At 55.1% G+C, this 275,124-nt stretch overlaps 1 protein-coding gene across 1 annotated transcript; it reads right to left on the reverse strand.

Moving 5' to 3' along the window:
- Nucleotides 1-52,418: 52,418 nt before the first annotated feature.
- Nucleotides 52,419-215,126, reverse strand: GRM4 (glutamate metabotropic receptor 4). Its single transcript, XM_087817237.1, has 13 exons — nt 214,975-215,126; nt 204,389-205,273; nt 165,458-165,674; nt 140,426-140,561; nt 137,362-137,516; nt 135,127-135,267; nt 124,795-124,995; nt 124,427-124,563; nt 120,582-121,517; nt 114,159-114,405; nt 59,969-60,168; nt 52,717-52,860; nt 52,419-52,472 (listed from the first exon to the last, which is right to left on the reverse strand). The coding sequence occupies exons 2-13, from the start codon at nt 204,905-204,907 to the stop codon at nt 52,419-52,421; spliced, it is 3,087 nt and encodes a 1,028-aa protein (XP_087673363.1). The 5' UTR covers nt 204,908-205,273; nt 214,975-215,126.
- Between the last annotated feature and the right edge of the window lie 59,998 nt (nt 215,127-275,124).

Below are 275,124 nucleotides of genomic sequence, written 5' to 3' on the forward strand. Positions count from 1 at the left end.
TGACCTCACCCTCCCGGGGCCTCCGTGCTCAGGGTGCCCAGATCCCCGTCGTTGTCTTCAGGCCGGCCTGGGGGGCATGCTTCCACCACACACACTCGATGATGTGTGTTCACTCTGAAGTTCAAGTCTGCCATTTACTTCCCTGCTCCCCAAGCTGTAGCTTCTGCACCCCCACCCCCCTGTGGTGGGGAGCTTAACTACTGGCGTTGGGTGTCATTATTGTTTTTGTGTACCCCATTTCCCATTCAGTCAGACAGCCCCCAGCACAGCTGCATAGACCACGCTACTGGGAGCCCTTCTCTGTGCAGAAGAAACACACACATTCAGTTCTGCTTTGGGGTTTTGCTTGCGGTGATCATGTCTTTTATCTGTACATGAGTTTCACCCTCCTTCTTTCTGTCTCAGATTTCTTCCTCCTTAAAATCCAGCCCCCAGGGTCCTGCCTGCTCCGTCTTTTCCCAGCTGCCCCCCACCCCCCACTTTCTCACCTGGGCAGCACAGGCCAAAGCCAGACAGGATGGGAAGGTCTAGGAACCCTGCCCAGCCTTTCCCTCGGCTCAAGCACACAGGTCCTCTCAAGTGTGGGCCTTGCCTGGAAATTATTCCAGTCGATACCAAAGGAGGTGAAGAAGGGGAAGGCGGGAAGGCTCCAGGACCAGCTCCAGGTCCCCCAGTGTTGCTTCCTGGCCCCTATGGCAGCGTGAGCGAGGGCGCTCCCTCTTCTTTTTGTTTTGATGGATCAGAAGCCTCACCCCGTTCCTGCTCCTGTCCCACACTCTTCTCCAGGGCCACGTTCCAACCCCCTCTGCACCCCGCGCCGGGCACAGGAGGCCGACCTGCATGGACTGCAGGACAGCTCCCAGGGGGGCCAGGAGGCACTGGCCGCGGTCAGGAGGCGAACGTCACCGGGCAGCCCGAGCACTGCTGTGCCCCTTGGTGGGAGGCCCAGCTCTGACCTGGCTGCCCTCTCTGGTCTCAAACTGTGTGTGCCCACCCCTTCTAGGTCTTATATTTCTCTCTGAAGCATCCTTCCCTTATCGATAATCAGCGCTATCGCCTTTGTCCCTGCTGGCTGGTACAGTCCTCTCCAGTATGCTTTCCCAGCTTCTTAAATCTATGTTCCCTGGTGGCAAACATACAGCACCTGGCGCTCCTCTGGAAATTCTGACACACCTTTTGGGTGGTGTGGGGGGCCCTAGCCCACATGATGGGCACCACGGGTGCTCAGGAAGGACAGGCTGTTCGCTCTGCCAGCGGCCTGCCTGGTTCTATGGAGTGAACCAGCTACATCATATGGTCTTACTGGCAGCGGTGGCAGCCCTCAGTTCTTGAATTTGGCTAAGAAAGAATTCAGAGCGAAGAACTCAAGTGCAACCAAAGGCTTATTCAGCAAGCAAAGCAAAAGTACACTTGAAAGAATCAAGCAGGTGGCTCAAGGAGCTGCCCTGGGGTGTTGGCAAAGGCTCCTTTGAGCCAGGAGGGGCTAGCTGCTTCCTTTTTAAGAGTTTTATTAATAACCAAATTTTAATCAACTGTTATTACAAAGAACTTTAGCAAGAGGTGAGGCAAAGTTCAGGGCAGCTTAGTTCTCAAAACAAACTTTAAATAAACTTTTGGATTTTGAACTACTCCCTCTTTAAGCTGGCCTATCAGAACTTGTCTCCAGTCCTTGTATGGGAGTCGTGTAAGGGAGTCTAAACCACACGACTGATGACATGCTAGGGGAGGGAAGGTCATCCTAGGGGCGGGTCCTAGTCTATAATAGTTGATTTCTCTAGTTTTGCCCATTGCTGGGCACCGGGACTTTCCACCCCGGTGACATTCATAGTTGGCCTATCGTTCCTGCTCTCCTCATGCCTACCTGCCTCCTCTGTCAGTCTGTGCTGTGAAAACCCTCAACAGTTGGTTTTCTAAATGTAAAATTTGAATGTGCTTTTATTCAAAAGGCATCTCCTGAGATTCTGAGGCTCTTCTGGGACCTCCAGGTAGAACTGGGGGAGGGTGGGACCAGAGATGGAAGAGGTGGGGGTCCCCATGGTTGGCGTTGCTGAGAGGAGGGACCCAGGAAAGGAGATTAACCTCAAACTTTGAGGAAAGTTGCTGCTTCAGGGGCCAGCACAGGAAGAGAACCGGTTCTGGAGAATTATGAAAGGGCAGAGGTGGTTGGGGGTAGAGAGAGAAATTAAGAAAAGTTGCTGTCCCAGAAGTCAAGACTCTCAACAGAGCACCTGTGACCATATCAAATGCTGCCTAGAGACCTGCGCTGTATGCCATGAACTTAGCAAGACTGGTAGTGAGTTCAGCATGGTGATGGCTCTGAGGGGCCCCAGCAGGGAAGGAAGGGGCTGCCTGTTAGTGGCCTCAGAGAGGGAGGGACTGAGAGTTTCTGGATTGAGAGAGAAGACTGAGGGGTAAGTCTTGGGGGCTGGGTGGCGCAGGGGTCCCGGGCCCACCCCCCACTCTTGGACACATTGGGAAAGAGCCAAGTTCAGTTGATTGGCACATGGATATGACAAGGGGAGTGAGGTGGGGCAGGGCAGGTGAAGGCCTCTGGGCTCCAGGCCTTTCCTCTCAGTGAACTAGCTGCTGAGGCCTTTTCAGAGTTCTGGGACAATGGTTGCCAAAAGTCTGGATATGTCACAACCGAGTGAAAGTGTTGGCACCGAGGGCACACGCTGTCCTGGGCAGCAGCTTTCCTGAGCCACTTCAAGGCCTGGATAGTTGAGGCTGAAGACCAAGTGAGGGGCTGTTTCTGGGCTGGGGGGGGGGGAGGGGGTAGGGAGGCTGCCACATACAGAAAATTGCCCAGCAGGGTGGGTGTTGATGAGGGGTTTCTGAGCACTGAAGGAGGGAGGTGAAGCCCAGATGTTGAGACCCAGTGGGACTCCAGGGCCTGGAGCTCTCAATGAGATTTTAAAATGGGGACATTTTTATAACGACTATTTGTCTTTGTAATCAGAAAAAAAAAAAAGTCAAAAAGAAAATCACTGCTCAAATGCCCATGGACAGTAAAGTGGATAAATAAATTGTGGTGTATTTCTACAATGGCTTATACAGCGACCTGCAGCAGCGTGGGTGCACCTCACAACAAGGAGCTGATGGGCAAAGAGCTCAAACGGGAAAGACTACATAGGATTTGTAATCGTTTATGTAAACAAGAAACAGGCAAAAGTAATTGGTGGGGTAAGGTTTCAGGATAGTGACTACTCTTGGGGACAGAGATCCCAAAAAGGGAGGGGCCTCCCCAGGGTGGCTGCTCTTCCAGGAGTGGATCTCCTGCTAGTTCCACGGGGCCATCTGGGTGGTGAAAGGCACTGGCCCGTACATTTATGGCATGGACATTTTCTGTGTGTTTATTGATTCTGCTCCAATAAAAAGTTTACTTAAAAAAGAGAGAGACCTGAAGCAATTCCACTGGGTTCCAGGGCCAGTCATGGCTGTGATCATCTCTACCAGATGCTGGGCCTCCTTCCGACCAGCCGGAAATAACCATCAGAGCGGCAGCAGGCCTTCCTCTCGGGCCCACCCCCGACATTCCAGATGATCAGCCACATCATAAATGCTAATGGCCATGTCCCCTCTGGAATCCTCCAGACTTGTCACCAGTGTCTCCTGCGGCAAGGCGACAGTATGCTTTTACAGACTGTGCCAGCTCCACTGAGCAGGCCGTGCTGGGCCCAGCTGCCCTGGATCCCCCTGGGAGGCTACCTTTTTCTAATTTGCCTAAAGGTGCCCAAGCGATTCTCACAAGAAGTCACAGCCAAGCGAAAGTGTTGGCGCCACGGGCGCACTGTCCTGGGCAGCAGCTTCCCTGAGGTATGGGGCCTGCATAGCTGAGGCCGCAGGACCAGGTGGGGATGTTCCCTGCTCGAGGTCGCTGGGCAACTGTTCTTTAGGCCTTACAATGCCTGGGCCAGGAAAAAGGGGATTTGAGGGTTTAACCATAGTGTTACACCAGCAATAGTGATGGGAATAAAGCCTTTTATTTTTCAAAGCACTGGCAGGGGCACTGCCTAAGACCAGGGCAGGAGGAATAAAAGGCTCTCTCCTGGCCACAGTTCCTAGGCAGCCATGTGAGAGGGCCAGTTTGGAGAGTGTGGACCATGGCCCTTCTCCCTCGCCTCTGTGTGTCACCAGCAGACCCAGCGCATGTCTATCATTAGTTTGCAAGGCACACATGTCTGGGGTTGGGTGTGTCCGCCTTCACCCTGTCACTGATGGAAGCCTCTGCAGTCTCATTCATTCTTTAGTTTCTGCTTTTGATGGTTGTGAGCCCCCCAGCACCACCCTTGGGTGTGTTGAGGAGCCAAGGCTCCAGCAGTCAGAGCCCCTAGACCAGCAGGCTCTCTGCTCACAGTGGCTCACTGGCTGCCTGTGGCATCTGCTCAGGGGCCTAGACTTTTCAGTCTGCAAGACACGTTTGGGGGTGGTTTTTTCTTCCTGTTTTCAAATATACTCCATGGCTCCCTGTGCGGTTTTTGCTCTTTAAACAGTTCCTTTTGATTTTTTCCCTTACGAATGGCTACATTTCATCCTAGTTCCTTTGCCTGAAATTGAGCTCCTGAGAGGGGCACCCCTGGGCCTTCCCTCTGCCACGAGAGCAGAAAGCCCACCGCGCGGGCGGGGAGAGCCCTGTGCACCGGAGGCGCCCCCACTCGGGCCTGTGCTGTGGAGCAGGAGCCAGCCTGTTTCCATTCTTCGTGAGTGGGAAAGCTCTTCTTACCCAAGAGCTGCCCCTCAGTGCCTGGCTCCGATGAGGCAGCAGCAGTTGGAGGGAGTCAGGAGAGGAGGGTTTTATCCTGAGCAGTGAAAAGGCAACTGGCCAACGGCGTGGGGGGTGTGCGGGGTGGGGGTGGGGGGGAGCAATGCATGGAACTCGTCACCCAGAAAAGTAGTGCAACTGGAAAAGATAACATCTGGAAAGCTTGGGGGCGTCTCAGGGCAATGAGTAAAATGAGATTTGATTATTGAAAACAAGTCCACAATGGCTGTGTGGCAACTGGTTGCTTAGCCAGCCCCGGCGCAGCCCTCCTGTGCTCCCCGTTCTGGAGAATCCGTCAGAGCCGCCTGTCACCCAGCAGTGGCCCTCCGCCTCACCTCTCCCACTTCCCTCCCTGGCGCCACACCGCCCATTCCCGGGCAGCATTTGATTGCTCGGCTGGTGATACGTGTGCAGAAACAGTCACGCACTTGTCTTTGCTTTTCTGCCACGTCCAGGGCCTGCCAGTGTCAGGTTACGTGGGCAAATTTCATTGTTACTCCCCTAGCGTTTCCTTTGAATCCCTGTACATTTCCTCCTGGCCGCTCACTGTCGCGGGGTAGGTACTAATCAGAACCTCAAACAGCTGGACGCCGATCTGTGTCTTCTCTGATTTTAGCTGAAAACCTGCCCTGATTCCGTTTGAGTCTCTCCCAGCGACGCAGAGCCATTCATCCAGCCCGTGCACTCAATCTCAGAGGCCCTGGTGCGTCTCGTGTCCTGCACTGGACAGACTTGGGATGCGCAGGAGGCCTGTGGGGTGAAGAATGAACAGCAGGCATAGAGTGGCAGGGACAGAATGCAGAGGTGAGCCCAGCCTGCACGGCCCGAGGCAGCGAGGGCCGCGGCAAGCACTCCAAGTGTGGGCTGATCTGGGGGTCAGAGGTTCTAGAAAAGGGATTGGGCTCCAACAGAGTTTGCAACATAGACCCAACACAACATTCCATTGTTTATTTCTCTCTGAAAATAATATATTCAAGATTGTAGAGTATATATATATATATTTTAAACATATCTTTATTGATTTCAGAGAGAGGAAAGGAGGGGGAGAGAGATAGAAACATCAATGATGAGAGAGTCATTGATCGGCTGCCTAGCCTGCAATCTGGGCATGTGCCCTGACCAAGAATTGAACCCCAATCTCCTGGATCCTAGGTCGATGCCCAACCCCTGAGCCACGCCCAGCCAGGCTAGAGTATATTTTTGATAATTGGTTGCAAAGACTGGATTTATAGTACCATCAGGCATAAATCAGCCTCAAAATATATTGGCAGAGATGTAAGTTGCACAATTACTCAGTAGTGGCTATGCATTCTTTTTAAAATTTTTTACTTGAATTTATTAAGGTGACATTGGTTAGTAAAATTATATAGGTTTCAGGTGTACAATTCTACAGGGTATGCATTCTTGACACTCATTTTCTAGAGCTGCAGCTCGGTACATGGGCAGACACATGGAATCCCCACTCCGGACACCTCTTCTCTGGCTCCTGGAGGTCGATTCATGAAGGTGCTACTGCACAACCTACAGTTTTACTTTTATTATTTGGCTGGTTTAGGGTAGCCAAGAGAAGAAGCTAAACCTTTACATGCTGAAATAATTATTCCTTTGAGAGTACTGGGCTGGATGTGCAAATACAAACACAAAATGAGAAAGAAATTAACTCAGAAATTTAAAAAAAGGTGAGATTGGAGAGATGGAGAGAATGAGGCCAAGAGAGGAGGCTGAAGAAGCCTCAACATTTGGAGGAAGCGGGAGAGGCGTGAAGCTTCATGCTGGGGCAGGACGCTCTGTCAACCTGGGTGACCTGGAGGACAGGTATTCTGAGCCTTGGGAGCAAAGAAAGGAGTCTGGGAAATGAGGGCCACCACCCTTTGGGACCACAGGTGAGCAAAGGATTGGCAATCTGCTAGAACCTCTCTTTTGCAGCCACACTTGCGCTGCTCGGTGGGCCCCTTAGGCTGGGCTCTGGCAGGAGCTCCAGCTCCTGCCCCCCATCCCCGCCTCCTGGCTGACCACCTGCACTAACAGCACAGGCCTGGGCCAGCCCAGTCCCAGCCGGGCTGAAAGCGCCTCTTCCCTGGGCACAGAAGGGGCCATGCACTGCCTGTCTCTCTCCCATTTGGCCCCCAAATCGAAATAACGGGAGTCCCTCCCTGCCAGGCCTTTCCCCACGTGTGCCCTTATCCCCAGCAAACAGACTCTCTCCAGACCCACTAGCCCCAGCTGGTCTGTCCTCTTGGACAGGCCAACGGGAGGAAGGCTGCTCAGGCCTCTGGGGCCCAACCTGTTCGTGCCTTCAGAAAAGCAGCAAGGACATAGATAGGAGGAAACAGGCCCCCAAAAGATTCTCCTGTGTCTGAGCCCCAGGCAGGCACTCTGTAGTGTCCCCTAGGAGTGCTGTGGCTTTTTTGTTGTTTTTGGTACCTAGGTACCTGCAGCTCCCCCCCCCCCCCCCCCAATCACTCAGCCCACTCTCCGAGGCCTGCCTGGGGCCTTTCTCCAGGAAGCTGTCTTGGTTTATTCCAGCCGGCCACCACCTCCCCAGTCCTCTGATGTCAAACACAGAGGTCCCGTATTTTATTCAGTGCTTTACGATACTCAATTTGCAGCCCTAAAGGTTTCTTAGGCATTTTTTGCCCTATCAAGATAATAAACTCCTTGAGGATGAATCTGACCCTGCATTTCTTTTAAGGCCCTCCCCCACCCTTGGGGGGGGGGGGATAAGGAATTTCTAGGCACTCATGGCCTGTGTCCTGGTGGCTTATGGCTTGGGATTGGAGGGGACTGAGTGCTCTGGGTACAGACCACATGGGCTCCCACAACTGCTAAGGTCTCAGGGGGGTGGAAGAGATTAGTTCTCCAAGGGCAATGACTTGGTACATAGGACACCCTCTGGACCAAGGGATAGTAGGGAAAACTCAGGTGACCAGAGCGGCAGTGGGCGCCAGGCAGTGGAGATGAGGGCTCCAAGGAGGGAGGGCCCTTTGGGAAGGGTGTGGACTTGGGAACGAGGCTGGAGGGGACAGTGGGTGTGCTGGGTTTTGGAACTGCTGCTTTGTATATGGGATCGTGGCGGCCCCTTAATCAGTTCTATCCCAGCCAGGTCAGCTCAGAGGAGGGCTGTGGAGGGGAGTGATCAGGTTTGGGGTAGAGGGAGGGGAAGGGAAGAGGTTCCTCCCAGGGCCCAGAGCTGGGGTGCACAACAGGCTCCCGGAGGCTGGAAACAGGGAGCAGCCCAGGTGTTCGGGGAACACAGGCCGAGCTGAACTGAACACTGGGGGTAATAAATCATCCTCCAGATGTTCTCACCTCTCAGGAAGGGAGAGACAGAGTGGGGAATGGGGAGAGGAATCTGGGTGAGGCCAGCCAGGGCTGGGTCGAGGCAGCAGGGTGGGGTGGTGGGAGCAAGGTTCTCATCAGAGACAAGCCAGGCAGACGCAAGGCAGAGGGGCCTCCAGGGAGCACCTTTCCCTGGGGAGCAGGTCCTGAAACACCTTTTCTTCTGCACACTACCGACTCCTCTTCATCCCTCTGGCTCAGCCATGTCCCCCTCAGGAAGTCTCTAACGCTCACGCTCAGTGGCCTCCCCGCACCAAGGCTGCCCTGTCCCCTGTTGGCTCTGTTTTCTTCCTACACTTATCATTACCTGGGTTTATCTTGTCCGTTTCCGTTTCCTTGTTGGTGTCTGTCCCTCCCCCCAGGAAGGGAGGCTTATGCAGGCAGGTCTGGTCGTTCTCGGCTGCAGCTGTCCCTTCAGCTTCCAGAATGGGCTCTGACCCAGGGGAGCACTCAATGAGTATTTGTTGAATGAATGAATGGGTGGGTGACAATAGATGGACAAGCAGCAGGTCTCAAGTGGGTTGGGGTCATAGCAAACTTTCCTGACTCTCATCCCAGGACCCCTCCGGGGAGCTGTCTGCTGGGAGAGGGATTCTGGGCCTGGCCAGCCAGTGTGCCCCCTGAGAATGGCACCCTGAAAGGCCTGCACAACCAAATGCAACCCAGTTTCATTTAACCTGAACCCTGGGGGCAGGGAAAGGAAGCACCAAAACTGTGTCGTTCTGTTCCCCCTGCCCAGGTGTGGGGCCTGCTCTCGAGGGTCAGACAGTAGAGGGGCTCTGAGGGCAGGGGAGGGTAAGTATGGTTTCCAGGTTGTGCAATCGAGCGTGAGGCGCGGTACTGTGTACAGAGAGCCTACAGGGAGTCACAGTCCTTGGGGAACAGTGGGGAGGGCCTTGCACTAGATGCAGGAGTGTGAGGCTGTCCTCCTGCCCCAGCCCCTGGGGGGGTTCTGGGCAGAGGCTTTAACCTGGACCTCTTTCCAGCTTCAGTACAGCAGGTGCCAGCCCCGTTCACTTTGCAGCTAAATGCACTGTCGTGGCCTCGTCTGAGCCCCCAGCATGGCCAACATGAGACGGAAGGAAGAGAAGCCACCTGGAGATTTACCTGTGGCCCACAGGGTCCCACCACCCAAAGTTCAGGAAATATCAGGCAGTGGAGGCAGGGGCGGGACTGGGAGGCTCAGCAAGGAGCTCAAGACTTCACTGAAGGCCAAGGCTGGTCTAGAAGAACTTGATGATGCCTCTCTCTCTTCCCAGGGGCTCCTTCCCTCTTTCTATACTTGCTAAGGAGCTTGAATCTTCATTTTTAAGAGATAAAACCTCTGAGTTTGGGGAAAAGGAACCCCAGGGTCACATCCATCTGGGTGGAAATATTTGGGGCTGTGTCCTCGGGGAATGCTGGGCAAACTTACACGAAGAGCAAGGGTGCGGGGGAGGGGCAGTTGCCCCTTACCCCACCCATGTCCTCTTTGCCTGTCCAGCCTTGGTCAGGCCCCTCAGCCCTGATGGAGGGCCCACGAGCATCCCAAAATGCTCCCGAACAGCATTTGAGTCTGAGCCTTAGAGAATGTGTGGGGCCTGGTGTCCGGGCCCGGGAGATGAGAGTCAGGCGTGGTGGCTTTGGAGGCTCCACCCTTGCCCATGGATGCTGGGCAGATGAGTTTCTGCAGCCTCTCACGCTGCTGTCCCCAGAGAGCAAGGTACCCCGCTGGGCATTTCCTCTGCAAGGATCAGCATCCTCCAAACCTGCCTCCAGCTCCCGCCCCCTTCACCTCCCACTCCATGTCCTCGTTTATAACTGGGTTCTTGACAATTAAGCCCCATCCTGCTGCCAGGCCTTGGGCCCATTTCCCACGGGTCCCTTCCTTGCTCGGGCTGCGGGTCTCGGTACGGCGCCCTCTTTCCTTCACAGCTGCAACCACCTCCCCTGCCTCTGAGGGGCCCTCCGACTGCCTGCTCCTGGCCACCTCCCAGTCAAGCGCAAAGTCCCTGTCCATTTTCCATGCTTATCAGCTACGAACAAACAACCTAAGGATGTTAAGAAATCTCAGAAGCAGTCACGAAGCACCTGCCTCTATCCCAACAGAAACGTCAGTGGCCTGGAAGGGCCCTTCGCTGGCTTTTCTGCGTGCCCGGGCTGTCTTCACTTTCACACATCTTTGGATTCTCTTGTCTCCTAAAGGTCAGCTGAGAGCGGTTTGTCCTGGATATTGTATGTGGACTCACAGTCTGCTAGAAGCCTGAGGGCAGAGACGACACACTGTTAGTTTGAGCAGCACAAGAGGTCCCCACTGAAGGTGGGACGGCAGGAGCTGAGGCAGAGGCCTGAGCTGAGTGGGGCTGGGCAGATCCGTGTATTAGTCCCTGAGCCTACCTGGCAGCCCCCACCCACCCATCAGTTGGAAAAGACCTGGTGAAGGATCTTGCGTGGATGAGAGGGGCAGGGGGTTTTCCAGGCAGCAACACCCACACTGAAGGCCTTCCAAGGAGGGATTGCTTCTGCCTGACAGTCTGCTTGGTAGGTGAGGGTAATGGACCCCAAGATGGAGTGTGTGGCTGCAAAGGTTTTGGGGAGAACCATTTTTATAAGGACGGGCATTAACATCACTAAGGTTTGACATCACTGCTGTTCTAATTCCTGGGGAGCTGTAGGCTTAGGAAGTTAAGTAAGTAAAGTTAAGAGGATAGAGGGCTAAGAATTAGCCCCAAATAGCCACAAAAGCAGAAACCTGTCTGGTACTTGGAATCCTGACAGTGGGGAAGCCGCCCCACTAGCAGAGGGGCCACAGAGAGAGTGAGAACTGCTCCCTAAGAATCTGGGTTGCAGGCAGGGGGAAGACTAAAGCACTGTCCCTGGTGGAGGAGCATGGAGGGATGGAGGAGCTGGTGGCAGGGCCGTGAGTCAGGACTGTCCATGGGCCAGGCCCCTCCAGATCCTGGTCTGGCCTCGAACTTGGCCTGGGTGGTGAGAGACCCTTTGGCCTCAACTTCTTGGGAAGACAATGTACACAAGAGCAGGGATGGGGTGGTTGGGGGTGGGACCGGGCTTTGGGGTCTTCATGGACTAAGGTGACCTCACTTACCACGGCGATGAGCCAGTTTCCATGCAAAATATCACCTCAGAGCAAGGCAGCAAATCCAGAAATAAAACCCAGATAGAGGAGTGGCCCAACATTTCAGGGCCAGGGTTGGAAGATGGAAGCACTGCCATTTGTTCTGGAAGGAACAGAGGAGGCAATGGAAGTGACCATCAGCTTCCAGCTCTGCCCCAGCGCACTGACCACAGTTCCCCGAGGCGGCAAGCTCGGCCTTGGTTCTGAAAGGAGAGAGTCTGACTTGCTCGCTCACCTGCAGGAGCGTGGGGAGGCCGGGCTTGCTGAGCCGGGCCCTGGAATTTTACTGAAGCGCCATCCAGCAAAGCTGCCCTGCCTGCCCAGAGGACTCTGGGAAGGAGAAGAGCAAAGGAGGAAACGTCCTCCAGGGCTCAGCCCCAGAGCAGGGGAAGTATCACGAGCTGAGTAAGGTCAAAGCAAAGGGTGAGTGGCCTGTGGCCACCTGGCAGCCACCCGCCCCGGGCCACCTTTCATGGGCAGGCTGAGGGGTCATTGCATCTTAGCTTTTCTTGACCTGCCTGCTCCCCACACGCTGTAGGCATTTGGCTGCAAAGGTACCTAACATAGGGGCCACTCCAGTGTGGACACCAGGCTGGACCGCGTGGAGGCCACAGCCGGCTCCGAGTCATCAGGAGAGCTGCGTGCGCCACAGAAGGAGCTAGGGCCCTGCATCGGGGGCAAAGCGCCCCGCCCTGAAGACCCGAGCTGGCCACACCTGGGGCTTGGGAGAGACTCCTTGTTATTGAATGAGACTGAACTTTAAACCAGATCAGGCATTTGGTCAAGGTTTTTATTTAAACTGGAGACAGGATAAAGACATTTTATTTTCTCTACATTTCGATGTGTTGGTAAATGCTGCAGTCCTGCCCCACCAGCCACCTTTTTAGGGGAGACCCAGAGGCTTCCCCAGCTGCCAGAAGCTTCTGGTCCTTCCCACAGTGTGGAAAGTGGCCTCAGTGCTGAGAAACAGCAACATGCGGACGGCCTTGGCCGGAAAGTCCTGTGTCCTTCCAGACAGTGCTGGGCCCAAGGGCTACAGTGGGTGAGCCAAGCCTGCACACTGGGCATCGCTGCCCCTCCCCATGCCCCAGCCTCAAGGTCCAGATGATCTGTGGAGCCGAGGTCAGGGGAGCCTCCTTGGGGTCTCTTAATCGACCCTCCAGGGTAGGTGACAAGTCTTGGGGACAAGAGTTTTTGGCAAGGTGGGGAGGAGCTGGACAGGCCAGAGTTGGAGATCAGGCAACCTACTAACTCTCCTCCAGGGGCGAGGGACCCTCAGCTCAGACTGAGCATGAAAACATAAAATCCTAACAGGATACAAGAGCCTGGGAACATCCTGCCTGGGCTCTCGGCCTGGGAGTGTGCCTACAGTGGGGCCTCCTGAGCAGGTGCAATGGCACAGTAGTGGACAGTCAGGACAAGAGGAGGGCATGGGGGGGTCTCTCCAAGGGTCTTGGCCAGTGGGAGCCATGTCCACTAGGAGATGAAGTATGGAGTGTGGAAGGCTGGAACCCAGGTCATCAGGACCTTGTCCATCTTTTGGCATCCTTAGCATGTCACCTCCATCCTCGTGGTCATAAGATGCTGATGATCCTATAGATACCACACCCAGAGGGAAGGGGCAGAAGGCCTGATGGGAAGACTGGGCCCTTTTTAAAATTTAATTGCCTATATTTTGGTGAACACTCACTTATTTTTGAAGACTAGTTTATTGATTTTTAGAGAGAGGAAGGGAGAGGGAGAGGGAGAGAAACATTGACGTGAGAATGAAACATCGATGGGCTGCCTCCTTCAGGTCCCTTACCAGGAATCGAGCCCACAACCCAGGCATGTGCCTTTGACCAGGAATCAAACCAGCAACCTCTTGGTGCACAGGACGACACCTAACCAACAACCACACCATCCAGGGCAAGTGGGCCCTTTTAGGCCTAGCACCTTCTGCTCACATCTCCTCAGCCAGAAACACCTCGCATGCCTCCCTGTGAGGCAGGGCCTTTCTGCTGGCCTAGAGTGTGGACTGGGCACTTCTGACAACTCCACAGCAGCCAAGATGGATGTGGCCTCTGCCACCAGTGCAGTGCTATCAGTGTAGGTTGGGGACAGCAAGGGGTGTTGGGAAGTATACAGGAAAGACGCGAATCCAGTCTGGAGGGGGCAACGGCAGGGAGAGCTTCCTGGAGGTGGAGACGTCTGAGCTAAGACCTGAAGGATGGAACAGGAGCGAGCCAGGGAATGATCAGGGAGGGTGGCTAATGACACAGCTGAGGAACGGGGAGGAATTCCACTGGAACACCAAGTGAGAACCGCCCAGACGAAGAAGCAGGGCCAGGCCAGGCACATGGAGTCCTTTGGACCATGCAGAGGAGTGGGCAGCCATGGGGTCCAGTGTGGGCTGGAGAAAGGCCTTGGCCTGCAGGTGGCACAGGCCAGGCTGGGCAGAAGGCCAATTAGGAGACTACTGCAGTTAGAAAGACAGGGAAAACAGAGGCCTGAGCTCAGGAAACAACGGAGATGGAGAGGGACTTCAGAGACCGACCCACCAGGCTCAAAGACTAATGAAGAGGTGCCCGCAGGTTGCTGGAGAGGGGGTGACTGCTAGCAGGGAAGCAAGAGCACGTGGCCTTCAGTGAGGGAGGGATGCAGGGAAGGAGCCAGCGCTAGGCAGAAGAGGCATGTCTGATTGGGGAGCCTGGGTCCCAGCCTGCTGGGGAAGAGATGGAAGATGCCGGTGCCTGGTCCAGGTGCCTGGCTGAGTCCACCCACCCCCCCTGTTAAGCCACCACCAGGGGAAACCGTTCTGCCACTGCCCACCAGGAGGACAAGCGAAGGATGAGGGATATGCAAAATGGGTCCTTGCTTTCCTTTGGGCCACTGTTAGCAGCCAGCCTCGGGTGGGCATCTAGGAGTCTCAGACCCTCCCCTGCCCCAGCCCATCCCCCTTCTGTCTCCCAGCACCACCAGCATCCTGGCTCCATGCCAGTCAACCCAATTGTGAGGTTCTGAGGGTAGCAGGGGAGGCAGAAGCAGCATCTTTGGGCCTTCCTGGCTGTTCCCTGAGGAATGACTAAAGGGCAGGCGGCTCCAGCCTCTGCCAGGGTGCCCGAAGCCCCGGGGTGGGCTTTGGTGCCGATCACACCGACCAATGCCCTGGACCATCACAGATGCGAGAGAGAGGGTGAAGGGGTGGTGACTCCCCATATTAGGACTCCAGCCATCCCCAAGGCAAATGCAGAGAATTCTGTCCCTGGCTCCTTTAAAACCAAGTGGAGGCAGAGATCTGGGTTTCTGTCGTCAGAGGTGCCACTGTGAAGCTGCCAAGGAAATTCTGTTTTCCAGAAAATGAGGGGCCTTTGAGTGTTTGGGGGTGAGCAGAGCTCCTGGACTCCAGTACCAGGGTCCCAAGTGTCAAGCAGGGTGTGGTTAACTGGTGCAGCAACTGCCTCTGGGAGGACAGCGCCACACAGCCTGTCCCGAGACACCTCTGCTGGCCTGTCCCGCGAGCAGGCTGTTACAAGCACCTTTTAATAGCTCCCTTTCCTCTTGACCATCTGAGGGGCTCTCATTAAGAACCCTACACAAGAGCGGGAGTGTAGGGAGAAGGATCCTTGCAGGCTCCATGAGCAACGAGGGGTCCATGGGACAAGGTAAGCCCAGTGGGCAGGACCCCAGGGGCCAGGGCGTAGGTGGAGGCCAGAAGGGAACGCAGAGAGGAAAATGGGGTGCACCAGGCCAAAGCCAGAGGCTTGAGGGGCCAAGGAGTGGCCACTTTAGTTTCCTCACTTGTACAAACAGGATGGTAATCATTCACTCATTCATTCATTCGCTCATTTATTGAACAAATATTTTCAGGCCACAATTGAACAAAGGTTTTCAGATATCTGCCCTTAGGAATATATCTATGAATAAGACAAGCATGCACCCACCTCCCAGATACTGATGTTCCATGTGACAGGCAGGGGAACAAAACAAATGCAAACTAAATTAATAGTATTTTATACCAGACACAAGGGGTCCAAGGCTGCCTGTCACCACTTGAGCCAAATTAAGCAGAGACAGGGTTGAATCGTCTGTGAGCGTTTATTCCAATAACGCCGGCAGTATGGGAGACAGCCGGCCAGCCTGGAAACTCTGCTCTGACTCCCTCCGGCTGGCTGCTTACACGCCAGTGAGGGAGAGGATGACTCTGCAGCTGCAGCTGCAAGTGTGACAGAGAAGGGGAGGGGCAGGGCTGCAGTCGGGCCTTCAGGAGCTCGAAGTCCAGTAACCAGGTGGCTAATCCTCGGTGATGTTACAAACGGCTCAGCCCGTTCCTGGGCCGGAGAATGGTCACCATTCCTGAGGCCGACTCCCAGAGGGGGTCAGGGTCCGGGCACAGCACCCAAATCAAAGCGAGCCCTGTCCTTGGTCTGTTCTCAAAATGTATTTCTTTTCTGAGTGATGGGCCCACCGAGGCATCTTATCTTTTTATAGCCTGGTTTCAGCCTCCAGTTTCCCAGGGCCTGTGAGAAAACCTCTTATCTACAGTTAGTAAGATGAATACTTATTAAACATCTGTGGCTCTATTCTTGTTACGTGTCCTTCCCCCTATCAGCATGTCCGAAGCTGTGCATGTTGGGAAGAAAATAAAACCAAAGGGTGGTATCACAGAGCTGCAGAGCAAACAGACAGCCACTCCTGAGGAGGAGGGAGCTGGCTGGGCATGGGGCAGGGACACCCAGGCAGAGGGAAGGTGAGCTCAGGCCCAGCTCCCTCAGTTGGGTCCATGGGAGGCTAGGGGAGAGGACAGACCTCAGCATAGGCCCCACGCCTGTGGCACTCCCATGGGGAAGGAGAGACCCTGGGTATTGCAATGGGGTGAGAGGGAGGGAGAGGATGGTGTGGAATGGAGGGCAGGGGTCCTCTCTGGTGACTTCTCTATTCTCTGAGAAATGGAACGTATGGTTTCTGCCAAGCGGTTGGGGTGGGGGCTCTACCTAGGGGCTAACTAGGGGCTAACCAGGAGCCTGCCTAGCCTGCTAGGGACACATGGTTTGTTGAAGTGGTGCCCTGCAGCTCAGGGAGAGAGGCCAGGGAGGGTGGAGCCCTGGAGTATTGATCTGATGGATCCCAGGATGTGGCAAGAGGGTGGGTGGAGAGGCAGGCCCAGCAGCCGGCACAGAGGACCAGGGTGAGGTCAGGAGCCCCACCAAGGGGAGAGAAGGGACCCAGGCATGGGGGAGGATGTGGGTGACCCTCTGGTGAAGCAAAACCAGTGGGTGGGAGAGACTGGGTGGCCTCGGTGCGGGGTGAGGACACCGAAGGCCAGCCAGGGAGAGGTTCCCACACAGCAGCCTCACCGTCGTTTTCACCAGGCATCCAGTCCCGTTCCATCGTGGTACCCAAATCCTCCTTGGGCCTTAAAAACCTCGGCTCTAAACATGATCCTCCCTAGCACCTGAAGAAGAAAATTGGGGAAAAATTAAAATTTTAAATGTGTTTAAACTGTCATAAAAATAGTCATTTATAGATTTGTATGAGTAACCAGAAATTTTCACAAAGTACTTTGTGTTATGATGGGGAAGAGAAAGATGGGGAAAAGAATTAGCATTTATTTAGTGCCTACAATGTACCCTCTCTCCACCAGCGGGCAGCAGCCCCCACCACACCACCCCCCCAATCCCACCCCCAGTTCTTGGCGGCTCCCAGTGAGACAGCTTGGTGAGCTCACAAGACAGCCACTGAACATGCTTTTTGCCCAGAGACACATCCTGTCCCCACTGGGCCCAGGAATGGAGGCACCAGCCCTGTTGGCCTCCTCCTTCTGGCTGCCTTTTGAACCTGGAGCCTGAAGGAGACAGGAGGAGGTGGAGTTGGTGCAAGGTGCAGGTTTTGTTTGCTAGGGAGATAGGAGGAGCCAAAGCACAGTGGGGGTTGGAGGGAGCCTGCATGGAGTTACGCTGGGAAAGGGAGGCGAGGGCCAGGAGCGGCTGAGGCGGAGTGGGTGGGGGCAGGGGCACAGTCCTGGGTTGGCACCCTGAAATGTCCTCCACATCTCCTCCCACACAGGTTTTGTGGCAAGGTGTCACTCCCTGAGCCCCAGAAGGCGACTGAGCCCTGAGTGAAGGGCAGCCCCATTGCTCAGCAGCTCAGGGCCTTGGGCAAATTCCTAACCCCTCTGAGCCTCTCCACCTCCCCTGTAAAATGGGGAGGGGGGAAAATGTGACAAAGCATTTCTGATTCTAAGCATAATGCCTGACACAGCAAGTGCTCAGGCAAAACTGAGCACCGACAGTGGTATCAGGGCTCTCATGGAACAGACACAGATGGGCCTAACCTCTCCCTCCACCCCAGCTCTCAGCTCCCAGGTCCCAGCTCCCAGCCCAGCCTATGCTTCTTGGTCCCACCAAACCACCAGCCTCTTTGCTCCTTGCTAGTCTCAGTTCCATGGGTCTCACATGCCCTTGCCCTTGACACACAGCACCCTCCCACCCTCCTTTTCTCCATTTTGGGCCATGGCTACCTACCCACCCAACACAGGAGCGCCCTGGGGCAGAGCTGTTGAAGGAACTTCTCCAGCACTAAGGAGGGTCAGGTGACAACACCCAGTCCCAGCCCTGGGAGGGGGACAGTCTTGGTGGCCAGGAAGGAGGCCACAGTCTGCCCTTGCTCCCAGGTCCCTGGATTCTGAGAGCCCTCAGGCCACCATCACCACCGCCCTGTCCCTCAGCCAGCGGGAGGCTGTGGACCTGGCAGCCAGCAGCAGCTGCCCCAGGTCAGGACCCTCCCAGCCTCACCAACACTGATCACCCAGACTGTCGGGGGCACCACAGCCGCCACATGACATCCAGCCCCTGCCTTTTTGGTAATAAAACCCTGCTTTTTAGGTGGAAAACAAGAGGTTGCACAATTTCACAGTCGTCCTTGGCAGCCAGGTGCGGCCATGTGACTTCAGCAACAATTGCCACGTGTGAACTTCAGGAAGCACCTCGGGGGATGCGCTGCGCCTCCTCCTGGCTGGAGGGTGGACAACTGGCGACTGCCATCACTGACCCCGAGGCCGAAGCCCTGCTCTGAGCGTGACAGAGCAGCCAGGCAGTCACCGCAACACGGACAACCAGCCCGGGACTGCCAGGCGAAGGCGAGAGAGAAGCGTCTGTCTGATCTCAGTCATTTTTGTGCAGGCAAACCTGATCCTGAGACTCAATACCATGAACCTCCCTCCCTGTCCTCCCTGTCTCCCGCCAACACTGACGAAGCACCTCCCACGTGGGGAGCAGAGGAGGGACACAGAAGGGCTGGGGACTGTTTAGAAAGGGCGAGGGTGCCTAGGCAACGGGGCAGGGCGGGCAGAGGACAGAGCCGGGCGAGGATTTGTTGGAGTAGGGGTGCTGGGCAGAACCTTCGGGAAGAGCACGGGCAGAAGGAATTCCACACCCATCCCCAGGCCTGCCCCAGTTCCCCCCTGGAGTACCCAGTACCCCCCTCAACCGCCCACCTGCCCATGAAGGCTCAATTTCCCTTCGATCTCAGTTCAGTACACACAGAGCCCTGCTGTGTACATGACATATGCACATGTACGAAAACTCCAAGAAGGCCGCGTGCACTGCAGGCCCAGGGCAGAGCCCTGATAGGCTGCCTGGACAGGAGCAACCTGGCACACGTGTTTACCCACCAGCCCCCTGGTTCATAGTGCTTGCAGATTCCCGTGGTCTAAATTCCCCACCATGGCCAGTCCAAGCTACACACACGGAGTGCCTGCAAGTGGAACTGGGAAGGGAGCTCAGCTCCGTAATCAGCACCCCAGCCAGGGGCCTCCAGCACTAGCCACAGTTCTGTACCCTCACCACCCTGCCTTGGCCCTGAGTCCACATGTTCCTGGACTAGGTTTGGCCCCTAGGAAGGTGGGGCTGGGCCCTAAAGCCTCCTACAAGCCTGCACCATGTCCATGGTAGGTCAGTCACTGGCACCTGGAACTCTGCAGGAGCTCATTCCCCCTGACTCCTGCCACTGCCACCCCACCCCCTCCAGGTCTTGTCCTGCCCTCCTACTTTCCCTGCATGCCTCTCCTCACCTTCAGTTCTCTTGCTCCTGGTCAGAAGGGACCATCCCCCAGCATTGGGAGCCCAAGCCTCCTCCCAGCCCCAAAGCCCATTCTCTACCTTAGAGCAGGTACTCTGTGGCCCTGCCCCCACCTGGATCCCAGTGCCACCCCCCACAGTGCTTCCACAGCTGACTCCTTCCTGGGCTCTCATCCCCTCACCCCTTTGACCCTGCTGCCAATCACCCTCCCCCAGCCCACTTGTCCCAAAGGAGGCCTCCATAGACACACTCCAAATGCTGCTTGAGGGAGGTGGCAGTTGTCAGCTCTTCTGGCTGCCAGGAACTGCTGTCTTCAGGAAAGGGTGTAATGTCCCCTTTAACCTTCCAGCCCAGCTCTCCCAGCCCTGCCCCAAGCCATCCTGACATCATCTGTTCCATCTCCAGGCAGCTCAGAGCCAGGTCCCCATCTGCCCAGAGGCCTGGTGCACTGAACCTTTATGGCTCCCCGGTAGGACTCTGGATCTGGGCCCCCAGCTCCCAGGCTCCAAGGTGCCAACCCTGCAGGGGATTTGCTTAATGACCTTGTAAGCAGTAATTACACCCCAGGGCCCACTCTTAATAACCACGTATTTTCCCTGTCAATGTGCCTTAATTGAAAATGAGTAGGCGATACAAGTTGCTGTGAAGTTGGCTGGCAAGCCCTTAACGTGATATTAATTGCAGTAATTAGTAGTCACTTTGTGTTGGAGTCATCTATAAATAGGGGGCCCATTAGTTTAGCAAAAGAGCATGATTTAAAATGCAAATAAAAGCCCAATTATACAGATAAATCACCCGTCTTTCCCAGCAAATGAAGGCGAGGGGGCACTGCAGCCACTTTGAGAAAATACTGGTCACTTCAGGGACTCGGGACTCTTAACATCACCTGAGTGGCCCATCTGGGACCTTGTCCCTTTAAACAGGTTTGCCAAGGCTCCCTCAGGAGGCTGTCACTTTGGGGGAGTCCTACAGACTATTGGCACAAATGGTGGTCAGGCCCCCAAGTAGCTCCTCCCCCTGTCTGCTGATTGGTTCCCTCTAGTAACACAAGAGCACTTTTTAAAAAGACAGTAGTACAACCCTGGAAGAATGGGCTGCGCCATGTGGGAGGACTCCCCTTTTTGAATGCAGCTTGTCACAGTCCAGACAGAGTGAACCATGGATGCCACGTGCTGTCCTGTGACCCAAACGAGTTAAAAACAGACCCAGAACATCGTTCTGGGGGTGAACAACTTAATCTCCGCTCCTTCCTTCCTTCCACAAAAACATTTATGGCAGTTACTGGAGTCACACACACACACAGCCACACACAGACTTTCTCACAGGCTTTGGGCAAACATTGAAGGTGGAAATGACTGAAAATAAAAGCTGGCTAGGGACGTGTTAAGAGGGCTTATCTTCAAAGCCAGAGGGGAGATTATCTAGTTCAGCCTGATTAAAGCTACACTACTCCCAGCACCTTCTCCCACACCCGCATTTCCAGTCTCACAATTAGGAACTCTGTCAAGGTGTGTCAGGAGACATGGGTGCTAGTCCTTCCCTCTCGGGTCAGCGGAGCTGCTGGAGACCTGGTGTTCGGAGTTCGGATCCGAGCTCTTCCTGAACCCACTCCACCAGCCCCCTCCCCCCCCCTCCCCTCCCCTCCCCTCCCCTCCCCTCCCCTCCCCTCCCCTCCCCTCCCCTCCCCTCCCCAAAGCCCATCACTCTCTTATGGACAGTAGAGGTTGGTGGTCTCATGGGATTTGCATTTTAATGAGTCAGGGCCCTAAGATAAAGCAGCCATCCCCAAGAACAGCAATTGTCTATTCCAACAGGACTTTTCAGCCTTGCCCAAGAAGTGAGGGAAGCAGGCACTCTGAGAGTGCTACCTTTTAACTTATCCTCTATTTTATTGCCCTTTTATAACACAATGCTTGCAACAGGTAGCTGTGATTGTTAATGTCCCATTTGACAAAATAAAATATTGGCAATCCTACGTGGGTCCTAAAAATAGCTTTTAGAAATATTGCCAGGGTATAAAATCCAAAAGTCTGAGAGCTGCCGAGTAAAGACTGACTCAGGGACTTGAGGCCAGATGAGTCAGCTGCGTGTGGGGGGGGTGGGGGGGGAGGACGGTGAAATAGGGACATTATCAGCAGAAATTTCCCTCTCTCGCTCTCTGAAATAGCACAGGAAGAAGGCTAGATCATGGATAAGGACCTGGAAGAAGGCCCAGGTGCTGTCCCATCTGATCTCCCTATATTACAGGTGAGGAAACTGATGCCCAAGTTTCCTAACCGGCAAATAACTGGCCCGAACCACACGGTGAGCTAGGGGTCTAGGCTCCATCCATCACACACTGAGGGCACCTTTTATCTTTCCCCACCAGCTCTTTATCCCTGCATTAACCCTAAAGCAAGAATCAGAGTAGATGTCCTAGGATAGGTGAGGTAGGTCTTGGCCCGATGTTTCTACTTTTTCTGCAACTGGGACAATTTGTTTACTCCCAACATGTAGAAAACAGCCATGCTGACGATCAGACCAAGAAGTTCCCAAAGGAACAAAGACCATGCACAGAAGAGCACACAAACAAGGGCACTCGGGCCAGTCTCTGAGTGACGGCTCTTCCATACCAGTGACAGTTCATCACTGTTTCAATCCTCCCATCTCCGAGATAGGACTAAGGTCCCTATCACTGAATCGCTCTACTCCTTAATGGCACCCAAGGCCAGACTGGCCTCTGCTTCCCACCCTCGTGTCCAAGCCACTCAGCACCAGCCCAAACCCTCTAAGAGGCCCTTCTCAGAATCCTCCTTTTGGGGTGCTCCAGAGGCCCTCAGGTGTGTTCTCTTTTGCTGCAGCAAGCAAAATAAACCAAACTTTTTTATTACGCATGTGTTCCTGGTAGTATTCAGTTTCTGGGCTTTGAACATCCAGCAATACTTGAACACAGCGTTCCAGGCAATGTGGTGGTGAAGAAAAGCAACGACTATCAAAACTGTGTGGCTTAGGGCACAGACACATAATGTGACCAGTGGAATAGAATTGAGAGTCCACAAATAAAACGTGTCCATAGTCAACTGATTTTCCACAAAGGCGCCAAGACTGTTCAATGGGGAGAAATAATCATCTTTTCAACAAATGGTGATGGGACAACTAGATAGCCACATACAAAAGAATGAAGTTGGATCCTTACCTCACATCATATACAAAAATTAACTCAAAATAAGTCAAAGACCTAAATGTAAAAGCTAAAACTATAAAATTCTTAGAAGGAAACACAGGGATAAATCTTCAGAAGCTCAGATTTGACAATGGATTTCTGACACCAAAAGCACAAGCAACAAAAGAAAAGTAAATTGAACTTTATGAAAATTAAAAACGTGTGTGCTTCAGAGAACACTATCAAAAAAGTGAAAAGACAACCCATACAATAGAAGAAAATATTTGCAGATCAGACGTCCAATAAGGGATTGGTATCTCAGATAAAGAACTCTTACAACTCAATAAAAAGACGACTTAATTTTTTTTAAAAAAAATATATCTTCATTGATTTCAGAGAGAGGAAACGAGAGGGAGAGAGAGATAGAAACATCAATGATGAGAGAGTCATTGGTCGAGCCCACAACCCGGGCATGTGCCCTGACTGGGAATCGAACCCTGATCTCCTGGATCCTAGGTCCACGCTCAACCGCTGAGCCACGCCTGGCAGGGCGTCGACTTAATTTTTAAATGGGAAAAGGTCTGAATAGATATTTCTCCAAGGAAAATATACAAATGGCCAATAAACACATGAAAAGATGCTTGATGTGCTTAGTCTTCAGGAAATGCAAACCAAAACCACAAAGAGATATCACTTCACACCCACTAGGATGGCTATGATCAGAAGTCAGATAACCAGTGTTGAGTATATGGAGAGATCTGTACCCTCGAATACTGTGGTGGGAATGTAAAATAGTGCAGCCACTTTGGAAAGTAGTCTGGCGTCAAAAGTTCAACATAGGCCCAGCTGGGCGTGGCTCAGCGGGTGAGCACCGACCTAGGATCCAGGCGATCCGGCTCGATTCCCAGTCAGGGCACATGCCCCCGCTGCGGGCTCCATCCCCGGTGGGGAGCGTGCAGCAGGCAGCGGATCGATGACTCTCATCATTGATGTTTCTATCGCTCTTTCTCCCTTCCTCTCTCTGAAATCAATTAAACACATATATATATATTTTAAAGTTAAACATAGAGTTGCCATTTAACCCAGCAATTCCACTCCTAGGTACTGTGGACCCTGAGATAGAAGACACCTACTAAGAAGTGCCTTGGTGGCTAACTGCGCCCAATTTTAAAAACAAACAGCCTAGCAGTCATTTCTATAGGAGGCCTCCCCCGCAAACGGCTCTTCAGGAAAAAGCCTGCCGGCCCCAGCTGCCCGGCCCCAGCTGCCCCGCCCCAGCTGCCGAGGCCCGATCTGCCCCGGGCGCTGCGCCCCCCGCCCCCGGCCCCCCAGCCGGCCCTCCCGAGGACTCCCTGGAACCCCGTCGCAGCCGGTAGGGCTGAGACTCTCCCTGCGCCACTGGAACTGCGCAGCCGTGTCCCTAGCTTCACCTTCAACGACCCATCAGAGCCGCGTTCTGACCAATCAGAGTGCGAAAGTTTGGAGTCCTCATTTGCATATGGACCCACGAATCAGAACCAGGGGCGGGGCTTCCAGCTAAGTTGCCAAAGCAAACCGGACCGGCGGGGGAGCAGGGCAGACTGGCACCGAGCCGGGCAGAGCTGTCCAGCCAGAGACCGCCTCGCCCCCGGATCACCCGGCCCCAGGGCTGCCTCCCAGCCACGCTGTATCACAGCTGAGCTGTTTGCACTAGAGTCTCCTTCACCACACCCCAAATTCCTGCTGGCATTGAATTGGTTAACAGTATATATCCCGGAGAAATGAAAACATATGGCCACAAAAACTTGTACGCAGATATTCATAGCAGTCTTACTTAAATAGCCAAAGGTGGAAACAACCCAGCTGTTTACCTGATACATGGATAAAGTAAATGTGGTGTATCGTACAGTGGAATATTATTGAGCCATCAAAAGGAACGCAGTGTTGCTCCACGCCACAGCACAGATGAACCTTGAACACATCGTGCTAAGGGAAGGAAGCCAACCACAACAGACCACATATTATGTGATTTATATGAAATGTCCGAATAGGCAAGTCTTGTAAAAACAAAGTAGATTAGTGGTTGCTTATGGCTGAGGGGAGTAAGGTGACAGCTAAAGAGTATAGGGCTTCTTTTCGAGGTGATAGAAATCTTCTAAAATTGATTGTGGTGATGGCTGTGCTTATCTGTGAATATACTAATTCAATACACTATTGAATTTTACACTGTAAGTGGATAAATTTTATGTTGTGTAAATTATATCTCAATAAAACTGCTTACAAGAAAAGAGAGCCAGGCCCCTCCCCATGGAGGCTCCATCCCAGAGAGGAAGGTTTGCATGAAACAGATCACAGACAGTTCCCAGTTGACCTGAGGGCTGTGGAAAAGCAGGGGCCTGGAGACAGGCACGCAGGGCTGTATTTGGAGGGGGCCGGGGAGCAGGAGTCAGCGAGGCTGCTCTGGGCATCTGACTCTTCTAATACCTTTATTATTTTACAGCTTTAAGAGTTTGTTTTTTAATTTTGCGGCAATTAGTTTATTTAACATAAAATAATCCCTCTACCTTGACTGAGGTAGTTGACCACGTCTGCCTCTGAACTGGAATTCGGTTGCTGACTCAGCCCTGGCTTGAGCTTTCTTGTTAGCAGGTGGGGGGGGGGCATAGTGCTCTCCCTCTGTAGGTATCTCTGTCAGCTTCCCCTCCTATGAGTCACAGATCATCCCCCCCCCCCCAGACCCTTGGCCTTGGCCTGCCAGTCTTGGGCCGGCTGCGGCGCAAAGTGGCTGGCACAATCTCAGGGGGCAGGTGGAGGTAGTCCCGGAGATACTGGATGCCCTCGTTGGTAAGGTACCAGTAGAAATGTCTCCAGGCAAACTGTTCCTTCACGTAGCCTCTTGATTTGAGAGACTGTAAGAAAAGTACTGTTGAGTGGTAACTAGGGGCTTGAAACTAGAAACGCGGTGCCAAGGGAAGCTTGACTGCGCAGTAGACAAGCTTTCAGGATGTATCTACCTCACAGCCCTTCAAGGCAGCAGGAAGCTCGGGCTGTCCTGACCTCTCCTTGGAATTTGCCTTGAACAGCAGTGGTAAATTATGCCATCAACCGTAATACAGTTTTAGAACACTTTCATCTCCTCAGAAACACTCCTTAAGCCCAAACACAGTCAATCCCATTCCCTGCAACCAATAATTTCTTTCTGTTTCTGTAGATTTGCCTTTTCTGGAAATTTCATATAAAGGGATCATAATATGATGTCATATGTCCAGCCTCTTAGTGTGTTTTGAAGGCCCATGTTGTAGAGCACACGTGTGAAGGCCCCGAGGCCCGGAAAGGTAAAAGCTACCTGGATAGAGGAGCTGGTTTCCTTAGAAACAACAGGGAAGATTCTTTATATTGAGCCAAGGAAATACAAAAATGTGAGAACACAAAAATGTGAGGCAGAGAATGAGGCCCTGAGGGCAGGAAAGTATGAACACTGGCTGTGTGGTAAAGAGGAGATAGTACGGATGTGTGTGATGTCACGGAGATCGTCAGTTAGGGCGTAGCTCGAGAGGACAGCACCAGCTACGGAGAGAAGCCAGTCTGAGTTCAAATTCCTGCTCAACCTCAAAACATGTTGGGCATGTTTTTAACCTCTCCGAGCCTCAGTCTCCTCAGCTGTAAAATGGAAACTGACTTTGCCCTGTCATAGGAGGTTCTGAGGACTAGCAATAATGTGTCACATCAGGAACCTGGCTGGAAGGTTCCAGAAGCCACAGACATGGGTGGAGATCTAAGAACAGGTTAGTGCAGCTGAAGTGAGGGGCAGCAGGCAGCTCATGGGGGCCTGTGTCTTGGGGGCTGCAACTTTACCTACCCCGGCGGCAGTGAGAACCCGCTGGGGGACACGAGCTGGTCAGGGCTGGGGGCCTTGGTGACTGTGCAGAAAATGGGTTAGAGCAGGGAAAGACAGGAGGGGACAAGTTATTCTGCTGTGACTGCAGTAATCCAGGTGGGATGACAAGAGCCAGGGGAGGCAGAGGGAGAGATGGGGGGTGGGGCATGGTGACCGAATTTTGAGGGAGTGAGATGGAAGAGTCTAGCATGTCTCCAGGTGTCTGGCTTGGGCTGAACACCTGGGGAAGACAAGACTGGGACAGCTCCCTGTGTCGTCCTCTGCTCTTGAACCTGCACTGGCCCAAACCACATGGCAGAAGTGATGGGGCGTGACTTCGAAGGCGGGAGCGTTGGAAGCCTTGCAGCTCCGGCCGGGTCTCTGGAATGCTCACTCCCCAGGCACTTCTGGGGATCCAGCCTCCACACTGTGAGAGGCTCAGGTAGGGGCTCCCGCTGACAGCGCCCACTGAGCCCCCAGCCCACACCACCTGCCAGGGACGGCGCCTTGGCAGGGAGGAGGGGGGACTGAGGCGTGACTGCCAGGAGGCAGGGCTCCTCGGGGCCACCCTGTCACAGAGATGGGGGTCCAGGGCCGGGTCTGGGCATCGGCAGCATCAGCGTGCTAACTGGAATCCGGGAGTGGATGAGTTCTGTGTGCACTTGTGTGCGTGTGTAGCATACGTGGGGGTGTGTGGTGTATGCTGTGTGTTATTGGGGGGTGTTTATATGGTGTGTGCTGCGTGGTAGGTGCAAGTGGGAGGGGGGACATATGTGACTGCACATGGTTGGGAGCCGGAGGCTGGCAGAGAGTAAGTGGGACTCGAGGGAGGGGTGTGTCTTTAAATTAGTCTTCAGGGGTTCATTTCCCTTTTCTGCTGCCTCCACTTTCCTCCTCCGGAGCCCCTGCCACTGCCAGGCAGGGAAGTCACCAGAGGCCACCTCTGGGAGGGGAGCTGGGCCTGGGGCCCCTGGGGCAGCGTGACTGACCTCACCCTGCCCACAGTCCCTCCTCACCCCCACTCACTAGGACAGCAGGTCCAGGTGGAGGCCCCGCAGAGAGGAGGTCAGAGCCTCACCAGCAGCCCCCAGAGGACACGGTTCTTGTCACACCTCTTTCCCACGCCAGGAGGCCTCAGGAGAGGGAGTGTAGACCCTGGGGTCCTAGATGCAAAGATCACTGGGCCAGAAGTCAGAAATCCTCGGTTCCACTCCTGCCACATGGCTGTAGGTAGCTCTCTTGCATTCTCTAAGGCAAATAGAAGGGCCGAATTGGACCCCTTACGATTTCATGCAGTCCCAGCACAAACCAGGGCCCCACTCAGCCTCCCTCGCACTCTCTCTCTCTCTCTCTCTCTCTCTCGTTCCTGTGGTACTTTCACAGGTGAAGCCTGGAAGGGCCCACAGAAGCAGGACAGCACCTGAGCTCCGGAGGCGACTTCAGGCAGACCCCTGCCTGGGTTCCAGCGGCACCTGTGTCTGAGCCAGAGGCCCTTGTCTCTCAGGCAGGGCCCAGCGGTTGCAAGGGAGGGAGCAGAGGGGAGTTCATCCTCCCTGGAATATTAATGGCCCGGACAGGAGTGCTGGGGACACCTGGAACAGCAATCTGCCTTTATTAAGGAGGCAGGCACAGCTGGAGCACCGGGAGACAGGACAGCGGAAGAGCAGTGGCAGCTTAAAGGAGCCAGGAGGGCAAGGCAGCAGGCAGGCAGCAGAGGGGGTGCCGCCTGCCCCCCATCACCTGTGCCTCAGAGCCCCCTCCCACCCCCAGCCGCTGCACCTACCCTTACCCCATCCCCTCACCTCTTCTGCCCCTTCCTCCAGGAAGCCTTCTGGCGGTCACGCTTGGCTGGGAATCCCGCGTGGCCTCCATTTGAACTGCATGTCACCCGCACTTGCTGCCTCCACACAATTCTCTACCCAGCGGTTCGAGGCCCAGCTGCACCGTAGAATCACCTGGATAGTTCTCGCAGGCCTGGTGCCCCACCGCACCCGGAGATCCTGACTTGAGTGGTCCAGAGAGGGTCTTGTCAGGGATATTAATATGTTGTTAGTTTCCCAGTTTCCCCGTATGCAGCCGCAGCTGAGACACCCTGCCTGACCTACGGGACCCCTTACCCGTCCCCAGCACCCACTGCCGTTCCCAAAAATGCTGAAACTTCCGGGCCAGGCACAGTGCCACCTCATTTACATGCTCATTCAACCTCTCAACAACCCAGTGACCCAAATGTATGCCTCAGTTTCTAGGTGGGGAGCTGAGGCACTGAGAGGTAAAACAACCAGTCCAAGATCACACAGACGCCGCAGTGGGGCTCCAGAGCTGGGCTCTTAACCTCTCCGCCAGGTGCCTATGAGCAGGACCTGATAAAGAGAAAGGCTCAAGCGGTGGGTCCTTTGGGAGAAGACACAGGACACATGCATACAGCCAGGTCATCGGGAGCTGGGTCTTTTTCTGAGAACAGAGGCAACAGATTCGAGTCAGCTGACAGGAGAGTGGTGAGGTCACAGGGAGAGAAAAGAGAGCCAATGCAAGGCAGGCCTTGGTCAAAAGCCAGGGTGGCTCATGAAGAGCTTGCCACCAGTTACCCGAGGCACTCAGAGGCCTGTTCCAATGCCCATATTACTGAGAGGGAAACTGAGGCTGGGAGTGGAGAGGGGCCAAGCTAGCTTCTCAAGCCAGTGTGTGTGAGGCGGGGGGTCCACGTGTGACAGCGTGCCTGGTGCTGGGGTGGGAGGACACATGGGAGTGTGTGCCGGTGTGTGCGTGCAGGTCCGCAGGTGTGAGGGCTGCATGTGTGCCCTGGGCCCACACGCTGCTCCGAAGGCACCTGCATGTGGGAAGCAGAGTGCACCGACCTCATGGGCCACTGGTCCCTCTAGGAATAAGCCGGACTGGAGAGAAGCATCCAGAACCAGCCCTCACTGCACTTAATTATTTAAGCCGCCAGCAGACAGGGCTATAGAGCCGAGATTAACCACTGGCCTGTGGCCTATTTCCCTCTTTTGCCTCTTTTGTTCATCAAATTGAGTCAATGTATTAAAGTTGCTCACAATCAATTGGCTATGATTCCCGAACAGCGAAGAAAAGTGCCAAACTTCACTCATCAAAATGAAGCCACGCCAGCCAGGGGGGCGCAGCCAGCCTGTCACAGACCACCTTCGCCCTCCCACTGAGCTGCCAGCCCCAAGCGGGCAGAAAGCTGCCTTGCCCCACCCCAGGCCGTGGGGACCCAGCCACACCCAGCTGCATCCCCACTCCTGGGGCCCCTGTCTCTGACCCCAAACGCTTCAAACTGAAACCAAGCCCTGGCCCCAGCTGCCCCCCAGGACATGTCCCCCACACCTCAGGGAGCTGTGCCCCCGGCAGAGCCCCGCAGGGTATAACCTGCCCAGCACTCTGCGCCGTGCCTCAGATGCCGCCTCCAGGCTCATGGGTCATCGTCATTACCAGTCCGGCTACACTGATCGAGAGTTTCCCTTATACCTGGTGCGGTTGCTGAGACACCATGCCCATCTCCATTTTAGCAGTGGGGACACTGAGGCTAGAGGTTAAATGGCTTGCCCGAGGCCAGGCAGGCAGTAGGTGGCTGTGGCACACACAGTGGGTGAACCATCCAAAAGCTGTCACCAGGCCCCTTTCCCTCCTTCCCTTGTCCTACAGGAAGCTGACATGATCACCCTCCCAGCCCCTGTTGCTGCCGGGAATAGCCCTGTGACACCATTTTGACCAATGAGCAAGAGGTGAAAGTCCTCGGAGCAGGCATTCCCCTCCAAGTAGAGTGGCAGTGCCAGCTAGAGGAGAGCCCTTTGCCCCCTCTTCCCCACTCCTTTCTCATTGCCCTTTTCCCTTCGCCTCGTTTAAGGGGAACACAGACATGATGGCCAGAGGTGAGGCAGTCACCTTGTAACGTGAGGACACAATCAACATGCTAAATATGATGGAGCAGGAAAAGGGAAGGATCCCAGGTCCCCAGAGATACCTTCAAGCCCCTGTACCAGCCCAGGACCCACCTTCTCCCGGACCTGCTCTGGGTGAGCCAAAGGGAGCCCTCCTGGCTGAAGCCTCTAACCTTCATTTCCTGTTACTCGCTGCCGGCTGCCCTCCTAGATTCAAGCACAAGCCCCGTGGATCCAGGGCCCCTGGTCTTAGCGAATGTGTCCCACCCGTCACTGGACATGTAGAGAACACGTTTGGAGGCTCTTCATGTTACACCTCCTTTTGGTTCCCTCCTGTCCCTAGCTGAAGGGCTGCTTGTCCCCGTAACTTGGCAGCTGCTGAGCACAGATCACTGGCATTGGAGTGGGCACCTGACCTCGAGCAGAGCCAGATTCTCTGAAGAACTTGAACCAAGCCTGGGGCACAGTCTGGGGCGCGGGAAAACGCGATGCGCTGCCCAGGTCCTCCTTTATGAGAGGCATAGTCCCCCTGCTGCAGGAAGTGCCCTCACGAGGTGTCTCTCAGCTGTCACCCCTTCAAGGGCTGCCTTGCCAAAGCCACGCCCTCCTTCCTGGGCAGGGGACACCCAGTGGCTGATGGGGGAGGGGCTTTTAAAGGCCTGGTCCCCCCGCTATTCCAGGTGCAGAGTTTCCCATGAGGTCAGCTGAGGACATTTTGGGGATGGTGTCAGCTCTCCCTCTGTCCACTCCTGTGTCTTCCCCTTCCCTCCGCAGGTGTCCATCCTGAAACCGTTCATCTCACAGCTGCCTCCCAGGGAGCCCGACCCGAGGCACACAGGCTGAAGGGACAGGCCGTTTGTCATCACGAACAGAGACGAGAGCAGGAACCTGGAGCGCATGTGAGACCACGAGGCCCCCGGAGGGAGCAGCTGAAGCGCGTGGCTGCTGGTTCCTGATGTCCCGCAGCTCCTGGGGAGGCCTCAGGTTCCGTGGGCACCCCTGATTCCTCACAACTCCCCGCTCTGTAGAGCTAGCTAGAGTGGATTTCTGTTTCTTGCCATCAAACTGTCCTTGAACAGGGCCTGCTGCTACTCTGCGTTATGAGGGAGAAAACCACAGCTCAGGGGCCGCCTCCCCTGAGGCCACAGAGGGCGAGGGAAAGAGCTGGGCCTCAGCCTTCACTCACACGACCAACAGCTACCGAGGGCCTGCCAGAGTGGGGGGTGGTGTCGATCTGGGGTTACAGCTGGGAGTGGGACAAACGTAATCCCTACTATCAGCGCTCACAACCCAGTGAGACAGAAGAAGGACAAGTAAATAGCTGCGATACAGGGAGACAGACGGCTGCTATAAAATCACTTAGGAAGGAGACTTACACCAGGCGGGGAGCCTCATGGAAGATTCCTAGGGGAGGTGACATCTATGACAGGACCTACAGGAGAGCAGAGCCCTCCAGGAAGAGGGGCCAGAATGTGAAAAGGCTCAGAACTGAAAGGAAGAGGTGTGTGGAATCCACATTCTGGTTTTGTCTGATCAGCATCATTTCCTTGCGGGGGAGGGGCACAGCCTCCCAGACAGCCATGTTCTCCTGGGCAGTGGCCAATCCCTATGCCTGTGTCCCCCACCGTCAGGCTAGGTCCATGACCCCGTCTAGCCCAATTGAACTCTCCCAAGAATCTGCATCCCCATTGGAGACACGCACACTGGTATGGAAGGTGGTAGGAGCTGAGGCATCTGTGGCAGAGCCTAAAAAGATTGCCATGCTACTCACGTCCCCATAGCTGCCCTGGGTCCTGTCCTTCCTGAGGCCCGTTATCTAACTTTTCCCTCCATTCTGTGACCTGCTGCACTGTCTCTTCAATAAAGCCCCTGTTGCCCTGGCAGGTGTGGCTCAGTTGGTTGGGCACCATCCTGTTCACCAGGAGGTTGCCAGTTCGATTCCCAGTCAAGGGCACATGCCAGGGTTGCGGGCTCTGTCTCCAGTGAGAGGCGGGCAGGAGGCAGCCGATAGATGTTGCTCTCTCACATCAAAGTTCCTCTCTCTCTCCCTCTCTTTTCCTCTCGCTCTAAGAAAAAAATCAATAAACTATTCTAATAAATAAACAAATAAATAAAGTCTCTGTTCTTGTTTCACTTTTTCACAGTCAATTTTTGATTCTTACAACTAAATAATCTCTATTCAAAATCAGTACCAGGAGTGGGATTCATGAAAAAGCCATAGGGATATGCGAGCTACTTGGAACTGGTTTTCGTAACTCCATGGGGCCGAAATCAGTAGGACTCTGGTTCCCGTTATTTAACAGAACAGAGGATGCCAACGGTGCACAGCGAGGAAGAGCTAACCGTGTTGTACCCTCCGCCACCTGGGACCACGTGCCAGCCGAGAGTGAAAGGCCCTGGCAGCTGCATGCGCCAAGTTATAAGGGGTGAGGAGCGCTGGGACCGGAGGCTGGATGGTGGTTCCTAACGCTGGGTCGTTTAAAGCAAGAAAATGACAGGCTCAATTCAAAATGTTCCTCAAGACACAGAATCAAACCCAGGGCCTGACATGCCCGCAAGCGGCCACAGGACTGAGACTGCCGGAGACTGAACTCGGAGGCCGAGTGTGAAGTTGCTGAACCCAGGGGCAGTTGAATCCACCTCACCGCGTCCCTCCTGCGAAAGGGGCCTTGTTGGGTGACGTTAGTATCCTACCGGAATGGCGATACCTGAGAGGGTTACGAGGACTCAGAGGACACTGTCCCCAAGAGCTCACTGTCCCACCCTTGAGCTCCCTCGTGACCCACCCCTCACTGTTTCTTCTGGAACATTCAGGATCCCGATTCCATGTGATCCAGATGACCCAATGCAGAATCAAGGGAAGAGAAGAGTTATTGCAGGAATTCACTAATTCATGTTTCCAGGGTGCGAGGAATGCGTGTGGTAATGGACTCCGGTGGCCTTGATCAAGCTGCGGGGGACAGAAGTGCGGACCGCTGTGTTTATTGGTATGAGTGGTGATTTCATCACCAGAAATCTGCATTCAGGGTGCTCTCCCTGGCAGTTGGCAGAAGTTCTGACATTTTACAGGAGCCACTAATGAGAATCTGGACGAATGATGATCCGCACTAATTGGCTAAAAAGGACCAGAAAATCCCCGGCATAATTAGAGGAAGGAAGGGAAACAACTAGAGACAGGAATGCTGACCGGACCTAGCAATCCCAGGGCACTCTCCCTCCTACCCCCCGCGAGGATGCTGTCAGATTTCAGATACACAAGCGGTATGAAGAACAACGTAACGAACATCCATGAGCCTCTTATCCACGGAAGGTATGGCATGTGAGTCCTAATCCTCCCAGAAGCAGGCATCACGATGGGATTAACAAACAGGAGGGAAAATCATGGGGGGCGGGGGGAGGGAGGGCGAGCAGGGAGGGCCAGCAGATCACCACACAGCCGGACCAGTGGGAAGGACAGAGGGACCGGGCAAGGTGGGGAGGAAGAGTCCCGGCTGCAGGCCGAGGAGCCAAAGCCGCTGGTGGGAGACGCCCTTGTGTCACAGGCGGGCTGCCTGGCGCCCCGCCAGTGGGTCCACCTGGGGAGCGTGGAGAACTCCGAGTGCAGCCGCGGGGGCGTCGGTCAGTTAGGGACACCCACTAGGCCAAGCACGTTTCCACGGCCACCAATGACAGTCAAACCCCTCGCTAAGCGGTGCCTCTCCCATCTCTACAGTGGACTGTGCCTCCGTCCCCAGGAGTTCGGGTGGAGGGGCTCCTTAAGGTGGGTGGGAGGAGCCCAGCGCAGGTGACATCATGGGAAAATTGGGGGATGGCCGTCTTCTAACAGGCAGAGAGCCGGTGGGGATGGGGCAATGGGAATCTTCCAGGAGCAGAGATCCCTAGACATGGGTACTGATCAAGGGTCCCTAGGGATAAAACAAATAAGTACCTGTAATTGGGACCCACAGCCTCGCAAATGCAGGGGTGGGCAGTGCCACTGAGCACGACCTGCTGTGACCAGGCACAGAGGACCCCGTGAGTCTCCCCTCAGCTGCTGCCCTTTACCTGGAGTGCTGAGCACAAGTGAGGTGGAGGAGACATCAGGTGAGTGCTGGTCACTAACTCCTGGGGGCAGGAGTGCCACCATGGTCTGTAGGTAGAGGCACTTCTGGAACTCAGGTAAGGCAGTCCCCACCTGAATTCACTCTGCACTAGGTCAGTGGGACAATTTCCTGTGGGTGACATAACTGAGGGCCTGCCACCTCAGTGAGGTCCCCCAGGTCTGAGGAGTGCTGGAACCCTCTCTTCAAGGTGAAGGAGAATGGGCTGCAAGGTGGACCCCTTACCTCTGAAGAGGGGACACCATGCCCAGGGGCCTCCTTCAGACTCTGAAAGCAGCCTCAACGTCAACTCTTCCGACACCCAGCTTGGAGGGCCCCGAGGGCCTGGGCTGCGGTGCAGGCTGTGTGCCCTCAGCCTTGGCCAGCAGTGCTCAGAGCATCCAGGGCAGGGCACGGTGCTGCAGCAACCCCCAGTGGGCAAGTCCCAGTGGAGTCGAGCTTGTGAAGGGGTAACTCTTCTCCTTCGAGGAAACAGGTTCTCGCCACGGGCTCTAGAAAGACTGAATACCTGATGCTGAGTCGCCAAGCAGTTGGCAGCCTGAGATGTCCATCATGAATCAGATGCCATCGGCCCCCCTGGCCCTGTGTCCTGTGCGCCAGCACTCTTCACCATCAATGACCCTGCACGTGACCTGTGTCAGGGCCCAGCTTTCACAGGAGAATTGAGCCTTGCTACTTTCTGCAGCAGAGAACAGGAGTGTCAGGAAGGAATATTTAGTTGCAAGTAACAGAAAACACTGGCTTAGAAGGTAGAAAGGCTCACAGAATTTTAAAGTATACAAAGTTAACTGCTTCAGGTGAAGCTGGATCCAGCAGCCCTTTGCTATTACTAGGAACCTTGTTCTCTTTTTCAATGTTGGTAACCTTTCTCTAACATTGTCCTCTCCGGCCCTGCAGGATGGCTGTCAGCATTCCCGGTGCCACACTTGCTTCCTCCTTCAAGACTGGTGGCAGTGAGCACAATTCTGCTGGCAACTCGGGAAAGCAGAGCAGCTCCTTTCCCCGAATCCCCCAGCATCCTGCGTCTCACTGGCGTGAATCAGGCCGTGTGCCCATTTGTACACCAATTCCTGTGGCTGGGGAGCTTCACTGATTGGCTGCAGACATCCAGGAGCCAACCCCATCCAAGCAGCATGACCAAGGGTGAGGAGGGGCAGCACTCCAAAGGAAATGGGGGGTTTGTGGCCGTGAAATAAGGGAATGGACCTTGGGCCCTACAAACAGCAGGCTTTGCACAGGGGACAGTGGGGGAAGGAGAATCCGGTTTGGTGAGAGAATCACGGTCTCATATTTTGGCTTGAATCTTATAACGTCTGAGACGCCAGCCATGCTCACAGAATTTGTCTGCCTCTGGGGCCTCCACTAGCTGGGAGGCGGGGAGGGAGCTGTGGCCCCTGGGTGGAGGGCGGCGGGGAAACCTAAGGCTTCAGCTCCAGCTCTGATTCTCCTGAATTCCGGTCAAACGCCCTTCACCACCCCAAGGGCTAGCTTTCCCTTCTAGCTCCCCGCTCTCCAGCGGGCACCTGTGAGCTGCAGAGGCTGCCTGCTAACAAGGCTGGGGACCCGGGAGCCAAGTCCTGGGGAAATATGGGCCAGGCCTCAGGCTCTGCAGTTGGAGGCTTTTGCGCTACCAGCTCTTATACAACTTCTCCGACAGCAACCCCCCCACACACCGCTTTTGTTACTCGGCCTACCTCTGTTCAGGGAAAGGCCCCGAGCGGGCAGGGGTGCCCAGAGCGGGCCTGCAGCCTGTGGGTCCTGGACTTCTAGCAGGAAAGATTTCACACGACAGTCCAGGTGATTTTGAGAGTGTGTTTATGAAAGCTGGGGACAGTGGAACAGGAAGGACTGAGGGCAGAAGGAGCAACAGGGGAGCCTCGGTGGGGCTGCTTTGGCTCTCTAGAAATGTTATTGGAAAGAAATGACCCGAGGAGGGGCTGATGTTAGCTCACAGGAAAGTCAGAGAAAAGGGGGCCTTAGGGACCGGTTCCGGGAGTTAGCCCCTGACGAGCTGCCTCCTCCAGGTGCCCATTGCTCCCCTGGTTGCAAGTCTCATGGGGACCTTAGAATTTAGGAGAGTCAAGTCAGTGGAGGAGGAAAGGCGTGGGCATGCTCCAGGGAAGGAGAGCAGGCCCTGGGGCTTTCCTTGAGGAGTTTAAAGGCTGGGAGTTGAGGGGAGGTCTTAGGGGAGGATCTCCATAGAATATTCATCAGCTTTATGCTGATGTGCCAAAGTGAGACTTATTCTGGTAACTTCAATCGCCCTTGGGCGTGGCTGACACAAATGGCACTAAATTGATTTCTGCTGTCTCCCAGAGTAGCGCGATTTAAGCTGTTTACCTTCTGGTTGGGAGAAGTGCAAACCATTTTCTCTTAATTGTCCTTGGTTAGGGAAGGTAGGATTTTGCAATTTTCTAGATGGCTGTAAACTGCTTGGCGTTTAACTGTCTGTCTGTCTCCCTATTCCGCTTGTCCTGGCTGACTAGCCTGTCTCATCTCGAAGACATTGTGGGTTTGCTTGCAGACCATTGCAATAAAGTGAGCAGTAATCTTTTTGCTGGTGGAGAGTTTTGCCTTCCGTTTGTAAAAACGCAACATCTGGGAAGCATCATTAAGCGAGGTGCAATAAAACGAGGTCTGTCTGTACAAACATTTTGCCCCCAAACCCACTAATTAAATATACTCTACAAAGAGATATTTCTACATTACGGTTTCAGACGAAGACACACCATCTGCTTCCCGGGCTCTGCCGTCTCTGGGCAGAGATTCCAGGGCTGCACGCATGTTTGCAAGGACCACACTGTTCTGCTTTGTTATCACGCACCAGGCGCTGCAGGAAGGGGCGTCTTCGACGGCTCCTCGGGCTGCTGCCCCACAGCTGTGTCCGTCTGCTCGGAAGGGCTCTCTGGTAAGCCTTTCCTTTGCCCTGAAGTTGCTTTGCTCTGCTGTAACTTTATTTTTCAGTGCAAGATCCCCAGGAGCCCCAAAGGCACTGCCTGAAAGTCTGTCCTCAGAGATGCCCTCCCCTCCTCCCTCCTCCCAAGGGCAGGGCACCGCCCCTCTTGTGAGGGAAAGAGAAACTTCATCACATGGCATTTTGGTACAGACCATAGTACTGAACGAGTTTCAGGTCATTGTTTGCTGTGTACATGAACTTGTTTTCCTCGTTCAATCGCTGTGTTTTTCTGTCTGTGAGAAGTTGAGTTTTTGAGCATGGACTAGAACACACCATAATTTTTTCATTAAAATTAATGAAAAAATTTTTTAAATTGATTGATTTTAGAGAGAGAGGCAGGGAGAGGGGGAGAGAGAGAAACATTGATGTGAGAAAGAAACATCGATCATTTGTGAACCTGCAACCTGGGCATGTGCCCTGCCCAGGAATCGAACCCACGACCTTTCCATGTATAGGACGATGCTCCATCCAACTGAAACACCCTGACCAGGGCTGAAAACAATTTTCATTTTATAGCCTTTCATCCAGGGCAGTGTTTTCAGAAATGAATTAAAGTCATTGAATGAGGGATAGGTGTATTCACCCTGGCCTTACTGAACTTTCCCCGGGAGGAGGGGGGCGACTAGCCCAGGGCCTGCAGGTGTGGAGGATAAGCCCCATGGTGTCCTCCTAGTTCTCTGCAGTGGCCTGTGTGCACCTTCTCTCCCTAACTCAGCTGCACGCTCCTCGGACTCCTTTGCACCTCCAGCACCTGGTCCCGTGCTGCGTGTGCTGGTGCTTAAAAACTACTGACCCTGAAAAGAAGGCAGGTGGCAACCCTGCCCTCACCAGGAGCGTCTGGAGATCAGGGGGCAGGGAGATGCCAGCAGGGCCTGGGAGGCCGCCCTCTGGTTGGCCCACTAGCTCAGCGCCCACTCCCCACCCCACTCCACCCTGGGCCGGGGTTCCCAAAGGCAGGCAGACGAGCACTGTCTCCCCGTTGGGTCATGTGCAGAGGCGAAAGAGGGGCTGGACAGGGACAAACTCCCATGCCATGAGGCCCCTGGAGATTGGGCTGGGAGCAGGGGAGAAGGGAGGGCACACTGAATCAGAAGCTGACCCCTGGGAAAAGTCTGCTACTCCTACCCCAGTATCTGTTTATCCCTTCTTCCAGTTGTCTGTCTGGAGTATAAACACTTTTTTTTAAACCTGAGGATATGTTTATTGATTTGAGAGAGTGAGAGAGACATCTATGTGAGAGAGAAACACTGAGTGCCCACCTTCCATGTGCGCCCCAACCAGGGATCGAACTCAAAACCTAGGTACGTGCCCTGATGGGGAATCGGGCCCGCAACCATTTTGGTTATAGGATGACACTCCAACCAACTGAGCCACCCAGCCGGGCTAAAGACATTTTCCTCGCAGCTAGGAGCGGTCATCTGACTAAGCTTTCAGGAATTCTGCTTAAAGACTATTGGCATACACACTTTGCCTCTTCTTATTACCCCTTCTTCCTTTCTGCCGATGGCATGAGGGTGAGATAGCTGGAGCTGCAGCAGCCATCTTGGGCTATGAGGTGATCCTGGAATGGAGACCACACAGAGCAGAGTAATAAGGGAAAAACCCCAAGTCCCTGAGGACTGTTTAGAGCAGAGCTGCTGTGTCATTTCTGAACTACTTTACCCAAGAGAGGAATACACTTTTACCTTGTTTAATTTGTTAATATTTTGTCTCTATTACTCCTAGTCAAACATAATTCTATTGCATTCACCTTCTAATCCTGTGACTCTCATAATGGAGCTCCAAGGCCTGAGGCCATCCCCCAAAGACACAGCTTCCCTCACCTCCCTGTTTCCGGACTGCTGCTCCCCACCTCCTCCCAGATGTACACAAAGACCATCCTCAGTGTGATTCCATAGCTGGGCAGCTGGAGCAGAGCTCAGAGAGCTCCTGGTCCCACCTCACTCCCTTGGCTAACGGGTTCGGCACACCTATGCCATGCATGTCTGGGGCACGTGGAGCTAAGGCGACATGGCTGCTCCAGAGGTTCTCAGTGTAATGGGGACGATGACAGGTGGGAGAGCCACACAGAGAGCGTACAGGGTTTGAGTACAGGGTGTGGAAGTCAAAGAGTTGAGTCTTAATGGATGAGCAGAATTTTGCTAGACAGAAAAGAGCATTCTAGACCAGAGATTTTTCAGCCTTTTTCATCTCACAGCACAGAAACTAATTACTAAAATTCTACGGCACACCAAAAAATATATTTTTTGCAGTTCTGGCAAAAAGTAGGTATAATTTTGATTCATTTACACCGACGGCTATTGTTGTGTTGGTTGTTGTCATTTTTTTATTTGACAATCTAAGAGATAAGAGGTCAGTGCCCCTGACTAAATAGGTATTGCATGTTTTTTTGTTTTGTTTTGTTTTAAATATATCTTTATTGATTTCAGAGAGAGGAAGGGAGGGGGGAGAGAGAGATAGAAACATCAATGATGAAAGAGTCATTGATTGGCTGCCTCCTGCATGCCCCCAACTGGGGACTGAGCCCACAACGTGGGCATGTGTCCTGACCGGGAATAGAACCGCAATCTCCTGGATCCTAGGTCAATGCTCAAACACTGAGCCTCGCCCAGCCAGGCACGTATTGCATGTTTTAAAAGTTCTTGTGGCACAATGGTTGAAAATCGCTGTTCCAGATTGAGGGAAAAGCAAAAGTTAGTATGGAAGAGCAGGAAACAGCAGAGATTCCCCAGGGCTGGAATGTGGGGGTCCTAGTGCAGGAAGATGGGAAACAGGCCGGAAAGGCAGCTGGGTCAGGCCCCTGGGCCTTGATGCCCACAGAAGACAATGGGCTCCCATTCCATAAGCAATGGGGAGCCAGCATTTCTCCAGGGGGTGCGTAGCAAGGTCAAATTTATGATGCTAGTTTGCCAGTGAGGAAGCTGGAGGAAGTGCCTGGCCAGGTCTGGTCACTCACGTATCGGAGGCACCCAGGACACGAGCCCTGGGTGTACAGAGCTGCCGGCTGGCCCCGAGCTCTCTCAAGGGGAGAGGCCTCTCCTCTGTCCTTCCTCCCAGGTGCTTGTGGGGCCTGGGTCAAGTGTGCAGTAATGCCTCCACCTTGTTGGGGCTACAGAAGGTCACCTGAGTAGCCAAGCCGGGGAGGGAGATCCCAGCCTCCTGGGAGCAGGGCTCTTCAGGGAAAGGGCCTGGTGGGGCCCGAGGCCCTGCGGTCAGGGTTGGCTCCCACTCTGCTCGGGGCCCAGGATGACAGGCATGAGCTATGGAGCCATCCCTGTCAGCTCCTCCTTGGTGCCAGACCCTGGCCCAGGACATGGGGACAAGTGAAACCCAGACCAGTCCTTAGGGAGCTCACAGCCTGGAAGAGGAGGTGGGTCTATAGACAGCTATGACACAGGAGCCCGGTCACTGTAGCAACTTCTTGGTACAAATATAGTCACATCAACTTTTAAATCCTTGGTTTTTCTGCCCAAATCTGTCCATGCAGCCTGTGAGAGTCTTACAGAAGTCCCCTCCCCAGGGAGCCCCCGAAGGTGTGCCACATGCCGACTGCTGGCAGCACCTTCTCGTGTCCTGGAAGCTTTTTGTCCTCGACATAGGACAATTCAGTGGCACCCTCAATAGGACACAGATATTCTCCATGTAGAGATGGGAAGTGGTCCCCTCCCTGTTCAGCCCAGACGTGCTTCCCCGCATCTAGACGCCTCGGGTCTCTCACAGAAGCAGCTCCTTCGCCATCTGGCCCTCACCCCTCTCCCTGATGAGCTCAAAACCCAACCTAAGGCTGGAACAGGGGACAGAGCGCATCCTGTCCACTGCTTTCCCCACCACTGTCCCCACTGCCCCCTCCTCTGTCTAAAAAACAAGCAGGGCCTCCCAGGATGGACAGGAGGCATTTGGGCAGGTGGGGGGCAGCCGCCCTGCCCCGCCCCGCCCTGCCCCGCCCTGCCCCCACCCTGCCCCGCCCTGCCCTGCCCCCCACCCTGCCCCGCCCCGCCCTGCCCCCCACCCTGCCCCCCCTGCCCTGCCCTGCCCTGCCCCCCCCGCCCCGCCCTGCCCTGCGGTGTTGTCGTGCCTCGTGCTGGCAGCATGGGAGGTGGATGGGAGCATCGGCCCCAGGGAGAGACCCAAGGTGGAGAGGCAGGCCCTGCTCTGGTATGGCGGGTGTTGGCAAGGAGGAGCCATTGAATGTTGTTCAGGACAAGGTGCTAGGACCCTCCTACTGAACCTCGGCGCCTCCCACCCCGGGCAGCAGCCCTGGCTCCAGGCCCTGCTTCTTTCCTGCCCTGTCTCCAAGCCCAGTAGGCACAGGAGTGCGGGTGTCACAGAGCTGCACCAAGGACAGAGGTGGAGCACACCAGGTGCCTTAGCAAGGTGAGCGGAGCACACAGGCACCCGCGTTACGGGACTTTGGGGAGGGTGTACGGTTGCATGGAGTATAGGGCCCTCTCTAACTGCCACCTGGCATTCCAAGAAGAGTCCTTGTCCCTCTGGCCCCCACGGCACCCACCACAGAGACCTCTGTCTTTGCCCTAAAGTTACTGTCTGCAACTGGCTGCTGGTCTGACTCCCTCCTGGAGTGCAGTTTCCTAGAGGCTGTGACAGATTATTGTCCTATCCCCAGGGAGGGGCATATAATAGGTGCTCAAGAAATGCCTGGTGACTGAATGGTTGTGCCTAGAACAGCACAGGAGCTGAGTCTGAGGGCTGTGCACACCCCTGGGGCCTCTGGGGGTGGGGTGGGGGGGCGGTGCAAGCCCAGTGCGGTCTGGCCTGCATGTCCCTCGCCCGGGAAATTCCTGCCAGGACCAGAGGAGGCCCGTTTTCTTTCCCACTTCGTTCCCGTGACAGGTGTTCGCAGTTTATCTGATCATGAAGAGGATGGGGAGAGGGTGCTAATTCCTTCTCACTTTATTGAATCCACCAATCCTTCACAGCCTGAAAGGGGTGATTAAAAGACACTTCAGCACGCTGGTTATTGCCAATTAACAGACTTTAATATAAACAATTAATAAAGCCACTGTGGGAGGCCAGAGGGAGGGATTCAGTGCCCCAGGCTGAGCAAGCTCTGCCAGCTGCTGGGCCCCTGCGCCCAGCCACACAGATGGTGCCACCCTGGGGGCAAGTGGTTATGGGTAATGGATGCCTGGGGGTGGTAAAGAGATCCCAGGGGAGAGTGCTAGGGGTCTGCCCAGCCAAAGACCTAGAGGGAGTTGGGCAGGGGCTGCAAGTCCATCCCCACGATGCCAACAGAACATAGTCCCAGGAAGGGTGGGGGCTTGCCAGAATTTTCAAGGACCACCTGTACAGTGCTCTGGACCAGCCAGTTCATGCCCTTTTCCCTCCCCGCACCCCCCTCAGTCAGGCAGTAGCCGAGCCCAGCTGGTCATCAACCCAAAGCCAAGGAGCCTTCACCAGCTACTGTGCCTCTTAGGAGAAGCCAGTGTGACCCGTTCCACGTGCCAGCCTGGCCCATCATGGTCCAGCGGCTTGCTTTCTCCAGGATGAAATGAGCCACACCTGCCTAGGAGTCGCCTTGCCTCCTAGTGGCTTCTGTCGGGGGTTGTGGAGAGAGCTTCCCAAAGGTGCCACTCTGTGTCCACTAATGCCAGATGCCACTCAAGCTCATCTCATGAAATTCTCAAACGGATCTTGGCAGGAGGTGTGATTTAAAGGTAGGAAACCACTCACCCCTGGAGAGGTGACTTAATCACTCTCTCAGCCAATAAGCAGTGGGGCCTGCATAGGACCCAGGCCGGGCTCCACAGGCTGCAGGGCTCCAGGCGGAGGAGGCACACTGCTCTCTACAGGGCCTAAGAGTCAATATTTGAGCTTTGCAGGCCACGCACAGTTGGTGTCACAACCACCCGACTCTGCCAACTGTGGAACAAAAGCTGCCTTAGACAACGTCTAAATGAACGTGCATGGCATGTGCCAATAAAACTTTATTTATAGACAATGAAATTTTCATTTCATGTAATTTTACATTATAAACTGTTATTCTTATTTTGATTCTGGTACTGTACTCAAGGGGTTCACCACTTGAGGTGCTGTATTCAAAACTGAGACGTGGTTGTCACAAGTTCTATTTACTTGCAGCGAGTAGAGGAGGCAGGGGATTCATATCCAAAGCTCCGTCTAGGGAAAGGGAGGCTTGGCCATTGCTATTTGGTCAATTACATGTTGATTTCTTCTTTGCAGTTGGCTACTTTTATCTGAGTGAGTTCCTGTCAGCTCATCCTATTTACTGCTGCATCTGCAAAATACTGTGCTACGTTTTAACATTTAGCAAGAAATATAGCATTTAGTAAGAATGGCCCAAGCTCGAGAACCTTGTCCTATCTAACAATTCTGTTTCACTCATTTAAAAATGAAAAGTCAGCCCGGCTAGCGTGGCTCAGTAGTTGAGCATAGCCTCAGGAGATCGAAGTTCAATTTCTGCTCACAGCACATGCCCGGGTTTTAGGCTCTCTCCCCGTTGAGGGGCGTGCAGGAGGCAGCTGATCAATGACTCTCTCATCATTGATGTTTCTCTCCCTCTCTCTCCTTTCCTGTCTCTGAAATCAATAAAGATATATTTATAAATAAATAAAAATGAAAATGAAAAGCCATTCTTGGCTCACAGAACATCCAAAAACAGGAGGCGGCCCAGAGTCAGCCCACAGGCTGCCGCTCGGCAACCTCTGACCTAGACTTTAGGAAGTTTGGGTACTCCCTGGGCACCCCAAGGGCACTTTCCTGGGATATGACCACTGTAGGGAGGGATTCGAAAGTCCCACCATACAGCCTTGCTGGCGGGGAGCAGGAAGGGCAAAACTTGGGTGCCAGAGAACTTGTTTTCCAGAGAAGCAAATGGCCACAAAGCATGGCCCATGAGGGGCAGAGACACACTGAGAGGCTGGTAAGAATGGGCCTCAGTACAGACAGACAGACAAAGAGTGATGCCACCAGCTCTCCTGCTGCCTGGCTGGCCCCAGGGCAGCCTCTTGCATCACATGGGACCGTGGGTGCCTGAAGCTCCGGCACTCTAGGGGAAATAGGAGGGAACTGACTGGAGGGAGCTGAGCACACTTTCCCTTACCCCTCTTCACCTCATTCTTGCAGCCACCAAACATCTTCTGAGCCTCCACCCCTCTCCCCACTCGCGCATGCCCAACGTCCGGCCTCCTCCCTGTCCCTGCTTTAGCACACCATGGTAGTTGTCACAGAGCCTGTGGCTTTCCCAGAGAAAGTGCGGCTCGTTTCAAATCATAGTATAATTGCAGCAGAAATCTTGTGATATCACTTATGCTCAACCCCACTTCAAACTGAATGGTAGTTCTATTGGACTCACTGCTCCATCTCACTGTTCTATTAGACTTACTGCTGTATTTAGTGCATTACATAGAGAAGCAAGGATATTACTCCATCCCAAGTTTTTCTTAATATTTTGATAGCTGCATTTTAATGTAATTGGTTTTCTTTTAATCCTATAAACTTTATTGTGTAGATTTACAAATGTAATTACAAGAAGGGGTCCAGATGTCAGAGGGGTCCATGGCAATAGCAGCAGTGAGGAGCCCCTATTCTAGAAATCTGTACAGAGAACCCGCCCAAAGCGGGAGCTCAATAAATATGCAGGTGGGAAGGGAGGCGGGGAGCAGGTGGGGAGAGGGAGGGAGTGAAGGAACCAGCCAGAGTGCATACAGCTTAGTGGTGAGAGCAGAGCCCAAGTCAGCTGCCCTGGTGAACGCGGCTCCACCACACGGTCAGCATGGAGCCTCGGGTACATCATGTAACCCCCCGAGCCTCAGTTTGCTTATCTGTAAGATGGAGACAGTCGTACTTGCTTCATATGCTTGTTGTAGAGATGAAGTCATGTGTTTGGTACAGGGCCTGCTGCATAGTGAACGCTCAGTACATTATAGCAGATTTGGGCCAATGCCAGGGCTTCCCCAGCTCTAAGCTTTTGCCCATGGGTCTGGCTCCTCAGCCGGGAAGGCAAAGGGACTCCACAGAGCTCTTCCCCGGCAGGTGTCCGGGTGTTCTACGGAGACACTGCCCCACTCCGGGCAGGCTGGCCAGGGCTGGGCCACAGGCAGCGTCTGGAAACACAGAGCGTAGGCCTGTCCATCGTGGCTGGGCTGGGGGTGCCTGCACCAGCGTTCCTGTTTAAGGGGTGGGTGGGAGTCTAATCCTGCCCCTGACAGAGAGCCCTCCACGACCCTAACTCCTAATATGGAGGCATTTTTGAGGATGGCGATGCCAGGAAAGCACCTGGGACAAACCATTAAGAAGGGGCCCTGCCCGGCCGGTGTGGCTCGGTTGGTTGAGCGTGGTCCCTACACCGGGAGGCTGCCCACTCGATTCCCGGGCGGGGCGCATGCCGGGGTTGCGGGCTTGATCCCCAGTAGGGGGCGTGCAGGAGGCAGCTGATCGATGTTTCTCCTCAATGTTTCTCTCTCTCCCCCTCTCCCTTCCTCACTGTGAAATCAATAAAAACATAGTTTTAAAAGGTTGGGGTTTTTTTTTCTAAAAAAAAAGAAGGGGTTCCTGAGAGCCTGCGATAAACTTGGCCCCACTGGCCTGTGTCTGATTTTCCCTGTTTTACCCTAAGACTCTGTCCCGGGGCCAGCATGCATGCCCGTCCACTCAGGGAGGCCTGGGATGGCATCTGAGGCCTGCTTCCCAACCATTTGCCCATCACCACACACAGAATGACAGCCATTTGCAGGGCACACCGTGGTGAGCAGAGGACAAGGGAGCCAGAGGCAGCCAGCCCGCCAGCCCCTCCCACCAGCCTCCTTGTCCCTAAGCAGACAGCAGGCTCCTGCCTCGGGGCCTCTGGTCTAGTCCAAGTACCCACAAGATTTGTCACCACCCCCTCCTCTCATCCAGGCCCAAGCTTCAGCCTTCTCTGCAGCCTGCCAGGCGTCTGAGGGGCTGGGAAGACCCTGGCTTCCGACTCTGTTCATCTGTAAATAAGACAGTGCCTTTGGCCTCTGGGCTGGCCATGAGGACAGAGATGGTGTCTGGGTACCCGTGGGGGGAGCAGGCATGCTGAGTGGGGCCCTGGGACAACGGTAGCCCTGCCCCAGCTCTGAGGGTGAGCGAGTGCGTTGTTTTGGGTTGGGTTCTCCATTCAGGAGGTGCCATCCCTCCTGGACTTCAGAGGTGCCCAGCCCACCTTTCCGCCCACCTTGCAGCGTCCCCAGCACAAGAGCACGCCTGTGCTCAGCTCCCCCCACTGTCCTTGGAGGGAGGTAAGACTCTTTACAGATGAGGAATTCAAACCCCCGCCCAGGGGAGGTGACAGGCACCCCGGTGTTCTCTCCGGTGTTCTCTCCGTGGGCCTGGGCCCTGGGCTTGCTGCATGCTCTCTGCCGCGTCCTTTCTTCGAGCTGAGCCGTATGAGAGTCTGCCCAGACACCTCTCAGCTCAGCGAGGGTGCGAGGTGGGTTTGAGGGTCTGCAGCCACACCAGCCTTCATGCATTGAGCCCTGACCGTGTGCCAAGCATTTGACTCTGGGACTTGTTAATCCTCACAAGTCTAGCAGTTAGGCATAGCAGTCCCCTGTCCCCTGTCCCGACCCTCAGACATGAGGAACCGAGCCAGCAGCAAAAGTCAGCCTGGTCCATGTGATGTGACAATCTGAGCTGCTCCCTTGCTGCACTGACAGAGGGAGACAGGGACAGAGAGGAGGGCGGAAGGGGAGAGAGTGCTGTCTGCGGAAGCTGAACGTTTGGGGAGTCTGCGGTGCTGGAGGGGAGGAGGCAAGGGCAGGTAGCTGATTCAGGAGATGGAGCTGGAGCAGGAAAAGCAAGCTGGCAGCCACTGGGGAGCCAGCTGGGGAGCCAAAGGGCTTGGCAGAGGAAGAAGGAAGATGCCAGCATGTCTGTACCCTCAGGAGCCAAAGGACTTGCAGCAAAGCTGGGATGAGGAATGGGCTCCTGGGGACACTGGGTGACACCTCCCTGCCCTGACAAGCCTGGCCTCCTGACCACCTGCCACAACTGCACCCTAAGCATCTCAGTCCCTCCTGACTTGAGTCCAGAGATGGGGCCCAGGGACAGTCAGGTGCAGTGGGTCCTTGGGCATTGCCATACAAGCTAAATTTCTGAGGGTTGGCTAGCCAGGGCTAGGTAGCTGCAAGGAAAGAGGGGAAACTTGTAGCTTTGGGTGGCTAGGTGTTTGTGCATGCTTATGCATGTGTGTACATGTGTGTGCTAAGTGCGTGTGCATGCATACACACATAGGTCTTCATGCATGGGCCCTCTCAAGTGTTTGCATGTGCATGTGGTGTGTGCATGTGTATGCATGAGCATGGATTGAGTGTGGGTGTTTGTGCATGTGGGCATGCACACATGGTGGCATGAGGTGTGTGGGAGCACATGCCATGCTCATGCACATGTATGTGCATGTGTGTGTGTGGTGGAGAACTCTGCGGAGGGAGTGCAAGTAACGGGGCAGGATCCCGCTGTTGCCGGCACCCCCACTGAAGCCGGCTGAGTGAGGAGGCTGCACAGGACACAGGAGGCCTGGGGAGCCTTCTCCCAAAGGTGCCACCAGCAGGAGGGCACGAACAGAGGGAGGAGAAGCACCTTATTTAAATGCAAATGACTAAAATACAGCTTTCTTTATTAAAATGCAAATCGCACCTCAGTCTCTGCCACCTCCAGAGTGCCAAGCCCCAGAACACAGTCAGGAATCCAGGCTCCGGCCCCCAAGCAGCCAGGATAGTGCAGGAGTGTGAAGATGAGGGGGCAGGGGGGGCCCAGGTGGGCTTGGGACGCTGAGCCAGATGCTCCTCCTGTCTCCAGGGCTTCTGGAAGGGGTAGCAGCCACTGGTGCCCCAAATGGGGGCCAGAGGTCTAGATGTCACCACTTTAGGAGACCAGGCTGGAGCTTGTCATGGGTCATCCCACCAGCTCTCTACCTGGCTGGGGCAACACGCTGTGTGATTTCCTAATGAGCCTGGAGCCTGAGCTGGGAGATGGCAAGAACTGTTTGTCTGCTTGCCAACATGGCTAAACGGATTGCCTCTTGGGTGGTCAGACCTGGCTACTGACGGACACAGCATTGGGGTCCACCTAAAGCAGCCCCCCCCACCCACCCCGGCTCAGGCCTGCCTCCCTCAGCCCCTCCTCTTGCCAGCAGCTCAGGAGCAGGCCGCCAGGTGCAGCTGTTCAGGTCATGAGTGGGCTGCAGTTGGGCCCATGCCCTGCTCCCCAAGCTGGGTGACCCGGCATGGGGCCAGTTCCTCTGGGAAGAGACTGTCTTTTTCTTCACAAAGAGACACACTGAACTAAACCTTATTCTAATTCATCAACCCACAGAGGGCGCCTTTCCTATTTTGCACAAGTCCCTGTAAAAGCTGGGGGCTACTGAGACCCCTGACTCCTCTCTCTTCTGCTCTCTACATCTCCCTCTCAGATCCTACCCCCCCTCCCTGCTCCCTGGTCCCTCACCCTGTCTATACTTTGTTCCTTCCACCCCTTCTTTGCTCCCTGCCTCCGCACCCCCTCTCTATAGGATCCCTGGTTTGTCCCCCAGAATCAGAGTGGGACTGAGCCCCTAGCCCCTAGGTTCTGCGGCAGGTGCAGGCAGCCCAAAAGTGCGGGCAGGTCGTTGCTGGTTCGGGCCGCCCTGACATCGCTGCCTCCATCTGTCAGGCTCCTAATATAGGTGGCAGCAGCTGGGGTGGGCGTGGGAAACAGAAGGCAAGTTGCAGATGGAGGGTGACAGGGCCGTGGTTCCTCATATAAATAGGCCCGTCTGTCGCCCTGAGGCGAGTGGCTTCCTGGGGCACTTCTGGTGCCATTGTCTTCCTAGGAGAGCTTTGCTGGTATCGCTGGGGGCCTGTGACAAGGTCTGAGGTGAGGGGGCTGCAGAGCTGGGTACCTGGCCCAACACACCTCAGGGGCCAACGCTTCGGGCAGTCTGGCCTCTTCTAGGCACTGAGAGGCTACCAGGGCACACCCAGGCTGTGCAGGCCACAGCTTGAGCTCCGCGATGCTTGCAAAGGGACCCCCCCCCCCCCGACATCACCTCCCAACCCCTCAGCTGGCCCCACCAAGCAAAGGAGCTGTACTAGCTCTGGGATGCCTCCCTGGGGGACCCTGAGAGTGAGGGTAACCTCATTTAGATCCCTCCTCTGTGGGAAATGGGTCCCTATAATGACAAAGATTGTGGTGAGAGACATGGGTGGCCCCTGGTGCTTGCCTCACCAGCTGCACCCTCTCAGCATGGCCTGCCCATTCCCTGTGGGAGGGCGGGGGACACAAAGCTTCCTTCTCACACACACACATCCCTCCCCCCCACAGCCCCACAGCCCCCCAGTTCCACACTCCCCTTCTCCTGCTCCAGTCTGGTATTTCCGAGTGTCAGTGCTGGCTTGTTCAGGCCCTGCCACCTTGTCAGGAGGAGAGAGGACACCAGGCTGCCCCAGAACTGAGGCTGTGGCTCCCCAGGGGACAGGGCTGCTCTGCCCATTGGACTGGAGGGCCTGGAGGGGCCAGGCATGCATCCCCTCCCTCTCTCAGTCCCCCTCCTGTGGAGGACGGCCTGGGGCCTACTGGTGGTACCCGCAGGATTGTATTGAGAGCCTGATCTGGCCTGGAAAGTGGGGGAGTGATGGATGCTGCTGGGGTTCACCCAGATCCTGACTAATAAGAAGGACCTTAGCCTGCAGCAGGCGGGCCCACAGGAAGGAGAAGGGCCCTGGGCTGAGGGAAAGCCAGCAGGGCTGGGAGCAGGGAGCCCTCCCTCACCCTAAGGAGATGGGTTCCAATGTCCTCAGAGGCAGGACAAGTGGGGGAGGGGCTGCTCCCTATAGACCCCTTTGTGCCTGGTGGGTTTCAAGGAGTATGGCTCATGCAAGACAGTGAGCCTGGGTCCTGGAGCCAGGAGGTGCTGCCGCTTACCAGCTCTGTGATGCCGGGAAAGGGATTTAACCTCCCTGAGCCCCTTCCCTCCTGGGGAACTCGTAACAGGACAGCAGTGCCAGGCACACAGCAAACACTGTCCTTGTCCTTAGGCCTCCACTTCCTTGAAGGGTGTGCATGCCCACATCTCCTCCGCCTTTTCCACTCTGCGCAACCCCCCAACTTCCAGCCCAGAACCTGTCCGAGAGGGGACTGACAGCCAAGCTCATTTGAGCCTCTGGTAGGTAACTGTGGGGGGTCCTCTGCGCCTCTCCTAGAGGTCCCCAGGGGTCCGAGGCCCAGGCCTGAGCTGCCTGCCACAGGGGGTGAGGCTGTAACTGGAAGCTCAGAGACAAGGATTCGCTGGTTTGTGATCCTGAGCAAATCACCTCGCTCATGGAGCCTCAGTTTTCCATACCTACAAATGGGGTTGACAGGCCCCACCCTGCCCGCCTCACTGGCCAGGACTGAACCAGCTGTTGGAAGGTTTTCAATTTTTTTTTTAAATATATCTTTATTGATTTCAAAGAGAGGGAAGGAGAGGGAGAGAGAGAGATAGAAACATCAATGATGAGTCATTGATTGGCTGCCTCCTGCACGCCCCTGCTGGGGATCGAGCTCGAAACCCAGGCATGTGCCCTGACCGGGAATCGAACCCCGAAAGCCTGGATCCTAGGTCGATGCTCAACCACTGAGCCATGCCCGGCCGGGCTGGAAGGTTTTAAAGGGAAGGAGGTGCCTCAATCACATCTAGAACTGCCCGAGTCAAAGCTTAACACATATTGTCATCTGCTTGCTACAGCTACTTCCCAGGCCTGTGGGCGGCCGTCCCCCCTTCCCGCCCGGGGGCCCGTCCTGCCGGGGCCGCCGGCCTCCCTTTCCAGACAGAAGCACGGAGCCCAAATGCCAAGGCGCTTCTGGCTAATGACTCAGCCTCCGTAACGAGCCCAAACATCTGGCTGACAAAGGGCGCCCCTCGCTCCCGAAGCGACTCCTTCTGCACAAATATGTTCTTAATATTCAATTAGTATTTATCCACCACGAACAGCAATTACGCCAGTGCCTCGCAGTGAAGCGCCTGGTAGTTAATTAACGCATCCTTAACAGGCCGCCAGTGTTTCTCTGCCAGTGTTACTACATGTGCCCATGAGGGCTCGGTGATGACTCAGTGACGGCAGGTGACCCGGGGCTGGGAGGCCACCCTGGGTTTCCCGGGCTCCAGGTGAGTCTGGAGCTGAGCCGTGCCACACAGCCATCTTCTGGAGTTTAAAAAAGAAAAACAAAAAACCACACTGGGACTTTTAGAAGCCCCTTAACCTCGCCCTCCTGTTTCCTCCTCAGTCAGGGCCAGGCCAGATGGTCACCAAGGTTCCTCAGAGTCCTAAACACATGTGGCCTGTTCCTGACTTCAGATCTGTGTTGCACCCGCCCCCCGGCCCCCCAAGGACTGCTTGGGATCCACACAGCCTGTCCTCTCAGGCAGCTGTGACCACACACCTGACACCTCCTTTCCCACTGCCCCCCCACCACTACTTCGCTGGCCGTTCCAGCACCTGCTTCTCAGGCCCTGTTTCTTCCTCTTGGTCCTTAGCTCAGGGTGGAGGAGAGAGGGACAGTGATAGACAGGAGCAGCCTCGGGGGCTGTTAGGGGGGTAAACATAAAACCCTTAGCACCTTGCAATAGCAAGTACCCTATAGCTGATTACTGTTACTACTACATGAGCCCACACTAGGTTCTGTGGGTACCAAGATCAATAAGACACAGTCCCCGGGTGTGAGCCCATGCAGAGGAGGGTGACAGAGGAGGGAGATGTGTAACCCCCCCTACTATCATTCAGAAGGCACCGCACTTGAAGTACAGTCAAGGTGCCTTGGGATGGGCCGGAGGAAGTGAAGGCTGGGAGGGGACATCCAGGGCTGAGTCTTAAGGAACAGCGGTGGGAGATCAGGTGGAGAGGGAACTCCAAGGATTGGTTTTGCAGGGCATGGCAGGGATCCAGTGCGGCAACAGCCAGGCCCATGGGTAGTTGTGGTCACATCAGGAGGACAGAAAAGCACCTATCAAGGCTGGAAAATTGGACTTTCTCCTGGGGGGCAGTGGAAGCTTTTGGACAGGTTAGCACAGTGAAGGGACATTATCTGACCTACATTTCTAATGTTCCTCAGGTACAAAAAGGAGAGGGGACTGGGACAAAGCAGTGGACTAGTCCTCAGCACCCTTGTCTGCTGGCACACCTACCAGTACTGCATGCCTGGCAGTCTAGACACTACATTTCAAGACTCCCTTGCAGCTAGGTTTTGGAATGTGAATTAGGTTCTGCCAGGCGGAAATAGTTGCCCATGATCTGGAAAACACAGTGGGGTGGAGGTCATCTTCTTCTTGCCTTGTCCATTTTTTACTGGCAAACAAAGAAAGGACACTGGGTAGCTCTGCAGCAGTGTCCCAGCATCCAGACTCCAGCTGCCTGGAGAGATCACTGCAGTGGAGACCGTGGCACCCTCATCCCAGCTTCCTGACCCCGAGTCTCAGCTCCGGGACATGGGGTTGTTCTTAGACTATGGCTCTAATGAAGGCCTTGAGACACTCACCTCTGTGATGGGGCAGAGGCCCAGCTCCACTGGCAGCCAGTTCTGCAGTTCGATGTGGGCGCCGTTCTTGCAGGCCTGGCCCAGAGCATGGAGCCCTTCCAAAGACTGAGTCAGCACCTGAATGGCTTGAAATGGGGGGGCCAGCTGGGAGGTTCAGGAGTGTCTAGGCAAGAGACGGATAAAGGCGTGGACCAGGGCAGTGGCTGCAGGCTGCGGGTTTGAGAATAGATTTGAAAGACAATTCTGAGGAGCGCACTGGGCTCATCAATTTATTGAGGGTAGATGGTGGGGGGATTAAAAAGTGACCCAAGCCCTGGCTGGGTGGCTATGTTGGTTGGAGCGTCATCCTATACACCAAACGTTGTGGGTTCGATCCCGGTTGGGGTACATGCTTGGTTGTGGGTTGGATCCAGTCAGGGCATGTATGGGAGGCAGCTGATAGATTACTCTCTCATACACTGATGTTTCTCTCTCTCTCTCTTTCTCTCTCTCTCCCCATCTCTTCAATAAAAAACATATCCTTAAGTGAGGATTAGGAAAAAAATTACCCCAAATTTCCTGGCTTGGTAGCTGGAAGAAGGTGAACCAAGCCACTGGCTGAGATGGGAAAGAAAGGGGAAGAGCAGGGACAAGGAGGAAGGTGATGATTCTAAACAGGCCCCTTGGTTTGAGGACCTGGAGGGCGTCCAGGTGGAGGTGTCCAGTCGGCAGGTGCAAACTTGAGTCAGGAGCACAAGAGGAAAACTGAGACACACTGGCCCAGAGGTGGGAATTCCGGCCCAGGGGGGGATGGGTGGGAGGGTATAGATGGAGAGGAGCAGGGGGTCCTGGAGTGAGCTCTGGGGAACCCCAACATTTAAGGAGTGAATGGAAGAAAAGCAACCAGGAGAGGTCGGAGGAGGAGGAAAATGGGGTAAAGGTGTCACCTCACGATAGCAGCAGCGTCCTGGACAGGGGCTCAGCAGGGTCAGATGGGATCAATAGTGTCGGACGTCCCTGGGAAGTCCCATGCACTGGGACAAACCTTCCCATCCTATTAGGAGGCTACTAGCAGCCCTCAGTGTCCTTAGACACTCCACTGAAATGGAATTTATCTTGATCTCTATTTCCTTCGGGTTTACTTATAAATTTAGCTCCCTATGGGTTCCCTGAGATCATTGCTGGTACAAGGTGGGCTCAGAAGCTGCGTTGGGAGGGACTGGTTAAGGGACGGGTGGGAGTCGAGCATGTGTAGGCCGTGAGTGGAGGCTGCTCTATCGAGATGTCTGGAGGGGAAGGGGAGAGAGCGTAGGAGGCAAGGCTGAGGAAATTATTTTCTTTTGTGGGGAGTGGGGATGAGAACAGGACCGTAGGTCAGGAGGACAGGGACACTGAGACTGCCCCCTCCCTCCAATCCTATCACACGTCCATGTGCAGTGCACGGTCACTCTCGCACCCTCTCCAGGACATCCTCCAGGCAAGTCAGAGTGGGCTCCTCACACACCCCACACCTCACCCTCCCTTACTCACAATCATTCAGTTGTTCTCTGTTGCCCCAAAGTCCCAGACTCTTCACTCCCCCAGTCAGAGCGCTCCCCGTCTCCCCACAGCCTGCCTTCCCAAATCCTTTGCCCTGCTCTTTCCTGACCAAAATTTTCAGCCACAGTCAAACCACTCCAATTTAAATTCCCCCAGATGTGTCACAGTCACTTGTGTCTGTGAAAAAGCTACTTTTGACTCTGCTAAATATTTGTTTGAATTTCCCTGATGGTTTCAGAAATATTGGGAAGCAAAGGGTTTGATCCTTTGAGAAGCCAAGAAGCCGAGCTGTGACACCCACCAAACAGACATGTCCCGGTCTTCCAGTGTGGGGACTCAGGGAAGGACGGCTCCTCCCCAGGGCCGCACACGATTGCTGAAGCCAATCGTAAACCCTTTTGCCTGTGATTGGTTTAAAGGTGGGCATGTGACCCAATATTTTTCTTTCTAAATATGCCTTTATTGATTTCAGAAAGTGGAAGGAAGGGAGAGGGAGAGAGAGAGAGAGAAACATCAGTGATGAGAGAGTCATTGATGGGCTGCCTCCTGCACCCCCTACTGGGGATCAAGCCCGCAACCCAGGCATGTGCCCTGACCAGGAATCGAACCTCGATCTCCTGGATTCTAGGTTGATGCTCAACCCCTGAGCCAAGCTGGCCAGGCCATGTGACCCAATTTTGATCAATGAGTCATGAAGAGAAGTTTGTAGGAAGGACTCTGGGAAACATTTTACTACCTGATAAAAAGAGAGCCATAGGCTAGAAGAGGAGCCCTCCTTTCCTGCTTTTGGATACTATGGTGAGAGGATGTGATGTGGCAGCTACCTTGTGACCATGAGGGGAAACATGGCTGACACACTGAGATACCTGCATGGAATGGTGAGCAGAAATGAGGTCCAAGATAATTACTAAGCTGCTGGACCTAGCCTGGATCTACCCAACCTCCTGGCATCTTAAGTGAGCTTGTGACCTTAAGAGAGACACTTTAACTTCATCATGTGTAAAATTAACAGTAACAACAATAATAATAACAATACCTCATAAGGTCGTTGTGAAGATAAAAGTGAGTTATTATTTGTAAAACCCTTAGAAATATGCCTGCACATATGCCTGGAAATATTGGTATTAAATAAATAGAAATAATTAAAACTCCTATAAGTTAAACCACTTTGAGTTGACTTTTTTATTACTTTTGCCGCCAAAAGCATCCTGGCAAACAGTCAGGTGGTGAATAGTGAGCTCCTTCAGCAGGAGCCTGGGGCTGGAAAGCTCGCAGGAGGAGACTGGGCCCGATCTGGAGTCTCTGGGAGGGTGTGAGATGCACTGCCTCTGGCATGGGGCCCAGCATCTGCATGGTCTGGATGGTGGGTGGGGGACACCACCCCTCTTCTCCAGCAACTGTCTCCTGCACACAGTCTTGGCTCATAGGACCAACCCGATACCTACTGCAGAGGGGATCCGAGGGAGAACGGGCTGTCTAGCAGGATGTCCTCTCAGGTGTCTGGGGTGGCAGGAGATGAGGCTCTGTGTCTCAGTCTTGCCTCCAAACCATCTAAGAGCTGCTGCCCTAACCAGACATGCCCTCCTCTACTTCTGCTATGAAGATCATCCCTTTCCCCTTGGTAAACGCTCACCTCCTCCAGGAAGCTGACCTTGCTTAGTGATACCACATTGGATTGTGTCTCCTTTGCTCTACTCCAGCCCTAAAGCATTTGCATCTGTGATACTCTCCTGGGACCTCCAGTTTGTGCGTGTGCATGTGTGTGTGCTTGTATGCGTGTGTCCTGTTTCTCTCATCAGACTGGGAGTTCCACAGGGGCAGGACTCTCTGAAAACAAAGGTGGTCTCTCCCAACTGGCCTAGCTGAGGACGGGTCCCTGAGGGCACAGCCACGTGGCCTGTGCCCTGATACCTTTCCCAGCCCAGCGACTGCGCCTACAGAGATTTTCTCCATGTCGCCCCCTAGTCAGATCATGGAAACAAGGACCAGCTGGTCCCGTCAGGCTCCGTGTAATGTGGCTGAGCCTCCCTCAATAATTTTCCATTCCCTGGCTCATGTGTGGGGAAGGGCCCCAGGCTCCCATCAAAATTCCCCATCTCCTGAGTCCTATTGAGAGGCCTGGAGGGTTCCCCCAGCCCTGGGCACTGCAGAGGGGCCTCTTCCCCATCCCCAGTCACCAGGAGAAGGGAACAATATCCTAGTCACACCCTTGGCCTGGGCAGAAGGGCGCTCACCCTCCTTCTTTCTGACCATCCAGAGCGCCCCTTTTCTGGCCCCAACTCCCTTCCCCTGGCTCCTGCTCATCAGTTGAGGCCACAGGCAGCGTGGATTTGGTGGTGGGAGCTGTGAGAATAAAGCTGCAGCACTGGGGTGAGGGTGCCGGGAGCCGCTCCGGTGTCTTGGTGCCCGCTGTGTGCGGCCAGTAGAGTCCTTGCCCGCCCCGGAGTTGGGGCCTCCCTCCCAGGCCCCTTCGTGGGGGCACCACCTGCACATGCGCGGCTTAATGCTCTGCTCTTGCTGTCTGGGGTTTCTGAGCCCTTTCCACATGGGCCCACTGTGCCCTGCAAACTCTGGAGCCAGCTCTGCTCCGCACCTCAGGCTGAAGTTTCTGTTCTTGCCACCACAGCCCCGAGCTCTAGCCCATCTGCCCCCTGTATCAGCAGGTGCTGCTCTCAGACGTTACATGCCCCAGACGCCACCCTCCTCAGCCCTGGCACAGTCGCCCAGGCACATCCCCCCACTGCCACTTCCTGGGTTCAGATCCCTCTGGGCCTGGAGGACTGTGATCTGTAATCACTCCTAACAGGTCTCCGTCTTCCAAGCCTCCCCTTCCTCTGTGTGGCCAGCAGCTACCAAGATCTGTCTAAATTTCAAATCCAATCATGTCCCTCGCCTGCTTATAACACCTCAGGGAGTCCCTGCAGCTTAAATTTTAAACCCCAAGCCCCCGTTGCCCAGGGCACAAAGCACTCCTGATCCCTCCCCGTCTGTTTCCAGAAATCATCCCAACATCCTCCCGCCTCCCATCTCTTTCAGTTCCCAGAAAGAGCCTGTTTCATGCCCGGTGTCTCCGCACATTGTTTCTGCTGCTGGAGCGCCCTTTCCCCTGTTCCCCACTCAGCTACACCTTCAGCACTCAGGCGCCACCCACCCCAGGAAGCCTCCCCTGTGCCCTCAGCCCCACAGGCCTCCCTCAGAGCAGTGGCTCTGATTGTCCACTTATCTGTCCCCTCACCATCCAGCACAAAGCCTCCTGGTGCAGCAGGGTCCTGCTGACTGCTGGGGCACCAAGGTCGCTTCCCCTCTCAGGACCTCACTCTTTGGGTCTATTCTTTCAGCAGCAGGTGCTGGGCACTTACTGTGTGCTGGGCACTGAACAGGCCCCTCTGTACAGCCAGGACCGAGCCAGGCCCAAAGCTGGCCCTCAGGGAGGGAGCTGGGGGAGGGAGATGACAGCGTGGGAACCAGCAAGAACGTGGGCACTGTCCCATGTCGGTAAACACTGCCGACAAACTGAAGCTGCTCAGGGGACAGAGTGAGGACGGGGTGCTGTCTTGCATCGGCCCATCAGAAGGGCCTGTCTGATAAGTGGACAGTTAAGCACAGGCCTGGAGGAAGTGAGGAGGGAGCTCTGCTGGTGTCTGGGGAGAAGGTTACAAATAGAGGGAATCTCGAGGGCAAAGGGAGCGTGCTTGGCGGGTCCCAGGGCCGGTGACAATGGCAGGGTGGTGAGGGGGAGGATGGAAGGAGATGAAGCCAGGGAGGTGCCAGGGCCTGATCTTAGAAGCGTCCCCCAGCTCCTCCTCTGGGGCCCCACCCTCCTCCAGTGTTTGGCAGCCCAGGGCACACGGTCCAATGGCTCCCTGGGAGGTGTCCTCAGCCAAGGGCAGTGCCTCATCCAGGTTACCCGCCTTCCTGGTGCAGCCCACATCCCGAACTGGTCAAATGGGGGAGACAACGGCCGACCTCCTGGGCCTCTGAAGGGCCATCAGCTCCAGAGCTCCCTGTGGGGCAGCCAGGCCACTGCTGGGGACAGCGGCAGAGCCGAGCTCCCTGCCAGTCCTGCTTCCTGACTCCTCGCAGGTCTTTCCCAGGACCCCTCCCCAGGTAGGGGACAAATACATCTAGCAAGGCTGTCGCATATAATGTCAACACAAAATCTATCGTATTTCTATATACCAGCAATGAATACTTGGACACTAATATTTTTTTAAAAATACTACAACAGTTGCCAAAAATGTCATGCTTAGGTACTAATATGACAAAAACATGTTCAGGACCTGTATACTGAAAACTACAAATGCTGATGAAAAAAATCAAAGACCTAAATAAATGGAGAGATATACCGTGTTCATGAATCAGGAGATTCAATGTAGTTCAATACCAATTCTCTCCAGAGTGACCTACAGCTTTAACCCAGATATAAGCAAGTTGATTCTAAAATTTATATGGAAAAACAATGAAACTAGAACAGCCAAAACAATTTTGAAAAAAGAAAAAGTTGGAGGAATTAACTACCTAATTTAAGACTCAATAAAGTTATCATGATAAAGGCAAGGAGATATTAGCAGAGACATAGACACATAGGTCAGTGGAGCAGAAAGAGAGCCCAGAAACAGACCCACGCAGTATGGTCAATGACGCGTGACAAAGGCAAAGGCAATTCGGTGGAGAAAGGACACTCTTTTCAACAGTGCTGGTGGGACAAGTGGAAAAAATACAACAACAACAAAAATAGAACCTCAACCCCACAATTTATGCAAAAATTTGTCAAATCCCAACTCCTTCCCGCCAGGCTGAGTGGGAACGGTGGGAGATTGGAAAAAAGACTAGAGAGACAGAAAGCGGGATCCGGAGGTTCACCAAATGCTGATGGCATGCAGGTGACACTAAACGGGCTTTGCAGCTTCATTTTATACAGCACTCGTTTATCTCTAAATCTTCCTTGGACAGCATGTCATTGTTCTCCTCCTGCCAGGCCGGCCGCAGCCACAGTTCCCCCAGGTTGCCCCCAGGCAGGGCCAAGCCGTTGGCTCACATCTCGGTGTGCATTACTCAGAGCTTCCAATTCCCGGGTCTGCAAGGGCTCTGCCAGCTTACAGCCCACTCCCCACATCTCCCCCTTTTCTTTTTTCCAAGCACAGCTGATACAAGTCTATTGGGAACTGGAAGAACTGTCGCTGGAGCGTTGGGCAGCAGACTGAGACTATACAGAAATTAGAAAGCATTAGTATCACAATGCCAAGAAGATACCAGAAGGAAGGCTGCAACATATTAAAGGGATTAAAACCATTCAAGGCTTGTAACAGCCCTTTTGCTAAGTCCTCAGGATTAGCTACTTGGGGGTGGGCATTCTGAATATGCTGAATCTGACCATGTAAGGCAGCTACATCAAGACTAACGTTGTAGCCCGGCCGGGCGTGGCTCAGCGGTTAAGCATCGACCTAGGATCCAGGCGATCGGGGTTCGATTCCCGGTCAGGGCACAGGCCCGAGTTGCGGGCTGCAGCTGATCAATGACTCTCTCATCATTGATGTTTCTATCTCTCTCTCTTCCCCTCCTTTCCTCTCTCTGAAATCAATACAGATATATTTAAAAAACAAAAAACAAAAAGACTAACGTTGTAGATAAGTCCAGTAGGTAGCTGCAGCCGAAAATCGTTCCTGACAGGTTAAAACAGTCAGTATGGCAACAAAGAGGGTGTCAGGGGTGAGCGGCCCCCATGTCCACCGACCACTGCCTCTCCCTCGGCCATCAAGCTCTTGATCTGCCCCCAGGTGGGCGGATGCTGGGTTCGGGTGCTGTGAGCGGCATCTGGGGACATGATGACCTCAGGGGTGATCTTCAGGAGCCTCACCCCTGGCACCAGCCTCTCCCAGGGATCCACGTTGCCGCACCAGCCGCTCTGGTAGCCACCTCGATCCTTCTGCCGATCTAGGAAAAACACAAACATGGCCTGGGCCCCAAATTAGAACTGGGTCTGGTTCATTCTACTTTCCGGTCTTTCCAGAGCACCTGTGGCCGGTCAGACGCCCCAGGGCAGGGTCTCCAGAGTCGCTCGGCAGCCGACATTCAAAAAAGTGACAGTAAAAAGTGTGTGATGGAACACATCAGCGGGAGAGGGTGACGCCCATCTCCCCCTTTTTGTTTTTCTAATTGAGTCTTAAGGGTAAGGCGGGCATGCCCACCATGCCCTGAGCCTGAGGATTGTAAGGGATACCGGTGCGGAGAGCGATGCCAACCAAGGCACACAGGGAGCGGGAGCCTGACTGCGGTAGCCCGGCCCTCGGTCAGGCTTAATCTGCTGGGGCGGCCGGCGGCCGGGAAAGCTGCCGGGCAGTGGGGGGCGACATGTTAGCACCCTCTCCGGTGTGCGCCGTGGCACAAACAAAACCGGAAAACGTCTCTATAGACACGTGAACCCAGCGTTGGCGCCCAAAGGAGGGTACGTCCGTCTGCCAAAGCTGGTTGGGACAAAGGCCACCGGGGTTCCCTCCGTACGTGGGAGCCGGAAGAAAGGCAGGCAGCGGGGGGGGGGGGGGGGGGGGGTGAACAGCGTGCGGAGCGGCCTCGCGGGACATAGGGAACCTTTGCGTAAGGCAGAGGCGTCACCATGCCCTGGCGATGAAGGGCATGGGATCGGCGGTGGCGGAGCCGCTTCCGCCGGAAAGGCTTCAGTGGCCGTGTCAACGCGGCGTTGCCCCCTGTCTTCCTGTGAGGCCGAGTCCCCCTGGCAGCCTTATTTGCATTTTCATAAGCCAACCAACCGCCTGACCAGCACCATTCCAGCCTCACCATCTACTATGAGGCGGCCAACAGCCTGGAGCAGGCGGGAGACAAAATCCCGATGAGGCCCATGGGCCCTGGCGAACCTCACTCAGAGCCTCCGTCCTGGCCCCTGTGGTAGGTAAACGCGCCTCGCCCGGGCGGCTGCCAGGTTTGCCTGCTGATGAGCCTGCTGGGTGCACCTTGGCTGCGGCTGCCCCTCGCCCATTAGCACGTCAGCAGTGATGGGCACCCCAGGGGCCTGGCTGCGCTCCGCCTGCTCAGGACGCCTGCCGCCGTCTGCCTTCCAGAGGGGTGGTCTCCCCAAGAGGCAAGCTTTTGCTGATGACTTCCAGTTGTGGGGGGCAGAGCCTCTGCGCACAAAGACTCCAGCAGACCGAGGGTGAACGGAGCGGGGGCCCATGCCGGGCTCAGGCCTGCTGCCGCCCTTTCTGGGTTTCGAATGGAGGGCTTGATGGTCTCGAACAGGTTGCCCCTGGGCATCCACATTCTCTATCACCAGGTAACAGGAGAGCCCAAAAGTGTCCTGGCCCCTGGCCCTCACCTCCACCAGGCACTGTTGCGGGGGGGAGGGGGGGAGACCCCCGGCCAACAGCTCCAGATGCCCCCAGGGCTTCCCCTTGGGCCGGCAGCCTCCCGGTGACAGGAGCACAGGCAGGGCCATCGAACCAGTGGCAGGTGGTGCTCACACCAGCGAAAGCCAGGGCCAGCTTACCGGCCTCCCCCTCGAGGAGGATTCTTGTTCTTTTGTCCCGGCCCCTTCCCTTTGCCTGCGCCTTTCTTTCTGTCTAACTTTGATGGCTGTTTTAGTTTTCTATTCATCTTTCCCTGGTTCATTTAAGGGCAGCTTTTTGGCCAGTTTGTCCTTTCTCTGCCCTGCTCATGTCTGTCTACCGACCTACTCTAACATTCCCCTCTCGAGAGTTATGACACCCAATTCACTGGCGATCATGGGCGTAGACAGTCATCTGGCTACTTCCTGCTGACAAATGGGCGCAGTCGGGGGTTGGGGCTCATTCCCTTGCTACCTGTGAGGGCAGAGGGTAGGTTTCTCTGAATCGTGGGCCAGCTTGGTCAAGGGATTGAGTTGTCTCTGCGGGGGGGGGGCCTCGGGCAGTATACTGACCCCAGAGCGCCTTCCCAACCTTCTCCCAGGTCTCCCCGTTCACTGTGCCTTCTCCGGGGAACCAAGGCCAAACCACCTGCAGAAACTTAAGAAAGCACTTTAACTGTGGTGCTTTTACCTTATAGCTTCACCCTTTAAGCGTAGGTTTAAGCATAAGCACAAAAAGCGACCGCTCTTGAGATCCAGACTGTCCCATGTTTTACTCCTGACTACACAACCGGCCCTAACCCTTCACTAAATTCCATGCACGTTCCTTAGGGCTCCCTCACCTTACCTTACTTGAGTCTTCCCATACTCAGGTCCCTGTTGGGGCGCCACTTGTCACGTCCCACATGACTCCTTCTGGCCAGGCTGAGTGGGAACGGCGGGGGATTGGAAAAAAGACGAGAGAGACAGAAAGCGGGATCAGGAGGTTCACCAAATGCTGATGGCATACAGGTGACACTAAACGGGCTTTGCAGCTTTATTTTATACAGCACTCGTTTATCTCTAAATCATTCTTGGGACAACATATCATTTTTCTCCTTCTGCCTGACCGCAGCCACAGTTCCCCCAGGTTGCCCACAAGGGAGGGCAAACCTGTTTGATCGTATCTTGGAAGGCATTACTCAGACTTTCCAATTCCCGGGTCTGTAAGGGCTTTGCCGGCTTACAGCCCACTCCCCACATCAAACGAGGCTTGGCCTCTGGCCGTGCCTCTGGGTCTGTAAGGGCTTTGCCAGCTTACAGCCCATTCCCTACAAAAATTAACTCAAAGTGAATCATACATTTAAATTTAAATGTAAAATTATAAAACTTTTAGAAGGAAACATAGGAGAAAATCTTCACATCCTCGGGTTAGGCAATGAGTTCTCAGAAGTGGCACCAAAGCACAATCCATAAAAAACATCCAAGTGCATTCTTCAGAATTAAAAGCCTCTGCTCTGCAAAAGGCACCGCTAAGAGAGCAAAGAGACAAGCTACAGGCTGCCAAAAAAATATTCGCAAATCACATGCTGACAAAGGACTTTTGTCTAAAATATATAATGAACTCTCAAACTCAACAGAAAAAAAGCAGCCAATTTTTTAAATACACAAAAGACATTGATAGTTCACCAAAGAGGATATATGAATGCCAAGTAAGCACATGACAAGATGTTCAACATCATTGGTCATTAGAGCAAAACAAATGAAAGTCGTGGGACACACTGCAAACCTATAGGATGATTAAATCAGAAACCTGATACAGCGAGGATACCGGGCAACTGAACTGGGCATTGCTGGTGGCAATGGAAATTGTAGAGCCACTTTGGAAAAGTTTGGCCATTTCTTAGAATGTTAAATATGCACACATGATATGATCCAGCAAACCCACTCCTGGATACTTACCCTAGAGAAATGAAAACTCATATTCACACAAAAAAATCTGTAGACAAGTGTTTATAGCAGCTATATTCATAATCATCAAAAATTGGGACCAACCCAAGTGTCCTTCAGTGAGTGAAGACATAGCAACCGTGGGCATCTGTTCAGTGCAGTACTGCTCAGCAAGAAAAAGGGACTGTTCTTTATTGAATTTATTGGGGTGACATTGGTTAATACAATCACATAGGCTCCACGGGCACAATTCCATAATGCATCACCTCTATATTGTGTCGTGTGTTGGAAAAGGGACTGTTGGTACATGCCGTCTCTTGGGAAATTCTCAGAGGCATTTTGCCAAATGATAGAAGCCAATCTCAAAAAATTGTATGTTGTAAGATTCCATTCATCTGGAATCTTTGTCTGGAAAAGGCAAAACTGTAGCAATGGAGAGTGGGTCAGTGGCTGCCAGGGGTCAGGGGCGGGGGGGGGGGGGGATAATTACAAGGGTCAGCACAGGGGAGTGGGGACGATGGAATCGTTCAGGAGCTTGATGGTGGTGATGGTTGTTATGTGAGTATGTGCTAAAACTCACAGAACTGTACACCCTCCCCAAAGCCTGTTTTATATCTGAATTTTTTTAAAAATTAATTTGACTGTCATTCTCCTGCTGAAAATCTTCACTGGCTTCCCAGTGGTCTCCAGGGTGTCCAGCGCTCTCCAGCTTCATCTTGCAGAGACCACCCTGCGCTCTGCATCCCAGGCATGTCAGCCTCTTCCCAGTCCATTGAAGAGGCAGGCTCTCTCCTGCCCCAGGGCCTTTGCTCAGGCTGGGCTTCCTTTTCTGAAGGCTTCCTTGTGCTTTTCTGCAGCCGGCATTGGTGAGTTGCCGGAAGGGAGTGTGTGAAGGGGCTTTAACCTCCCTCCACCCCCATGCTTGGGGGGAACTGTCCCACAGCCTACCTGACCACTCCACCTCTGCCACAACCACCCCTAAACTTGTCATGACCAGGATTTAAAAACATAGATTGTAAGGTAAACCTCAGAGCACATCTCTCACCAGGGTCTTCAAATTTGTGCACCTCAAAAACACAGGCAGGAAGGGGGGCTGACCAGTGCAGATACAGGTCCTCCCCCAGAGCAGAGTGACTAACGCAGGCGGTGGGGGTCACTGGGAATCTGTATTTCAACATGACCCAGAGGCCTCTGGCTGGTCTTGGGACCCTGTTCAGGAGGCTTAGCAGCATCTCCACACCCCCTCTGCCAGGGGACAGTCTGGGACAAGCGCCTAGGTCTGCATGGACAGTGCAAGGCCGAACCCTATCTTTAGAAGCAATTGCAAACCTTTTCATCAGTCCTCTGTGAGGACAAAGAAAACAAGGGCAGATTTCCAGTCACATAACAGCCTGGCCGGCCTGCCTATGGGGTCAGGGAGGTGGCAGGAGGGCAAGTCTGGGAGCAGGCTGGGGACACTGGGCCTGGGCACTGCCCCAGCTGAGGGCAGTCAGGATAAGGGGCTCGCAACTGAAGGCTGGGGGTGAGGAGGGTTAGGGAGGTGGGCACACCTTCCCCCAAGGCTGCATCTCCTCATTCTGACTGTCCAGGGCTCCTCCCCACCCCCGCCTCAGCCTTTAAGAGCTTTTCACCCCACAGGCAGGTGCACACTCTCTCTCTCTCTCACACACACACACACACACACACACACACAGCTCCCCCTCCCAGCCCAGTCAAGCCTCGCACCCCAGGGTGTGCAGCGGGGTGCGGGAGCCCTGGGTGCATGGTGAGCAGAGGGAAAGGCCCAGTGGGAGATTCTCCCCAGACCACGGGCTAGTTCCAGAAGGTTCCTGAAGGTTCCTGGAAGGGGCAGAGCGGCCAGACATCCCACAGAGAGTCAAGGTCTGAGGGAGGGGAATGTGCTGCGTGGGGCGGGAGCTGCCAAGGCTCCAGGGAGTCAGACCCTCCCGGCCTCAAGCCCGGATCTGTGCTGCCCGGCGGCTCTACCCTCAAAAATCCGGAATCCCTGCCCGTGGCCTCCCTCCGCTGCCCCCACCTAGTCGGGGCGTCACCTCCCTGCACGGCCCGTAGCTCCCGCACCGGTCCTTCATTGCCTGCTCCTCAGAAGCCACGGAAACCCCAGGGAAGGGCAGGTGCCGTCACTCTCCTGCTCTGAACCCTCCCCAGCCCGCCCGGTGTCTTCTGAGCGGACACAGGCCTCATGCAGTCCGGCCTCATCTCCCCCCAGCTCTGGGCCTCCCACCCCCGGGCCTCTGCGGTTCAGAGACCAGCCAGGCTCCCACCGCAGGGCGGGCCTGGCAGAGGCTGCTCCTCCTGCAGAGGCCCACGTGGCTCCCTCGCCTGCCTCAGGGCTCCGCTCAGTGTCGCTTCCCCAGACGGGCCCTCCCGAAAGCCCTACGTGAGAAGCCGCGAGCCCTCTCCTGCCACAGCGCGTGCCGTCCCCTCCCTGCCCTCAGAGCCTCCGCTGAACATCTGCTCCCTGAGGACAGGATCTTCGCTGTGGCCACTGCTCTGTCCCACACACAGGAGGTGCTCAGTGCACACTTGTTAAATGAATCCCAGATCCAGGTCAGGGCTTCCTTCCCGCACCCCCAGGGGGAGTGCTGGATGTGGAATGGGGGGCAAGGGGCAAGAGACCTCCGGCCAGGCCCTTGCCCCAGGAACCGAGCTGCTCACCATGCTCCCGCCCCCGGGGTTGCCCTATGTGGGCCGCCAGGCACACTGGGCAAGACAGGCAGGACCACCAGGGGCACGCACTGCTGTGCCAGGGGCTCACACTGTCAGCTCACCAAGCCTCACCAGACTCCCAGAAGTTGGTCTCATTTTCGAGGTGAGGAAACTGAGGCCCAGGAGGCCAAATGACTTGCAGAACATACAGGGAGCGACAGTCCCACCATGAAGCAGCACTTGGAGGCCTCTTTCCCTGATGCCAAAGCCCAGGCTCTAGTCAGCCACCCTGGGCCACGAGGTCAGGAATTGCCTGCTCACTGTCGTCAGGGTTCCCTCCCCCCCCATTCCCCCTCCCCCCTCTTTCCCTACCCCCTCCCCCTTTCACCCCAACCCCTCCCCCTCCCTCCCTCTACTCTCTACCCCTTCCCCCTCCCCCCTTTTCCTCCACCTCCCACCCCTCCCCCTTCCCCTCCCTCCTCCCCCCTCTTCCCTCTCTCCTCATCAGCCTCCCCCTCCCTCCCCTCCCTCCCCCTCCCCTTTTTTTCCCCTCCCTCCCCTCCCCCTCTCTCTCTTCCCTCCCCTCCCTCTCCTCCTTCCCCCTCCCTCCCTCACTATCCCCCCCCTCGGCCAGGTGCCTGGTCAGCAGGAACAGGATTCCTCAGGAGGGAGAGGGAGGGAACTTGGTTGAGTTCCTGCCACGAGCTGGTTATCCTGCCAAGCGCTTCACACGCCCCAGCTCTGTGAGCCCCACCAGGACCCCATCACACGGCTGAGTGGACAGAGGACGGAAAGGTTAAGTAACTTGTCCTACACCACGCAGCGAATAAGTGGCAGAATGGGGCTTCTGATACCCCAATACCCCGAGATGTTCTGCCAAGTCCCTGAGGCCTTCCTGTCCCTCCTCCAGCAAACTCCAATGCCCTCACCCTGGGAAAAAGTCCCTGCCAGCCCCAGCCCCAGCCCCAGCGCCCCGCCATGGAAACGTCCCTGCCAGCCCCAGTGGGCAGGAGAGAGCCAACAGGGCAGCGGGGGCGGCCACTGTGTTTATTAATTTTCTGCCTCAGTGGGTCTGCAGCCCCAGCCGGAGCCAGCAGAGTTGCCATCCAGTCTATTAAGTAATTCTACCTGGGAAGAGCCTGGCATGCGGGGCACCCTGCTGCTGGGCCTTTAAATTTTAATTGCCCTGCTAACAGAAATTAGACTTGAGGAGGTGGGCAGGGGAGCCCAGATGAAAGGACGCCTGTGTTCGAGGGGTGAGGGGGTGTGGGAAACAAATTTCTGTCAGCCCCTCTCAGCCCCACTCAGCCCTGGCAACCCATGCCTGCCGGATCACCTGGGGGTGCTGCCAGGCCTGAGCCCCCAAACCTCCCCATCACCTGGCCAAGCGCTGGCTCCCTGGCCCCGTGGCTCCTCCTTCCGCAGGCTCCTCAGGGCAGCCACACCAGCCTGCATCTCTCCTGCCCGGTCCTGCACCGTCCACTCCTAGCCTGTGTTCATTTGTCTCTTAACTCACAATGCTTTTTCACCAGCTAAAACCCTCCCACCCTACGAAATCCTTCTAGACCCCAGGCAGGGCCAGGCTGCCCCTCTGTGGGGTGGGGACGGACTCCCTCAGGGAAAAACAGAGCTCCCCTATGGTTCTGATTGACACAGAGCTGTGTGTCACTTGGTCTACTGCTAACAGGTGACTTTCAGATCTTAAAGTCTCTTTTTCCAATTTTTGTTTCCTTCCTGCATTTCTCTTTCCCCCTTTCTCAGCTAAGAAAGTGGCCAGCTCTGGGCCTCTCTGACCTGGGGAGGCAGGGTGTGACGAAGGCCAGAGGTAGGGCCTTCTCTCCCCTCCTCTGCCACCCCTTGTCCTGGTTCCTTCCCTTCACATCACTGAGACCCAGAACCTTCCACCTTCTGATGGCCTTCCCCCAGAGCAGTGGGTCTTCACACAGCCCAGAGCTCCCACGGCCACCACGTGCCAAAGTCAAGCTGGCCACCAGCCACCCTTCCCTACCTCCCTGAGCCCCTTTCTCTACTTTCCCATCCAAGGCTCCAAGTTCTTGTGCTTAAAAATAGTCACCCATTTCTCTGGAAATCATTCCTGGAAATCATGCACAACTCCAAAGCTCTGAACTCCTTGATTCCACAAACGTTTGTTGAATGCCTACTGTGTGCAGGAACGGTGCTAGAGCTAGGGACACAGCAGTGAACAAGACAGACAAGGTCCCTGCCCTGTGGAGCTGAAGTCCTGGTGGGGAGAAACAAAATACTAAGAAAACAGGTAAGGAAAAAGCGTGTAGAAAGCATGACGTGCTAAGAAGCAAAGAGAAGCCAAGCGGACAGATGACATGAGTGGTGATGGGTGCAGGGTGGCTTCATTGAATGGTGGTCGTGCAGACTTCCTGGGAAGGTGACACCTAAACTGTGGCCTGACCCTGAGAAGCAGCTCACTGTGCAGAGCTTTGCAGGAAGGAATTTCCAAGTGGCGGACATGGTAAGTGCAAAGGCCCTGAGGCAGGAGCATGTTTGGGAGCTTGGAGAAGCAGACCTAAGACCAGGGTTACTGAGGGGTAGGGAGAGAAGGAGCCAGTGATATGAAATAAAGTTGCCTTTTTTACCCTCTTCACTCAATCAGGGCCATCCTTGGGGGCTGTTTGGAGAGGGGGGTCTTGGGCTTCGCTAGTCAGGCCAGATGGGCTCTTTCTATGTCACCGTCCGAGAGTTGGTAGGGCAGACCCCCATGAGAGAAATGAGCCTAACAGGCATCTTTGTGGCCCGGTAAGTGGCCTTAAAACCTAGCAGTCCTCAGAGGGGAATTCTGAAAGGAAAACTGTTCAGGGGCCAGGGCAGCCACAGCCTCTGGCTCCTTTGTCAGACCACAGAGCGGGATCAGATGCATTTCTCATCTATGTGGAGACCAGCTCCTGTCCACTGGTCCCCCTCAGCCCAGCTGGGGACCTTGCCATCTTCGTGTACCTGCTGTGACCTGCGGCTTCTGCTCCCATGTCTATCTGTGGCCCCCCTTCCGGCCCCTGCACACACTCAGCCTCCTCTGTAGGCCCGTCACACTGCGGCTCTGCCGCAGACCTGCTCCTAGGGGACAGCCAGCCGGGACGCCCGGCCGCCCCTTACCCTGCGCCCAGGCGTGAGGCCGGGCTCCTCCCCAGCCACTGCCATGTGCCTGGGGCTCACATGCAGGTCCACCGTGGGTGCCAAGGGCCAGGTTCAGCGAGGCCGCGGCCTGTGCGGAAGGAGAGGCAGGGGCTGTAAACCCAAACCCCGCCCCCCACCCCACCTTGCTTGGAAAGCACCCGGAGGTGGCAGCCGGGGTCACGGGTGTGGTGACATCCCAGCATCTGCAACAGCAGAGCTCTTTCTCAAAGGAAACCTCCATAGAATCACAATATGCAAAACAGATAAAAGTCTTACTTTGTTACGACAAGTGCACTTGATATATTAACGAGTAAGCCTGGAGAGAACTATTATAATAAGATTAGATAAGATAAGAACAAAGTTGTTCTGTTGAATATAAGATAAAAATAAGGGATTATCAGCATCAGCTTCCCCGTTTTGTTTGTATTGTACACTATTATTTATTCTTAGGGATAAGTAATTGAAAGCTGAGAGGATTAGCTCTCCCTGTGGTATTTAAATACAGAGACAGGGGGAGCTTCAGGCCCAAGTCCACTCAGAGCAACCTTTCTGGTGATTTCAAACTGGTTAAAAGTTCAGTAACATAATGGCCAGCCTGTATTTGTTTTTAAGTAGTGTTTTATCATAAAAAATGGCATTGAGCCCTGGTGGGGTGGGGTGGGGTGGCTCGGTGGGTTGGAAAGTCGTCTCGTGCACCAGAAGATTTGGGGTTCGGTTCCCAGTCAGGACATACACCCCGGCTTCAGGTTCAATCCCCGGTCAGGGTGAGTACAGGAGGCAACCGATCGATGTTTCTCTCTCTCTCCCTCCCTTCCTCTCTCTCAAAAATCAATAAAAAACATCCTTGGGTGAGGATTAGAAATATTTTTTAATGGCATTGAAAATGAGCTTGGGCCAGACATCTGTGAGTACGCGCTGCTTCCAGAGCACCCCGGGGCCTCCAGACAGAGTTTGGGTCCAGAGACCCAGCTCACTCCTTGTTTCCCAAAAACTAAAACCGGCTGAGTCTGGAAGGATCCCAAGCTCTGCAATCCAAAGCCTGCCTTGTACAGGAATTCCTCCACAGCCCCCCAACAGCGAGTCCTTCATCCTCTGCTTGAATACCTGAAGTGATGGAGAACTCATCCCCTTAGGAGGCTGCCTGGTTCAGTCCGTTATGAGGCAGCTCTAATTGTTAAACACCTTCCCCTCTGGCCCGTTTCCTTATCTATGAGTGGACATAATATTTATCCAGCGCACTGCAGTGAGGACTGAATCAGATGGCACCGAGCCGGCACTGTGTTCAACAGCGCTTGGTCTCCTGCGTCATTCAGAGGGGCCTTACGCCTGCAGGGACAGGCACACAGTATGGAACGTGCTTTGTAGGGTGGGCAGGGGTAGGGCCGGGTGGGGAGTGGACATTCCTCTGGGAAGTCTCTGCTCAGGAAGGCCGCCCATGGGAGTGAAGAGGGCCTGTGCCCCCAGTGAGCTTCACCCATTCCACATGCCTCCCACCCCCACCCTCACCCCCACCCCCGCTGGCCTCAGAGCCTCATCTGTCTTCCCTCCTGTCACCCAAGCGGGAGCCTTGTGGAGGAGACAGGGGATTAAGTTCCAGGGCCAGCCTCGCCCTGGCCAAGGAGCTGGCCCTTCATCACCAGCCTGCCCAGCTGTCTGCGGCCATCGATCAGCCCTGGCCCGAGTGACCTCTGATCGATGGGCAGCATGTTATTTACTGGATTCCGCTCCGAGTGCCTGAGAAGAGGGGAAGGAGACCTGGTCAGAGCACAGCCACCTTCCTGAGACAGACGACCAGCCACCAGCGAGCCCTGGGGTGGGAGCGAAAGCAGGCCAGGTGGCTAAGAACCCTGACCGCAGAGTCAGGGGCCCTGGGCCCAGCAAAGCCCCATGACCTTGGCTGAGACCTCTGGGCCTTCCCTGTCCCCCGGCCTCACAAACTCAGCAGCCCGCAGGGTGGCAGGTAGTGAAGATGGGTGTAGGGGCAGGTGAGGGCAATGCCCTGTCCGGAGAGGAGGCCCTCGCTCCCTCCACCCTGCCCCATCACCGCCCACCTCTGACTTGGCCAAAGGTGGGGAAGTGCCCGCGGCTGCCCAGGCGAACGCTGGCCCACCTCCTCCCCACCTTCCCACGCACGCAGGCCCTCTTCCCCGCAGCCCCTGTGCCAGGCAGCCTGGAAGCTCGAGGAACTTCGGCTTCTTGGAGAGGTTGTATTTGAGATGGGCCTTGACCTAGAAGAGGACATGGGAGACAGGTACAGGGTTGAGAGGGTCACCACCCCCGTCCCCAGGCTCTGCCCCAGCGCCTTTGGAAGGTCAGCCTGGTGGGGACCGCAGGTTATCATGGCCTTTGCTGAGTGGACCAGGGCTGGCACATAACAAGAGGCCAGCCAGTCACTAGTGACAGAGGCCACCTTGACCTATGGCTTGCCCTGGAATCTGCTCAGGAGCTTGACCAAAGTGCAGTGGAGAAGGGATGGGCAGTTACCACAGGAAGGGACAGGGGACATGCTGGAGAGGCCATGACGGGCCGCATGGAATCCAAGACATGGGACAGCACATTCTGAGAGTGATGGGTGAGCAGGAAGCCGGCCAGTGACAGCAGGAGGTGGACTGTGCACAGACGGTGGGACCCACCCAGCACAGGAGAACTCATCGGGGACCAGTCCCTGGTCCCCACCACCTCACAGGCCCCCAGCCCCAGGCCACATGTATCCTTTAACAAACCTTTGGTTAAGGTAAGTCGAGTGTGTCTCTGTTCTTTGCATCCAAAATATCTGAGCCGGGACCTGAGTGGAAGAGTTCTGGCAGTGGGCACAGCAAGGGTCTTCGCGGAGGCTTCATTGCACAGGCACTGGTGATTAAATCATAGACCCTTGGGGACTGAGTCAACCACCTCCAGTCCCCCACCCCCAGCCCCAGCTCCCAGAGGTCAGGGTGGAAATGAAATTCCAACCCTCTAATCCCAGGGTCGGTTCTTCTGGCAACCAGCCCACATACTTCGATGTGGTCCAAAGGCATTTCATTTGCAGATTCCCACATATCACACGCTAGAAACGGATAAAGCCTCTGAGAAAGGGGGAGCAGGGCAGGTCTTGTGCTAACCCTGGAACGGAAGTTGGGGGGCAGAGAGTGCCAGGGGGGTCAGTGAATAGCCCAGTTCGAACTAGGGTGTCCCACAGGCCTCTCTGGTAGGGGCCTGAGAGAGGGGGTCGTGCTGGGGGTGTCTGGACCTGGCCACATTGGGTGCATGTGGACATCAGCCCCCTGGAGTTGGGGAAGGGAGGGGAATAGGTAAGGGTGTTTAGTCTGGGGAAACAGCCTGTAGTTGTTCAGCTGTTTTAGTCTCAATCTCTCACATAGGTTTCTGGGATCTTCCTGCTGTTTTGGAGATTCCTCACACCAGCCCTTCTGTTCCAGGAACTTGCACAATCTCCTGCCAGCCAGTGTTAGCTCAGTGTAGGATTCCTCCTCCTGGGAGCCTCCCTGGCTTTCTCTTCCATCTTGAGGTTGTCACCCCACCTTCCTCCCAGCTGTACAGACCCACATTAGCACTCACTCCCTGAGGGAACTGTTTGCTAGTTCCCTCCCCACATACACTAGACCACTAGTTCTCAAACTTTTTTGGTGTCAGGACCCTTTACACTTTTAAAAATTATTTAGGATCCCAAAGAGCTTATGTTTGTATGGGTTTATCAGTATTTTACTACATCAGAAATTAAAACAGAAATTTCTAAGTAGTCATTTATTAACTCATTTAAAATAAAAATAAACTCCATACATGTTAATATAAGTAATATATTTTTGTGAGATAACTACTTCAAAAACAAGAGAGAGAAGAGCAGGATGGTTTCGCAGTTTTGCGGATCTCTAAATGTCTGGCTTCTCAGGAGATGGCTGGAGTCTGTTCTGCTCCTACGTTCAGTCTCCTGCAATGTGTTGCCTTGACTGACGTGATTCAGGCAAATCTGGCCTCACTCAGATACGCAGTTGGGAACAGGAGGAGAATTCCAGTCGCCTGCTCCAATGTTGTGGCTGTTCTTCGCTACTACACGAAAGCTCAGCACGTGGCAGATTCATGGGGGCTAGCTGAAGTCTGGAATCTGAAACCTCACAAAACACTTTTCATATTGTTACATTAAAATCCATTGGTCTGTCTTGCACTTATGGATCTGTTAGCCCATATGATTTCCTGACGTCATGCACTGGCCATTTGGAAATAAAAGCCTTTAAGTACTGCGACGCTGTCAAGCTCATAGTTGCAGATAAAAGTTGTCCAAAATTCCAATTTTTGCTTTGAAATTTTGAAGCTCAAATTTTATCATTGGCAACAAGTACTGACAGTTGTTTTCCTTGAAGCAACGTGCTCGCTTCTTTCATTTTCAAGAAAATATGTGCCAAAAACCCAAGACAATCGGCATAGTTTGCTACAGTTGTTTTCTCAAATCCAAACGGCGCTGCATGAAACGCGGCCCTCCCGCCACGTCAGTCTCGCACGCGCTGTCCTTCGAGGCCACGCGTCACATGCAGGATGCTCGGTCCTTGCCGCCCATTTCATCACCCAGAGTATTCAAAAGATGTGAACTCGAGGTAGGACTTTAATAAAGCTAAGGCCTTTCCCTGGCTAGTGCGACTGGCCTTTTCTCCTGCCCGCTGCACGGCGGGCCCGTTTGGTGGCCCCTACACTCACGCAGACACCAGCACTAGCTTTGCATTGGTTGCAAATATCAACCGTGAATACTGCAAACGACGTCTTAGTATTACTGGGAAGACTGTTTTGACCTCATGGTCCCCCTGAAAGGGTCTTGGGACCACACCTTGGGGACTGAGCCCCTGAAGGCCGGGGCTGTGTGATCTTGTCCCTGCGTCCCTGGCAGAGACGGTGCCTCACAAACAAGTGCAGAGCAACGGGCAACGCCACCGAGCACTGGCGGGGAACTATCGGGGCTAATTCATCACCTTCACCATGACCTTGAGGCGGCACCTCCACTACCAGACCCGCGTCACCAGTGAGCTGGCGGCACACAGCAGCGCCTCCCTCGCTGGCAGGAGGGAGCCACGCGGACTCCAGAAGAGGCCGAGCTCCATCGGTGCACGGGCCCCTGGGCGCCCCTCGAGAAGGCCAGCAGCTCCCCCCATCCTTACGCTGCAGTTGAGAAGCAGAGACCCCAAGACCGTAAGGGCCTGCTGGACTCGAAACCAGGTCTCCCAGACCCCTGGTGGGGGTGCCCCTCACCCAGATGTGCTTCCCCTCCACCCTCCTCTCCCCATCCTGGGACCCCACCCTGTGGACAGGTCTGGCTCTGGCTGCGCTGTGTGACCTCACGGGGTGGCCTCCCCTCTCTGCACCACAGTCTCCTCATCTGGACAGTGGGTGGTGGGTGGTCGTCCAGCCTTGCTGACCACGGTTCCCTCTGGCTGGCCAGACCCCCGTGCAGGGCAATGTGTCTGAGCTGACAGTCAGTTAACATCCAGCCCTCCTCCTCTGTGGAGGCCCCTCCAGGCCTTGGGCTCATTTTCTCCCCCTTCCCAGAATCACAGAAAAGTAAAAAATCCCCCAGGATGATCCAGCAGGTGACAACTTAGAGTTTGCTCTCCAAACTCCCACGGCCCCCACCCGGGCAGGCTGCGCCTTGTGTCCACTGCCACCCCCACCCCCACCTGCTGTCAGAGTGGGAGGGGTCTGCGGGGGTGGGACAGGCTTCCCTGAGGGGACTGGGTGCTACAAGGCAAAGAAGGTTCTGGAGGCCTAAAAGGGCAGGCCTAGGGGGTGCAAAGTGAGGGGGCATAAGTGGCCTGCAGCCAGCCAGGACCAAGGGACTCTCTGCCAAAGAGTGGCTCACACAGGAGCCAAACCTGATGCGTGGCCCCCTGGATCTCTGCCTGTCTTGTGGGGTGTGCCCAGCACCCCGAGTCCTCTGATCTCCTCTAAAATTATTCTCACTCTGCCCCAATTTCTTGTCATCCCCAACTTCTTTGGGTCTCTATTCCTTCCCATCCACCCGCCACTTCCCTCCCTGTGCTCCTCCCCCTTCCCACCCTAAGGAGCCCCTATGACAGTCCCCCCAAGGCGTGCCTCAGATCAACAGCAGCACTGGCTAAGGTCCTGGGGACAGGCACAGGTCCAGGCCCTGAGGGGGGTGCCCTGAAGGGCCCAGCAGACAGACCAGAGGGTCACACCACAGCTGAAAAGGGGCTCTTTACAGGTGAGGAAACCGAGAGGGGCAAGGCTAAGGGACTGCCTGTGGTGACACAGCTGGCAGGTGGCTGAGTGGGACTGTACTTCGGGCCTTTTTCTTGACTTTGTGGGGGACAGAGCTGCAGAGCAACAGAACACTTTGGACCTGGATTCCAACCCTCAGAAGCATCTGCTAACAACTCTGAGCCTCAGTTTCTTCATCTGTAAAATGGGAGAGAACAGTCTCTGCCTCAGAGAGACATAAGGAGAGCATCTGTCACCTGGTAGGTATTTAGAAAGCAGTAGTTCTAATTATTATTATTATTTTACCTACCAAAGTTGTTATTGTGGACACTCTAACAACAGTCCTAAATTCAAGAGCGATATTTTTTTTTATATCCTCAAACGAGGATATTTTTTCCATTGTTTTTCAGAGAGTGGAAGGGGGAAGGAAATAGAGAGAGAAATATTGATGTGAGAGAGGCACATCAATTTGGTTGCCTCCCGCACTCACCCTGATTGGGGCCGGGGATGGAGCCTGCAACCGAGGTGTGTGCCCTTGATGGGACTTGAACCCAGGGCCCTTCCATCCTCGGGCCAGTGCTCTAACCACCGAGCCACACTGGCCAGGGCCCAGGAGTGGTTTTCGTAAGGGATAGTTTTACCAGACAAACCGCCTCCCGTGGCCCCAGAATAAGAGCTGTTAGCAAAGGCTCAGACCCCTCGGACGTGGTGGGGGTGAGAGGGTGGAACTGGGCCGGCTGGAATCAGAAGCGGAGCCTGAGAGGCAGCGGGCAGTCTGACAGCTGACGCGAGGACGGCGGGGAAGATTACGATGTGGCGAGTGATCGTCACCAGGCGTCGGCAGAGGGCAGGAGGCTGGTCGATAGCCTGCTGCCGGGCCAGATAAGGGGAACTGCCCCCCAATCCTGGGGCTCGAGAGGGCCATCCGGGGACAGAGGCAGCAGCTTAGAGCCGGCCTCCAGCCCAGGCTGCGGAGCTGGTCCTGCCCTGAGGTGTCCGAGGCTGGGAGCCCCGTGTTCTGAAGGTTCTGCCTCAGGCCGGACAGGCCACTGGCCAGGGAGCAAGCAGGCCTCAGAGCTTCACCAGGGTGTGGACCAGGGGGGCTCCCACATGTCCCGGGAGCCACCAGTGTCCTGTGGCCACCCAGGTGGGAGGCCCCACGTCCATGCCGTGTGTTCAGAAACTGGCCACCACATTGACATTGGGATGCTGGAGGGGGGGCACGGGGCCACCGACCTGCAGTGTTGGCTGCCTGGGTTTCACATGCAGAAAAATACATTTGTCTTGTTTAAGCCCCTGTCACAGGCCACCGCACGTGACACCCGTCCTCAGTCGTCACTGAGGGCTTCCCCACTCCTCTGCGGGAGGAGGGCAGGAGCAGTCTCTGCAGCAGAGTCTCCTTTGATCTGTTTTATGTTCAATCATGTATTTTAATTTACTTTTTTGGGTAAGTAGTACACACACATAGCACAACATTTAAAAGGCACTAACGTGTGTCATTAAGACGAAGTTTGACTGTAGCAGAGACTGTCATCTGACAGTGACTGAAACAAGGTAGATGTTTCTTTCTCTGGCGTGAGGGTCCGGAATAAGTGATCCAGGGCATTCTGCTCCACCAGGAGTTCAGGGACCCAGGCTCCTTCCATCTCACTGGCCCCCCACTTCTGGGTGTCCCCTTCCCCCTGGCCCAGCCTGGCGGCCAGAATGGCTGGTTCCCAGGCAGCAGGAAGGAGCAGGGAAGACAAAGAAAGGCAGACACACAGCTGGCCTTTCAGGACAGTCTTTAAAGCCTGCCACCGGATGCTTCAACTTTCACTCCATAGACCCGAACTTAATCAGGGAGCCACAGCAGCTGCAAGGAGATTGGGGCATGCAGGCCCCCGGGCAGCCACGCGTGCAAGGGGAGAGGGGGCTGGGGGCCCCGTCACGGAGGTGCGCGATGGGGGGTCTCTGGCGGGCATTCTCTGGGAAGGGGCCCGAGGGAGCTTTCGGGCGACGTCAGGTTGTCGCCTTGATAGGTTAGACACAGGTGCATGTGGTTTTCAGAGCTCAGGGACCGATCCACTAAAGATCTGTGCATTTCGCTTTATGTAAATATTATCTCTAGAGATCGCTAAACAAACACAGAAAAAACTGTAAGCAAATATTGCACTTTCGTGAAGGATGCACGCGCGAGGTGTTTAGGAAGGAGCATGCTCATGTCTGCAGCTGGCTCCGAAACGCATCAGAAGGTCAATGGGCGGCGGCTGGAGAGCAGTGGGGTGGAGCAAGCCTAGTGAAATGTTAATGATAGAATTTAGGTGGCGGATAGATGAGTGCTGTTTGCCCAGCTCTTTCAACCTTTCCATATGCTTGAGAGTTTTCATACTAAAATATTTGTAAAAGAAGTCTCCCTTGTCCCCAGCCCTCCTCTAGCCACCAAATCCTCCCACCAGCTTCTGTCGTATCCCGCTGGCAGAGGCCTCGGCATGTGCGAACGCACCCGATACACAGCAGTCTTTGCTTCCCCAAACATCAGCCTGCTGTGTGTTGTTTGCTCCTTGATCCAGAGAAACCCCTCAATCGAAACCCCCCTGGGAGCCGCTGTCCCGAGCTGGCCCAGGCAATCAAAATGGGCAGCCACTCTAGAAGCCTCCCTTTGTCACCTCAATATCCCTGTGGCCTCCCGGCTGCCCACACCCACCTGCCCAGTGAGTCTCATCAAACTGAATCCCCTCCCTCCCCAGACCCCACCTATCATAAGCTCCCACCTCCTCTTCTTAGAACCTGCCTGCCCCTGGGGACCCTATGAAACCTGGCTGACTCCTTCCCAGGAACTGTTAACCCTGCACCCGCCTCCCCCCACGAAGTGGTTCGGGATAAAGGTGGTGTCAGGCTCTCTATCTGGCAGGTTAGATGACATAGGTGCAGCATTTTTCAGAGCTGGGAAGCAGCCTTCTTGGCTCCCCTCTGTGCCTTTGATCCAGTTCTTCCTGCAGGCTCTTAGCCCCCGGGCTTCCTTGCCACGCTTCTATGGCCCTCCTGGTGTCCCACTCCAGGACGAAGGCTTAGGGAGGGGTCCTCAGGGAGGTGACATCTCGGTGAGGTCTTGAAAGGTGAGCAGGGTCTTGGCAGGTGGAGGGTGAGAGTGGGTGGCACTGTGAAAGGTGCACGTGGGAGGCAGGGTCAGAAACGGTGACGTGGTCGGCGGGGCGGGGCGGGGCCAGCGGGGCAGGGGAGGAAGAGGCAGAGGGAGGGAGGCCATGGAGGGAGGGAGGCCAGGGCCTTGACCCCATGCAAAGGAATGGCCACAGCTCAGGCAGGCAAGCGCAGTATATGGGGAGGGCGCCCCCTATCAGAGGCCGAAGAGGACAGAGCCACCCAGGGTCCCTCAGGGAGGTGTGGATGCTGAGGCAGGGAGGAAAAGACATTTTTAATTTTGAGAGGCATTGCTAAATTCCCCTCTGTGGGACTGTGGTAGCCTCTGTTCCCTCCAGCCAGGCCTGAGAGGCTGGCTTGTTCACGGTGTCTGAACACGACATTCGGGCACGGTGCCCGGATGCCCAGCCAGATATTGATTCCCCCAGCGGGTTGCAGACATTGCAGACATGCAGGCACTGCTCCAAAACCCCAGGCCCTCTGCCTGGCCTTCTCTCCCCTCCTCTTCCTACTGCAACTTTGCGCCCCTCACCAAGTCACGGCTCCATCCTTTGAGCTTCAGTCCAGGCACTGCCTCCTCCAGGAAGCCCTACCTGAACCCCTGTCCAGGGAGTAAGGAGCCCTTCTCTGTACTTCCACCTGCATGGGCTTTGCTGAACCCCACACCTCTTCCCATGTGTTGCAACTCTTGGTGTAAGGTTAGCTGTGAGTTCTCTGTGTGCGTGTCAAGGGGGAGAAGGGTCTTCCAACCACTGGGTGGCCACCTTTCCTATTAGGCCCTAAGTTCATTGACACTGATTCAGCCATCAACGTGGGTTTGCATCCTGCTGGTAAAACAGCCTATCTCTATGCTTCCTTTTAAAAAGGACACCTCTATCAGAAGCCAGGGTGAGGACTTGCGTGGTACAAGTGGCTTGAGTTCAGTTTCTAGTTGTCACATTGGGGTGAGAGATAACAGACAAGGCAAACCCCAGGACTCACATCCTACAGACATGACTGACCTAGAAAGACTGATGGCATGTTCCTGCCCCATCACCCTCTCAGGGAGGTCTGGGCTAGTTTGTCACCACAGCATAACTCAGCCCATCCTGACAACTGCAGACACTCCCCGGTGAGAGGAGAACAGCCACCGTCTCCTCCATACAGACAAGGAGATGTAGGCACAGAGACACAGGGCAGTGGGGCCACCTCACAGCGCTCGCTAATCAATCTCTAGATACATATTTATTAAACATGTTCTAGGCACTGAGAATACAGTTATGACAGGGTTGACAGTCCCTGCCCAGTGGAGCTTATAATCCAGTGGAGGAGAGGCAGCAATAAATTTTTAAAAGCAACATGTACATATGTTTTCATAGCACTTATAAAGAAAACACAGAGCTGGTGGATAGAGGCCTATAGAGTGTGTGCTATTTGAGATGGGGTCAGTAGGCCCTCTGTGAGACGACATTTGAGCAGAGACCAGAGGAAGTGAAAGCATGAACCGTAGATACCTGGAAAAAGAGTGGTCCAGGCAGAAGTGACAGCAAGTGCAAAGGCCCTGAGGCAGCAGCCTACTTAGCACTTGGGGTGCTTCCTGCATGCTGAAGTTGGGACCGAGACCTAGATCTCTCTTGCTCTCACTCTGGCTCTCTCACTCTCTCCAGCAGGTAGGAAGAAAAACAGTTTAGGACCAGATTCAAGGGGAGTGAATCAGGCAGCCTGCCCTGGGGCCTCCTCCCTTGAGTGCCCCCCATTGGCAGTCCGGACCCCCTCTGCCAGTCCTGGCTGCCCTCCCGAGTTAACAGGTAGCCACTTAGCTGCTTCATGCCAGGACTCCAGAGCACTGCCTCATTTGCATTAAAGTCCCCTGATTTTTTACTCAAAGCCAAATGCCGTAATGCCTACTTGCCAATAACGGGCTCCCAGCCTGGATCCCTTGGGCCAGGAACCAGCCTGGGGCAAGTCCTGTTCCTTAAGTGTCCAGGTGCCCTGCTCTAGTCCCTAGGACTGGCTGGTCAACGAGGCTGCCGCAGAGGACTTGAAGCTTGTCCCTGAAGGCCCAGGGGTAGGTTACAGGAGAGGGAACCCCAAGGTCTCCTAAAATGATGCCACTCCAGGCAGATGTTTAGAAGAGGCGTTTCCCAGGCAGGCCGTCAGGACTAGAGGTGGCCCCCAAGGCCGTGGAGCCGGGCTGCCCAGGCTTCAATCCCGCCTCTGACCAACTGGCTGCTCACCATGGGCAGGGCAGCTACCTTGTAAACGGCGGCAATAATAACAGGTTAATGCCAGGGTTCAATGAGGTCATATCTGTAAGATTCTTAGCCCAGGACAAGTGTTATAAAAGTGTGTGCATTTTTTAAGTTAAAAGGAAAGTGCTCAGCAAAGTGTATTTTAAAATCACTCTCTTGCGTGTAATTGTATTTAAAATGTTCAGCAGGAAAAGGATTTGCCCCTTTAAGAATAATCTGGGAAGAAACTGCTCCTGTCAGCACAAAGTCAAGGATTAGGAAACAAAGCAGGTGTTGCCAGTGGTTTAATTAGTTCCTGTTAGCACTCGGGGTGAGGCCTTTAGGCCTGTGTAGGTGGGGGCGGTGACCAGCCTGGGGAGGGCCAGCAAAGCCCTGAGTTTGGGGTCCCCAGTGGCAGTGATCCCCTATCCCAGCCTTGGCCCACAGGCTGAGCTGCATTGGCAGAGCCAGGGACCTGAGGTCCAGGGTCTCAGGCTGTAGGAATCTGACCCTCAACAGCCAGAGGCCTGGGCAAGGCGAGGGGGCTGCAGGCCAGAGCCTGGCAGCTGGTCAGGTGAATAAACTACATACATGTTGTGAAAACGAAAAGTCCAGGGGTGACAAGCAGAGTTGAAAGTCAGCAAGGTGCTTGGGCCAGGCCTCCACTGTCTACGCCACCTTTCCGGACAGGCATCCTCATCTTTCTCTTTCCATCTCCTTGATTACTAAGGCGCACTTTCAGTTTGCCCTTAAAAGGAAAACAGTGTGACTGGCAGGGAGGTAGGCATGAGCCTGGTCCTTCCCAAGTCTATGTCCACATTGGTGGCATCAGTCTTCTCTTGAGAACAAAAGCAAACGCCAGTATCATATACTGAGCACCTAATAAGTACCTTGCAGTGTATGTTTGTAACTCCTTACAACTGCTCTTCCTCATCGAGACCACATGCCCATTTCACAGATAGGAAAACCAAGGTTTAATGACTGACTGCTCTGCAAAACTGCCAAGCTCGGAGCTCTCATCCCAAAGAGTAGATTTTCCTCAGAAGGGGTGCTCAGGGGTCAGGACCATGGCTGGGGTCCTGCTTGCCCCCCTCTCCTCCTTATATCTCCTTACCTGGCCCCTCCCTTGGGGAGTCATCCCTCGGTGACCCCTTGAAGGACTGCAGGCAGACAACAAACTCCCTTCAAACAACAGTAGTCACAGGGAGGAAGTTAATTCCCACCAAGTGCCAGAATGCAGAAGGGTTTAAAAGAGAAGCCAGGATGCTGGGAGAAATGAAGGCAGAACATTCACAAATGGAGAGACATGGTTTTCCTGGACTGGAAGACTCAGCATGGTACTCAATTCTCCCCCAAATGACGTGTAGATTCAGTACAATCCCCATCAAAGTCCCAGCAGCTTTCTGTGGAAATTGACAAGTCTATTCTAAAAAATACATGAAAATACAAAAGACTAAAATAGTCAAGACAATGATGAAAAAGAACAAAGATGAATGACTTAAAGTACCCAATTTTAAAACCTTCTCTGCAGAGGTCCAAGAAAAGCTACAGCAAGAGACGATAAGATGGTGGTGTAGGTAACCACAGTACCCGCTGCCTCCCACAGCCACATCAAAATTACAGCTAAAATACAGAACAACCATCATTCAGAACCTCCTGAAATCTAGTGAACAGAAGTCCTACAACGAGGGAACTGAAGGAGCAACGAGACCGGTAGGAGGGGCAGAGACGTGGGGTGGAATCTGGGCTGAATCGCAGAGAGGCAGCCGCAGTTTAAACCCAGGAGGGATACCTTGGTTGGTGGAGGTTTCCCAGAGGAGCAAGGGGTCCCAGCCCCATATCAGGACTCCCAGCCCAGGGTTCCAGTGCCAGGAAGAGAAGTCCCCATAACTTCGGGCTATGAAAACCAGCGGGGATTGTGGCTGAGGGACGCAGAGGCTGCTGGGATCCCAGGCTTTCCTCTTAAAGGGCCCACACATGGACTTACCCAGACTCACTCCCTCTGAGCTCCAGCACTGGGCAGCAGCTTGAAGGAACCTGAGACATTCTGGGAGGAACTAACTTGCCAGGAATCAGGGAGAGAGGTGGAGGGTCAGCTTTCTCCCAGACAGAAGAGCTGGCAGAGGCCATTGCACCTCTGGCGAGCCCTCCCTGCACAGAGCCGGCAGGCAGGCGCCTTCTCTGAATCTCCATCAACCTGACTCACACCTTCGGCCCCGCCCTGGTAATTCTCAGAGACCCCTCCCCCTCCCTACTTGCAAGCTCATCCAAGCCATTCCAGTGGCTTTTCTATGCAAGTGGCCCCTCTAGCCTCATGCTTAGGACTTTCCTAAAATGTCTCAAGCAAGCAGCAGCTGGCCTCAGCGTGTCCCACACCTCTCAATAAGTGGTCCCAGGCCTGGCACTAGTGGCAGCCTGCATTGGTTCATAGCTTGGCCTCTCCTGGACACCTCCAAGCCCAGCACAAGTAGCAGCCAACTACAGATTGCTGTGTAGCTCATGCTGGGTGGCCTTGGGCAGGGCACAGGCAGAGGCTGACTTTGCACCTCCCAGGAGGCCCCAGAGACAGTGCACCTGGTGGGCAGACTTGACCACACTGGATTACAACCTTACCACATCCACGAGTGACACACTCACGGGGCGCACTTGGTGAACACCAAAGCTCCACTGAAGTAAATCCTGTTTCATAAGGGTGTCTCCAGCACAGCAGCTCTCTAGCTGTAGTTGCAGCTGGTCCTCACAGCCGATTGGCTTGGGGGTCAATTCCTCCCAGTGACGCCAACAGCAACCAAGGCTTAACTACAACAGGTCAGAGCACACAGCCCACACAGGGGAGCACCTAGAAGGCCCAGCTCAGGTGACTGGGGAGGCTGAGCCACTGGACCCTACAGGACATCTACTACACAAAGCCACTCTACAAATTCCAGGAGACATAGCAGCTCTGCCTGATACATAGAAACAAACACCTTGAAGCAGCCAAAATGCAGAGGCAAAGAAACATGCCACAAAGGAAAGAACAGAAGAAATCTTCAGAAAAAGAACTAAATGAAATAGATCCAATCAAGCTAACAAATAGAGAGTTCAGAAAAATGGTTATAAGGATGCTCAAGGATATTAGTAAGACTATTAAGGAAAATAGTGAGATCATCAATGACAATAATAAAGAACCAATCAGAAATGAAATCTACATGAACTGAAATGAAGACTAATTTACAGGGAATCAACAGTAGAGTAGAGGACGCTGAGAATCAAATCAGCAATTTGGAACATGAGGAAACAAAAAACACCCAACCAGAAGGGCAAAAAGAAAAAAGAATCCAGAAATATGAAGATAGTATAAGGAGCCTCTGGGGCAAACTTCAAGAGGCCCAACATTTGTATTATTGGGGTGCCAGAAGGAGAGGAAAGAGAGCAAGAAATTGAAAACCTATTTGAATAGATAATGACAGAAAACTTCCCCTACCTGGTGAAGGAAATAGGCTTACAAGTCCAGGAAGCACAGAGGGTTCCAAACAAGAGGAACCCAAAGAGGCCCACACCAAGACACATCATAATTAAAATGCCAAAGGTGAAAGACAAAGAGAAAATCTTAAAAGCAGCAAGAGAAAAGTAGCTAGTTACCTACAAGGGAGCACCCATAGGACTGTCAGCTGATTTCTCAACAGAAACCTTGCAGGCCAGAAGGGAGTGGCAAGAAATATTCAAAGTGATGAAAAACAAGAATCTACAACCAAGATGACTCTACCCAGCAAAGCTATCATTTAGAATTGAAGGTCAGATAAAGAGCTTCATAGACAACGAAAAGTTAAAAGAGTTCATCACCACCAGACCAGCACTACAGGAAATGTTGAAGGGTCTTCTTTAAGAAGAAGCTAATGAACAAAAGAATCTGACAAACTAAATAGACCCAGAGACACTGAAGCAAGCAATAGACAGTCATATCTCAGAGGGAAGAGGGAAGGGGGGTGGAGGGTGGGAAGAGGTTAACCAAAGACGTTACATGCACATCTGCATAACCCATGGACACAGACAACAATGGGGTGAAGGCCTGGGGAGGGAGTCAATGGGGGGAAAAATGGGGCACCTGTAATACTTTCAGCAATAAAGATAAATTTAAAAAAAGAAAAGCTACAGCAATTAAGACACTGTGATATAAGGCTCGACAAATAGACCAATATAACAGAGTAGAGAGAATCCAAAAATAGACCTACACACATATGGCCAATTGATTTATGACAAAAACACCAGTACAATCACTGAGAAAAGGATTCTTTTTTCAATAGATGGGGCTGGACCAGTTGGATCAATTGGATCATACAGAGAGAAATGAAACTTGACTCCTACCTCATACTTGAAACAAAAATTAATTCTAAGTGCATCATAGATCTTCATGTGAAAAGCAAAACAATGAAGCTTCTAGACAAAAATATAAGAGAATATTTCCATGACCTTGGGATAGGCAAAGATTTCTTAAACATAACACAAAACCCACTAACAATAAAGGAAACAATGGATGTCACTGAAATGTAAAACACCTGTTCTTCAAAAGTCAGCCACTGAGACAGTGGAAAGGCAAGCCATGAGTGGAAGAAGCTACCTGCCCACACGTATGTGTGGCCGAGAGCTCATCCACGGCGCATAAGGCCGTCCCTACAAATCAAAAAGGAAAGGGCAAACACCCAATCAAAGAGGGCCAAAAAACCTTACCAGCCATTTCACAAAGAAGATATCCAAATAGCCAATAAGCTATAAAAATCACCAGGAAAATGCACATTAAAACCAAAATGAGATGCCACAGGACAGCCACTGGAGTGGCTAAAATGAAGAAAACGTGGCAGCGCCAGCATCAGAGTCGCGGAGCGGCCGGGCCTCTCGCACACGCCAACCGGCACAGCCTCCCTGGAACACCGTTTGGCTCCACGTCCCAAACCGAAAGCCCATGTCAAACCTAGGACCCGGCAATTCTATACCTAGGCGCTTGCTCTAGAAAAACCAACTGCAGGTTTACAAGAAGACAAACGCAAGCATGCTCACAGCCGCGCTCAGAACAGCCCCCCGAAAGGCGCAAAAGCGCACGGGAGGGAGGGGGAGCCAACGGCCGCGCGTCATCCTCCAGGGCCTGCGACGCAGCGAAGGAAAGGGCCAGGCTGCCCGTGTGGCACCGCGTGGAACCTCACAGGTATTAGGCCAGAAAGGACCCAGGCACGAAAGAGCACAGTGGCACCTCGGTTTTCGAACGTGTCCGTGTCCGTGGACGAACATTTCCGTCTACCAAAGCCTTTGACCTGGAAAGAAATGCTTCGGTTTTCGAACACGCCTCGGAAGTCGAACATGCCACACGCTTCCACTGAGGGCAAGGCCCTGAGGCCTGGCTTCGGCTGTGGATCCCTCGGGTTTTGAACATTTCGGAGCTCGAACGGTCTTCCGGAACGGGTCACATTCGAAAGCCGAGGTGCCACTGTACATGCTGTATGGTCCCATTTATTGGAAGCTCTAAAGTGTAAAGCTAGTCTCTGGTGACAGAACAGGGAAAGTTAGCTGCTGCCGAGGAAGGACATGAGCAGTGCTCTGCCGCTCTGCAAATATTCTTTACCTTGACTTGGTCATGGTCACATGGCTGTAAACGTGTAAAAATTCCTCACGCTATGGACTTAATGTTTATTCAATTTACTGTAAGTTTGTTTTATCACAATTTTAAAAATAATAAAAAGAAAGAGAAGCTATGGCTAACAGGGGCTCCCGCTCTTCCCCCACAAGGGCCCCAAAGCCAGAGAGGCTGGAAAGCCCAGGAAATTGGAAGGAGATGAAGTGTGTGCCTCCGATGAGTCCTTAGCCTTGCCCTTGGGCCCCTTCCTCGGTCCACCTCTCATTCCCTACCCATAAAAAGTGTTGGAAGACTTGGAAATGGGAGGAAGCCTCCTAAGCGTCCTGTCTACTGCACAGCCCCCGTTATCTGATTCTCCAGGGTCCTCTGCCTTTCATTGCCTTTAAGCTATTTGTACAACTCTGGAAATTGTACAAAGCCAATGTTAAGCAAGTGATTCTTTTCCATAGAAATGCAAATGAATTTTGTGCTAGAGGAACAAATGACTATTGACCTGTGGCTATTGACCAGTTTCTCATCCATTTGCTAATTCCCCTCCTGGCGGCCTTTATATGGATTGGCTCTCAGGATTCTCCTCTGAACCAGCTATAGCATCTTACTGGTTCCCACTTTAAATAATAACTTAAGTCTTTGATGAACATTTATTTTATATTTATATAAAAGCAGTTTTTAACATCCTCTTGACCCAATTCCCTCTCTACCACCCTCCCTTCTGGGTGAAACATCCTGATTTCTCTTCGTCTCTCCCCTAAGTTCAGGCCTGGGCTCCCGGGAGCCTCTGGCTTTTCAAATCCACCCACATCTGTTGAGCACCTGGTGTTTGCTGGGCTCTGCAGACTCACAAGGGAAGGAGAGCCAGTTCTGTTCTCCTGGGCCAGGAAAAAAGTCCTGACCAGTCTGAAAGTTTTCAGGGCCTCCTTTGATCCTTGCAGCAACCACGGAGGAGCAGCCATTGCTGTTTATGTTGTTCATACCTCTACTTCACTGGCAGGAAAACAGGCCCAGAGACGTGAGCTCACTTGCCTAAGTGAACCCAGGACCCAAGGCGGATCTCCAATCCTTCAGAGCCACTGGGTGCTTCAATGTCCATTTCACACAAGTCAGCAACTCGCAGCCCTCCACTGGGGATCCTGTGCCCATCCCAACACCTTTGTCCCTCCAAATAGCCTGGTCCCATCATGGGCACCAGAAGGAAGGCCCACTCGCTGAGTTGAGAGCCTGGGAGAGCTCTGACCAGCTTGGGGAGGGGAGACCCTGGGATCTGAGCACCTTCCTGAGCCTTCAAAGGCAGTTTTTTCTGAGAGGGATACTGTGTTGTTGCTGTGCCAGGCCGAGCCACACAATTCAATGGTCTTGTTAATAAGGAGCTGCTGCCACCCGGGTGCTGACCTGGGCACCCCTGGTCCCTTGGGCTCCAGAATCTGCTTCATCCAAAACCCAGGCCAGGCCCATCACCCCGCCTCCCAGCCCCACCTGCTCACTAAGGGTCTCTCTGGAGACCAGAGCAAAGGCAAGAGGCTTCAGAGGCAGCGAGAGGGCTTGGGGGCAGAGAGGATGCCAATCCGGGAGGCCAGAGGCCAGGGAGTGGCAGTGGCTGGTAACAAGAGGTGACCACTCTGCCCCCACAGGTGTCCTGTTCACCAAAGACTAGGTCACAGAAGGAAAAACACTAGAGACTTCTGCCTACCTTGTGCTTCTGGCCAAGGAGATCTGGAGAGAGGAGTTGCGGGAAGCCAGGAGTGTTTGTGCTGAGGCTGCTCCCAGGGACAGAGCGAAAAGGAGGGCCGAAGCTGGGCACAGGCCTCTCCCCCTTTAAAACCACGGCATCAAGTCTGAGGAGTAGGAGCTGGCACTGGAAGGCTTACTATGTGCCACTCCTGTTCTAAGCACTTTATATACTCGAATCATTTAATCCCCACAACAGCCACCTGAGGTCAGTACCATTATTATCTCCATTTTACAGATGAGATAACTGAGGCACAGAGATAGTAACCAACATGCCCAAGACTACACAGTAGTAAGTGGTGGTAACAGCGTTCAGAAGTAGCCCAGCTGCCCTGTCCTCCAATTCCCATCATGCTAGAAAGTGGGTCCCCTTTCATCACTGAATATTCAACAAGCATTTACGGTAGACCCACTGATGCAGTGTCCCCAGGCACAGGGACATAATGCACAGCGGACTAGGCCTGGCTCCTCCTGGTCACATCACAGTCCAGGGCTCCCCAGGGGGAGGGGCTGCCTTACATGGTGTGTAGGCATGTCCTGTCTCCCCAGAACAGCACAGGGTTAAAACTATATTTCTCTGCTATCACAAACACGGTTCCTCACCCCAATCCTGCCTGAAGGCATTAGTTTTGACCTTACAGAGGGGAAAGTGACCTGCCCAAGGTCACACAGCTAGGAGCAGGCAGAACAGATTGAATCCTGGACACCATGGGGCTACTGGACTCCAAGAGCTAAACCATTACCAAGGCCGATGGTGGACAGTGGGCTGAAATAAAGTTTGGGGTGCAGTTCAATCTATAAACCAAGCGCCTACCCTCCAACACACACACCGGTCTGCACATTCGCCCTGGCCAGGGGTTCAGACGCTTTCTGAGCTCCCAGAAGAGGTCGCGTGGTGGGTGTAGACGAGCTAAACTGCGGGGTTGTGGACAACGGCGGGATGGGAGGCTGGGGTTGCTAGAAGGCTGCTGGGGAGCAGAGCCACCCCAACAGGCCAGCTAGAGCCCAGTCAGCCAAGGTGGCCTCCCGGTCTCCATGGCGACGTGAGGGGTCCTCAGGGGCGAGGACGACAAGAGGAGAGGCCTCTGTGCATGGATCTCGCTCCAGCCAGATTCAATCCCGAGTGAAATGGATTTTTTAATGCGTCTATTAGCTGCTTTGAAAACGCAAATTGAGTTCAGGAGAAACGGAGGCCGCCATCAGAAAACAATTTGGCGTCTGAGGCCCTGGGGGAGCCGGGGATGCCCCAGCACAGGATGCCCTCCCCCCACCTGCAAGCCCGAGTGTAGCCTTGGTGGTGGGGGGGGGTTACCCTGGGACCTTTACTCCTCCCCAGCCCCTGGGGTACGCAGATGTGGGCCAGCGTCTCTACAGAAACAAGCAAATTGGGACTCTGGGGGAAGCATTTCCTGTGGAGGATACACTCCCCGAGGGCTTCCCGGCTGCAGCCCTATTCTAAGGGCCCTTAGAAGATGCACACTCAGCAATTCCCGGGCTCAGGTGAAAAATAATGCCCAGCCAGCTCTGGCCCAGCACCTCACAATTCACAAAAGGTTTCCTCCCTTGCCCTTAGTTTAGTCCTCTTAGAGACTATAGAGAGCAGGCTGTGAGCCCACTTTACAGTTAAGGAAATCGAGGCTGGGGCGGCGCCTTGCCAAGACCGCTCAGGCAGGGCCCAGGCTGGCATGTTCAGTCCCTCCTTTGTGACACCTACCTCTCTTGGAGGGAAGAGCTGCAGGAGCCGACCTGGGCAGGAGGCCTTGGCGGGGAGGAGGTCCAATGGCCTGGCTGTGGGTAGGGAAGCAGGCTGCCTCTCAATCAGTTTTAAAGAGAGGCTAAGAGCCCTGGCTGGTGTGGCTCAGTTGGTTGGGCATTTCTGGTGAACCAAAAGGTCTCCGGTTCAGTTCCCGGTCAGGGCACGAGTTCAGGTTGTGAGCTCTCTTCCCAGCAGGGTCACATGCAGGAGGCAGGCAGTGTTTATCTCTCCCCCTCCCTTCCTCTCTCTCTAAAAATCAATAAAAATATTTTTTTAAAAGAGAGAGAGAAGCTAAGGAGAGGATTGGGAGGCAGGAGCGAAAGGGAGGGATGTTGGGATTGGGGTCAGATACCCAGTTCCCTCTATTGTCGTTCGCTGTGTATGGGGCCTTCTTTGAACATGCAAGTGAGTTCATCCTCCCAGTTACACAGTAATCAGGAACAAATTACCTTCTTGCTGTTTACTTTCAGCATCCTTAATTAATCTGGTTATTAAACAATTAATGGAGCCTGTTTGACAAGAAATCCATAACAAGAATGGAGGAGGGTGTGTGTGTGTGTAGAGGTGAGAGATGCTACACTTATTTATCCAGAAATAGAGGCAGTCCCTGGGTCTCCCCTCAGCCTCTCAGCTTCTCTCCTCCCCTCCAGTTTCCTGTACACACCCCAGCTCTGCTTTTCCTTTCCCCCATCTCACCATTCCCAGCTTCCTCTTATAGCCCATCACCTCCTCCATGAAGCCTTTGTGGATTGGGAAGGTGGCCCTTTGTGTTCTCCAGAGTCTTTTGAGGGGAGAGGCCCCAAACAGAACAGGAGATCAGAAGTCAGTCTCCAGGTATTCTGTACCTCCCCAGGACCAGCTCCAGGTGCCCAACACTCACCCTCCCCTGCCTGCATCCAGGCAGTGTTCCAAAGGTGGCCCTCTCCTCTCTCAAGTAACCTCTTACAGCCTGCGGGCCAAGCCTCTGTCCACAGGTTACTGAGTGTGAAACACACGAGCGCACACACACGCGCGTGCGCACACACACACACACACACACACAATGGGCCATGAAACCACAAAGCCCAGCTCAAGGAAATATTAAGATCCTATTTCTTTTAATATTTTAACAGTAAGAGTTTGGGACTCCACCTGCTCATGCTGGCATTTCTCCAGAAGTACCTTCCTATGTAATTTCTGGGCATCCTGAGCACAAGTGTTCCATCTTGGGTCATTTGTTATCTGACTTTCTATCTAGCTGCTTCTAAGATCTTCTCTTTGGGTTTCTGTAATTTTACTACAGTCTTTCTGGGTTTCTCCTTATTTACTCTGCTTGAATTCTTCATACTTCCTTCCCAGGATTTGTCATTTGTCTTTTTTATCATTTCTGGAAAATTCCTAATCAGCATATCTTTAGATACTGCCTCCCCCAATTCTCTCAACTGTGTCTTCTGGAATTCCTAGATGACATTTGTTAAATTCCTCATTCTATATCCCATGTCTTTTTTACTTTTGTTTATGTTTTTCTCTGTGCTGAATTATGGCTAATGATTTCTTCAACTCCATTTTCCAGTTCACTAACTGTCTCCTCAACTGTATCTAATCTGCTGTTTAACCTGTCCATTGGGTTTTAAATTTCAACATTATCATTTTCAGTTCTGAGTCTATTTGTTCATTTTCTATTTGCCTGGTTTTCCTGGTAGCATCTTTATTTCTCTAAACACTTTAATAAACAAGCTGTTTTTTAAAAATATTTTGGATCTGATCATTCCAATATTTTAGGTGTTGAAGGTCTAATTCTGCCATTTATTGTTTTTACTGACTCACTCAGGGTCGGTTGTTTCTCCAGGTGTTTTGTAATTTCATACAGTAAACTCAATCTTAGCTAGGCTATCCATGGGAATCCTGTACAGTAGGAGTTGAGGGTGTGTCTCTCCAAAGATAATTTTCTTTTGCTTCTGCCAGGTGCGCCAGGTGCTACCAATACAATTGGAGTTAATTTCACTACCTAGAATTTCCTGGGACACCAGGTAATGCACATGTTGTCCCTAAACCCCTGTGTAGGCAAGCTTGTGGTTACAAATTTAAAGGATTTCTTTCTACCTAAGGCAAAAACTGAAATAGACAAATATTCTTATCACTTCTCTTTGCCACTGGATGGATTTTTTTCTCTATCCTTTCACAAATAGTGCAGGCTTGGAGAGCCCTGGGTTTTGTAGAGGCCTCAATTACAACTCTCCACTGTACAGTGCCCACAGCTTGCCTCATCTTTCCCTGAGGGACCCTTAACAGCCAAGTCTCTAGGCCTTTGTTTCTGGACCTGGACAACATTGTCCCCCAGGGGACATTTCTAGCTGTCAAACCCTGGAGGAGGAAGGTGCTACTGCAATGCACAGGGCAACCCACCACAACAGTAAATAATCTGGCCCAAAATGTCAATAGTGCTGCTAGGTCATAGAGATGTCTGTGCAAATGTCCTGAGGTCTCCCTGCAACTTCAGAGCCCCCTAGCACTCAGGCTTCCAGCATTCTCTTTATAGTTGACATTCTAAAGGTTGACCTTGCATTCATTCATTCATTTATTTTACAGACAATCATGCATTTGAAAAAAGAGTTGTATTTTGTGGTGCACTTCTGGGTGTTCTGTGGTGGGAGGTTTCTCAGGATATTCACTTGTCACTCCTGCTTGTGTCCACATTGCTAATATTTGCTGCCCAGCTCATCCCTCACTGTCTTATAACCCCCTTCTCTATTTCATATCGCCTCCCTGAACCAATGTGCACCTGCAAGCCTGGAGAATGTGTTACTGAATGGGAAAGAATCGAAGGAGTCCTGAGAGGATGTGACATTCCCACCAGCAGGAGTAACTCTTGGGGCTCACAAAAGACAAAATCCCATCCTCGTAGCCCCTGCCTGATTCCACAACCTCCCTTCCTCCCACATCTGCCGGTCTCTTCACCTCCTGGCCACAGCCTCAAAGAGAGTCCGTTCCTCCCCGCAACCCAAGCCCAAGCAATTCCTGCAGCAGGACTGTTCAGCCTGTCCCTTGAGTCTGTGTCAGCCTTAGCCAACCTGGAGCCCAGGACCGAGGCCACAAGAGGGGCTCAATACTGACTTGCTGAATGATGAATGAATGAATGAATGAATGAATGACTGAATGAATGAGGCCTGGCTTCTGGGCCCAGGCAAGGCAATCATTATAACTGAGCATACATTTCTGGGAGTCTGGGTTATTCCACGTCAAAGTGACACATGTTGGGACAGTCACAGGGCACTCTAAACATACATTTAGGGAGATGTTTCTCTAAAGCTCCAAGGGCCCAGCGCTGGAGAAGCTCCGGGTTCCCCGACTAAACAGCGCTTCACCTCGCGGACTGCAGCATCCGCGCCGCGCCCTGCGGGGACTTCACCGCTCCCCCAGGAACAGATGGGTGGCTCCAGGGTGGGGGGAAGGCAAAGCGGGCCTGCTCCACCCCCAAACCCAAACTGCCCGCAACCCCGCCGGTGTCTCCCCAGAAAAGACAAAACAAGGTCTCCACCCTCTGGGCAGTCCCTGGATTCCAAGGTCGGTCAGTCGGTCAGTCAGTCAGTCAGTCAGTATTCGCAGACGGTCTTCCACGCGCCAGGCACGGCTTCAAGCTTAGAAGTTCAGTGGGAGAGTCAGGTCCCTACTTGGGGCTCGCGCTCTCCCGGGGCAGAGGCGCGGTCAGCGTGGATGTGACGGGTCAGCGTGTATGTGACGGGTCAGCGTGTATGTGATGTCGGTCAGCGTGTATGTGACGGGTCAGCGTGTATGTGACGGGTCAGCGTGTATGTGACGGGTCAGCGTGTATGTGATGGGTCAGCGTGTATGTGACGGGTCAGCGTGTATGTGATGGGCCAGCGTGTATGTGATGGGTCAGCGTGTATGTGATGTGGGTCGGCGTGTATGTGATGGGTCAGCGTGTTTGTGACGGGTCAGCGTGTATGTGACGGGTCAGCGTGTATGTGATGTCGGTCAGCGTGTATGTGATGGGTCAGCGTCTATGTGATGGGCCAGCGTGTATGTGATGGGTCAGCGTGTTTGTGACGGGTCAGCGTGTATGTGATCGGTCAGCGTGTCATGTGATGTCACCCAGCGTGTCATGTGACGGGGTGATGAGGTGAAGAGGGAAGTGAAGGAAGTGGCCAGCGGGCAGTGTCGCGGGCGGTGGACGTGCGGTCAGAAGCCGCCTGTGTGGAGACAACTGAGTGAAGTTCGCCAGAACTAGGGGACAAGTTTCCAAGTGGAAGAACAGGGGCTGGAGAGCCGGGCGGCTCCGTGGGAGGGGAGGCGGGCGGGAGGGAGGAAAGGGCTGGAGGAGCGCCGAGGGCCTGGGCCAGAGGTCCGAGGTCTATTCTAGGTGCGATGGGAACCCGAGAGGGTTTTAAACAGGTTGTGAAAGAGCCCAATTTGCCTTTTTACTAGATCCCTGGCTGCCGCTAGGGACCTGGGTGAGGGGCTGAGGCAGGGGCCGCTCGGAGGGCGTCTGAGCTCCCTGGCTAAGGATAGTGGCGGTTTGCACCCGGCCAGAGAGCAGTTGGATTCTAAGACACCCTAAAGCTGAGCCAACAGGCTTTGCTGACATTGGATGAGAGGTGGCAGGTCGGGGTCAATGCTGATCCCCAGCTTTCTGTCCTTGAGGCTCATGGGGCCTTTTATTGAGGGGGAAGCAGGTTGAAGGGGTAGTCAAGGGTCTGGATCTGGCCCTGGCCTGTTTTGCTCAGTGGCGCATGGACTGAAGTGTCCTGGGTCTGATTCCAGTCAAGGGCGTGTACCTCGGTTGCAGGCTCGATTCCCAGCTCTGGTTGGGGTGCGTGCAGGAGGCAACCAATTAATGTATCTCTCTCACATCTCAAATCAATGTTTTTTTCTCTCTCTCCCTCTCCTCCCTTCCACTCTCTCTGAAAAGCAATGAAAAAAATATCCTCAACTGAGAATTAAAAAAACACACAGAGTCTGCACGTGCACACTCCAGGGTGGAGGTGCCTGGCGACTGGGTTTGGGGTACACTACCCCAAATGTGGCACCTTGGCTGCTGCGCATTTTAAGCTGCAGGAGTTTGCAGAAAGGTCACGCTGACCACGCCCACCACCCCTTCTCCCTGGAGACAAAGGGACCCCAAACAGAACCCTCAGAAGCAGCCTTGCCGGGTGCCTCCAGTCCACACACTCCGCACCTCTAAGCTGTCACGTTTCTGCACAGCTGCTCACTCTTCATCCCGCCCCGCATAACACTCAGCTCTAACCGTGTCTTTGGTCTTCATTCCTTCTGAGGGTTCCCATGTCACGTAAAACTTACAGTAAATAATTTGTATGCTTTTCTTCCGTAATCTATCTTTGTCAGTTTAATTATCATTCCCAGCTAGGGGCCCTGAGAGGGTGGAGGAAAATTTCCCTCCCCTACAATGGGGAGTAGGCAGGGGCCACAAGGGCCACGTTCAGGTGCAAGGACAGGGCTCCACGTGCACATCTGGGAGTCAAAGCTGCAGCATGAGAGCCCCAAGGCAGCGCACACACCCGGAGAAGCACAGGAGCCTGCAGCTGAGCCCTGGACACACACACGGCGCAGTTATTCAAGGTTCATGTCATTCCCCGTCCTACCTAAAGCTCTCCAGTGGCCTCCTGGCTGCATGCTGCCAGGTCCTAGGTGACTGCCCCTTAGGGCCTCTCTGCCCTCACTTTCCCCACAGACCCTGTAATCACTGTGCTCTGGCCTCAGCCTCTCCGATTTCTTAAACTTGCCAGACCCCTTCCCACCTCTGTGCCTTTGCACATACTGTTCCCTTTGCCTAAAAAGCTCTTCCCTGCCCCCTTCCCCTGACTTTTTCCTTCTTCTTTAGATCTGATTTCAAAGGCAGCCTCCTCAGAGAGGCCTTCCCTGACTCCCATTTTAATGGAGTCACACACACACACACACACACACACCCCCCTTTATTCTTTTTCAGGGGACCCTGAAGAAGGGTGCCCCGTGTTTCACCACTGTGTGCAGTTAAGTACAGTTGCATGCTGAATGGCTGGGGAACAGAAGCACACTGGCTTGTCATGTGCTATGTCCTCAATATTGGGCCAGACTTTTATTTATTTATTTTTTAAACATATCTTTATTGATTTCAGAGAGAGGAAAGGAGAGGGAGAGAGAGAGATAGAAACATCAATGATGAGAGAGGCATTGATCGGCTGCCTCCTGCACGCCCCTGACTGGGGATCGAGCCCACAACCCGGGCATGTGCCCTGACCGGGAATCAAACCCCGATAGCCTGGATCCTAGGTCTACTCTCAGCTGCTGAGCCATGCCCGGCCGAGCTAGGTCAGACTTTTACACACCGACCATCCCTGCTAACCAGTATCTCCAGTTCTCTTCTAGGCAAAGAGGGCTACATGGCCCCATCTCCCTGGAGTTAGATGGGGTGGGAGCACTTGCCTGGGCCAATGCAGTACAAGCAGAAGGGATGTGTGTCGCTTCAGGTGGAGGCATTTCAGAGCTGGTGTGCGACTCTGCCTGTTCTCTCCCCTGCCAGGAAAACCTGTGCAAGTGATGGCATCATAAGATGGAGGAGCCTCTGTCCTCTGTGGTCCCTGAGCAACTAAGAGGAGCAGAGCTCTCCCTGCCCCCTCTTCCTGGCCCGTGAGGGATATAGTGTGAGAAAGGAACAAAAATCTGCTTGTAAGCCAGTGAGAACTTGTGGTCATTTGTTATACAGCATAACCTAAACCACCTGACTCATACAGTGAGCTCATCAAAGTCTCCCAGCAGCCCCACAATGAGCTCTCCATGCTCATGCTCAGGAGCATTCAACCATCACACATTGATTGAGTCCCCACTAGAAGGAGCATTGGCCAACAAAGAGAAATAAGACGCGGCCAGCCCCTGAAAAGCTTGCAGAAATGGCCGAGAAAACACAAAAGCTTGGAGTGGACTGGAGGCGCAGCAGAAGGACTGGTCCTGGAGGAAGGAATGCCAAGGTAGAACCCTGACATGATGGTGTCCATTGTCCAAGCAGGTGAGGGTAGAGGTGCCAGCAAAGATGGCATTCCTGATACAGGGCCCACTGTAGACAAAGGTCAAGAGTGGGAGAGGAAAGGCCCGAACAGCATAGTGTAGAATCAGGGCATCAGCACAGGTTCATTCATTCAGGTATATCCCAAGTTGCTCTTACAGAGACTGTAAACTGCAATGGCTTAAGCAGGATACAAGTTGACTTCTCCCACACCTAACAGTCCAGAGGTAGATACTCCCGGGCTGGAATTTGGCTCTGCCATCCCTTAAACTTGACTGCAATCTCTGAGTTCAATATGGCTACTCCAGCTCCTGCCATCTCATCTGCATCCCAGCCAGAGAGAAGGGGAAAGCATTAAATGGAATGCATGCCCATTCCTTTTATTTTATTGAATGTATTCATTTTAACCCGCACCCAAGGATATTTTTTTCCATTGCTTTTCAGAGAGAGTGGAAGGGAGAGAGAGAAACAGATGTGAGAGACACATATCAATTGGTTGCCTCCTACACACACCCCGACTGGGGCCAGGGATCGAGCCTGCAACAGATCATGCCCTTGGCTGGAATCGAACCCGGGACCCTTCAGTCCGCAGGTTAGCACTCTAACCACTGAGCCAAACCTGCCCATTCCTTTTTAAAGATGTAACTGAGAAGTCAAGTCTTCACTCTCCCCTTCCAGCAACTTCAGTGCCCAGTCATCCAAGCCAGCCTCATCCCAACTCTTTCCCCTCAGTTACCCTTTACATCTAACCAAGTCCCTTCTCCCCAGGTCTTCACCTCCGGCCTGGCCCGTGGCAGTGGCCCCCCAACAGGTCTCCCAGCCTCCGGCCCAGGCCCTTCTGATGCATCAGCCACAGAGTGACTGTCCCAGGTGCAGCTCTGACCAGATCACTCCCTCCTTAGAAGAAAGTGCAGGCCCCTGGGCGGAGCCCCCAAGGCCCTCCTCCCCTTGCCCTTGCCCTTGCCCTTGCCCTTGCCCTTGCCCTTGCCCTTGCCCTTGCCTGCTTCCCCAGACTCAGCTCTCACCGCTGAGTGTGCATCTCCATCCCTGCAGTGTCCCTGCTTAGCTCCTCCCAGACATCATGTTTATCGCCTCTGTCCCTTTGCTCATCCCTGAAATACCCTTTCCTGTCTTCACCGTACAGACCCCTTATCTTTCAAAAATCAGCTCAGGCGTTGCTCCTTCAGGAAATGGACTCAAAGGAACTTCTCTGAGCTTCTGGTACCTGGACATACTCCCCACTTCCCCATTATTTTATAATTACTTCTCGATGCTAGTTACTCCACATCTCTAGTAACTACTAGTGGACCTGGGCACAGCAGTGCTTGAAAAACAATTGATAGAGAAATGAATGGTGGAGGCAGACGCGGATTGGAGTCTCTTAGAGAGGTGGTGTGAAGGGGAGGCTAAGGGCGAGCCCTGTAGCAGAGCCCCGGGTTCAAATCCCAGCGCCACCACTTCCTTGCTATGTGCACCTGAGCAAGTTATTTAACCTCTCTGAGCGTCAGTGTCTACATCTGCAAAATGAGAGCAAAAACAGTACTTCCCTCATACAGTTGTAAAGATGAAAGGATTCAACATATGTTGAACTTAGAATAGTGCCCAGCACTGGGTTAGCCCTTTTTGTGATGAGGCCAAGGTCGTGAGCACCTTCTGACGAAGGTGTGCAGAGAATAGCCTGAGCAGATTTGCAACTTAGAAAGACAGGAGAACACTTCCACTTCCAACCAAGATGAAGTAGCAGGGGCCAGACTTTCCTTCCTGCCTGAAACAACAACAATAAAATGGACGGAATCCATGAAATCACAGTTCTCAAGACACTGGGCAGTAAGCAATGAATGACTGACCCCTGAGACATGGGAAACAAATAGGTGAGCCCTACAGTTGTCCCTCGCGTGTCCAGAGAGAGCTCCCAGGCTGTGGTACAGGGGGAGAGGATCCAGGCAGAGCCTGGAGCCTCCTGGAGCTGAGGAGACAGAGCTGGAGTCCAGGGACGCCCAGGCGGGCAGAGTTCACAGGTCAGAGGCCAGAGAAGAGAGCTGCACAGAGAACCCCAGAAGGGCTGGCCTTGAATGCAGAGCAGGTTCCATTAGGAAGCGAGCTGCGCCTGGTTAGGGGAACAGCCACCAGGGCCACACAGACCCACCAGCCAGAGCAGAAACCCAGAGCTCACGGAGCATAGGCTGAGGACTCATAAAGGCTTTGCCTCACCAGAGGGCAAAATGGGCCCTGACCAAATGCTGCTCTGGTCCCATCTAACAAAGCTCGAAAGCAAGACTGAAAGGTCAAACCATTCCCAGGTAACTAACCGCATTCTGGACAAAGCTCAAGAATATTTACATGTGTATAAAAATAGCCAGCCCCCTGTGAGTAAAGCTCACAACAGCTGCATCCAATAAGAAGTTTCCAGGTGTACAGAGAAGGAGGCCAACGAGAAGAGAGGTCAATAAATTGAAACCAACCCAAGAATAACATGGGTGACAGAATTAGTAGACAAAGATATTCAAATAGCTATTATAACTGTGTTCCATACGTTCAAGAAGCTAGAGGGAAAATTAAACATTTAACTAGAGACCTAGAAGATACATATATATATTTTTTAAAAGACCCAAGCAAGCTTCTAGAGATGAGAACTGTAATGCTGAAATAGAAACACACTGGATACAATTAGTAGCAGATTGGATGTCACAGAAGAAAAGGTTAGTGAATTTGAAGACATAGCAACAGAAACCATACAAAATGAAACACAAAAAGAAAAAAGACCAAAAAAAAAAAAAAAAAGAGCAGCACATCACTGAGTTATTGGACAACGTTAAGGCCATTATATGTGTAATAGAAGTTCCCGAAGGAGGGAAGATAGAGAGGCAGGTAAAAACATTTTTGAAGAAATAAAGGCCAAAAATTTTCCAAAAATAACAAAAACTATAAACCCACAGATCCAAGAAGCTCAACAAAACCCAGTACAAGAAACGTGAAGAAAATTATACCAAGGCATGTCATAACCAAATCACATAACACTAGCGACAAAGAGAAAACGTGAAAGGCGCCCAGAGGAAAGAGACACATTATATGCCAACGGACAAAGGTGAAGATGGTGGCAGATCTTCCTGGGGAAGAACACAGGCCAGACGACAGGAGCCACAGTTTAAGGACTGAGACAAAGGCCGGACGCTGGGAGAGGAGCTGGAGACTGTGCCTGCCTTCCAGGGAGAGGTGGTGGCCATGAGCCCAGAGGTGGCAGCGGGCAGGGAGGAGAGGACAGAGAGGACAGGGACTTAGCCACTGAGGAGAGGGGGAGGGGGTGCAGGGGGAGGTGCAGGTTTCTGGCTTGGGTGGCAGCTGATCTCCGAAACGGAGACCAGGGAAGAGCAAATTTAGGAGAAGACTGTGAGTTCCACTGTGGACGATGGTGGAGCCAACAGGGTGGCAGAAGGGGCTTTGGAGGCTGGGAGCGGTGTATGCACTGGGCAGTTATCTGATGATGTATTAGGAGAGGAAAAGCTCTAACTTAACAAACCCTGAAATCTCAGCATTGCAGCCTTAAAGTTTATTTCTTGTTGGGTTGGCAGAAGGTCTCCTCCAACCAGTGACTAAGGACCCAAGTGCCCGCCATCTTATGTGCCACCATCTCAGTAGTGACTTCCAAAGGTGCCATAGCTGGAGAAAAAAGGCCTGCAGGACATCCGCGCCTCCGCCCAAGAGGTGATGGGCATGTGCTCCCCACAGCTTGGTGGCCAGACCTGGTTATACGGCCTCAACCCCACTGCAGGGGGCCGGGACATGCAGGGGGAGGACATGGACTATTGGGAAGCCACCGAAGCCACCAATTTAGATGACAGAGGCATGGAGCTTTTGAGGTGGGAGAAGAAAAAGGTGAAAGGGCAGATCTGGGGCCAGGGAGAGAGCCCCAGCTTGGAGGAGTGCCTGGAAGAAAGAAGCCTGAAACCACAGAGGAGGGAGAGCGGGGTTGGGGGAGGGGAGCACACTGTCCTGGGGAGGCGGCCAAGGCCCCAGGGCCTCTCCTGGCCCCTCCTGGCCCTGTGTTCTTACAGTGCTTTTGTAGATTTGAAATCATCCACAGTAGCTATTCTCTCTCTCTCACAGAAACTGAAGTTGGGAGAGCTGAGACTTGGGCGCCTAAGTCACAGACCCGGCAGAGGCCAAAGCCAGGGTTTTAACCCCAGACTCCTCGGTGGGCCTCCCTGAGTTCGCCATCCCCACCCCTGGCCCTGCCTGGCCCTGCATGGATTGGGTGCACAGACTGGCATGTCCCTCCAAGTTTGGCCCTCTGCTTTCCCCATACAAGCTCAGAAGGCAGTGTTTCCCAGGGAGAGTGTTTACAGGGCTGCTAAAAACCACCACCCTAACTTTCTAGGTTGATCCAAATGGCGGTGGGAGGGTTTTTCAGGGCCTCTCAAAAGCCTCACTTCCTCTGCTACTGTGTGTGTGTGTGAGGGGTCAGCCGATGGTCCTTGGGGTCCCATCCAGCTTAGACATCTAGTTCTACTTTCTTCACAGGCCAGCTCAGCTACCACACTGGCAGGGTGTGGGGCTGGCTCGCCCAACAACCCCCATTTCTCCACCCACTTCCACGACCCCACAATACTAACCGAGCCTGCTCCTTGCATTGCAGACAGACAACCTGGGGTGGGAAGGAAGGACCTGATTTGCATGTGCAAGCCCCTCCCCCAATCTTAGTGTGTGCAGTTGCCATAGCAACCTGCCCCAAAAGACTCCTCTTTGCAGTCACCTCCCCTTTCTGTACTGCTGCAATGCTGGCTGCTCACCCAGGCTCTGAGGGCTCAGCGCTCCAGCCTTCATTTTATGGATGAAGAAACTAAGGCCCAGAGAGGGAAAGCAACTTGCCCAAGGGCACACAGCCAGCTAGCAGCAGAGCCTTACCTAGAATCCAGATCCCCTGATTCCAACTCCAGGGTGCCTGTCATCCTGGGTCAGGGATTGGGGCAGACGGGGTCTGTTCCCTACTGATGACAGCATGCTACATCCATGCTCTCTTCTGGCCTCTGGGGAGGAACTTGGGAAGCTACAGTGAAGAAACGGCCTGTTGGGCTTTGGGCAGACTTAGAGATAGAGCTGAGCCCTGGGGAGGGGGGCGATAAAGCTAAATAGGTCCTTCTAGGTCTCCAGCCCCTCCCCCATTCATTCATTCAACAAATATTTATTATATGCCTACTGTGTGCCAGGTACTATTCCAGGTCCCAGGGACTCGGCTGGGATAAAACAGGGAGAAATCCCTGCCCTGGCGGGCGGGCATTCTGGAGGGACAATGAACATGAACATGGTGTCTGGGGCTGAGCGGGATTCAGACGGTGGGGGGTGGCACTTGCTACTTGAATTAAGGTCATTAGAAGTTCTTTCCAAGTCAGGTCTTTCAAACCTTACTTACCTGTCCCTGTCCCACGCCTTCAGGGTCGCGGGAGCTGGTGTCTTGCTACCTGAGTCCAGGGTGGCTGTGAGCTAACTGATGTGTTAGGGAACCGTGCTCTGGCCAGGAGCCCGAGGCTTTCATGGAGAATTTCAGGTAGCAGACAGGGCAGTTAGGAAGTGTTTGGGGGGCTGCCCTCCCTGAAACAACGTGGGCAGCTGCCCGGCCTGTTCCCAGCATGGGCCACAGGCTCAGAGTCTGATTTCAGATGCCCAGGAAGGATGATCCACCACCACTCACCGGCACCAAACTATGACTGAAATGGAGCTCCTGGTGCCCAAATACAGCCCTTCTCCTCGTGGTTAGAAAGAGCATCGAGTCACAAGTGCCCCTGAGAGCCGATACCGGGTACCAGGCTCTAGCAGACCCCTTCCTGGGAGGGGAATCCTATTTAACTACTTATTATGGCAATTTTCAAATGCATGTAAGGTACAACCGCATAAGGATGCCCAGGCGCCCCGCACAGCTCAGGAAGCACCAAGTCGGGGCTCTGGTTTCAGGCCGCCCCTTCCTGCCCACGGGGATGCGCAAAAGCAAACTGGGCAGGAGAGGGCTTCCTCCCAACCAAATCCGGAGGAGGCGGGCTCCAGAAGCTTGGGAAAGGAAGCTGGCAAGGAGGAGGTCTTGGGCAGAAGGGAGCCTGAAGTTCAGGAGGCCCAGGGCTAGCTGCCCAGATCAGGGGGAGTGGGGGCTCCTGGTTCTGCCCCTGGAGCCCAGGAGCCAGCACCGCTTCCTGCCCTGGCTCCACCTCTTTGTTTTCTGTCCCTCCTCTTTCCCTTTCACTTGAAATAAAAACATAATTACTAGCTTTATTTTTTTAAAACAGGGCAAATTATGGTGACATGCTTTAATTATCTGTGAGCAATGGGCTGAATTGAACAGGCAGGGCCTTGGAGGTTACCTAAAAATAAAGCACAAAGCCACATTAGATGATAATTGCTGCTTTTGCCAACTGAAGTGAGATTGGGGCCCTGGGTGCCATTCAGAACCGTGGTGTCTTCAGGGAGGTCAGAAGCCCGTGAAGCTGAGTGCCAGGGCCTCATCCTGTGGGACAGCCAGGCAGCGTGGGGAGGCAGGAGGGCAGGGAGAGCCCCTTATCTTCCCTCGCTGTTCAGTGGGCAGAAGGAAACCCAAGCTGGGAGGAGGGAGCAGCAGGCCCCAGGGAAAGCATCGAAAAGAAGGGCTTGTCCTCTGCCTGCAGGGGCCACACAGTCTCCTGGAAGCTCAACATCTTCACATGGCTCCCGAGGCCCCTCCCTGGGCCTGCAGACTGAGGTGGGCCGGGGCACCGGCATGGTGCTAACAGGTCCCCTCTGCCTCTGCCTCCAGGGCCTGAGAGGCCAGGGTGGGGGAACCAGATGTGGGACACTGGTGCTCAGACCCAGCCCCTTGAGCAGGAAGGGGCCTGAGTTTGTATATTGCTTCTGAAGCTGAGTCCCCAGGGTCCTAGGGGTTCCACAAAGGTGTCCTGTGTCCAGCACACCTAGTAGCTTGGTGGGCTGCTGCTCAGGGTTGGTGGCAGCCCGGTGTTGGTTTTGAGCCCAGACAAGCTCAAGTGTTGTTCCCTTTTGATGCAAAAGCCCCGAGTCAAGTACCACACGCGTCCTGTTCACCACTGCACGCGGGGGACCTGGCCTGCAGTAGGCGCTCAATGCCTGGTGAAGAGATGGGGAAAGAAGGGGCACTGACGGGGCGGCCAACTTGTCTGGTTTTTCTGGGACTTCCCTGGTTTTAGTGCTGTAAGTACTGCATCCCAGGAACTCCACCTGGCCTGGTGACCATAGGCCTGGCCTCTCCCCACCTCCCTCCCCAAGATGTAGTTCAATCACAAGCCTTGGCCTTTTGACACGCAGTGTTTTCAGGCAGCGGTTCTCACTCCAGCTTGTGTCGTGGTGCCCTGGAGGCCTGTGAGACAGACTGTAGGTCCCACCCCAGAGCTTCGGGTCCAGCAGGCTGGGAGTGGGCCCATTATCTGCTTTTCCAGGGATGCTGCTTGCTGATTTAGAGAGGGTTCTGCTGTGGAAAAGTGGATTTGCACAGCCCACTGGACTGCACAGCCGACCCCTTGGGAGCTTGTGAAACATATTCCAGCAGGCCCCATGCACAGAGCCTCAGGTCCAATCCTGGGGGCAGCACCTGGCTCATCTGACAGCAGCAGGCAGATGAGACCATTCCGCCCTGAGACCAGCCCTGGGGGCTGCCACTGAGGTCACCTCTGGGCCTCTCCCTGGGAGGCAAGGCCACGGGAGGGGGAGCACAGAGCCTGTGGAGACCCCTTCACCCCTCTTGCAGAGCAAAGGTCTCTGGGGGCCACCAGCTCTCTGTCCAGGGAGCAGGGACAGAACCCTTCCCAACTTATTAAGATATAAAATTCTGAAGATACTGAGCTCTGTCCACCTTCCATGATGTCCCACATGAGCCCAGAGAATTAACCTGGGACAGAGAGCAAAGGTGAGCAGCTAGCAGGCCCCACCGCGAGTATCAGCACAGGTCTGACTTCCACAAGGCCTATGGGACAGGACCCTGCTCTGCCTCCCCAACAGACTGGTGCCCTCTGAGGGCAGGGCCTGGGTGCCCGCCCCCCCACCTGCCCTTTCTCAGAGCCCCAGGCAGGCTGGACTAAGCCAAGTCCCAGGGATGTCTGACAGGTCTAAGCCCCACCAGGAACCTACGCTGGCTCCAACCCTGACTCCAACCCTGGCCTCTGCTCCCCCAGGAGGCTGTGAGACTGACCTGGTCCCCCACTGGCTTCTCCCAAGTGCCTCTCCCGAGCACTGAGGGGAGTAGAAGGGACAGCACCCTCCTTGGAAGGGTGGTTTCCCCCCCTGGAACCTAGATGGGACTCTATAGATGTGGGATCACCTGGGCAAGTCCTGGGCTGAGCATCAAATTCCTGGGTTCCAGGCCAGGCCTTCAGCCTAGCCTTGGGCCTCCATGAGGCAATCAGCTCGAGAGGGGAATGAGCCAGAGGGGGGTAAGGTGCCAGGCTGGGGGTGCTGTCAGGGAATCACTGGGGGGGGGGAGCTAGCCACACTCCCCTTGTACATCCAACTCCTCCCTACTTCTGGCAAACAGCCTTGGCCTGACAATCCAGTTTTGCCTGATTAGCCTGGGACCCTGGGTAGGATCTGTCCTGGGTCTTAAGGTCCACCTGCGTGAGCAAAGCCATCAGTGGCACACACCTGCTTTCCCCTCCTCCCTCACACAAGTATCTATGGAATGGACACGAGGCAGGTGCTGCGCAGTCTCCCAGACCCTCCAGGGAGATTCCTGAGCTCAGGCGTTCCCACGAGACCAGCCTCCCTTGGAGTAAGATGGGCTTCCCCCGAGGGCCCTGACACCTGGCACGACTCAGCGCTCCCGCCTCACCTCCACACCCCTTCCCACCCAGGCCCTGCCTGACTCCCACTGAGGGCTCCTCTAGGCCCTTGGCCACAGCGCCCCACACCCCCAGCAGCCTGGGAGGTGACTGGTGGGGAGTCAGCACTGGCAGCCTGGGCTCTGGCTGCTGGCAGGGCCCATCCCCTAAGCCACTCCCCACTCCCTACCTCCCAACCCGCCAGGGAGCCAGCTGCTGTGAACACACACTCGCACCCTTGCACTGGCCAGGGACAGGCATCCTCACAACATGGATGCGATATGGACGCACACCGGGGCCTAAATGGCAGTCAGACAAGCAAGTATGCATGTGGAGGTGCTGGGAGCACACACATGCAGCTAGAACAGACACGCGCACGGAGCCTGGGGTGCCACACACGTGTGCACCTGTGCCACGCACCTGGCCCACCTGGACACACACCACACACATCATCTTAGCACCTGCGACCTAAAGGCAGGACAAGCAGCAGGGGAGGGCTGTAGGTGCTGGAAGCCCTGGAAGCCAATTCCTAGAGAGTTTCCTGGTTGGAAGGAAAGGAGGGCTCAGGTTATGGGGTGGTAATGGGGGTCCCAGGGTGAAGGATGTGAGCCAGAGGAGACGCAGGGCAGAAATGGTACCTGCCTTAGGGGCTGCAGGGCAGAGGACAGGGACAGAGCATCCCCTTACCAGCAGGGGCTGATTTCTGGAACCTTCCACAGTGTCCTGGCCCCTCCCTGCCCAAGCCTCTTCACACCCCCACTCGATGCCGCCCAGGGAGCAGCCTCCACCCCCACCCCAGCCCTGGGTCTCATCACCCAGTTCCTCCTTCCCTCTGACCCCAGGCCTCTGGCTGAGGGCTGATCCTGGGGTCCCACTGCTGGACCCTCAGTGGATGTGAAGCCGGGGTGCAAAACCATGTGTTTATTTTTATTAGAAATGTCCTTGGTATAAAAAACAATCATGCGCTATACATTGTCATCAGTAACCATCACCAAACACCCAGGCACTAAACTCCGTGTCATCGGCAGGAGGGGCAGGCGGGCAGGCGGGCAGGACACGCAGCAGACGGGCGGGGGCAGGCGGGCAGGCTGCGGGCCACAGGGACACACAGGCCACCAGGAGGACGCGGCACTTTGCAACACACTCAAGATTTGTTTTTGTTTGGCTTTTTTGTGTTTTGATATTTTTTTCCTTTTTTCTCTTTTGTGACAGGTAAGATTGAGTGACTCGGGAAAGGGGGCAGGGAGGGGAGCGCAGAGGCTGGCTGTAAATGAAGGTGGGGGAGCGCGGCTCCGGAAAGCAAAACGCAGGGGGACCAGGGTGGAGCGTGAGGGTAAAGACAGGAGACCTGGGGGCAGGGGCAGAAGAAAAAGATATGGAAAACAGCACAGGGCATGGAGACGAAGGGCGGAGACGGCGACACAAAGAGCTAAGAGAAAATAAAGGTAGAATGGAGACAGGCCGCCCGCGGGACAGGCGGAGACAGAGGGAGAGAGAAAAAACCACGCTGGGGGCCACGGAACCTGAGCCCCTGACTGGGGGCCAGGAGGGGCCCTGGTCCGAAATGCAGGCTCTTGGGGGGCTGAAGCTGCTCCAGCCCCTCCTCCTCCTCCTGCCGCCCGCCTGGCTTGCCCAGGCTACCCAACAGTGATCACTGGGGCTCCGCTGTCCTCAGCACCAAGCCACATCCGTGGGTGCCCACGGGTCGGCAGGACATCAGCTGGGCCCCGGCTCGACGTACCATCCACAAGGGCCTCAGTTCCTCCTCCTGCTCGGCTCTGGCGGCCTCGCTAGATTGCGTGGTTGGTGTAGGTAACGTAAGTCTGTTTGGTGGCCAGCACTGGAAGGAGAGAGACAAGGGGTACCCAGGAGTCAGAGGCTGGCTTCTTTAAACCCCCTGCCGCGTGGGCACTGCCCTGCCTACGGCATCAAGTCCAGACCCCTGAACAGAGCAGTCCAACCCCCCAACTGGGCACAAACTCCCTGCACTGGACACAGCCTTGCAGCTCACCCTTCCCGCCTTCACAACTTTGCTTGGGCTGCTTGCCAGCCTGGAGTGCCCTTCCCTCTAAACCTGTTGCCCTCGATATGACCCCTCGTTGAGCACTCCCCCCAAACCCACCCCTCTGTGAGGGTCTCCGCCCACGGAGCCCTTGCCCCCTCCTGACTCCACCACACTTCAAGAGAATCATTTTTATCTGTGATATAATTATATATTTTAAAGCATAGTCGACCATTAACACGGCTTTGAACTTCGCAGGTCCACTTACATTAAGTTTTTTGCTTTTGGTTTTTGCTTTTGGTTTGTTTTCAGTAAATGCCTGCAGTGTTTTCGACCTGCACTGGGAGTCCTCGGATGCCCAGAGCCTGCTGTATGCACCAATCCACAGCATTTATACAGGGGCCTGAGCACCTGTGGGCTTTGGTATCCACGGAGGTCCTAGAACCAAGCCCCCGAGGATATCGAGGGACAGCTTAAGTTTTGGGGGAGTCAAAAGTTATATGCAGATTTTTTGACTGCATGGGGGTTTGCGCCCCTAAGCCCCCTGTTGTTCAAAGGTCAACTACATTATCAAAGGGAAGTTTTCAGAAGCCCCACCACTCACTCTGGGAGAGCCCATGCCAGAACATTCAGAGACTGGCAGCCTACGAGAGGTGAGTGGAGAATGGGGAATAAATAACAGAACCAGAGAGGGGCCTTGCTAAGCTGGAAACAGGAATATGACTAACTCCTCCATCTCCCCACGCTCAAGGGAAGCAGAAGTTCTCAGGTCCCCTCGGCTCTCCATGCAGCCACCTTTCCCATTTCTGGGTGTCCCTGTCTAGCCTCAGCCTTGAGCCTCCCTTATCGGCACCCATCACTCTGGCCCTCACTCACCCACCCCTGGGACAGGAGTCGCATATCTGGGTAGCCCCTATTTCCCAGCCACAGCCTTTGTAGGTGACATCAGCTGTCATAGGCAATGTGAGCACTTCTCCAGGGCTCAGACCTCACAGCACCCTATGAGGAGGCCAGATAAGTGTCACCTCCATTTGAAAAATGAGGAACTGAGGCCAGAGGGGTGAGGAGCCTGGCCAGGTCCTTGGTTTTGTCCTGTCCTGCCAGGGTCAGGGTCTCCTCCATTGCCTGCGGGACAGCCCTGTGGAGAGTAACCAAGGGCAAAATCTCTGCCTGGGGTGGGAGCTGATTTGCTTCTGCAGAGAGGAGGCTGGATGGGAGAAAATCATGGTGTCGTTTGTCATAAAGCTGCCATGACCCTCCATCAGGATCCTGTCAGCTCAGAAAAGGAGGCACACCTGCAAGGCTTAGCCGGGGGCGTCTAGCCTAGAGAAAAGGACATTGAGGGGAGCAGTGTGGTGGGCTGCACACTGTCACCTCAATCCTCTTTCCCGTTTTTCATTGGGCTCACGACTGCCAAAGTTAAGGACTACATTGCCCAGCCTCCCTTGCAGCAAAATGTGGCCCTGCATGACAACATTCCTGCTGACATGCGAGTAGAACGGCTATGTGCAACTTCCATGTCATTTGATTAAAATCGGTGGTTTCCCCTGTGCCTCCTCTCTTTTGCTTTCCATGGACAGAACAGACATAGAAAGCAACCAGCCTCAGCCTGAGGATAATCCTCTCAGAGCTGATGGAGCAACAAGATGGAAGGAACCTGGGTCCCCCACTCCTGCTACCATGTATACTATCACATCAGACAGAAACAAGCATTGTCTGATTGAGCCACTGTTTAGGGGCCCCTTCATCATATCAGTGTAACTGGAAGCCCACTGTTACAGACAGAATTGCTGTGTCCCACTTTTGGGGGTCCATCGAGTGTGGGAAGAAGCAGTGTTGGGGTGGGGTGAGCAGAGGGGCACACCAAGGACCAGTGGGGACGCCCAAGTATCAGCTGAAGGAAGAACTTCCTCCTGGCCAGAGCAGAGAGTAGAGTGGGTGTCCTTAAGTAGTAGTTGGGGTCCCTGTCAGCAGAAATGTTAAAGCAGATGAATAATCACTAGGCTGGGAAACCCCAGGGTAGTTTCAAGTTTTAGGTGCCACTCAGACAGGTGCTAATGGAAGGAAATGGTGCCCATGATATCCAGGAAGAGGGCACAGACCCTGTAGTGTACAAAGAATTCCCACCTTCACTTGTAAAATGGCTCACACGGCTCCAGGGTGCTGGGTGACCAGAAGAAAGGAAGGACCATGAGATGGGTCAGTTTTAAAGAAGCAGAATTCAGAAGGGGACCTGGGCGAGGCTCACTTGGAGAAGGAAGCTGAGGGACTAGAGGCTGGGACCCCAAGATGGCCGAGCTGCTGAAAGGGAGGTAGGTGGGGGGACTAGAAGATCAGCGCTCTGGAGACAGCCTCAAGCTCCCTCTGGGACCTCTGGCTGCTCCTTCCCTGCCTGTAACACAGAGGGGTGGCCCTTTTTCCCTAGACTTCTTTTCCTGAGGGGAACCCCCACCCCCACATGTCCACCCAACCCTATCCCTCACTGGCACAAAAAGAGCCAGCAGCCAGCTCTGAATCACACCCCACAGGCCAGCTGGGGGGCATCAGCTTCCCAGGGCTACATCACCCCCTGGGTGAACCAATAAAATTGTTTCCGAACCTGTATACTGCCAGCAGCTCCTGGCTCAAGGGGAAGGAGAACCTCACAGCAGCAGCATGGTCTCCACTGACTGCAGGAAAATGGGAGCCTGGGGCAGCTGTGGGCCAAGGGAGGTGGGGTAAAAGAAAGTGGCCAGGAGCTGAGGGACAGGCAGGCCCTGCTGTCCCTCTAAAACCAGAGCTCTCTCCAATAGAAAAGCCCACCCATGGCTTCCAGAACCTGGAAGTGCACTCAGTCCTCAGGGACCCAAGTCCTTCCGTGAAGCCTCAGTCTCACCATCAGGAAAATGGGAGCAATGATCTGTCCGGGGGGAGGGCGGCCAGGAGCTAACCATAAGGAACAAACAGAAGAGTCTGGGCAGGAGTCAGGAGACTTGGGGTCCATTCGTACCCTCACCAGTACGGGGATCTCAGCACCTGCCATGTGGCCCTTCCAACAAACTGAACTGCCGGGAGCCTCAATCCCCTCACCTGTAAAATGGGGTGATAACCCTCAGCTGGCTCTCAGCCACAGGGCGAATGGAAACACTCGTTAAACCTTGCAGAACAACGGGCAAAGGGGCAGGGCTGAAATACTACAGTGATGTGGGGGGAGGGGGGGACTCTCCAGTGGCATCCTCAGGGTGGCAGAAGGGACAAGGGGTGTGGGCAGAGGGCCTGAGCCCATCCATCCCTTGCTGGTGACAGGCTGTTGCTGCTGTTTTTCAGGCTCGCCACCTCAGATAACAATTAGCTGTGCAGGGGCAGGCTGAGCTGACAACCCCATTGCCGCCCCCATGTCACTGCACCCAATCTGACTGCCATGGGCCCCTAAATTATTTATTCTGTTGTTTGTTTAAAGATACGTGGCCTGCCAGTGACAGAGTGAAAAATGTCCCTGCTCTACGGGAGTGACACCTCCCCACTCCTCCCGCTCACATTGCCTCAGTCTGGCTGTCCCCAGAATTAATCACCTGGCTCCTGCCTGGTGCGTCTATGGCCCCTGAGCTGAGTGGGGAGTGGGGGGGGCCCAGACTCTGACCCTCACTACGGGGTAGGGGTGAGTGGGCAGCTCTCATCCTTTCCTTGCAGGAAGCAGAGAGCTGGGAGCACGTCAGGGGTGGGGGCTGACTGACCTCTGTCCCCAGGTGACCAGCCTGAGCAGAGGCAGAGGCAATATCAGTGAGGTGCGATCACAGCTCTCTGTGAAGGCCTGCCCTTTCTGGTCCCCTAGCTTGTCACAGCATCATGAGTGTCACTCTCACTCTCAATAGCCCAGGAGCAGAACTGATTGACAAAGCTGTTCCTGCACCAGCAGCGTATGGCCTGGAGGGACAGGACAGTCAGGATTGTGGAGCAGGAACAGGGACGGTCCCTGCTTAGGACAGAGGGCCTGGTTAGGGGCTGCATTTGGGTAGACACGAAAGGCCAGGGGTGGGGAGTTCTGAGGACACTGCTCTTCCCCATCTCAGAATGGAGGCCCAGGTGGCATCTGAAGGGAATTCCAGGGCTTTAGGTGCAGGGAAGCTGGCGCCCTGGGAGGAGCAGGACTGGAGAGAACCAGAGGTCATTTGGTGGAGGGTGGTGGTGCCAACATAGTCATCAGGGGTGTCAGTCAAAGAGGGGGCACTTCAGAAGCCAAGTATGCTGCTCAACAGAGAATGGGGACCCCAGAGACAAGGAGGCCATATGAAGTCAGGGTCAAGGGAAAGACACTATGTACGGCCAGCCAGCCACCACCTTGCTGTGTGACTTCAGGAGAGTCGCTCACCCTCTCTGAGCCTCAGCTGGGGATCAAACCTGCAGCCCTAACCAGGCCTCACAGGACTGCTGCGAAGATCACTCAAGTGAAAAGTCCGGTTTGGATGTAGGAAGGGACTTTCCCCACTCGATATTCCCTCAGCACGTGGACCTGTGCTGAGAAGGGAGGGGACTATGCTTCACCGGAGCCCTGAGGCAGGGACCCTGTGAGAAGTGCTGGCCCAGCCCAGGCACACTGGGAGGGAAAATCTCCTGTTTCCCCTGATCTCTTGGTGGATGACAAGGGCTCCTCTCTGGAGCCTGTGCTCCGGGCCTCCCTGTTGTCTAGCCCATGTCCCTCCTGCTGCCATCAGCACTGTCCCCTTTGGCCTTTCCCCCAGGACCAGAAGGAGGAAGCAGATGCCCACTCTCAGGTCCCACCAGGATCTGATGCCCGCAAGACTTTCAGTGATGGGGAGGCAGAAGGAGTGGCCATTAAAGCCATATGGCCATTTTACAGGGCGTCCAGCGAGGGAGCCAAGGTCTACAGTGGGGCAGGGTGACCACAGAGACCCCTCAACCCTCCTACCCTGAAGCAGCTGAAGCAAGGCCCATGGGACCCCCCGAGCCCCACAGGTGGAGGCTGTCCCAGGAGACAGTGGGCGGCAGGGACAACGGGAGGTCAGGTCCGGCCCTGCCACCTGCTGGCTATGTGACCTGGGTCACCCCTTGCTTTGCTGTGCCTCTCCTTCCTCCTCCGTATTATACAGATGACAAAAATACTAATCTTTCAAGATTGCTGCACGGATGAAAACTGGTACCTGACAGGTGTGGCACACAGGGTTCAGGAAACGGTTCCCTGTCCCCTGAGCCTAACCTGTCTTTCACCTGCCCTGCCCTCTCCCCCTCCGTCTCTTCTCCTCACACAGGGCTGACTGCAGGGCACCAGGGAAGTTGGCAAAGATGGCAGCCCTGCTCCCTCCTATGCGCACGCCTTACCCAGCCTGAGGGACCTGTCCCCTAGATGCTAAGTTCCCTGGCCCCTTCGCTCCCCTGGTCCCCTCAAAGGACCCTCTACAAAAGAGGCCTCCTTGGACAACCCCCGGGGCCACTCTGCCACCTGAGAACTTTGGCCTCTGAGGCCCCACCTCTCACCTACCCATCAGTGCCCATGTCCCAAGTCCCCATCTCTGGGGCCCTGCTAGGGGGTGGCGGGGCTGATACCAGGGCCATGGCTCCCAGGTTCCCAAAGGGCCAGAGAGCAGCACCGTCTACACCACCGCTTCTCCCAGAGGGACTGACGGTCACAGGCCCAGATGTGGGCACCAGGGAGAGAAATCCGGGGGTTCACATCACAGTGCAGGAATCAGGCCCCCCACAGCTCCCTCTAGGTAGGGCAGAGGCCTGGAAGGGGCGGCCAGGGCGGGCATGGGGGTCTGGAGGCTCCCGGCTCCCAGGGTGGCAGGGCCAACGGGACTAGCCTGCAGCCCCCCAGGGTGGCAGGGCCAACGGGACTAGCCTGCAGCCCGGGCTCTCCAGGGCCCCAGTACAGCCGGGCTGGCCGGGAGGGGGCTGGCCCTCCCCAGGGAGGGGGCGGGGCCGGCAGGTCCGCGGAGGGGGCGGGGCCGGCAGGTCGGAGGGAGGGGCGGGGCCGGCAGGTGGAGGGAGGGGCGGGGCCCGGCAGGTCGGAGGGCCGGGGGCGGGGCCGGCAGGTCGGAGGGAGGGGCGGGGCCGGCAGGTCGGAGGGAGGGGCGGGGCCGGCAGGTGGAGGGAGGGGCGGGGCCGGCAGGTCGGAGGGCGGGGCGGGGCCGGCAGGTCGGAGGGAGGGGCGGGGCCGGCAGGTCGGAGGGAGGGGCGGGGCCCGGCAGGTCGGAGGGCCGGGGGCGGGGCCGGCAGGTCGGAGGGCCGGGGGCGGGGCCGGCAGGTGGAGGGAGGGGCGGGGCCCGGCAGGTCGGAGGGCTGGGGGCGGGGCCGGCAGGTCGGAGGGCCGGGGGCGGGGCCGGCAGGTGGAGGGAGGGGCGGGGCCCGGCAGGTCGGAGGGCCGGGGGCGGGGCCGGCAGGTCGGAGGGAGGGGCGGGCCCGGCGCTCACCTGGGGCGTCCAGGCCCTCGCAGAGCTCGGACTTGGCCTCGCCGTTGGGCCGGAAGCCGCCCTTCTGCGTGAACTTGTTGGACATGGCGGCGGCGGTGACGACGGCTTTGAGGCTGCGCTTGCGCTTGGGCACGTTCTGCTCCGGGTGGAAGAGGATGGTGTAGACCTTGGGCAGGTAGAGCATCCCCAGCGACACCGAGGCGCTCAGGCTCACCGACACCGTCAGCGTGGTCGTCTGGATGTACAGCTGGGGGCGGAGAGGGGTCAGCGCGCCCCGCCCGGCCGGCGGGCAGGGGGCAGCCCTGTGCCAGGCTGGAGCAAGCATGGCACAGAGCTGGGACTGCAGACCGGCCCCTGGACCCTAACCTTGCCCCCACCGCTGCTAGCTCTGTGATCCTGGGCAGGCCCCGTCCTGTGCCTCAGTTTCCTCACCGGCAATACAGGCGTGGCGATTACAGCACTGTGCTTACCTCCCAGGGCCCTTGTGAGGGTGCAAGACGGACAAATGGTAAAAGCAGGTACACAATGTTCGGTACAGCTAAGCTCTTAGAGGTGGCTCCCGGTGTTGCACGCTGCCTGGAGGAGGCAGCCCGAGGGCCCGATGGGACCACCGCTGACCCTCCTCAGGAGCAGCCCCTGCACAGGACTGGGAGTGGGATGAACTCCTGTCGGTGCCTTGAGTCGCTCCCAGTGGCTACGCGGGCCCCTCAACCAGGCCCCCCATCCAGTGGCTGCCCCCCACGTGCCACCCTGTGCAGAGCAGGCCCCTGGCCTGGGAGCCATGGCGCCCGGCGCCACGCGGCAGTGGCAGCATGCTCCGAGCTCATTTCACGCTTGCTCGCCAGCACTAACAGTGACAGATGTTTAGCAAAATGAAACTCCATTAATCTGGGTGTCAGATAATTCATTCTTCAATAGTGGGGCCTTCCAGGCAGGGCCTGACAATTCCCACCGCCCCCAGCTGGGATCCCCTCCCTCCCTCCCGGTCCCCCAGGCCTCAACTGTCCCTCTGGTCACCCTCAGCCAGGGTGAAGCCTGGGGAGGCCCAGGCTATGGTCCCCAGGTCTGGGCATGGGGAAGCAGGATGCTCCATTCCCTAAATCTGCTGCTTCTGGGCCTCAGCGCCCTCCCTGGGTCCTGGCTGATGTGCCACCTCTTCCAGGAAGCTTTCCCTGACCCCAGCTCTACCCAACTGCCCATGACACCCTTCATTCCTTGCACCTAACCCAGCAGTGGACATCATGGGTCTGAACTCACTTCCTGGGGTCCCCGGGGCACTGGCTTCCTCTGGTAGCCCCTAGGGGCAGGTCTTTGTGTTTTCATGATCCTCCCCATCTCTGCCCCTCTCCATAAATACCTCACGAACCGAATCTGAAGGCCTTCATTCCAGCCACCCTTCCCGGAGTTTCCTACCTTTGAGAGAGGGTGTGAGAGGAAAGAGCTGAGTTACCCTGGAGAAGCCTCATCCCTCTCTGGACCTCAGTTTTCTTATCAGTGCAATGGGATGAAAGTGCTTACTTTACTCAAACCATGAGGCTACTCCCCAGAGCAGGCTTAGAAGCCACATGAAATCTGCGTGGCACATGGGGAAGGAGGCTGAGAGTGAGAAGAGGCTGTTCCATGTCCACTGTCCCCCTTGAGCACACAGCCAGCCCTTCTCCAGTCCTCACACGCAGCCCACTGTCACCCATGCATGGAGCTGTATCCCAGCAAGGATGGGGAGAAGTCCTAACAAGCCAGTGGGAGGGGGCTGGTGGCCAGGGGGAAGGAGGGAAGGGGGTCAGGCTCCAGAGAATCACAATAGCCCCTTGGAGGAACAATGGAGGTCCGGGGATAATCAAGAACAGTCCTGGGTCTTCCCCACTGGACTGGGAGTGCCCTGGGGGTGAGGTGTGTCTCCCTCATTAGAAGGTGGTTCTCTGAGGGGAGGGGCTCTCTCCTTTCACACTGGGGGGTCTTGAGTATAAGAACCATGTTTCCAGGTCAGATATCTATCTTAGGCCATTTGCCCCCACCTTGTTATGGGGGGGTACAGTTGGACCCATATGGAGTTGGTGGGCCGGAGTAGAGGCCCCGTCTCTGGGCAGGGTGAGCCTTGCAGTGGACGTAGACCTGTATTGGGCCGGGGGTCTGGGTTCCCAATCGCACTCTGTCCTGACCCAGTGTGGCTGCTGAGCCCTCCACTAACACGAACAGAGTCAGCAACATGGGCATGTGGCCTGGGCAGCCACACAGGTGCCTGTGCTTAGAGGCGCCCATGCTTGGTTTCATGCCTGCCGCCGTCTTGAATCCTCAATAACTTCTGAACAAGGGCCCTTCGTTTTCATTTTGTGCTGGGTCCTGAAAACACTGGAGCCAGCGGTGAGCACAGGAGTGGCTCAGCCCTTGGAGTTTTGTCCTAGTCTGCTTCCCAGCCTGGGAGCCTTCTGGTAAACAAAATACAAGGAGGGGTGTAAACTGAGCAAACCTGAGCAAAGCACTGCCCATCTGCCAGGTCCCCGCCCTCACAGGCTGGGGTGGCCACCATGTGTACAGCAGAAGTGGGGTTGTGCATCCCCTGTCCCCCTCTTTGCCCCAGGGTCTGGGGTTCCCACCCCACCACTGGCTCGGGCACTGCTGTGTGAAGGTGCACACTGTCAACAGGAGGTGGTAGCATGTTGACCCTACCAGAGAAGCAGTGGTCCCATAGAACCTCTAGAACCTCTAGAACCAGCAGGCACTCCTACAGAAAAGGGGCCCTGGCACAGAGGCAGGTCTTAAAACCAGGCAGAGTGAGAGGCCCCCTTCTCTCCCATCCACCCCAGAGATGTCTGAACGGCTCCATTCCCGCCCCCCCTCTTTGGTCAGGCCCCTGCTGTGCTCCGCTCCATCCTCTGTAAGGAATCCTGCATGAAGCCTCACAAGTCAGTGCTCTCCAGAGGGAAGGAGGCTATCAGGGCTGGGGATCATAGGGAAGGAGAGAGGTCACCCTGGGGTGGGACAAAGGGCACAGAGAGGAGCTACTTGGCTGTGGGTGATGCTTTCCTGTTTTTGTATGAGGCTTGGTGGGTACAGAATGTGAGGGGCCCTGGTTGGGGGGTCCTGAGGACTTTCGCCTGCCCTGCACTCCTGTCCAGACCAGCCCTGTGGATACTGGGATCCTCAGATCTGCACACACCAGACGAACTTCCCCACAACCTGCCTGGCCCCCACAGCCCGGGCCAAGCCTGACTGAGCAGTAACCCCACATGGTGCAGAAGCCCTGCTCTGGTCGGCTCAGGGGCTCAGGTAAAGTGCTGGCCATGGTGAAAAGCCCTGGAGATCCTGGCTTAATGCTGGGAAATCCCCGCCTGCTCACCAGAGCGGTACAGCCAGCTCCACCTGCACCAGCGCCTGCACCCTGGGGGAACCGGTGCAGCAGAGCACCTACAAGTGGGCTTGTACACACGCATGCCCACAAACACACACACCCATATACTGCATCTCTGCATTCACGCACACACCTGAACTCAAAACCACACACTCACACCTGACTCAGACACACCTGGGCTCACACATGTACCCTTCATGTACCTGGGTACAGAGTTGGGTATGCATATTTAAAAATATGCATTCACACATCTGCACACACACCTGAACACACACACATACACCTGCACACACTCCACTTACACACATTTGCACACAATCTGCATACCCATACACCACACACCAGCAGCCAGGAACCCCTGGGCGCATCCCACTCAATGTGTACATACACACACTCACACACACATGGCAGCCAGGCCTGCAGCTCCCACTGGGGCATTTTGTAGCTACGACCTGACAGCACATATAAGGCCCCAGGGTTGTCTGAGCCTCTAAGAAGCCTGGTGGTCTGAATAGGCAGGGACTTCAGAGCTCATCTCCTCCACCCCTCCTCATGCAGCAGCCCAGAGAAGGAGGGGCACAGTCCATGCCCCATGCCATTGGGGGTAGAGCTGGGTCTTATGGGCACAGGTTGGTGGCCAGCCTGCTGTGTGACCTGGGTCAAGGCCCTGCTCCTCTCTGGGCCTCAGAAGAGATCCTCTCATAGGCTCCTTTTCATAGTCAGTACTGAGGGAAGCCTCCTAAAAAGGGAGAAATCAGAGGCAGGTGGGGTCACCTGTAGAGATGCTGGAGGGCTGGGCCCCAGAATCTGGAGGTGGGAGGGTCTGATACCTGGAGGTGGCAGAGACACCATGGGAGCGGGTGCAGGCAGGGAGTCTGAAGAAATTACAGAAGGCACAGCAAGGGGCTTACCCACCATGCTGTCAGCCTCCAGCAAGGCACCTCTACTCTCTCAGAAGGTGTTGGGAGGGGCCTCCTGGTATTACTGAGGGTCATTCCTCAAGCTGCCAGCTTCCTGGAGTGTGGGGCGCCCACCCCTGCTGGCTCTGTGGGCCCCTCAGCGCTACAGGGCGTGGGGTCTCCGCCTGCACCTGCCCTCAGCAGGGAGGGCCTCCCGCAGGCCTGGTGGGAGCTGGAGACCTGGGTCTCAGCACAAGTTAGGCCTGGTGGCTGCTCTGGCTCAGGTATGCGGGACAGCCTGGAGCCAGGCTAGTCTCAGACCTCAGGGCACTCAGGGCCTTCCCTGGGCTGCTCCAAGGTACTCGGAGTAGAGGTGTAGCTCCTCCTTGAGGAGCTGCTGGAGAAAAAGTGGGCACCCACCCTAGGCGGGGAGCTGCAGGGGGCATCACGGACTGGACTGAGGGTTCCTGAGTTAGACAGAGTAGGGTGATGTCCAGCTCTGCCACCTATGTGCTGTGTGGCCTTAGACAAGTCACTTTGCCTCTCTGTACCTCCATGTCCTAATGTATAAATGGAGATGGGATATCTACCCTCACATGCTATTGTGAGATGTGCTAATCATTAGGTAAGACACCTGGCATATGACAAGCACCTATCTGTCAGGACTTTGGCGGCAGCCTCGCTGAAAGCCAAGCCTCCCCCAGAGCTCACACCCAGGCTCACAGCTCTAATGCCATCCACGGGCTGATGGCTCTCCCGGTTACATCCCCAGCCTGGCCCTGGCCCCTGAACTACAGATTCATCTATTCAGCCATTGACTCAACAGCTGCACTCGGACATCTAACGAGCATCCCAAACTTAGCACACCCAAGGGACCCCACACCACACCGGCTCCTCTGTCATCTCCTTAGTCGACAACACCCCTTCCTTCCCATCCTCACACCAAAAGCCACAAAGTCATCCTTGCCTCTTCTGTGTGTCCCACACACATGCGATACATCAGAAACCGGCCAGCCCCACCATAGAGACATCAGAATCCCCCCTCCTTGCCAGCCTGCTGCGCAGCCTCTGTGGGGATCACTCAGCAACCTCCTCACAGGGTGTCTTGATCCCCACTTGCCTCCTCAGGGCCCCACCCAGCAGCCAGAAGGATCCTTTTAAACCTACGTCACAGCACCCCCCTCACAGCTCACAGTCCCACAGCACTCCCTTCTCACTCACAGCAAAAGCCAACAGCATTCCCACAGCCACTGGGCCCTACACCATCCACCCTGTCCCACCACTCTCCTCAGTCCCAGACCCATACAGCAGGTGAACTGCTTCTCCACCCACCACATCATATGACTGTTACAACACCTATAAGGACGCAGAGGAAGGATCATGGCCCTAATCCACGGATGAAGAAACTGAGGCAGAGGCCAGCTGGCTTGCCCAGGACCCCACAGTTAAACACAGAGCTCAGACCAGGAGCTGGGGTCCCCACCATCTTCCATATCTCTGGCCTCTACTTCACTGACACCTAATTCTTCAAGATAATCCCCCAGAACCCAGGCAATGCTGTGCTGGGACATGGGCAGAGACTGTGGGGCCCTTGGGGTGTGTCCAGGGTGGCCTACAGAGCCAGCAGGGGGCGCTGGAGGAAAGGGTCCTGGGCTGACATTGCCAGGCCCCAGCTCCTGGGCTTCAGGGCAGCTTGGGGCTGGGAGAGGCGAGAGAGTGCCTAATACATCTCCCACCTCAGGGACCCATGGGGATCCTGTGAGGAAGACAAGAGGAGTGGACAGACAAGAAGGCAGGGCTGAGCAGAGAGAGAGGTAACAGGGAGAGTCTAGAAAAGAATGATGAATGAAGGATGGTGCAGCCTCCCAGGCTCATAGAGAAGAGAGACGAAGAAGAGAGAAAAGGGGAGGAGGCTAGAAAGGGGGAAGGGAGGGAGGAGGAAGGAGAGAGAGCAGAGGGGAGATGAGATAGAGCGAAAGGGGAGAGGAGGTAGGAAAAGAGAGAGGAGAGAGGAGAGAAATCCCAGGACCTGGAGAAAAAACTCACAATGGAGGGAAGGCAGAATGAAGCATGAAAAAAGGTACTTCCAAGCAGAGTGGGAGGCCAGCCAGCTCCCCAGGCTGCTCCCTACTCCCTGCCCTCACCCCCCACCCTCAGACCCAGCCCCCCACTCACCTTGTCTGCCGATTGTGAGGTGCCAAAGAAAATGGGAATGAAGGCCAGCCAGACAATGCAGGTGGTGTACATGGTGAAGCCGATGGGCTTGGCCTCGTTGAAGGTCTCGGGCACGCCGCGCGTCTTGATGGCATACACCGTGCACGTGACCATGAGTAGCATGCTGTAGCCCAGCAGGCAGATAAGCGACAGGTCCGAGATGTCGCACTTGAGCACGCCCCTGGCAAAGCGGGGATCGAGCGTCCGCTGGTCCTGGAAGTCCACCACTGAGTGGGAGGGGTCCACCACAAACCACACGCAGATGCCCAGCAGCTGTAGCGAGATGAGGCTGAAGGTGATGGCCAGCTGCGAGGCGGGGCTGATGAACCGCGGGGCGCTGACCGACCGCTTGCCCTGCTCAAAGATGCGGTAGATGCGGTTGGTCTTGGTGAGCAGGGCTGCGTAGCTGATGCTCATGCCGAGCCCCAGGAAGATACGGCGCAGAGAACAGGTCCCCAGGTCGGGCTCCGCAATCATGAGGAAGGTGGTGGCATAGCACAGGAAGATGCCCGCCAGCAGCACGTAGCTCAGCTCGCGGCCCGAGGCCTTGACAATGGGGGTGTCGTTGTAGCGCACGAAGGTGACCACCACGAAAAGCGTGGCTGCGATGCCCACCACAGCCAGGAAGAGGGGCAGCACGGCCCAAGGTGAGGCCCATTCCAGCTTGATAATGGGGATGGGCCGGCAGCCAGTGCGGTTTTCCGTGGGCCTCATGTCATAGGGACACGTCTTGCAGGTGTAGCGGTCCACCTGGTACTGGTACCCAGTGCAGGGCTCGCAGTGCCAGCAGCAGGGCATGCCCTTCACTGTCTTCTTCCGCTCTCCTGGCTGGCAGGGCAGGCTGCAGATGGAACGGGGCAGCTGCTGCCCACTCCCCGGCCAGAGCATCCGCTCTATCTGGCAATGACATCGTGGAAGAACAGGCCTCAGGACATGCTCCAGTGCCCTGGGCCACCCCACTGGCTGGCACCCTGTAATCCCACACCTGAATCACCCACTTAGTTCGCTACAAATCCAGCTGCCCGGGCCCCCCAGACCTGCTGAAACCAACAGCTGGATTTATACAAGTTGCTCCCGATTCAGATACACCAACCTATGGGGAATCCTGATTGAGTGCAAAATTCCCAGGATTGTATGGGGAGACAGCTCAGAGAGCAGCAGCAACAGCCTAGGGGCACGCAGCAGAGCAGGGCATGCTTAGGAGGCTTGGCTACTCAATAGTTGCCCCAGACCAGCAGCAGTGGCAACACCCAGAAGCTTGTTGGAAAAGTGAAACTTTGGCCCACCCCAGACCCACTGACTCAGAGTCTGAGTTTTCATGAGACCCCCCAAGAGACTTGGGTGCTCATTGGAGTGGAGAAGTGCTGCCTATGGCTCAGCCACGGGGCCTCCTCCAGGAGGCACAGGGAGCTGGGGGTCAGCATAGAGCAACGAACAAAGGTTTACTCCCAGGACACGCACTGTGTGCCCAGGGTTAGGGTTTACATCTCGCTCTAAACTAGTACTAGTCACCATTCTACATCTCTAAGGCAAATCACTGTGAGCGAAGGAGCCACAGGAGTGTGGGCACTCACTACAGTTGTTACAAAAGTCCAGAACATAAACAAGAGGCCCCTGAAGAGCTCCAGGCACTGGGCAAAGGGAGTTGACCACGCTTGGGAGCCGTATTCAAAGCGCCTGCTCTACGTGAAGTGACTTTAAGGAAGAGCTGATACTTAGACAGCAGTGGGCCTGCCTGGACTGGGACACGCATGTGCCAGGTGCTTCCTCCTGTAGAAAACCAGCAGGTGAGGGGGGAGGGTTTCAGGGCTGATGGACAAAGTGGGGTGGGGAATCCAAGGCTTTCATGGTAGGTGGGAAGAAAACCATGAGGAAGAACCTTGCCCAGTGGCTCTGGGCTGTGTGGTCCCCTAGTAGCTAAAGTACACAGCAATGACCAGTGCCAGTGTCCTACCAGAATGACAAGGCAGGACAATCCTGTACCCGGGGTGGGAGACTGCATGGGATGGACCTTTCCCCAGAGGACACGGGGTGGCGGTGAGTGTTCTGGAAAATTCTGGCTGTAATGGAAAGAGCAGTGAATATGGTCAAGCCCTAGGATCACAGTTCTGCTGCTCGCTGGCTGTGTGACCTTGAGGAAACACTTCAACTTCTCTGAGCCTTTGTTTTCTATCTGTTCCAGTGACAGCAGATATGAAGCCACTCTGCCCTTTGTTTCTTAGGGTGGTTTCTACTTAGAAGTTGTCATGGAAATTCTTTGATTTCACCAGAACATCAGCCCCACAAGGGCAGGGTCTTCATGTTTGCTTCCCTGCTGCATGTCCAGCCCCCAGATAGGGCTGCCACTCAGCAGGGAACCATGAATGTCTGTGGAACCTATAGAAGTGAGGTCTGGACACAGGCCAGAAGAGGCCTCCTCCACGGTGCCCTGAGCCTTGCTTGTTCTGTGGCCCCCACAGCACAGCCAAAAGTGAGCTTCAAGGAGAAAGTGGGTAAGGTATGCTGGTGGAGGGGCCTCGTGTTCCTCGGGAGGGGACCGTCACTTACCCTGCCTGTAGCATGGGGTAATATCATGCCTGCCTGCCTGCCTGCCTCATGGGCTGTTGTCCGCACAGTGAGACCATGTGCTTAGAACAGGAGCTGTGCACAGCAGGCGCTCAGCAAGGATTAGCTGCTGCTACGAGGAACTGAGTCACAGCCCCCACTGCCACACCAAAATGAGGCATGGCTCCGTGCAGGGCATTGTCCCACATTGCCAAGTTCTCCCACCTCCCTGTTCTGTCTGTCTGTCTGTTTCTGCTCAGTAACCCAAGGAGCATCACCATAGCAATGAGCTCTGGCCCACTATGCTGTGCGGCCCTTGGAACGCCCCTTGGGCTAGGTTTCCTGAGATCTCTCCTCTGACTTAGAAGATGGGCAGGCTAAGTGAGATCATGGGCAGAAACTGCTCTGAAGAGCTCCAGGGGCTTGTCATCAGAAAAGATAATTGCCAGAGGGACAGTGGGAAAGGATGTGGCTCTTCCAGGATGCAGAGCAAGCATGGCAGGGGCCAGACGTGGACCTGGGCCTTTGGAGCCTCTCTGGTCCATCTAGATGTCACATTGTGCCCACCCGAGCACCACTCACCCCTTCACTTTGCAAGGTGGGAACCAAGTCCACAAGCATTTCCTTGGAGAATGAATACAGGTCCTTTCTCTCTAAAAACACTGTTCTACTTCATGGCAGGGGACACAGGGCCAGAGAGGGAAGGCCACCATGTCCCTGGAACAACTGTGAGCTGGGAAAGTGTGGCTAGGAGGACCCATGAGAAGTTCTCCCCAACCCCCATAATACCCAGGAAAAGACAGCCTTCCTGTGGGTTAGACAGCGCTGGAGGACCAACTCTCAAACAGCTCCCCACCTGCCGTCTGACTGTGCCTTTTGCCTTAAACACGGCCCTCTGTCCAAACGCAGCCCTCCCCTCCTTACCCTGGGCCCACACCAGCCATTTCACTCACTGTGAGCGTCTGTCCACAGCTTTTGGCCCTGCGAGTGGGCGGCAGGCAGAAAGGCCCAGGCCAGGGGAAAGGGCAGGGGCAGACACAGCAGGAGTCCAGCAGCCCTGTCCTTCCGTCTCGGGGTGGGAGCCTCAGGGCCCTCTGACGTCTGGGCGGGGCACGGAATGAAACCCCGACTTGACAGCAGCAATCCCAGAGATCAGTGCTACTCAGGGGCTGCCTCCCCTCGGTGTCCTCCCAGGGTTGGGATGCGGTGAGTGACTCCCTCCGCCCCCAGAGCCCCTCCCTGCCCTCTTGCCAGGCGCTTACTCTAAGGTGCAGGTGGTCAGTCCAGGAGCCAATGACTTTGTACTCAGCAGAGCCGTTGCGCAATTGGTACTGGTAGATGTCATAGCGCCCAGGCGCATCCCCATTCTCGTTGAAGGTCACAGGGTTCCCTGCAATGCCTGTGGGGGAAGTGGGTGTCACACACTCAGTTTCTTTGCTGAGCCTTTACTCAAAGGCTAGGCAGAAAAACTTCTGGGGAGGACCCTGCATGGAGCATCTGGGGAGGCTTCACCCCTTGGAAACATCTGACGAGACCCTCCAATACCTCCCCCCATGGAGCCCAGGACCCCTTTCCCTGGCTGCATGGCCCAGGACCCCTGGGGTGGGGATGCCATGCGCCATGCTCCCACCTGAGAAGTTGACACTGCGGATGTACTTGAGCAGCTGGGAGCCGTCTACGGGATCCATGCGTGGGCAGAGCCCCACTCGGCCCGGACACAGGTCCCGGTGCATGGCGTGCAGCGCGTGGCCCATGGCGTACACAGCGTCGATCACAAACTGCACCTTCCCCTCCTGCTCGTACGCCGAGTCCTGCCCAATGCGCTCTCGGTCTGCAACCAAACACCCAGAATGGGTGCCGCGACGCCCATCATCCTCGCAGATTGGTACAGTGGAAAGCAGAGAGGTGGCATAGCTGGGAGCAGCCCAGCTCTCCTGGCTCCTAGCCCACTGCTTGCTCTGTTCCCCCAGGAGGTGGTCTAGAGGAGGCGCCGTGGGGGTCCCCAAAGGGTGAAGGGGAGGGTCCGCTGCTCTCACCACTGTACCCCTAAACCCTGTGGCCTGAGGCCCCAGGACAGCCAGGGCAGGTCCCCTTGTCACCATCACCCTGTGGCTGTGGTGCTTGCCCCTCCCAGCCTGGCCTGGGATCATCATGGAAGCAGCTGGCCCTGCGCAGGCTGGGAAATCACCAGGACAAGAGCTCTGTTTGTCATGAGGACAGTGGTGCCCCCACAACAGCTCACCATGTCAGCTGCTCCAGCCAGAGGGCACCACCCCACCACCAGACACAGGTGGGGAGACTGAGGCCTAGAGGAGCTGAGAGACAGACTGCAGTCCCTCAGGTTTCAGGGCCCTGATACCCTCAATGGCCTCTAGTTGCCCCAGACACCAGAAGTCACCATTGTCCCCACTCTCCCTCCAGTCAGTGACCCCCCATTAGCCAGAGTAAGTAAGCTTTACAAAATGGGGAACCCACCCCTTCTCACTGCAAACCACAGTGGTTCCTCCGGGCTCTGGACACACCCAGCCCCTCTGCTCTGCCCCATGCAAGCTCCTGGGCTGCCTGAGGCCTAGGTGTCCTCACTAAAAGGTATCTCAATCCTGCTCCACAGAGGTGCTGTGAGCCCTACGTGAATGAGGTACAAAAACATCTGGCACAGGGTAGGTGACTACGCCACATTATTACTGTACTGAGGTGGGTGACCGGTCCGTGGGCCAGAGCAGGCCGGGTGGCTTTCTAGAGGAGGGGGTGCTTCCTGGCCTGGGCTCTGGGTGGCAATGGTGAAAAAGAACTGCTCACTTCTCCTGAGCACCTCCTCCTGAGCACCTAGCATTGTTCCAGGCTCTTTGTGGATATTAACTCATTGAACTCTCACAATAATGCTATGAGGTGAGGAATTATCTCCATTACAGAGATGAAGAGACTGAGGCACAAAAAACTCATTGACGCTCCAGAACCATGCCGAGCTGGATCTGAACCCGGGAACTCTGGCTCCAATCCTGTGCACCACACTATGCCTGAGGGACTGTAGGAGCTGGATTTGGGGGAGAGGGGGAAGGAAAATGAGGTGGGGAGAGAAAAGGGGGCAGGGACTTTGAGGTGAGGACATGGGGGCAGGAGGATGGCAGGCAACGTCAAGAGAGAGGATGGACAGAGCACCACGGAAGCCTGGTTTCCCCTCCTGAGGCCAAAGCCCCTGCACACAGCATGGCCACAGCCTCCTCCCTCAAGGCTAAGACAAGGAAATTAACCCTCATAAGCCACCCCCATCCCATGCCACCCTGCTGAAGGGCCAGTGACACACCTTGCCAAGGTAATTCCCCAGCAGGCAGCAGGGTGAGCAGCTAAGTCTGTTGCCCATGAGCTATTGCTAGGGATGGCAGGACCATAGGGATCTGCTCCAATTCTGTCACTTTACAGATAAGAAAACTGAAGCCCAGGGAAGGACTCCCCAGGTCACACAGCCAGCCTCATGGTGACAGGATGAGCACTCCCAGCTCCAGCCCCTTCCCCTGGTCCTCATCCCAGATGGCACTTGACTTTAGGCCCCAGGAGTACTCAGCTCACCCCCTGGGTTCCTGCATCTTTGTCCAGTGACATTCACTGTGCCTTGTCTGCCCAGGGCTCCACAGAGCTGGTGCCATGTCTCATATCCCTGCCACCAAGACCCCGTGACCAGGGGTGAACCTGGCTCCAGTGTCCCCAACCTTGGGGTCAGAGTCAGGAGTCATTACTTAGACTGGACAGTTTGGGGGTAGATGTCCAGTTGGCTCTGAGGGCACTGTTTGGTCCAGACAGAGCCCACCACTCTATGGCGAGGCCTCAGGGCTGGAAATAGGGGCGGGGGGGGCGGCGGGGGTCCAAGGCTGCTGCCTGGCTCTCAGCTGTCAGCTAAGCCCCGCAATGCCCACCACCACTGCACGCACTGCATGCGCACAAGACTGTCTGGGCCAGAAGCCCAGCTCCACCAATGCCTCTAGCTGTGTGACCTTGAACCCAACCTTAAACCCATCACTCCACCTCTCAGGTTTCAGTTTCCTCATCTGCAAAATGAGGGGAATGATGGCACTTACCTCAAGGGGTCAGGATCAGGGCCCTGAGAGGACGGATGGGTTAACGTTCACTGCAGGGCATGAGAGGCTGGGGCTTGCCAAGTGCTACAGGAGTCCATTAAACGCCAGGTTCAAGGACGCAGAAGCCCCGCCCTGCCTCAGGCTTGGCCCAGCAGAGCTTTGCTAACAGGCAAAGCTATTTCTAGGCCAAGGCACGAACAGGGACAGGATGAACGTGAAAAGCAAATCTCCAGCTTCACCAGCCTACCCATGTCCAAGGCCTCTGATCACAAGGTTCTAGAGCCGAGAGAGAAATGCAAGGAATAGTCCTGTCCTCAAGCGGCGACAGAGGGACTGGAACAGGGCGGCCTGGAAGGCCCCAACTGGACCCCACACTCCCTGCAGCCCCCCCGCCCCGGTCCTGCCCTCTGCAGCCTGAAGGAGGCAAAACTCAGCTCCCTGCAGCTCCCATCAGCCCACGGTTCAAAAGGATGAGACTGAATTATTAACCTGGACAGCAGGAGGAGGTGCGGCCACTGCAGCAAGGAGGCGGCTCTCTCTCAAGGCCAAGGACACACACGACCAATGAACCCCGGCTGCATCTCCCCAGCCGAGCTTCCCTGAGCCTCTGCTCCCTGTCTCCCCAGGGGTCCCTCCTCAGTGGTCCAGCTGAAGCATCCATTCTTGGGCTGCTCGGGTCCTGGACCAAGTGCTCCCACTGGGGTCACAGAGCCACCTGTGCTGACACTGACGTGAGGACGGCCTCACAGAAGCACCTCACTCGGAGAAGCTTGCCTCTGCTTGGGAGGCTCCAGTGAGAAGGGCTCTGGGGTGCTATGGGTCCCTCCAAATCTCCACCCCAAAGCTGCCATGGTGCCAGCTATGGACTTCTAGAAACTTCTCAATACACTTTCACATCCAGATTTCTGCTCCAGTCTAGCCTCAATTACAGATGAGAAAATGGGCCCAGTGAGGCAGCCTACAAAGGCCCTTTACCTTCCAGGCAGCACCAGGCCCTGAGTGAGCCCTCCACACACACCTGCGCACGTGCACGTGCACACACACATGCACAAGCACACATGCCCCTCCAGCCCTGCAGGCCCTCCCCGCACCCCACAGGAAGCACGATGACAGTCTCAGTGCCCACACCTGGGGGGGTGCAGGAATCACAAACACCAAACAAGGACAAGATGCTTCGTCCTGAGGCTGTGCCCATAACCAGCGCAGCTCGCCACACAGCCCCTGGCTCCTCAGCAATGACCCCCCGCACCGCATGGCCCGCGCTCGCTCAGAGCCTTCACTGCCTGCCCCGCTCTCTTCCCTGTGGCTCTGGGAGGGAGGCTGGACTAGCCCCTCGGCAGGAGGTAATCGAGGTTTGCAGATGGTTGAGTGACATACCTAGAATCTAGCAGGAATCCTAGCACCTAGTAGGTGTTTATGCATACCTGGGGACTGGCGTGGGTGGTGAGTGGTAGGGCTGGGATTTGAACCCGGATCTCTCTGGGTCCAAATGAGTTTCACTACCCTGAACTGTGCCTCCCATTCTCCTCCCGCATCCAGCCCCTGACCTGCCTCCTCCCTTGTGGAGCCCAGGCCCTGTGCGAGCGGTGAGGCCAGCCTAACTAGGAGTTAAGGATCCTTGTCTGCAGGACTAGAGGAGGGAGGACTGGAGGGAAAAGGGGTCAGAAAATCCCCTCTCACCAGTTGTGGGACCCCCAGGCCCAGGCAGGGGCACTAGAGCTCTGGGAGGAGGCAAGATACACATTTCTGAGAGTTAGTGGAAGAGATAAATCCCAGGCACACAGCAGCAATGACAGGAGCAACAGTTTGAAGATGTCCTAATTGTGTCCCGGGGCACAATGAGCCAGAGATGCGTTTGGCTCCGCCACGCTTGACAGCCAGCCAGGGAACCATCGGAGAGGATTTTCTCTGTCAAAACCCCACAGTGGTTACTACAGTGACTGCAACCTTTGTCTGCAGGTTGTAAATTGTAATTGAAATTTGTTTTCAAGGTTGAAATAATCAGAGCTCCTCCTTGACTCCCCCTCACCTCTCCACAACTCACCCTGCCCAGTACAACCCTCTGAGTTCTACACACACACACACACACACACACACACACACACACACGTGACTCAATTCCCTCACATAGGATACAAAACCCACCAGATATACATCCACATGCTCTCACATCTACACCTATGGGTTACCTGCATGAATCTGAACATGCCTGCGCCCAAATCCACATACAAACATGTAAAAACATGTACATATAAACAAACACAGGGTGTGTGTACAGCTACACAATCAGCGTGACATTCATACAAGTGTGCGGTCATTCAGGTTCACCCACTGTCCTCCTTCAAACCCTGCGGTGGCCTCGTCTCAGTCTGTATAAAAGGCTATATCCTTACAAGCTGTCTACAAGGCCGCATGGTCTGTGCCCCTGCCCCTCATCTCCCTGCTGCTCTGCTTGGACCGCCGGGGCCTCCTCGCTGCTCCCCAGCCTGCCAGCAGGAGCTTACCTCGGGGCCTTCTGCCTCGTGGGCTCTTTCCCAGGTCTCCACATGCCGTGCTCTCTCACGCCTTTAGGTCTTTGCTCAAGTATCGCCTTCTCAGTGAGGACTTCTGACCTCCGGATTTAAAGGCGCAAGTCTCCCAGCACTCTCAATTTCCCTCCAGGAGGCTCCTGGACCTGCCCTCTCCAGTCTCACAGTTAGGTCCTCCTTGGAGGCCCATGGCTTTGACTACTGGGAGGACCCCATCCTGTCTGCAAGGTCATATTGTCCCCCACCTGCAGGGAGAGCTCCTGGGGCAGGTCTGGCACCATCCCCGAGCACAGGGGCTGTGCACACAGTCAGCCACTTAGTAAACGCTAGTTGAACAAGTGAGAAGCAGCAATGAGGGGAAGGGCCCAGGATCCCTCTGGCCACCATCTGGCTGATGGTTTGAGTAAATGTGAGTTCCCCTAATGGGTGGCACAGCCTGGCACATAGTAGGAAATCCTAAATGTTGGTCTTTCTTCCCTTCCCCAGAAAGGAGCCTTTCTCAGGTTCCTTCGGGAATGTGGAGGTCGTAAGGGCCTTCAAAGCCAGGCTGGAATAGCCAGGAGGGCCTGGGAATAGGACATCAACTGGCCCGGCAAAACATCTCTGCAGCCAGACAGCCTAGGTTCAAATCTCAGCTGTTATTTATTACCTTGTGCCCTTGGGCAAGTCTTTAACATCTCTATGCCTCGGTTTTCTCATCTGTAAAATGGGTTGCTGTGGAGATTAAATGCAAAGCACTAGAACAGAGCTCGCTAAGTGATAAATGCTATATAAACATTAGCTGCTGCTGTGGGTGTGACTGCTATTAGCACAGGCTGGGTGAGCGGCATCTTCCCACACATCCCCAGCTGCCCTCCCTCTCAGAGCTCCTGGCCCCGGGAGCAGCAAGCAGTAAATATCTCCTATTTCCTCATAAACCGGGCTTTCCTGCGCTCAGCCATCACCTGGCTGGCAGTGCTGTCAAAAAGACGGATGCCACATCTGCCCTGTTTACGGCTTTAACTCCCAAACCCTGCTCTGTGAGCTCCGAAGGAGGGGGCCAGGAGAGGAGGCGGGAGTGGGCGCTGCCCTCCCACAGGCCGTGACAGCTGCAGAGCTGCCCGCTCGGTGACCCCCGTCGCGCCCAGGTGCGGGTGATCCACGGGCCATCTGCAAGTGCTTCCTGCAGGGCACCTCCACCCCTTCCCCGGGAAACCGTGAGGCAGGCAGCTCTGCTGGGGTCGGGGCTCCGGGGCATGAGGAAACTGAGGCCTCAGGAGGTAAAGTGGCCTGCCAGGGCCACACTGCTAGGGAGCGGCAGCCCCAGGACGCGTACCCACCTCTGCTGGGCTCTCGGAGCGGTATGTTTGAGAGAGAATGGGTGCTTGCCCACACCCCTCAGCCTTACCACTTCCAGACACACCAGCCCCATCTCCAACTGCCAGCATCTGCCACTCTTCTGAGACTTCCTCTGGCCATAGAAGCCTCATTGCCCAGGCATGTGGCAGGCTGTGTGCTGAGGAATCGCCGCCAGCCCAGAGAACTCCCGTGATAAACGGGAGTGATGCCTACATCCCCCGGCTCCCTCACACCTCCAGGGATGCCTGAGAGGCTTGCTCTTCTCTACCCCCAGAGCCCCAGGGGAGTGAAGCTCCAGCTGCTCAGTAGGGCCTGCCTGGTACCGCTCCCTTTATGGCTGCCAGCCCTCCCCTACCAGTGTTTCCTGGGATCCCCTCCCGAATAAACTGCTCGCTCTCAAATCTTTGTCTTAAATGGAATTCAACAGAAGACAGCGTTGAAGTGTGGATCCAATCTTCCCAAGTATAATACCCCAGAATGAGAGGGTCCTCACATCCTCTCAGAAGGCCACCAGGCCTAGGGGCTGACAGAGGCAGAGGCTGACTGTTAGCATCTAGGACACCAGGGCCAACCCAAGGCTGGCAGTGTGGATGGGGCAGGCATCCTGGAGGAGGTGAGTGGGGGTAGGTGGAGAACACAGAGCTGGCTGGACAGGAGAGACAGGAGAGAGGGGCCCAGAGGAGCAGGAGGGAAGGTAGCGGCCGAACAGGGCACCAGCTCTGCAGCCAGGCTTGCTTGGGGGTGACTCCAGCTCTGCCAATTCTGCAGCTGTGATGTTCACAAACTGCCTCAGTCTCCTCTTCTGTAAATGAGCATAACACGGAGGACAGGCTATACCACCCACCCTCAGGATCCAGAATCCTACAGCTGAGACAGAATTGTATCAGCAGGCTTGGGCTGTTAAATTACCCAACTGCCTATAAATCCCATCTTTCTCACTCATTCCCACATCAATGACAACCATTTCATCAGCACCTCTCACAGGCATCACTTTCAGCCCTCACAACAACCCACTGAGGTGGGTGTTATCTTCTGTGTTCTACACACAAATTTCTGAGACTCAGAGAGGTTAAATAACTGGTCCAAGGCTACACATCAGGGAGAAGGCAGAGTCAGGTACAGACCTGGGGGTGAGTCCTCCCCTTTCCCCTCCCTCCCAGGTGCCCAGTCGAGAGCAAGTACTCCATGGGTGTCACCCTGGTCCTCCTGGCCAAACACATTCTCCCAAGGGACCAGCTCAAACCAGGGCAGGGCCATGGGAAGCCAGAGCTGGGTCTCAGGCCCCACAAACATTCCCAGCAGCAACCTGATCCTCACCTCACCCAGAGATGGACGGGCTCACCGCACCTGACTTGGGGCTACACAAGGACTCTTACCAGCCTCTGCTGGGGCTTCAGATGCAGCAAGAAGGGTCCAGGTTAGATGCGAGGTGCTGCCCTTCCACTCCCTCCACAACCCCATGCTCACCCAGCTTCTGCTCCTTTGCTCACGCCGCCCTCCTGCCTGGGGTGCATGCAGTCCTCCCTCCCAGCACCCGCCTCTCCCTCTGAGCCACCCACGCTTTGCTGCACAGTAGAACACCTGGGGCACTTTTGGAAAATCCTGATGCCCAGGTTGCATCCAGGACCTGTTCAATCAGAACATCTGGGGGTGGGAGTCAGGCTTCAGTAGTTTGAAAAGGTCCCAGGTGATTCAGTGTGAACAAGGCTGGGGAAGCATTGCTCCCACTCAAGGTTCCCAGCCCGAAACACACATACAATCACCTGGGAGCTTTAAAAATACCACCGTCCAGGTCGCACCCCCAGGTTCTGTGCAATGGGTCTGGGGGGAGCCCAGTAGCATTTCACAGCTCCCAGGTGATTCTAGGCACAGCCAGGCTTGGGAGCCACCATTTTACAGTTCACAGAGTGCCTCCACTAATGCTTTCCCAAGACACCCTCTGGGCTGGTCACCATCAATCCCATCTCTCAGATGAGACAGCAAAGGCCCAGAGAGGCCACAGAGCTTGCCTCAGCTCGCAGTGAAGCGCAACGGTCTTCTGAATCCACTCTGGCAAGCAGCCCAAACACCTGTCTGAGGGCGGCGAGAGGCGGCCCTCGCCCCAGTTCACCAGCCCACTTGGGAGATGTTCCCAAATCCTGACCTGAGGGTTGAGTCTGGACAGAGCCCACATGGACTGACGCAGGCTTTGTCCCCACCTGCCTCTCCCAGACCAACGGGTGACTCCAGAAAGCCCCTAGCCCTTGTCAGGCTAGGCCAGTTATCCATCTTGCCCCACTTCCAGTCTCACCTATCTCTGCCCTTGAGCCACATCTGATGGCCTATAATCAGGGTGACCATACCATTTTCCATCTCCACTTGGGCACTTTGAGAATAAATTGGGATATTCTCATAATTACACCAAAAAGAATGAACAGGCTGTATGGTCACCCTACCTGTGAGGGCCCAGCCTCCCATGCCCAGACATGTTTGCACTCCCGGCACCTTTCCCATGATTACGGCCTGACGGGGGCATCTGCTGTGCAGCCTTGGGCAAGGTGCTTGGGCTCTCTGATTCTACATAATATGGGATTCATAAAAGTCCCTAGTTATCGTGAGGGTGAGATGAGATGATGTCTTTAAAGTGTCTAAAACATAGTAGATGCACTATAAACAGTGGTGTTTGTGGTTATTAGCTCACCTAGGAACACAAGCACCCACACACCCTTTCTCCCGTAGAAATACCGACTCATGCACACACGATCACACACACAGGTGTGCGAGCACACACACTGCCACAGACACCCACAGAGGAACTTGCCTGGGCCCCTAGGGGATACCCACAGTCCCAAGAGGCCACCAGTCTCAGTGAGCCCTGGCCACCAGAGGGCAGCATGCTCCCCCACCTGCCCGCTCACATCATGAAGCTCCCTCCTCTCCTTGGCACAAGTGTGTCACCCCCCACTGCCTAAGATTCATGCATGTCCCCGTGGCCTGTTCAGTGGCCTGCTGGTCATCTGGCCCTCTGCCCCAGCTGCATTGATCAGTCCAGGAGGATGCAGGAGGGAGGTGCGCAGGCACCTCTCAGGCAGTGGCACCCAGACCTCCCAATGTCACTGAGCCCAGGTCCTGCTGCCAAGCTGCCCAGACCAAGAGCACACAAGGACCCACATCCAAACCATGAGGACAACCTCAGGGGCCTGAGGGCCTAGAGCTCACAGCTGGGTTCAAACCCTGCTCTGCCACCTCCCATCTGTGAAACTCGGGTCCCTTTGCTTACCCCCCCCAGCCCGTTTTCCTATCTGTAAAACGGGCGGTTGTCCTGTCCTGTCCTGGAGGTTCCCTCGGTCCTTTTCAGGACGCCCGGAGGCCATCCTCTTTCTTCCCTGTTCTAGTGTCTCTACTGCACATTTCCCCCTGACATAGCCTATTTACTTACGGGTCTTGTTTACTGTCGGTCTCCCCGTTAGGCTCCCTGTTAGGTTAAAAACTCCAAGAGATTTTGGACCCACCGTCCTTAGAACTGGGCCAGGCATGGCCGGGGGTCCCCCGGGTGTCTGAGCGGCTGGGGGAGTCCCGCGGTTACAGCCGGTTTCTGTAAAGTGCTCTGGCTCGGGAGGGTCTGGACTCGACACCGGGCAGCTGGGGTCAGTTTAGTTCTGTGGGCGCCAGGTGAGCCCCAAGGCGACCACAGGCCCCCCGGGCCCTCTGCCGAGAACTAGGAGCCCCTTCCCCCACTCAGCGGGTCTCCAGTGGCTCCCCACAGAGGTTTCTCCCACCCTAAGCCCTCAAGGCTTCTGGGGTCTTACCTTAAAACGGCCCTGGCCCCGCCCCCTCGGACCCCGCCCCTGGAGCCCCAACTCCGCCCCCAGGCGCCCGGCCCCGGGGACCCCTGGCCCTGCAGTGCCTGCCACCAGGCTGGGCCCCCCCCCCCCCCCCCCCCCGCGCTGCGCCCTGCCCTTCCCCGCGGCCCCGCCCCCAGGGCCCCCAGGGCCCCGCCCCCAAGGCCGGGGGGAGGGGGGTCCCCGCCCTGCGCGTGCTCACTGGTGCACTTCTTCACGTGGCTGCCCTTCCTGAGCGCGTGGCGGCTCAGCTTGCAGTGGAAGTTGTCTTCCCAGAACTCGGCAAACCAGATGTTGCGCCGGTTGTTGTCCAGCGTGCGGCTGGAGAAGTAGCGGTCGAAGCCTGGCAGGGAAGCAGGGAAGCAGGGAAGCCGGGCGTCAGGGCCTCCCGAACCCCTTCTCCACCTGCCCCCCGCCCTTCCTGCTTCCCTCAGCTTAGGGGGAGGGAGGGAGGAGCGCACATCCTCTGATCCAGGGCCCGGGTGGAAAAAACAAAATGTGGAGCATTTCATCTCATTCTAAATGAAAAGCGCTGTATGAAGTCCCAGGGGGAGCGTGTGTAATCTTTCAACTGCTGCTTTTATGGAAGAGAAGTAAGATGGAGATGTTTCTGCCGCCTTTTTACTACCAAATGCTAATATCGGTCCTCTTTGAGAAGGAACTGCCTGCAGGTCCTGGGATTGGAGCAGAGGGAGGCTGGGGGACGTGGTGCCTAAACCGAGAGGCACCTGAGCTCTCTGGTTCTGAACAGGAGCCGGAACCAGAGAGGCCAGGATGACCCAGGTTACACAGCAAGACCGGGAGCTGGATCTTCTACCTTCAAAGCCAGAACTGCCCGTCACTGATAGATGCAGCCTCCTCCTCTGTGTGCTCCTGGGGACTCGCCACCTCTGCTCTAAGCCCAGAAAACCCTGCCACAGGGTGGGCAGGCTGGCGGGTAAGTGATGCCCTCTCTCTCCACCTGACACCCCTCCTTCATTGATGACAGTTCGTGTAATGTGCACAGTTGACTCGGCTGCTTGGGACAGGCCAGGAGGCCTGAAAGCTCAATGGGGCCCATACCGAATGGTGAGCTTCCTGTCTGCGGCAGGGTCCAGGTGGAGGCTCAATGACCGTCTGTTAGCTGTAGGAGAAATGCTGGCATTGGTTAGGGGCTGGCCTAGAGCAGCATTTCTCAACCTCGGCACTACTCTTTAGGCCCGATCGTTCATTGTTGGGGGGAGGGACTGGCCTGTGCATTGCAGGATGTTGAACTACATTCCTGGCCTCTACCCACTAGGTGCCAGCAGCATCACCCACCAATCGTGACTATCAAAACTGTCTCCAGACATTGCCAAGTGTCCCCCCAGGGTCAAAAGTACGGTCACATGAGAACCACTGCTCTAAAGGCTTCTCTAAGGTCCAGAGAGAAAGGAGGCTTGTCAGGCAAGTCCTGGGTTCAAATCCCAGCTCTGCCACGTAATGGTCACTGTATGTCACTTAACGTCTACGAGCCTCAGTGTATTCATCTACTAAATGTGAGCTCCTGGCAGCGCACATGGTTGCTGGGAGGACTAACTGAGATGTCTGTAAAGGGCCTGGCATTTGTAGGTACCAATAGCCACAGTTATTGTTATTTTGTGTTATTATGGCTTGAGGCTGGGAGGGGTAGTGTGGAAATGCCCGCCTGTGCTCCCTCTCCTGGGGTGAATAGAGGACATGGCTGTGTAACCTTGAGCAAGTCCCTCCCCTACTCAGGCCTCAGTCTCTTGGAAAGTTTGGTGGAGACAGATGTCTGCAGGCCTTTCCATCAAACAGAGCAAAAGCAGAGGAGAAGGCCCTGGGAGCCTGCCTGTCTCCCCTGTGGTGAGGACAGTGAGGTCCCTGGCAAATCAGGCCATTAATGGGAACTTCACGCCTTACTCACAGCAAGGTTCCGGCCACAGCGGTCTGTTCCTGTCCAGGGTCACTGTGAGTTCTGTCCCAAGAAGAAGGGATGCTAAGCAGGGCAGGCCCAACCCAAATACCACCCAGGGCCTGCCAGCCCCAGGCAGGTCCTGCAGGGAGTTCCCTACCCCTGCCCAGCACCCTCTTCTTGTTGCCTGCTGGCAGCTCCCAGCCCTTCCAGCAGAGGACCCAAGGGCCTTGTTCCAGACAGAAAACGGATGAGAGTATATGGGGATGGAGAGTGCTTGACCAATGAGCCTTCTGTATGTGCCACACGTCTCCCACACCCAGAAATATCTAGAAGGGGGGGAGAAAAGCCCTGAATCTGGATTCATCCTGCTGGGTTGAGTGGCCAGAAAGTCAACACAAAGGCCATGGGCCAAGGAGGAAGGTAGGCCGGATGTGGGGTAGAGGAAGGGAGCTGCAGGGGGACAGTGAGAAGGAAGTTAGGGCTGAGGCTGACAGTGGTGGCAGGTGAGTGGTAAGCATGCCATCGACCTGCTGGGCCTACCTCGCACGGACATCCTCTTAGGGAGGATAGTGACAGCGCCCTCAGCCACCTCCTCCAGGTGCAGCACAGGTGCGATCTTGGAGCCCCAGCTGTCCGAGCCCATCCAGAAGAAGTGGCCTGTCTGGTTGGCCTTCCGTGCTGCCTCCAGCACACGCCTGTGGGAACACGTACCAGCCTGGCCATGTCTGTCCAGGCAACTGCCCCACCCTGGCCACACCCACAGGTGGGCTGTTGGCGGACCACCGCCTCCCTGGCACACACCTGTCGCCCTCACAGCCCATGATGTCCCCCAGGCTATGCCTGGATCCCCCACCGCTGGCCCACATGAGCCCAGGGCCCACAGCTGCCGCAGTATCCATGCTTGTCCCCCCAGGCCCATAGTTCCCTCTGGCCCTGGCCCACAACTGCCACAGGTCCACAGGTACCCCTCTCACCCATACCACACATAGACCCCAGCCCCCGCCTATCCCCTAGGCCCATGCCTGCCTACAGGCCCCATGTGCTCCCTCAATCTCACTCCTGTCCCCTAGGGCCACATCTGTCCCTGCAAAGACCAGACCTGCTTCCATAAGTCTACCTGCCCTGTATCTGACCCAGGCTCCCAGAACTTTATCTGCCCAACCCCTGTCCTTTCATGTTCAAGCCACCCTCACCCTAAACCCACACCCATATCTCTTGATCCCTTCTCACATTTACATGCACACACACATGCACACATGCACACACACAGCCCGCTGCACTTGCTGCTCCCCTGCCAGCAGTGCCCCCTCACCCCACCTCCTTCTGTGCCTGAGTCCAGGTCCTGCAAAGAGCTGCTCCCCACACCCTCCTGGATGTGCTCACCCCTACTGTGGCATGGTTTTAATCAAATCAGGGACCCTTGAGCCAGCACAGGGCTGAGACCCCAGGAGGTGCTCAGTCAGTGCTTAACAGACGCAGGAACTAAGTAGCCCCTCAAAGACATGTTCTAAGAGGAAAAAAACAGGGAGGACTGGGAGGAATTCCCCCAACCCAGCTCCTACCACTGGAGCACAGAGGAGGCAAGCAGCTTGCTCAAGTTCACACAGCAAGCGAGAGGCCAGGATACTAGAAACTGGCTAGGCCCCTCCCGTGTGTGAGAGCCAGGACACAGCTCCAGGGCTTGGGGTGGCTGCTGGGCCTGTACAGAAGGCGACCCACTGGGAAGGACAGCCTAGGGTTGCCAGGGAGAAACATTTCCAGGCCCCAGAGCCCACACCTTCCCCCTTCCCATCTCCAGACCCCCAAACTTGCTGCGGCTGCCCCCAGGGCATACTCACCATTCACTGGTGTGGCTGCTCTCAGAACCCACACCCACAGCCCTATTAATACCCGCTTGCATCCTGCCAGCCAGAAATGACCAAGCCTCCATCCCTGCAAAGTCACCTGGGTTTATTTTTACTTCTGTTTGCTTCTAGAAATGCATGTGGATTTCCAGAAATGCCCCCACCTCCCAGCACACTTCCCCTCCCCCAAGGGCCCCTTCGCTGGGATACTTGGCGCAGTGCCTTCACCCGCCCTCCCAGCTCAGGGTCCATCTGAGCTGAGCAGGAGGCCGGAGTGGGGGCATACCTGGGTGGGGATGAGACCTGACTAGTGCTGGGCTGTGGGGTGGGAGTGGGCGGCAGGAGTGCAGGGACTGGTGGCTGAAGTGAGGAAAAAGGGCTCAGAAGGGGTCCCATCCCCTCTACCACCCCTCTTCCCCACCCCCAACCCCAAGACTGGCTGACCTGTGGGCAATAGGAACCTCCAGAGCCAGAATTAAAGCACCGGTAAGCTTTGAGGGGGTCAGGAGCAAGCTCTGTGCTCAGCTCAGAGCTGGTGGACTCTGAGCCACCCCTGGTCCTTTGTTCCCAGAGTTCCCTCCATTAGAGCTGGTCTTTAGGCTTCTGATCTTGCAGGGACCTAGCAACATCTACTGGGGAAATCTTCTCTCCTGTAACTCAGGAGTCCAGGGTGAGCTCTTTACCAAGTGGGAAAAGTATTGGAAAGAATGGGACCCAGAGAGAATGCCTGTTAGCTACATGGAGGGGGCAGATGGGTGCGGACCAGTAAGCAGGGGAGGCCTGAGGGCACAGCAGCTCTGCAACTCAGCCAGCTACCTATGGGTGAGGCCTGGGGAGCGTCACGGCTGCTGTGTCACCCTACTCTGCAAATGCAGGGGTGCCTCCCCCACCAGACTCTGAGCAGGGCTTTGTCTCCCCTCAGACTGGGGAATCACAGAGGCCTGGTCCATCTTGGCCCTGACATCCAGTCTCCGAGAAGCAGTAACAGGGAAAAGGCAGGGAAAAGGGAAGGAAGTTAGGAGGGGGTTCAGGGGTCATCTTTTAAAGTTTCAGATCTGTGACTCATGGCCCAGGGGCAGATGTGCAGAGCTGTGGGCTGGCCCAGGGTTTCTGCCCTGCATGGTCCTGGCACCCAGAGTCCACCTGTTCCCATTCTCCAGATGCAAACTCTGAGGCCCGGGAAGGGGACAATACTACCCACAGTGATTGTGTCCCCAAGCCAGGACTAGAACCACAGCCCAGGCCTTTTCTCACTGCTCTGAGCTCAGCAAAAAAAAGGAAGGAGGTACTGCGAGGTGGTTGCCGTGCATTAGGCACCTACTGCATGCCAGACTGCTCTAAGCCCTTTATGCCATCCCTGCATTCAGCTTTTAGACACTCAGGCAGGCATCATTAGCTCCTTTTCTAAGCAGAAAAGAGGCCCAGAGAGGTTGAAAAACTTGCCTGAGGTCACGGAGCTAGTAGGGAAGAGAGCAGGACTAGAACCGAGGCGCTCTGGCCCCAAGCCCAAGGCCTTAGCCCCTCCATTACAGTATCTGTTTCCCATCCCTGGCCAGGAGAATGGATGCAGAGCACAGGGAGGGGGAAGAGCAGGGCGCCCATTAGCACTAGCCTGTGGCCCTGCCTGAGGGCTGTCTCAGCCCCACACCCAGTTGCCCACCCTACCCCTCTGGATCCCAGGCTGGGGTCACACTTGTCTAGGAGGGTCACCAGCAGGGATCCCTGGCTCCCCACCCCTGCCCCACTGCCCCCCTCCTCACCTGATGTCATCCTCATTGGCAAAGATGATGATCCCCCTGGCATTTGAGGTCTCCAGAAGGCGCCTGATGATCTTGTCAAACTCCCCTGGCTTGGGCTCCCGAGGTATCTTCACTGACTGGGCGATGCACACGCCCCCTGTGGGAAGGGGGCCAGTCAGCCTGGGGTGGACGGGGGAGCAGGAGTCCCAACCTCCCTTCACTCTCCAACTCATACTCCAGGAGTGCAAGGCTGGGAGCTGCCCAGGGTTCCACCACTCGCCAGCTGGGTGGCCCTGGACATGTCACTTAAGTTCTCTGTGCCTCAGTTTCCCATTTAAAACAAGCAAGAGGCAATACAGCATTGTGTTTAGGATCTAGTCTGCCTGGGTTCAAATCTTGGCTCTGCTACTTACTGCTCTGTGATCTCAGGGCAGTTACTGAACCTCTCTGTGCCTCAAATAATAATAATACCACCCACTTCATAGGGTTGTTATAAAGCTAAGTTAATGCACATAAATACAATAATACCTGGCATATAGTAAGTGCTTAGTAAACACTGATTATCTTCATTATAACCATATCATCAGGTTTTCTAGAGGAGTGAATCTGAGGATGAGAGCAAATTGCCCACTGTGGTCCATCAGTGCCGCCTACACTCACACCCACACACACCTCCCAAGGCTCTGTCCCAGGCCCTGTGCTCATGAGCAGGCCCCTCGAATGAGCAGCATGCGTGGCTGCTGGCTAGTGCCCGCACACCCTGGGCCGCGATGCTGCAAACGCAGCTTGGTTATCGCCCAGGTCTCCCAGGTTCCTTCCTGCGCACTCACAGGCCCGCAGTGTGTAGGCTCTCCTGCTCCAGCTCCCATGCTGGCCTGGCTGATGCCTTCACACCTCAGCCTCCCCCTCTTATTCGTCAGATTCCCAGCAGGGAGCTCAAGGGAGCCTGGGAAGGCCATTCTGAGGGCAGGAGGTGTGACCCGAGAAGCTCTGACTGTGGCGTCTTTGGGAGCCCCCCTGTCACTACAGCCCACTGCCTCCTTATCTGGGTCCTAGGGGAGGGGACCCAGGGCCAGCCTTCCGCAGCAAGAAGCCGAATTCACAGCCAGGCTGGCGGCGCAGGAGCCCTTACACCTCCCCAGCCAGTTCCCAACCCCAGGCTGTCCCTCCAGCACCTGCGAAAGGCAGGTGCCACTCAGGTATTCAAATCTTGATCTGATACAAAAGCACTTGTGGACCATGTTTCTATCATCAATTGAGTTTGACAGATGAGGAAACTGAGGCTCCGAGAAGAGCAGTGGCTTGCCCAAAGTCACACGGTTCCCTGTCCTGCCAGGGTACAGAGGGCTATCCCCTCCAGGGAATAAGATGCCCCAGGGCCTCTGTGGCAGAGTCGGGGCTCAGCTGAAGGAAAAGCATAAGAGATTATCTTAATGGAGCCAGACCCTCTATTAAGACTGGCCCCCTCCTCTGAGTCTCACTCAAGAGTCTTGGCCCAGCTCCTCCTCAAACACGGCTGGGCACCCCTGGGCCTCCAAATGGCCTCTCTGTCCAGGCTTGGGTGACCTGAGGCCTCTGCACAGCTCCCTGCACCTCTGTGTCCAGGCCTGGGCTGCAAGGGGCTCACTGTGCAGGGGGACACAACCCACCCACCAGCCCCATGGGGAAAGGTGCCAACACCCAGCTCCACCCAAGGACAGCCTCTACCCATGGGCATAGTTGGTAACCAGGGAAGGCTGCCCAAAGGCCGTGACCTTGAGTTGGGTCTTGGAGGGAGGAGGCATAAGCAGCCAGGTGGGGGCCACTCTGGGGGGAACAATGTATGGGGAGTAGAAAGGGGGCAGCTCCATGCCAGGTGCCTGCTGAGCCTGGGGCCACACAACATACACACTGTCACATCCCTGCCCCCAGGAAGTGGACTCCCTGCTCCTCTGCAGCAAGCAAGGCAGCCACGCCCCTGCCCCCACCCTGACCAGCACCCACCTCCCTGACTTTCTGCCTCTTCCAGGCAGACCAAGTACCTCACTTTTCTCCTAAGGCATGCAAAGAACTCCCAAGCTCCAGAGAAGAGCATGGTCAGGAGCTCATGGGGAAGGAGAAGAGAGAAGGAATACGGGTCCTTGGGCAGGACTGAGCCCCCTCAATCCTGGGTCACAGGGAGAGTCCAAGGGACCCAGTCCATTGCCCACAGCACTGGCCCGGTACTAATGGCAGACGGTAGACAGTCAGTTCCAGCTAAGCCCTCCATATGGTTGCTTTCTAGTTAGAAAGTGGGCCAATTGCAACCTTTCTCCCCCATCTGGAGAGACAGATGGACAAGAGGAGGAGGCTGGATGGGGTGTGGGTGAGCCACCTGGCTGCAGGAGGGAGGAGGCCCAGGGGCAGAGGGGAGAGGGGCAGGGGTGGGAGTTCACTGTCCTCCAACAGAGACAATCTCTTCAGTTAAGGAATCTTTCCAGGCAATGCTCCACAGGAGGTTCTAGATGCCCTGCCCAATGCCCAGGGCATATCTTGCTTGCTCCTTTCACTGGTGAAGGGAGAATTAGGTGACCACAGCTCTGTCAGCTAGAATGTGAGAGTTGCAGGCACCTGAGACGAGAGTGTGGGTGTGACACTCTTACAACCACAAGGCAGGGGCTGGAAAAGAGTTTGGGGTTATGCAGAGCTCAACGAACATATGGAGTGTCTAACCCATGTTGAATGATTCTCTGCAGATGTTACGTTACACTCACCTGAGGTCAGCATCATCAGCACAGCCCCAATATATAGATGAGGAAACTGAGGCGCAGAGAGGTTAAGTTGCTTCCCCAAGGTCACACAGTCAAGGCAGAGCAGGGGTTTGACCACAGGCCACCTGTCTCCCTCAGCCGCCCCTTCAGCCCATCCACTGTATCATGACCAATGCCACATGGGGAAGGGGCTGGGGTGTGGAGTCAAAGGGACACCTGGGGCATGTCTGGGCACAGCACCTGACCTGGGGTAAGCACCCACTGCTGTCACTGCCCCCAGGGTGAGAAACCAAGTGCCAATGGGGCCCCTTTGCACTGCCACCCAATTGTCAACATGGCTGCTCAGTGGACCCCAGAGCAGTGCATACAGGGCTGGCTCGTCAGGGTCTTTCCTGGGGTGACACAAGCTCCCAGTAGTGGGTGGCACAGCATCTGGCTATGGGTTCCATAGCCAGAGAGGACTGGAGTGGCTGGGAGGGCACTCAATGAATCCTCACACCCAGAGGCAGGTGCTAACAGCCCCATCCTGCAGATGAGGATTCTGAGGCTCAGAGGGCCTACGTCGCCTGACAGAGTTCACAGCCAGTAAGTGGGACTGCAGTTGGTCTGTGACCAGAGCCTCTCAGCCAGAGAAAGGGAAGGCCTGGGTCACTGGGTCTCTGTTAACCCCCATCTCCTGCAGCCTCTCCACACCCCTGGGAAGATCCTGGGTTACATACCATGCCCGCCAGTCCTGTGTCCCCTGCAGCGTGGCTCCATCACCATGGGGACTGTGGCCAACTCCCCTGGGCACCCTCTTCCAACCTCTCCACCAAGGAGGAGCAGTTCACACCCTACTCCTTTCCCCCAAGGTCTCTTATTAGATAAAATGTGAATCCATGAGTCCTCACTGATAGTAAATACAATCAAATCAAACCCGGGCAGCAAGGAACAAGCACACTCCCTGCCTCTGGGCAGAGGCTGGAACCCTCCAACATCCCAGCTCCAAGCACAGGATCATGAGGAGGGGGGGAGTGGAGGAGCCTGGGGTTCCCCATGGCCCCTAGGCCTTCCTGGATCCCCCTTGGCAAGCCCCTCACTCCACATGCCAGCTGCCCAGCCCCCTGGCAAGCACCCAGCTGCCATGTGCCAGCTTCAAGCTGCCGCCCGCCAAGCCAGTGCTTCCACCTGCAGGGCCGGGGCAGGAAGCCACAGCCACTTGCCAAGAACAGCTGAGCACATGGGAACGGTAGGGACCTCAGAGACCTCCTGGCCCAGGCTGGACTTGGAGCGAGGAGACTGAGGCCAGAGGCAGGCAGTGCTTTGCCCAGGGGCGCACAGCAGCTGGGGAAGAGCCCACTCCTGGTGAGGCTCTCACCTCTGTACTAGGGGGTCAGAACCCAGGCCAGCCCTCTGCCTGATTCCCACCTGCTTGTCACCGTAAGCAGAGCCACCAGGACTAAAACCCTGCAGTGAGGCGGGGCACCCCGTACCTCCCAGGCCCCACCAGCCCGCTCAACTCCCGACTCCCAGCCCCGCCCCCACCCCGGCCCTGCAGTGAGAGCCCAGCCCACCTGCAGCTGCTGCAGAGGCGGGAGCCTGCCCTGGCCCCTGGCCCCTGGCTCCGCACTTCGCTCTCAGCCAGTAATGTCCCACCAGCCAGGACTGGCTTGTCCTTGATCCCAACCCTCAACGCCTGCCTCTGCTCCAAGAACGCTGGACAATGTGATCCAGGAGTGCGAGCAGAAGGCTTCCGAGTGCGAGCAGAAGGCTTCCGAGAGCGCGTGGCGATGCTCCGCAAAGCTGCGCGTGCTGAGCGCCCGCAAAGTGCATCCCCTGCCTCACTTGGTCCCGGAGAAACCCGCAGGGGCGCGAGGACACCCGCACAAAGACGTGCTCACTGCGGCGCTGTCGGGAACAGCAACAAAATGGAAACCACCCAAATACTTCACAACGGAAGAATAAACTGGTGTTTGTACAATGGGTTGTTAAGGAGTTTCGATTAATAAAACAGCTCTCTTGGATCAGCACAACAACCTGAAAACAAGTTGACTAAGAGCCAACTGCAGCAGGATCTGTCCTGTCTCTGTAGAGTTTGAAGACCACACACATTGAGATTCATTGCCCATGGCCAAACACACACACACACACACACACACACACACACACACACACGAGCAAAAGCTACATGAAGGCAGGAGATTCCGTCTGATGGAGTCATTGCAGTCTCCCCAGCACCCAGAACGGTGCCTGGCACATACTAGGTGCTCAGCAAATGCCCTGAGTGACTAAACAAAAACCAGAGGGATCCCACCACCTTCAGAGTCACGGTTACCTCAGGAAGGAAAGGACAGGAACAGGGCTCCACAGGGGGCCTTCCAGGCAATCCATGTTTATTTCTTCAAAAATAATCAGAAGCAAATGTGGCAAAATGTAAATGCTGGTGAATGTGGACCCCAGGACCCAGGCCAGATACAACTGTCAAACACAAGTGACAGAGAAGGTGCCCAGTCCTCATGTGTGCTGCCTGCTAGAGAATGCACTGGGCACACCCCAGCCTCCCTTTGTCCGTCTGTGAAATGGGGCCACTCAGCCACTCCCAGCCCAGTGGCATCCAAAGTACACTGGAGGGGGCCTGCCTGGGGCTGCTCTTCTCCTGAAGGCTCCTGAAATCCTACCTTCCCCAAGGAGGGCTCCAACTTGCCAGCCCTCCCCAGGGGCACCACCCCCAGGCTCCAGCCACCTGCCCTGACTCGGATGCGACACAGAGACTCCACTAGCAAAACCTGGCATCAGTTTCCTGTTGTATTTGTGGTCTCCGCGCCCCTTCCATTTGTGGTCTCGTGACCTTTCCTGGTGTTCTAGGGTCCGGCCAATGTATCTGTGCCAGTCTCTGCCCCACCTGCACTCCCCAAGGGCAGGGCTAAGTCCCCAAGGGCAGGGCTAAGTTCCCAAGGGCAGGGCTGGTGTGTTTGTTCGTTAGTTGGTTCATTGTCTGGGAAGCACCTGCTCAGTTCCTGGCACAACTGATCCGATCCTTAAGTAATACCCCTTCCATGGGAGCTCAGAGTCCAGCTGGAAAAGCGAACCAGGAAAGAGTCGGCTGGAGGAGAAGCTCCAGCCGGGCGGGAGCTCACCTGGGCAGGGAAAGGCCCCTGGGGGCCAGGCTGCTGAGAACTTCCCCAGACACACGCCCTGCCCCACATGCCACCGCCGCTGTTTCTTCATTGAGTCAACACACTTCCCAAGCACCTAGTGTGTTTCCGAGGGGGTTGTGATGCGGGGAGGCAGCCATGAGGACAGAGCCCTGCTCCTCCCACACAGCCTATGTCACTGGGCAGGGGTGAGGGAAACCATCCCAGGGTCAGGGCAGAGTGGAAACATGCATGGTGAAGTGAAAGGGGGAGGCTGGGGCCGAGCCCCTCGCTCCGTTTCCTCCCGGAGGACAGGGAGGCTTCGGCCAGGCCACGCCACCGAGGAGGCAGAGGCAGAGGCAGATCTGGGCTCTGCTCCGACTTTTCTCCAGGAGCTGCTGGCTTGCCTGAGAGCCAGGACCGAAAGCACTTTGGACTTGTAAACCACACCCTCTGAGGGCTTTCTGCTGAAAGGACCCCGTTTTCCTGCCCTCCTCTGCCTGGACTGTCCACGTGTGGCCCTCCATAAGCACAGGCGAGCCAGGGAGCCTGACTGCGGGCTGGCACTCGGGAACCTGCAGGCGCCAAGGCAGCCGGTCAGTCCACTTGCAGCCTGGAGCTGTCTCCCTAGTGCCCCAGGGACCTGGGTTTACGCAGGCTGATCGTCGCACCCGCACTCAGCTTCCACCTCCTCCCAGCACATTCCTGTCCCCACTGGATGGCTCACCCCTCTCCACCTACCTAAATAAGTCCTCCCCGCCATCCTGAAGGCCACCCCCTCCAAGCAGCCCCCAGATCTCCTGTCTTCACACCACCCACCCTGGTGGCCTGGGGAGGGAGAAGGAAAAGGCTTCCCACTGTAGCAGCCTGCTTTGCTCACGCCCGTCCCATGCCGGAGGCAGCCAGGGACCTGGGCTTGTCTCAGCCACATCCCCCGGGCTTGGGCATCCCTCTCGCTCTCCTTCAGGCGTCTTCCAACTCCTTCCTTCAGTCTCTCTCTCACCAAGAGGCCTGCCTTTGCCAACCCCAAGGCAAGATTTGGGCCTTGCCCAGGAAGGAGGTAAATGGCCAGCCCTCAGGCAGTGAGGCGCCCGGGTGACCAAGATAACCACACCCATAGCTCCCAGGGGACTGGGCGCCCACCTCCTTCTTGCTCCAGTCCCCAGGGCGCTGGGGTCACATGCTGCAACGCAGACTGCTCACTGTCCCCAAGTAGCACCCAGGCCCTGGGCTCAGATAAGGGAGGAAAAATCCTCCTCTAGAGCGTCGAACAATTTCCCTGCGGCCAGGCCTGTCCTCTCCCAGTCCAAGCAAGCAGACTTTTAAATTTAAAAAGGGGGGAAAATAGTGAAAGGACAAATTCTAGGAAATCAAGTGGAAAAATCTACATTACAGCAAAATGTGAAGGCAGCAAATTGCACTGTGGAGAGAAAAGGGGGAGTTACACAATCCAAGGGGGGTCCCCCAGGCTCCCCTAGGTTCCCAGCAGAGAAGGAGGTGGGGGGAAGGCATGAGGAAGGCTGGAAGTCACCCTGAACTGTATGGCCTCACACACACGCGCACACATAGGCACATGCGCGGACACGCCAATACACATGCTCGCACGGTCCTTCCCTCCTTTCCTCCCACTCCAAAACCAGTTCTCCCCAAATACGCACTCCAGCAAAGGGAGCTGCTCAGAGGGGTCGATGACTAATAAGGTGCTACTTTTTTAAAAATGTTTTCATCGATTTATTTTTTAGAGGGGAAGTGAGAGGGATAGAGAGATAGAAACACGGGTGAGAGCGAAACATCAATCAGCCGCCTCTTGCATGACCCCTACTGAGGGCCAGGCCGCAACCACAGGCATGTGCCCCGACCGGGAATCGAACCGGCCACCTTTTGGTGCGTGGGACGACACTCAACCAACTACCAACTGAGCCACACCAGGCGGGCATAAGGTGCTACTTTTGTTTTCAACTGGAAACAAAGCCTGTACCTAAGTAAATGGAGCTCTGTGACAGACTCCAGGCAGCCGAGCTGTGGCCAGAGGTGTGTTTTGAAGTCGGGAAAGAACCCAGGCCCTGAGTGAACGCCCCTAACCGGAGGCTAGTCCAGGGTGAGCAGGACCGTGCAGGACAGTGAGGGGGGTGGACTCCAGCTGGGTCTGGGGCTCCACAGGGGACTAGAGGCAGGGGTGGGGTTCAGGCTTGGTTCCTGGCCACCTTCCCTTTCTGTTCCTGCTCCGGCCCCACTCCCCACCATCAAGTCTCCACTGCAGCCTCATTCAAAAGCACAAATCTGCCCTGGCCGGTTTGGCTCAGTGGTCCAAGCGCCGGCCCGCAGACTGAAGGGTCCCGGGTTCTGTTCTGTTCAAGGGCACATACCTCGGTTGCAGGCTCGATCCCTGGCCCCGGTGGGGGCTCCTGCGGGAGGCGACCAGTCAATGTGTCTCTTTCACATCGATGTTTCTCTCTCTCTCTCTCCCCCTTCCACTCTCTCTGAAAAGCAATAGGAAAAATACCCTCAAGTGAGGATTAAATAAATAAATAAAGCACAAATCTGACACATGGCTCCTGCCTGAGTGGCTCCTTGTATGTGTGTGTGTGTACATGTGTGTGCACACATGTGTGCATGTGTGTGTGACACTCAAGGCCAACATTTCCTCCTCGGGTCTGCAATATCCAGCCTCACCCTGGTCCCTACCAGAATTCACCATCCTACCACATCTGCTCTCCAACAGGCTTGCAGGGGCTGCTCCCTCAGCCAGGAGGGCCCCTGGGGCTGGTCAGCGACCCTCTAGTTCCTCATAGCAGCCCTTCCCTCGTTGGGCCTCGGTCATCTCCGTGGCATCCACCTCTTGGCTCAGGGCCTCGTGGGACCCAGCACGCATGCTGGGCCTGCTCGGGATGGGCAGCAATCCACGCTTCCTGGATGAATTAGCTGCCGGTGCCCAACAGTCAGGGACGGGAGGGCGGCGTGGTGGGAGCTGTGAGCATGGGCGTGGGCAGAGCCTCTGCAGGAATCAGGACGGGCACCTGCACCTGCTCAAACCCTCCCACCTCCTCTGGGAGCCTCTCTAACCCCCACAACCCACTGCGACCTCCCCTCTGTGCCACCACCCGGTCACACTGAGTGCCCAGATGGCTGTGTGCACACACACTGGGAATCCACTTTGCACTTAGCACCTACTTGGTGCCAGGCTCTGGGCTACAAAGATACTCCACCCAGAGTGTCTGCCCTGGCAGGACCCGCTGGGAGCTCCATGCAGGCGCATGGGCTTGGCATCGTGAACACCTGGACACCTCTCAGGCCGGCCTTCTCCTGGGATTTACTTCTCTGTCTAGAAGCAGATTCCTTGCTCTGTGCACTTGGGAAATACACACAGAAGCAGAACAAGTAGAAAAGTAGAGGACAGTTGAGCGGCCTGATGGGCTCCACGGGTTCAGGGCCTGAAAACTGCTGGGCCGGTAGAGAAAGACGTGACACAGGGCATGCAGTGGGCTCTAGGAGGGGAGACAGTCACCCTGGTTTCACACCTGGAGGTGTCTCCCTAATGCGCTCCATCGAAGGACTGCAAAGCATGGGCATCGTGCCTGCATGCATCTGCCCAGCCCTCCAGCCTGAAGAGGGATGCTGGCTCCACTGCTTCCTTGGCTGTGTGACTTCAGACAAGTTATTTAACCTCTCTGAGCATCAGGCTTTCCATCTCCAAAACGGGGATAAACTTAAAGAAACTTCATCTTGTGAAGTTGGAGTGCTGGTCAAGTGTGATGGTGCTTGTGAAGGCCTGGGTCTGCTTCCTGGGGCCAGTGCCTTTGTGGAGGGGGAAGGCCTGGCGGGGGGGGGGTGGGGGGGCTGGAAGACAGGGACCTCACCACCCAGCTCAGGTCCGGACCCAGGGCTGGGAAGGTCCCTGTGTGCTGGGGATCAGAGGGACAGGTGCTGGGGAGGACCCAGAGCCATAGCTTGGAGGCTCAGGGAATGTTCAGGGCAGGAAACACATCCCTTCTTTCCTGAACAATCTCAGCACGACTCCCCTCCACACACAGACAGCAACTCTCACACACACACACACACGGCAACTCACACACAGACACACACTGCCACATATACAAACACACACACACACACACACAGCAACTCACGCCCTCACAAATCAAATCACACACCACACACCACCTCAGCGTCACACAATCTCACAGTCACGAGCCCTCACACAGAGACCCACAGTCCAGAGATGACCTCATACAGCCTCACGGCCACAGGACATGCACATGCCACACACGGGCACCCACACAGCCACACAAGCTCACACAGAAGCCACATAGCTTCATACAACCATACTCATCACACCCTATACACAGTCTCAGCCCACACATAGTCACACAGCCACGAACTTGCGTACACAGGCACACAAGTGCCCACACCTCCCTGCAGCCCCAGGCTAGCCGCGGCCACACCTTGACCATTAATGCCTCCCCTTTGTTGCTGGCACGCAGGCGGCCTGTCTGGGCAGCACCAGTGGGTGGTGGGTTACTCACTGGACGAGACGTACAATACCTGTCATCCAACCACTACTCACTGAGCAGCCTCAGTGGCCCCAGTTGAGGCAGAGCCCTGTCCTTCCTCTGAAACCCTCTCCCCAGGCCCACCCGACCCTCCATCACACCCGACCCTGCCCCTGCAGGGAAGTGGGCTGCCTCTGGGGGTGCAGGGGCACAGACAGCAGGGGGCTGGCCTGATGTGACACGGGGGGCTGAGCCTGGGCACAGGCAGGGCCCGTGTCCCATCTCAATCACCCACTCGCTCCGTGATAAAAGCCACTTCACCCACCCTCTCTGAACCTCCATTTCTACATCTATAAAATGGGGGGCATTATCCCCGCCCCAAACAAAGGGATCACCTATAGACAGGCCCAGCCCTGGGGGCTGTTTTGGGGAAGGGAGGATACTGGTTTGGGTGACTGGTCGCAGCAGCTGTGGCCCAGGGCCTCTGAGCCAAGGCTGCTGTCCCCTCCCCAGGAGGCCACTGGGCAGCAGCAGCCCCGCTCAGAGCTGCATTATTCATGGTGCTCAGCTCTGGGCAGAGGGAAATTTGCTGAGTGATCGACCTAATATCTTAACACAAACCCATTTAGGCAAAACACCTTTGAAGCGAGAAAGGAAAAAAAATAAAAAAGGAAACGAAGGCGTTTGGAGGCCAGTGGTGGTGTGAGGGGACTGAGTGGGCCGAGAACAGGGAGATGCCCGGTTGGGGGCCAGCCCCGCCCCAAGCTGCCTTGGGAGGCCACTGCCCAGCCCAGGTCCCCAGGCCCCCCGCTCCCCGCTCTCAGCCGGGAGAATGGGGGAAAGCACCCGTTTCTCAGATTTGGTTCAGAGAAGGGGAGTCTGACCCAGGACTGCTGAGAGTTCATTCAGAGTCCTCTGCCCAGGAGCCACGTGCAGAACAAGACCTCCAACCCCTTCCCCATCTGCCCGCAGCTCCAGGGGCGCCCCTGGGGGTGAGGTCACGCAGGCTTCTCGCCCCTTCCTCAGCCTCACAGCTCCTCGCAGTACCACAGCAGGGCCATTCTCTCCACCTCGACTCCGACTCTCCCACACAGAGCTTTGGCTGGTCCCTCTCCCAGAAACACCCTCCTGCTTCACCTGCCCGACCCCACCCAGCCCAGGGGCCCAATTCCTCCTCCTCCGGCTCCCGAAACACCCCAGATCCTCCCCCAGCCAGAACTCATCGCTGCCCACTCAGGCTCCCTTCTCACCCTCTCTACTGGCACTTGCTACCCTCTGCCTGCGCTGTGGTCAGTTCTATAATCCTCATGCTTCAGGGCACAGGGCTGCCTGTGTTCAGATCCCAGCTCTGCCACTTAGCTGTGTGACTTTGGACAAGTTACTTAACCTCTCTTGGCCTTGTCTCCTCCTAATAGGATGTGAAAAATAAGTGAGTTAATAGATGTAAGGTGCTTAGAACAGTGCCTGGCACATAAATACTCAATATGCGTTTGCTATTACTATATTATTGTCAGTTTCCTCTGGCCCATGAGCCCCTCCAGGGGAGACTACATCTTTCTCATTTCTAACTCCCTGGACTCCAGCAGAGCGCCAGGCACAGAGTTGGCTAAACTGAGCCTAATTTCAGCAATGTTGTCTGCCTGGCCTCTTCACCCAGGCTTCTTGAGCAGAGGAGCCTACATGGGGTTGGTGGCGGAGGCCCCTGTCGGGAAACAGGCACGTGGAGATGCCAGCTCCACCCCACAGCAGGAACCAAGGCTCAGTGGGCAGGGAGGGACCAGGGTTAAGGGCCAGCAGCAGGTCTGTGGTTTGGCCAGAGAGGAACACGCAGCTGCAGGCCACGATGAAATATTTAGGAGCCCACATCCCCAGGAAGCGGAAACTGACTAGCAAAATGAAATGCTGAGATGTAATTACCCAGGCAGGCCAAGCACGTCTCCTGCTGGTGGCAGGCTCAGCGCCCCAAACCTGCCACAAGCAGGCACGGGGTAATGAAGTCCTCTCGGACCCTCTCCATACCAGCCCATGCCCCCTCTTCTTTGGGTCAGGGCAGAAGGAGGAGTGAAAGAGCTGGCTCCTCCAAGCTGACCCTTTCAGTGGCAGAATAGCAGGACATGAGAACGGGGGCCTGGGCCCAGCCCTGGTACTGGATGTATCCTGGGCCATCCCTTCACCCCACCAGGCCTCAGCTTCTTCAGCCAGAAAATGGGGCTTCTGACCATGCCTGGGAGGGAAGACCGAGACAGTGGGGTGAGTGTGGCCCATAAACTGGCCTTGGTGGAGGATCATGGTGAGGGTGGAGCTCCCCACAGCAAGGACAGTGGCAGACACCAGTCTGACGCAGCAACCATGAAAAGCTTTCCTGAGCACAGGTTAGTAAAAGCTGATGGACAAAGGTCAGGGGCCAAGGCCCAGATGTGGGTCCGAGGCTGGAGAAGTGCTCACCTCACCACAAAAGAACTGCCCCAGGCTCTTCCTATGCTGTTGGGGGAAAGCCTGGGGCCCCACAGCCTAGGGGCCTGCTTGGGAGTGGAGAGACAGGGGCCAGAGAGAGGAAAAGAGGGCTCTAGGCCTGAATCCTGGAGCAGCCTTGAGTGGGCTCAGGAGGGCACCCAGGAGCTGTGGGGCTGGGGAGGGGTGTTCAGTGGACCTTGTCCTGCACACCAGAGCTGGGGGAGGGGATGCTACTAACTACTGGCTTTTCTCAACAGGCACTAGGGCTGAGACTACCTTTCATAGTGTGGAACTGTCCCATGTTGCCATACAGGGGACATCCTGGGAATCTGGGCACAAAATGTCAGTGGGGACACATGTAACATTGACATTTATACTGATATTTAGGTGCTACCAGAAGTGGTTGGGCTGCCCAGGGCCCAAGGCCGTCCGGCACATGCCACACACACAGGCTGCCTGACCCCTCTCCAGGCTGACCCTCAGGACCTTACCCACTATACACACCCACTCCTGTTGATGCCAGATCTGAGCCCACGCCTGCATGCAAACCTCAGCCTGCCTAGCTTGGCCCCAACTCTTCACCAACCCTCCAGTCCCACCACATCGCTCCCCTCCCTTGCACCTTCAGTGGCCCACACCTCCCTCAGGGCACAGTCCCAGTCCCTCAGCCCAATCCTGAGGCCCTGCAGCCTTATGTCCCATCTCTCCTCACTTCCAACAGCACCTGCAGTAGCCAACACACAGGGTGTTCCCATCTCCCCTTTGCTTAGGCTCTTCCCTCTGCCTTTCTGCCCAGTTTCCCTTCCCAAACTCCTTCCAGTCAGCTCCCCTCCGTTCCTGAGGATTCAGCTCAGGCCCTCTCCTCCAAGAAGTCTTTGTGGGTGACCCAAGCTCCTTCACCCCAGGTTCCCATAACAATCCCAATGTCTCAGTCACTGTACTTAGCACAATGCATGGAAATTACTGGACTAGATGCCACTGTGCTCACCAGCCTCTGGACTACAGGGAAATGGCCACTGTCCGGCCTGCTGCAGGCACAGAGCAGTCACTGATTTAGCAACAACTTGCTAAGCACCTCCCAGTGCCAGGCACTGTCCTAGACACTGTGGGTATAGCAATGTGTGGGAGACAGGAATCCTGCTCTCAGAACAGACATTCATCTGTGAAGCAGACAAAAGGTGCTAAAGAATGAAAGAGTAAATGAATGAATGACAAATGAAGGATGGACTAATTAATTCACTAGGAGCTGGCCTGTTGTCCAGAGGTCCCCAGGCCCCGTCAGCTCCTGTCCCTCCACCGCCCCTTCTATCTTCCCGCACACACTCCCTCAGCCTGTCCTGTCTTCTCCGTTTCCCCCACACACACCCTGCCCCCCTTATTCCCTGGTCCCTAGAGCTCATGCAGCACTCCCCAGCGGAATATTTTTCATATGTTATCTCATTAACTCCTCCCAATCAGCCCAGTCTTAGATTTTACATCCAATGTACAGATAAAAAAACTGAGCCCACAAGCCAGAGCCTAGGCCTGGCTGCCTTCACCTTCCCTTTCGCCAGCCCATCATCTCCCTCCTCCTGCCTCTCCGCCACCTTTCTCTCCCTCCCCCTTCTGGGGTGGCGGGAAGTGGCCTCCTCTCTTCCCTACAGGTACACTGGGCACAGGCAGGCGCCTCCTCCGTCCTGGCCCCTTTCATCTCCTCCCTCTCCTCTGTCCTGGCCCCTTTCATCTCCTCCCTCCTCTCTTCTCTTGCTCACTGTACTCCTGCCTCTCCCATCCCAAGGCCCCCTTCGGGCCTGAGATGTCTGCAAAAGGGTTGTGAGCTTTGCTTCGGGCTCATTAAAAATAAGGATTTGCATAGAATGTCCATATGGTCATTCTGTCTATAGCAAAATGGAGCAAGGACACAATGCACCATTGTGGGGGGAGAGGAGGGCAGTCACCATGGGGGGGGAGAGAGGACAGTCACCATGGGGGGGAGAGGAGGACAGTCACCATGGGGGGGGAGAGGAGGACAGTCACCATGGGGGGGGAGAGGACAGTCATCATGGGGGGAGAGAGGAGGACAGTCATCATGGGGGGGAGGGGATGACAGTCATCATGGGGGGAGGGGAGGACAGTCACCATGGGGGGAGAGAGGAGGACAGTCATCATGGAGGAGAGAGGAGGACAGTCATCATGGGGGGGAGAGGAGGACAATCATCATGGGGGGGAGAGGAGGACAGTCACCATGGGGGGAGGGGAGGACAGTCATCATGGGGGGAAGGGGAAGACAGTCATCATGGGGGGGAGGGGAGGGGAGGACAGTCACCATGGGGGGGGACAGGACCATGGGGGAGTGAACCCTCTGCAGGAGGAGACCAAGTGCTCACCCTGAGTCCTCAGCAGCAGCCCTCATCCCCCTTTCTCGGCCCTTCTGATGGCTAATTCATCTGTTTTTGTCATTCCTACAACCTGCCGAGTAAGGACTACAGTTTTCCTCACTTTCTTGATGAGAAACTGAGAATGGAAAAGCAAGTGGCTTTCCAAAGACACAGGGCAAGTCGGTGGTGGACGGGGGCAGCACTCTGCCATGGGTCACGCCCCCCCAGGCGGGCCTGCTGCCCTCTCAGGACAGCTGCCCCTCCTCATTCTCAGAAGGCCGTGGCATGGAGAACCAAATTCAGTCATGAAGCTCCCTGCCCAGAGCACCGGGCCCCCACTCCCCTGGGACTGGCCGCCCATTCTTCACGGCTCTGCTCCCACTCCCGTCCTCAAGGAAGATTCCCCCTCTCCTCACCTCCCCAGCCCCCCACCCCCCGCAACAGTTCAGCCAGATGCAGAGATTTTTGGAGAAAACTGCTTCCAGATCTCTCATCCCAGCTGTAAAACTGCATTTAGATCTCCCTCATCCTTGAAAGAGTTTGCAGCAGTGCCCCAAAATAAAAAGATTTGACTAAAAAAATTTCATAGCAAAATCGAGGGGAAGGGATCTGCACTTTACAGATGAGGCTCTCCGCTCAGCGTCCACAGGCTGGTCGAGAACTGGGGAACCGGCCTTTGGTGGGGACCTGGGCTGACCAGAGCGCCCCTGAGAGTCTCTGGCCTTGGGGCGGTGCCGCTGTCCGTGGTGCTGAAGCCAGGAGTGCCTGCGCCACGCCCACGCACCACCTGAGAGCAAGTCCAGTGGGCTCAGCCTTCAAAGTACGCCCCAAATCTGTCCTCACCACCCCACCCACCCCCCTCACCGGCCTTCCTGCCCCAGGCCCAGAGCCTATTCCCCACACAACAGCCGGCGGAATCCTGTCAAACCCGAGTCCATTCATGTCCCTCCCCTGGCTCCCATCTTACTCGGAGCAAAAACCAAAGTCCTCACAGTGACCCAGAGGCCCGGGGTATCTGGCCTTCCCCTCCTGCCTCTTGGCTACTCCCCAAATGCCAGGCAGGCCCTCACCTTGGCCATTGCACTTGCTGGTCCCTCTGCCTGGGGCTCTCCCCACAGATGCCCACGCGGTCACGCTGCACTGTCACCGCTGCCGAAGGGCCTTCCCTGACCACCTGCCCCCTCTGCCCACCTGTCTACATTATCACTCCTCATGGGGACGCCCATCAGCTGCTGTGGGAAATTACATCCCATAGCGATGAACTTGTTCACTGCAGCTGTATCCTCAGTGTCATGATTCAATGCCTGGCACACAGTAGGTGCTCGATAAATATTTATTCATCAAATGGATGGAGTACTGTGCCAAGGTGGGGGATGAAAGGCTGAAGAGCAGGAGACAGAAATGACCCCAATCCCCTCCTCGCCAGCACAGCCCCATGGAGCAGGCTCTGTGTGGCTTGGAGGCCTGGACTCTGTCCTCTGAGCCCCTGGAAACCCCAGGAGCATGAGGGGAGCCAGCCCTGCAGGAGTGACCACCAGGGGACATGTCCCTCCCCACCTCCCAGGCCTAAAATAAATTGATAACAAAATCAAGGGGAAGGGATCTGCACTTTACAGATGAGGCTCTCCACTCAGCGTCCACAGGCTGGTCGAGAACTGGGGAACCGGCCTTTGGTGGGCACCTGGGCTGACCAGAGCGTCCTTGAGAGTCTCCGGCCTGGGGGAGGTGCCGCTGTCCGTGGTGCTGACGTCAGCAGTGCCTGCTCCAGGCCGCTGCCCTCTGCCCAGTTTTAGACAGGAGCTCACTTTTAGACAGAGCCCTCACAGGCTCACACAAAGCCACACACGGCTGGTGACTCCTGTCACACACACACACACACACTCCCCATTGCAGGAGCCGCTCTGCCTCTTCCTTCCTGCACCCTCTGGGGGGCCGAGTGCTCCTGGGTCCATCCATCTGCCTGACACCAGTGCTTCCCTGGAGAAGCCAGGTGAAGAGAACCTGATCCCCCACTGAAAGGAGGGCTCTGCCTCCCTCCCCTCCTCGAGTGAGCTGCAGAGCCTGGCAGTGTCGGAGCAGCATGGACCGAGTGCAAGCCCCAGCCCTGCCCCTGACAAGGCCCTGAAAATGGGGCAGTTCTCAGGGCAGCTGTGCAGGGACTAAGGTGGGGCCAGGACCTGGCAGCTTCTATGAGGATAGTTAATGACAGGGTCCCTAAAAATATGTACATTAAAACAAAAGGAAGTTCAGTGGGCATAACAGGCCTGGGTCATAGGCCAGGCTGGCAGAGGGGCCAGCGCAAGAGGCAGAGCCTTGGGAGAGGCTCTGGGAGAGGACTGGATGGGTGGACACAGAGTAACAGGGAGAAAGGGCTGTGGGCATCCCTCAGAGTGTCCCCGTGCAGGAGCCCACTGAAGACTGCACAGCCCCTTCCTGGGCTTATGGATGAAGAACTGGAGGTTCCTGGAGGAGAAATGACTTGTCTAAGGTCATGTGGGGGGTGACACAGGGATCCCACCCAGTACAGTCAACAGCCACATACTGGTTGGCAGCAGGAAGCCTCGGGTGGAAAGGAAAGAAAACGGTGAGCTCCCAGGGCCATCCCAGAGCTGCAGAGACTAAGAGGGGTGGGACTTGCTTTAGTTACATCTCCAAGGAGCTCAGAGTGAGGGACTTGGGGTGCTGGGGACCCCACCTCAGATAGAAAAACAGCTCAAGCTCAGTAATCAGCAAAGGGGTGAAGAGGGCTTCCTGGGGAGGAAGGAGGGGGGCAGGAAAAGCTCCAGGGCTTCCACCACTTACTCCAACAGAAAGGAAGAAATCAGAAGGGAACCCGGTCCGCGGGAACCTGGAGGACAGAGCCTACGTGCTTCCGGTGGAGAGGCTCAGGTAAGGGCAAGAGGAAGAAACAAGGGCAAGAAAACGAACTTGAGAAGGTGGGGTTCAAACCAGCGTTAGAGATTTATTTTCAAAAGGATCAGAGGCTGAAGGGGCTGGGAAAGCAGGTTGCCATGGGTGTGGCTATTCTGTGGGCTCAGGTCTGGGCCCAAGAACAACAGACACCAGAAACCAAACGCCAGCCCTGCGCTACTCCATGGGGCAGACAGAAAAGCCAAGAGAGGAGGGTGAAGGATGTGAAGACCCAAGTCATGGAGGGCTTCAGAGATCTCCTGACACATCACCTTCACAGTGGTGATGAAACTGAGGCTCAGAGAGGGAACGTGAGCAGCCCAGGGTCACACAGCCACCCAGAGGCCGAGCCAGGACTAAGACCGGGCCAGGCCTCCCAGCCCGGGCCCTCTGCCCCCTCCACTCTGGTCAACAATGATGAAGCCCACGCCTTTGGCGGGCTAGTGCTTAGTGTGGGGCCTGGCTGTGCTAAGTGCTTTACAAGTATCGACTCATTCAGTGCCCCCAGCAACCTGTGAGGCAGGTAGTATCACCATCCCCACTCCACCGACGAACACCGAGGTCCAGAGGCCTTAAGTGGCTGCTCGAGGTGGCACAACTCCCAGGGGCAGAGCCAGCATCCAGGCCCTTAACCACTTCACTCTACTGTGTCACCCAGAAAGGACAGGATTCAGAAGGCCCAAGCCACAAAGGGGCTGCAACCAGCAAAGGGAGATTTTTAAAGCCAAAAGAAATCTTCTAGCAAGTGCCATGAAGGAGGCCAGAGAAAGACATGGCTGCCTCCCATTCAAGAGGGAGGGGATGGAAATCCAGCAGCAGGGGCTCAGCTCTGACATCCTCCTACTGTCACTCCCATGAAGCTGACGCGAATCCAGACGTCACTCCACCTTCTGCTACTATTGTGACAGGCCAGGGCGAGCACATCAGAGTCAGAGAGAGCAGGAGAAGCGAACTGGTGACACTCAACCCAGGAGACTCTCAACACTGAGAGGTGTCAGGACCCTGCCACAGGCCAGAGTGGAAGAGAAAACAGAGCCGACAGGCGAGATCCCAAGGCGGGCCAGGTGGGAGCGGGCTCATCTTCACCGCAGGACACAGATTGACCTGACAGTCACCACAGTCACATTAATGTGTCCTAGTGCCTTGCCTGTATCCTAGTGCCCGTCAGGAGACTCAGCAGCTTCATGGTTCGGCAGCAGGTACCCATGCCAGGTCCACTCTCCACCCAGGGGAGAGTGATGGGTGGCACAAGGGAGCCTGGGTCTCAGGTTCAGCCTAGTTGATAAGCCTAGTTGATAAGCTAGGATGGGGGGGACTGGCTGCTGGGCGGGAACACATCCCTCCCACCCCACACCCTTGGGGAATGCGTGGTCAGAGGGCAGGGCATGCCGGACCCCAGCTGCCAGGTCCCTGGGCTTTGAGTCCAGGAGGCAACTAGAGGGACAGTCCAGAGGTCTCTCCCTGAGATGCTGCAGGCATCTCTCTCTCAAAAACCCCAAACCAGAGGCAGGACCCCTCCCTGCCTCCAGCTCCACACCCCCTCAGCCAGTGTCAGCCCCATTTCATCTGATTGGGGGTAAGGAGGCTGCACGCTCAGGCTCTGTCTCCATGTAGCTGCCCAATCGGCCCTGAACCAAAGAACACCCTGCAGTGCCACCCTCTGACATCCATTCCCTCGGGCCTGAGGGACAGTTCATTTCCCACTGCTTCTCACTGCTCTGTGAGAAGCATCCTCAGTAAGTAGTTTTCAGTGACTGTCTGAGGGTGTTTTCGGAATGAGCCAGGATCTAAACAAGCTCTGACAGCCTTTGCTTAAGAGTGCGTGGAGTCAGGGCACGACTGTGAAGACTCAGCCCATTGGGTGTCAGGGCTGGGCCTGGAGAAGAGCTGCAGAGGAGAGATGGAAGCCCCAGAAGGGTGGTGACATGCCCGAGGGCATAGGGTTGGTCATCTGTTCGCTTATTTGTTCATCCTGCAAACATCTATGGAGGCCCTGCTGTGTGTAAAGGGGGGGGCGGGATGAGGGGCACAGAGCATGAGGGCCTGTCCCTCTCCAGCCTCAAGGAGCCCCGTCGAGTGCAAGAGACAGAGGGAGAGTTCACAGGCACTGAGCCTCCTGGGTCATGAGCCCTGGGGGAGACCACCCCCACCCAGGTGAACAACTGCTTGGGGGAGTAGATTAGGGGAGCCTGAAGTGAGGAGGGGTCTTGCACTGAGCCCTGATAGGTAGAGGGGACCCCCGGGCCCTGAGCAGGCTGGACATGGCAGGTGGAGATGGTGTATGCTCATATAATCTCTCGGACAAGCAGGCACAACCCCAAGTGCCAAAAAATTTTTAAATACAGGGTTAGCCTAAAAGAAACTCTGCTCAGCTCCACTGCACATTGGTCCCTGTCCTTTGGCCACTAGGACCAGGCCAGGCCCCTCACCGGGGGCCCATCTGCCTTGTCCACTCCTACCTCCAGACCCTTGCTCACGCTGTTCCCCCACCTGGCAGGCCCTTTCCCCCCACTGTACTGTCCAAGCACCCTCCCTCGAGCCCTGCTGGGCTGCCCTCTGGCTGGGCAGGGCCCCTGCATCCCACGAGTGTCTCTTCACTTCTACCCATGCATCCCCCATCCCTACATTCACTTACTCAGCTCCCACTGCTCGCAGGGTGAAATAAACCTGTGAAGCTCGGGCCAGCTGGGAGGCTCAAGTGGGTCTAGAAGGCTGAGCTTCCCCCTTTCACATCCTCTGGGGCAGACAGCCCCTCGGGGTGACACATCTGAGGCAGACTCCACAGTGTGAAGTAAGAGGAGGCTGAACCCCACATTTCAGCCTGAAGCTGCAGCAGATAGGCCCTGAATTCTCACAGCCCTGCCTCTGCTCCTCAGAAAAGAGTTCTGTCCTCAGTGAGTTAGTAGGGGCTCGGGGACAGCAAGGAGCTCAGTGGGGAAGGGGTTGAGGCCCCAGGGCAGCCTGACCTAACTCCAGGTGCCTATGCTCTGCCAGCCTCAGTCTGCCCTTCTGTAGGCTAGGAGAGCAAGTTTTCAGACCCAGGGATGGGAGGAAAGCTGAAGAAGTGAGTAGTTGAGGGCTGGATTTGGGGATCAATCATCCATTCCACAAACACTTACTGAGCAGCTACTACGTGCCAGTCAGGGACTGTGCTAGGGGCTGGGGATGCAGCAGAGAACAAAACAGGCAAAAGAATCCCTGCTCTCGTGGACCATAAACAAACATTTACTTGTCAAGAGCTTTTAAGAAACAGTAGGGAAGAGGGGAAGAAGAGTAATGAGCTGGGGACGGAGCTGTGTGGGGCACAATGGTCAGAGGCCTCTCTGAAGAGGGGACACTTGGGAAGGCACCTGAATGCACTGAGGATGTAGGCCACATGGGTACCCATGGAAAGAGCTTTCTAGGCAGAGGGACCAGCCAGCGCAAAGGCCCTGAGGTTGGCTCATGCCTGGAATGTTAGAGCAGAGAGACAGAGAAGAAGAGGAAAGAGGTAAGGTCAGGGAGGTGAGGGGAAGGCAGCAGAAAAGAAGCGGGCACTCTAAGTGTCCACCTTTAGGGGGTTCTGGATCCTGGGAGTGCCCCAGGGCAAACCTCTCCTCTGGTCTCCCAGAAACATGAGTCCCAGAGGGAGGAACGGGCACAGCTCTTTCCAGCTGGCCAAGCTCCTCCCCCAGCCCCTCGCAGCCTCCGGGAGGCCAGTGTTCCATTTACAGCCGGAGAAGTTGAGCCTAGAGATGTCACATAGCCAACAGGAGACGAGGGACCTCAGCCTTGGACCTCATGCTGCTGGCCCTGCCAGTCACTGCCATGCCCACGCTGATGCCACCGCACTGACAGAGGCCATCTAAATACAAATCTGAGGCTCGGCCCTGGGAGTTGGAGCTGGAGGTCAGACCAGCAACAGGCTCGCTCATCACATCTCCAGAATATCAACGGGGGACACGGAGACATGACAGGGGATGAGGCTTTGGAACTTCCCACCATGCAAGGGACAGGGTGTTGTCCAAGGAGCAGGCTGGGCCCCAATGCTCCTTCCTGCCAAACCCTGAAAAGCCATCTTGTTCCTACCCTGGGAGCACAGGCCTCGATGTGCCCAGGGTGCTGGAACTGCTCACCGACAGAACAAGAACCACACCCCCAGTGAGCCCATGGAGAGGCCCCTGCTTTCTTTAAGCCTTATGCCAATGTCCCAATCAATGCTGGGCACTACCAGGAGCTCCCCACACAGAAGACAGAGCTGATTCCAGTCCCAGCTCCTCCACATTCTGGCTGCATGGCCTTGGGAGACTGACCTACCTTCTACAGCCTCAGTTTCTTCATCTATAAAATGGGCATAATTATGCTCCCTGCAGGTCCTGGAGCCCAGCACACAGTAGGTGCCCAAGACCTGCTGGCCGAGCTCTCGCCATGGCTCTGATGTGCATCTTCAGCTGGCCAGCACCCCTCCGCTCTGCCCCACTCCCTAGTGCTTCCCTGAGCAACTCACTGATGATTTATACTTCAGAGGACAAATCAATACAATATACGGCCAAAGACATCTTTAATCTTTCGCAGGGATTAGGCTACAAGGTACAGCGGCCTCTTTCTACTGGCTATTCAATTCTGATTTCAATTTGGCCAGCTGGGGCATGACTTTCTCTCCTTTTCTTTTCACTCACTAAAGACGGTCCTCCAAATCAAACCTCATTCAGTAGGCAGGTCAGGAGACCTAGCTGCCCGCAGACAAAGGCAGGCCAGTCCGGGGCTCAGGGCTACGCGCCCTGCACTGGGTGTCAGCAGGAGGATCTGGGGACATGGGAGGTGCAGCCGGGTGGGAGGCCAGGCCCTCAGCAACGGGATGCAGAACAGGCGGCAGCAGCGCTGTGAGGGGGCACCTGTGCCAGGGCAGGAATGCCCCCGAGCTAGAGGCTCTGGTAGAGTAGCTAGTTCTCTTACTTTTCTAGAAGTCCTTAAAAATCTTGAGCAGACATTATATTTTCTAACTACCCAATGCCTGGTTAGACGCTTATGGGAAATTCAGATAAAATGCAATGCCCAGACTTCACCCATATCTCATGCATCCCCTGCTCTCAATGCCACACGCCCGTGTGTGTGTGAGCGTGTGTGTGCGCGTGTGTGTGCGTGTGTGTGTGTGTGTGGCACAGGCCTGGCCCACATGGGTCTCAGTTAATGAGTGGGAAACGAGCAAAAGATAGAGTGACAACACAACAGCAGTTAAGACCTAGTCCTGAAGCCAGACTCCAGAGCTCAAATCCCTTCTCCAACCAATAATGTGCTGTGTGACCTGGAGCCAGTTATTATCTGGCCTCTTTGAGCCTCAGGTCCTCCCTATAAAAGGGGGGTACCTAGCTCACAGGATAGAAAGGGACACTCAGGACAACAGGAATAAGACAGGTGCTCAGCACTGCTGGGCACATGGTGGGCTAGGAAGAACCGGGGGTGGCTGCTAGGTCCCCTCCGGCAGGGACTGAACATTAAGATGCTGAACCTCTGTCCCTGTCCCCATCCAGCACCTTTGTCCCCAAATCCTACAGAGGTTGCATCTTAAACAGAAAAGCAGTGGATTTGTTTGGGGAAAGGTGTAAGCCATTGAGGAGGAGAGGAACCTGCAGAGCAAGGGGCAAGGGCCAGCCCAGGGTCTGAGCAGAGGAGGACAGCCAGAGGGGCGGAGCCTGCCAGTGCCACTGGGGGGGGGGGGGAGCCTCAGGGAGCTGCCACGCGTGTGGCTGGAGGCGGGAGGGGGCTCGGGCCCCCGCGTCCCTCTGCGGGCCCAGCTGCCCGAGCCGCAGCCATCACTCAGCGCTGCCCCACTTCTGCCCGCCACCCTCCCCGCCAGGTCGCGGGCACCCGAGAGGCTTCGGCTGTACAATTAAAGAGGCTTATCCAAGATTTATAGCAGGATTATGCCCGCAGGGTGTTACCAACGCCAGCCTCTGGACACTGTGGTCCTTAGAAAAAGCAATTAGAGCGCCGGGTTATATGGGTATAAATATACAGGCACCATCCCCCAAGGTCGAGGGTGCCACAGAAGCTATTTCGAAGCAGGGCTTTGGGAGAGGCCAGGAGAGGCCAGAGGGAGCCCTCTCCACAGGGAGGTGGGCCTGCCTCCCACGACCCGCTCCACGCCCGCACCATCCCTCATCCCTGAGGCCCTCAGCCAGCCACCTCTCTAGGCAGAACTCACCCAACCCAGGTGGAGCCCCCAACCCAGGGCCCACCTGCTCCCCGGGAGCCCAGAGCCGCAGCCGCAGCCCCATGGAGGCTGCCCTCCCTGGTCAGGGCCACTCAGAGGCCCCGGCTTTGGCGGCCAAGGTGTTAAACCCTGTTCTGTCACCCTCTTACCGCTTGCTGATGGCAAGAGCTTTATCAGCAGAGTTTCTGACACAATTAAGGGAAGGCAGTGAGCTTAACCAAGGAAGGGGCCTGTGGAAGGGTGCCTCGAGGAGAGCAAATCACTTTCCCACAGTCCTCAAATCCCACCCATAGGGCACCTACTTCACTGAAGCCCGAGCCAGCAGTGAGATGTGACTCCCGCAGCCCCTGCCCTCACCCCACCAGACTGCTCAATCTTAGGGATTCCGAGTTCCTGATCCCTCAAACAATCCTTCCTCCAAGAGCCTGCTAGCTGGCCTGCTGAAGCCCCTTAAGCCAGGCCACCTCCATTGGCACCCCTGCCCCTCCCTTTTGCCAAGAACAGTGGCTGTTTCACCAGCTCCCACACCAGGAACATGGACAGTCCCTCTGCTGCCTGGCCACGTCTGCAAAAGCCATTCGCAACCACCCCTTGCCCGCAGAAGTCACCAGCTCCTGGCAAGGCCACAGGCCAGTCCCCAGTGCTCACAGGAGAGACTGAGGCCCACAAGGGACATGGCCCAGGGCAGGCAGGGCCCACAGCAGGACCCAGAGAATGGCTCTCAGGCTGTGCTCAGCCGTGGTACTGTGACACCCACCCTGCCACCCCATCCCCAAGCATGACCCTGCAGGCGGGCACCTGACTCACCATCCTCGCGGGACTTCTGGATGAAGGCCTCCACGCCACTCTCGCCGTAGCTGCCCTCCGAGGCCAGCGTGGACACGTAGTTCCACTTGAGGGCGCGGACGATGTCCACCATGGCCTGGGCCTGGTACGTGTCCGAGGGCACCACGCGGGAGAAGAAGTCGTAGCGGCTGTTGTCACTCAGGTCGGGGGCTGTGGAGGCGTAGCTGATCTGGGGGATCTGGAGGTGAGAGGAGCCACCAGTGGGGTAGTCGGTACCCCCACCCTGCCAAGCCAGCACCACACTCCTACACACCAACCTCCCTCCTGCCCCATGGCCTTGGAACCGCCCCAGCCCTTCCCATGGGCACTGCCTCCTCTAATCCTGGGGGGAACCCTATGACATGGAGGAAACTGAGGCCCAGAGAGGACGGGCAAATGGGTGGCTGGCCCTGCCCCTGGCTCCAGCCCAGGATCCTGATGCCTCCCACCTCCTGTCAGCTCTCCCTGATCCTGCTTCACGCTGTGACCCTCCCCACTCCCAACAGGAGTGAGGCTGGCATGTCAGCGTCAAGCCCTCCTCCAGAAAATCTCCCAGCTAGCTCACTTCGGTCCTGTGGCTGGTGGTCCCCCAAAAGCACACAAGTACACACCACGAAGTCATTGGGAATCTCACACATGTGCACATGTGCACACATATGCACGCACACACGTATGCACACACGTGCATGCATAGGCACATACATGCATGCACACACACACCAGGGACCTCTGGGTGCCTCAATTTACATAAAGAGCTGAAAGATTCCAGCTGGGGAAATCCCCAGGTGTGTGGGATGGTTTGGCCTGGGGGTGGGGGGTTTAAAGGTAGTAAGAGGGGACCCTGAGGGTCCATCTCCTTCCCCCAGGTATCCCCTAGGTCACCACCCAGCAGACTCTGTCCCCACAACTCCCTCTGGGCTCAGGCTCCTTCCTCCTGTCCAGCTCAGAGGAGACAGAGCCCAGGCTCCAGCTCCCCCCATCCCTACCCTCCACGGAATCCGGGTAGGCCATAGTGGGCAGGGCCTTTGAGAAGTCCCTCCCTTCACAGCCTGGGACTCAGGGCCCAGAGAGGCAGGGGCCCACGGGCCCCACAGCCTCTCAACAGCAGACTCCAGGCCTGCTGCCTCCAGCCCCCCGCTTCCCCTGCCATGGAGCACTTTCCTGGCCCACAGCCCCAACCTCCCCACTCTCAGGCAAAGGTGAGATTTGGAGCCCTTAAGCTGCCCTTCCTCTTATGATTGGTATCAACCATCCCCAAAGGATGTGGAAGGGGCCATGTGGACCCTCCTGCACCTTCCCCTCCTCCCAGGCCTCACACTCACATCCCCAGTGCCCTCCTCACAGGCACTCACACTGCCCCTGGCTCCCCAGGGATGCTCAGTGCCGGATGCTCTCCATTCCCACCTCAGTGCACCCCAAACACACTGTTCCTATGTGCCCTCTGCCCTGCCCTCAGCTGTCCAGTGTGAAGGTGAACGGGTGATGTCAAATCTAAAATTTAGCCCCTTAAGGAATCACTGAGATTCAATCCTGGCCAAAAAGAACTTGTGGCGAGAACTTCAGTCCCTATGGCAACTGAGGGTGAGGAACGTTCTGGGGGCAAGAGGGTCAGGGACTCCCGCTGGACAAGTGGTTGCCCACCTAGCCTATGCCTCTGGTGTCCCTATCCCCAAGTAGAGTCGGGGCACACCTTCCACTGAGGAAGCTTCTTACGGAGAGGGCATGGCCCAGCTCAGCTCCTGCGATGCCCCCCAGGCAGGCCCCAGTACGCTTCCCACTGAGCTCACTCAGGAAATGACCAAGTCCCCAGAAGGCTGGGGGGAGGCTGAGGGCGGGGGAAATGGATGACTGGTGTTCCGGATTTTCTGAGCAACTAAACCCTCTCACTGCAGTTCTGTGGTCTTTCTAAAATGGCATGTTCTACATCATTCACTGCAGCACCCTCTGTAACAGCAACAATCTGGTGAAAGAAGCTATGGCCCTGCAAGGAATACTATGCAGCTGTGAAAAAGAACAGGGCAACTTTCCACGCACTGCTCTGGACCGCTTTCTAAGACATAGGGTCAAAACAACAACAGAGAAGGAGGCGCAGGCCTGGCGGTGCACACTCAGCTGTACTCACACGGCTCTGAAACAAAACAGTTATAGCATCTCTGGGGAGGGAACCAGGTGGCTGGGAACAGGGTTGGGCGGCGACCTTTCACCTTATACCCTTTGCACCTTCCGCATGTAGAACCATGCAAATATAGCCCGTTTAGAACACAGCCACCTGTGAATCTCAGCGAGCAGGGCGCCCCTCTCCTGTCTGGCCAGGAAGGTCTCTGCCTCCAAGAGCACATAGCATGAAAACACCACCCTCTAAACTAGGGGTGGGGAACCTTTTTTCTGCCAAGGGCCATTTGGATATTTATTACATTATTTGAGGGCCACACAAAATTATCAACTTAAAAATTAACCCTGAAAAAAGCTCCTGGATTTATTGAATTTCGAGTTCTGCCTACAGTTCCTTTGGCAGGGCCAGACCAAATGATTTCCCCTGAGCCAGATGTTCGCCACTTCTGCTCTAAACATAGGCTCTGATTGGCTATCTGATGGTCAATTTAAACAGTGTTGCTATTTTTGAGGTCCGATAATGATATTATAGTGCACTTGGTTGCTTGGTTGGTTTTTGAGAGTCCCTGTGTCTCAGCACAGGGTGTCTTGGCCTCAGTACCATTAATACTTCGGGGGAGAAGTCTTTACTGGGGGGTTGTCCTGTGCATTGGAAGAAGTGGAGCAGCACCCCCATCCCCTCCCAACTAGAGGCCGTGGCACACCCTCCCCCAGTGGTGACAATGAAAAATGTCTCTAGACATGGCCAAATATCTCCCAGGGGCAAAACTGTCCCCGGCTGAGACCCAGGGTTTGAAAGCCATGCATTGAAATGTTAGGGATAAAGGGATTTGACAAGGTCTGGGATGTCCTTCAAAGGCATCCGGGGGAAGAGTGTGGAAGAAGCAGTAACGCTGCCCGAGAGCTGCTGACAGCCAAGCGGGGCGCACGTGGGCACTCAGTGCCCTGTTTGTTGTACTTTATATACGTGTCTGAAATATCCATATTTTTTAATCTGTCAACAATAAAACAGAAGAAAATTAATGCCGCCTCCGACTCATCCCTCTGAGCAAAAGTCCCTGAATTTGGAGCTGGAGCTGGAGAAGGTGGTGGCGATCGATGCCAGGCCTGGCGGACCCTGGCGCAGCCGCCTTCACAACCCGCGGAGACGAGGTGGTTTCGTTTGTTCGCCAGCTCACCTCTCGCCTGGTCCTAATCACATCCCCAGGAATCCACTCTCCTCCTAATTAGATGACTGTCTCCTACTTCTGGTGTTTTCTCCCAGCATAGCCCAGAGTCAAAATGGCCCTTGCACGGCAGAGGGCAGGAGGCCCAGGGAGGTGCCAGGCTGGTGGCAGAACAGGACAGCGAGGCGACTTCCCGCTCATCCTCCTTCCACACCACCTCCGGCCTCCCACCTGGGCAGGGGCAGCAGATGGACTGACAGCTGTCCAGGCGTCAGGACCCAGAGCCCTCCCCAGCGAGCCCAGCCCGCCAGCAGTCTCAGACCCAGGCCCGGCAGCTCCCCTTCTCACCCCGGTTCTGCGAGAAGAGAGGGAGGGCCGAGCAGGGGGTTCCCACAGGCTCGCTGTCGGCCTGCAGGAGCACGCGGCCCCGGTACTGTCCTCAACATTTCCTGCCATCCTTGAACAGGGACCCAGCCCTGAGATGGTTGGGGTAGGGCCCGGCTGATCTTCCAGCAACTTCTTACATGTCCCCTCTGCCAGCTCGCTCAGCCCCAGGCCCTCCAGAGTTTCCTAGGGGGTGGTTTCAAGCAGAGATTTGAGGAGCTGAACAGCTCAGCCACCCAGCAGCTGGGAACCCTTGGGCAGGTCACTTCACCTCTCTGGGCCTCAGTTTCCTCAGATGCAAACTGGGGATCATTTTAATCCTTTCTGCAAGGTTGTGGAGGCCACCTATGGAGGGCACGTGGAGCGCTCGGGGCAGAGCCTGGCGGGCAGGGCACACTCTCACGGGAGCTGTTAGCGCCCTACCCTTCCTCTTGGCTGCCCGCTCCTCTTGGCCCTCTCTGACTTTTTTTTAAGCCCAGGGCTCTCCCCTGTGCCTCCCACTCCTGCCCCCGGCTCTCTCTCTGTAGTCGCATAGTTATTGCTGTGCTTAGTGGGGACACCACCTCCTCCATGTCGACACCTCCCTCTCCAACGCACTCCTCCCTCCGCCCCTCCCCAGCCTGGAGTGAGGGGGGAGAGCCAGGGACTGCCTGAGGGCTACCCTAGGCAGGGTGACTGTGACAAGCTGCCCCAGAGGGGCTCCGATGTCTGTCCCCTCACTACAGCTGCATAGGAGGGGAGGGCAGCAGCCACGCCCACCCCACTGTGGCTCGGCCCTCTCCGCCTCCCTCTCTGCCTCTCTCCCAACACCCTGAGCAGCTATTGTGTGCCAGGCATTGTTCTAGATGCTAGGCACGCGGCACCTCCTGTCACATCCTCAGAGGGCAAGAGTCAGCAAGACCCCGGATTCCAGCAGCAATTGGCCAACCACCGGTGTCCAATTCTAGGTCCATCTGTCTGTCCTTTTCTTTCTTCTCTGTCCACAAGAGCCGATGACCTCATCTCCTCACATGCAAATCTTCCCTGTGAGGCAAAGCCCAGCTCAAATGTCACCTCCTCCAGGCAGCCCTCCCTTTGCCCTCATCCTCCAGGGATTCTGCTCAGACCCCCCCACAGCACGGACTCAGGCTGCTCCAGGGGCACCTGGCACATCCTCTCAGGTGTTGGGATGCTTGGTCTACTTGCCAATTCAGCAGGCATTCCAAGGCACCCCACTGTGCTGGGGAAGGCCACGTGGGGAGCAGAGGAGGGGAGCTGTAATCATCCCACTCCCAAAACTAGGCAACGCCCACTGCACTGTGGGGGAGGCCCTGGGAAGGGGGCGGTAGGACGCCCCTGAGTGACACAGACTGTCTGCAGCTGGCACCCAGGGGAGCCCCACTTACAGAAGGGCTGAGAGGCTGCAGGGGACGGTGTGCATGAATAAACGTCTCTCTTTCTAGCTTCTGGAGTGACAAGGAGGTTCATGCCACTGCAGAAAAACAAAAGCTGCTTCTGGGCTTGAGCAGCAATGAAGACGGGTGCCAAGTGCATCTGTGTGAGCGTGAACGCGTGCGCTCCCACAGGCACGTGCTGGAGCATGTGCCCTGAGCACGCAAGTCCACGGCACACTCATTCTCTACTCCTCCAACCAGCAGTCACGAGCGTGACGGCCTGCCAGGCGTAGCTAGCGCTGAGTACTGGAGACAGACGGTGACCGCTGCCCTCGTGGAGTGCCCAGTCTAGACAGAGACATCGACGGAAAGGTGCCACAGAGCTGTTAGATGGGGATTAGGGTCCGGGAGGAAACAGAAGGATATGGGAGGGGAGTGGGGGCTGTTAGAAGGGCCAGGGAAAGCCCCTCTACCAGGTGACATTTGAGTTAAGACCCCAAGGAGACAAAGGTGGAAGCCACGTGGGTATCTGAGGGAGGATGTTTCGTGCAGAGAAAAAAGCCAGTGCAAAGGCCCATGTGCATGAGCTCATGTGTGTGCACATGTGTGAGCATGTACGTGCGAGCATGTATGTGCATTGTGTCTATGCACGTGTATGTGTTTAGAGCCTGACTGTTCTCAGGTGCTGCGCTAACCTGCAGCCACACACACGCTCAGGTCCGGTGACACTGGCTGGCAGGCGGCTCAGGCTCTGGATCACTGGCTCCCAGGCTGAGCGCAGCTAGTCCATGCCCCACACCACCCAGAACAGGAGAGGGGGCTGGGAGGTGGCCGACCGCCCAGTGTCGGCCCACTTAGGGCATAGTCTCCTGGGGCCAGTGCTTTGTTCAAGGTTTTTCAAAACAGGCAATAAAATCCTCCCCTGACCTGCATGAGGACTGGGACTCCCCAAGCCAAGTGGCTGGATGTCCATCACCACAGATACCTCGGGGCCACGGGACAGAAACCCCAGCCCTCTTGTTGTGAGCGTTAGTGCTTAGAAGCACGTCTTCTTCCCTCCCTCCCTAATGCTGGCACAGCTCGGGAGCTCCCAGCACACTCTGGAGCCAGCCTGCCCTGGCTGTGCTACCCAGCTTTGCCATCCTGTGCGACCCTAGGCAAGCAAGAGGCCTCTCTGAGCCTCAGTTCTCCCCACTCTAAAGTAGTCATAGCAGCAATAGAGAGGACTGCATTAGTGAGTACACACAAAGTGCTTAAAACACGGGCGCCCTCAGCAAACACTAGGAATTATTATTGGGAGGGAGGCAAGGCTGGGGCCCCCATGCCCATTTTACAGATGAGAAAAGTAAGGTTCGGAGAGATGAAAATGCCCTCTGAGTATCAGAGCCAAGAGATACCTGAAACAAGGCACAGAGAGCGTTTCTACCTCCCTGTTCACCACCCCTAAGTCCAGGCCTCTGGCCCTGCTCACTCTCCCAGCTGACTGCTCTTTCTGCTCTACCCACAAGCCAGGCCAGGCAGCCAGATTGAGGCTGGGATCCTGCAGCCACCTCTGCCGCTGGCCCAGCCCTGGGCAGGGCCCACGCAGGCCTCTGGACCCCACCTGCCCGCCTGCATCCCCTCAGCCAGGGAGCAGGGACCGCATGGGGCCTGGCAGACCCTGGAGCTGGCTGCCTGCTCCTGGCCCTTCTGATCCTGGCTGCCTGAAGCCTCGAGCACTGGCTCTCAGCATCGCTGTTTTCTTCACAGATGAAAGGCAGCCAGGCTTTTAGGAACATGAAAGCTACGCAGGCAGAAATGTGTGGGTCAGAGATCCGGCCAGAGAGGAGGTCAGCTTCTGAAGGCCCAGCCTGCATGGTCAGGGCTGAGGGGCACCATCCTCACCCCCGACACCCCTCACCCACTGAGCCACACAAGAGCCTTTGCTGCAGAGACACAGTGCCCAGGGGAGTAATCGGTGTCGCCAGCAGGGTGGGAGGGTGTCTCAGTGAGAACGGGGTACAGTCAGCGCTGCACACACCCTCGTGAAGCACAAAGCACCTCCTGTCCACCAGGTGCCCAGGACAGGGATAGAAATAAGCCACTTCCAGAGAACCGGGGGATGGGAGTGGGAAAAGGGGGTCCTCAGGGTGAAATGCCGCCAGGCTGAAGTGCTGGATTTGGGGCAACCAGGAACTCCTGGGGGCCTCACGGGGCAGCTGGAGTCCAACTGCCCGGAGCCAAGGAGAGCCAGCCCCAACCAGGCCCACTGTGACAGCCTCAGGAGCAGAAGACAAGAGTGACCCACAGCCCAGGACAGTCCAAAGGAAGCCTCACGCACCCACACCCCATGGAGGTGCCCCCACAGTTATCAAAGAACAGATAAAGGGCTTCCAAAGCTTGGAAAGTGGGGGCGCCCTGGGCAGGGGACTGGGCTGGGGCCTGGCTGGCCTTTGGAAGGACTAGGGGTAGGCCCCAGATAGAATTGTCTGCCACCTGCCCCACAGCCTCCTCCAGAGCCACATGATGGGGGCCTGAGCCACCCACTGAACCATTGGGGGTCTGCTGGCCACTTCCCCGCAGGCCCTGAGGGAATGCAGGTCAGGCTGGCCTGGGCTACTCACTTAGGACACCTCACTAATCAGATCTCATCCCTCTGCTCTATGGACACAGACCGGCCGCCGACTCCCAGCCAGAGCATCCAGTCACCTGGGGCCTGGCCCTGGGCCGGCAGACCTGTGCCCCAGGCCCACTCCAGCAAGCCCTGGCCGGCCTTCTGCCCGAAAGCTGAGCCTCCCCAGGCCTAGGCACTGGGTGATCCCGGCCTTCCTCTGCCCTGTCACACAGGCCCCTTGCTCTCACACCGTGGCCTGCAGCATTCCCACCATAACTGAGAAGTAGACATGAGAGTCTCTGAGGCAACAAGGCTCTTAAAGAGTAAAGTTTGCACACAAGGCCCACACGATCCCTTCAAGTCAGCTATTCCCCCAGCGACCAGCCTCCCTGTCCCGCACTGTCCCAGCCCCACACTCCTCAGAGACCCTGTTGACTCCTTCATGAATTAATTCGTTCAATAGTGGTTTACTGAGCACCTGCTATGCCCTTGTACAGTCTTCGGCACTGGGGTAAACACGCAGACTAACCCCGGCCGCCAGGGAGCTGACACTAGTGAGAGAGACAATCACTAATAAATGGATATGCACACAACTAATGATGGGTACTGGTCCCGAGATATTTCCAGCTCTCTGCCTTCCTGGCACGTGGTAAAATTCAACTCCCTGCCCCTGAGGTTGACTGGGACCACACGGCATGTTCTGGCCAGTGAACTGGCAACAGGACAGACTGTCCTTCGAGGCCAGAGCACTGCACTGCAGCTGCGAGCCCCCACAGGGCACCTGTTCCTTTTGCCACCATGACCAGCAGTGCTCCAGACCAGCCTGGTCCTGAAGAGAGGGGCAGAGTGCCCGGCCAGCCATGGAGACACATGACGGAGCAAGTATTACGGGTACATATTTTAAGCCACAGACTTGGAGGTGGTTTGTTCCCAAAGCATCACCTCGCCACCGACAGACACAGGTGGCACAACGCTCTTGCTCCGGGAGAGCCTGGAATGACTCCTATTTGTCTCTGCCCACGAGCCTGGATGTGTCAGGCTCACACTCCGCACAGGCCGATATCGGCTGAAATGAATTGAATTCACCCAGACACACACACATGCAATCAGCATCGTGGGAACTCGCGTTTACTGCGTGCTTACCATGTGCCAAGAATTGTCCTGAGTGGTTTTCTATGCCATAACACTGCCAATCTTATAACAACCATATGAGGCAGGCCCTCTTATTCTTTCCATTCTCCCCAAACTGAGATACAGAGAAGTTAAGTAACTTGTCCAAGGTCACACAGCTAGTGAGTGGCTGAGCCAGGACTTGAACCCAGAGGAACTAGCCTAGAGCCCATGCTACTATCATGTAAAACCTCAGTCTTGACTTACACAAGTGGACCCCACACGCGTGTGTGCACACGCACATGCACACACGCAGAATCTGAGGGTGAGAGAGGCAGCCTCCAGTGACAAGGAGGGCTGTCCACAGGTCTTATGGGGCAAGGTCCTCAGTGCAGCCGCGGGGAGAGTCAGCTTACTTCCTCTCCACGCTCAGCCCGCCTCCACTCCCGGCTGTCACACTATGGGCTATGTCCATCGGTCTCCAACACAAAGGATCATATGCAAACCTCTGTCTCCCAGACAAGATGAAATGATTTAATTCTATCATCAAGACTTTTGGACCCAAGCTTTTAATTAGGATCTCCATTTCCACCCAAGGTTGCCAGAGAGTGGGCTCATGGCCCCTGACTTTCCTCTCTAGGGCCGCAGGCACAGCCAGAATGTGTGGGCACCTCCACGGTCACCAGTGGCCCACTGGCCAAGTCAGGGCCCCTCGCCAGGACCATTACCATCATCCACACCCCCCAGCATGGCCCCACAGTCACAAGTGGCCTCTTTCTTCTCCTGGCATCATAACGGGGAAAGAGCTTGGGAAGAGTCCGTATCATCTTGCAGCCAGAACTGGGGCACTTAGGTGGGCAAGAAACAGGCGATAACAGGCCTCCGCTCTTCCAGCAAAATTCACATACCAGCCTTTCTTTGGGAGCCTGCCAGGTGCTGATAAAATGCCCTTTAGAGCTTAGTATAGGGCAAACTGTCAAAATTATCAGCAACACTTGGCATTTTACCAAAGCATTTTCACATCTGTTACCTCTGACCTCATCTCCAACCACTCCCGCCTTGGCTCCAGCCACACTGGCCTCCTTGCTGTTCAACAAACATGCCAGGCACTCTGCCTCAGGGCCTTTGCTCTGGCCATTCCCTGTACCTGAATGCTTTCCCCTCCAGATATGTATGACTCAATCCCTCACTTCCCTTCCCTTCAAGCCTGCTCCAATGTCACCTTCTCAGGAAGGCCTTCCTCAACCACCCTATGTAACAGCAATCTCCCTTCGCTCCCCTGAGCCCATCTCCACCATGCCTGCTTTGATTTCCCCCATAACAATGATCACTTTTGACTATATTCCATACTTACCTACTTAGTTCATTTGTTATCCACCTCCCCCTAAAACATCACCTCCACGAATCCAGGGACCATTTTTCCCCCACTGCGTCCTCGGACGCCTGGCATAGCACCTGGCAGGTGCTCCGTGAATGAAGGGGCCTCTTCATTCCTTCCATATACCCTGCTTGAGGACAAGCTCCACAGTGCCATGAACGCTTTAGATGGGCAAGGAAACTAAGGCTCAGAGCCTTGGGGCCTTGCTAAGGTCACAGAACTGTCAGTGGCCAAGTTCCGATTCTCACGTGATCTGACACTTCGCCTGGGCAAGCCCAAGGCATTACTCTGCGGTAAGTGAGTCACTCCACACAGTGCCTGGCACAGGGAAGATGTTCTCAGGTCTCTTTCCTCCCTCCCCAAGGCAAGCTTCACCTCCAGCATCCCTCACCTCCTGGGGCCTGCTGCACGTTCTCTGCCTGATTTCACAGCAACACCCCAGAAGACAATCACTGGGGGACTGTCTCACACCCATCTCTATCCACTCCTCCCCAGGGCCTGCCCAGCCACTTATCAGGAGAGCAAGCGGACACTTGGATTAATTTCCAGGCCTGTTCTGAATTATGTTTTCCAGGAGAGAACCAGACAAATGCAGGCAACAGGCCTTTGAACAAATATTTCCCCAGAAAGCACTTTATTCAGTCCCTGTCTCACCCTTTTAAACATTATGTTTTCTTAGGGGTCCAGGAAGAAAAGGGAGGCTGGCCAATAAGGCACGGAGGCTGGAAAGAATAGAAGAAGCAGCGTGGAAAGCCTGGGCCAGCTAACAAAGGAGCGCTCTGATGCGCTTGGAGGAATTACCGCAGATAAGAGGCCAGGAGAGTGGGTGGGGGTGTGGGCAGAGCATGGCTGAGAGCAAGCGAGATCCTCAAATCAGCACTTGTCCTATTTCATAAGCGAAATGTAGATCAATAAATTACACTCACTTTTGCAGGTTTTACATGCTGACTCTGTAACCTTGTCAAGAGTGATACATGTGGGGGAGGCCAGGGATGGAGGAACTCAGAGGCCCGGGGAGGAGGGCAGGGCCCTGCGGGAGCCCCATGGGGTGATAGCTCTGTGTCCCCTTTTCCAGGAAAGGCTCAAAGCCTAAGTTCTGCAGGTGAGAGGCAGGCTGCCACCCCCTCTCCCATTCCCCGGCCCTGTGACCTTGGGCAAGTCACCTCTCCTGTGAGCCTCAGTCCCCTCATTTGTTGAGTGGGCACAGGTGGTGAGAATCTGGGCTCTCTCAACCTCGCTGTGGGGCTCAGATGGGAGAATGGATGTTAAAGAAGCTTGGAAAGAGGGAGGCAAACCATATCATACCTCTGGGTGCATAACACTGGGTGCAGCAGTCAGTGAACACAGACCCTCTTGCTGTTAACCTCGTGGCCCTGAGGCAGGGAACCAGAGCCCCATTTACACAGGAGAAGATGCAGTTCAGAAAGCTGAGGCATGTGCCCCAGTCACCAGCACTGGGGCCAGGAGTGGCACCCAGGCAAAGCTGGGCTTTTTCCATGCCACAGGGCTCCTGTGGGCCAGGGAGCCAGCAGCACTGGGCCACATCCACGTGTACAGAGGGCAGGGTCTCAGGACCAGCTCAGGTGGCTGCAGTCCCAAGGGGCCAAACTGAAGGTGCAGTTGGGCAGGGACTGGGGACATGAAACTGGCTGGGCCAGGGCCGGGCATCTTGATAGCGGGGCAGAGGCATGGTAGCAGGCAAGAGGCTGTTTGGGTTAGTAGTAATAACACCACTAACTAGTAGGTAGCATTTAATAGGCTCTTCACAGGGATTATCTCGTTTAATCTTCACACAATAACCCCATGAAGTAGACACTATTCCTTTCATTTTTCAGATGAGTAAATTGAGGTCCAACGAAATACAGAAACAAAATCACACAGCAAGTGGCAAAGAGGGATTTTGATCCAGGGTTGGGTGACTCCAGCACCTAAGAACTCTCACCCCTGTGCCCACCTGACTCTCACTCGACATTCATCCCTGCCCCTGCCCTTTGCCCACACCACCCCTGCACCTGGGAGGCAGCCAGGATAGAGAGTCAAGAGTCCTTGCCGGCCCTTTCCCCACCCCTTGAGCATCCCACTTCACAACTCTGAGCCTCAGTTTCCACATCAGTTCAATGGTAGCTAATGGCCCCTGCCCCACTGGACTGACAGGCAAGGACAGAGGGAGGGGCCTTCACAATGTGGGAGTGACATCCGAAAGCCTCTTCCACAAACCAGCGGACCTGCCCGCAGGCTGCCGGAGCGCAGGCGGAGCTGGGACAACCTCAGTGAGCGGGGCGCCCTGGGGTATCTGCAATTACACCCCGTGTCTCACTGACCATGTCACATGCTGAGCGCCAGCGATGGGGGCGTGGCCCGGCTGACAGGAAATTAACCAGAGTGTCTGCCTGGTGCTCTCCCAAGTTAAGTTAATGTGCTGCACCAGGTGTAATATATGGCTCTGTATTAATATAATGGGAGGTATTAACATTATTGAGCATGAGCCGATAAAAGTCTCATCACCGTCACTCGGGGAATTTATATCACAGCCCAGCCCAGGCGCAGGCTGGCAGGAGGAAGGCCCCACTGGAGCTCTGGGGCTTCCGCTGGGGAAAGGGGTTTGAGCCCTGGGTGGAGATGGAGCCAGAACCAGCTCGGGAGGAAGGTGCAGCCAAGCAGGCAAGGCCAGGCGATGCCCAGGTGGCAATGCCAGGCTCTGGTTTGGGGGCTCCACACACTTGACCCCACCGTGGCACCTGACCCCACCACAGCCCAGTTCTCTTCTCCAGTGCCCTCCTTCCCCTCAGGCAGCGCCTCCTCAGCCTCCTTGCTGGTCCTGCCTCCTTTCCCTGACAGAACCCTGATGACCCCAGGGCTTAGTCATTCAGCCCCTTGTCCCTCTCCACTCACTCCCAGGCCCCTGTCAGCCTGATGACATGCCACTGAATTCCAGGTTCCCACCCACTGCCTGCTCCCCACGGCCACTGAATGGGCATCTCGAACTCCAAAGGCCCAGAGCTGAGCCCCTGACACCCAGATCCTGCCCAAGTCCTTGTTGGACATAACCCTGACTCCTCTTTCTCTCATGCCCCAAGCCTGATTTACCAGCAAATATTGTTGGCTCTACCTTGAAAATAGACCCAGAACCCAACCACACTGCTACACCCCTGGGCCTGGCACCAACATCTCTGGCCTGGACTTTGCAGCAGCCTCCTCACTGGTCTCCCACCTCCCACACTTACCACCCACCCCACACAGGCACAGTCCATTGCCCACCTGGCAGCCCAAGAACCCACTAAAACCCCATCCCTCCTCTCGAGAGTCTTCCGTCTCAGCCAGAGTGAAAGCCAAGGTCTTGCCATGGCTCACTAGGCCCTACCCACCTTCCCCCTTAGCCTCCTGACCTCACATCCCATACCATCCCCTACTCGCTCTGTTCCAGCCACTCAGCCTCCATGCTGTTCCTTCCAACACACCAGGTAGGACCCACCTCAGGGCCTTTGCACTGGCGGTTCCCGTTCATCACTACCTGCAATACTATACATTTCATTCATGTGTCCTCTTGACCCTCTGCCTCCCCACTGGAATGTCAAGCCCACAGGGACAGGGTTTTTGTCTGCCTTGCTCAATGCCATAGCCCCAGACTTAGGACAGCAGCTGGCACTAAAGCCCTCATTTTGCAGGCTCTGCAAATGAATATGAATAATCACTGAATGAATGAATGAATGAATGAATGAATGAATGAATGAATGAACGAACGAACGAACGAACCAGGGTAGCAGTCTGCTTTTACCTGAGTCTCATAAACGAGTTTCTCTACAATATTCTGTCGGGAAAACATCTGCTTCTAAAGAAAGAGTTTGAAACCCACTGGCCTGATCCAGATGAGGAAACTGAGAAATGGAGAGACCAAGTGGCAGCAACATAGCCAAGACCACAGGGCGGGCTGGTGGTCAGCCACTTCTGGAGGTCACCTCTCCCCTGCCACCCCACTGACCCAGCACTGCCTCCAGTGGGGCCTTGAGGCTGAGCCGGCTACTGAGCACCCAGCCTGCAGGGTGCTTCCACCCTCCATGCGGCTTCTCTGATTCCTGGTTGCCCCACTGCCATCTTCGGGCTCTGGTAGTCCCTTGCTCTGACCCAGTTCCCATCAGCAGCCTCAGGAAGGGGCCATAGGCAGGAACACTTGGGTGACATTCCACCCCTCTTGGGGAATGTTTGCTGCGAAGAACAATCTCTGCCTGCAAAATGAGAGCTTCTGGCCCTTGGCGAGGGTTGAGGCGATATGAGCCTCCCACCCCATCATTCATTCACTCAGAACATACTATTAGCTGGGCCCTCACTGTTCCCAGCTCCATGATAGGCAGTGGGGGACACAGTGAGCAGAAGCCAGAACATCTCTGTCTTTGGGGAGCTGAGTTCAGTGGAAGGGCCAGTCTCTAACCGGATATGCACTCAACAAACACAGTCACAGCCCTGGGAGGTGCTGGGAAGAGGCCTGGAGTGAGGGTCTAGACCCCCTTCCTTCCCACACCCCAAGTTTCCCTCCTAATAGCCATGACAATGATAACTGTAATAATAGCTTACCTTACTGAGCGCTTACTATGGGCCAGACTCTGCTCTCAGCACTGCAAATCATGAATGTATCTGGTGCTCACCGGAGGCCTGCCACACGGAGGTGCCAGCATTTAGCCTTTTTTACAGGCGAAGAAACTGGGGGCCAAAGAAGTTAAGTCACTTGCCCAGAGGTAATGTATTTGGTAAGTGGCCAAGCTGGGATTTGAACCCTCACAGCGGGGCCCTGCCGGCCACCACGCTCTGCCGCCTCCCTGTGGAAACACGGATTGGACTGGGCGCCCCGAGGCCCCAGCTCTGCGGGGCTGCAGCGATGACGCTCAGCCCAGAAGCCCAGAGCCTTGGCCTCCCAGCAGGACGGCCCAGCTTCTCCTGCAGGCTGGCAGCTCGGAGGAGGGTGGTTTCTCCCCAGACGCTCCTACTGCTCTCCGCCTCCTGCAGAAACCTCCAAACGTTCCCTTCAGTTCAGCGACATTCCACCTGCCCAAGTGTGCCAGGTGTAGGGACATGGGCGGGGGAGGGAGACAGTCCCTGCCCAATATTGAGACCTGCCCCACAGTCCTCAGCAGTCCCAGCGGGACGGGCCACGGTCACCCACTGAGGTAACCTGCTCCTTAAGGCGCCTGTGCGGCTCTTCTCACTTCCCGCTGGTGCATCCCGAGTCACCTCCCAGGAAAATCACGTGACCCTCATCTCAGGTCTGCTCCGGGGACTGGCCTGCGTTGGTGCTGCCCACCGCCACCTCGATTTACTCCTAACTGCCCTCAAAGTAGATGCTAATCCATGTTTCACAGAGGGGGACATAGAAAGAAGTCATCCATGCTCGGTGGCCCCGCCGCTGGTCGAACCCAGGCCGCCGATGCCGGAGGCAGAGCCCCTTTCTTTTTTCTTTTCTTTTTTTTAAATATATCTTTATTGATTTCAGAGAGAGGAAAGGAGAGGGAGAGAGAGAGATAGAAACATCAATGATGAGAGAGTCATTGATCGGCTGCCTCCTGCACGCCCCCAACTGGGGACCGAGCCCGCAACCCGGGCATGTGCCCTGACCGGGAATCGAACCCCAATTGCCTGGATCCTAGGTCGATGCTCAACGGCTGAACCATGCCAGCCGGGCCAGAGCCCTTTTCTTGCTGCCTGGCCTCCCTGGGAGCCCGTGGCAACAGCTGCCAGCGTGCCTAGGTCCTGGGGGGATGGGCAGAGATGCCCACTGGGACCAGCTTCCAGCAGCTGTGATCTAAGCTGACACTGCCTGAGAGGGAGGGGGGGTCTGCATCACTCCCACCCTGTCCCACCCCCTCAGGCCCCCGCCCTAGAACCTGCTTTTGGGGAAGAGAACTGACAAGCTCTGCGCCATGAGCTCCACTGGGGCAGAGCCTGGAGAGGGGCCTGCCACCCAGCACACATCTGCTTCAGAACCCAAATCCCCATCACTGGTGTCAAAGGGAGTCTCTGCTCAGACCCACCACGTTACCTGGAAGAAGGTGCCTTTAACCAGAGATTCCAGATGAGGAGGGTGGGGTTGCCCCCCCACGGCGTCCCCGACAGGGACTCTGGACTCTGTTTGCCTTCCTCCTACAACAGGCACCTCACCACTCCACGTGGTAGCCCATTCCAGCTCGTGCCTGAGGGCTTTTTGGGACTCAGCTGAAAACTGCCTCCCTGACACTTATATGTGCTTCTAGGTCTGTCCTCTGGAGCCACAGAAACCCAGCCTGCGCCCTCAGCTGGAGGGCCCCCCAAGGCTCCCTTTTACATTAACACCCCTATCTGCAGCCCCTGGGCGTCTGGCCTGTCTCTTGCACCCAGTGGTCCAGGTCTGCACATGTGGACACACAGGGGACGCAGTAGATACACTGAGGCAGGACCATCACTTAAAACGTGAGCCTGGTCACTTCGCTCCCTCCCTAAACCCTCCCCACTTCAAAGAAAAGCCCAGGCCTGTGTGAGCCTGCCACCTCACTGACCTCCACTCGCCACCTGCCACGGGCCGCCGGCCTCCTTAAGCAGTCCCTGAGCACTGAAGCGCGGTCTCCCTCACAGCTTTGCAGCTGATCTGCAGTTTGCCTACCTGGCTACTCCCCACAAAGCGTGATCTTTCATGTCATCCACATCCCTGAGCAAATGTCACCTTCTCAGAGAGGTTGTCACTAAACAGCATGTGTAAGGCAGCCCCACCCTACTTCCCAACCCCTTATCCAGGGCCCTTCACCCCGACTTTATACAATATGTCTGTCTTTGTATGTGTCAGGTTGAGCTTCTTGGCTGTGCCTTGCAGGAGCGGCAGCCTGACAGCCTGTGAGCCACAGGAGATGAGGTTTTCCCCACACCTGGGCACTGGAGGTCACCGTGGACCCCTCCATCTGTGGGCTCCTAGCTTTCCACACACCCTGGCCTACCCAGCTCAGTCCCAGAGGCGGGGTAGGCCAGGGGTGTGGAGAGCTAGGAGCCCACAGGAGCCAGCCTGTTTCCAGTGGCATCCTGAGCCCCACAGGCTACAGGGAATAAAGCAGAGACAGGTCTCCCCACAGTCACCCCCAGGCTGCCAGGTGACAGCACCACAGATCCCAGTCTCATGCTCCAGAGTATCGGCTGGTAGTAGCACGGCCAGGGAGGGGGAGACACACGAACGGGACCCAGCCGTGCCGGGGACGGGCAGGCTCAACCAGCCCACCCAAACCGAAGGCTGCACACACAGGTGTCCGCAGGGACATCCCGACAGGCTCACACACATACAACATTGAAGTGGTCAGCACACCCACTCCACATGCCCCCAGGTACACACACGTGTGCACACGAGCTCACAGAGAAGTACACCTGAGTCCCAAATACACTTGGGCACAGCGTGCTGTGGGACAAGCAGGCACACTCGGGTACCCACATGCACACGGAATACTTGAGATGCCCACTCCCACATGCAAAACCACAGGCTCATCAGGTGTGCCCGGGAGGCCCCCACACATCTCTGGACACACGAGCACACAACGCTCACAGTGGCTCACAGTGGCTCACACGATACTCCCTGATATAGTCAGGACTGTCCTGCCAGGGCAGCATTCACGGTGCCTTTGGGAGCACAAAAGAGTGCTCATAGTCTTCCAAATGTCACCACTCTGCCCAGCTGTCCCTCGAGCAGCTGGAACTCTTAACTGCCCAGAGTGAGCGTGCTGGCCTGCACCTCCCCAGTAACACCTGGCAGAGGGCAGTTCTGCAGATCCAGTCAAAGGACCCAGAGCCTGGCTGGGGCAGAGCTCAGAGGTGGGCAAGAACTGAGGAGCTGGGGGAAGAGGTGGGGGGCTGAGGCACCAGCTTGGGGCAGCCTAGAGGCTCTGAGCCAGCTCAGCTGCTCAACTGTGGTCCTGTTCCCTTGGACACCATGGGTGGGGCTGTAGTGGGCAGGCCTGCCCCTCACCCCAGGCACCAGCCCACCCAGGCAGTTGGCACTGCTGGGGGGAGGGTGTCCTGGCCAGCACCCCCTTGCTATATTTCTTAGCTGTCAGATCACCCATGAGGCTGCAGGGACCCCCAACAAGAAACAGGGGCCTTGCCCAGAGACCCTGAGGTGGGGAGGCCTCCCCCAACACCCCAGGCTGCGCCTACGTAACTAGGGAAAGGGGGCAGGATCGTTCCCTATAAGCCAAGCAGCTCCAGCCCAGGAGGAGAAAGCAGTGTCTGCGATTTGTTTTAATAATCCTGCTGAAATGGGAGAAAATTAACAAACGAGAAACCAGCTCGAAATTAATCAGACTTCTCCCTGTCCGTCCCCCCACTTTCCATCTTAATGAAGGTTATTTATCCAACGAGCGAAAAACACGGAATCAAATTGAACAGGCCTTTTTTTATTGTCTTCTCCCTGCCCAGGGGAGGCAGTGTCTCCCTGCTTACAGCTCTATAAACTGTGCCCAGAGGACCAGGTTCCTGGATGCCAATCAGAGGGGTTTCCCCAGACGGAACCCCCAATTAGCACTCTCCCAGCTCGGGTCTCACAGCCAGCTCTCTGCCAAAAATAAGAAGCGCGGTTAATTCAACCACCCTCCTGAGGCGGGACAGAGGAGGTTCCTGTGCTTGGGCCTTACTAACGGGGCAGCACTCGCCAGTTTCTTCTTGGGGGAGGGGGGCACACCTGGGGAGTGTGAGCGCCCCCCACATGAGGACTTCTGCGTGCCCACAGCAGGTTCCAGTTGGAACACCACCCTGGCCCCAGGGAGGGCTGGAGGGGCGCAGGGGAGCTGAGGGCGCACACAGGACTCAGTCTCTCCGCCCAGGGCCCCGAGCTCCAAGGTCACTGCATCACCCTCAGGCCAAGGATGTGCCCCGCGCCCTCTGGCAGTTTGTTGGGCATCTACTTCCTCCAATTTCTCTTCCCTGTAGCTTTTGGCTCCATTTATGTTTCATCCAGGGCCATCTTCTGGGGTCACAGGGTCCTAACTGCTCCCAGGGATCCCTCAACCCTTTGGTCTTCCCTCTGGCTCTAAACAGTGTAATGCTAATTGCCTCCATTTACAGCTTTTACATCCTTTCTCCCACTTAAACCTCACCTCAACCCCCGAGAGGGCGACAGTTGTCAGGGTTCTCACCCATGGGTAGGACAACTGAGGCTCAGAGAGCGCCCTGCACAAGACCCATCTAGCAGTGGCTGTGGGACTCAGCCCATCAGGGGACCGGGGTGTGGGGCAGGGGGTGGAGGGCCGAGCTCTGCAGAACTGCCCCCTGGGAGCCTCTTCGGGGGCTACCGTGGAGAGGCTGGGGGTTGGTTGCCCCCTGAGGATAGGAGGAGGAGAGGAACGGAGGGGACGGTTATTACAAAAACTCCACAATGCCCATAAGAGCCACTAGCAATACTATAAATTTGGTCTACGCGGGCAGCCAGAGAGCACCTTTTAAACCGTAAATCTGATCCTATCACTCTGCTTAAAACCCTCCAAAGGCTCCCCATGCACCTGGAGTGCACAGCAAACTACTCTGGGGCCAGGAGGTCCTGCCGGTCCAGCCCTGCTACCTCTTCTCCCCTCCGAGCAGCATCCTGTGGCTCCTCAGATGGGCCAAGAATATTCCTGCACTGGGGCCTTTGCACTGGCAGGGCCCTCCACCATCCAGCCACCTGGCTCCCTTCCTTAGCCGCCTGGGTCTGTTCAAAGGCCCCTACCCTGACGCCTTGTTTAAAGAAGGCTCCCTGCCTGCCCCCATCACTCCAAAGCCCTGACCCTGGGCAATTTTCCTCCAGCACCTGTGAGCACTGAATTCCTGCTTCTCTCATTCCCGGTCTCTCCTCCCCTCTAGGAAGTCGGCTCCCTGTGGGCAGGACTGTGCTCATGTTCACTGCATTCCTAACCCAGCCCAAGTGATTTCACTATTGGAGGGAGGGAGGGAGGGAGGGAGGGAGGGAGGGAGGGAGGGAGGGAGGGAGGGAGGGAGGGAGGGAGGGAGGGAGGGAGGGAGTGGGGGGGAGTCTTAAGGCTGTAATTTGGGCCACCGTCACTTCCAGTCTAAAGTATTCCATGTCTCCTAACTGCTCTCAACCTCAGGCCTCAGCCTGCATCCAACCCCCCACTCCATGTCCAGACCCTCAAATCTGACCAGGACACTGTCCTGCAGGATCAAGCCCACACTCTTGGTCGAAGCTCCCCGATCCACCCCAGCCGCATCTCCAATTACTCACCAACTGACCCTCGTTCACGCCACAAGCCCTGTTGCGTCCATACGAGACATACCTTGCGTTCCCGCCATACATGCCCTCTCCACTTAGGGCACTGTCATGGCTCCTTCTCTGCCTGCAGGGCACCAACCACTTCCTCCAGGCAGCCACCCATGCATCCTGTCAGAACTGACTTCTCCCTTCTCTGAGCCCCCACAGACCCTCACCTGCACCTCCACCACCCCCAACCCTAAATTAAGCTGTGGCAAATCACACGTGTGTCACACCTCCCCATCCAGGAAGGACCCTGATTTATTCACTCTGGCAACCTCTCCCATCTCCATACCTGCTCTGGTATCTTGTACAGACTTGGAGCTCCAGATTTGCAGAATCAAATGCAACCAACTTAAACACAGCCCAGGGAGATTGCCCATTAAGAGGGGCCTTTCCTCCAGGTTGCTGGCATTTCAGGCTGGTCTGAGGACAAACCAACTTTTAAGTGCCACTTAATCACAGCACACAGGAGACACTGGCCCCACATTCCACTAACCTCTCCTTGGGGTTTGCCCAGGAGGACACTGATTCACTGGGGTTAGGGGTGGCCAGGGCCCTGTTAAAATGGCGATGCACTGACTCTGGTCCAGCCTCAGCCCATAATAGTAGCTTCTGGCCCACCCAGAAGCTTGCATGTGTGAGCACACGTGGGCTACCCCCATGGGAGAGGACAGCAGGCACAGCACAGACACCGCTGAATTATTTATTCAGTACATTGTTAGCACAGTAGAGAGAGCAACCATATCTCCAGGCGTCAGTTAAAATATCAAGGCACCTGCACCGTCTACCCGGCAACATGCCCAGCTGGCACCAAGACTGGCAGGAAAGCACCTCCTGAGAAGCCATAAGTGCCCCCAAGGCCAACACTTCTGCCCACCCCCCAAAGTGAGGTCCTGTTTCAGCACCGTGGACAGCACCCCACCCCAACCCTGCCCTCAGGCTCCTCTAGGAGTCTGCAGTTAACTTCATCCCAGAGGCTGCCTCTGAGACAAGGGGAAAGCTTTCAGGGCTCTAAAAGGCCATTTAGTAAATCGATGACCTAAAAGAGCCTTTCCAGCTTCCCAAAGCAGCCCTGGGACAGGCCTTGCCGGGTTTTGAGCCTAACCCCAGTCCTCCACCCGCTCCCAACCCCCAAAACACTTCACAGCACATGGCTGGAAGGCAGGAGTTCAAGGCTTTCACCCCAGCTCTTCTCCAGGCTCCATGACAAACTCTGGGCACATCACATCCCTGGGCTCCAATTTTATCACCTGAAAAATGCAAATGATGACAGCCAGGCTGTGACCTGCACAGATTGTCACAATCAATGGAAGGGAGTTTGAAATAGTAAAAATGAGGTACAAATGTTGGCCACGCCAGAGGAGGGCTTTGACAACATATGGGTGGGCTTCTGTGGCCTTCCTGTCCCCGCCCCAACCTGGAAATCCCCAGTTCTGGGGCACAGGCTCGGCATGAAGCACGCTGACGGATCTTTCAGGATCTGGCTGGGTCACAAGCTAACTAGGTCACCCGTGAGATTTAATTCAACACCCCCGGAATACACTATGAGGCCAAGTAAAATCAAAGTGGGCGAGCTGGGAAAGAGCAAGAAATTGCAAACACATGGCGCGAGGGCCGTGGCGCGCACAGGCTCCGGCGGGCAGCACTGCGGGCCTCGGCTGCCGCCTAGACCGGCCTCAGTTTCCCCACCTGTAGAATGGGGCCAGTGGCACTGACTTCCTAGCCGGTGACTGACATTAGATAACCTATGTGAAACTCCTGACACAGTGTCAGGCACATAAACTCAACCATTTGTCTTCCTAAGCACCTACTGGGGTGCAGGCCAGGACACAGGGCAGTGAAGGAGAGAGACGCACCCCGCCTTGCAGAGCTAACACCAGAGCGGCCAGCGTGTTCCCCATCGGGGTGACGGGAGGGGGGCACCCGAGGTGGGCCTGGCAGCACAGGTGGAATTTCCAAAGCGAAAATTGTGGAGAGAAGACATAAGGCCCCTGGGGAACTGCTTGGCATTCCCGCAGCCCATGAGCCGGCAATCTTGTACATATTTCTGTGAAATGAGCGTTTATGTCCATGAAAGGCAGGTACACAAATGTTCAGAGTAGCTATATTCATAATAGCCAAATACCGGACTCTGCCCTGGTGGCCAGCAGCAGGATGGAGAAATAAATGACAAACTATGCAAACATCACACAACAGAATATTACAGAGCAACAAAAAGGAGCAGATTACCAAATACCCTCCCACAGGGAGGAGTCTCAGGGACAAGGTGAGTGACAGAAGCCAGACACAGAAGACTTACCGCATGATTCTGCTCACCTGAGGCTCAAAACCAGGCAAAACTGCTCTGTGCGGCTAGAAGTCGGCTCCTGACCAGGCTGGGGACCGAGGGAGGGAGCCTGGCGAGGAGGGGCTCAAGGGACCGCCAGCGCTGAACGCTCCCTATCTGGGTGCCCCTACGGTGCACTCGCTCATCAAAGCTCATCAAGCAGTACACCTGACATTTGAACACTTTACTGTGTATATGTTATGCTTCAATTTTTTTTAATGTAAAGCAAAGGTGGACAGAGCATTCTTCAGGGGCTGAGGGGACATTGGAAGCAGAGACTAGCAGACTGGACATTGAGGGGTTGAGAGAGCGGCCCAGGAGACTGCAAGGGAAGTGGCAGGGGCTGGAGGGAGGGGCCGGATCAAGGTGGGCAAGATGGGCAGTCAAGGTAATGCCACCCTGGGAGCTCCAGGGCCTCTGCCTCCTTCTCCCAGGCCCTTCCTGCCACGCTTCCCACCTGTCCACAGCAAACGGTACGAGTGAGGTCACCTGCCCTCCCTGCCAGCCTGGTCCCCTGCCCACCCCTTCCCTCAGCCACCACACTGGATTGAAATCCCTGAGCAGTTCCCAGGGCTTTCATCCTAAGCAAGACTACAGGGAAGCCACAATCCCCCAGCCCCATGCCTGCAACTTGGCCCAGCAGTGTCCCCAGGCCCCCAAGTCCCACGCCCACAGCATCACCAAGGACATCTGGTTCTGCCTCCCACACTCCACCTGCCACGTCCACCTTCCCACCTGCTGTCACCTGAGTACCTGTCTCTCTCGGGATAACCGCTCCAATTCAGCAGGGCCCTCCCACCTCCTGCTTCCCACACCCAGCACCCAGCACCCAGCCCTCACTGTCACATCTCCTCACGGAGAGAGCCCACTGGAAATGCAGACACAGCCGAGGAAGCAGCCACCAGTGAGACATGGTACAGCAAAGGTGACAGTGCCCCCCATGGGGGATCACACAGCCATTAAACACCAGGTTTCAGACTGTAAGGCTATCGGGAAATGCTCCCAACTGTGGTCTGGTGGGCAAAAGCCAGCTAGAGAACCACACAGACATTATGATCTCAACTTCGTAAACTGCACAGAGGGGCTCGAAGAAAACACACAAACATACCAAGGGGGCTGCTCTGCACGGTGGGATGAATGGGCAAACTTCATTTGCTCTTTACGCTCTTCTGTTTTCTTCCAAATCTGCAATGAACATGCTGGCTTTTGTGACAGTGCCAACAGGGCGGAGTCAGGGGACATCAGGCCACACTCACACATATGGGCCTGACACTTCTGTTAAAAAAATATTTTGACTCATCCCTCTGGATTCTGTGGGGACCCACACAAAAAATGGATGACATAGTCCCTAACCTCAGGATCTCTCTCTCTCATAGCCCCTAACTTCAGGATCTCTCTCTCTCATAACCCCTAACTTCGGGATCTCTCTCTCTCTCTCTCTGAGTGGGGAGACCAAAGGAGGCAAAAGCTCATTGGCCAGTGCTGACCATGAGGAGTGGGAGTCAGAATAGGTGAGGGCTGGCATGGGCGGGGAGGGTCCCAGAAGAAGAGGGGGTTTGAAGCTGGACTTGAAGAACAGGGGGGAATGGGTAGGGTTTCAATAAGGGGAGGAGCCATGTCTTTTTCAAAGGGAGTTTGTGAATTATACAAAATTAATATAATAAATATGTACAATGCTCCAGGTGACATGCTCTTCTCACCTCACTGTGTACCTTCAAGTGGGAGAAATGAGGCAGTAGATTCCCTGATACTTAAGACCATGTTTTACATGGAAAACAAAAAAGCATAGTTTCAAGCCTCCCCCCGAAAGAAGTTTTAAGGTGCTCCAGGGAGAAGTGGGAAAGCTCCTTCCTCGCTACCCTCAAAAAGTTCCCAGTAAAATTTGGTCTGGATGCATTTTGCAGATGGGAAACTGAGGAGCAGACAGTCTAAATGGCTGCCCAGGTCCCAAGGCTGGTTAGAAAAGAAGGGAGGGCACCCCCAGAGAGAACTGCTGGGGCAGAGGCCTGGAGGGGGAAAAGCATAATATGCTGCCCTGGGGCAAAGGAACTCCTGGAGGAACTGGTGCAGGACCCAATGAGTCGCATCCTCACAGAGCCCCATCTGTGAAAGGGATGAGGCAGCGTGGGCTCCGGAGGACAGCGGAGTATGGCCCTGAAAGCGGTTTTGCTAGGGTTAGTCACACCACAATGATGGGGGTGGGCTGGGGGGACAGGCAGACAGACAGCTGAGCCTGGCCGGTGATGGCCCCTACCACGACAGCTCTCAGCACCCCTCCCAGGGGGGCACGTGTGGGATGGAGGCCCCAGCTCCCCAGGCCTCCTGGATGCAGGGAGGGCCTCCTGCTCCCGCTGGCCCTGCCAGGAGGCCTGGGGCTGCTCCTGCCCCCACCCCACACAGACCCACAGTGAAGGGGACCACTCACCCCTGGGCAGCTCCTAAGCTGGGGGCCGGGGCCCTGAGTCCAGCTGGGCCCGCTCCCTGATCCCCTACACAAAGCTGCATGGAGGCCATGCCAGGATTGGCCACAGGGCCTCCTCCTGGACCCACCAGGCTGGCAGTGGAGGTAGAGGTCCCGCCATAGGGCACTATGAGTCCAGCCTTCACCCCTCTGGTAGGAGGACAAGAAATTACAAACACACATGCCCTTTGACCAGTACTCTGTTGGAATTTACCCTACAGGGTTGTGCGGAGCAGCCAGTGCACAGCCACCTATCTTGGCTCTGTTGGCAAAAGCACAAGATCTAGAACCACCAAAGTGTCCCTCATGGGGAGATGCAGGGGTTCTGTGTGGCCATACAAAGGCCTTCCTCGCTGACAGAGGTCACCAAGCAGGTGCTGCAGGCACGTGAAAACGGTAGAGGAGAACACAGGATGAGTAGTGCTCCGAGTGTGCAACACAGGCACCCTGTGCCCAGGCCCCAGAGCTCCTTGGAAGGGCGCACACAGGGAAGGCACCGGGAGGGCACACATGCAGGACACACAGAGAGCACACACACAAAGGGCACATACACAGGGCACACACAGGGCACACAGGGAGGGCACACACACAAGGCACACACAGGGCACACAGGGAGGGCACAGGGAGGGCACACACACAGGGCGCACAGAGGATACAAGGAGGGCACACAGGGAGCAGCGCTACCTCCGGGGCCAGGCTGAGGCCTGTGCTTCAGTTCCTTTGGACGTCCTAGGGAATGTGTCATGCATTCAAAAAAGAATGCTGTTATTGAAAATGAAACTGTCTAGGGGTCTTCAAGTCCCCTGGGGCCACCGGGTTAAAGGCTCACTCTGGAGAGAGAGGCATCTCCGATGGAGACCCTCTCGGGTGCCCCCACACACCCTCTCCTCCCCTCACCTCTACCCCAGCCGAAATGCTTTAGAAAGAGCCAAGACTCAAAGCCAGGAGAGCCCAGCACAGGGTTTGGGGCTCTGGGCCTGCTCGTGGGCAGTGAGAGGGCCCAGGCTGACTGGCCAGGCCCAGATGGACACTGGAGGAGGGAAGGCAGGTGAGGGGGCTACTTCCCTCTGCTTGGGTTTGTTGTACTTTCCTAATTGATTTTGTGTCTGTGTCACTGGAATACTTAGGACCATCTTAGAAACCACTTAAGCAATTTAAAATAATCAAAGTGCTACACTTATGAGCCACTTAACATTTCCTCACACTTCGGGCTTCTCATAAACCCCTCCAGCTACAACCTGAGGCCAAGTAGTCCAGGCGGTCACTGGGGAGGCAGGCCAGCTCCTGCTGGTCACCCCGAGCCCCCGCAGCCCCAGCCAACCCCACCCAGAAAGCACACCAGGCTCCGTCTCACCGCCAGGCCTCTGGGCTCACCGTCCCCTCCCACCTAGAATGCCCTACCCTGCCAGCCAGTGTGCCCTCCAGGTACTGGCCATGGAATCTCAACTAGTTGTCCTCCTACAGGAAGCCTTCCCTGATACCGCTACCCCCAGGCTGGCTAAGGAGCCTAGGGCTCCTCACCCACCCCTATTAGAGCACTGTCATGAAGTTACTGCCCATTCAACCCCCGAACAGGGGTCCTTGGCCCATACTCCACATTTCTAAAGCATAGCATGGTCTGCACATAGCAGGAGTCTGTGATGTTTGTTGAACAAACAGTGAAACGGAACAGGACTTCACAGATAGAGTCTCAAGGCACCCTCCTTGGGATGACACCAGAGCCCAGCCAGGCTGCAGCACCCCGAGCCACTGCAGGCCTGACAAGTCACCACGCAGCACCTGCAGCCAGGTGAGGGCTAGCCCGGACACAGTCCTCACCGTTATCACCATCCCCATTCTCTAGAAGAGGGCACCACAGCTCAGAGAGATCCAGCAATTCACCCAAAGTCACACAGCGAGTAGGATAGAGATGAGGGGGACCTGCAGATGCCAACCTGAGAGCTCCCTGGGTTTGAAGACACAAGACTCCACACCCCTAGTCTCCTTAGCAAGACTGGTCTAGATGCAGGCCCCCCAAAACCTGGTTCAACAAGCCCTGAGCTTCCAATGGGGAGACAGGTGTGGAGACCAGCACGGAGCAACATGGCAGGCAGCCCCTGGGAAAGCCCTGGATCCCGCTTCAGGGAGTGACCCCAAAGAAAGTCCCCAAGAGTAAGCATAAGGAAGCATGGAAAGGACAGTCATGCAGCACCACCAGTAAAACCGAGGGACCATCAGGGAACTTGCCGGGGTGACCACAGAGACAGGGATGCACAGGGCTGTCCCAGTCAGGAGAGTGGGGGGTGAAGAGCCACAGGGCAAAGGAAAGGAACAAAAACCGTGTGGCAAAGTGACACTGAGCAAGCTGAAGAACATGCAGTACGACCTGTTTCATCAAGCTTAAAACACGCACGGCCCGGCTGGCGGGGCTCAGGTTGAGCATCGACCTATAATCTGGGAGATCGGGGTTCGACTCCCTGCCGGGTTTGCGGGCTGGATCTGCAGTCGGGGGCCTGCAGGAGGCAGCTGATCAATGACTCTCTCATCGCTGATGTTTCTCTCTCTCCCTCCCTCTCCCTTCCTCTCTCTGCAATCAATAAAGACATATTTAAAACACACACACACACACACACACACGCATGGCTAGGGATGGCTGGTGGAGAAATATATAAAGTGCTCAGGAATTAAAGGAATTAAAAACAGCCCATTGGACAGGGCGTGGCTGCCTGAGGGGAAGGAAGTGGGACCCCGAGGCTCCCACAGGGGCCTCTGATCATATTTGCAACGCTTTCTTTCTTAAAGTGGAAAGAAAATTTGACACAAAATTAGGGCAAAATCTCAGCATTTGACTAAGCCTGATGGTGGGTACGGGGAGTTTGCTGTGTTCTTCTCTGTAATTTTTCCTCGGCTTGAATAGTTTGTGCTGAAATCTGAGAGAGAAGCCGCTCGGGTCAGACCCACACGGAGGGCGCCGCTCGCCTCCAGTGAAATAAAAGGCGCTTGGGAAAGCTGTGTGACCCGTTCCCGCTCCCGCAGGCCCCGCATCGCCCCTGGGGGGCTCCCACACACCGAATCCCCTAACAGCTTCCAGAAGCTGAGCTCAGGGGCGGAGTGGCCCTGGGCGCGGGGGAGGAAGCCAAACTCCCCTTTCCGAGGCCCTGCCAGAGGTTAATGCTGCCCGGCCTCTGCCCTGACCACAGCCCGGGGCGGGAGGGAGGTAAGTGCTGCCTCTATCCCCGCAGCCCTCACACCACAGGCCCATTAGGCCCCTCTCCACTCCTGCCCGGGGCAGGCGATGGGGGTGCTCAGTGGGCCCCCTCTCTTCAGGATACTCAGCTGCGGTGAGTCTCAATTCCAGCTTGGCCCCTGGGAATGCTGGAGAGCAGGCAGGGCCTCCAGACGCCCCAAAGCCTGGCTCCACCCTCACTGCACCTGCCAGACCAGGGGCAAGGCTGGGCTGAGCAAAGCTTCCCACCGCCTGGGTCACCCTGGGGCACCTATCAGCAGACCCCAGGGAGAAACTGAGGCCTGAGGAGGACTCAGGTCCACGAAGAGGGAATTAAGAGAGGGGACAGCCCCCTCCTCACACACGAGCACACGTCACAGCAGCTACTGCTTCCTAAGCGCCTGCTATGCGCAGGGCCCTGTGCTGGTCACATTACATTGTCCCATTTAATACAACCACCCTACCCATTTTACCCATCTGCAAACTGCGCTCAGAGAGGTTACGGGACCTGCCCAAGGTCACAGAGTCAGTAGGTGGCAGAGCCAGGAAGCTCCCTTTCTGAAGCAGTTTCACGCCCAGTGAAGCGCCTGGTCCCCTGCAGCCCTGGAACGGCTGCAGAGCCAGCCCCAGTCATCCCACAGGCGGCAAAGCAGAGCCCAGAGCAGCAGCAAGACTTGCCCATGGTCAGGTCAATTTCCAGGGGAAATTTGGGGCTGATGGGGGTCAGCCTGAGTCAGGAGGGCCTGGGTGAGCTGGGTGTCCACTGAGTAGGGCTCAGTACCGAGTGCCACAGCCATGACCAGGTGTAAGGCAGGTGGGTGGCCAGAGAGGGTGCAAGGCTGGGGCACCTGGCCAGGGACAGGCAGGCTCATCAGCTGCTTCTACCTCCTGGCGTTAACCCCGGGGCCCCTGGATGAGGCTGCCCCATGTCACCCAGGGAGAGGCCCAGAGAGAGCAGAGAGAGTCCAAAAGGGGCAGGGAGAAGAGAAAGATCTGGGAGGACATGAAAGGAAAACAGAGAGCCACAGTCAGACAATGAGGCCAGGGACTAGGCCTGATGTTCAGAGAAAGTAAGTCAGGCGAAGGGTGTCTCTGTTCCCCGCCCCACAACACCAGTGGCAGTCCCAGAACCGAGAATGGAGGCCTGAGCCTGCACCCCCTCACCTCACTCAGCCCAGGCCCCAGAACTGAGAATGGAGGCCTGAGCCTGCACCCCCTCAGCCCACCCAGCCCAGGCCCCAGAACTGAGAATGGAGACCTGAGCCTGCACCCCCTCACCCCACCCAGCCCAGGCCCCAGAACTGAGAAAGGAGGCCTGAGCCTGCACCCCCTCACCCCACCCAGCCCAGGCCCTGGGGCAAGTGGCAAGGGTAAAGGTCAATTGGAATATAAAGTAGAATTTGCCGTCTTTTCATTTCCAGCATGTCTGGGTCATAAAAATGCTAGTTTAATAAATCGGGAGGAGCCAGTGCTTTTCAGGTTCCTCCGGATTTATTAAACTCGCAGAGGAGGGTCTGGGAGAGTAGCGAACACAGTCAAGGAACCCTCAGCGCAGAGATGACTGGGGAGGCCACTGCTGGCTGCGACAGTACCATGGCCAGCCTGACACCGGGAGTAGTAAGCTCAGGGCTCCTCCTACAGGAAGGCCTCTGGCTAGAGTGGAGCCAGAACCTCCCTAACCCAATGCCCTCATTTCACAGGGAGGACAACTGACCCAGCCAGTGTCACACAGAGTTGGCAGCAGAGTCAGGCCCAGAAAGCAGGTCCCTGAGCTATGGGAAGCTTCTGATAAGGGGACCCACAGCCCTCCCTCAAGGGGGAAGCCAGAGATTGCCCCCGCCATTGCCCACACCCAACAGCGAGGGCCGGGAGGACCCCAGGACCATCACACAGGGGGCTCGCGGAAACTCGGCAGTCATCCTCTGCCAACAGCCAGCAAGTGCCCTCCACATTGCAGAGCTCCCCACCTGCACACTCCGAGCCACACCTCTGCCCCCTGAGGCCTGTCATGCTCTGGCAGCGGGAAGTGAAGACTAACGTTGCTGAGCCCTACTGTGTGCCACCACACTGCCAGCTCCCATGATGCCCTCTGCTTCCACACTTGAAAAGCACATGTGATTCTGCCAGTCTTACAAGTGAGATGAGAAAGGTACAGGGAAGCCTAGTGACCTGGCAGCTACTGCGTGGCTGCCTCCAAAGCAGGTGCTCTGGGCTGCCCGCCACGAGCAGGCACTCCGCAGATATCCACAGCCCCCGGGCCAGGCAGTGCCCTGAGCCCGTTCTAAGTATCCCTCATCTGATCCTCACAATGCCTTATGAGGTGTACTGCAGGCTACCCATTTTACAGACAAGGAAACTAAGGCACGGAGAGGTGCCTCCCAGGTAATAAATGGCAGAGCAGCGGCTGAACCCAGGCCACATGGTCCCCCACATTCTAACCACTGTCCTTGGAGCTCCTGCCTAGCTGGCCCTGTCTCACTCCGGTCTCCAGCACCCAACTCTGTTCATCTCAACAGTGACATAAAGGGGGAGGAGTTGGAAGAGGCACAGGGGGGCCTGGGTGGGGGAGGCCAGCAGGGTGGGAGGCAAGGGGAAGAACATGCCTCTCACACAGGCTCTGCCCTTATGTCTCCTCCCCTGTGTGGCTTCACAAGGACCATCCAGGGTCCACTTGCCTCTCTTACAGGTGAGGAAACTAAAGCCCTGAGAGGCCCAGTGACTTGCCCAAGGTCTCGAGAACCCTGGTGAGCCTCCTCCCACAACACCCTTTGCGTAAGAAGGAGCAGGGTGTGGGTTTTAGAGCCCTGTGATCCTCCTCTCCCTGCTCCCAGAGCTACCTGGGTCCCCCTCCTTGAGCTCCTGGGTCAAGTCAACAACCAAGCACAGTCCTGCCTCAGGGCCTTTGCACTTGTTGTTCCATCTGTTTCTCCTGTGTGGAGTGCACAGAACTGGCAGGGAGTCAGCCGGGGCTGCAGACCCCATGTGCCTCTCCCCAATGCCCCATTCCCTCCTCCCACCTCCCTCTTTCCAGATATCTACAGGGCAACCCCCTTCACTCTACTTAGGTTGATCAACAAATGTCCCCTCTTCTAAAAGTCCAACTCTGACCACACCATCTAAATGGGCACCCCTGCCCCCCACAGCTCTCGAGGCACTTCCTGCTTTGTTCTGCAGAAGCCACTCTGCCTTGGTATTACATGCTTATGTGTTTGGCCTACTCGTTGCCTGCCTTCCCCTTCACACATGGAGCCTCACTAGGGCAAGGCCTCCCTCTGTTTTCTTTCCTGCTTTATAAAGTTGCTTAGAGTGGTCGGTCTCCACCTGGTTTGCAAATGGGTATCAGCTGGGGAGCCCAGGCCCCATCTCAAACCAAGTAAATCTAAATTCCTGGGGTGGGGCTCATACCAGGGTTTTAAAACTCTCTGGTGCCTCCAATGTGCTGCCACATGGAGAACCACTGCTCTAGCAGTGAAAGGTTCATGGATGTTCAATTCAGATTTGGTGAATGAATGAATGAATGAATGAATGAATGAATGAATGATTTTTACAGATAGGCAAACCAAGGTATAGATGGGAGAGTGAGAGCCAGAAGCCCACCATTGTGAACCTGAGCCTCTCCAGACTCAGCGTCACCTCAGAGCCTCCACAATGTCACACACGTAGTCAGAGGCCTGTCCGCTCCAACCTGGTAAGAGCCCACAAGGCCTCCCTCCAGGGCATCTCCAAGAAATGGCCCCCACAGGCCTCTGCTCCCTTCTTTTAATTTGCAAGAAAGAGCCTGTTTGTCAGTCCACCGCCAGAGCTGAACCCCTCCTGCTTCCATTCCTACACCTTCTGTATTCAGAGAGGTTCTGCCGCCCCAGAGTGTACCTCAAAGGAAGGGGGCTTGAGAGGCCTGCACAGTGGGTGGAGGGTGCTCCCTGGAGAAGCCAGGTGGCACAGGGATACTGGGATACTGAGGAGAACTCAGAGCAGCCAACAGAGCCTGCCAGCAGGTATCCAAATACAGGACCCAGGACCCAGGACCCAGGACCCAGGCCTCACCTCCCCGCTGCTGAGGTCCAAGAGTAGGATGTTCCCCAGGTGGCTGTGCTGAGCCCCAGGCTTCAGAGCCACTGGAGCAATGCCACTTCGACCTCAGCAGCCCCATCCACAGGGACAGCCCTGCGGAGCGCACAGGAGAATTGGCAGGGAGTCGGCTGGGGCTGCAGACCTCTCCTCTCTCTTCAGACCTGGGCCAGACCCTCAGTTTGAGGTCCCCTTCCCAGACTCCTGCCACAAAGGGACACCTGGGCTTAGGGGAAAGAGAGTCACTGTAAAATAAACGGGAGTGCTATGTGGTCCTCACACTGGGAGAACAGCCCAACGGACACCCTCAGCAAGACCCATTCCTATCACCTCTTCCACTCCTTCCCACTCTCTCGTGGTCCAGCACTTTTCACAACACTCTGAAGTCTACCAAACCTGTTCAGGTAACACCAGCGTCCCCCGGCACCTATTAAAGGCTTTGCACACATTGTTGTTTCTGCCAGATGAGTCATTTTACGGATGAGTAAACTGAGGCTAGGAAAGGTCACACAGTATTAGGCCAGATCTCAAACCCAACCCTATCTGATGGCCAAGAGATAGGAGAGCAGAGTGGTAAAAGGGTAGATTTAGGGCCAAACAGCCTGGATTCATGTATCGGTTCCACCACTCACCAGCTGTGTGACCTTGGGCAAGTTGCTTAAATTCTCTGTGCCTCGATTCCCCATATGTAAAATGGGGATAACAACTGTACACCTAGCCTTGGGGCTTGTTGTAAGGACTCAGCCTGAGGGTACTGGTGGGCACCGGTCGGACCAGTGGTAAGGTGGGCCCAGCTGCACTCACCCCACAGCCAGAGTAGCCACGTCAGACCACGGCTACCCTGCTGTTGCTCCAGAGTTTTGAGGGGTTTGTGGGCTGCAGATGCCTTACTCCCCATGAGTCCATTCGGCCAAGATTCCCTGAGGATCTACGGTAGGCCTGGTATCCACTGGGGTCCTAAAGGTGCAGCTTAGAGTCCAGCAGGGGTCAGCTGATGGTCTGTCTCACCCACTCAATGCTGAGTTCGCAGCTTGAGAGCAGCCCTAGACAATACGTACATGGAAAGGTGTGGCTGGGCTCCCATAAAACTTTATAGGTGCTGAAATTTGAATTTCATAAATCTCCCTGTGTTATGACATATTATGATGCTTTTGATTTTTTTCAACCATTTAAAACATAAAGACCATTCTTAGCTTATGGGCCATAAAAAGACGGCTGGAGGAAAAGCCGAGAGCAAACAAAAACAAATATGGCCCCGGCCGGCAGCTCAGTGGTTAGAGCGGCAGACCGCACACTGAAGGGTAGCAGGTTCGCTACTGGCCTCTGGTTGGGGTGCATACATATAGTCAAAGTGTGTCTCTCACAACGATGTTTTTCTCACCCCTCCCTTCCTCCCTTCCACTCTTGCTGAAAAGCAATGGAGAAAATACCTTCATGTGAGGATTAACAAAAAATATATATATGGACATGACCACAGACTGGACAGGGGGTGGGGGGGGTCTCTGAAGAAAGTCCATTTAAGCTTAAGGTTATAAAAGAAGAATCCAGCTTCAAAGAGTGGGAGAGAACATTCCAGACAGAGGGGAGAGCAGGTACAGAGGCCCTAGGGTGAAAAATAGCATGGGGTCTTCAAGTGACACAAAGAACACAGCATGACTGGTGTGACATGCACCCAGAAGAGACAAAGGATGTGGTCAGGGTCTCCGGGTAGCACAGGGCCTCCCATTTCGATCTAAGAGCAACGGGAAGTCAATGCAAAGTTGACGCCGGGGATGACAGGTCTGCAGTGACTTTCAGAAAGACCCGCTGGGCACTGAGCATGGGTGCGGCTGTGGGGGCCCATTTGGAGGCCCCAGGAGAGGAGGGAGGAGGCTTCTGCAGTGGTCGGGTGACACCCAGGGCGGGAGGGTGAGGAGTGCTCATCTCCAGGATGCATTCAGAAAGGAGAGGCTGCATTTGCTAGCAGTAGAAAGAGGGTGGTCAAATGCTGCCAGGTTTCTGGCCAGGGCACTGGGAGGACAGAGCTGTCTTCGAGGAAGATGGCCAGGCCGTGGAAGAGCGTCTGGGCTGTCTTGAAAGTTTCTCCTAGTTGTGCAGTGAAAATACTTGGAAGACACAAAACCCACATCCTCCACAGAATAGCTGGTGTTGGCTAAGCCACAAAGTTTCCCCAGGAGCCCTGGGCTAGGCGCTGAGGAGAAGACAAGCCAAGCACCAGGCAGGCAGCTTTCCCTAGAAGCAGCCAGGAACCTTCAAGCACTTACAGCCCTACGTGGGCCGAGAGCTCAGCCAGGCCGAGGTGGTGCAGGGAGGGCTGACGTCAATCACCAGCATCCTGGCCGGGCCTCTCCCGGGAAGCGGGGCACCGGCCCACCCACCCGCTGGCCAGCGTCCCCTCCATCGCCTCCTCCGCCTGTCCCTTCGTGCCCTCCCTCCACTCCTCCCCACTGCTTCCCATCCCCACTGCTGTGACAGCGAGAAAACTCTCATTATCCAAAAGTTAAGTGGGCTGCTCAGTCTCAACACTCTGCAGGGAGACACAAGAGACCCAGCAGATGGTGGGAGCTCTCCAAGATCAGCCTCAAAGGTCACCGTCTGTCACTGCCCACCGGCTCCAGCCTCTTTCCACATGGACGAGTCTCTCATGCTGACTTCAGGCCCAGCTACAAGCTGTGCAATGACATTTCCTGTGGGCTGACTGTGTGCCAGACACCGCACTAGGCCTTTTGTGAACATGAACTCTTAATTCCCACATAAGAGATCATTATCACCGCCATTTTACAAATGAGGAAACTGAGGCACAAACAGGCTAAACAATTTGCCAAAGTGGCAATGGCTGCCTGGCTCCAGAGTCCAAATTCTTAGCCAGCACACTGTGAAATCTCCCCTTCTCCAAGTCTCAGGTTTTTTTTCTCCACTGTAAAATGAGCAAGGGACTCAATGAAATGATTTCTGGATCCTTCTGTGTTCTTACAGGTCCAGGATTTGACAAGTGCTTCCTTCCAAGGCACTTAGTATGTTCTTCTCCCCCAACCAATGGTTGCTCTCAGGAGAAGATCTTCTTTGGCTCTTTCACACTGTGGTGTAAATGACTAATATAGTGAATGGATATGGCGAGGTAACTCTAGCAGAGCAGAGAGTCAAACCCAGGCCTCACTGGCTCCAGAACCTGGGCTGTCCCCACAGTACAGCCTTGTATAGGCCACATCCTCTGCATCCAGAATCTCCTCCAAAGGTTTCTATACATCCATCAATATCCCCTCTCCCAGGAGAACAGAGCCAAAATGAGGATGATGGAGCAGGTGGGAGCAGGGAAGTAAGGGAGATAAGCTGTCAGGCCCATGGCTTCCCAAAGTCAGGACTTCTGATTCCCAGGGAAGGCCTGGGATTGAGTCCCACTTTCAACCTGTTTTTTTCGGCAGGCAGCCTGGGAGGAGTCAGGTCTGGAAGCTGGGGACCTGACTTCCATCCTTGCCCTGCTGCCACCTAATCAGGGCTCAGTTTCTGCATCTGCAGGATGGGGAGTTGGCCCCTTCCAGCTCCGCCACGTGTGAGTTTTGTTCACACCCTGACTGCACCCCATTAGCATTCTCTAGGCCAGAAACCAACCCTAGTGCCCCCGAAGCCAGAGCTCCTCTCAGCCACACACAGCAAATCCACCTCTTGGAGGAAGAAGAGCTGCAATCACAGACTCCGGTAGAAGTTCCCAGCAGGCTCGCTAATGGCCTTGGTGGGAGAAGGAGCTGGGCTGGGACCCACCGTGGTGCCCTTTGAAATAGACACCTGACAAGGCAGCTCCCCAGGGCCCCCCAAGGGGCCCCTCCCTCGTCCCCTCCTGCCTGAGCCTCCTGCTCCTGACCTCCCTCCCCAAAGCTCAACCTTTCTGCCGCTGTAAATGGCTTTTAAGTTTCTCGCCCAGCGTCTCATGTCTATCAGTTTAATTATTGAGGAGCCTTCTTGTCGCCAGCCTGGAACATTAACACTGCTAAAAGGGACCCAGGGAATGCAGACCACAGACATCAGTCTCCCTCTGGCTCTATCCCCATCTCTCCCCTGCCCCTCCCTTTCCTCTCCCAGCTATCCCCTCTGTCCCCCATTCCTTCGCTCTGTGCAGCCTGGGGGACTCCTGATCCCCCCCAACCCACTCATCTCTCTGTAGCCTGAGGAGGCACAAACTGAGGCCACGGCCATGATCTATGTGACCAGATGGGCAGAGGAGAGGGAACACCTGCGAGCCCTGAGGCTGGTGAGGTCCTTGGGCCCCAGGCCCCCTCACCCCCCCCCAAGGCCTTCCCAACCCTGGGAACAGTTAGCACAGAAGTCACAGCCCACCCATGTGAGACACTGGGTATCTCACCCCAAAATATTCATGTTTCCAAGCAAATGCTTTAGGGCCTAACGCTGACAGTGACCTTTCTTAGAGCCTTTGTCACGTGTCAAGTGACACCTCTCAGCTTCTCTGATCTTTTCCGCCTCCCTCTAGTGTGAGCACTGCCTCCCCTCTGGGAGACGGTGGGGAGGGGCCCTCACCAACATCAGTCTCAAGGGACCAAAGAGGCTGTTTAACAATCTTTCAGCAAACGGTTTAATAAAACAGCTCAGATGAGGGAGCTGCAGCAGCCCTACCCAAGTTCCAGCCTTCTCAGAGGCTGGGGTCTGTGCCCCAGCCAGATAGGCTGACAAGAAGTCCGGGGACTGTCCCCTCTGCTCAATGACCCAGTTCTCCTCACCTCCATGTCAGGCAGGCTGACGTGATGACTCGGGAAGCAGAAGCCATCGCTAGGCCCCGGCCGGGACAGCCAAGCCCTGCCCCCACCCACTCTGGGTGTCTAAGCCTTGCTGCAAATCCGGGCAGGCGGAAGGACTGGGCCCGGCTCCCATTCCCAAACCATCCCACGGAGGAATGGCCGAAGCAACAGCTCCCCGGGGACTGCTCAGACTGTCCTTGGCAAGGGCAACATTTCCTTCAAGTCTCCTACTTCCTTCGTCTTCCTCTGCATTCTTCATAATGCACCCATTTGTTCTCAAATTAAAATGGTGTTTTCGTCCAGATCACTGAGTAAAACCATCACTCCAGGAAGAAGGTGTGAAGGCAAGAACCACATGGCACAAGTGGCAAAGTTCCGACCCCACCCCACGCGGGGACAGGTCAACTCTAGCCTCCTTTCTTTCCCACCGGCCCCATCCCCAACACAGGGGTCTTCTGCACATTCATCCCCACTTTCACCCGACGCCCACAACACAAAGCACTGATACATGGCGGGACTGGGCAAACGGGTTCCAGAAAGGGTCGGGGTGAGAGGGCTGCAGGCTCAGTGCTTCCCACGCTACATGGAGCCAACAGCCTCTCTCAGTCCAATCCCTGACTCTGGAGGCTCTGAGGAGAGAAGGGGCCAAATCCATCCAGAGGCTCAGAATCCGACACCCGAGTGAAGGAGGGACCCAAAGGCTTCCTCTGTGCATCCCTTCCCCCTCACCCTATCCTTCCTCCCTCTCTCCCTCTTTCCCTCTCTCTCTCTCTCTCTCTCACACACACACACACACGCACACACACATACACACAAGCACATGTACATACACACACAAACACAGAGCAAACAAGGAGGCTCCCAGAGAGGAGCAGGCCCATAATTATGGGTAAAATGCTTGTAATGTTTTTCTCTCTACCGGGTAGCTTTCAGTTGCTTTACCAGCTTAGCGAAGCACTTGGCTCCAATTGAATTGCAAATCAGCAGCTCCTGCCCCAGGAAGAGAGGAAGGGAGTCGGCAGGGAGGGGGCAGGGAAGGATTCCAGAAGGGAAGGGAGAAAGGTGTGCTAGGAGGAAGGGCAGAGGAAGGAAATGAGTGAGGGAAGCTTGGCTCAGGGCCAAGGGCACCAGAGGCGAGGACCGCCTGCTTGCTCCAGGCCTTTTTCTATCCTCCCCTCCAGCCTCTGCGCGCTCAGGGGCCCAACGCCAAATCAGGACACATTTTTTAACCATAATCTTGGGGTGGAGCAAGAGAGCCACGCGGGGCTTTCGCAGTGACCCAGAAGAAAAACACATCTTCCTTGGGAATTGCAAGTATTTGAAAACAATGTCAAAACAAAACTCTTACTTTTCTCCATGGAAACACTCACATTTCCATTCTATCTGTCTGTCTGTCTTTTGATCTACCTTCCCACCTGCCTGTCTTTTTCTGTATGGGCCTGCATATCTCCTCCCTTCCGCTGTTCGCCAGCACTTCCTTGGGTCAGAATTCCCCGAGTGGGACCGATCAAGGAGCTGCGGGGGCAGGTGCTGTTTCAGCAACGCCCTGCCACCGGGACCCGCCCCGCAGCCTTCCCCCTGCTGGGCCCAAGCTCAGCAAGGGACAGGCCTCAAGTGTTCAGCTACTACTCCCAGGAAGAAATTCTTCTCCCTGGCAGTAAGGAAGAGGAGGGGAGAAAGGAGCCGGCCGGGCCTGGCACCCTGTGCGTGAAAGAACGCCTCTGGGGCGAACCGGCGGGCACTGACCTTGAACAGACGGAGGATGTTGGCCACCATGATGGACACTGAGCTCCCTGAAGCACCAATGACACCCACCACGCGTTCGGGTTTGGTGATGATGGGCGGGCCGCCACTGCCACAGCGGACCTCCGTACCGTCCTTCTCGATGAGCGCCTGCACAAAGGTCAGTGACTGCTCGAGGGCGTGGGTGTCCCTCGAGCAGGTGTCCAGAATGCGGGCGCCCAGCGTGATGTTGGGCAGCAGGTCCGGGTCACTGTTGATGCGATCCAGAGCAAACAGCATGGCCTCCAGCCGGTGGATGCCCTTTTCCTTCTTAAGTTCTCCACAGGCCTTGCCCTCTGCGCCCCGGCCGTGCACCGGGAACAGGCCTCCCAGTGTGATGTCCCCATCTATTCGGATGGAATTCATGTGGGGGTGGCCCTTGGGCTTCCCCAGGGAGGAAGGCACCCAAGGGACATACAGGCTGAGGAGCAGGCAAAAGGGCAGCCGGGCCCACCACCAGCCCCAGCCTCTCTTCCCAGGCATCTCGGAAATCCCTAGAGATCCATGGACGGCAGGCCCCTCCTAGCCCCGGCAGGCCCCTGGCCCCACAGCCTGGCTGAGCATGGGCAGAGCAGCTCCCACAAGTCTCTCCAGGGCAGCTTCAGCAGTGAGGTGGCTGAGGGCTGCCAACGGGGTAAACCATGCTGGTGCTCCTCACCACTCGGGCGACGCTCAGGTGCCCGCACAGGCCATGCCCACAGCAATGGCCAAGGTGCAATGAAGCTCTGGTCTCAGTCCCCACGTCCTGCAGGCCTGTTCTTGGTGGATGACTGTGAACAAAGACGCGTGCTCCTAGCTTGGCGTATCTTGGCATCAAAGAGAAAATAGCTCCGATGTTCTCCTACCAACCTTAGAAGGGAGAGAGAGAGAGAGAGAATCAAATAGAAGCCCAAAGAAGACATTAGCTATTCTGATCTCTCATCAGGAGCCTGAGAGGAGACGCTAGAGGTTATCGCCAAAGACTCCACAAATCTCCTCATCTTCGTTTCCTCCTGGCTGCTGCTCAACTTGAGTCCAAATGGGAGAGCTTAAGACAGAAACTGGGTCATGTTTGAACATTTCTCAAGGCCTGTACCCACTGCTATCAGAAGGCTGGCCATCAGAGAGCACACTCCCCAGGGGCAGCCTGGACGGCTTGGAAGGAGCAGGGACCTTCCTCCACACCCATCCACATGACAGACAAGCAAGAAACCAGCCCCACTGTGCCCAACCCCATTTCAGAGATGAGGAGACTGAGGCCCAGGGCAGGAGAGCATTTTGCTCAAGTCACACAGGTAGTGACCAGCAGAACATCACCTGGCACCCAGCTTCCCAACTCCCAGCTCTGGAACCAGAGACTTAGGCTCCTGGGGACTGGGAGGTAAGGAAGGCCAAGAGGCCCTCTGGAGAAGGAATGGGGCTGGGAGCTGCTCCTCTGAGGGCTGGGGAGAAGCTGGGGCTGTCGGGGGTCAGGATTCTCCTCCTGACTCAGAGAGCGCAAGGTGGACCCTCCAGTTTCATATTTCCACCCCAGCTGCCCAGGGACCCCAAGCAGAGAGCAAACCCTGGGGCTCCTGAGTGACAAGCAAGCCTCCCTCTCCCCGTGGCCTCCCTCCCTCCCTTCCCTCTCTGCCCATCTTTATCTCTCAATTTCTCCATTGCTCCTCTCTCCCCACTTCCTCCCTCTGAGAGTGGGGCTCAGGTTACAGCCTGAGCTACTGCACACTATTAGGATCGCCGTCATTATTATTGTTGTTGTGATTAAATATTTATCTGCAAGGGTAGAGGAGAGAACACCAGCTCTTCCTCATCTCACTGCTAATTTGGGCTAATTTCCCCTGGGGTTCCTTCCCTCCCCCAGCCTCCTTGCTCAAAGCCAGCAACCTCCCTCCCCTCAACTTGGGAGGCCACAGAGAGAAGGCTGGAAGCTGAGTCAGGGCTGGGCTGGAAGGCCAACCCCAGGCCCCCTTCCTCATGGGTTTGTCACATGAACCAGCAAGCTACCTGCCCACTATGTGCCTGTTTCCTTAGCCATTTGGAAGAAGAGCTTGTGTTTGGATTAAGTTTCCCAGGAGATGTGGTCTCAGAGCCACCTGTCCCCTACCTCTAAGTGCCCCACAGAGGCCCAGACTGCTCCAGTTCTGGGACAGGAGAGGGGAGGAGAGGGTGCAGAACCTGGGAGTCCAGCCTCAGCTTCTGGGCTTCTCTGCCAAGCACCTCTGGACTCTCACATCTCACCCCCTCATCAAAATGCTCCCTCCTATTAGCTTCTCAGAGGCCAAGGACACTGTTAATTCTCCTTAGCCCCATTCTGCGGTGAACCAGTAGCCCAGTAGCATCCCAAAGTCACACAGCTAATCAGGGTGGGTTCTGGACTCAAAGCCAGCACCAGTCACACTGAGAGAGCCCTGGGGGCGCCCGCAAGAAAGCTTCCTAATGCCACCCTCACCCCCAAAGCGAGGATCCAGTGGCCTAGGACTGGGGGTCTGTGCTTTGGGGAGGCGTAAGAGCTGTTAAAATACAGGAGAGGGGGCGGCTACAACTGAATGGAACTGTCATGATCACTCACACCTCCGTGTGAGCTCATCAGAGCTCTTTCCCAGGTGGCTGTGGGGACTGAGAGGTTGTGGGGACCTAGCTGCTGATGCCAATACTAGGCAATTCAGAAAGAGAAACTGGAGAAGCCTTAGACAGATGCCACAGTCCTGCTACTGCCCTGCTGGGGCCAGGCATGTCCCCTAGAGAGTCCTCAGTTTCAAAATCTGTAAAATGGGTGGGTTGGAGGAAAATCTAGTCAGGGGACATAGTGTCCCTGCAGGGGCATTTTCAGATGTCACAGTGACGAGGGGGAGCGGGAGTCACCTGCTACCTGCATCCAGGTAGGGGTCAGAGATGTCACGGGGACAGCCTGCACAATGAAACACTGTCTTGTCCAAATGCCAATAGTGCCCCGAGGAGAAATAACAGCAAATGACAACACACTGCTCTGTGCCAGGCACTATCTTAAGTACTCTGCTTACATTTCCTCAGGCAGTGCTCACCTCCCTATGAGCTAGGGGGCACTTTTGTCCCTATGACCCAGAGGAGACTGAGGCACCAAACCTCAGCTGGTGACAGAGCCCTGGGACACAGAGCTTGTGCAGGCTGCCCAGCTCCTGACCACTCCACCATGCCCACCTCATCCAGTTCTCACAGCCTGGGAGCTCAGGCTTGGTGTTCCCGAATTTCCAATGGAGGGACCTGAGGCTGCAGCAGGGCATTCAGGCTGGGAGGCCAGCGCAGGCTGCTGTCAGTCAGGCCCTGCTCAGGCTCCCAGGTTCTCTCTGAGGGTTCGGCCCTGGCTTCTCCTTGAAGCCTGAGCACCTGTGGGCTGGGCAGCGTGCACACACAGGCCCCACACGCACACACCATATACAGTAGACACACACACATACCGGGAAAGGACAGAGATCCACAAGGGGGAGAAGGCCACAGTGAGGCGAAAGGCAAATACTTGCAGGATTAGAATCATGACCCCAAGGACAGGGTTTTGCCCAAGCTTGTCGGCCTGCCCACAGCCCCCTCCAAAGGGGCTGGGCCCCACTCCTTCCCTGCCTGGCAGGCCTGCCTTTTCTGATCTTCTCCAAAGAGCTGGGCAAACTGCGCCTCTTTCAGTCCCCCGCCCCCCCTTTCCTTTGATCATGTAACAGGAACAGAGAAAAGAAAAAAGTAAAAATACCCTGTGAGAGGAGTGACCAGGAGCAGAGGCTGGGGGGCTGCCTCTGTCGGCAGGGGGAGGGGCAGGGAGAGGCCTGGAGCCTCAGACCATCACCCTCCAAGTCCGACAGCCAGGAATGCTCAAACCTGGGACAGTTAGGGGGACCCTCTCCAGGAGAGATCAGGAGGGCATCTGCAGTCCAAGCCACGTGCCTCCCCAAGGGGGGTTGCTTCTCCTAGATCTTCCCTCTCCCTCCCTGTCCCTCTCTGGCCCTTGCTGGGTTCCTTGGCTCCAGGAGACGACAGACTGCGCAGGAAGGGATGCGGAGCAGAGGGAAGAACACACGATCACCTCCACACAGCAACAGCTCGCTGGCCACCAGCATTTTCCAGAACATTCTCTTCAGGGAAGGAGGAAGTGAGGGGAGCTGGGGAGACGGCTGGAGTCCACCCCAGCCCTCCTGCGGCCTCCCCCACCATCTGAGACCTCTCTTCTGTCTGGGGGCCCCACAGAGGATTCCCGAACTTGCCTCAGTGACCCTTCCCAGCCTTAACAAGCGGACCCCATGCTTTCCCCAGGTCTAACCTAAATCCTTCCCTCGGCAGCCAGGGCCCGAGCCAGGAAGAACCACAAACCACAAAACAACCAGATCCAAACATGGCCACTGTGATTTGCCAAACTCCGATTTAGTTCTGAGCTGCTTTTGCTTGTCCCAAACCTAAGGAAATGGCATTTTCCCACCCCCCAAAATAAAGAGCAGGCAGAGGGAGTGGCCCTGCCCTGTGCTGGGGGCAGAGGCACAACCAGCAGGCTCCCTCCTGCTTGCAGCTGAGGGGGTCTTGGGCTCCTGGCTCCCCCACAAGAGGACAGGAGCCCAGAGAGGGCTCCAGGCCTTCCCAGGGCTGCCCCAGGCCCTTGTCCTCTGCCTTCCTTGACTCCAGCCTCCTGTCCGGCTGGGGGCCTCTTCCCCCCACCCCATGTGCTTCCATGTTCCCTTCAGCACTCATTTCACTTCTGTCAACTCTGCTTCTGCGGTGGGCACTGAGAAATGAGTGTGAGAGGAAAGGAAGGAAGGAGAGAGGGAGGGAGGGAAGGAGAAAGTAATTCTTTAGCTTAAGGCCAATGGAAACTAAGGAAGGGAAAACTTTTAAGTCAACTGCCTGTGCCTCCCCTACCCAGATTCCCTCCAGCTTCCTCGCTATGACACTGAGCCACTTGAAGAGATCCTTCCTCCTCCAGGAAGCCTGCCCTGATTATTCCAGTTCCTATTATCTCCCTCCACAGCTAATGCCATGCAGCAACTCTCTCTGCCATTATTTGACACTGATGAGCCTGGGAGCACATTAAGGGCCTGTCCAAATAGCTCCGCCCTCACCCCGTCCCCATGCCTAGCCCAAGGCCCAAAACACATGAAATCTTAATAAATAATAAGACAAAGCCAGGTCCCTGCCCAGAGCCAGCATGGCTGCCACCCCCACCAAAGCAGGGCCCAGAGCACGAAAAGGAATCACATTTGCACTGAATTCTTACGACCCTCTCGTGTGGTCAGGCATAGAATACAATCCTTTCTGCCACAACCATGCAGTTACTCGATGTGTCACTCAAATATGTGCTGAGCATCTACTGTGTGCCAGGCTCTGCTCTGGGCACTGGAGAAACTGCTAGGAGTGAAACAGGCAAACGCCTGCCCTGTGGAGCCAGTGGGGGTGGCACAAGAGAGACAATAAATACATCAACGCACAGATGTGTGGCACTTCAGGGAGTCAAGGGGCTATGAAAAAAATAAGGCTGGTAAGGAGACAGGGAATGACCCAGAGGGGCTTTTTCAGAAAAAAGAAATTGTCGAGGAAGGCTTCTCTGTGGAGGTGGCATTTGAGTCAACATTAAAAACAGTAAAAGGCCCCGGCCGCGTGGCTCAGTTTGTTGGAGTGTCGTCCAGTACACCAAAAAGGTTGGGGGTTCAATTCCATATCAGGGTACATACGTATTGCAGGTTCAATTCCAGGTCTGGGCACATACAGAAGGCAACCAATAGATGTTTCTCTCTCACATCAATGTTTTTCTCTCTCTCTCTAATCAATAAAAACATATCCTCAGGTGAGGATTTAAAAAAACACACACACTAAAAGCATGAGCATGTATCTGGAAGAAAAGCATCCTGAGTAGCAAGAACAGCAAGTGCAAAGGCCCTGAGGTAGGCATGTGCTTAGCATTCATTGTGCAAGGAGCAGCAAGGAGGCCTATCTGAATAGCACTGCCCTTACCTCTGACCTCTCCCCCTACCTCTCCCCTTTTCAGGAGAGGTCAGAGAGGACACCAAGCAGGACCTGTGGGCCATGGTGTGGACAGAGAGGTGAGGGCCCACTGGAGGGCTTTGAACACAGCAACAGGCAGGGATTCATGATAAGAAAAACCTGAGGCTTGAAGGGCAGCTACCTGCTCAGGCCACAGCAGCTCCCATCAGTTGGAGGTAAAAGCAAGGGCCTCTCCTCTGCCCTTGATCCCACCAGCGAGTCCAGAAAATGCCCAGCCCTGACCTTCCCCTAACCCAGAGCCAGGGGCCAGCCGCCAAGCTCATGCTTGCCCAGATCTTCTCCTACCACCAGCCCTTCCTCTCGTCACGCAACCCCCAGGCCCCTCCTTTCCCCCCCAACTCATCCCCCAACCCGTGCCACCACCATCCTATTTCCCTAACAAGGCCTAAGTGGGCAAGGGTCTTTGCAGCTGCTGCTATTGTAGGCTTCCCCACTAACGCTCTCTTCCTCTCTCCTCCCTCTGCCTGTCTCCCCTCCTTAAATCAGAGCTCCCCCAACCCCAGCACCGCCCTGGAGAGCTGCAGCCCGCTGGTTTAGCAAATTAACCCCCAAACTCTGCCATCTTACACAGCTCTGAACATAACCACGGCTGTGGGTGAGACTTCCATCCCAGGCCACAATGAGGCTAGGCACAGAGAAGGGACAGTGACATCTAAGAAGCCATCACCCACCAGGAACTTAAGAATCAGGTCAAGTCCCCAATTCTAATATTCAGATCTAAAAACAACCCTGTAGCAATGACAGTGTTTTTACTAAAAGTCACGGTCCCCAACCAGCAAACACGTCCCGAGGGTAGTCTCTGCCCTCCTGAGGAATGGAGGGGTGGCTGGGTGGGCGAGTGTGGGGGACAGGGCAAGAGGCAAGCTGATGCAGGTGGCCCAGCCTGGGATGAGCCGCTGGCTGGGCTCTCGTGGGACTCTGTGACCACAGCCAACGGGCGGCAGTGCTTCTTCAGAACCGAGAGGCTCAACTAAGCGCCGCAGCCGGCTGTCAGCATGGCTGGGCTGAAATGGCATGGGTTGTCCTCGTGGGCTATTGCCCAATTACTGCAGATAATATCTACCTTAATTAAATGGGGTTCAGATAATGTCTTTATGCCTTGCATTCCCCAATTTATTTAATATACGTGTGTACACATATTTAAGCTTCACTGCTGCCATGAGATTGCTAAATGGTGAGATTAATAATAAAACATTTTGACAGGAGTCATCAGCTTTAATTTAAGGGGTGATTTTTACTATCCTTGTGTGCTCGTTTTTCCAAGGAGCCAAGAGAGACATGAACAGGCTGGAAGGGGCTCTCTCAGGCCAGTGGGCTAGGAGATGGTGTGGGCAGGGTGCAGGGCAGGCCTTATCTTTTCTAAGCAAGTTCTGTTTATCTACCTCCCATTTAAGAGCAGGCTCAGACAGTAAAACAGAGGTGGGGGAAATGAGGCAGAAGCCCCCAGAGTTTGACTGAGGGGGTGGGGCTTGGAAACACAGAGCTACAAGCCTGGGGTGGGCTGCGAGGCCAGACTCAGCAGAGAGAGAACTCAGAGGAGAAAGAACCAGGGCTCCCAGGAGCGAGGGGAAGGCAGCCTGCACTCTGTAAGGGCCAAAGGCAATGAAATCTCTAAATTAATTTTTGATGGTCCCCTGCTAGCTAGGGCAGAGTTGACACAAAAACAAGTCATCCCTGCTCTTTGCAGGAGCTGGCACCAAGCTGGGTGGGAGCAACAGGAAGCTGGTATCCTCTGCTCCAGGCCCGCTGCCCACAAGAGGAAGGCCCTCGGCCTCCGCCCTCGGGTTGGCCTGGACAACCAGCAGCTCCAGCAGCTCCTCCGCCAGCCCCAGTGAGCAGGGCAAAACCCAGATGCCAGCTCCCCCCACACCTTCTCCAGGCAGCAAAGGCTGCCACCATTCTGCAGAAGTGAGATAACCTTCCAGCCAGCGGGCCCAGCTGCCCAGGCTGCCCGCAGGGCCTGCCCACTGGAAAGTTGGGTTCTAGGCAGAGCAGAGGAGGACAGCAGGGGTGGGCAGATGTCTTGGGTGGGTGGAAATTAGGGGCTGCCAGCTCCACACTTGTCTAGAGGAGAGGATGTGTCTATTGCCTGTAATTATAACCCTCATAAGCCTGTGGGTCTTGGTCCCATCTTTTCCTGCCAGCTGTCCCCATGCAGCAGGGCGGTTCTGATGTGGCTAAGCATCCTGGAGGCTGATCTGGGGACCTCTCAGGAAGGGGGCGAGGGCTGCAGAGCCCTTCTGGCCTGGGTCCACCCCCTGGCCTTTCTGGCTAGCACACTGCTGGCTCACGAGCTTCCTCCTCACTCACTCACAGGCGCCCTCACCTACCTCTGTGCAACGGCTCCCTCCTGGAGACGGCACGCCTCCAACAGATGAAGCCTGAAGCTGCCAGATGAAGGGGGTGGGGGGAGGAGCGGCCTATGTCCGGTCACTGAGGCAAAGAAAGCAGCTCAACTCCCAACACGCTCCCACCTCCCCCTCCTGTCCCTGTGACAAGCTGCATGCCCCCTCCCCCATACAGCTCCTGAAAATCCACCACACCCTCAGCAGAGCGTTCCTTTGGGTTAGGCATTGCCATCTTCCCCTGGGTCTCTCTTAAATGCAAAAGTCCATGGCAGGAGTAGCCCTTGAAGTGGCTAAGACCTCAGGAGAGGATAACCTTTTGATATTTTCCTCTCTGAGAGGTGTGAAGGTGTTGACAGGTGGGGGAAAGTTGATGACTAGAAGGACAAAAGTTGGAGGGAGGTGAAGATAGTGGTCACAAGTGAGCAGGCATGTCATCCAGGGCTAAGCAGAAGCCCAGGGGCATCATCCTCAAAGCCCCCACTCCATCCCAAGGACAGGACTCTAAAGCCCTCTAGGAATTGATGGCCAGGGAGAGGGGTAAGGGCTCTGACCCCACTCTCCAGGGTAGCCAGGCTCTCTGCAGGGGTCTTCACCACTAGTCCCCAGGGCCTGCTCAGGAAAGGCAATGAGCCACCTGCCCAGTGGGTGACCACACCCAGGAGCCTCCAGAGTCCGTGGTGCGGACTGTCTCTGCCACCTCAGGAAAAGCTCCTGCAGGTCCTCACTTCTTCCTGGAAGTTCTCCCACCACCTAGGCCCTGAGGCCTCTGAGGAGCTGAGCTTGCATACACAGAGCCTGGGGCAGCCCAGCACCCCATGTGGATCCAGGGGAGAGTGGGACAGGCCCAGGGCACACCCTGGGGGAGCGAGTAGATGGGAATTAGAACATTCTTCGTTTCCACAGTGAGCTGGCTCCAGGTTTGTGAGGATGGGTAGCAAGCTGTGGGAACCGGATGCCCAGTATGGAGACTCTCAGAGCTCGGGTCTCCCGCCTGCCCCGAGCCCCCACTCTCACTCCAGAATGAAGCAGGGAGGGCCTATGATGGAACACACACACACACACACACCTCTCTCCATCACGGAGGCCTTTTTGCCAGACTGACGAGGGGCAGATGGACTAACCCCTCCAACAGACACGTGGCTTCGGGCACCCCACTAGGCAAACCCAGCTCAATACTGCAAAGCTGCTTTCTCCCGCACCAGGGGCAGGGATGCTGACGAGAGGGGGGAAATAAGCAAGGAGCCGCCTCCAAAAAGAACCGAAAGTCTAAAGGCGGGGGTGTCACTCGTGGCCTGGGGGCAGGGGGCGCTCGTACGTTTGGGCCTCAAGACGCCCTGGCGCCGCCACTGCCTCTCGTTTCAGCACAAACAGCCTCAGGCCGCCCCGGTGCGGGGGCGCCTCTCGCAGTCGGGTCCTCGCCTTCCAGCCCCGCCCCCGCGCTTCCACCGAGGGGGCGCTTCCAGCTCGCGAGCGCCGGGGAAGCCCGACCCCGGAGGGGACCCCACCAACACGCGCGCGCGCACACGCGCGCACACACACACACACACACACACACACACACACACACACACACACAGCCTGGCTGCCACAGAGCGGCATGAGTTCATCTGGGTCCGGGAGAGGGTCGGTCCAGATTGTCCGAGGAGCACCTGACCCTGAGGTCCCGGGGCCGGGGAGACCCCAAACCCGCCGCTGCCGCAAGCAAGCGGGCGCCGGGCTCAGGCCAGTGTCGAAAGCGGTGCTGGGGCGGCCGCGGGAGCGGGACGCGGTGCGGGAAAAGCAGCCGAGGCGCTCGAGGCTGGCGCTGCCCTCTCGCCCGGAGACGGCGAGGAAGGGGTGCAACTGCCCCGCGCCCCCGCGGGCCCTGCCTCCCCGCGGAGGGGCGCGTTAGTGCCGCCGCCTCCACCTGAGAGTGGCACGACCCCCCACCCGGTAGAACCTGACATAACCCCGGATACAGAGACTTTCCCCCAGGCCCACAGAAAAGCCGCTGCCCCATTCCCTCCCTTGGGGCATTCAGAAAGCAGGGCCAGCCCCTCGGGGAGACCCTCCAGCCCCGAAAACTCCAGTCGGCCGGCCTTCCTCCCGGAGCCCTGAGCGCGGGAGGTCGTCAGAGGCCACCTCCCCGAGCCCCGAGGTCCCCGCCGCAGCCCGCGCCCGAGGCCGGAGGGCACCGTCCCCTCGGCCGGGTCTCCGCGGGCCACAACTCACCGCGCGCCGGCGAGGTCTGCACCGCGCGGAGGGTCGGGGGCGCGGGAGGCGGCAGCGAGAAGATGGTCTCGCGGTGCCCAGAACGCGGGCCGCGGCGAGCGGCGCTGACGCTGCGGACCGAGCCGGGCGCGGAGCCGCCCGAAGTCCCGGACGACGCGGGGAAGGGCCGGCGGCCGCGGGGCTGCACCCGCCGCCAGGCGCGCTGCGTTCGGCGGCTGCGAGAGCGGGCGGGCGAGTTGGGGAGCGCCGGCGAGCCCCGCTCCGCGGGGTCCGAGCCGGAGGGAACGGGCAGGGCGGCTCCGGGAAGCGCGGTCCGGCGAGGGCTCCGGGCGGGGAAGGGAGCGGAGCGGGAGCCGATCACTGGCGCAGCCGACCGAGGTGCGGGCGCCGCGGCAGCGGCGGCAGGAAAAAATGAGAGCGCGCGGGAGAGCGGGCGAGAGAGGGAGCGAGAGACTGGGAGAGCGAGGCGGGCGCGGAGAGGGGAGGCTGCGGGAGGGGCGGGAGCCCCGGAGCACGAGGGGGCGAGGGAACCGCAGCCGCTCAGCCCGGCGCCCGTGGCCGCGGCGGCCGCCGCGCGCGAGAAGGCGCCAGCCCAGCGCGGCAAGTTTGCGCTGCGAGCGAGGGGCCCAGCGCGCGGCGCTCCGCCGGCCTTTTAAAGAGAGAGCACCTAGGCGCCCACCCCCGACCCGCACCTCCACTGCCGGAAGCCTGGGGCTCTCCGAGCGCCCGCCAACCGTCTGCTCCCCCTCCCGCCGCGCCCCACCGGCGCCCTCTCCTGGAAGCCCCCTTCTCCCCTCTTCCCGCCGTGCGGATGTCAGCTCATGGACACCCCCCCACGTGGTGGGGACCCCTCCTGACCCCAAAGGTGGGGATCAGAGAAGTACAGCAAAACCCGCGATGCAGAGGGGTTGCGCTCCTCCCCACCCCCACCCCGCCCCAGTGCGTCAGTGGAACCTCCGCCCACTGGGCCGCTTCTCACACAGGCACGAACAGTGGCAGCGGCGTGTGCCCCCATGTGGCATGTTCGTCTGCACACCCCACTGCTCCTGGTTCGAGCATATGACCCGGGGGAAACTGAGGCCCAGTGAGGCGATTCCACTTGCCCCTGGTCACACCGCCTGTGAGGGAGCCCTTTCCACTGAGACGCCCCCTCTAGCCCGGAGCCCCACCAGGTTAGGGGAAACCCTCCCCCATGGCCTACAGCTCTCTCGCCTCCCTCTAGGTGGTTTGCAAAGTGTAACAGGTGGCCTGGCCAGCAGACTGGAGCAAACCTGGGAAAGAATCCCTCAGCCAGGGAGAAGCTGGAGCCCTAGCTCCCGCCTTCCTAGAGGACTGTGAAAAATCCCAGGCCAGGGCTAGCCTTAGGCAGGCAGGTGAGGAAGAGAGGGAGGGAGCCATGTGGCCTCTTAGGATTGCAAGAGCATCGCCTCCCAGACTGCAGAAGAGACTCAATTAGAGCTGTGACGTGTGACTGTCCTTGTCCCGGGCAGAGTGCTCAAACACAATGCCAGGGAGGCGGGAGAGAGAGTGGCCTCCCTCCCCATCAGTCCTCCTGGCCACTTGCAGGCACCTCCCTGTGCTCAGCTGTGCCCAGGGAGACTCAGCACCTTCTCACAACCCAACCCCTAGTTGCCACAGATAGCCTCCTTCTTAGTCAAGGGAATGTCTGGGGGGTCTGAGAACAGCAGGAATTGACTCTCCCACTACTGGTCTGCCGTGTCAACAACCCTGCCCCTTCCCAAAGACCCACTCAGATGCCCCCTCCTCCAGAGTTCCAGGCTATGGCAAGCCACAACCACATCTTATTCACCATGGTTCATCTAGCGCCTGGCAGCTTGCCTGGCCCATAGTGCAAGCTCAATGAATGCTTGGTGAATGAATAAATGTTGGCAAAGCACAAACTCTCTTTACTGTCACATGTAATGGCCCCAAAAGCATGTCTTATTTACCCAGTCAGACTGAAGTCTCTGACAGAAGGGCCTAGATCATGCATTTATTCATGTATTTTTTATGCAACTAGCCCTGATGGAGATCCTGCTCCATTCCCAGTCATCTGTGGGAATACACAGATGACTGGACATCACCCTGACCTTGAGAAGTGCACCCCATGGCCACGCACAGTTCAGCACCTCGCACTTCAGAGAGACCTAAGCCAAGACCACGAAAGTTCCTGCTGTCCAGTGGCTCTGCCCAGCCAAGTGTGCGCTGCTGTGAGCTTGCAGGGAACTCAAGTCACTCCTGGAGGGGTCGTGTCCTTGGGAACTGCCTGCCTGGGTTCAAACCAAACCCCCTGAGCTTGAGTCCACCTCCCCAGGGTCCCTCAGTTTCCTACGTGTAGATCAAGGACTATAATGCCAACCTCTGAGCAGGGCTGCCGGGATTGTGTACAAAAGCCACCCAGTTGAGGGAGTGCTGGGAGGCTCAAATTCAGCCTGCCTTGGGCTTGACAAGTGACATGTTCTGTCTTAAGGCTGTATCTGCCTAAAAGATGGGGGCCTTCATCCAATTCATGCGAAGTTACCATAAGGGCTAGTCATGAAAAGAGAATGAAATAATGTATGCACAGCACCCAGTCCTGTGTTTAAGTGCCCATGAGTGGGAGCCACTGCAATTTTTACACAGAATATAGTCCTTAATATCTTTTTGTTGAATGAATGAATGAATGAATGAATGAAACTGAAAATAAATGGGCCACTGTTTATTGAAAGCCAAAACTAACCCAGCCACTTTCCCTACCCCTGCCCCTCAGTGTTGCCTTCACTCTGGGCATAATTATCCTGGCCCCCTCCCCCCACCAGCTGTGTTGCAGAAGGCTGGGCAGGCTATATTTTTCAGGGGTTTAAAAAAGAAACACTGTTGGCTGGCAGATGGATGTTTGTGGACCCGTCCAGTTTGAAGGTTCCCAGCCTGAGGCCTAGAAGGCTCTGCTAGGCAGCTCCTGGGCCATCCCAGGCCTCCCAGCCACCCGGCCCTCCCCATCTGAACTCCAGCTTGGTACCACTGGGATACCCTCTCGCTGACTATGGCTGACTTGACTTATCATGGAGACACACAGACACATACAGAGTCACCCACACAAACACACAAATACACACACATGCATGGAGACACATTCAGATACACGTACACAGAGACACACATATCCATACACGCATACACATACACGCATACACACACACACACAGACCCTCAGACACAGACACAGAGACACACATGCCTCAAGGAATTTCAATTGGTGGCCCTGCCCTGGGGGATTTGGAGTCATTGGATGGACAAGGGAGCTACGAATCAGTGGGAGAAGAGCAATCAGAAGTGACATCAGGAGCCAGGTAGCAAGGGCCTGGGCCTGGGCCTGGGCCTGGGCCTGGGCCGGCTGGTACCAGGGCCTGAGTTCCAAACTGGCCTCTTCAGCAAGCCGTCCCTCCCCTTTCAGAGCAGGGCTCTGACTGGGAAGGGGACACAGGACTGGAAGCAGGAGGCCAAGGCTTCAGTGCTAAGACTGTGTGACCTGTATGGGGGGGACCTCAGCCTCTCTAAGCATTGGTTTCCCCACAGGAGTGATGAGGGGGCTGGGCAGGGGTCTCTCTAAGAACCTGGGATTAGGGGTTGGATCTCATCCTGAAACTTTTAAAGAAGGCTGGCCTGATCACACTGGTGGGGTGAGCAGGGCCAGCCCTCTAAAACACCAGTTCTGTGTGCTGACTTACCCAGAGAAAAGGAGACACCGCTCAGCATTGGGAGAGAGAAAGAGGCGGACAATCCTAGAGAAAATAATAATACAAAGTCCTGCACTTGTGCTTCATATCTTTGTGCCCTGGAAGTTCTTCCTGAGGCCTGCCCTCACTCCCTCCTGCTGCAGCAAAGGCTCTCTTCACCCTCTTATTCTGCCTCCCCGGAAAGGGAAAATAACTTGTCTGCCCCTCCGCACCCACTGTGTTGGCAACTTAAACCCACCAGGCTGCTTCTAGGACTTCTCCATTTCAAAAGAATCCTAATAGGAGCAGGCAATTGTCTTTGAAAATCCCGAAGTTTAGAATTTGTTGAAATATATCAAAGTGAGCTTGAAGGGCAAATGATTCCTGACAAATGATTCCCATGTTCAGCTGACCCAGCCACCACCTGAGCCTTGTGGCTGATGGGTTTCAATTTTGGTTTCCCCTAAACCAGGCCATTAGATGGAAATGTCTCTGATGGGGGAGTTTATTTAAACAATAACTGTCCCCTGGCCAGTCGTTTCCAGGATGAAGGGCTGGCAAGAGAGAATGGACCTGCCCCGGGCTCTCCAGAGAGCCCTGTCACCCACAGCATAGAGGAGATGGGGCAGGCTAGGGTCAGAGGCTGAGCACCCCCCTTGCGAATCCTGGAGCAAGTCCTTCCTACTGCGGAGGAAAGAACATCCAGCCCAAGAAAAGTCTTATAAGAGTTTATCTGAGCCAAAGAGATGACAACCGGGAAGAAAAATGTCTGGAGAATGGAAGTTTTGCAGCTTATTTTATACGTTAGAATCAAGGAGGAACTACATGAAATTCATAGGTGGTAGATTAAGGGGGTGTGAAAAACAAAAGAGGGGGAAATCTCTGGAATTGGATAAAAAGTAAAACCAAGAGATACTTGCTTCTTTTACGTTGGTGGGTACAGGGGAGTTAACACTTACAGCACATAGAGATGGTATTTGTGGGGTGGGTAGACCCTGAGGGGCCTGGAAAAGGAGATCACTCTGACATTTCAAAGGTATGTTGTTATCTTAGATGCAAACAGACAGGCTCACTTAGGGTAAAGACTGACCTTTGCCTGGAGGCTACAGGCCTAGGACTGGACTGCCCATCGTGCCGTGCTTTTTTTTTTTTTTTTTTTTTTAAATATATCTTTATTGATTTCAGAGAGAGGAAAGGAGAGGGAGAGAGAGACAGAAACATCAATGATGAGAGAGTCATTGATCAAGCCCACAACCGGAGCATGTGCCCTGACCGGGAATCGAACCCCGATCGCCTGGATCCTAGGTCAACGCTCAACGCCTGAGCCACGCCTGGCCGGGCATGCCCTGCTCTTTTATGTTAAACCATCCTGTAAGGCCCGCCCTGCAGGCCTCCCCTGAGCTTGTCAGTTGAGGTTGTGGCCCCCTTTTTGTCCATATTACTCTGCCTCCCGGGGTCACCCTGCCCCCCCCTTTGACCCATGGAGATATTGAGACTCAAGGACATGGGACTCTGAAATTCCCCCAGCGTGGGCTCTGGGGCTGGCTGGGACAAGGTGAATGACCCCACCTGAAACCCCTAGCAGACGACGGACCTGGGAATCTGCTCTTCCCTCAGCGGGTATGGTCTAATCTCTGGGAATCCTCCTGCACCCCAGCAGCTTTCTCAGACCTTTGGCTTGAAGTAATGACTTGGCCAAAGCCACAATCCCTTATTCACAATTTCAAAATCCAAATTGCTCTGAAAACCACAACTTTGCCCATAAGTTTTCTGCAAACATTTAGCAGCAAAAGCTGGTGTGAAAGGGAGTCACTGTGGCTCCCTCGCTCCCTGGGTGGGAGATACTCCGGTGCTGAGGGAACCAAGCCAGTGGATTTGTTATGGGATACTGCTCCAGGCCTCTGGAGTATGTTGTATTATGTGTAATATTTGTACCATATTTCTTTCTAAATTCCAAAATGATCTGGCCCCAAGGGTCCCTAATAAGGGTCTATGCACTTGTAATCATCCATTTGGACTTTCCAGGGCACCCAGCACAGTCACAGTCGTCTCGATGCCCTCCCACTGCCCTGGCAAACAGAAAGAGGAGAGAGCCTGGACCGAGCAGAAGGAGCAGATTCTGAACACATCTCTGCTAAACCCAAGTGCACAGAACAAGATACAGAATCCAGGTGCGATCCTTGAAGATTTAGGACAGAAGGGCGTTAGCATGCTGCGGGAGTGCCCCACGAGAATGGGGGTGCAGGACAAGGGGCTAAGGCTAGGCTGGGGTCTCTGGCTCTTCCACCTTCGTGGACAGGCAGCCAGGAAGGAGGGGACATTCACCAAGTGGGTGGGCAGGGGAGGAGCTGTGGGTGGGCAAGTGAAGGGAGACTTTAATCAACTTTAGGTCAACTTTAGCTGCTTCTTCCATCTGCCCAGGAGCTTCCTGTCCTGAACGGTGATGCCTCCCCTTCCCTTCCTCAGCCTCAGTTTCCCACCTGGAGGTCTGAAGAGGGAGGGGATATGAGGAAGGAGGAGAAGGGGAGACATCAGGGTTGCCTCAAGCTCAAAGGTGGCCAGGAAGGGAGGGGCAGCTGAGGCCTGAGGCCTGGCCCCGGGAGGAGGGCTCTGTCACTCAGGCCCTGACCGAGGAGTGGGATTTAGAAGAGCTGAGAGCCCAGGCTGCACCAGACAGGCACCTGACCCTCACAGGAGGAGACTGTGCCAAGCATGCAGTAGGTGTCCAATAAGTATTCCCTTGTTAAACAAATGAATGACTGCCCCCTGCCCCAAAGAGGAGTGGCTTCCTTCCCCTCCCTGATTTCCTCTCCCTTCCCTTCCCCTCCCCCTCTGCTTTCTTAGACTCAGGATTTTCCAGCCTCTTGGCCATGCTGCAATTTAAAACCACTTATCACCCCTCTCTCTGCGCCTGTCCAGAGCTGTCAGCTGTGAGCCAAATGTCATTAGGATGGATGTCACAAGCCAGAATGTCAAAATACAATTAACTTTTAAAAGCCCCTCTTGCCCTGGCTATGGCCTCCTGGCCAACCTGCAACTTCCTTGGCCTGAGCGGCAGGGCTCTGGGGGCCCGGGGGCAGCCAGGTGATGCGCAGGAAGGCAGCAGGCCAGCTGCAGTGAGAGGAGACCTATGCCAAGGGGATGCCCACCTGCAGCGCCTTCTTGCCAAGGGAATGCCCACCTGCAGCGCCTTCTTGCCAAGGGGATGCCCACCTGCAGTGCCTTCTTGCCAAGGGGATGCCCACCTGCAGCGCCTTCTTGTCTCCTCCAGCTCCCACCAACCCTTTTCACACGCACCCCACTCTGCCCTGGTCTCATTCACGCATGCACAGCCGCTGGCTGCAGACCCCACCCACGGCAGCGCAGTCTGACAGGCATGTGTCCCGGCCAGTGTCCAGCGTGGAGAAACGCTTTCCAAGTGTAAGGGATGCTGATGGCTGGAGACGTAGATTGTGTCTGGTGGCTCTTGTCCTCCACACAAGGCACAGGCCACACAGCCTGGCTGACTGACTCATGGCTGGGCTGGGAACCCAGGGATGGGGGCTCTCCAATCTCCCCACGCGGCAGCCCTGGGCCTCCGTCGGACCCTCCTGGACAGACTGGAAGGAAGCTCAGTGGCTGCTCCCTCTCAAGGGGACCTAGACAGCTGACAGGACAGAATGCTGGAAATGACGCCGAGACCTCCTGCCCTCAGAGCCTCGAGGAGCTTTGGCCGCATGCTGTCTCCAAGGCCGAGGTACCTGCAGCACCCCCACGGAGAGCCAGGGAGGCGTCATGCCCAGGTACTGGGGCCGGGGTGACAGCTGCCCCGCCCACCCCCACCCCCTCAGGCACCCCGAAACCTGAGCGAACGCAGGGATCTGCTCCCCTCTGAGGCAGCAGCATTGACGCAAACACCCCTCAGCCTCCACCTGTACCCACAAAACCCACCCATCACCCAGACCCCCAAAGAGGACAAAGCCGTGCTGAGAAAGAAAGCCCACACCCGCCAGCTCCTACCTCGTGGGCTGCATTTTAATGGCATTTGATTGGATCGGATGCGTTTTTAATTCCCTCCTGGGACATCAGAAGGAGGGTAGAAAGAATCTTTAATTCATCAAACTGAAATATTAATAGAACTCCAACCAGCTGGAGAGGGATATGAAGCCCCCACAACTGAAGAGGGGGCCAGGCAGGAGCAAGGTGGGAGAGAGGTGGGGGGCGGGCAGATGGGGCCTCTCAACAGGGCTAGGTGGCGACTGGTCCCTACAGCCATTACCCAGAGGACCCTAGCTTCCCAGCCACCTGCTCATGCACCCAGATCCACCCCTGCATCCCACGCCGGGGCCTCCCTCAGCACCCCTATCTCAGGGGCCTGCACCTTGCCTTCAGTGTACAGCCCAGCAGTGAGACCCAGAAAGAGGGGGCCCCCTGCCAGGGCTGCGCAGCAGTCTCCCTGCAGAGCTGTGTGGCCTCTGTTCCCGGCCCCACTCTGCACAGCCCCAGCCTCCAGCCGACTGCTACCCCTGGGCCCATGGCTTCTCTGGCCTCACTCCCCCCCCCCCCAGGGATTACAGGACTCGTGGGGACACAGAGGCATTGGCTTGGCCCCACCAAGTGCCCCGTCTTCTGGCAGAGCCCAAACTGCCTTCCCAGGGGCAAAGGCTTTTCCCACACACTGCAGAGGTCACGGCTGATGGCGGAGCCTCTCCAGGAACAGTTTGGGGAGCCTACAGACCAGGAGAAACCTAGGGGGACACAAACGTAGGAGCCAGAGCCTGAGAGGCCCCACGTGTTCCTGGGAGGCCAGTGCCAGCACTGTGAGCTGACCGGGCCCACAGCCCAGCTAACGTGCTCTGCGGTTAGCGCTCCGTCACTGAGCCTCCGACGCCTGCAGCCAGCGCCAGCGACGGACCGCGCGCAGGTCACCCCTCCCGGACGGGGTCAGCGGAGGCGGCTCTCTCTCCCTCCCTGCTCCCTCCAGCCCCGGACCCGGGCCCTCGCTCTCCCTCTCAGCTCTGTGGCTGAGTCCCTCGAAAGCCCCTCGCTGGCCGTCCAGGCCCAGCTTCACCACCACCCCGGCCAGATTCGGAGGCGCCCGGTTCCCCAGATTGAGAGGGGTGCCCTTTCACGCGCCCCGTTCTTCAGCCCGGCCGGTGCACAGCCTGCGGAGGACCCGTGCGAGGGGGTGGGCAGGTGGACGGGCACCCAGGTGAGAGGCCCGAGGGCCCTGGCGCGCACCCCGGAGCTCACAGCTCCAGAAGCAGGTGGGAAACGCGGGACAAGGGAGCGGGAGTCAGGAGGGTGGCGCCACCTCGCTCGCGGGGCCCCTGCAGAAGGGCCCGAGGGCCGAATGCAGGCCCGTGCGGACCCCTGCGGCGCCTCCGCGGGAGGAAGAGCCCCTCGGCCCCAGTCCACCCCAACGTGCTGGGAGAAGGGGCGTGAGGGGCATCCCTCCGGGAGAGCCACGCGCAGGCGCTCCCGCCCCGCACGCCCGCGTCGGGCGCCCCACTGCGGGCCAGCAGCGCCGCCCCGTGGCCAGCGCCCGCACTGCACGCGCCGGGCCCGTCCGCGGATCCGAGCGGTGCCCGGGCCCGCAGAGGCCCGCGCCTCCTCGCTCCCGGGGCCGGAAAGGCGCTGGAATCGAGAGGGTTGTTTTTGACGCGAGCAGATTCCCGGAGGAGGCGGCGGGAGCGGGCGGGGCAGCGGGGCCTATTTCAAGCCTGTTTCCCAGCTGGGCCGCCGCCCCCTCAGCCTCGCGCGCTGCCGGGCTCACCTGTGCTGACGGCGAGGGCCGGGGAACCCTCCCCCCAATCCAGAGACACTTGCGAGCCCACAGCGCCAGGCACAGGCTCAGCGTGACAGGCTCTGCCACGGGGTCGCCCCCCCCCCCCCCCCCAGAGGCTCGGAGAGCTTGGCGCAGCTGGACGGAACCTCCGCGCCACGCTGTGCAAACCGCAGCTCGGCCGCTGGGAGGGCCTCGGGAACGCACCGTGTTCCCGCGACGCCTAGACTGATGGGCCAGCCGCGTTCTCCCGGGGAGCTGGGGACTGAGGGCACGGAGTGGACAGCAGGCCCAGTGGGCACTCCAGGAAAAGTTTCAAAATGTGTGAGTGCCAATGGCAGGGGGGTGTGGGTGGAGAGAGGTGCGTGTTTCACACACAGGGGCCTGTGGCGCTCAAGTGCTCGAAGTCACAACTACACTCGGAGACAGGGAGGAGGAGGGCTGCCAGGGCCCCTCCTATCCCAGGCCCTTTGTAGGAGCTCAGTGTGGGAACCGCGGCACCCGCAGCTGGATAATAACGTCCCATTTTACAGATGAAGGACTGAGTTTGGAGGAGTGAAGTGGTCTGCCCTAGGGTGCTGGATGAATCTCCAAGTCCTGTCAGTTCCACCTCCAAAATATGTCCTAAATCTATGCACCGACATGGGAGAAACTCACAGATTCAATATTGAGCAAAAGAAGCCAGACCCAAGTAGACGTACGGCGTGATTCTGTGTGAGTCCATTCACACAATGTATAAAACCAGGTCAGAGTAACCCATAGTGAGAAAAGTCACAACACTGATTACTCTTGAAGGGGGTAGCAGCCAAAAGGGACATGAGGGGTCCTCTGGGGGCTTGTATGCTCTGTCCTTCAACTGGATGCTAATGACACTCTGTGGAAGTGTGTCTTGCTCAGTAAAGTTTCGGTGAAGACAGAATTCTGGCTGCCCAGTTCCCAGAACTTCCTGGAGGCCTCAGGATGGCTTGAAACCAGGGCTCCAAAGCTCTTCCTCCTCTCTCTCCAGCTCCCATCTGCCTCTCCCTGCGGCCCAGCTCCAGCCAGGCAGCAGGAAACATGATGCTACAGCCAGGATTCTTTGGTTGCAGGCAACAGGATGACTCTGGCCAACTTAAGCAAAAATAAAATGAAATTACAGGACCTTACTTGACATGTAACTTGCTGGTGGTCACTGCCGGTTCACTAAAAGGACCTGAGTTGGCTTCCAGGTTCCTTAAAATAATGGCAGCTGCCAAAATCCAAATCCACCCATGCTCCCAAAGCAGTGCAGAGTAACAAGGAAAGCAAATAAAGCACCCATGCCCCGCCCTCGGGGTAACCAGGAAACAGAGCGTGGAAAACTTCAATCTACAGCTAAGCAGGGAAATATACATCTGAAAATGACAACACAAGGTCTGGACCCCAGGAATAGCAGAGAGGGTGCCAAGAGCCTGGATGGAGACACAAATAAAATTACAGAGAGGGGACCTGCCCTGGTGAGAAAATACTGAGAACAGGTCTGAGACCCCATGGATCAGATCGCTGGCTTCTGTGGGAATTGAAAGTATGGTGTCTGAAGATGTGCAGGACCAGAGTAGCTGTCTTTTTTTCTTTCTTTCTTTTTCTAATCATTACCCAAAGATATTTTTTCCATTGCCTTTCAGACAGTGGAAGGGGGAGAGAGAGAAACACCGATGTGAGAGAGACACATCTATTGGTTGCCTCCTATGTGCACCCCAACCAGGGCTGGGGACAAGCCTGCAACCAAGGCACGAGCCCTTGCCCAGAATCAAACTCAGGACCCTCAGTCCATGGGTCGATGCTCTAACCACTGAGAAAACCTACTAGGGCTAGAGTGGCTGTCTTGAAAAGGCACCGCTTCTGGCTGAGAGGGTGACGGGGAAGGGGAAGGTGTCCCTTGGTGCCTTGCTGGTGAACAGAGAGAAAGGAGTAAGCTGTGCAAGTTACTGGTCTTAAGGAAACAAGAATCACCGGATCAAAAGACACACCAACCCCTCCCCGCAAAAAAGGCATCATCATTTTTTAAAAAAACTTCACTCTACCTACAAAAGAGGACTCTCTTGAACTAAGAAATATAGTAAGTCACCCAAACCTCATCCAGTCTGCAAATGCTTGTTATTGCTGGTCAAGGGAAATAGAAGATATTTCAACATGAACGGGGGGGGGGGGGGAGAAACAGACAATATCATTACATATTTACTATAAGAAATAGAAAGTAAGAATCAAAGCATTTCAGTTGATGAAAATTCTCCTCCAGAGAAACACCACCAAGCAGAGGAAAACTCTAACACAACACTCCAACCTGTACTAAATATTCTTAAACAAGCATTGGCAGATATGAAGAGCACTTTAAATCAGAAATTTTAAAACATCAAACAGAAATGGACCAAAACAATAGAAAGCAGAAAATTAGAGTTAACAAAAATCAGGAAAGAAATAGAAGGAAAAGTCAAAATCATCTCAGAAGTGAAGATTAAAATGCAAGGTACTCAAGGGAAATTAAATTCAACTGAAAATATAATGAGGCATTCATATCATTAAAGAAATGAAAAGAGCCAAGAGAACAAAAATAAAATCAATAACAAAGTTTTTAAAAGTATCACAGAGAAAGATGGTTTAAGAAGATATGTAAAAATGATCCAACATACACATAATAGGAGTGTTCGAAGAAGAAAAAAACAAAACAATTAAAAGAACTAATAGCAAACCAAAAAAGAAGAAACTTTCTAGAAATAAACAACATGATCTACATATTGAAAGGCCCTATCAAGTGCTTAGAAAAGGTGACCTGGAACGGTCAACTCTGAGACCTCAGTAAAGCTAGAAAAGGGGGAAAGTACCTTGACCATGAAGAATCTGGTGGACCCCACCTTAACCAGGTGATGCAGCTCAGCATCACCAAGGAAGGTGCAAACTGACCGCCCCAGATGCGCTTCAGGAAGTATATGACCACCTAGGTAATACTCTTGTTAAAAATGTTTTAACCTGGCCCAGCCACCATGCAGTGAGGAAGCCCAGGCCACTTGGCCAGGCCAACCACAGGCGTTTTGGCCAACAGCTCCAAGCAGCAGGCTGTCTCAGCCACCAGCCATGTAAATGAGGAAACTTCGATGACCCCACCCCTGCCACCATCCGACTGCAACCACAGGACGGATCCCAAGCCACAGGCCCCTGACTGAGCCTAGTCGACCCACAGAACCAAGATAGGTAATAAAATAGTTGTTGCTGTTGTTGATTTTAGCCGCTGAGTCTTAAGGCGATAACTAGGTAAGATGACGAGGGTATCGGGGTGATAGAGGACGATGTCCTTCCTTATTCTCAGGAGAACTTGCTGAAGGACTTAAGAGACGAAGCGCCACTTGCCAATGACTCAGAAAGAAAAAAAGTTTGAATGTGTATATGTGAGCAAGTGTGGTGAGTTATTACCAGGTGGCGAATCTAAGCGAAGGGACTAAGAATAGTCATTGAACTACTCTCCCAACTTGGCAACTGGAAATTTTTAAAACTGAAAAGTGCACGTGGTGGGGCCGACTATTGCAGAACAGAAAGGCAGAATTTATTAGAAACCCCTGGCTCATAAAATTGGGGGGGAGGGCACAGTTGATTAACCAGGTCTCAGGGAGAACAGAACAGGAAGCGGGGGCTTCAGGGACCCCAGTCTTTGGCGTCCTGCTTTGGGGCGGGGGGAGGGCACCCCCCCATCTCTCTGTGCGTCTCTGCGCGGGGGCCGGACCTGCAGGAGAGAATCTGATCGCTGCAGCGGGCGGGTGGCCCACCCCCTCTCCTGCCGTCCCGTCGGGCCACCTGGAGGAGGCGTCCCCGGAGCCGGCCAGGAGCGCCGCCTGGAGATAGGACACCACCGCCTTCGACCCCAGGGCCTCCAGGAGCTCCCGAGTTTAAACTCTGTGGAAGGGATTGACCTGTACTTCCTGGCTCCCAGTTTCAAACCCCCGAGGGGAAGGGAAGAATTCTGAGCCGCCCGGTTAGCTCCGCCGGTCGAGGCAAAGTGATCGGCGCGCCCTTCGCTCCCGGACCCTGACCCGCGGCGGGGGTTGCGGTGGTGGCTCCGTATATGTGACGGGGAGGGGGGGTATCTAGAGAACCGGGGTGCAGAAGGCGCTGCCCCCCGTGCAGGGTGAGCCCAGGATATCCTGGGAACCCGAGGAGCACCAGGCTCGGGGCGGGCGGGGGCGGGGGCGCTGGGGCAGCGGGGGGCGGGCGGGGCGAGCGGGGGGGGGGGCGCGGGGCGGGCGGGGGCCGGGCGGGGGGCGGGCGGGGGCGGGCGGGGGCAGCGGGGGGTCGGGCGGGGCGAGCGGGGGGCGCTGGGGCAGCGGGGGGGGGGGGCGCTGGGGCGGGGGGGGGGGCGAGCGGGGGGCGCTGGGGCAGCGGGGGGCGGGCTTCCAGACCCCGGGGGCGCCGGTGTTTTCTCCCGTGAACGCGGACGGGAGAGGAAAGGAGGGGGGCGGGCTCCCCGCGCCGCGGCCCGGCGGGAAGGGCGGCCTGCACCCGCCGAGGAGTCAGAAGTGCGCCCCCTCCCGGGCCCCCGGGCCCTGCTCCCGCCCGCTGTGCGCCGGCCGAGGGGCTCTGTCCGTCCAGCCCGAGCCCGCGGGGCTGCAGAGCGGAGAGGGCGAAAGCCCACGGAGCCGCCGAGACGGGAAACTCGGGGGGCCCAGCCCGGGGTGCGCGGGGCAGAAGCGAGGCCGCGGGGGAGGCAGGCGAAGGGCCGGGCGCGGGGCCGGGGCGCGGGGCCGGGGCCCAGGCTTTGTCCCCAGTCCTGACCTGGGCCCAGTCGCTCAGCCTCTCCCAAAAGGAGCTGTCCGGGCGCAAAGAAAACTGTGCTGGGCGGCGGGGATGGAGCGGGAGGCAGCCAGGAGGCCCTCACGCAGGTGTCAGGTTTGGGGGCTGGGTGTCCCTGCCGTTGCCGACGGGCACAGGTGTTCTCTCCGGGGACAGGAACTGCTCCCTCACCCCCATGAGGGAATCTGTCCTCAGGGGCCCCACGCTGGACCCTGTGGGGCAGTTACTCCCCAGGAGGGTGCAGCCCCCCTTCCAGACTTGGAATAGTTTCCGACTCGGCCTCTGACCAGCGTCGGCCAGCAGAGGGCGCTCCAACACCCCTTATGGCCACCCCGGCATTTCTCCTTCCCACCTGGTTCCTCCTCTATGCAGGTGCTAGGAACTGGAGCAGGTGTGGAGGGAGGGACAGAGTAATGACCTGGTATTTACTGAGCATCTCCTGTGCCCCAGGCACTGTGCTAGACCCTTTGCACGATTTCATTTATGTGCACAGCAACCCCTTCTGGTTAATATCATGACCCCCATATTTACTGAGGCTCAGAAAGGTGGTTTTTTAAATCATTTTCCACCAGGTGTACACAGCTCCTGAAACAGGCCCACCTTCATTCACTCAGCAAACTGGAGGCTTAAACTGAAAGGTCTTCCAAAAGCACCTGTAGGGGAAACCACACCACTGCCTCCTGACCGGGCCCTCAGCTGGGCCTGGGCTCAGAGCTGCCAGGGGAGCCACCCTCTCCTCTCGCTGCCCTGTGGGGCCTGCTGCCTCCACTCCGAGTCCAAGGTCTCTGCTCCTCTAGATCACTAAAGACCTTTTGCTCCCTGCGGAGCCTGGCTGAGCCTGACCCTCCAGAGGGAGGGTGGAAGGGAGGGTGGGCATCTGGCCCCACATCAGCTGGTTCAGTCTAGCGGCCTCACCCTCCTCAGCCCCCGGATAGGGCTTCCTGGGTGGGGTTGCTAGCCCAGGAGAGCTCTCTCCTCAACATCACTTGTCACCACATCACGCCAGGCAAGGGCAGAGGCTCAGCATCACTTCAGGGGCTGCTCATCCCCTGGCTCATGGTGGCAAGCACCCACCAAGGGCCTCCAGCTGAGCCGGACACTAGGGGCACAGAATGGGCGCCCTCGGGGAGGCTGTGCTGGTTGCTGGTTCCTGAGGTGGCTCAGCTCAGAGGGTGTCTATCACAAAAAGCTTTGATTTCCCCCCAAATCCGGTCTTTAGCCTCCCCTCCCACACCTTCCCACCATCTCAGCGCTTCCCTGACAAAAGCCCAGTCCCAGCCAGTGCTCATTTACACTCCCCTCCCTCCAGTGGACACTGCTCCTCCAGCCACATCCCTGCCCAGCCAGTGCTCATTTACACTCCCCCCCCCTCCAGTGGACACAGTCCTGTCACAGTCCCCACCAAGGGTCTCCACTGGCCCTGCAGTAATCGCCTCCCGAGGGGTCACCTCTTCCTTCTGTGTGGCTGGTGTCTGGAGCTGGGCCTCTTGTGTACATGAAGGGCTGGCAGGAACCTGGCTGGGTCCCCTGCCTACTGAGTGCCCTGGGCCAGCTGTACCCTTTCCACCACTCCCTCAGCACCCACCCCAGGATCCTCCTCACTACTCCTGATCTGAGGGCCCCTTGCCCAGTGGCCAGCCATCCCTGGGGGGAAACAGGCAAAATGGCCCTAAGCTTCCTGTGGGGTCCACTTGGCCACAGGAGGCTCACTTGCCCAATATACTGCCTCGCCCTGCCCACCCTCTGTCCTCTCCTCTTCCCCTGCCCCGCTGGGCATGGGGAGGACCAGCCTGGCCACTGAGGGAGCAGATGTCCAGCCAGGGACTGAGATGCTGGGGCTCCCAGCCCCTAAGAGAGGAGCCCCCAGAGTTCCCCACAGCGAGCCCTCCCCTTGGGCCCTTGACTCAGGTGTCCTAGGCTCCTGCTCACACAGACCCAGGTGGGAGCTGGGGGACAGGCATGAGTTGGGTAATAACAATAATAATAGCAGATGCACACATTCCCTCCTAGGTCCTGGCTAGAGTTCTCTTTTACCTGGATCATCTCATGTAATCCTCACAGCAACCCTAGGAGATGGGCACCATTTACCGTGGGGGAGGCAGCTGAGGCCCAGGGAAATCACGTGGCTTCGCAGTGACTGGGTTGGGTGATGCACCAGCCCTGCTGGGAACCCGCAGCAAGTGGAAGAAGCAGAGCTGGTCAGCTACCTCCTAACAGGCCCTGGGCGGGAGTCTGCCACCCATAGTGTCCACTTTCTCTAGAATGTGAACCCAAACATTTCTTTGTCCCAGCTTTGATTCTTTTTTTCTTTTTTTTTTCTTTTTTTAAGTATATCTTTATTGATTTCAGAGAGAGGAAAGGAGGGGGAGAGAGAGAGAGAAACATCAGTGATGGGAGAGTCATTGATCGGCTGTCTAGCCCGCAACCCGGGCATGTGCCCTGACCGGGAATCGAACCCCGATCTCCTGGATCCTAGGTTGATGCTCAACCGCTGAGCCACGCCCGGCCGGGCCCCAGCTTTGATTCTTAAGTGACACCAGGAAAAGCACCTTTCAGCATCCTTTCTCACAGCCTGAGGTTGTCACGCCTGCCATTTAACCTTCTTTACCTCATCATAGTTCATTCAATGTCAACTGTACACTGTCTAATCCTTACACCCTCCCTGCAGGCCAATTACCAGGCCCATTTTACAGGAGAGGAAACTGAGACTCAGAGGAGCTGAGTGGTTTGCTCAAGACCACACAACTTGTTTGTGTCATAACCAGTCAAAGGCTATAGGATGCCTGACTCAGAATCTGAGGGCCGGCCCAGGGCACTTAGTAAAAGCATTTCTTGCCACTTTAGTCCTGGGCGCTGAGGACACCGAGCTGACGGAGGCAGCCCCTCAAACATTACAGCAGCGAGGCAGCACCAGGGCACCGCTGCCCTCGTCGGAGCCATCGCAGACTTGGCACGACCGAGACCAGACTGCTCTCGTGGGGAAGGCGTGAGTCCCGCTCACCATCAACAAGATGGACACGCATTTCCACACACACTCCGTGGGCCCCTGCTTTAGCCAAATACATGTGGAGACCTCATCTTACAAAAACCAAGGGTGAGGCTATTTGCTTCATCAAAGAGATAAATGCAGGATTTTTTTAATAATACATTTTTATGCTTAAAAAGTATATAGATGATAAAACCTTTTTTAAAAATATATCTTTATTGATTTCAGACAGAGGAAGAAAGAGGGGGAGAGAGATAGAAACATTGATCAGCTGCCTCCTGCACGCCCCCAAATGGGGATTCAGCCCGCAACCTGGGCACGTGCCCCGACCGAGAATCAAACCACGATCTCCCGCATCCTACCTGGATGCTCAACCGCTGAGCCACGCCCGGCCGGGCTGATAAAACATTTTTAAAATACAGAAAGGCAGAAAACAAAATAATAACCACGCATTATCTCACCTTGTAAGAGGTAAGGCTGCAAAAGACAAAAGCAGAGCAGCAGGGGGGGATGCACTGGCTCACAGGGTCTGACCAGACTGGACCACAGAGAGTCCAGGATAAACCAGCCCTCGCCCTCTCTTGCACCTTCCTTCATCCTCAGCATGATGCCGCATTCTCTTGTTCCCTGCGGAGGCAGAACCCCTGCAGCCTCGCTGAGCTCACATCCTTCCGACGCCCAGAAGAGGAGGCAGCTTGTCTTCTTGCTGGAATTCACAGATTCCCAGGGAAGGACTCTGATTGGCCATCTTGGGTCATGTGATCCAGCCGGGTACTCCGAGAAGCGGGGTCTGCAATTACCAGTGGCTCCATCAGGCTGCGAGAGAAACAAGCAGTTCATCAAATGAAGGGTCTGCCTGCTCTTCTTACAGACAAAAGGATACATAACACTTTACACCACAGAGGGAAATCACTCAGTACTGGATCTTCAGTGCAAGCAATCGAATCCATGCAAGATGGTTTAAGTACAAAGAAAATCACTAGAGAATTTGGGGGTCTTTTGCTCTTGGCATTATGGTGTCATGGCTGAGAACAGAAAAACATATTTATTAAATGTGGCTGACAAGAGATATGGGGTGTCTCCAAGGATCCCCCCCTCCTGGACCAGGGCCTGGCCATGGATGGGTCAGCAGGCAGCCAGATAAATTTCCCTCTGTACTGGGAAACTGAGCCCAGAGCCAGCCCCAAATGAGGAAGGGGAGTCTGGGAGCCCCTGATTCCAAGTGAGATGAAGTAAACCCAGATCAGTGGTGGTTCTGGAACCAGCAGAAATAGAAAAGCAATGCTGTCGGTATGTCTGCTTCCTCAACCCCCAGCTGAGGCCCACGGGCCTCCTACTCATTTTATATCTTTTAATTTTTTTTAACCCTCACCCAAGGATATGTTTTTATTGATTTGAGAGAGAGAGAGGAAGGGGGAAGAGAGGGAGAGAAAAATATCGATGTGAGAAACAGCCATCGGTTACCTCCCCTACGCACTGACCAACGAGGGATCAAACTCAAAACCTAGGTATGTGCCCTGACCATTAATTGAACCCGAAACCTTTTGGTGTACAGGATGACGCTCCAACCAACTGAGCCACCTGGCCAGGGCGGCCCCCTACTGATTTGATTGATTGATTGATTGATTGATTGATTGATTTTTAAAGGGATTTCCTTTTTTTTTTTTTTTTTTCTTTTAAATATCTTTATTGGTTTTTAGATACAAGGAAGGGAGAGGGAGAGAGGAGAGAAGCATCAATGTGAGAGCGAAGCATCAGTTGGCCACCTCCTGCACGCCCCTTCCCAGAGATCAAGCCTGAAAGCTGGGCATGTGTCCTGATCAGGAATTCAACCGGCAACCTTTCTGTACATGGGTTGATGCCCAACCAACCAAGCCACACCAGCCAGGGCACCTCCTACTGATTTTCAACAAACAATGAACTCGCAATCAAAGATCACCAGCACACGCCCTGGCCGGTGCGGCTCAGTGGGCGGGAGGGTCATCCTGCTGCAGGCACATACCTCGGTCGTGGGTTCAGTCTCCAGTCAGGGCATGTACTGAAGGCAACCAATTGATGTTCTCTCTCACATCGATGTTTCACTCTCTCTCTGTCTCTTCCTGTCTCTCTCTTCCTTCTCTCTGAAATCAATAATAAGCATATCCTTGCGTAAGGATTAAAAAAAAGATCATTAATACATGAGAGATGTTACTGTGTCTGTGAGTCAGCAGAAACAATGAGCCACACATTTGGATTCCTAAGGACTGAAGACTGGAGAACTTTCAGATACAAAATATATATCGTACATTTATAAAATACATAAAGAAATAAAAGACGCAGTCACAAAGAAACTATGCAACAAAAGACAATTAGGAATGAACAGATGGCTTTTGGGTTTTTTAATACGTTTTTATTAATTTTAGAGAGAATGAGAGAGAGAGGGGAAAAAACATCGATGGGAGAGAGAGAAACATCGATCGGCTGCCTCCTGTAAGCCTGTAAGCACCCTGACTGGGGACTGAACCCAACCTGGGCATGTGCCCTGATGGGAAATTGAACCACCGACCTTTTGGTGCACAAGACGATGCTCCAACCAACTGGGCCATACTAGCCAGGGTGGAATGAACAGATGGCTTTTAAAATGGAACTTTAAGAAGTAAAAAATATAATGGCTGAAATTAAGAACTTGTTGAAGGCATATTAGACACAGTCGAAGAGAGAAAGAGTGAGCTGAAGGAATATCCAAAGATATAACCTGGTCCAACAGCACAGAGAGGCAAGGAAATGATGTTTTTAAGGGATTTTAAGAGATGTGGAAGATAGAATAAGAAAATCTAACATATATTGATCAGAGTCTCTGAAAAGAGGATAGACAAAGAAGAGGAAATGAGAGGTGACGGCTATGCCAGCTGCAGATGACAACGTAACCCACAGAGAAGGCCCATATTCCAAGAAGCCAACCCCTGGCCTAAATGCCCTGTGAAGCCACAGACCAGCAGGAAAGGGGCCCTAGGAAAAGCACAGAGCCACCCGGACTCACCGCAGATGTCAGAGACGGTGGAACCATATCTTCAAAATGTTAAGGAAGCCTGGACCGGCGTGGCTCAGCGGTTGAGCGTCGACCTAGGATCCAGGCGATGGGGGTTCGATTCTGTCAGGGCACATGCCCGGGTTGCGGGCTCAATCAATGACTCTCTCATCATTGATGTTTCTCTCTCTGCCTCCCCCTCTCCTTTCCTCTCTCTGAAATCAATAAATTAAAAAAAAAAATGTTAAGGAAAAATAAATGTCAGGTTAGAATTATGTGCCCAGGAAAACCATGTTTCAAGAACCAGGATGAGCCTGGGCGGGTGTGGCTCAGCAGTTGAGCATCGACCTAGGATCCAGGCGATCGCGGTTCGATTCCCGGTCAGGGCACATGCCCAGGTTGCGGGCTCGATCCCCAGCAGGGGGCGTGCAGGAGGCAGCCGATCAATGACTCTCATCATTGATGTTTCTATCTCTCTCTCTCCCCCTCTTCCTTCCTCTCTCTGAAATCAATAAAGACATATTTAAAAAAAGAACCAGGATGAAATGAAATCATTTACAATAAGCAAAACCAGGGAGAGCGTTGTCTAGGACGTGGTGGGAATGTAAATGGGTGCCTGGGTGTGAGGGAGTGTAGACTGGGGCTTTCTCTAGTGAGAGTGAAAATATGCCTCACCTACAGCCCTGCAGGTCCACTCCTGGGTATTTACACTGAACCGGAGAAGGGCACGTGTGCACACAGGCGTGCACACACCCTCGCACACAGGCACACACACACGCACACGCACACAGGAGGTCTGCTGAAAGCGCTCACGACACTTGCACATGAAGGCCTCACTGGAAACAAATCATACACCTGTCAGCAGGGAGATAGGTAAATAATGTTTTTATTGATTTTAATAATGTTGATAGGATAAAATTCAATGTGGCAATAAAAGTGCATGAACTGCAACTACACGCGACAACTTAGCTGAACTGTACAAACAAGGGAAAGAGAGAGACCCCAGAGCACACGCAGTGATCCCACCTGCATGAGGTTCAGAAACAGGCAAAGCTGATCTCGAGCAGAACAGACGTACATACGGGTGGAGCTACAGAGAAAAGCAGGGGCGTGATCAGCATGAAAGGAGAGCTACTGGGACGTGGTCAAAGAGGAACAAACACGGTGGTCTAGTGTTCACTTTATAATTATTCTGCCATTTTTGCCTATGCACCTTTCTGTAGAGTGCACTACAGTTCGTTATTGTTCAAAATCATAAAACAAAACTGGGAGCGCGTAGCACTATCAGACCTACGCTAAAGGATGCGCTTCAGGAGGAAGGAAATTGGTCCCAGGAGGAGAGTCTGCAATGCCTGAGGAAATGGCGAGCATGTGGGGACACCAGACAGACCCTCTCATATAAAATAGCAGCAATAAGGGAGAATCTGAGGGTGCAAAGCAGAAAGGACAGACCTCAAACACAGAGCAGAAATAAGTCGGGCAGGGGAGGCGGACCAGCATCAAATGTCCCGAGGTCTTCCTAATATTATTTGAGAAGGACCTTAATGTATCGTTATGCTATATATTCTTTTAAGCTACGTATGCATTTTTTTAGTCCTGCTACATACCATTTACCAAAGACACATCTCAGGCACATCTGAGACACAGGAAGTTTGAAAGTAAAGGGGTGGAAAAAATACAAAGTAGGCAAATATTAACACTCCCCTCAAGAAAACTTAGCATACCTTTGTTAATATCAGACAAGACTGGTTTTAAGACAAAAAAAAATTATCAGGGATACAGAAAGTCATTCCATAATGATAAAAGTCAAATTGGTTCAAAGACGTAAAAACACTAAACACTTCATCAGATAGCTTCCAAATACATGAAGCAAAAAATGGACAGAAACACGGAGAGAAATTAAAAGCACCGCGATCATGATAGGACATTTCAACAGACCTTTTCCAATGATTAATAAATCAAGAAGACAAAAAAGTCAGCAAAGATACAGATTTGGGATGAAATTAAGAAGCTCGACCTACTGGGCCTGCATAGCAGCCTGCACAATCGGACAACAGGCATTCATCTCAAGGACACACGGAACGTTCACAGTGACCACGTGCTAGCCCCGGCCGCTCGGCTCAGCTGGCTGTCGTCCCCTGCACCCAAAGGCAGCCACGTCCATTCCCTGCAGGCGGCGGCCAGCTGGCGTTTCTCTGTCCCGCTCCTTTCCCCCTCTCTCTAAAATCAATAAAAACATACCTTTTAAATGATCACATAGTAGTCATAGAGCAAGTCTCAAGAAATATTAATAATTCAGTGTGATGCGGACCACAGCTCTGACTACAATGTGATTATGTCATTAGTCATTAACAAAAAAGATAAATACAAAAGCTTCATTTGTGTAACACACTCTCAGAATAAAGCGGGTTTGGGAGTTGGGGAGTCCGTGGGGATACAGGTGACAGCAGACTGGCTTGTGTTCACTGGCCGCTCTGGAAGCTGGTGGAAGGGACCTGGGTTTCGTTACGTATTTTCTCTCTTATGTATTAAGTTGTCTCCATAGTGAAAAGTTCTTTCTAAAAATACTTTAAATAACTCTTATCAAATAATTAAAAGTAATTTTAAAATACTTAAAAATAAACATTGATGAAAATACATCAAAACTTGGGGGATCCCAAGTAGAGGGGCATGAAGAACATTAAAAGCTTTAGAAAGAAGAAGGGCTGGAAATTACTACACTTTCCGTCCAAGTTACAGAAAGAACAGCCGCATAAATCCAGAAGGTGGCAGTGAGGAAATGACGGATACAAACAGAAATTAATAGATAGAAAACAATGTACAGGGGAGGGAATCAATAAGGTCAAAAGTTGGTTCTGTGAAAGACCAATGAAATTGGAAACATCTGGTGAGATTGCCCAAGAAAAAAAGAGGGAAGTCACAAACAAACAGTTACGCCTGCAAGGCGGGGAAGCCTCCCTGCCAAGTGCATAGGAAAGGGCGAGGGAGGTGTGGGCACCTGTGGAACCTCAGGAGGCCAGAGAGCCCAAGTCGGCTCAGGTGCCGGGGTCACTCTGCCAACCCTGGGCCTGAACCTCAGGTACTTACAGCCGGATCTCTGAGAGCCAGAGCCCAGCACAGCCTGGTGCTCACCAGGACGGAGACGCCAGTGCCCTCCTTTCTCCGGCCCACCAGTCTCCTGAGATCCGCAGCCTCTCACGGGTGTCTGATCAGCGGAGCCTGGTCCCAGCCTGTGCTCCGCTGGGAGGGAGACCAGGAAAGCAGGTTTGTGCCTTTCCTACACGGACAGGCAGGCCCCTCCAAACATGGGGAGTGTGGTCCAAAGATGCTAAAGATGGTTACGATGATCATTTTTATATACATGGGTATTTTTTACCACAATTAAAATTTTTTAAAGAAATGCTGAAGCAGCCCTGGCCAGGTGGCTCGGTTAGTTGGAGTGTTGTCCCAGAAGGTGGTGGGTTCAATTCCCGGTCAGGGCACATACGTAGGTTGTGGGTTCGATCCCCAATCGGGGCACATGCAGGAGACCACTGATTGGTGTTTCTTTCTTTCTCTCTCTCTCTCTCCCCCTTCCTCTTTCTAACATCAATTTAAAAAAATGCTGGAGCAGCCACAAGGCATGTCAAAGGGCTACTACAGATGGTATTAATTAGGACCCTGAGGTTTGCCCTACTTGCAAGCTAACACATTAACCTGCCACAGGTTCGTGGATGTTGGCAGCAGACACGAGACTCCTGGGTCAGAAACAAAGGACTTTATTACTCAAAGCACCACGAGCAGCATGAGGCTGTGTTTGCATTGTTTCTTTTGCCCCCCAAGTGGGGGCGATGTGAAGATGCCCAGGTGGATGCTATGGGTCTACATCACAGCCAAGGAGCCCCAAGCTTAGGGAGCTTAAATCTTTTATAAGGAACTACAAGCAAACCTGCCCAACTCTTGCCCTGGAAGAAGACATTACTCTTCTGGACAGTAGACCAGCCTGCCCTCTGCTTGAGAGAGAAACACTACTGCTTCTGTTTTCTAAGACAGCTCGATATACCCACTCTACAGGGCACGACAGGCCTGTGAGGGGCCTCTCCGGGGGGCAGCACCCCAACGCAGCCGAGGAAAGACAAGGATGGACAAGGACCAGCCCCTCCCCCATTCCCCTGGGACCAGGGAACCCCAGATCTCACTTGAGCCAGTGTAATGAGAGAGACCCACAATAATAGCCAGGTTGTCTTGCCAGCCAGGTAGGTAGTGGCTCCAAGCCAATGTTAAGTTTATTTTGAAAAATGCAAAAATGTGACACATCTCAGGCCCAGATGTCTTAGAAAGAGTTCCCACCGCTGTATAACGGTCTGTCCCTCCCTCTCTGAGGCCCTCAGTGGCCCACCCATCACTCACTCGGGGCTCCAGCCCCATTCCAAGTCCCTGCCTGATTCCACCCCTTCCACAGATGCAGCCACATGCCTATTCTGTCCCTTCCTACAGTATCCCTTACTAAAGGGTGCATATATCCTGACCTTCGATTCAATTAGAGAAGTTCTAGGGGAGCCAAACCCATGGATTCTCAGAGGTCTCTCAGGAAGATTGAAAGAGGTTGGATTTGGCGACCAGACCTCCCCTGCTGACCTGACTTGCCTGGACCTGCTCTGGCCTCGTTACTGAGCCTTGTGCCTGAGGTGCAGTTTCCTCATGGGCCCTGGTCCAGTAACGGGGCCTCCATTCTGTAGCCTTAGCCCGAAGCCCTGCTGCCTTCCCCTCCCACACCCGCGGCAGACATCACCAATCCATCCCAGCACTGGCCCTGGCCCTGGCCCCTGGCCAGGATCGATGGGAAGGAGGCTCGGACGATGTCTGCTTTTGGTATAACCGACGAAAGGTATGAAGGACTCCTGGACATCAGAAAGGAAAAGACAGATGCCCGCAAAGAAAAAAGGCAAAGGACCTGAACGGGCCTTTCAGAGAAGAGCTGCCCGTGGCCGTTGTATGTGAAAACCGTTTAGTCTCACTAGCAATTAGAGAAACGCAAATTAAAGCAAGAATGGAATACTCAGAGGACTGGCCAAAATTAATAGGCCTCATCGGGTCCCCTGAAGAAACGGGAGCTTCCTACCTGTGGGAGTGCACAGCGGGGCTGCCACTTGGGAGAGAACTGGACGATTCCTAGTGGAGTCAGAGGTGCAGAAACGTTACCGCCCAGCATCTCCACTTCCAGCTGACACCCGGAGAAAGTCCCTGCACGTCAAGCAGACCCGCTCAGGGAGGTTCTGCAGCGCTGGTCGGAATCATGAACCAGCACAAGCTGCCAGTCTCGGCAGGAGGGCAGGTACCCCTGGTCATCCCAAAGAAAAGCCACGCGGCCGGCCGGCGTGGCTCAGCGGCTGAGCATCCACCTAGGATCCAGGAGACAGAGGTTCAATTCCCGGTCAGGGCACAGGCCCGGGTTGCAGGAGGCAGCCGATCACTGACTCTCTCATCATTGATGTTTCTGTCTCTCTCTCTCCCTCTCCCTTCCTCTCTCTGAAATCAATAAACTTTTTTTTTTTAAAGCCCCACTGGGATTAAATGGGCGAGTCAGACGGACATGGATCAGCACTGAGGACAATGCTGAGCCGAAGCGACCTGCAAAATGACATGTGCTATTATGATACCACTTATGTGGAATTTTAGAACACAAAACAATATGATATATTGTTTATGGATATATATCTATTTGGTAAAAGTTTAAAAACATGTTTGGGTTTTTTTTAATATATTTTTTACTGGTTTTTTTAGAGAGAGAGGAAGGGAGAAAAAACCGTCGAGATGAAGTGAAACATCGATCAGCTGCCTCCTGCCCTGGATACAGCCCGAAACCTGGGCACGTGCCCGGACTGGGAATTGAATTGGCCACCTTTCGGTGCACGGGAAACGCCCAACCAACTGAGCCGCACTGGGCAGGGCATGTTCGGGAATTGTTTAAAAAAATACGTCAGGGAAGGAAGGGGGACGCCAAGGGTGGGCTTTGGTTCTTTCTGTGACGATTTTTCTTTTCAGAAATATATATATACATCATCCAAAATACTTTAAAGAAAATAATCTTGTGGGAGGGTTGTAGGTGTTTGTTATAACATTTTCTGTACTTTTCTGTATGCTTCAAATATTTCAAATTTTGTAATTAAAAGCAGAACAAAGAGGGCCGTCCAGGCAAAGCAGGGGGAATGGCAGGCAGAGGGCATCATTTTCCACCCCGCCTGACACCCTCCCCACCCACGTCCCAAGGACTCAGCCGCCCCCAAATGGCCACAGACCTTGCTGGCACCGCCTGGATTCCTGGAGGTCACCTACGTCCTTGCCCCCCTCACCCCACACCACGGACTCTTACTCGATGCACAGCCCAAATGCTGCCATCACTCCCGACCCGGGCCAAGCAGAGAATAGAGAATTTAGAGCCAGAAAACCTGTTCGAGCAACGGTTCTGCGTATCTTGGTTGTGTGACTTGAGCAGGTCACTTTACTTCATGTTGAGGTAAGAGAACAGCAGAGAAGGAACCTGGATCCCAGACACCTTACCTCTGGTCTTGTTAACATACAAGAAAAAGAAATTCCATCTTGTTTAAGCCACTTTTTTTTTTTTTTTAATCCTTACCTGAGGATATTTTTTTTTCATTGCTTTTCAGAGAGAGTGGAAGGGGGGAGGGAGAGAGAAACATCGATGTGAGAGACACACATCAATTGGTTGCCTCTTGCAGGTGCCCTGACCGGGGCCGAGCCTGCAACCGAGGTCCGTGCCCTTGGCCAGAATCGAACCCAGGATCCTTCAGTCTGCAGGCCAATGCTCTAACCACTGAGAAAACCGGCCAGGGCTGTTTAAGCCACTATTACTTAAAAGATTAATTGAGATAATATCTGCTCTTCCCAGCCCTGGCTGGGTGGCTCGGTTGGTTGGAGCTCATCCCACGCACCAAAAAGTTGTGGGTTCACCCCCAGTTGGGGCAGATACAGGAGGCAACTGATTGATGTTTCTCACACTGATGTGTTTCTCTGTCTCTAAAATCAATTAAAAAACAACTTTTTAATTGTTTTAATCCTTAAAACAATTTTTTAAGGATTAAAAAATATGTATCTGCTCTTCCCAGAATGCCCTCCCCTTAACCTTTGCTTCTCAAAGTGAGGTCCTCCGCTCCCACTCAGCTGGGACCTTGGAGATGCAGACTCTCAGGCAAGACCTCGGGGACTCATGTGCACGTTGGAATGGGAGGAATGTGGGACGGGAGAAACATGGGATGGGAGGAACGTGGGATGGGAGGAACGTGGGATGGGAGGAACGTGGGATGGGAGGAACGTGGGATGGGAGAAATGTGGAATGGGAGAAATGTGGGATGGGAGAAACGTGGGCCGGGAAAAACGTGGGCCGGGGGAAACGTGGGACGGGAGGAACGTGGGCTGGGAGAAACGTGGGACGGAGAAAGGTGGGACAGGAGAAACGTGGGCCGGGAGAAGCCCTGCTCAAGGCCTAGGATAGCAAGAGCGACTTTCCTGTGGTCCCAGAATTGCTAAAGCGACAAAAAGGGGGAAATAAGGGAACAGGTACCCTTTTTTTGCAAAGTTGCCCCCAGGGCAAACAGGCCTGCTCTCATCACCAGCCCCAAGCCCGCGTGAGCAGAGTGGGCAGAGGGACTCAAGTGCAGGAAGAATGCAGTGGCTCCTCCTCAGTGGGGGCCCCACCCGCCACCACTGCCCCTCCCGCCAAGTCAATCACGGAGGCTCCAAGGTGACCAGGGAGGGTGCCTGCAAGAAGGAGGCCTAGCAGTGTCCCCTCCCTGCAGTTGTGGGATGTCCAGGAAACAATACCCTGTCCTGGGGCTTTCTTCAGGGCTCTGCTGGGCCTCCGCACCGCCCGCACCTGATGGAGGGGCCGCCTTCTTGTGTGGCTTCTTGCAACCCCAGGTCCTCCTGCTGCCAGGTGCCTGTGCCTGTGGGGGGCTCTGCAAGGCTCCAGTGCCCACTCGTGCTAAACCTGCGTTTGCCAAACGGCAGGGGGCAGGCCACCCCTTCCCTCTGCCTGCCATCCATCTCCAGTGTTTTCCTTCTCCTGCTTAAACTGAGGACCATTCAGGAAGGTCAACATCCAGATTGTAGGCTGTACACAGGAGAGAGCAGGAAAACCAGAAAGCAGGACAGAAATCATTCTGCCAAAAAGCAGAAACTCGATGAATGGATAAAGAAAATGTGGTGGATCCAGATAATGGAATACTATTCAGCCATAAAAAGGAATGAGCACTGGTGCACCCCGAAACACAGATGCACCTTGAACACACTGCGCTAAGTGAAGGAAGCCGGGCGCAAAGGCCACATGGTGTATGGACTCATTTCCATGAATGTCCGGAGTAAGCAAAGCTGTGGAAACAGAAAGTAGTTAGTGGCTGCCTAAGGCTGAGGGAAATGGAGGGATTAGGGAGGGGTGGCAGCTAAGAGGTGCAGGGTTTCTTTTTCGGAGTAATAAAAATGTTCTAAAATCGATGGGATGGTCCCACAACTCTCTGAATATACTTCAGCCACTGAACCGCATGCTTTAAATGTGTGAATCATATGGCATGCGAATTGTATCCCAGTAATGCTGTTTTTTTAAAAAAAGGCAAGAATTCAAGAATATTTCTCTGAACTGAGGAACATGAGTCTCCAGACTAAATGGCCAGCTGGCTGCCAACATGACGCTAAAAACCCATCCCCTGCAGGGCCCCTCGCCGTGACATTTCAGGCTCCTCCTCGACAAGCTCCCAGAGAGGGCAGCCAGGTCGCCGCTTCCTTAGAAGGGTCAGGCCCCGCGGCCACGTCAGAAACAAGAAGACGACACCTGGTCAGTTGGACATTCTGAAGGCAGGTGCTTCCCCACCCGAGTCGTAACCAGGGGCGAGGGGACTGAAGGCATGTGGGGACCTGCCCTGCTCAAGGGGCACTGCCCCCCAGCCCTGTCAGAAAGTTAGAGGCTGTGTTCCACCAGGAGAAAGGGGTAAACCAAGGACATGGGGTACAGGGAAGACGGGTCCCCCACAGCAGAGAGATAAGGACTCCGGGGAGGGGGCCAGGAGGGGCCAGGGTCAGGGCCAGGCATCAGGCAGAGAGAAGAGCCAGGTCACAGCCAGACGCCTCTGCTGTCTTTAAAAATAAATAAAACACAGCTTGCCCTCCCCTAGATGAAGTTAGCGCTGATTCTAGAAAACGTGATGTGCCAAGGGGCAGCCGATCGATCGTTTGCCTCTGGCCCCTCAGGCCCCTCAGGCCCCACCACTGGGTGAGCTGGGGGCCCTTAAGCTTCGACCTTCCCCTGCGAGCAGAGGGGACCACTGGGAGCCAAGAGCCACTGGGCTCCACACAGTGTCTGCTGACTACCTTTTTCATCTATTTATACGCAAATCCTGCCCTCTTTTAAGTTTTTCTTTTGGTTGAGGAAGAAAATAAAGAGTGGAGAAAAGTGCGCCCAAAGGGCCTGGAGTCTCAGAGGCCAGCGTGCGGAGGGGCACAGGTGACCGCTGCTTACCCGAGAAGCTGACCCTGGGGCAGGCCCTCCGAACAGCAGGCTCCCACGCCCTCCACCTCCAGGGGACCGGACAGCCCTGGGCACTGCTGTCCCGGTCCTAGGGCACCCTGGGGAGTCCCCCCACGCCTGCCCCGCCTTGGCTGCCTGCCTGGGGGTGCCCCAGGGCAGGGGGCAGGCCCTGCTGACGCCTCCGCAGCCTGGAGCCAGAGGCCCCGCTGGAGAGCCAGTCTGGCCCAGGGAGCTTTTCTCAGTCCCTCGGTCGCACTCGGGGTGCCCATCCCGGGCTGAAGTCAGGCCCGGCCCTTCCCGTCGGTCCTCAGTGGTCAGGGGGAGGGGGAGGTGCCTGCAGCCCTTCCACACCGGGTATCCCGCCTGGGCCACAAATGAACCTCTGGACAGATGTGGGATTCGACTCATGGTAAACAGGACCATCATGGGGAGACTGGGGTCTTCTCCTACCCCCCCACCCCCCCTAACCCCCCCACCCCCCCTAACCCCCCACCCCCGAGCCCCGGGGTGGGTCTGCACTCCCATCCCTGCTCCCTGGGCTGGACTCCCTTCACTGCTTCCGTCCCCACCTTTCTGCTCGCCGCGGACCTCCGAGGGCTTCAGAGCCTTGGTTGCCCCCTGAAAGACAGGAACAGGGGTTGGGGGTTCCCCCCAGCGTCAGCGCCCAAGGGCCCAAGCGGCCAGGTCCCAGCCCCGCGCCCACGCCAGCCTTCCCTCAGCGCAGCGCGGCGATGCCGGCCACGGCCACGAGGTGGCGCCAGAAACCGCCTAAGAGTCCCGGACCCAGACCCGCGGGGCCACATTTCTCTGCCTCCAAGTGGCCCGACGCCGCCGGCCCAGTCCCCGGGTCCCCCAGCCCCGGGTCCCCCAGCCCCAGCCCCAGCCCCAGCCCCCGCCAGCGCCCCGGCCCCAGTTCACAGAGGAGCAGTCCGGTGGGCAGCGGCAGGGCATGGGTGGGGGAAGGTGATTCAGCCCAGACCCTCGGGGAAGGAGCCTAGGGTCGGACTGCTTGGGTGGAGAGCCACCTGGCTGGAGGGCACCAGCATCACCCCCCCACCCCCCACCCGCACCCCCACCCTGGAGGTGCCTCAGCAGGTGTGCAGCGCACCCTCCCCCCAGGGCCCGTCCGGTGACCTTGCTCCTCCTGGGCTGTAAAAGCGGGGGAGGGAACAGAACATGGAAGAGGAACATTAGAAGACATGGCCACTGGCAGCGCACTCCTGTGCCCAGCCCTGCCTGTGCCCAGCTCCGGGCCAGCCTTAGCCAGCATTTCTAATCTTTACCAGATGGATCCATCTCCTGCCACTCTCCAGGGCACAGAAGGACTCCATGCCTTGCCCAGGCTGCACAGCCATCCATGTGGGAGCTCACTGGCATTGGAGCTCATGTCTGCCACCCCCCCCAGCCACACTTGGGCGCCTCAAGCCCACCTGGTCAGGCAGAGGCGCTCACCACTGTGCTTGGCCAGGAGTCAGTCCAGGCACCTGGCACATGCCTAACCTGAGGCCCAGGCTCCTACCCAGTCCCCCCTGAACTGGAGTCACCTTCCCCACACCCCACAGTCTGGAAAGAGCAGGGGTTGTGGGTCCACAGACCTGGAATGAAGCTGGCTGTGTGACTTCGGGCAAGTCATCAGACCATCTGGGCCTCACTTTCCTTGTCTGCGGAATGAGAGGGCTCATACCCACCCTGGCGAGTTGCTGGAACTATTAGGAAGCACACAAAAAGAACATTTTCTTAGAAAGAAAACTCCTGGTGTGCATTAGATGCTCAATAAACTCTGGCTACTGAGTGAGTATTTCGTGACTCCTGTGTTGCGCCAGGCCCTCTGCTGGGGTTCAAGGGACCCCAGAGATGAACGAGATCAGACTGCTTTCTCCAGGAGTGACTGCTGAGGAAGAGAGATTGGCGTCGCCCCCGAGGCCCAGAAGAAGAAGGAGAGGCACAGCGGCTTCACGAAGCAGCAGCTCGCTGCTGACGTGCAATGTGCTGGCCTTCCACGTGTATGGCACGCCCGGGACAGACGTGCTACAGGTGACACTATGGCCACCTTTACTGAGTGCGTACTTGGCACCAGGTTCTTCACCTACATTCATTCAACACGTATGTACTGGGCGCCTAGTGGGTGCAGGACACTGCCAGGAGCTCCCCGCGGGACTGTGACCGCCCGCGTGGAGCAGACAGTCCAGTGGGGAACAGATGACAAAGTCGTGGCATGGACACACTCCTTGAGGCCAGTGCATCAAAGGGAAACACATGCAGGGATTCAGTACCAAGGAGGGCTCATGCCAAGGGGGGCGGTGGGACATCAGCCCTGATGTGGGCAACGGGAGGGGGTGTCATCAGCAACAAATTTTTAAACAATAAGAACCCACTAAAAGCCAGTCTGGTTTTTATTACCACCGTGTACCAGTAATTCTACACAATGTCCTCCCCCCAGATTCTTTCATTGGTTTAAGACCTCAACGACCATTTCAGTAACTGTCGACTTTTCATAATATATGTCAGTTTCAAATTAGTGCTTTTTATTACTTATCCTTAATAAGCATTGTATTCTACTTGGAAGTTATTTGGGAGGATGCCCAGTCATCGAGCCCCTCCCCATATGGGACCCAGCTACCCGAGGTCATGTGGATGCGGAATTGTCCACACTCCGGAGGGAAGCTGTGTCCCTAATCCTGCTGTACTGTCCTTCGTTTAAACAGTGGGTTTGAAATAAACAGCACAGTTCCATGTGACCATGTGGAGTTGTTATTTGTTTAAAATTTTTCAACTGGAAAGATATTTGAAAGCTGCTAGAATCAATCCCAAAGGAACAGACATGGACAGTACTGTGATTTCTGGACTTTATTGTGAAATTGAATTTTTTTCTGAATTTCTACCAAATTTATCCTTATGTTTAAGGCTCACCCTAACTATGTGTGTATCAATTGCTCCATGTGAGAGAAAAACATTTCCAAATAAAAAACCTTCTTTAGTCAATTATATAGAAGATAAATTGACAAATCTGCCTAAGCTATTTCTGAAATATAAATATTCAAAGGTCATTGACAAATCTGCAGAAGCCTGGAAAACAAATAGTGTAATGTTATTATTCATTATTGCAATAGATGTACATATACATTTTTCCATTTTTGTCAAAAAAATGAATTAATGTAATTAAAAAGTATTAGTCCCTCCAGGACAGCGTGGCTCAGTGATTGAGCGTCAACCTATGAACCAGGAGGTCACCGCTGGATCCCCAGTGGGGGGCGTGCAGGAGGCAGCTGATAAATGACTCTCTCATCATTGATGTTTCTGTCTCTTCCTCTCCCTTCCTGTCTCTGAAACCAATACAACATATTTTTTAAAATATTAAAATTAAAATAAGTATTAGTTCCTTTTTCCTTTTTCTGTGCTATAATATTTTACTTTTTTACTATGATGATTACATATATGACATTCAATAAAAAAAATTTTCATTGCATTTTTATTGGCTACTACTATTCATGGCATGATTATTGAAAATAATGTATAGAGGAGGGGTATTTTTTAAGTTTTTAAAAAATATTTTATTTATGGATTTCAGAGAGAGGAAGGGAGAGGGAGAGAGAGATCGAAACATGAATGATGAGAGTCACTGATTGGCAGCCTCCTGCACATCCCCTGCTGGGGATCGAACCCTCAGCCTGGGCATGTGCCCTGACCGGGAATCAAACCTTGATCTCCTGGATCATGGGTCAACACTCAACCACTGAGCCACATTGGCCAGGCGTTTGTGTTTTTCCCGCCATTGCTTTTCAGAGAGAGTGGAAGGGAGAGAGACAGAAAGAAACATCGACATGAGAGAGACACATCGATTGGTTGCCTCCCGCACGAGCCCAGACCAGGGCCTGGACCGAGCCTGCGACCGAGGTACGTGCCCTTGCCCAAATTGAACCCAGGCCCTTCAGTCCACTGAGCCAAATCGGCCAGGGCAGTACTTTTTTACCTGTCTGCTTGTCCTGGCTGGTGTGGCTCAGTTGGTTGAGCATGTCCCATGCCCTGAGAGGTCGCCGGTTCGAGTCCCTGCCAGGGCACATGCTCGGATTTTGGGCTCACCCCCCAGCAGGGGTGTGTAGGAGGCAGCCGATCAATGACTCTCTCTCCATTGATGTTTCTACCTCTCTCTCCCTCCCTCTTCCTCTCTCTCTCTAAAAATCAATAAAAATATATTAAAAATAACAGCTACCTGCTCTGGGTATAAAATACTGTAGCTATGCCTCTGCAGTCAGAGGCCGCTCCTCTGGGTAAGCGACATCCCCGCTGTGGCTTGAAGGGCGAGCTGGAGATGGCCAGGAAAAGGGGGTGCTCCAGGAAGACAGGAGAGCACTGCAAAGGCCCTGAGACCAGGCAGAGCTCCATGGAAGGAACCTCAACGCCAGCATTAGCTAGAGCAGGGTGAGCTGGGGAAGGGCCCCCGCCTGAGACTCCAGAGGGCAGCAGGGGCCGTGTGATTGGGGCAGGATCGGGCTGGACTGTGAGAAAACCCACATAACTGATTAAAACTAGATCAAGGTTTATTTCTGTTTTCCCTAAGAGAAGCCTAAAGGTAGAGAGGTGTGTGCATCACAGTGCCAGGGACAGGCCTTGTGGGCCAGCCTCAGCCCTGGCTTTCTCCGCGTGGCCCAGTGGGGCTTCAGGGTCAGCCACGCGTCCGCCTCCCGCCAGCAGGAGGGAGGGAGGGGCAGCGAACTCCACCGGCCACCGTGTAGGACCCCGGCACCCGCCGCATCGGGTTGGCCAGGGTTTAACCCCAAGGCCCACCTAGCTACAGGCGCCGATGGGAAATGGAGGCGTTATTTAAATGGCCTGTGTCTGCCCGGCTGCAAATAGGGGGGTCTCTTTCTAAAGAAGGCCAGACTGGATAATGGGGGAGGGGCAAGGGGCTCCGCCACACCATGAAAAGCCTTTTGGTCTTTGTCCTGAAAGCAACGGTTTTAACAACAAGAACAGTGTGCTCAGACCTCCATTTTAAGATGGTAAGGAATGGCTGGGGCAAGCCAGGGTGGCTTCCTGGAGGCAGGGGAGGCTGCAGCGGTGATCCGGGCCCAGTCGTGTGGAGGCGGAGTGCATGTGGAAGGAGAGATGGAGGAAGGTGTAACGATGGCAAGAGTGTCAGCTGGCGGGTGGAACACTGAGATTGGCTGGAGTGGAGGGGATGCCAGTGCGGTGACGTCATGAGTTCAGTTTCGGACTCGTGATGTCCAAGGTGCCTGCAAGACACCCAAATGGGGGTGCAGTGGGCAGCTGGATATGCAATTCCAGAGCACAGGGGGTGGCCTGGAGGGCAGGCCGGAGGGCAGGCTCAAGGGAAGGAGATGGCACTTAATGCCACGCGCCAGATGAACACAGGCGGCAGGCGGGAGGGCTGAGCCTGGGAGCGCGGCAACCACAGGCTGGGAAGAGGCGGGGAGGGAGCGACCGCAGATCAGATGGACGGCAGGACCATCAGGGGACAGGACCATGGGAGCCAAGGAGACAGCGCTTTGAGGAGGCCGCCCTCGCCAGGGCCGAGCCCGGCCTGCACGGACGCAGAGGCAGAAAAAGGGGGAAACCTGAGGTCAGGAGTCAGCAGACGGGGCTCGGAGGCCGGCCCTGGCACTGCCCCCTCTGGAACCCAACTCTTCATCTGCAGACGGGACAAGGCACCGACCCTCCTACGCGGGCCCTGGCACTGCCTCTCGACACCTTCCTCCCAGCCCCTCCCAGAACCCCAGCTCCACTGGAGTAACTATGGCAGAGACCGCCAACCGCCCCAACAGTCATTCGCCCTTTTTCTGTGGAAATGGAAATCTCAGGTGCACTGAAGAGCGCGTTTCCCAGCCCCCTCTGCAGTGAGGTGCGGCCCTGTGACTGCAGTGAGTTGCGTCACCGGAGAGAAACCCTGAACTTAGGGAACCTAAATCTTTTCAGATGGGAACTGAACCAATCTGCTGTTTGGTCTGGAGGGAAACCTATATTCTGAGGCTGTTGGCTGCACAAACCCCCTCGAGAGCTGTGCAGGAGCACGAGAGGCCGTGGAGAATTGTTTCCCCCAATTGCAGTGATACTGGATGCTGAGCCGCGATGCCACCGTGACCACTGAGACACCCAGGTGAATTGTTGGCAGCTTCCAGGCTCACATCTGGACATGAGCCTTGGTGACAGGCAGCCGTCTTGTGACCATGAGGAAAAACATGGCTGACCTTTGGCCATGGCACAGATGAAGGATGAAAAGAGCCTTAGTCCTTGGTGGCACTGTTAAGCCACTCAGTTAGTCAACCGGCACCGGCGCCACCTCACCTCTGGCCTCCTTGTTACAGGCCAGACGTCACGCTGAGGCACCCTGGCCCCTGCTCCAGTACAGCGCACCCCCTTCCTCCCAGAAGTGCTGGGGACCATCTGGTGCAAAAGCCCAGGCGGGAAGCACATCCTCGGAGACACAGGCCTGGCTTAGCCAGGAGGATGGGCCCAAACAGCCCAGCGAGGGGTTCTCCTCACCCAGAACCATGGATGACCTTGGCCACCTAACAGCAAAGGACTGGACCAAGTGGCTTTTTGGGGTCCCTGCCAGCTCTGAGCTCTATGGCTGTGTGGTGCCACCTCACTCCATCCTGGCACAGATGCTCTTACATCCCATGGGTGCATTTCTACTGGAGGGGCACGCAGGGAGAGGGCTGTGGCCAGATGGGGCTCAATCCACCTCGCATTCATCACCAGGGGAAGCCTCAGCGGGGCCCTGCGGATGGTGCTCGGAGGGGCAAGTTTTGGCAAAGGGAACCCGTTACGTGGGGGTGGGGTTACTAAGAGGGGCGTCCAGACCACCAGGGGGTGACCTGGAGATTGGATGGTGATCCTGAGGAGGAGGGAAGTCAGGCGACGACACATTCAGAGATTTTACAAGGTGGCTTGGGGCTGGTGGTGACAGATGGTTCTCAGATCAGTTCATCGGGACTAATGGCTGCTCTGTTACCCGCCCACGGAGCACGCTGGGTGCAGATTTGAACGGGGGCTCTGGAAACACTGGCTTTTAACCAGCCATGATTCTAAGGGCGGTTTCAGGCACCAGGCAAGCTGGAGGAGGGATGGGTATCTAGGGGAAAGGCAGGGATTTTATCACCTCAAATCTTCAAATAACCCTCCTCTCAATTAATTTCAAAAGCAACCATTGAGCTCCCAGAGTAAGCAGATGAAAAAAACACAGTTGCCACCACTGCTGACTTCACATCCTGGAGGGGGCATGGGGCAAGGGTTTCCGGGCACCTCTCAGCTCCGCTCCTTCCTCCTGGCAGCCTCCCCTCCCCTCCCCTCCCCACCCCTCTGCTCCTTCCCTCTCAGCTGAGTTAGTCACTCCCCCCTTTGAAACTTCCAGTGTGGGTCTTCCCACCCGCCCCAGGCTGTGCCCAGCACAATACCAGGCACAAAGAACAAGGCAGGGGACAAGTCCTGAGAGCCGTAGAGAAGGCCAAGGCCACCTGCACGATCCCACCAGGGAAGGCCTTAGGAGGAGATGAACAGAGGAAGGGGCTTGGGGTGGGGCTCAGGGTAGGTTAGGAGACAGGGGGGCAGGGCAAATTGGTGAATTTGGAGGCTGCTTGACTGGCCTTGGTGCTCAGCCTGGGAAACCCCTGGAGAGTTCTCTGAAGGGAGTTCACCACCATAAAGCTGTGTTTGGCCAATTGTGATGTGCAGGTGCTAGCTTAGCTGTTTACCTGAATTTCCTCTTAATCCTCACAAGGACCCAGGAAGACAGACATTAGGGTCCATTGGATGCTGAGGAGACTGAGGGACCACACCTACCAGCGGCAAAGCTAGAACCTGACCCTCGGCCTCTCTGACCCAGTGTCCCCCTCCCCCAGGGCCTAACACTTAATGAGCACTCAGTGTGGGCCACATGCCTCACGGACAGCATTCATCTTTTTTTCTTTTTTTAAAAAAATATGTCTTTATTGATTTCAGAGAGAGGAAGGGAGAGGGAGAGAGAGAAACATCAATGTTGAGAGTCATTGATCGGCTGCCTCCTGCACGCCCCCTGCTGGGGATCTAGCCGGCAGCCGGGCCATGTGCCCTGACCGGGATCGAACCTCCTGGATCCTAGGTTGACGCTCAACCGCTGAGCCATGCCGGCCGGGCAGACAGCATTCATCTTAATCATCCCAACGCCCTTCTGGAACTCATCAGAGGACACCACTGCTGCACTTTCTGCCCCTTTGCCCCCAGAAGTGGCATCTTCATTCAGCTGAAACCTTCCACGGGGCAGGCACAGGGCGGGCCCTTGGCACAGTCAGCCACCTTCACGTGGCTCCCACAAGCCTTCAGGTGAACTGCAGCCTCGGCCAACGTGGTAACTGCAGTTTCACGATGAACTCCAAGCGAGAACCACGCAGACCCCTGCCTCCCACTCGCTAAGTTTTGGAGAGGTTTGTTACTCATCAATAGATAATGATAAACATTCCATTCAGGGGCCAGCTGCTCCTGGCTATGTGACTGGGCATCTTTGCCTCTCTGGGCACGTGTTTTCGCCAGCTGAACTCCACATCAATGCGCTCAGCAGCCCCCATTAAGGTCCCTCAGGTATGGGAACCTGGCCTGCCCTAGACAAATATCTCTAAAATCCTCTCCCCACCATGGCCCAGGCCCTACTCCCCTCTCCCTTCAATTACTGAAACAGCCTCCACACTGATTCTCCTGCCTTGTAAAGGCTGCAAATAAAATCCCCAAATGCCAGTGGATTACAGTAGACAGAAGTCTGTTTCTCTCACACATTCAAGCAGGCCAGGGGCAGGCGGCCCAGGGCTAGCCTGAGCACCGTGTGCCACAGCCCCAGCCCCAGGCGCTTTCTGCCCGGTCGCTCTGCAGCAGGCGGCTTTCATTGCCAAGGTTTTCTAAAATAGCTGCTTGTGCTCCAGCCATCATGTCCACAATCTAGCCTTTAGAAAGGAGTAACTGGAGAAAAGGGAGGAAAAAACACTCCTTCCCTTTATTTTTTTGTTATCCTCACTGAGGATATTTTTTCCATTGCTTTTCAGAGAGAGTGGAAGGGAGAGAGGGAGACACATCAATGTGAGAGAGACATTGATTGGTTGCCTCCCGCACATGCCCCAACCAGGGCCAGGGATCAAACCTGCAACTGAAGGACATGCCCTTCGCTGGAATTGAACCCGGGGCCCTTCATTCCGCAGGCTGATACTCTATCCACTAAGCTAAACCGGCCAGGGTAACACACCTTCCCTTTAAAAGCATTTTGCTTAGCCCGGCCGGCTGTGGCTCAGCAGTTGAGCATCGACCTACGATCCAAGAGATCGAGGTTCGATTCCCGGTCAGGGCACATGCCCGGGTTGCGGGCTCGATCCCCAGCAGGGGGCGTGCAGCAGGCAGCCGATCGATGACTCTCTCATCATTGATGTTTCCATCTCTCTCTCCCTCTCCCTTCCTCTCTCTGAAATCAATAAAGATATATTTTTAAAAAACACACACTTTGCTTACCCTGGCTGGGTAGCTCAGTTGGTTAGCGCAACCTCCCGATACGCCAAGGTTGCGGGTTCCATCCCCAGTCAGGGCACATAAGAGAATCAACCAATGATGCAGAAATAAGTGGAACAGCAAATCAATGTTTCTTTCTCTCTCTCTAAAATCAATCAATAAATTAAAAAACAAACAAAAAAACATTTTGTTTATTTTGCACTGACCACATCTCATAAGGGAAACAAGGAAACACGGTCTATTCTGAGGGTCAGCATGTGCTCAGCTAAAAATACAGAGGTTTAGTACCCAAGGAGAAGGGGAGGCCAGGCCTGGGGGACAGCAGCTTCAAGCTGCTGCCAGGAACAGGCTTTTATTATTTCCTTTGTTTATTTTTCCTGATAAAATAACGTAGAAAGCTGAGGCCCAGAGATGAGTCATAGAAAGCTGGTGGCTGTGCCAGAAGTAGATCCTGCCCACCTTCTATATTTATAAATAAATATTTATAGTTTTATCTTTTAAAATAACAAAGAAGGGTGACCCCATGTTTTAAGGATGCAAATTCTTTTCCTGGTTCAACTCTTGGAATCAGGAAAAATTATTACACCTTCTTTGCTTCAAACTTATAGGATAGAGGCCGTTTTTTCCTTGTAAATGTAAAATTGCCATTGCGGGTGATGGTAATGGGAAAAAAGATGGAATATGTTTGAGCTGCTAGGTTTTTTGTTTTGTTTATTAATGTGTTTTTATTGATTTGAGAGAGAGAGGACGGGAGAGGCAGAGAGAGAGAAACATCGGTGTGAGAGAGAAACATTGATTGGTTGCCTCCCACATGCACCCCAACTGGGGACTGAACCCACAACCTGCCCGGAAATCAAACCGGTGACCTTTCAGTGCAGGGGATGGTGCTCAACGGACTGAGCCACACCAGCCTGGCTGCTGAGCTGCTAAGTTTTTAGATGACATAATATGAAAGAATTAAAGCTTCACTTTAAGAATTCTCTTTCAGGGTATATGCGGAATGTTAGCAGTAGTTCCCACTGCTATGATGGGCTTCCCTGTGGGGTTACTGCATATATCTATACCACTTGGACGTGACCATAGGCATGGATTGCCATGTAAGTGAAAAAAAGACATTTAAAATAAATCAAATATAGCTAATACTCTCCCTAAATAAAATTATATGTGCTCATTATAGAAAATACAGATATATAAAAAAAGATAATTTTAATTACCACAAGTTTACCCTTCATAGAGATGGGCATTATTAATATTTTGGCATGATGTCTTCAATTTTCTTCCTACACATATATGTGTAGATAGATAGACTTTTAAAAGAAACAGGATCCCCGGCTGGCGTGGCTCAGCTGTTGAGCATCCACCTAGGATCCAAGCGATCGAGGTTCAATTCCCGGTCAGGGCACAGGCCCGGGTTGCGGGCTCGATCAATGACTCTCTCATCATTGATGTTTCTATCTCTCTCTCTCCCTCTCCCTTTCTCTCTCTGAAGTCAATAAAAATATATTTAAAAACAAAACAAAAAAACAGGCTCTTTCTGAATATAGTTTTCTCCAAGATTTTATTATGAGAGTTGTCAGAGAAGCTAAAAGAATTGTCGGTGACCACTCATACTCACCACCGAGATTCTCCCATTAACGGTGCACTATTCTTTGCTTTATTGCATAAGTATCCCACTGGATGTGTGTAGTTGTTTTTTATTTTGTTATATATATTTTTAATTTGTCTTTATTGTTGAAAGTACTACAGATGTGCTCCTTTTGTCCCCATTGATCCCCTCCACCCACCACCCTCCCTCCAGGCCTTCACCACACTATTGTCTGTGTCCACGGGTTATGCATATGTGCATGTAAGTTCTTATGTTAATCTCTCCCCACTCACTCCCACCTTCCCTCTGAAATTCGTCAGTCTGTTCCATGCTTCTATGTCTCTGGATGTATTTTGTTCTTCAGTTTATTTTGTTCATTAGATTCCACACATGAGTAAGATCATGTGACACTTGTCTTTCTCTGACTTATTTCACTTAACATAATACTCTCCAGGTCCCACCATGCTGTCTTAAAGGGTAAGAGATCCTTCCTTTTCACAGCTGCATAGTATTCCATGGTGTAAATGTCCGAGAAAATGTTGATATGATTTCAGTCTTCTTGAACTTGTAGAGACTTGTTTTGTGTCCTCACATGTGGTCTATCTTTGAGAATGTCCCATGTGCACCTGAGGGGAATGCCTATTCTGCAGCTTTGGGTGCAATGTTCTGTAAATGTCAATTAAATCCATCTAATCTAGTGTGTCACTTAGAGTCACTGTTTCCTTGTTGATTTTTTGTCTGGAAGATCTATCCAGTAAAGTCAGTGGGCTGTTAAAGTCCCGTACTGTTACTGTATTGCTGTCAATCTCTTCTTTAAAGTCCTCCAGAAGTTGTGTTTTTTTCCCAGCTTATGTGAGCCTTTTATTCTGAGGTGAGTCTCCTGTAGACAGCATATATTTGGGTCTTGTTTTCTTATCCATTCAGCTACCCTGTGTTTTGAGTGGAGCATTTAATGCATTTATGTTTAAGGTTATTATTGATAGGTATTTATCTATTGCCATTTTATTTCTTTATGCCTATGTTTCTCTCTCTCTCTATTTCTACTTGTTATTACAGCAGTCCCTTTAACATTTCTTGCAATGCTGGTTTGGTGGTGATAAACTCCTTTAGCCATTTTTTGTGTGGGGAGATTTTTATTTCACCATCTATTTTGAGTGATAGCCTTGCTGGATAGAGTAGTCTTGGTTTCAGATCCTTGCTTTTCATTACCTTGAATACTTCGTGCCATTCCCTTCTGGCCTGTAGAGTTTCTGATGAGCAATCAGCTGACAGCCTAATGGGAGCTCCTTTGCAGGTAACAGCTTGCTTTTCTCTTGCTGCCTTTAAGATTCTCTCTGTCTTGAATTTTGGCATTTTAATTATGATGTGTCTGGGCATGGACCTCTTTGGATTCTTCTTGTTCAGGACTCTCTGTACCTCCTGAACTTGTGTGAATTTTTTCTTGACCATGTTAGGGAAGTTTTCTGCCATTATTTTTTCAAACATGTTCTCTAACCCTTGCTTACTTTCTACATCTTCTGACAGTCCTATAATGAGAATATTGTTATGTTTCATATCCCACAGCTCCCTTAAACTGTCCTCCTGTTTGTTTTTTTCTTTTTGGTTCTCTGATTGAGTGATTTTTTTCTACCCTGTCTTCTAATTCGCTGACCCAATCCTCAGCTTCCCCTAATCTGCTATTTATTCCTTCCAATTTATTTTTTTAAAAATATTTCTTTATTGATTGCAGTGAGAGGAAAGAAGAGGGAGAGAGAGAGATAGAAACATCAATGATGAGAGAGTGATTGATTGGCTGCCTCCTGCACGCCCCCTACTGGGAATCTACCCTGAAACCTGGGCAAGTGCCCTGATTGGGAATTGAACTGCCATCTCTTGGATCATAGGTTGATGCTCAACCACTGGGCCACGCTGGCCGGGCTCAATGTATTTATTTCTATTATGCCATTCTTAATTTCCTTCATAGTTTCTATATCTTTTCTCATGAGCATCTTTATGATCAGTATTCTGAACTCTATATGTGATAGATTGCTTATCTCCATTTCATCTAGCTCTTCTTCTGGAGAAGTCTTTTGTTCTTTCACTTGGGGCTTGTTTTTTTGTCTCCCCATTTTGGCAAGCATTGTTTGTGATGCTTTGAATACCCTGTTTGAAGCTTTCCACACTTCACAGCTTGTGGTTCCCTCTGCTGGGGCTGGGTGTGTTTGGAAAGGACCAAGATGCCCACCAAGGTCTGCTTTTCCAACCCTGGGTCCATAAGCAAATCAGGCAAAGATTCAAAGCATCCAGAGGCTAATTGTTTTTCAGTCTCTTAATGAGCCTCAGGCTGTAGAAACTCCACAGAGTGGGGTGAGAGGTTTTCAATGGGTGGGGCAATTGTTTCTTTCTCAGGCAAAAGCTGCTTGGACTGTAAATGTCTGCCTGAGAAAGATGTCATCTGCAATATGGGGGAATGACTCAGCACAGGCATCCAGATGGCTGCCCTCTGAGCTCTATTCCCCAAGCCAGCACCCATGGGTTCTCTTCACACAGCTCTAGTCCACTCGGCCCTCCCTCCCCCAGAGCCCAAGGTGAGTGGCTGCACACAAAACTTTATGTATTGGCTCTTAAGAGGGTGCCTGCATTTCTAGCCATCTCTTTCTGGCAGAGAGAAACCCTGCTGCCTTTCACAGCCAGATGTTAGGTGGGCACCTTTCTCAGTTCTGGTGCTCTGGGCTGGGGAGCCCAGCTTGGGGTTTAGACCCCAAAGTTCTCAGTGGGAACCCCCCACAACTGAGATATCCCTTCAGGCCTTCAGCTACTGCCTGTGGGAGCCCAGCCAGCCCTCTTATGCCTCCACACTTCCTACCAGTCTCTCTGTAGTCTCTGCTTTAGGTCCTTGGTTATGAGGGTGCTCTCCAGCTAGTCTTCAGCTGCAGTTGATTATTCAGGTTGGTTTTTCTATATTTTAGTTGTAATTCCAGTTTGGTCCTGGGAGAGTGTCAGTGTAGCTTCCACTCAATCTGCCACCATCTTGTAATCTCTGTGTGCAGTTGGTTTTTTAGATTATCGTACAGTAACAGTGACCTCTTTGGTGTGCAGTTCTAGGAATTTACATGTACAGGCAAATGTAACTACCACGATCAGAATTCAGAACACTTCCATCATCCTCAAAAAGTTCCCTCTTGCCATCCCCTTACAGGCACACCTTCTCCCATACCCAAGCTCTGGGAACCGCTGATCTGTGCTCATCACCATTGTTTGTCTTTTCTAGAACATCATATAAATTGATACAGGGAGTATGTAACCTTTTGGGACTGGCTTCTTTCATCCATGTCATTATGTGTAGCAAGAGTTCGTCCCTTCTTACTTCTGCGGAGTATTCCACAGTTCATTTACTTGCACCCCCAGTTGGTGTTGCTTCCAGTTTTGGGTGATTATGAATAGAACTGCTGTCAGCATTCTTGTGTGAATGAGTTTCATTTCTCTAGAGTAAAGATCTAGGATGGGATTGCTGGGTCACTGTGGTTTTAATTTGCACTTACCCACTGGCTAATGATGTCGAGTATCCTTGCATGTCCTCATTTGCCATCAGCATATACTCCTGGGTGAAGTGTCTGTTCAGCTCTTTTGCCCATGTTAAAACTGGTTGATCTTTTCCTTACTGTTGAGTTTTAGGAGTTTTTTGTATTCTGGAAAAAAAGTCTTTTGTTAAATATGTGATTTGTAAATATTGTCTCTTAGACTATAATCTGTCTTTTCATTCTCTTAACCTTGTCTTTCACAGAGCAAAAGATTTTGATTTTGATAAATCAACTTTTTTCATGGCTCATGTTTTTAGAGTCATGTTTAAGAACTCTTTGACTAACCCCAGATCATGAAGATTTTCTCCTATGCTTTCTTCTAGACATTTTATAATTTTAGGTTTTACATTTAGATCTATGATTCATTTTCAGTTATTTTTAGTAAAATGTGTGAGGTTTAGGATAAGTTTCTTTCTTTTTTTTCTTTTTTTACATACCGGTGTCCAGTTGTTTCAGCACCACTTGTTGAAAAAACCTATCCTCTCTCCATTGAATTGCTTTAGCACCTTTGTCCAAATCAACTGGCCATATTTCTGTGGGTCTGTTTCTTAAGCCTCTATTCTGTTTCATTGATCTGTGTTGCCCATTCCTCTGTCCACCCATCCATGAACCCATTAGTTGACTCTTGCATGTGCCCCCACCAGGGATGGAACCCACAACCCTGGTGCATCAGGACGACACTCCAACCAACTGAGCTACCCGGCCAGGGCACTACACTCTTTTAATTACTATTGCAAGTCCTGTTGCTGTAAATCCTAAAATCAGATAAAATAATCCCCCCAATTTTATTCTTCTTTTTCAAAATTGTTTTAGGTATTCTAGTTTATTTGCCTTTCCACATAAATTTTAGAAGCAGCTTTTTTTAATCTACAAAAATTCCTGCTAGGATTTGATTGGAATTGTGTTCAACTGATAGATCAGTTTTATGGGTTGCATTGTGTCCCCCAAAAGACATGCTGAAGTCCTACGCTGGACCTAATACATTAGCTCAAAACATGATTATTTGGAAATGGGGTCACTGTAGATGTGATTAGTTAAGATGAGGTCATAGTGGGGTAGAGTGGGTCCTTAATTCAATATGCCCAAGGTCCCTATTACAGAAGAGACACAGACACATGGGAGAACTCATGTGACAACAGAAGCAGGTGTAAAGGTGCTGTAGCTGCACCCAGGTCAGCGGGCAACGCCCGGAAGCTGGAAGAGGCCAGGGAGGGTCTTGGAAGCTGCAGAGAGAACATGGCCCTGCTGACACCTTGACCTCAGACTTTTAGTGTCCAGAGCTGTGAGACAATTTCTGTGGTTTTAAACCACCCAGATTGTGGTACTTGGTTACGGCAGCCCTAGAAAAGAAATTCAATCAGTTTGGAGAGAAATCGCATCTTTACTATGTTGAGTCTTCCAATCCATGAATGCAGTACATTTAGATCTTCTTTGATTTCTTACAACATTTTATAGTTTTCAGCATAGACACCCTGTGCATGTTTTGTTAGAGTTAGTTATACTCAAGTATTTCTCTTTTTTCTTTCTTTCCTTTTGGAGCTATTATACGTAGTATTGTCTTTTAAATTGTTTCCAATTGTTCATTGCTAGCATGTAAAATATGATTGATTTTTGTGTGTGAATCTTGCATCTTGCACCCATGACAAAGTCAGTAATTACTTCTAAGACTCTTTGAAAAATTATATTGTTATAAAACATTCCTTGATACTTCATTTCTATTTTAAAATGCAAGTGAAATACTGTTTTTCTCTTACAAAATAGCAAAGAGCATTAGTCATTTTTTAAATATGTTTTTATTGATTTGAGAGAGAGAGGGAGAGAGAGAGAGAAACATTGCTGTGAGACAAAAACTGCAATCAATTTGGGGATCAAACCCACAGCCTGGGTATGTACCCTGACAGGGAATCGAACCCGTGACCTTTAAAGCTCCAACTAACTGAGCCACGCTGGCCAGGGTGGCAAAGAGCTTTAAAAAGGAGTAATTCTCACCTGTTGGACATTCACATTGTTTCCTTTTATTATTACTGCTATTATTAAATGAGTAAATGAATTTCAGATTCTGGGACATTAATCTCTGACCCTTCTCTAATTATGTCAGAGGAGAGATCCTAGAAATGGGATTAGCAGGTCAAAGGGCTGGCCCCTCCTCAGTACTACTCATGGCTCAGCAGCTTTCCAGAAAGGTCAAACCAACCCATCCTCATCAGTGCCACGGGAGAGCTCTCAGTGCCCTGAAGTGGTGCCAGCACTGGGAATGAGCATTTTAAAGCTTTTTGCCAGTTTATAGGAGAAAAACAGTATTTCCCCTGCTTTTTAAAAAATATATATATCTTTATTGATTTCAGGGAGAGGAAAGGAGAGAGACAGAGAGACAGAAATGTCAATGATAAGAGTGTCATTGGGGACTGAGCCCGCAACCCGGGCATGTGCCCTGACCGGGAATCAAACCCCGATCGCCTGGATCCTAGGTCAACGCTCAACCACTGAGCCATGCCTGGCTGGGCTCCCCTGCATTTTAAAATAATCCTTTCTAAAATGCCAACCTGACCCACCCTTGCTAAAAACCTTCCATGGCTTCCTTCAAAATAAAGTCCATGTCCCTGGCTGACAGGTGGGCGCCCCGATATCAGCTCCTGTTTAGTCTCTTCATGGTCAAATTCCGCTGCTTCCTTTTCCCGCCCTGTACCAGGGGCCACAGCATGGCTGGTTACTTCTGAAACTCATGACAAAACTCTCCCTCCAAGACACTGCCTGGAATGCAGGTGTGCTTACTCTGCTTGCCCCTCCCCACGGTGCCCAAGGGGGTGCCTAGCACAGTTTAGAGTGGTGAATCTCAAAACAGACTGCCTGCCTTCCAGCCCAGCTCTGCTGTGTGGCCTTAGACAAGTTACTCAACCTCTCTGTGCCTGTTACCATACTGTAAAATGACAGTAAGGATAGCAGCCACCTCACAGGGTTGTTGTTAAGGATTAAAGAGTTAATAAGAGTATATCATAGCCCTGGCTAGATGCTCAGTTGGATAGAGCATTATCCCGATACACCAAGTCAGGGCACATACAAGAAGCAACCAATGAATGCAGAAATAATGGGACACCAAATCAATGTTTCTCTCTCTTCCTCTCTCTCTCAAATCAATAAATTAAAAAAATTAAAAAGAGTATATCAGAATTGTCTAGTGCTTGGGAAGTAGTAGTACATCTTAGCTGCTACTATTATTATTTATAGCTGCCCCTCCTTCATCTGGCCCATCACCCACAGGAAAGAGTCCACTGTCACTACTCTTATTCCATTGCGTTGCTTTTTTAAAAAAATACATCTTTATTGATTTCAGAGAGAGGAAGGGAGAGAGAGAGATAGAAACATCGATGAGAGAGTTGTCATTGATCGGCTGCCTCCTGCACGCCCCCGACTGGGGACTGAGCCCTCAACCCGGGCATGTGCCCCGACGGGGAATCAAACCTCCATCGATGCTCCCGCTGAGCCACGCCGGTCAGGCTCCATTGTGTTGCTTCTTAAATGCAGGATCCTCATGTTTCTCATCTAAATGAAGTAAATAACCCCACACCTGCTTCAGACTCACTCTGATAATTTAAAGAGCGAATGTGTATCCAAGTGCTTTTTATATTTATTTATTTATTTTAAATATGTCTTTATTGATTTCAGAGAGAGGAAGGGAGAGGGGGAGAGAGAGAAACATCAGTGATGAGAGAGTCACTGCCTCCTGCACACCCCCTGCTGGGAGCGAGCCCGCAGCCTGGGCCTGTGCTTTTCAATGCGGTGTATCACTCCAGTCAGGGTTATCATCTCTGCCCACCCCCAGCCCATCAGAAGGAGGGAGCAGGATGACAGTAAGAGGTGCGATTTACTGGGTGCCCAACGATGGCCACCTCATTCACTCAGTGCTCCCCTGCTTTATAGCAGTTGGGGCCTTGGCAGGAAATGGAACCCAGCCCAGGGACCTCAAGGAGCTCTGATGGAGGAGCCCTTTACAGGGGTGAAAGGGATCAACAAGGGGCGGTGAGACTGCGATGCCAGGAAGGCACTGTGCCTCCCAGGGCTGAAAGGGCAAGGGGCAGGTGCTGTGTGCCCAAGCTGCAGTCACAGAGGGACACAGAGCAGCAGGACCAGGGGCCAAAGCAGGGCCGGGGCAGGGGAAGGAGGACCCAGCTTCTCCCCCCGTCCAGGATATCCTGCGAGTAGGTAGTGCCCGGCAGAGAGCCAGCTGGCAATGGGGTCCAAGGACCAGGACCAGGTGGCCAGCCGTCCAGACACTGTGCTGGTCAGAGCAGGATGGGGGGCCAGCGAGTGGGGATGAAGGGTGGGTGACAAGCCTGCTCTCCACCATCACCATCCCTGATGTCGCGGACGAGAGGACGCGGCCCAGAGACCTGAGTCACTGGCCGCTGTCCCCGAGCTGGTGAGGCTGGGCTGCGGGTGAGCCGCTCGGAGGACGTCCCTGGGCCCAGCCTCCCAGGCGCTAGCAGGGCGCAGGGCCGGCAGCACCCACGCATTTGTCGCCCCCTTTCTCCTCCCTGCCTCCCACTTGTCACTGGTCCCATCTCTCACCTGCCGCCTGCTCGGCTCTCTCCCGCGTCCGTCCTCTCCGCGCCACCTCTCTCCTCCCGTTTTCCGTCTCCCTCGCCCACAGCAGCTCCGACTGGTCACCCGTCCCCGGAGCTCGGACTCCCCGCAACTCTCTAGGTTGTGCCCGAGCCTCCATCTCGGCCCGGCGCGGCCCCGCCCCCGCCGCCCGTGCCCCGCCCCCGCCGCCCGTGCCCCGCCCCCGCCGCCCGTGCCCCGCCCCCGCCGCCCGTGCCCCGCCCCCGCCGCCCGTGCCCCGCCCCCGCCGCGGCGCGGTGGGCCGGCCGTGGGGCGGCGAGGGCGGGGCTGGCGCGGCGCCGCCTGAGTCACACGCATGAGGCAGCGTGAGTCAGGCGCGGAGGGAAGTCCCTGCGGAAGGGGCTTTCGGAGCCACGGTCGGATCTCGGAGAAAGAGAAAGTGTTCGGAATGCTCCTTTGACACAGTGACCTTGTGTGAGCCCGGGATGGACACCCCCCCGCCCGCGGGCAACACGCACGCCCCCGGCCCAGGCGGCCCAGGCCCGCACCCGCTGCCAGGTGCGCGGCTGCCCGAGGTGGGCGCGCAGGGGCTCCCGGGCCGGGCGGGGCTGGGTGCGGGCCAGCATGCAGGGTCCCCACGGTTCTCTTCGGGCCCTGCACCTCCACGGGGCAGGCGTTCCCAGCTTCCCGAAAGCCTGGCAGCGCCCCAGCCAGCATCGCTCACCTGCTCCAGGCTCCAGACCCATTTACCCAAACTGGGTGGGGGAAGGGTGTCAAGACGTGCTCCTTGGAGGTCAACTAGGTCACCTTGTGGAGCCCTGTGGGGTGGCAGAGGAGACGGGCAACTTCGGTTCCTACGGGGATGAAAGATCCCCTCCCTGACCCTCTGAGGCTGACCTGCAATCAGATCGCTGGATTCAATTAAACAAATATTTACTGACACCTTTAATAAAAACCAGTGCCAGGCTCTGAAAACCTGGAATATGGCCGTGAACAAACAGGACTGTGAACAAAATATGTCAACTCATGCCCTCCAAGAGCAGACATGGGGTGGGGGTTTACAATAAACAATAAATAATAAATAATAAGCAAATGATCTAAGCCTGCACCGTCCAATAGAAATAGAATGGAAGGCACATATCTTATGTTAGGTTTTCTTGGAGCCATATTAAAATGGTAAGAAGAAACACAGGATATTAACTTTAATATTTCATTTAATCCAATATATCCAAATATTATTTCAACATGTAATCAATATACAAAAAATTAGTCTTTTTACATTGTGTCTATGTGCGCGCGCCATGTGTGTAACAAGTCTTGGCAATCCAGTGAGGACTCCATGCTTCCAACATATCTCAACTCAGACTCGCCCCATTAGAAATGCTGAGTCACCATCTGTGCCTAGTGGTAACCCCAATGAGCAGCACAGTCTAGATGTCAGATAAGGGTTTCGGATTAGAAAAAAGTAGAGCAGGGTAAGGGGGTGGGGAGAGCTGGGTGGGGAGTCAGGTGGGGTGGGGCAGAATTCAGAGAATGGGACCCACAGATATTCTAAATCCTGGCTCTGCCACTTGCCTTGACAAGTCACCTGACTTTGCTGAGCCCCAATTTCCTCATCTATGAAATGGAGATGTGATTTCTCCTGTGTGGATTGGAGTAATGCACACTCATTAAATGTTATTTTTGTCCCCAACCCCTCCAGCTGTCTGTAACAGTGGCCAGAGCATGCCCTCCCAATCTGAAAGTCACATCCCCTCCACCCTTAACAATTACTGGCCACCAATGTCGGACTAGCCCCCCACCCACCCTCAGACCTCCCATTTTTTATCCATTTCTATTCCAGCAAAATACGTATTCTCTTCGGACTTCAGTTTCACTGACTGTAATGGACACTTCGAGCTCTCAGGAGAAAAGTATTGTAGACTTCTAGGGGACCACGCCACTGCCAAGGTGGGGGGGGGGGGGCACCAGGTACCAACCTCACAGTACTGGGAAGGTGAATTCCATCTTCGGGAACTAGGAAAAGGATTTCTGCCATGAAAGTCATCTGCTCCCAAAGACCCCTCCCACCAAGGGCAAAACTGCCAGAAAAGGGGATGCCTAAGAACTGCACAGAGCCCAGGGAGCAGGGGTGGAGGAGAGGGAGCCCCAAACCCGAGGAGTTCTGCATCACCTTTATACACCCCACTTCCAGGGCAGGTAAGCCAGCAGGCCCACAAGCCCAAGGGAAGTTCAGAATCAACAATCCGGCCCTCAGTGAGGGACCCCGTGGAGTTCCACCAAGGCCCCAGCAAGGGTGGAAGTGGGGGGTGAAGCAGGCCCAGATGTCCCAGACAAAGGAGGCAGCAGGATCTGGATTTGGGATACAGGCCTGCCCTCACCCCTCAACCCACCCCACCCCCAAAGCCTGGGAACTGGCAGGGCTTCCTAGATGGTGACCCAGAAACCTGACAGTCAGCAGCTCCTCCCTGGCACTGCTCACATGGAGCGCCACTGTTCCCTGGCAGCTGCCAGGGTTTCTCTCCCTGGGTTTCTCTGCTCACCACTCGCCCCTCTGCCCCTAGAGAGACCCACCAGGCTCCCCAAGGCTGCCCGGCGCGCAGGAGCTGTGTTTCCCGACGCCCGGACCTCGGCGTTAAGGCGCGGGCGGGAGGGCGCCCGCTGGAGCCGGGGTTCGCCCTGAAGGTCACTGCTCATCCCCCCAGGGCCACGCCCGGATTCTGGACGCAGAGGGCCCCGACCCCTAGTGACTGAGGTCCTAGGAAGTTGGAAAGAAAACAGAGGTGCTGCTCACTCACTTCCCAGTGAGGACTAGGCCTGGTTGGCCATGCGGCCCTCAAGGATGTATGGGGCGGGGGACAGGCCGCGAGGCCCCCACCGGGCTCGGGGGGGGGGGGCTGCGCCCTCCCGCCGCCATCCCCGCGCCGCAGACTCCGGCCCAGCCGGCTCGCCCTGCTCCGCCCGCCTCTTCCTCCTGCGCCCTCCTGCCCGCGGCCGCCTCCCCGCCCCCACTCGGCTCCGCTCCCCTCCCCCAGCCCCTCCTTCCCCGCCCCTCCTCCAGCCCCTCTCGCCCTCATTCATCCGTCCATTCACCAAATTTTTGCTGCGCGCCAAGGCCCCCTTAGGCCCCGGTGCGAGGCTCGAGGGTGTGGAGCGGCGAAAACAAAGCCCCGGAGGCCTCCCACCGTCCCCGGGGCGCAGGCCCCTGCCCCGGGCAGCCCCCTCCTCTCGGCCGGGCCCCCGCCCTCCGACCTTTCCACGGCCGGCCTGTGGGGCTGTGGGTCCAGCCGCGTCCGCTGTGCTCTGGGAGCAGGCTGGCAGCACCCCCTTCTGCCCGTTCCCAGTATGGAGCTCCCAGCCCTAAGAAAAGTTCAGAGTGAGGAGTCAGGGTGGCCTGGGGGGGACAGAGCCCTGGGCGACTCAGGGCACATCTCCCCTGAGCAGCGTCCCCCTGCAGACGCAGGAGGAACCAGCCAGGGCTCTTGCAACTGCAGACCTGAGGTAGGAGGGAGCCTCCGGCAGCTAGTAACAGAGGGTAGTCACTCTCGAAGGCCCCAGGGGTCACTGTTCCCCTCCCCCAGCCCCGGACAGGCCCACTTTTCTGAAAAGCAGGCAAGGGACAGAAGAGAAACAGAAGTCAAAGACCATGTGAGAATTCCCTGAAACCTTGGGGCCTGTTCCCAAACCAGTGTGCCATGGGTGGGAGCAGGTGGCTCAAGCCACAGGACTGGAGTTCCCAAGTCCTACAGCTGGTTAAAAAGCTGACATGGACATCCTACCCTGGCTGGCTTGTGGCCTGGAGAAACAAACTCAGCCTCCAGAGAACAGGGCCACAGGCCCACAGTCGCAGCCCTAACAGTTCCTTCAATTGGCCCGGGTGAATGGGGCCTCCATAGGCTACACAACTTTAGGGGGCGTGTGTTTTCCACCATTCCTGAATGGGAGGAGGCAAAGTGTTTGGGGGCATTTTACCTGCAGAGCCTGTGGCACTAGATAGTTCCTTAGACCAAAGGGAAACTATTTTGTTCCATGCAAAGTGTAAATCTTACACTCGCCAAAAGTGCACTCTGGTGAGCTGCCACCTCTACCCAGTCACCAACAAGCAACCCAGCCAGCCAGTTGGCATCAACCAAAGGCCAAGATGATTGTCCAGTGGCTACAGGCTCCTAATGACTAAACCTGAGACCAAGGGAAAAAACAATTTCCCACAATTGGTGGCAAATTATAAAATGTAAAAGTAATATCTACCCTGGCTGAGTTGCTCAGTTGGTCAGAGTGTCATCTCTATATGCCAAAGTTGTGGGTTTGATCCTGGTCAGGGCACACACAAGAATCAACCAGTGAGTGCGTCAATAAGTGGAACAACAAATGGATGTCTCTCTCCCTCTCTTGCTCATCAATAAATAAAAAACATTTTAAATCTAAAGGCAATATCCATTAGAAATGAGTTTGTGTACAGGAGACCATGTGAGGGTGATGGCCCAGGGATTTTAACCTAGTGAGACAAACACAGGTCTCTGTAAGGTGCAATTCCTGTCTCATGAAGCCTGGGCCACTCTATCACTCCTATGATGATTTGCTGGGTTCCTTGCCCTTTTCTATGCCTTGAAGTTCAGATCCCCAGCACAACTCCCTGTGGGTTGGCCTTTGCTGACAACAAAAATCACTTTGGCTAATCAACATTATTATTATTATTAATATATTTGTATTGATTTCAGAGAGAGGAAGGGACAGGGAGAGAGATACAAATATCAATGATCAGAGTCATTGATCGCCTGCCTTCTGCATGCCCCCTGCCGGGGATCGGGCCACAATCTCCTGGATCATAGATCGATGCTCAACAGCTGAGCCACACTGGCAGGGCAATTATTATTATTATTTTGATTTTAGAGAGAGGAAGGGAGAGAGAGACACAGAGAGAAAGAAACATCAATGTGAGAGAGAAACATGAATTGGTTGCCTCCTGTACATGCTCCAACCAGGGATTGAACCCACCACCTTTCAGTATACGGGACCATGCTCCAACCAACTGAGCCACACTGGCCAGGGGGGCTAATCATTCTTCATTCAACACATTGTTTTGAGCTTGACCACTGTGAGGGATACCCCAGTGGACACATCAGATAAAATTCCCAGCTTTGATGGAGCTGACCTTTCAGTAGGGAGAACCAGGCAGAAAACATAATACATATCACTTTTTAAAAAAATATATTTTATTGATTTTTAGAGAGAGAGGAAGGAAGAGAAACATCGATGTGAGGAGCAAAACACTGTTTGGCTGCCTCCCAGACGCCCCCTACAAGGGATCAAGCCCACAGCCCTCCATGTGCCCCGACTGGAATAACACCCGAAACCTTTTGGTGCACGGGACGATGCTCCAACTAACTGAGCCACCTGGCAGGGCAGGTGTACACTTTTATTTTAAAATTTATTATTATTTTTAATCCTCACTTGAAAATATTTTTTTCATTGCTTTTCAGAGAGAGTGGAAGGGGGGGGAGAGAGAAGCATGGATGTGAGAGAGACACATCGATTGGTTGCCTCCCACAGGCACCCCAACTGGGACCAGGGATTGAGCCTGCAACCGGGGTACGTGCTCTTGGCTGGAATCAAACCCAGGACCCTTCAGTCTGCAGGCTGATGCTCTAACCACTGAGCAAAACGTCCAGGGCCAGAGGTACAATTTTAAATAACGTGGACAGGCAATATTATAGGCTGTCAGAGGGCAAACCCTGAGAATATTTAGGTGAGCTCATGCCTGCCAGGTCTGGGCAACATCTAGGGAGGCTGGTGTAGCTGAAGCAAAGCAACAGGTAGGCTCTAGCTGGTGTGCTCAGTGGTTAGAGCATCAGCCTGCGAACTGAAGCGCCCGGGTTCGATTCCAGCAAAAGGCATGTACCTTGGTTGTGGGCTCGAACCCCGGCCCTGGTCAGGGTGCCTGTGGGAGGCAACCAACCGATGTGTCTCTCTCACATTGATGTCTCTCTCTCTCTCCCCACATTGATGTCTCTCTCTCCCTTCCACTCTCTCGGAAAAGCAATGGAAAAAATATCCTCAGGTGAGGATTAAAAAAAAAAAAAAGCAAAAAAAAGCAACAGGTAGGAGGCACAGTGGGGAGCTCAGGTTGGGGGAGGGGCAGGATGGGGGAGGGCAGGTTGCAGGGTCTTGTGGACCTGTGAGAGGATTTTGTTGTTTACTCTGTGAGGTGGGAGCCCCTGGAGGATTTTTTTTGTAATCCTCACCTGAGGATATGTTTTTCATTGATTCTAGGGAGACAGGAAAGGAGAGGGTCAGAGAGTGCGCGAAACATCAATCGCTCTCTTCCGTAGGCACGAACCCACAATGTGGGTATGTGCCCTGACTGGAAATCGAACCCATAACCTTTCCGTGCACAGGACAAGGCTCAACCAACTGAGCTACTCTGGCAGGGCGCCCCTGGAGGACTGTGAGCAGAGCAGGGGCAATGGCCTGTGTTTTAGCTAGAAAAGGATTTCACACCAGGACTTAGGTGCTTACAAACCATTGGGAAGAACTGGAGGAGGCGGCTCTAGGTTGGGCCTCCTGGACCACTGCTGATGCCTCCTCTGCCCTGATCAGGGGGGTGGGGAATCAGGAGAATGGCTGAGCTGGGATCCAAGGATAGGAGACCTCTCTGCCAGCATTCCTCCCTCTTTTTTGTTGTTGATCTTCACCTGAGGATATTTTTTCCGCTGATTTTTTAAAGACAGTGGGAGGGGGAGAGAGGGAGGGGGAGAGAGAGAGAGAGAGAGAGAGAGAGAGGCATCAATGTGAGAGAGACACATCAATTGGTTGCTTCCCACACACGCCCCAACCGGGGCTGGAGATCTAACCTACAACCCAGGTATGTGCCCTTGACCGGGAATTGAATCCACAACCCTTCCATGCGCAGGCCAATGCTCTAAACACCGGGCTACGCCAGCCAGGGCCATTCCTGCCTCTTAACCCTTACAAACCTGGTGACTGGATGCTGGGGGTGCTACAAAAACCTCCATGTCTCCACAGCCCACACAGCAATATCTCTCTTTCCTTGTTTCCTTCCAACAAATTTCACTTTAGTGGGAGACCTAATTCACATCCAAATCTGCAGCTTCAAAGGAGTATGGGAATGGTGCTGAATGCCAACCTACCTTGTCTGTTACAGCCCTAAGCCCACTGCCATGTCAGATGCCCTGCTACCCCCAACCCCTACCCCTGCATGCTCTACCCACAGCCAGCCCCCCTGCCCTACGCTTCCCAGACCCCCATCACCGCAGGTACCACACTGGTGAAGTTGCCTTTTACTTGTCTCCCCACCCCACCCAAAGTAAGTCCCTTGAGGACAGGGAACACAATTCAAGTGCCTACCTAGTTCAAGTACCTGTCTCAGTGCCTGGAGGGATCCACCTGGCCAGGCTTGGACAAGGCAACAAGCTCACACAGCCTAGGAGAAGCAGCAGTGGAGGGGAAAGAGGCAGAATCCCAAGCTAACCTCCTGGAGCCTCAGTTTTAACACTGGTAAAGTGGGGGCGATAGCATTGCTGAACTGGTAGGGACTTTGAGGGATCTGCCTTTAGTAGGTTCAGTCCACTTTCCCTTTACCTGTTTTTTTCCCTGAGGTTGGAAAGGAGCTGGGCTTTCCTGAGTTCCAGCTCTGAAGAAAAAGCTGAAAAACTGATGGTGTCCTAGGGTCATACAAGGTAGGGGGCTGGCTCAGGGCAGGCGGGAGAGAGGTGCCTGCTTCCTGGGCTTTCCTATTTATTGGAGAATTTTTCCCTCGAAAGTTGGAAACAGAAGAGGCCCTCCTCCCACTGTAGGCCTGCCAGTCTTCCTGGCAACAGAGCTTGTGGTCAGCAGGGCCTAGCGGCCTGATCCTGCCAGATGACCAGATGTACTAGCAGCTGGGTGACTCTCCAGGAGAGTGGTCAAACGTGGTGCACCAGGGTGACCCTATACCTTGCTTGCCTGGGTCCATCTTGGTTGTAATGGTCCTGGGTCAATCCCAGTTACAATGGGCCAGTTCAGGTTCATGCTCATTGTCTGGTCATAACTAGTACCCCCTTTTCCTCTTGTGTCCTGCTTGTCTGTAATAGCTGGGCATACATATCCTCTGATCCAGGAATTCCTCTCCTAGGTGTGTACTCAACAGAAATGTGCACATCTATTCACCAAGACATATTCCAGAACATTCATGGCAGCACTATTTGTAATAGTCTCAAACCAGAAACTATCCAAATGCCCTTCAACAGAGTGGATATAAAAACTGTGGGACACACACCACAGAACTATGCAGCAAAGAGAATGAACATCCTGCAGCCACGTGCAGTAACACAAATGAATCAGGACATAATGTTTAACAAAAGAAACTAACCCGGGAGAGTATGCAACGTTTGATTCCATCCACAAAATGCACATAAAAGTTGAAACTGAAGGATGCTGTTAGAAGTTGAGATGGTAGTTACAGGAAGCCTGGAAATGTTATCTTTCTCGATCGGGGTGCTAGTGACACAAGGGCATTCACTTTATGAAAATGCACGGAGCTGCACACAGGATTTGTGCATTTGTCTATATGTACAGTTTTCCTCAGTGAAAGGTTTACTTTAAAAAGTATCCTGGTTTGGACAACAGGTTAGACAATTCCTACTCCTCTCTCCCCGCCTATTCCCATCTACCTTCCAGGTTGGGCAGACAGAATACTGTCACACCTCACTCCCATGCCTTTTGGAACATCTCTACTAACCGCTACTCTTCCAAGAGCTGCAGCTGACTCAAATGCCAGAAGTAAACTGGTAAGTAAATATATACTGGAGAGATGTGAAACATGAACCCCCAGGAAATGCTAAGGGACACCCCAACGTACCATGACCTCCGCATCTCAAGCCATGACTGGGAGACTGTCAGGCTCCACTCAGCAGGGCACGGAAAGAACTAACACGTATCAGGAAGAATTTCAACAGCCCAGGTAAAAGTGAGTTTACCTTCAGTTGTCCTGAAAAATAAAGTTGACTTGAGCTCCCCATTTTCTGAATATGTCGGGTTCATTGAGTTCACTGGGTTGTCCTTATGGAAACTGTATAAATTTGACTCTGAAAGTAAGAAGATGTTTCCTGTGGCAAAGAGTGGTTCTGATATGACCAATTCCCCTGGGGCCCCTGAGGTTGATGTCCCTGACCTAGAATAGCTCCCTCTCTCTGCCTGCTCCCCACCGCCCCCCACCTACCCAAATCACATCAGGCCTGCTTAAGCCCACCTCAAGACGACTTCCTTGACTACCCAGAGCTCCCTCCTCTTCTCCTGTAGCACCTACTAAGTCTCTCTTTAAGCATCTGGCCCCCTAGTCTAAGTTTCAAGAGCATAAAGGACTTGACTTTGCTCACTGATTGTATCCCAAGAGCACGGACCTGTTTTTGGTACACAGTAGGCCTTCAGTAAATGCTGAATCCATGAATGAATGAATAAATGCTTTCTGCTTCATGGCATCTAGGGGATAGTACTCTGGTGAGTTCCTGGTTCTGGTTCCTCTAGACATGAAACTCACTGGAGCAAGGACTACGTCTTACCCATTTAAAAATCCCTACCACTCACCCTTCTGCTTAATAAATACTTACTGAAAGAAGAAAGAAATTTTGGGGCATTAGCACTCCAGAAAGCATGGAGGTGGGGGCCAGAGGTAGTTATTTGGATTTCAAGGGTGTGGGTAATACTGCAGAACAAACTACTGTATTTGCCTAAAAACTTATTTATTCTGCTTCCTTCCAGAGAGGGATTGAGGTGGCTTACAAAAATACGCATAACACAAGGTAAAAAACAAGTCGGCGAGGAAATCAGGAGGGGAAAGTAAGCGTAGGAAAAAATAAGATCAAGTCGGCTGGTGAGAAGTGGGCCAGAAAGTTGGCCAAGTTTTCCCCCAGCCCACTGGAGACGAAAGTCCCTCTCTCTTCCCCACCGACTCTCAGGGACAGCCACGGGCTACACAAGGCCCTGCAGGCCACAGCCCCGGAGGCCTGGCCTGGCAGCCTAGGGGCCTTGGGGCGCGCTGCGTCTAGGGGGACGCCACTGGGAGGGTCATCCCTGGCCCTGACCTGGGGGCCGCGTTGCTCGCAGGGGCCTGTAACCCGAGGGTTGAGGGATCGTTCTTCCCCTCAACGCTGCGAAGGTTCTGGAGCTAACAACTCCACGCCATTCGGCCAACTCCACCAGCGGCCTACTAAGCGCGAATTCCGCTCATGGCACAAAGATGGAGCCGCGCGCCTTGCACCCCGCCCCACCCCCATCCCCGGCTCCAGACAAAGGGGCAGGCCACCCCTCCCCCAGCCTCTCCCAGGCGGTCCCCTCCACCCTCCTCTCCCCTCAGGCCGCCCCTCGGTGACTTCCTCTCCCCTCCGGGGGCAGCCCGGGGACTTCAGTGGGGCTGCGCTCCACCTGGGCGCGGGGCGGGGAGCAGGCGCGGGAAGGCGGCCTCCCCGCCCACCCCGGCTCGGACGGGCCCCAGCCCCGCGCCCACTACTTTAAACCGGTTGTATTGGCCCCCAGCGCCTTCCCGCCCGGGAGCCCCGCCCCCACCCGGCCGAGCACGTGCTGCCCCGGGTGGGGGCTGGGCCCGCTCCCGCCTCGGCTCCCCACCCCCACCGGAAACATTCCTGAAACATTCTTGAAACTGGGAGGCCGGCCCCTCCGGTTCCCTACCCCGCCTCCACTCCGAGCTCAGGGTTTTCCTGGAGTCCCCCCTCCACCGCGGGCTAGCCCCTTGAGGAGGGGGCTGGGCCGGGGCCTCGGCTGACCGGGGAGGAAGAAAAACATGAGTCACTGCCGTGTGTCACTGGGCCGCATTGCAATTCCCTGCATCACGCGAGGTGTGGAAGGCCGCCTCGGGGACCAGGGGCGGGGAGGTGCGCTCAGGAAGGCCCGGCCCGGCCTGCAGGGCGCGCCCCTCGCAGCGCGCTTTCTTCTCCCACCGCCCTCCCCGCCATCTTCCCACTTTGGCTTCCTTCTCGGTCGCGCAACAAGTCTTTGTTGAGCCGGCGCCAGGGCCCGGCGTGGCGGGTATGGTGCGCATGGACTCGGTCCCTGCCCTCAAAGTGCTTCCAGGCGATCACTGATTCACACTCTATTTCTTAAGAAGTCACAGCGGATGGGGCCGGGGCACCAAGTGGGAGAGCGCAACTCTGAACGCACCTTCCCTCAGGTTTACCTGCACCG

The sequence above is a fragment of the Miniopterus natalensis genome, chromosome 5, assembly GCF_054644295.1.
Source record: "Miniopterus natalensis isolate mMinNat1 chromosome 5, mMinNat1.hap1, whole genome shotgun sequence".
NCBI classification, from domain to species: Eukaryota; Metazoa; Chordata; class Mammalia; order Chiroptera; family Miniopteridae; genus Miniopterus; species Miniopterus natalensis.

Excerpts from the sequence above, each read along its gene's own strand:
- GRM4 (XM_087817237.1), bottom strand. The coding sequence starts at position 204,907 with ATGCCTGGGAAGAGAGGCTGGGGCTGGTGGTGGGCCCGGCTGCCCTTT. Across the intron at positions 124,996-135,126 it reads CCACGTGAAGAAGTGCACCA|ACCGAGAGCGCATTGGGCAG; the intron begins GTGAGCACGCGC and ends GTTTGGTTGCAG. Across the intron at positions 52,473-52,716 it reads GCCTCTGCCCCATCACAGAG|ATCATGGGCAACTATTTCCG; the intron begins GTGAGTGTCTCA and ends TGTGTTTTCCAG.